Here is a 243793-nt window from a genome sequence, read left to right on the forward strand (position 1 = left end):
GGAGAAATATCAATCACCTCAGGTATGCAGATGACACCACCCTTATGGCAGAAGGGGAAGAATTAAAGAGCCTCTTGATGAAAGTGAAAGAGGAGAGTGAAAAGTTGGCTTAAAACTCAACATTCAGAAAACAAAGATCATGGCTTCTGGTCCCATCATTTTATGGCAAATAGATGGGGAAACAGTGGAAACAGTGACAGACTTTCTTTTCTTGGGCTCCAAAATCAGTGCAGATGGTGACTGCAGCCATGAAATCAAAAGATGCTTGCCCCTTAGAAGAAAAGCTGTGACCAACTTAGACAGCATGTTAAAAAGCAGAGACATTACTTTGCCAACAAAGGTCCATCTAGTCAAGGCTATGGTTTTTCCAGTAGTCATGTATGGATGTGAGAGTTGGACTATAAAGAAAGCTGAGTGCCGAAGAATTGATGCTTTGAAACGTGGTGTTGGAGAAGACTCTTGAGAGTCCCTTGGTCTTCAAAGAGATCCAACCAGTCCATCCTAAAGGAAATCAATCCTGAGTGTTCATTGGAAGGACTGATGCTGAAGCTGAAACTCCAATACTTTGGTTACCTGATGTGAAGAATGGACTCATTGCAAACTCTTTCCCACTGACACTGGGAAAGATTGAAGGCAGGAGAAGGGGATGATAGAGGATGAGATGGTTGGATGACATCACCAACACAATGGACATGAGTCTGAGCAAGCTCCAGGAGCTGATGATGGACGGGAGGCCTGGCGTGCTGCAGTCCGTGGGGTTGCAAACAGTCAGACACGCCTGAGTGACTGAACTGAACTGACTAAATGTCCACCCAGCAGGCTGTCCAGGGACTCCCCGTGTGGTCCACCCATCTATTCCTTTCTCCCTTCTGCCAGCGGCCTCCAGTTTCCGAGGAGCTCCTGTCCTTTGGCCCCACCTCTTTTGGGGCACTCTTGCCATTTGGCTTTTGATTTCTGGGCATCTCTGTGCCTTTTGTTTTATTTGGAGTATGACTCCTGGATGGCAAGGTTCTGGTCTGGTTTGGTTTGGTTTGGTTGGCTTGAGTGTGCAGATATCTGGTTCAAGCTGCTCGAGCTAATATGGGAAGCGCTTCCTGTAAGTCTCCACACCCCACCTGGAAACTCCTCAGAAAACATTTTAAATGACTGGTCAACCTATAAGTATGATCCAAGGATCAGAAAAACTGGCCTAAAAATATTAGATCTTTATTGACATAGGATAGGAAAATGGACTAACGTCCCTTTAGGCCCAGGACTTTCTCCTGTAATCAGCAGCCTGGGGCTGACCAAGACCCCCCACTTACCCAGACGGACAATGCCCGCTGGCACCAATCTGCACTTGGTTATCAGGGCCAATCTGAGCACTATCTGGTCTAAATTTTGGCTATAAAACTACGACCACGGAAAAACATGATTTTTGACAATGTGGTCACAGTATTCTTTAGACTCCAGAGAAAGCTTGAAGAAAATTCTCCTTTAGAATTCTTGCCCTAAAGGGAATAACTCCTCCTATGCCTTAAGACGGGCTTCCGTGGAGGCTATGATAGCAAAGAATCTGCCTGCAAGGCGGGAGACATGGGTTCAATCCCTGGGTTGGGAAGATCCTCTGGAGAAGGGAATGACAACCCTCTCCAGTATTCTTGCCTGGAGAATCCATGGACAGAGGAGCCTGGTGGGCTACAGTCCACGGGGTCGCAAAGAGTCAGACACGGCTGAGCGGCTAAGCAGGGTACAGCACCCCCTTCACCGTTTTGACTCACCTTCCCACCTCCCCAGGTTCTAGCCAAGGAGATAGAAAACGGTCAAGGTTGAGCAGCCTCAGCCTGCCGGGAGGAGACAAGTCGCCCAGAAAACCTGCCCGATCCCCCATCCGCACACGGGGTTGGGAGAGCTGTGCCCACACCCGCTTGAGAGCACGCATGCCGGCACACGGGCACACACAGGGCGCTCACCTACATACATGCAGGCACCTACCCGTGCACACACACACTCACCAAAGCTCCATGTCACGGTCTCGTGGAACCTGGCAGGAGTCAGTCTCAGGGCCTGCATCTCCACAGTTGCCATGGCAACCTCCCCGTGCTCCCTGGGTTTGGTCCTGGGTTTGGTCCTGGCAAGCACAGCTCTCCCCGCCTTCCACTGCCTCTCAGAGAAGACCTGTCAAGGCCGGACTGCTCAGCACTCAGTCATCGGCTCCTGCCCTCGCAGCCGGAGGCGGCGGCAAAGCGCCAGAATGGCCCCTACCCTGTCCTTAAGGTGATGCTGGACCTTCTGGAAGCCATGGCCTTGCCGAACCTCAGCTTCTCGGGGCCAGTGGAGCAGAGGCTGCGGTCTGTGGGCTGAGGGTGCTGACCCCCTAGTTAGGGGCTGTCACTTGACTGGGTCTGGGTGTCCCAGGTGGGGGCCCTGGAGGAGGGGCTGTTCTGTACGTCCGCCCGGCAGGGGCACCACGGTGGGCTGCTGGAGGGCATGGCAGCCCCACAGCCCCCTCGGAAAGGGCACAGAAGTCCCGCCTGGCACTTCCCCCTGACCCCACAGGGCAGTGTCCCTTCCTGCAGGGCCCACGTGCCATACGCCCACCCTGGCCAATCCAGGGACTGCACGGCCCCCCTTCTCTGTCTCAATGCCTCTCAGCAAGCTCCCCACGGGCTGGTCCCGACTTCTGGCCTCCGTGCTGTCCCCACGAGCAGCCGCTCAAGGACAGATAAAGGGTCAGCCGCTCAGTCGTGTCTGACCCTTTGCGACCCCATGGACAGTAGCCCACCAGGCTTCTCTGTCCATGGGATTCTCCAGGCAAGAATACTGGAGTGGGTTGCCGTTTCCTTCTCCAGGGGATCTTCCCGACCCAGAGATCGAACCTGGGTCTCCTGTATTATAGAGAGACTCTTTACCCTCTGAGCCACCAGGGACAGATAGAGACCCAGGTCAAATCCTGTCCCAGTGGCTACCTTCTCAGACCCTCAAAACCATGCGGATAAATGGGCTGAGAGGATGAGCCCACAGGGCAAGCCGGGACGCAGGCCCAGGATCCGGGCGGGCCACCCCTCTGCCCTGGGGGACACACCTTGAGGATGCGGCCAGGCCCGGACCCTCCCTGCCCAGGGCCTCCTCCTGGGAGTCACAGCAGCCCTGCCCGGGGGCGACCCAGCACCCTCACTCCGTGACAGTCACCTGAGAGCTCAAGGGAAAAGGCCAAGTGCCAGGGGTGCACACGGATGTGAGACGCCCCTCTCGGCACCGGCAGCGGGCGCCCAGCCCCGGCTCCCAGCCGCGCACGCAAATGAGAAGCGAGGAAGCCGCTCCCCCCGCGGGGGTCCTGGGCGCTGGCTCGGCCGCCCCAGGGAGCCTGTGAAGGAGGCATTGGTGGGGTGGGGGTGAGACACAGCAGCCCGGGGTTCCCATCCCCCCATGTATGAGCTGGACGGCCTGGGCGCAGACCCCTCTGACCTTCTGTCTCCTCCTCTGTAAAACAGGACAGTTTCACATTGCCTGGGCCTTCCCTGGTGGCTCAGACGGTAAAGAATCTGCCTGGAGTGCTGAAGACCTGGGTTCAATCCCTGGGTCAGGAAGATCCCCTGGAGAAGGAAATGGCAACCCACTCCAGTGTTCTTGCCTGGAGAACCTCGTGGGGTCGCAAAGAGTCGGACACAACTGAATGACTTTCACTCACTCACTCGCCCATTGCCTGGGGCTGAGGGAACAGAGGATACAGTGTGTGTGAGGCCCGAGGACAGGGCTGGAAGCTTGGTCAGTTCCCAGGAAGGCCTCTCCAGCAGCGTCCACCCCCTGCCTACAGAAGGCTCTGCTTTGGGGCTGCCTTGGGGCAGTCCCAGCTGGACCACGCACCCTGACCCCCTTCCAGCCAAGTCTGGCCGTGCGGCTGAGCTCTGCGAGAGGGGCTTAGAAGGAGCGGGTGTGTGGTCACGGGCTGAGTCACTCTAGAGAGGGAGGTCCTAACCCGCAGGCCCTCAGAATGTGACCTGCCGGGCAGAGTCACGGCCGCGTCACCAGTTAGGATAGGCTCACTGGAGTGGGCTCTCACCCCTCACGGCTTTTAGAAAAGGGGACGTTTGGACACAGATGTGCACACAGCAGGGAGGCTGTGAGAAGCCAGAGGGATGGCGAGGCGTGCAGAGCCAAGGAGCAGCCTGCTTGGCCAGCGGGCCCCCAGGGCTGGGAGAGGGGCCCCGGACCCCCTGAGCTGGGAGAGGGGCCCCCGGGGCTGGGAGAGGGGTCCCCGGACCTCTTAAGCTGGGAGAGGGGCCCCTGGAGCTGGGAGAGGGGCCCTGGACCCCCGGGGCTGGGAGAGGGGCCCCTGGAGCTGGGAGAGGGGCCCTGGACCCCCGGAGCTGGGAGAGGGGCCCCTGGAGCTGGGAGAGGAGCCCTGGACCCCCGGAGCTGGGAGAGGGGCCCCCGGACCCCTGGAGCTGGGAGAGGGGCCTGGAGCAGAGTGTCCCCCACTGCCGGGCTCAGACAGAGCTGGCCTGCTCCCCTCGATCTCGGACTCGAGGCTCCAGAGCAGAGAGGCTGTCAGTGTTAAGTGTCCTCAGGGCCGCCTGAGCCTGCGTGGCCACCTCGGCTCCATGTTCAGGGGACAGTCAGGCCACCCTCAGACTGGCCCTTGAGCCCTCGGCCACCTCCCTCAGGCTGGCGATGGACCACCACGCGGGTGTCCCTCGCAGCGCCGCTCCCTCCTGCTGAAGGGCCCTGGAGAGACCCGGCCTCCGTGAGACCCAGGGGTCTCTGAGACGGGGTGTGGAGCCAAGCAGAGACCCCCACCCAGAAAGCGAGGCGGTCTGGTGGGAGCTGGCTGGGCCGGGGTCGGCCTCATCACTCAGCAGAGACCCAGAGGTGGGCAGATGACTGGGTGAGCTTCCCAGCGGAGAAACAGGGGGGCTCAGGGAGCCTGGTGGAGCCGGGAGGCTGGGGATGCTCTAGAGGGGGGCGTCCCAGGTGACGGCTCAGGGCCAGGTAGGTTGGTGCTGAGTCAGAAGCAGGACAGTTAAGGAGGCCGGCCGTCATTGATCAGGTCCTGGCTGACTGTCACTGGGGTCGTTGTCCGGCTTCTGGGTTGTCGCTGGAGACTGTCCTGCAGCTCAGGCTCACAGCAGGCTGGCTCCCTGGGTAGGCGGCTGCAGACCGGGGGTCAGAGCGCTGCCTTCACACACGTTCAGGCCATGTTATTTGTATATTCAGCCTCTCACTTAGGTGGGTAAGGTTTTAAACCACCTGCTGGCCGGTGTGCACCCGCCCCTGACTGGGGGCTAGAAAGACCAGGTGAGTTGGGCCTGGACCACGTTTCATGGGGAAAAAAACCACGCTCCCCTGCAGCTGACCCACCAGTCAAATAACTGCCACCTGGGGCACAATTCAACAGTCCAGACCCAACCGCGTGGATCATCTAAAAAGGTTTATTGTCAACCTCAGGAAAATGGCTAAAACATTTTTTAAAGAGGCCTAGATAAGTCAAAAAGGAAATGATTGGAACTTTTAAATGTTCTATCAAAACAGAGACGGCAGGAAAAGAGACTAAAAGCAAAGACAGTCAACGTCCTCCCATCTCTGCGTCTGGAGAACAGCAGCAGAAGAACACGGCCCACGGGGGGAAATGAAAGGGAGACTCCGCTTACCAAGGACTCGCGCCTGACTGCCCACTCAGGGAGAAAACCGAGACACGGGGACGCGTGACCGTGCCGGGGTGGGGGCGCCGTCCACGCCTGACCAGCCGGTCGGGATGAACGTCACCAGAAAACGTGTGGAGAGTCTCCGGTTCTAACCCCAAACTTCGAATCTAGAAAGACTCTTGCAGATGAAAAGATGCCAAAGAGGCAAGCCAGCGAGGCCGTGCAGGAAACCCGGCTGGGTCTTGTTCACACTAACAGCTACGAAACGGACTGGGGGGCGCACTTTCTATCTGCACAGGATATTAGGTGATATTTAAGAACTGATGGTTAGTTTCCTTAGGCGTGACGGTGGCATGATGGCTCTGTATTTAGGATTAAGTATCCCTGTGTCTGTAATTTACTTGAAATGTTCAGCAAAATATTGAAAGAGTCACAGAGAGAAAGAACATATATGTCAAGATGCTGGTAACCGTTGGACCAGGTGGGGGATACAGATGTTCATAGTGTTCCTCTTCCATATTGCCCTTCCATTGTGAAAATATTTGTAAGAAGAAATCTCATAGTTACACACAGTTCAGACTTCCAGGAGGCTCAACCATCTGGCACATGGGCACACACCCAAGCGTGAGCAAGAAGGGCTGCTCAGTGGCCGCCGCAGCCAGCACCAGGCACGCCAGGCCACATCTGCCATGTGGGAGTTGACTGGTCGAGCCCCAGCATCTACCCCACCCTGCCCATCTGCCCTGATTTCCATCTGGGGACCCGCGTGGTTTGCAGGAAGCTGCCTCTACCCTAATCTGAACGTCCCAGCCTCCAAACACAGAGACTGGTTCCAGGATGCTCAGGTGATCTAAATCAGCCCAGCCAGTTCGGGGTGGGTGTGGACGAAGAGCCATCGCCTCAGGAGTTGCTGGCAGACAGCTCAAGAACAGAAATAGGAGGCAGCCCTGGGGCAAGCCAACCCTGCAGAAGCTGCCTGCGGAGGCTAAGGACTGGGTCCCGGGTGACTGTCGAGCTGCTGGAGCACGCCTCACCTGAAGCTGCCAGTCCCACTGGGTTGGTCTGCTGTAGGAGCTGATGGGTTCACTTAGGTAGCATTTCTGTTGCTTGCAAACTAAAGCATCTTTTAATGCTATACCGCTTTATAGGGGAGTCTTTCAGGCCCTCGATTACAGCCTTAAACCACCAAAAGATCCAGTATCTTATTTCCCAGAATTCAGGAGTGTAATTGTAGCCACGCGTTCCGGGAAACAAACTCCCTCAGAAGGACAATGTAGACAGTGGCGTGCAGTTCACTACACCGGCGGGCCCAGGGCAGAGTCTCCTCTTAGCCAAGGACCCCGACCAGTTTTTGTGAAAACCTTATATACCATAAGTGTATGTGCCCAAAGCCACCTCCCCAAATTCCCTGAAACTAGTCTGAACAAAGGAAAAAAAGATACAATCAAAGTTAACCCGTGATTCATGTGCCTTAAACCCATGATTCGTATGCCTTAAGCCCAGGTAGTTAACAGCGGACAATTATCAATAGGCCTGTGGTCATACCCCAATAAGCATAATAGAATGTATGGTCCTATTTGGTTACACAGATAATTAGGGTATTTTTTTAGGTGACGGAGAGTCTAGGTACAAGCCCTGGGGCTCTTCCATCTGGGGGATCTGGCTTTCCAGCTGGTATGTCGTTTCCATAGATACAGGGCATAGAGCTCAAAGTCCACAGTCTGTCCCACGATGGAGTCCTGCTTTCAAGACTGAGCCTCTTCTGTCTGTTTCCTCCTTCACAGACCCTAAAAATTAGGAGAGAGAGGGGCAGCTGCAGGCAGGCACACCAGCAGCGCACAAACACATGGGCTCTTCACCAAAGAGGAAACGAGAGGCTCACCCTTGTGCATGACCTGAGAAATGCGTAGTAAAGCCACAGTGAAGGGCTTCCCTGGGGGTCCCGTGGCTAAGACTTCGAGCTCCCGATGCGGGGGGCCCGGGTTCGATCCCTGGTCAGGGGACTAGATCCCACGTGCCTCAACTAAGAGTTCACGTGCTGCAACTAAGGCCCGGTGCAGACAAATACATTTTTTTTTAACCCACAATAAGAGAGGGCTTCACACCCACCAGGCTGGCAAAACCAGCAAAACCAGGGTAATATCAAATGCTGGCAGGGATGTGTAATGACCTGACTGTTCACACACCACTGGTGATGAAAGGGTGGCTGGTAGGAAGGCTAGAGGTCCCCAAGCAGCAGGAGGAAATTAACTGCAGGTGGCAGACGCTTTTTGGTAGCTCAGCCGGTAAAGAGTCTGCCTTCAATGCGGGAGACGTGGGTTCCATCCCTGGCTTGGGAAGATCCCCTGGAGGAGGGCATGGCAACTCACTCCAGTGTTCTTGCCTGGAGAATCCCCATGGACAGAGGAGCCTGGCGGGCTACAGTCCATGGGGGTCTCAGAGTCACACACGACTGAGTGACTAAGAACACGCACACAAAGTTAAAACAGGCTTGTTTTAATTCTGTGTTGAAGACACCTGCTTCTGCCTTGAGCTAACAATGCGTTTTTCTTATGGAAATGTTTTTCTCAAACTATGCTAATGAAACTATGTATTTGCTTTGGAATCTGCCTTTCTTCAAAATGATTCCACCTAAGACTAACTTTTTTCCTTTTCTCAAACCTTGGGCTGATAATAGCTCAACAAACCAGTATTCGTATCAATTGTTTTATGGCTGGGGGATGACACACCTCATTCCATCCTGTCTCAAAAATGCATGTTGTGGGAGAGGGGCCTGGTGAGGCTGCCTCAGCCTTGAGGTGTCTCTCTTATCTGATTAATAGCTTTCTAACAGACATGAATCCCAAAGAAAGGCAATGCAAAAGAATGTTCAAACTACCACACAATTACACTCATCTCACATGCTAGTAAAATCATGCTCGAAATTCTCCAAGCCAGGCTTCAGCAATATGTGAACCATGAAATTCCTGATGTTCAAGCTGGTTTGAGAAAAGGCAGAGGAACCAGAGATCAAATTGCCAACATCCGCTGGATCATCGAAAAAGCAAGAGAGTTCCAGTAAAACATCTATTTCTGCTTTAGAGACTTTGCCAAAGCCTTTGACTGTGTGGATCACAAGAAACTGTGGAAAATTCTGAAAGAGATGGGAATACCAGACCACCTAACCTGCCTCTTGAGAAATCTGTATGCAGATCAGGAAGCAACAGTTAGAACTGGACATGGAAAAACAGACTGGTTCCAAATAGGAAAAGGAGTACATCAAGGCTGTATATTGTCACCCTGCTTATTTAACTTCTATGCAGAGTCCATCATGAGAAAGGCTGGGCTGGAAGAAGCACAAGCTGGAATCAAGATTGCAGGGAGAAATATCAATCACCTCAGATATGCAGATGACACCACCCTTATGGCAGAAAGTAAGAGGAACTAAAAGGCCTCTTGATGAAAGTGAAAGAGGAGAGTGAAAAAGTTGGCTTAAAGCTCAATATTCAGAAAACGAAGATCATGGCATCTGGTCCCATCACCATAGATGGGTAAACAGTGGAAACAGTGTCAGACTTTATTTTGGGGGGCTCCAAAATCACTGCAGGTGGTGACTGCAGCCATAAAATTAAAAGACACTTACTCCTTGGAAGGAAAGTTATGACCAACCTAGATAGCATGTTGAAAAGCAGAGACATTATTTTGCCAACAAAGGTCCGTCTAGTCAAGGTTATGGTTTTTCCAGTGGTCATGTATGGATGTGAAAGTTGGACTGTGAGAAAGCTGAGCACTGAAGAATTGATGCTTTTGAACTGTGGTGTTGGAGAAGACTCTTGAGAGTCCCTTGGACTGCACGGAGATCCAACCAGTCCATCCTAAAGGAGATCAGCCTTGGGATTTCTTTGGAAGGAATGATGTTAAAGCTGAAACTCCAGTACTTTGGCCACCTCATGCGAAGAGTTGACTCATTGGAAAAGACTCTGATGCTGGGAGGGATTGAGGGCAGGAGGAGAAGGGGACAACAGAGGATGAGATGGCTGGATGGTATCACAGACTCGATGGACGTGAGTTTGGGTGAACTCCGGGAGTTGGTGATGGACAGGGAGGCCTGGCATCCTGGGATTCATGGGGTCGCAAAGAGTCGGACACGACTGAGCGACTGAACTGAACTAAAACACCTTGGGACAAGCTAGCAGGGGGCACTCTTTCCGTCCCTTCTGATGTCTGTGTCAAAAGCTTTCCCTGTCTCTATTATACTTGAATAAAACTCCGCTACACAAAATGTTCCAGGTAGTCAAGCCTCATCTCTGGCCCCAGATCAAAACCCTCTCCTCTGGAGGTCACGAATCCCAGCATGACGCACAGCTCACAGCAGCAGCCTTTCCGTGGGAGCGTCGATTCGCGCAGCATTCTTCAGAAAGCAATTAGCACACCCAAGACCAACGCAACAGTGAAAGCAACTGTACTTCAATTTAAATAAAAGATTTTTCAAATAAAAATTTTTTTAATTTTAAATTTCTAAAAGAAAGCAACTTAGCACACATATGCATGTAACATGCAACACACATATACTTGTGTCTGCAATTTGCCTTATATGTGTGCCTATGTGTGCAGGTCTACATGTATATAAATGTTTATACTTACATGGCAAAATAGTAACAACTAGCAAATCTAATTGGAGGGCATCCAGGTGGTCACTGGCTCGTTCTTCCGACTTTCCTGTTTGCTTGAAAACTCTCTACAAGAAGCTCAGGAGAACTGAAGTAAAAGAAGGCCAGAAAGGGAAGAAAATATACACAGAATCAGCGGACAAATAAGAAGCACGAAATAGAAATTGTGGACTTCGGGGTATCAGAAGTGCATCAAATATAAATGGACCAAGAGCTCTAGGGGAAATCCAGCCCTGTATTCCACGGAACACTGAGTGTTCAGTGAATTCCATGAGACGGCCAACACTTCCTTATGAAACAGGATCCGGGGACTTCGAGCGGTGAAGAAGGCGGCTGGAGGCGTCAGAAAGGGGTGAGCCGACATGCAGAGGCCTGGCATGCTGCCGTCTGTGGGGTCACAGAGAGTCGGACCCGACTGCGCCCCTGAACCGAACTGAATACCCAGAAGACTGTGTGCGGTGTATCTCAGGAGAGTTTTCTCCAAAACGGCTGAAACAACAAAGCCGGAGCCCTCCCTCGTGGGAGGCGTTCACAGAAGACACCCCACGGCACAGAGCAGCCAAGGCCTGGCCCGACGGGGCCCCCGGGTGGCGCTGCCGGCCCCCTCACCCCAGGTACCACCACCCTGATGCACCCAGACCCACACGAGCGCCCTGGTCTGCTTCAAGGAGAGGGAGCCCCCGCCCCTCCCGACACCCAGGGATGCAGAGCCTGGTCAGATGCCCTGCACTGGCTAAGCAAAGGGCCGTCCAGCTGGCCTGACCCACCCGTCCCCTGGCTGGCCCAGGGACCCCCCTCACCTCCCGCTGTGGACAAGCCGCATGGGCGGCAAAGGGTCAGGAGACATCCCGGGAGCTGGAGCCAGGCCGGAAGCTGCCCCCTGGGAAAGGCAGGCGGCGGCCAGGGGCCACCTCCAAACCCCACCCCCTGGGGGCAACAGGAACCTTCCCCTTGTCCTGGCTCCGGCCATCCTGAGCCTGGGCAGGCCTTCCGGAAGGAGACTCGGCTCCTCTTCAAGGTCAAGGTCACGCGGTCCCTCCTCCCCTCCTCCCCTGCAGAGCATCCTCGCTTCATCTCGTCTTCCTAAACGTGCTCAGGAGCTGACATGACCCTACAGTTGTACAAATCCCCCCCCCAAAGTCTTTCTTTCTTTCTTTTTTTGTCTCTCTTTTGGCCGCGCCGCTCAGCCTGCAGGATCTTAGTTCCCTGGCCAGGGAGGGAGCGTGTGTCCCTACAGCGGACACACACGTCTGCACCCCTCGACGTCCCCGGGGCCTGTTTCATAAGGAAGTGTTGGCCATCTCGTGGAATTTACTGGATACTCGACCCAAAGTGAAAACCAGACCGGTCCTCTGGGCCCAGGGGGGTTGTGAGTGTGTCGGTTGTCAACCTTTTGATCTCAGGCTGACCAGGAGCTTTGGCCATGGCCCAGCCTCTGACAGAAGGTGCGACTGAAGGTAGAAAAGCTGTAAGTCACGCCATCATCAGTCAGGCACCACCTGCATTCACCGGGAGGGGTCTGTCTCAAGGAGTTGGCTCACACGGGGGTGGAGGTTTGTGGGTCCAGGATCGCAGGATGTGCAGCAGGCTGGAAACTTGGGGAAGGGTTGAGTTCAGGTCCAAAGGCAGGCTCAGAAGCCCTTCTTCCTGGGGGAGGGCACTCTTTGTTCTATCAAGTCCTAACAGACTGGAGGAGACCCCCCCAAACCCAGGAGTGTGGACACTAATGTCACCCCACAGATGCTCCAGCAGCAAAACGTCCTGACCACGGTATCTGGGTGCACGGCTCTGCCATGCTGGCACAGAAGATTATCCTTCATGGATACCATCTCTAGTATTACCGGTAACAGGAAATCCCGGGAATAACACAAAATATGTGCTAGTATAAACAGAAAAGAAACAGACAATTTTTTTTTGCATGTCCTTAAAGGAAATTAGCAAAGAAGGAAAAACAGATCTGTTTAAAAATCAAACATGTGGACTTGCTTGGCGGCCCAGGGGCTGAGAATCCACCTGCCAGGTCAGGGGACATGGGTTCACCCCTGGTCCGGGAGGGCTGCGTAAGCCACGGGGCAGCTAAGCCCGAGTGCCACAGCCAATAAGCCCGAGTGCGGCAGCTCCCGGAGTCCTCAGGCCCCAGAGCCCGCATCCACAACAGAGAGACCTGTGCGCCACGACAGAGTCGTCCCCAGTCGCTGTAAGTAGAGAAAGCCCATGCACAGCGACAAAGACCCGGCCCGGCCAAAATTAAACAGATAACAAATGTGAATAACAGGAAAAGTTAAGACGTCCTACTGCAAAAATTAAAAACTAAAAATGTATGTGAATTAGAAGTCCCCAAACAACTTGTAGGGTCCATTCAATGCCGATCACAATCTCCTCTGTGTGTGTGTGTAGCACTTGACAATCTGATTCACAAATTATCGAGATTAGCCAAGACACTCTTGAAGAATAACAAGGTAGGGGACATCCCTGGTGTTCCAACGGTTAGTACTCCATGCTTCCAATGCAGGGGGCAGAGGTTCAATCCCTGGGCAGGAACCTAAGAGCTGGCATGCTGCAGGAAACGGCAAAAAAAAAAAAAAAAAGAAAAACAAGGTAGGAGGGCCTGCCTGCCCACCCTGCCAGATACCAAGCTTTCCTTTAAAGCTACAATAAAGCCACCGCTGAGGAACCAGAGCGTGCGCACCGCCTACACTAGGAAAATACAACCTCCCCTGTTTGCTGGTCCCAGGGACCAGTGGACAAAGGGCAGGCCTTTCCTTACAGCCAGTTTATAGACCTGATTATCCAGAGAGGAAAAAGTATTCATGAGACTCCTGTTTCACACTGTCCACAAAAATTCAATGCCAGAGGGGGGAAGAAGGTACTAAATTGAAAGCAATACCAGGTGGATTAAAGACTGAACTGCGAATGACAATCCACAGGTCTTTCAGAAAGGCAGAGAGGGAAAATGCGATGATTTCAGGGTAGGGAGGGATTTCTTACGCAGAACACAAAGGGCACAAACTATAAAGAGAAGGAAGAATTAATTGGGCAACATTAAAATGTAGTCCCTTCAGGTCACCAGACACCACACAGAAAATGAAAAGATAAGCCACGCTGGGAGGACACATTTGCAGCACAGACAACCGGCAAAGATTCATTAGGAAAGATATGGAGAACTTGACTATTCCCTAAGGAAAAGTCCAAAAAATATTTTTAATGGAGTAAAGCCTTGAACAGGTGCTTCAGGAAAAAAAAAAAATTCAAATGGCAAATGAACACAAGCAAAGATGCTGCCCTCATGAATACTTGAAGGGAAAGTGAAAGTCAGTTCGTGTCTGACTCTTCGCGACCCCGTGGACTATAAGGTCCATGCCCTTCCCCAGGCCAGAATACTGGAGCAGGTTGCCATTTCCTTCTCCAGGGAATCTTCCCAGATCAGGGCTTGAACCCATGTCTCTTGCACTGGCAGGTGGATTCTTTACCATTGAGCCACCAGGGAAGTCCGTGGAAACGAAAGTGAGAGTCGCTCAGTCGTGTCCGACGCTTTGCGACCCCATTCCATGGAATTCTCCAGGCCAGAATACCGGAGTGGGTAACCTTTCCCTTCTTCAGGGGATCTTCCCAACTCAAGGATCGAACCCAAGTCTCCCGCATTGCGGGTGGATTCTTTACCAGCTGAGCCACAAGGGAAGCCCAAGAATACTGGAGTGGGTAGCCTATCCCTTCTCCAGGGGATCTTCTCGACCCAGGAGTCAAACCAGGGTCTCCTGCATTATAGGCAGACTCTTCACCAGCTGAGCTATCAGGGAAGCATCACAAATATTTAAGGAAATGCAAATGGACCACAGGCAGGCCTCTTGGACATTGTCAAAGTGTTGAAATTGGACAGACCCTAGGGTTGGCGGGACACGGAGCGTGTGTGGGTCAGGCTCAGAGGGCACCTGGGCCCCAGCCCCTCGGCCACCTGCCCGGGAGTCCAGGGAAGCTGAAGGGGTGAGGACTGTGGACACGGCAGGTCCTTTCTGGGCGTTTCAGTAAATGAGATTTCGTGACCCGGGCGCCAGAATGCGGTGCTTCCAGCGTGTGGCAGGGTGGCCTCTGTGATCACAGGGCGCACGCGGCGACGCCAGTGACCCTCAGCTGACGCCAGCCTCACTGCAGCGAGGCACCGAAGGGATCCGACAGCGTGGCCCCGTTTACGGCAAATTCAGACACAGACGAGCAAGCCACACGGGCCCAGGGACATCCCTGTGGTGGAGACACTGTCGCGGAAGCCAGAACTGACTGCCCCAGAAGTAGCCTCAGGGCTTCCAAAGAGTAAGGGGGCTCCGTCTGCCGTCTGCCCCCACCGGAGGAACTATAGCCAGACAGGGCCCACCCCCAGCCCCCTCCAAGCTGAGCTGACGTGACCCCTCCTCCTTTCCCCTGCCCCCGCCACCCCCCAGTTAACGTCCAGTCGCCTGCAGAAGGGCCTCCTCCTGGCCTGTCCCCCGAGGCCTGCGTGGTCGCAGCGCCAGGGACCGAGCCGCCTGGCCGGGAGGGGCCTGCCTGTGTGGGAGGGGGCTGTGGGTCCCGGGTCCAGCGCTGGGTGTGCACGCTTTGGTCGGGTGACCCAGGGCCACTTCCAGCCCCTCACGGCCTCAGTTTCCCCGGGAGGGGGCAGGAGGGCCTAGAAATGAGTGAAGGAGCCAGTGAGTGATTAGCCCCGCCCCTCCTCCCCCGCCCCTCCCTCCTCCTCTGCAGACCCCGCCCCCAACACCCTGCCCGCAGCACTCACTGGACACCTCCAGTCCCTCTTAAAGGGAGAAAGTCTCATCGAACCCTCCAGCTCTCACCTGCCTTGGCAGCCACGTGTCCAAGTCCAGGAATCCTGCTGCCTCTCCCGCCCCAGAAACCCCCTCCCCAGCCCACCAACTAACCCTGTCCTCCTCCAGTCCCCAGGCCTCCGGGCTGCACAACTCTCTGTCCTTCAATTCAGTCATTCAGGTGTGTCCGACTCTCTGCGACCCCACAGACTGCAGCACGCCAGGCCTCCCTGTCCATCACCAACTCCTGGACCTTGCTCAAACCCATGTCCACTGAGTCGGTGATGCCATCCAACCGTCTCATCCTGTCTTCCCCTTTTCCTCCTGCCTTCAATCTTTCCCAGCATCAGGGTCTTTTCCAGTGAGGCAGCTCTTCGCATCAGGTGGCCAAATTATTGGAGTTTCAGCTTCAGCATCAGTCCTTCCAGTGAACACCCAGGATTGGTCTCCTTTAGGATGGACTAGGTGGATCTCCTTGCTGTCCAAGGGACTCTCAAGGGTCTCCTCCAACAATACTGTCCTTACATCACTTTTCTTCCTTGCTTCACTCGGCCCCAGGGGGTTCTCCCTCCCTCTCTCCCAACTCCCCCCTTTTTCTGAAAGCCCACCTCCCCGGACCCTACCACCCACACAAGCTGGAGCCTGGCATACAGTAGGAGCTCAAGCAGTGTCTTCTCCCTGCAGCCAGTGCGTTTGCTCTGCACACACTCACATGCACCCAGCAAGTGTAGACTTTAAGGACCCAGGCAGAAGGGTGGGCGGTGGGGCCGGGTGGCCACGGGCAGGGGACCTTCTGTGGCCCTGGGGACGGCCGTGGACGGGGAACAGCTGGAGCCCTGAGGCCTCCGTGTCTGGTGGGATCTGCCGGGGGGCCAGGCTGAACAGAGGATTTCAGGTGTGGACTGGAAAGGAATTTCCAGACATGAGACCAAGTGAGAGGAGAACAAAGTTTATGAGAGCAGGAGACACTGTTAGAACAGCAGGCTGGCTCAGGGAGAGCCGAACACTTTCGCAGACTTGCAGCCAATCTTTATATCCTCAAGACAGAGAAAATTCCCACTGGAAGGGTGGTATTAGGTGACTGCTTATGATGCTCTGGGGTGGGTAATAGGGTAGGTGTTTTACCTAATTAATATGGGGTCAGGGAACTGGCTGGGTTAGGTCTGGAGGCTCATGGCAGTAGCTGGTATGGGGCTTGGCCCATTCTAGATTTTTGTTCTATGATCTGTTTTTTTTAACATTTCTCTGAGAGTATTTTATCAAGTGCAGAAAAAATAAGAATAGGAGTATCTTGAATGATATCATTAATAGTTTAAATATAATAGACCTCTATTTGTATTAATTTATATTAATCTTATGTCCTACACAAACATATTTAAAATTTTGATCTCATACATTGTTATTAGATGTCCACGGGACATTTAGAAAAATTTTGTCCTGTGATCTTGATAAAGGGCTCCACACCTGTGACCTTGTATGGGGCGTCACTGTAAACACGGAGGAGACAGCATTCCACGTGATGCCAAGGGTCACGGGGCCCTGGGGACTCAAGCAGCCAGGTCACACACGTCTGGGGAGATGCTGAACTCCTGGGACAGGGCAGAGACCTCACCGCATCACCAGACAGAGCAAGAGGACCGACATCCCAGACATGAGCGCCGGGCTGCTCCTTCCCTGCACGCCATGCTCCCAGGAGGCTACAGGGCCATCCTTCAGTCCAGGCCCGGCAGGGCGGTGCTGGGCAGGGGGCTGCCGGGCAGGGGCTGTGAGGAGGCTTGGTCAGCTTCCCCTAGATGCCGAAGACGCTGTCCCTCACGGAGAGCTGTCTCCTTTCCGTCCTTTTACAGACCAAGTTCACGGCCTCGTCGCTCCTATGAGGCTGCAGCTGTCCATTTGTCTGTGCCCATCACTGCCGTGAACCCAGCCCCTAAGCGCGTGTGCGTGCACACACACACACACACACACACACACTGGTCAGGGGGTGTCCAGCAGGGCTCCTAGCCACAGATCCAACAGGGGCAGCTCTGACCAAGGGCTGGCAGGAGCCCCGGACCCCTGGAGCCCTCACTATGAGCCTTAGGTGTCGAGGCTTCTTTCAGTGAGCTCCACTGCCAACATCACACAGAAGGAGGAACTGGGGGTTGAATCTGGGCCACACACACCTACGTCTGCACTGTGATCCCAGACGGTGGGGACAAGACAGGACGAGGAAGGGGAAAGGGCAGAAGGAGGCGGGGCAGGGCCTCCCAGGCATCAACAAGTCCTGTGGTCCAGAAGGGGCCTCGCTTTAGCTGTGGGTACTTTTTCCAACGTCTGCCACCTACTAGGTCCTTTAGGCAGCGTTTGTTGGCTGGCTGGATGAACGGGTAGATGAATGAACAGGTGGGTGGCTGGACGGGAGGGTGGGCTGATGGACAGATGGACGGGTGGGCACGCGAGTACGTGAATGAGCAGGTGGGAGGCTTGTAGGGCTGTTGGACAAGAGGCTAGGGTGAGTAGGATGGAGGGTGACGGGGTAGACGGCTGAAGAGGAGGAGGAGTGGGTGCTGGTGTTAACGTGACTTTGCTTCTAGGTCTGCGAGCTGGCTTTCTTTACTTAGGAAAACTATCCAGAAATCCATTTTCTTCATTAAATTTTCATTTATTAATGTTACAAAACCAGAAACCTAGATTTTTTCTTCCCTTAAACTCAACTGAATCTCATAATACTTTTAAGTCTAACAAATTTCAAAATGCTTTTTAAGGGTTCTTTGATTAACATTATGTCCCATGATCAAACTTACTTAGGAAAACATCTTCAGAAATATAATTACATTCATAAACATCATGTACTTTATTTTATCTGATGAATCTTCCCAATATGTTAGGTAACTCTTATAAATCTAAAAAGATAACTTCTTGGGACTTCCCTGGTAGTCTGGTGGCTAAGACTCTGTGCTCCCACTGCAGGGGAACCAGGTTCGATCCCCGGTCTGGAAACTAAACTCTACGTGCCACAGCAGAGTTCTGAGATCATAAGTTTAAGTTAAACAACTAAGCATACATTTTAAATCTGAGTTAAAAAGTTGACGTGTTCTCCTGATTGTTCAAATTCCCTCGAACATCACAAATGCTTATAATATCAGACACCTAGATTCCTTCCTACAAAAATATCAGTACTGTGGAGCGGATATCATTACACAATTCTGTACAGTGGAAGTGAGAAATAGATTTAAGGGACTAGATCTGATAGACAGAGTGCCTGATGAACTATGGTCAGACGGTCGTGTCACTGTACAGGAGACAGGGATCAAGACCATCCCCATGAAAAAGAAATGCAAAAAAGCAAAATGGCTGTCTGAGGAGGCCTTACAAATAGCTGTGAAAAGAGAAACCAAAAGCAATGGAGAAAAGGAAAAATACACCCAGTTGAATGCAGAGTTCCAAAGAATAGCAAGGAGAGATAAGAAAGCCTTCCTCGGTGATCAGTGCAAAGAAATAGAAGAAAACAATAGAATGGGAAAGACTAGAGATTTCCTCAAGAAAATTAGAGATACCAAGGGAACATTTCATACAAAGATGGGCTCAATACAGGACAGAAATGGTATGGACCTAACAGAAGGAGAAGATATTAAGAAGAGGTGGCAAGAATACACAGGAGAACTGTACAAAAAAGATCTTCATGACCCAGATAATCACGATGGTGTGATCACTCACCTACAGCCAGACATCCTGGAATGTGAAGTCAAGTGGGCCTCAGGAAGCATCACTACGAACAAAGCTAGTAGAGGTGATGGAATTCCAGTTGAGCTATTTCAGATCCTAAAAGATGATGCTGTGAAAGTGCTGCACTCAAGATGCCAGCAAATTTGGAAAACTCAGCAGCAGCCACAGGACTGGAAAAGGTCAGCTTTCATTCCAATCCCAAAGAAAGGCAATGCCAAAGAATGCTCAAACTACAACACAATTGCACTCATCTCACATGCTAGTAAAGTCATGCTCAAAATTCTCCAAGCCAGGCTTCAGCAATACGTGAACCGTGAACTTCCAGATGTTCAAGCTGGTTTTAGAAAAGGCAGAGGAACCAGAGATCAAATTGCCAACATCCACTGGATCATCGAAAAAGCAAGAGAGTTCCAGAAAAACATCTATTTCTGCTTTAGTGACTATGCCAAAGCCTTTGACTGTGTGGATCACAAGAAACTGTGGAAAATTCTGAAAGAGATGGGAATACCAGACCACCTGACCTGCCTCTTGAGAAATCTGTATGCAGGCCAGGAAGCAACAGTTAGAACTGGACATGGAACAACAGACTAGTTCCAAATAGGAAAAGGAGTACGTCAAGGCTGTATATTGTCACCCTGCTTATTTAACTTCTATGCAGAAGACATCATGAGAAACGCTGGACTGGAAGAAACACAAGCTGGAATCAAGAGTGCCCGGAGAAATATCAATCACCTCAGATATGCAGATGACACCACCCTTATGGCAGAAAGTGAAGAAGAACTAAAGAGCCTCCTGATGAAAGTGAAAGAGGAGAGTGAAAAAGTTGGCTTAAAGCTCAACATTCAGAAACAAAGATCATGGCATCCGGTCCCATCACTTCATGGCAAATAGAAGGAGAAACAATGGAAACAGTGACACACATTCTTTCCTTGGGCTCCAAACTCAGTGCAGATGGTGATTGCAGCCATGAAATAAAAAGACACTTACTCCTTGAAAGAAAAGTTATGACCAACCTGGGCAGCAGAGACATTACTTTGCCAACAAAGGTCCATCTAGTCAAGGCTATGGTTTTCCCAGTAGTCATGTATGGATGTGAGAGTTGGACCATAAAGAAAGCTGAGCGCTGAGAAATTGATGCTTTTGAACTGTGGTGTTGGAGAAGACTCTTGAGAGTCACTTGGACTGCAAGGAAATCCAACCAGTCCATCCGAAAGGAAATCAGTCCTGAATGTTCATTGGAAGGACTGATGTTGAAGCCGAAACTCCAATACTTTGGCCACCTGATGTGAAGAGCTGACTTGTTGGAAAAGACCCTGATTCTGGGAAAGATTGAGGCAGGAGAAGGGGACAACAGAGGATGAGATAGTTGGATGGCATCACCGACTTAATGGACATGAGTTTGAGTAAACTCCAGGAGTTGGTGATGAACAGGGAGGCCTGGCGTGCTGCAATCCATGGGGCTGCAGAGAGCTGGACACGACTGAGTGACTGAACTGAACTGATACTTAATTCTTAATACACTTTTGAGTTTAAATTCCTTATTGACTAAGCAAACAACCAAGAGCTTTGGAGGCCATTATCCTGCTGATCTGAGGTTGCAAGATACTAGCCCCTCCATCTCTAGGTTGCTTTGGTGCTTTGATGATCCTTCCATCTGCACAGAGGGAACTTCCAGAGTTTATGCTTTATTATGTACAAGGACTTCAGAACTGAGTCCAGTCTTCAGCCCTTGACCCCATACATTCCCATCCCCATCCTCTGATGCACACCCACAAACTCCGGCCCAGAAGCTCTACTGGATTTTGCATTTATCAAACCCTCCACGAGGAGCATAGCCTTGCTGGTAAGACCACACATCCCAGGTACTCAGAAGATGCCAATCAGATGACAATAATCTCAAAACTGGATTGGAGTCTGCAGACAAGCCTTCTAAGATCCCACCACTGCTGTGTGATGTTCGGATAACTTGGTGGGTGAGGGACTGTGATGTGGTGGAGAAACGGCTTGGCGAGCAGATATCAGAGCAGGGGTGTATGTGGGTGGATACAAGTTTCACGAGTGTGGGGGTGAGTGGGCAGTAGGGCAGGTGGGTGGGGAGTGGGGGATCAGGTGTGTGTGTAGGAGGTGAGCGAGTGGGTGCATGACAGGGAGGGGGGCTGTGGATGGAGGAGGGGCAGCTGGGTGTGTGGCCCTGCAGGGAGCCAGTGGAGGAAGTGGGTTTGTGCCAGGTCAACGGTGGTGGGCAGATTGAGGGTCGCATGGCTGGATGAGGCCACCGGGAGGTGGATGGAGGGGCAGGTAGCTCAACTGGGGGAAATGTGGGGAAAAGCATGTTCAGCTGGTTTGTGGGGGGATGGATAAATGAGCAGGGCCTGAGTGGGTGGAAGGGCAGGGGGCTGGGTGAAGGGACAGAGGCGGGATGGGAGGCTGGTGGACGCAGTAAACACAGAAGCTTGGAGTTCAGATGACTTGTTGGAAGTCACCTTGCTTTCACTGCCAAGGGTCTGATCCCTGGTCGGGGAGCCAAGATCCCACAAAAATAGACAAATAAAGGGGACCAGCACCCCTCCCAGAACCCTCTCTGAGCGTCTGCCCCTCTGCCAGGCTGTTTCCCCATCTGCTCCGCGAGCGTCTTGGCACAGATGGAACCGATGGGCTGTGCTTGCCACAGCCATCCAGCCTCCCAAGCCAAGCCCGGGTGCCTAGGAGTGACACCCCAGGACACGGCACTTGCCCCTGGGGCCAGGGTCAGCAGCCACTGGCCAAGCTCGCCCCCTGGGGGCCAGCTGGACTGGGAGAAGTCACTCTGTCACCAGTGGTTGCTATTGGAAACCCCTCGCTGCTTGTTTTTCTCCTCGACTGATTAAGGAAAGAGACGCATAAAGTGACAGCGCCTCACAGGTCCTTGCCTCCGGCCAGCTCTGACCCGTCCTCTGACATTTCCCAAGAGCCAGCTGACCTTTTCTGCCACAAATAAGGCTAACAGAGCTCCCTGGAGGCGACTTGGCCTGGCAGGGTCCGGTCTCAGGGGAGTTGGGGACCCAGGGGCAGGAAAGGGATTCAGATGATGATAAAGACCAAGCAAGAGGGTGGGCAGCTCTGCGGGACCCGCGGGTGCAGAGGTGGGTGGTGGGCACAGTAGGGCTGTGGGGCTGCAGGAAGACAGACTCCCAGTGGGGCAGGTGGTCATGGGCACCCATGGCCCCAGAGATGGTGAGCCCCCCGTCCTTGGAAGTGTGCGAGTTGAAGCCACTCGACCACCTGGCAGGCAGGTTGAAGAGTCCAGGGGTCAGTGAGGTCTATGAATTCCCAGCCAGCCCTGCATTTCTGTGAGTCTGATGCTTTCACGGGATTCCAGGATTCTGGGTCTTTCTGCAAGGAATCAATTAGGCAGCCACTGTCTGGTCAAGGGATAAGGCCAGTTTGGCTGCAGTGGTCAGGGAGGGCAACCTGGAGGAGGTGCCAGCAAGCCAAGAGCTGGGGGAAGGGTGCTGCCATCGTAGGGAACAGCTTCCCAGGTGGCACTAGTGGTCAAGGCCCTGGAGGAGGAAAAGGCAACCCACTCTAGACTCTCATCTGGAGAATCCCATGGGCAGAGGAGCCTGGTGGGCTACAGTCGTGGGGTCACAAAGAGTCGGACATGACTGAGCAACTTAGCCCAGCACACAGCACCGGGCCTCAGGGTGGGTAAGTTTGGGGCCCAGATGGTAAAGGCACAAGGGGCCTGTGAGGGCCCGGCTCCAGCCTGGGCTCAGGGCCACGGTCTGAGCACGGGGGCCTGGGCAGCTGCAGGGGGTCAAGTGGGAGGTGCCGGGGGGAGCCCCTCTCCCGCCTCCTCTCCTCGCTGCCTCCCTGAGCCCCAGCGGCGGGGTGGGCGCCTCCTTCCCCAGGGCTCCTGGGCTTCCCTGGTGGCTCAGATGGGAAAACATCTGTCTGCAATGCAGAAGACCGGGGTTCGACCCCTGGGTTGGGAAGATCCCAAAGAGTCAGATACAACTGAGCGACTTCACTTCACTTTCCCCAGGGCTCTGCCTTTCTGACCATGAGTTTGGGTGGGGCTGAGCCGCTGGCAGCCCCTCTTTCAGATCTGAAGGCCCCAGGAGTGGGCTCTGGGCCCAGCATCCACGGAGCCCTCATGGCAGAATCTCCCCAACCAGTCTTCTGGGGGCCAGGTGCCCCTGTGGTAGGAGAGGCAGTGCCCCCTCCTGCACAGCCCAGTGGGGCTGTGGGACCCCCTCGCCCCGCAAGGAGCCAGTCAGGGGACTCACGGCCCAGGGCGACCCCTCGGTGGCCTCTGCTATGACTTGGGGGCCTCAGGAGCAGGGCTGGGGGGGTTCTCGGGTGCAGGGCCCACAAGCCTGCCTCTGGCAGAGCAAGGCTGGTGAGACAGGGTCCTGCACATCTGGGTCTGGGGGTGGCCGGCAGCTGTGGGGAGCTGGCTCTGCCTCCACACTGACCCTCGCTGACCTGCAGCCCAACCAGGGAGCTGTCCATGGGCGCTGGGCCCGGCCTGGCTGGAGAGACTCAGCAGGGGCCCAAGGCGGCTGTTAGACACTTCTGTGCTTCCGACTGTAAATCAAGCATTAGCCAGTGAGCTGCTCCCGAGACAGAGCAGCTTGCCCACAGGATCTGAGGCTGGTCTGAGCCCCAGCAGAAGGCCGCTTGCCCTGGAAGGCCTGGAGGGGGGTCGGCGAGCCGGCATCACGCCTCGTGGGTGGCTTGAAACCTCACCTGCAGACCAGGAAGCCAAGGGAGAGGCCTGTCTGGTCCCACAGCCAGGACAGGGTCGAGCTGAGACCACAGTCAGGCCCACCCGGGGCCCCACCCGGCCTGTGTCCTGTCCATGCTGCACCCCTGCCTGGGGTGGGGGCTGTGGTTTGAGGCTTATTCTCCCACCTTGGAGGCCAGGAGATGCCCCGCGAGGAGCTGGGACGGGGCTGGAGAGGTTGATGAGTGACCAGCTCGTGGACAGAGGGGCCCGGGCCAATGGGGCCCCCTCTGGGTTTGCTTCCTCCAGACACAAACACAGCTGAACGCACAGCCTCAACCTGGGAGGGGGGCTTCGGGCCACTGGGCCCAGTTCCCTGGCTTTATTGACGGGGAAGCTGAGACCCAGAGCCACACACATCTTGGGGTCTCAAGCAACCCCAGGTCCCCCCAGGGTCCCGCCCTCCAGAGACCCTCCCCAATCTGGGGCCCCAGCCACCTACGTGGGCAGTCAATCTGATCAACGCTGGCCTCCATGCCCACATAGGGCCGCTGGTCTTCAAGCGAGCATTCTGGAGCAGACGGCACCGGGCCAAGGGTGCGTCTAGAGACACTGGGCCAGCCTGGCCCCCAACGGTGCTTCGGAGCAAGTGTGATGGCCAGACCAGGCTGACCCGGCCACCCCCGTCCATGTCGCAGTGCCTGGAAGGAAGAAGGGGGCTATTTGTGCCAGGGCAGGAGGTGAGGAGGGGGGTTCCCACCTGAGATACCCCCAGGACTCACGCTTGACAACTATGACTCAGCAAGTGTCCCCTTCACAGTTGGGCTGTGTACGGCTGTGTCGACCTTTCCAACGCCCAGAGCATGGGCATGCTTGACCTTGGGAAGCCAGCTCTGTGGGGCAGTCCTTCCACAGTAACCACCCCAGGGCAGGCGCTGGGCTTCCCAACCCAGAGGGACAGTGGGGAACTTGGTGAGGGGAGGGGAAGGAAGGAGAGGGAGGGAGGGGGAGGGGGGCCAGGCAGCAGAGGGGCGGGGGAGGTTATTGTCCCTGCAGAGAGTGTGGTCTGGGAGGTGGCTCAGCACAAGGAAGTGTCTATGGCCGGAGTGACGTGGGCAGGGCCTGGTGAGGGCGGCCACTGAGTGGGCGGCTTCTCTGATCCCTGTTGGCTTGCTGGGCCACATGCCCCTTTCGGCAAAGGGGATCAGCACCTGTGATGCCAGAGGAGGCTTGGAAAGCTCCAGAGCCTGGGGTTTGTGCTCGCAGCCCAACTCCGGACACAGGACAGAGGCCATGTACCTGACCCAGATCCGCTGTGCCACCGGCTGAGGGCAGAGCCCAGCGCAGCCCTCTGGGAGCAGAGGAGCTGTGCACTTAGCCCAGGAGTCTTGAGCTGAATGAGGTCGCTGGTGCGTTTGACTGTGGTCTTGCTGGGTGGCGTGTGGCATCTTAGCTCCCCAAACAGGGGTCAGACCCATACCCCCTGCGTTGGAAGAGCGAAACCTTTCTTTTTTTTTTAATTTGCTTACTTCTGACAGCACTGGGTCTTCGTTGCTGTGCTTGGGCTATCTCTAGCAGCATGAGCAGGGGCTGCTCTCCGTCGCGGTGCTTCTCCTGTTGTGGAGCGTGGGCTCAGTAGGTGTGGTGCACGGGCTTAATCACTCCACTGGGTGTGGAAATCTTCCCAGGCCAGGGAGCGAACCCGTGTCCCCTGCATTGGCGGCCGGATTCTTTATTCACTGGACCACCAGGAAGTCCTCAGAATGGTGTCTTAACCACTGGACCATCAGGGATGTCGGGTTGCTGGTGTTTTAAGTCACTTAAGTTTTGAGGATTTTTAAGCAGCCAAGGCTCCCCTGGCGACAGCCTCCTCTTCCTCAGCGTCTGCCTGCACTGGAGGATGAGCTTGAACACAAGACCCTGGTCCATCAGGCGGTGTGGACACTGCCTCCTCCCCTCCCCAGCAGAGCGCTGGGCTTCAAGCTCCCTCCTTCATCAAGCTCCTAAGTTCACTGGGTCGAACTTGCTGGAATGAGGAATTCCACATTGTAACAACGTGCCATTTGTCACCGAGATTTCTAAACTAGAAAACAGTGCGGGCATGTTCAGGGCCCCAGTTCTCAGTGGCGGCGCTGAGGAGAAAGAACCCTGGCCGTGGAGTCAGCAGGTGGAGAGGCTCACGCCGCTCAGTCGAGCTGGTACTGCGGCTTCGGGAGGAGGAAGCGTGGGGGGAGGTAGAGGCGGATGGCCCCGCCCACCCAACACTAACAGCGTCCCTGGTCCTCAGCCGACGAGGAGGCGTGGCTTCCCCAATCCCCTCCCAGAGGAGGCATGGCTCCCCAATCCCTGCCCAGATGGGGCGTGGTTCCCCAATCCCCTCCCCGAGGAGGCGAGGCTCCCCATTCTCGCCCCGGAACACAGGGCCCGACTCTGACTGGTCTGTCTCGACCCTGATCCTCCTCGCTGTGTGTGTCCTGGCCCCCGGGGAACCCCCACGACAGCCATTGACCCTCCCAGGTCACAAAAGTAAACTGGAACCTAAAGGCCACAGGCCGGCGAGGATGGAAGAGGAACAGCAGGGTTCAGGGCACTGAGCTGTCCTGAGAACCAGGGAGGCTTCCCGGAAGAAAAGCTGATCCACAGGGACCAGGAATCCTGGAGCAGCATCCCCACCCCCGTCCCACTCCCCCCTCCCCCTTCCCACCACCATCCCCCACCTCCCTGTCGGCACCAGCCCCTGGGCCTAGAGCTGGGGGAGGGACTTCCTAAGGCTTTAACTAGGAGCATTAACCACCTAAAAAAGAGACGCAAGAATAGCGGTGATGCCGGTACACTCCCTCATCACAGGCACGCGCACACACACGTGCACCCGTGAGACCAGTTAGCACCGACACGAGAACCCCCTAATACACAGTCAGTACTCAAACTTCTCCCAGTGTCCTCTCCGGCCACATTTTTTGACCCAGCATCCAACAAGGAAGATCCGTGGAGTTTGGGTTCCTGTGTCTGCTTTTTCCTTTAATGACCTTGACAACCTTGAAAGAGTCAGGCTGGCTTCTGTAGCACACAGCACCATCTGGGCTGGCCACGGGCCAGTTCAGCTGGGGCGCCAACACTCTAAGGGATGCTGGGACACCCCACGGGGACACGTGGCGTCTGCCTGTCCTTTTGCAAGTGATGCTAAGTTGCATCACTTGGGTTCAGGCCCCCGACACCCCCACCCTATAGTTCCCCTTTTCCTTTGTCAGTGAGTCAGCATCAGGGTGTTCCTCTGAGTGTGAATTTCCTGTCCCCAACCGCCTTTAACTCGAAGGTCTCAGCAGCTGAGTCCATCTCCTCTTGCTGCTGAAACAAGCAACCACAAACTCAGTGCTCTAAACAACACGAAATTATTCTCTTATGGTCCATGGATCAGGAGTCCGAAGGGGTCTCACTGGGCTGAGGTCACCGTGTCCCAGGGTGGCTCCTTCCAGAGTTCAGGGGAGAAGCGCGTCCCCCCCAGCTTCCCGAGGCGCCTGCACTCCTTGGCTCCCACGTGACCCTCCTCCACCTCCAGCCTCTGCCTCCCTGGTCACACCACCTCTTCCTCTGACTGGTCTCTCTCGCTCTTCTAAGGATGCTTGTGATTGCATTTAGATGGAGGAGGAAATGGTACCCTACTCCAGTATTCTTGCCTGGAGAATCCCATGGGCAGAGGAGTCTGGCGGGCTACAGTCTGTGGGGTCACAGAGTCAAACATGACTTAGCAACTGAGCACACACACAACCCAGAATAATTCCCTGCCGTGCCCGGGGAGGCAGAGAAGGCAATGGCACCCCCCTCCAGTCCTCTTGCCTGGAAAATCCCATGTATGGAGGAGCCTGGAAGGCTGCAGCCCACGGAGTCGCTGAGGGTCAGACACGACTAAGCGACTTCCCTTTCACTTTTCACCTTCATGCATTGGAGAAGGAAATGGCAACCCACTCCAGTGTTCTTGCCTGGAGAATCCCAGGGACAGGGGAGCCTGGTGGGCTGCCGTCTGTGGGGTTGCACAGAGTCGGACACGACTGAGCGACTTAGCAGCAGCAGTGCCCGGGGAGGAGGCGGCCCTAGTAAAAGTGGCTCAGGTGCCCCGCTCCTGCCTCGTTTCTCATGGGCTCAGGACTCACAATGGAAGCGTGAGCGATCACTGGTCCCCTCGGATATCCCGGCGACTCTCTACCCCATGGCTCTGTTTTATTTCCTCGGTAGCACTTGGCGCCATCGAAACCTCTGAAGCATCTGCCTCCCCGCCAGGAAGCCCAGTGCACAGAGCAGGCCCATGGTTGACCCCCAGCACCTTGGCATCGCGGGTGGTCTGTCGACCTCTGCTGGATGGACGGATGGACGTTTGGTAATGGATGCAGGATGGGGAAAGGGTGGGAGGAAGAAAAGAAGGAGGGATGGAGGGCTAGGTGGGGGGTGGCACGTGAATGGGAGATGGATAGATGGGCAGATGGACGAACGGATGTGGTATGAGCAGATGGAAGAACGGAAGCAGAACGGAGGTGGATAAAAGAAGGAAGGAAGGTGGGAAGGGAGGGAGTGAGGGAGAAGCTGGGTGGTAGATGGATGGAAGACAGAGAGGTAGGTGGGTGGATACAAGGATGGATGGATCACAGAGCAGCTTCAGCACTGTGCTCTGTCTGTCCCTGCATCACCAGCCCTGGGCAGGGCACAGACAGAGGGGCTGAGTGGTATTCTAGAGCCAGTCAAGATATCGTCACAGGGACTGAGATGGGCCCCAGTCGTATCCCCCAGACCAAGACCCCCCACAAGCCTCCTGTCCCCACCTCCAGCCACTCTGGAGTCTACAACACAGCCCGGGCCTGGGCGCTGCCTCCAGGCTCCTCCTGGGAAAACTTCACAGCTTTTCTCTCCTATCGGCTCCTGTTTCTGGCCACGAGGACCAACACACAGTTCACGGTGGCATTGAACAGGCTCGATTCTGTGCGGCCATTTACAAAGCCAACTGGAATACAGCTGTTCCCCTGGGAAGCTGGAGGGGGTCTTGCACTGCACCCCTCCCCCAAGAGAACCCTCCTGCATCTGCTGTCCAACGCTTTGCGACCCCATGGACTGCAGCACCCAGGCTTCCTTGTCCATCACCAACTCCCAGAGTTTACTCAAACTCATGTCCATCGAGTCAGTGATGCCATCCAACCATCTCATCCTCTGTCTTCCCCTTCTCCTCCTGCCCTTCAATCTTTGTCAGCATCAGGGTCTTTTCTAATGAGTCAGCTCTTCGCATCAGGTGGCCAAAGTGTTGGAGCTTCAACTTCAGCATCAGTCCTTCCAGTGAATATGCAGGACTGATCTCCTTTAGGATGGACTGGTTGGATCTCCTTGAAGTTGTCCGCCCAGCCTCCTCCTGGCTCTAAGCAAGGGGCCTGGTACGAGGCGAGTGCTCAATGCCACTGAACGAATGAATGATGCAAGAATCCGAGGGCTTCGCACAGCGATAGCACCGCTCCTGGTGCAGGTTGCAGTCCAGGAGGACGTGGGAAGAAGCAGGTGCTCCAGGGCAGAACCGAGCCACACACAGGCATGCACGCGCACAGACACACGCGCGCACACCAGGTGTGCGAGGAAGCGCAGGCAGAGCACGTCCTTCCCTTCCGAGCAGCAGAGCAGGCGCCTCTAAACGCGCCCCTCCCCCCATCGAGGCTGGAAGGTGACTCCACAGTTACGGTTCTCTCTTCTCCAGGAACCCTCCCTCCGCGCCACATCCCGAGCTGCAGGAGCCCCCAGGGCGGGCCGCTGTGGCTCTGCTCCCATGCACGCCACCCATGGGGAAGCGTTGCCAGGAGGTTGTTGTTTGCACCCCAGGCTTCCGGGGTCAGAGTCATGTTGATGCCGGAATGCAGACATTGCCAGCCAGAAGGAGGGGCACGTTCAGAGTCTGCACCCACCTGTCTTCCATGAAGGTGTCCTTGGGTGATGCCCTCTCTCTACTCAAGGCTTACCTAGCACTTCCAGCTGTGTGACCCTGAGCAAGTGTCTTCACTTCTCTGAGCCTCCATTTGTCATTTGGTAGACAAGTGGGGTTATGACGAATACTGGCAATAATATATCCATCATGGTTTGGCTTGGCTGCACATAAGTAATCCGAACAAAAGAGGCATAAACAAGATAGAGGCTTCCTTCCTAGGTAAAAAAAGTCTCAGGTTGACAAGTCCAGGGGCGCATGGCGGCTCTGCGGTGTCCTCAGGGACCCAGACTCTCGCTGTCTGCTCTTCCCCATCCTCAGGGCATGGCCTCCATGCCCAACCCACTTCATAGTCCAACATGGCTGCTGGAGCTCCGGCCATCAAGACCACAGGACAGGAAGAAGAAAGCTGAGGAAGTACAGGGTAGGAAGGGCCCCTCCCAGGAGTCCCATTTGAGTCGGCTCATTTTCCAAGCAGCCATTCTGGAAGTCTCACAGAGAACTTCCTCTTTCGTTTCATTAGCCAGAATGCAGTTGCTTGGCCCCGTTTAGCTGCCAGGGAGGGAGGTTAGGAGTTGTACCTTTTACCCAAACCAACTACCCTGCCAGGTAAAACTTGGGGTCTGTCCCCACAGAGGACAGGGAGCAGGAATGTCCAGGAAGACATGGTCCCAGCACGAGGCTGACCCATAACGAACGGAGCCACTGCTCTTGCTGACGTTGCCAGCATCCCTGGGGACCGCCCACAACTCTGCCTTTCCTGAAGTCACACCCCCTTCACCAGTGTTCAGCCCAGGCAGTTCCTCCTGCAGCCGGGAGGGGACCAGGGTGCAAGGGGACAAAACCGCATCAGAGAGGGAGCTGAGGCAGAGGCCACCCAGGGGAGGGGAGTTCTGGGGCTGCCCGGGTCGGGGGGCCCTCTCCCTCTGCCCCTTTCCTGCCCCCTCCTCTCCCCTCACCCCCTTGCTGTGGACTTTTTATTGTATCCCCCCAAGTTCATGCGCTGGAACCCTAACCCCCGGTGTGATGGCTTGTGGAGTGACGGGGGTCAGATGAGGTCACAAGGATGGGGCCCTGTAAGGGATTAGCTTCCTCATCTGATTGGGATCACAGGGGAGATCTGTCAGCCCCGCTCACCGTGTGCACCCCCAGAAAGGCTGTGAGGACAAACCAGGCAGGGACCTCCCCAGAACCGAGCCTGACCCTGCAGTCCCTCTGGGAGACTGAGGGGTGAACGTTGTTTAAGGTCTGTCTGTGATGTTCTGTTTACGGCAGCCTCAACCTGCCCAGAGGGGACACGCACCCCGGCTCTCCGTGAGGTAGGAGACTGTGACAACCAGGGTGGGGCGGACCCCCGCTGAGGCTCTCGGACAGGCCTGAGCTAGGTGCCCCTCTCATGAACCCTTTGGGGCCCAAAGTGGGTGCTGGCTGGGAGGTGAGCTGCCAGGCTGGCAACCTCTGTCCCAGGGGCTCTGCAGGGGGATGCCGGGCCAGGGGCGGGCGCGTGCTCTCGTGGGACCTGGAGCTGAGCGCCGACTGAGAGCCCACGCTCTCCTGAAGGTTTCTTTACACTTGATTATTCAGACACCCGGAGTATCTAGTGAAACCTTTTTAATCAACATTTTATCACAAAAATCTTCCAACACACAAAGTCACTGCCTATTTGTTTTGTTCTGTTTCTAGTTTGCAGGATCTTAGCTCCCCAACCAGGATCAAACCCACGCCTCTGCTGTGGAAGCACGGAGTCTTAGCCGCTGGACATCCTTGTCACTGCTTTTTATTTTTTTGTAGATATGCTTTGGGTTTCTTAATTGTTTATTTTTGGCTGTGCTGGGTCTTCCCTGCTGAGCGGGCTCTTCTCCGGTTTCAGACAGTGAGCTTCTCGCGGCAGGGGCTTGCCTTGCTGTGGACCACGGGCGCTCGGCTCTCTGGGTTAGCCTAATCTGGGCTAGCTCAACTAACCTAGGGCTCTAGGCGCTCGGGCATCAGTGGTCGTGGCTCCCGGGCTTCATTCCTCTGCGGCGCGTGGAGTCTCCCCGAGGCAGGGCCGAATCCACGTCTCCTGCACAGGCCGGAGGATTGGACCACCTGGGAAGCCCCGTCATCACTGGTTAAACTCACTCTGCCCTGCTCCGGGCAGGCACCCGCCTCCCTCTGTCCCCTAGGTTTCCTGCCACATTGCCACTTTCCGGCCACAAACTCTCCTGGTTTCCCTGTCCACATTCCTGATGGAGACGTCAGGAAACGCCACATCTAGACAGCTCCACATCTGGACCGTGAGCTAGAATTCACACTTAAGAGTTCTAAGCAGGGTCTCCAGAGACGATGGCAGAGTCCCGGGGCTGCCATAAACAGTCCCGCGGGCTGGGCGACTGGAACCAGGAGGTTATCGTCTCAGTTCTGGAGACCAGACGTGCTCAGTCAGGGTGTCAGCAGGGCAGGTTCCTTCTGAGACGGTGAGGGGCCTCTGTACATGGCCTTCCCCCTGTAGTCGAGTCTACAGGAGGGTCCCCAGGTCCCCTCTGCATAAGGATGCCTGTCAGAAGTGGATTCGGGATGCACCCTGCTCCAGCATGACTTCTTCTTAACTAATTCCATCTGCAGGGACCTGTGTCCAGATAAGGTCGCATTCTGAGGAGCTGGGAGCTTCACGTATGAATCTGGGGGGACGGGGGGACATGACTCACCCCGTAGCAGTGAGATATGCAAACCTCCACTGGGTCACCCACAGAGCTCGGCAGATGCAAACCCCATCAAGCAACCAAGCGTGCCCGTCACCCGAAGCCCACCCACTGTCCGGTGCGGCCACCCCTGCAGAGGCAGCGCTGTCCCGCCTTCTCCCCACAGGCCGGGCGGGCTGCTTTCGAACTTCTACGGATGAAGTCGGGCTGAGCTGGCGGGCGCGGGTCAGTAGGGCCTTAGGGCCGCTGTCAGCACCACCACCACCCTCAGCAGGGCAGCAGGACCTTGAGGCAGAGCCCGTCCACATACCAGGCGGGAACGCACTGCGCTGAGGGCAGGAACCATCTGCACATACAGGGAAAAGCACGCCACGTGAAGGCGAGTGACAGGACCGCACTGCGGCCCCACAGGTGAAGTCTCAGCAGATGACTGCCGTCAGAACCAGCAACCCCGGCACCTGAATCTCCAACACGAACTTCAGCTCTGAAGGAAGACTGCGACCCAGGGCAGGTGGGCAAACAGCATGGAGTCTGACACGGGAACCGACGTAATTCAGGGAAGAAATGGAGGGAAAGGCAAAACCATTTCAGAAACAAAGCGATGACTTCACGAGGAGGTGAGACTGCTAAGTCACTTCAGTCGTGTCCAACTCTGTGCGACCCCATAGACGGCAGCCCACCAGGCTCTCCCGTCCCTGGGATTCTCCAGGCAAGAACACTGGGGTGGGTTGCCATTTCCTTCTCCAATGCATGAAAGTGAAAATTCAAAGTGAAGTCGCTCAGTCATTTCCGACTCTTCACGACCCCATGGTCTGCAGCCTACCAGACTCCTCTGTCCATGGGATTTTCTAGGCCAGAGCACTGCAGTGGGTGCCATCGCCTTCTCCAGAAGAGGAGAGAAGAGAGATGGAAATCACAGTAAGGAAACAGGTGAACAGATGAGAAGAAATAAGGAAGAGATTAGACAGGATTCAAGAGAAAATGGCAACCATAAAAGGCAGGGAAAGAGTTAAAACACGCTCATAATTGGAGTCCTGCAAGGTGACCACCAAAAAATAATCAGAGTATTAGAACAATTGCTCAAGAAGGCTTTCTTGAGATACCTTGGAACGCCTTCTTGAGGTTGCGCGTCTGTGTATCAAAGTACATGCTGTGTGCATGGGTGTACTGACCACGGAACGGTCAGCAGCGGGACGCAGTCTCGTAAATAACCTGGCTTGGAAAGTAGAGGAAACATCTTCTGGGCAACTGGACAGAAAGAACAAGCACCTTATCAGGGGAGGAGAACCAGGCCGGCAGTAGAGTCTCAACAGGACCATCAAATGTCAGAAGAGTCAGAACAGTGTCTAGGAGGCCATTACTGTCCAGTCACTCAGTCTCATCCGGCTCTTTGCGACCCCGTGGACCGCAGCACGTCAGGCCTCCCTGTCCTTCACCATCTCCCGGAGCTTGCTCGAATTCATGTCCCTTGAGTCGATGATGCCTTCCAACCATCTCATCCTCTGTCACCTCTAAAAGATACCTGTGGGTTGAAAGTGTCCCCCCTTCCAAAATCTAGGCTGAAGCCCTGAGCCCCGCACTTGTGAACGTGACCTGCTGTGGAAGTAGGGTCTCGGTAGGTGCGCTCACGTTACAATGAGACCGTACTCCATTCGGGTGGGCCCCGATCCAAGGTGACTGGTGTCCTTATAAGAAGGGAAAAAGAGACACAGGTACGGGGAGGAGGCCATGTGAAGGGGACGCAGAGATTGGCGTGTTTTGGCCACGAGCTCGGGCCTTCGAGGATCGCCAGCAACCCCAGACGCTGAGAGTACACAAAGCGGGGGGCACACGTGGTTTCCCGGCGGAACTGTGCTGGCTCCTCCCACAGAAAGAGAGGGGCGGAGAGCAGCCAGTGCAACGAACTGAAAACTTATCAAGGGCGGGAATGAGCCTGGCCCAACAGAAAAGGAGAGCAAATGTGTCGTCAGACAATGACACAGAGCGAATAAGCCCTCAAGCCGGGGAGACAGGCTGGCTCCCTGCTCGGCTTTGTAAGCGCTGGAGGGCGGGAAACGGCAAAGCTGGCGGCCGGGTGCATTCAGCAGCACAGAGCGAACACACAGAGAGCGTTACTGACCAGGTGGGGAGTGGAGGACGATGGAGACGGGCTGGGAGGCACAAGCCGGACACCCCCAACACAGGCACACGTCCAGAGGCGGCCCCAAGAGCAGACACACAGCAGGACCGGCCCAGCGGCGGGTGTCGATCCTGGAGCCACGAGTTCAGACCCTGTGTGAGCACCCCCTTTCCAGCCCAGTGATGTCTCCCCATTTTAATCCTGGGCTCTACCCCATTCCCTCCGCTGTGTGATGTCCCAGACGAAGGGCTTGCTGTGTCTCCCGTGCAGAACCCCAGACCCTCCCACACACCCAGGACCCCCACTGTGGAAGGGCCCCACCAGGCTCCAGACCCCCTGCCCCAGGCAGGTCAGGGCCAAGGGAGAGAGTGCCAGGGGTTAGTCTGGCTCTCATGGACCAGGTGGGTGGTAACCCCTGCAGACTCTGCTTCCTCCCAGGGGTCTGGCAGGGGCCTAGGGACTCAGGTGGCCGTGGGGGTTTCTGGCATGGGTGAGCGGTGGGGACCCCCTTCCCTCCCAAGGCAGAGGGGGCTGTGCACTTACCAGGCTGGTGAGGAGGAGGTGCCAGGCCAGGGATGGGGCAGGCCCAGCCTGAGGCTCCTCCAGGAACCAGGCTGGCTCCCAAGCGGGTTGCCATAGCTGCCGCTGGGGAGCCCTTGGCAACAGGGCTGCCTTGTCCTCCAGGACACCAGGAGGGGTTGTGAGCAGAGGCTGCGGGGGGAAAGTCTGGACGAGCTTCCTTTCCCACTCAACGGCCACCCAGACGCCTTCCTCCGCCGGCCTTTGTGGGCGTCCCCGTCGGGGAGGTGGCAGCTGGGGTACAGGTTCCCCCAGGACTCATCTTGTGTGACTGTTCACACCCGGCTCTCAGGAAAGCCTGCTGTGCAGTGTTTGCAGAGATGCCCTCTGCGGCTGATGTACAGCTATAAAGTGACACCACACCCCACCAGCTCTCACTGTAGAATCAGCCTGGAGTTTCAGTCTGAAACTTGCATGGGAAAAGTTGGGAGGAAAGACCCCTCTAACAGTTGTTGTTCACCCAGTCATGTTCGACTCTTTGCGACCCCGTGGACTCCAGCATGCCTAGCTTCCGGTCCTTCACTATCTCCTGCAGATTGCTCAGATTCATGAGTACATCATTAGAAACGCTGGACTGGAAGAAGCACAAGCTGGAATCAAGATTGCCGGGAGAAATATCAATCACCTCAGATATGCAGATGACACCACCCTTATGGCAGAAAGTGAAGAGGAGCTAAAAAGCCTCTTGATGAAAGTGAAAGAGGAGAGTGAAAAAGTTGGCTTAAAGATCAACATTCAGAAAACGAAGATCATGGCATCCAGTCCCATCACTTCATGGGCAATAGATGGGGAAACAGTGGAAACAGTGTCAGACTTTATTTTGGGGGGCTCCAAAATCACTGCAGATCAGCCATAAAATTAAAAGACGCTTACTCCTTGGAAGGAAAGTTATGACCAACCTAGATAGTATATTCAAAAGCAGAGACATTACTTTGCCAACTAAGGTCCATCTAGTCAAGGCTATGGTTTTTCCGGTGGTCATGTATGGATGTGAGAGTTGGACTGTGAAGAAGGCTGAATGCTGAAGAATTGATGCTTTTGAACTGTGGTGTTGGAGAAGACTCTTGAGAGTCCCTTGGACTGCAAGGAGATCCAACCAGTCCATTCTGAAGGAGATCAGCCCTGGGATTTCTGTGGAAGGAATGATGCTAAAGCTGAAGCTCCAGTACTTTGGCCACCTCATGCAAAGGGTTGACTCATTGGAAAAGACCCTGATGCTGGAAGGGATTGGGGGCAGGAGGAGAAAGGGACGACAGAGGATGAGATGGCTGGATGGCATCACCGACTCGATGGACGTGAGTCTGAGTGAACTCCGGGAGTTGGTGATGGACAGGGAGGCCTGGCGTGCTGCGATTCATGGGGTCGCAAAGAGTCGGACACGACTGAGCGACTGGACTGAACTGAGTTGATGACGCCATCCCACCACCTCACCCTCTGTCACCCCCTTCTTTCCCATGATCAGGGGCTTCTCCAGTGAGTTGGCTCTTCACATCAGGTGGCCAAAACATTGGAACTTCAGTCCTTTCAATGAACATTCAGGACTGCTTTCCTTTAGGATAGACAGGTTGGATCTCCTTGCTGTCCAAAGGACTCTCGAGAGCCTTCTCCAACACCACAGTTGGAAAGCATCGTTTCTTTGGTGCTCAGCTTTGTTTATGGCCCAACCCTCCATCGTGTCTGACTCTTTGCGACCTCATGGACTGTAGCCTACCAAGCTCCTCTGTCAATGGGGTTTTCCAGGCAAGAGTTCTGGAGTGGTTTGCCATTTCCCTCTCCAGGGGATCTTCCCGTCCCAGGGATCGAACCCAGGTCTCCTGCGTTGTAGGGAGATGCTTTACCGTCTAAGCCACCAGACGATCTTTCTCTTTACGGCCCAACCCTCAATCTGTACATGACTACTGGAACTATATGGTATTCGTCCCTATCTCAGGACCCATATTTGCCTACCTTGTCTGGCCCAGGCACCACATTCCAGAGCCAGTCGCCCACCCCCAACACCCCATCCTCCACTCAGAGGAGGCTGGAACACCCTCCTAGAGAGAGAACTCAGCCAGTAACCAAAGGACACTGCTGTCCCACTCCCAACCAGGCCAAGCCCCTCCCCTCTTCAAACCCCTCCCCTCTGGCCCTGGGCCTGACTCACAGGTCACTGAACAGCCTGAGGGAGTCGGGATCCCCACCCACCCCAGGGGGCTCCACACCGCCCCACCTGGGAGCTACACATTCCTGTCTCCAGGCCCTCCCTATCCCGGAGCAACTCTGGCTGGGCCCAGAGGCCAGCTCAGACCCCCCTCCACTCGGAACTCCACGCACCATTCTCACTGGAGCCCCCCCACTGTGGGAGAGGACCGGCCGGACGGGCACAGAGCCCAGCCCCTTACACAGCAAGCAAACGGTGGAGGCGCCAAGAGACCAGGTCAGAACTGCCACCGCACAGTCAGGAGGCAGACAGCAGCCACGAGTCCCCTGCTCACGAACGCCCAGCCCCCAGGGAGCATCCTGCCCCGCCGGACAGGCCGACATCCACCCCAGCAAACAGCCAGGCCAGGGGCCACTCAGCCCTGCCTCTGGCCAGCCAGGGAGCCAGGGGCTGGGGCTCCTTTCTGAGCCGTAGCTCTTTCATCCACACAAGGGGAGTGTGCAGAGCCTGGGCCTGCAGGTGCGCTGGGGGACCCATGCTGCACCCCACATTCCGCCCCTCCTCACACACACAGCAGCAGGCAGCTCAGAGCTCCTCGGGAGCCTGGCCCGTGACCACCCCTCAAAAATGCAGAGGTCCTTCAGGCCTCAGTAAGGTGATTATCTTCCCAAACAGGTAACCTTAGGGATCCCACTGTGGAATCTCGCCGGACAAGCTCAGAAGGCCTCCAGGACCTGCGGTTACAGATTCCGGACTCACTCGGGTGGGCCCGGGTCTGGAGATGCAGGTGGGGGGAGTCCTGTGGTGGGCGGCGGCAGGAGGTGGGGACAGTTCTGGGCTCTCTGCTCCTGGCCCAGCCTCACCAGCTGCATCTGCAAAATGGGGACAAAAGCCTTTCCTTCTAGATGCTTGGAAGCACGGGAGGACGAAATAAGGACGTGATCTGGAAGGCTGAATTTCTCTGCATACGAGGTGTTTTCTGATGCAGAGTAACGGGATGCAAACCCTGAGCTGTGGGACTGGCACGGAGGGGCACCCAGCCCTCCAGGACCCTGTCTTTCTGTGAAACGGGAATAGGAGTCCTTGCACCCACCCCAACTCCCAGCTGCTTCCCTGACCACCAGACGGCAGAAACCCATAGATCCCCGAGATCGCCCCAGCCCTGGGACAAGTCAGCACCTCTGCTCAATACCAGGCCCCCCTGCCACCCCCGGCTCTACAGGTGGGACTGGATAGTAGGGTGGGGCTCCCCCTAGCATCCCTGGCCTCCAGCCCTGAGAGGCTGGTTTCCCTCTTTCTACTGGCTGGTGACGACCGCCTTGCCGACTGTCCCCGGGGGGGATGCGGAAACTTTCCCCGGTCGAGAACTAACGATCTGGAGAGCATCCTTTTTACCATCTCTGACTCCTTCTCCAGACAGGGAGCCTGTCTGACTCCTTCTCCTCCTTCAGGCGCAGGCCTCATCCAGCTCAGGTTTTTATAAACCAAGCCCACACCCAGCACCAGGCCCCACCCTGGGGAAGGGAGGAAGGAAGCAAGGGCAGGGTGTGAGAGAGAGCGGCACATTATGGGGTGACCTCATGGGAGCTCTGGTTTGTCACGGCCCACGTGCGCCAGGTGCCACGTGGAGCGCTGCAAGCGGCCACCCTCAAGCAGGATTCTAGGAGGTTCTGTCTTGCCCCTGCAGTGCACAAGTCCCCGTCCAGCGACGACGCCAGGCCTCACGACCCCCACTCCCCCCAGCCTCTGCCGGGTCCTTCCTCCACCCCGGCCCAGCAGGCAGGAGGCAGGGGGCAAGTGGGATCCAGGGAGCTTCATGGGGCCTAAAGCTCACACGGCGTGGGGCTCTCTCTACAGAAGAGAATGCAAAGTTACAGAGACAAGATGAGGTGTGAAACGGACACTCATTTAGAGTGAGAAAAAATGAAGACAACTTAAAACTCCGACAAGCACACAAAAGCTGAAAAAACAAGATGTTTTTATTAACTAGCTGCCTGGTTCATCTCCATCGTACTCTTCCGGGTATGACCTGGTCACATCTTTGTCAGTTATCTCGGTATATGGCGATGTGATGTCATGTCTGAGAGAAGGAATAGAAATGCTGTTGCCGTTCTCCCAGCAGGGCTGCCTGAAGTGCATTTTCTCTTATTGAGATTTAGGACACATAGAACGTGGTCCCCTATCCCACGCAGTGCGTATAGATAGCTTCCCTGGTGGCTCAGACAGTAATGGATCTGCCTGCAATGCAGGAGACCCGGGTTCGATCCTTCGGTCGGGAAGATCCCTTGGAGGAGGGAATGGCAACCCACTCCAGTACTCTTGCCTGGAGAATCCCATGGACAGAGGAGCCTGGTGGGCTGCAGTGCACAGGGTCACAAAGAGCTGGACACGACTGAGTGACTAACACTTTCTTCTCTTCTCTATGTGCATACATTTTGTGCTTAGTTGCTCAGTCATGTTCGACTCTTTGCAACCTCGTGGACTGCCAGGCTCCTCTGTCCATGGGGTGCTTGATGACTTGAGAATTTAATCTCATCAAAGAACCATTTCAACATGGAGGAAAGGATGAATCTGGTTTAAAAAGAATTTTGGGGAGTCACTAGTTGGATGGTACCACCGATTCAATGGACATGAACTTGGGCAAACTCTGGGAGATGGTGAAGGACAAGGAAGCCTGGTGTGCAGCAGTCCATGGGGTCTCAAAGGGTCAGACATGACTTGGCAACTGAACAACAACAACAACTCTATCTATGTAGTTTGGATTACCGGATATTTGTATTTGGGGGCCCGTACCTTAGGGCACTGTCCTAGGGCACAGCTAGTTTCTTGTGCCCTAAACAGCAGTTCTGGCCAAGTCCGTTTCCTAAGATTCCCATTTCTGAAAAGGAAGCAACTCATGGTGCCCGCTTACCGTTGCAAACAACGTGGTCGACCCATTTCCGCTCTGAAAACTGCCCGCCCTGAGGCCCAGTGCTGTGTGCCGCGCTAAGTTGCTCAGGCGTGTCCGACTCTTTGCAACCCCTGGATTGTAGCCCACCAGGTTCCCCTGGCTATGGGATTTCCCAAGCAAGAATATTGGAGTGGGTTGCCGTTTCCCACTCTAGGGAACCTTCCCAACCCAGGAATGGCCCCCGCGTCTCTTATGTATCCTGCATTGGCAGGGAGGTTCTTGACCGTCTGAGCTACCAGGGAAGCCTCCTAAAGCCATCCTCAGGAATCAGTCCCAGGCGGAGCAGAGACTCCAACGTGAAAGGCAAAGCCACAGGGTCTTTAGAAGCTAATGTGGGATGTACTCATCTCCTTGACGCTGGAAAGGCTTTACACGAAAGCAGTAACAAGCAAAGGAAAATATTGATCGTTACAGGTATATTAAGCTGCCTGTACATCAAAAGAGGCCATCAAAAGAGTGAAAGCAAGCCCAAGGATGGGAGGAGATAGTCACAACACACAAAACTGATGCAGCATGAGTGTCTGGGTTACACAAAGAGCTTTGAGGACTTCACACAGAACACTGCAAGGGCTCATGCCAGAGCCCTGGTCAGCTCAGGGGGTGCGTGCGCTGGGCCCAGAGCCAATTTCCCTGCACCTCAGCAGGCATCATCGCGAAGTGGGAGTCACACGGAAAGTGCCTGCGTGCAGGTCTCCTTGGGGAAGGATGGAGGTGGGGGAGGATGAACTCTTACAAAAACGTCAACTTTTTAAAATGCGTTTTCAGTAATTGCTGTTCTGTGCCAAGCTCGGCCTGGTAGGAGTTCCGTGTTGGAGTCACTGAGTAGGAGGTGATAACAGACAGGTTAATCGTCCTCATGCAGCGATGTGGTGCTGAGCGATGATCCAGGGACCAGATGAGGTGCTTCCCCAGGGCTGCCAGGGCAGGAGGCCATGGGCAGAGCAAAGGGTACAGGAACAGGGGGGCAGGGGAAGCAGGGGAGGGGTCCCTGCGGCCCCATCGCAGGGCACATCTGGGCTGGAGAGGCTCCAGGCCAGCCCCCAAGCCCTAGACCAGGAAGCTGCAGCCTGAAGAAACGTCGCAGCAGCAGGCACCGCGGGGACGGAGCTGTCTGGAGCCTGGAAAAGGAGGGTAGAGCCGGTTCTCTACCCCACCCCCTCCCCAGCCCCCTTCAGCAGGCCCTGATGGCTGATGTCGCTCCCAGGCCCGCTGTGGACCTGAAGTCCATATGAGATGCCCACCATCTTTCCCTCTGCCCATCACCATCAACGGCTTTGTGGCATCTTGCGGCTGAAAAAAGACAGCATATTCTAGGACCAGGCTGGGGACAAAGGAAGAATTCATTACGCATCCCTCCATCCATCCATTCGTCCATCACCCAGCAAATCATAGCTTGATTCCAGGCACCTCAAGCCCTTTCTGGAACAGCTAAATGCCACGTGCTAGCCGCTCAGTCCTGTCCACAACCCCGTGGACTGTAGCCCACCAGGCTCCTCTATCCATGGGATGCTCCAGGGAAGAATACTGGAATGGGTTGCCATTCCCTTCTTCAGGAGATCTTCCCGACCCAGGGATGGAACCCTGGTCTCCCGCATTGCAGGCAGACGCTTTACCTGGAGCCACAGGAGGCACTGTTCAGTTCAGTTCAGTCGCTCAGTCGCGTCTAACTCTGTGACCCTGTGGACTGCAGCACGCCAGGCTTCCCTGTCTATCACCAATTCCCGGAGCTCACTCAAGCTCATATCCCTTGAGTTGGTGATGCCATCCAGCCACCTCATCCTCTGTCTCTGGAGGTGCTGTACTCAGCCATGAAAAAGAATGAAACAATGCCTCTTGCAGCGAGATGGATGGACCTAGAGATTATCGTGCTAAGTAAGTCAGGCAAACACAAATATCACACAATATCGCTTACATGTGAAATCTTAAAAAAAATGATACTAATAAACTTATTTACCAAACAGAAATAGACTTACAGACATGGAAAATGGAACTTATGGTTACCAAAGGGGAAAAGGCGGGGAGGGATAAACTGGAAGCTCAGGATTATTAGTTATACACAATAATACATAAATAGATAAGCAACAAAGACCTACTGTATAGCACGGGGAACCATATTCAATATCTTGTAGTAACCTATTATGGAAAAATTTGAAAAAGTGTATACACACACACACGCACACACACACACACACATATGTATATCTAACTAAAATACTTTGCTGTGGACCTGAAACTAACACAGCATTGTAAATCAACTGTGCCTCAATTCTTTTTTTTTTAAACAATCACATAAAGAAGCATTTATTTGAGCTTTAACATATAATCATACAAATAAAGTTTGTATAAACACAAATCCTCACTGAGTCGTTACACAGATAGCAAGAGACAAAGTCCAGCTCACTTTTCCTTTACTTGCTCCTCGTCTGTATATGTGATAAAGCAAAATCCTCTCATTTGTTTTTGTATCCACAGGACGTTCAATATTTTCAATCTCTCCAAAGTCTCTAAAATATTCTTTCGTTTGTTCCTCCGAAGTATCTGGGCTCAATCCACCCATGAAAACCTTTTTTTTGGACGGGGGTGGGGGTTCCTTCCCCTTTAAAGCTTTGGACCTTCTCAGTTCAGTTCAGTTCAGTTCACTCAGCTGTGTCTGACTCTTTGTGACCCCATGAATCGCAGCACGCCAGGCCTCCCTGTCCATCACCAACTCCCGGAGTTCACCCAGACTCACCTCCATCGAGTCGGTGATGCCATCCAGCCACCTCATCCTCTGTCGTCCCCTTCTCCTCCTGCCCCCAATCCCTCCCAGCATCAGGGTCTTTTCCAATGAGTCAACTCTTTGCATGAGGTGGCCAAAGTACTGGAGTTTCAGCTTTAGCATCAGTCCTTCCGATAAACACCTAGGACTGATCTTGTTTAGAATGGACTGGTTGGATCTCCTTGCAGTCCAAGGGACTCTCAAGAGTCTTCTCCAACACCATAGTTCAAAAGCATCAAGTCTTTGGCGCTCACCTCTCTTCACAGTCCAACTCTCACTTTCATACATGACCACCGGAAAAACCATAGCCTTGACTAGACGGACCTTTGTTGGCAAAGTAATGTCTCTGCTTTTGAATATGCTGTCCGGGTTGGTCATCTAGGGTCTATCAATTTGCCATCCAGTTTGTGTTACTTCAGTTTCCAAACCTTATCAACACTAGCAGCACCCTTGAAAAGAACAAATCCAAATCCTCGTGATCTTCTAGTAACAGGATCTGTTCTAACCGTGCAGTCCACCACGCCCCCAAATCGAGACAAATACTCAGTCAGATCTTTCCTGCTTGTATCCCAGCTCCAGCCTCCAGTAAACACCTTGCCGGCATCCTGCTGGTCCCTGCCCGAGCTGGCCTTGGAGCCCTCTGCGAATTCCTCTGTTGCTGCACTGTTCACGACTTCGGTAGCGGCGGAGTTGTCAGCAGAGGGTGCTGGCGCCCAGTCTGCGTCCAGCGGCAGCGGCGGCGGAGCATTGTATGGAGCTGGATTTAAAATGGCAGCGGAAGAGCCTCAATTCTTTTTAAGTAATTAAATTCCAGGTCCTCCCAAGATGCCCAGGTTTTCTCCGCTCCCTTCCTTTCATGGACCCTCCACTTGGAATGCCCTCCTGTTACCCCCAGAAACTGGGTTCACCTCTTAGTGGGTATCGAGCCAAACCAATCAGATCAAAAAGTGGGAGAATGATTTATTATCTGCCGCGAGTAAGGAGAACTTCGGGGGTACTTCCCAACGCAGTGTATCCCAGGACAGCAAAATGGGGGAAGTTTCAAGCTGCGGGAGCACACACGCTCGTGAAAGGGCTTGTGCAAAGAGGAATGGAGCATAGCACTGGGGCAGCGTCATCCCAGGCTGACAGAGGCCAGGGTCTTGGCTGACTGAAGCCAGCAAAGATCAACATCGTCAGTGGTCTGGCGGCCAGTTAGTCTGGGGGCCAGTTGTCCAAGGGGGTTTGGACCCTGTTCGACAGCTCAGAGAGTATGTGTCAGACTATTCTTTATCTCGGAAACAGAACTGGCAGTCTCTGTAACTGATGTGAGGCTTCCCTGGAGGCTCAGCAGTACAGAATCTGCCTGATATGTTGAAGACTGCCTGCTATGCAGGAGGTCAGGATTCATTCCCTAGGTTAGGAAGGTCCTCTGGAGAAGGAAGTGGCAACCCACTCCAGTATTTTTGCCTGGGGAATCCCATGAACAGAGGAGCCTCGCGCGCTACAGACCATGGGGTCGCAGAGTCAGACACGACGTACAGACTAAACTGCCAGGACTGACGCATTATCTCCGGTTAAATTGTTAAATTACTTCCCTGGCCTGGTAATAGCTGTTTGCTCTCACGTGCTTTTGTTTCCTTAAAGTCATTCACTCCCGAGGCCTGCTCTTCCTCACAGGCCAGCGCTGTGGCCAGGCTGAGATGGCAACATGGCCTAGGCCTACAGTGGCTTCTCTCATGTCAAGAAAGCTACGCTTGGCTCTCTTCCCTGGGGCACTGCCTCTCAGGCCCGGTCCACCATCCTCACCAGACGTGGCTTGCGCGGCTCTGCCTCGAAGCACCAAAGCACCCCCATGGGTGCCTCTACCTGACCCCAGAAGCTGCTCGAGGCCGCCGTCTGGTTCCCACTCTTTGCCTGCCCCCAGTCTCCCCGCTGGGAGAGCGGCCCTAGCACGTTGGCTGTATTCAGGTTTGTTTACTAGAATACGGCAGGTGGGGAGAGAGAACAGGTACACAGACATCTCTAATAGCAGAACCAGTGCGGGGGGGAGAAGGGGGTGCAATTTAAAGTTGGCGTTGAGGTGCAGGCACTCGCTAGAGGGCGGGGGGAAGCTTTGGGGAGGCGGGAACACCTGTGGCTCCCTGGGAAGGAGTGGGCTTGGGAGGGGGTATCTAGGCTTCCTGACAGAGACATGTACGGTGGCGTGCCAGCCAAGGCCAATTTCCAGAGTCCCTAACGACAGTGAAGGCTCGACACCGAGGCAGAGGACACAGAAACAAGCTAAGGTGTCAGCCAGACACAGTCTCCAGTTTTGAACTGTTTCCTCTTCCCGTGCAGCTGAGGGAAAAACGCCCTGGTGGGGGTCAATCCAGGATGGGAGATCAGGTCTCTGACCCACCTATAGCCCCCGGCAGTCTCCCGTCCCAGCTAGGGCCGCCCTAGCTGCACTGATGCTGAAGCTGAAACTTCAGTGCCTTGTCCACCTGATGTGAAGAACTGACTCATTTGAAAAGACCCTGATGTTGGGAAACAGTGGAAACAATGGAAACAGTGAGAGACTTTATTTTCTTCGGCTCCAAAATCACTGCAGATGGTCAATGCAGCCATGAAATTAAAAGATGCTTGCTCCTTGGAAGAAAAGCTATGACCAACCTAGACAGCATATTAAAAGCAGAGACATTACTTTGCCAACAAAGGTCCGTCTAGTCAAAGCTATGGCTTTTCCAGTGGTCATGTATGGATGAGACAGGTGGACTATGAAGAAGGCTGAGCGCTAAAGAACTGATGCTTTTGAACTGTGCTGTTGGAGAAGACTCTTGAGAGTCCCTTGGACTGCAAGGAGATCCAACCAGTACATCCTGAAGGAAATCAGTCCTGAATATTCACTGGAAGGGCTGATGCTGACGTTGAAGCTCCAATACTTTGGCCACCTGATGCAAAGAGCTGACTCACTGGAAAAGATCCTGATGCTGGGGAAGATTGAAGGCGGGAGGAGAAGGGGACAAAAGAGGATGAGTTGGTTGGATGGCATCACTGACTCAATGGACATGAGTTTTCGTAAGCTCCGGGAGTTGGTGATGGACAGGGAGGCCTGGCGTGCTGCAGTCCGTGGGTTGGCAAAGAGTCGGACAGGACTAAGCGACTGAACTGAGCCACACTCAGCCCCAGAGGCGCCCGGAGACTCCAGGCCGTGGTCGGGTTGCCTAGGAAACGCCCCCGCGCCGTGCCTCCGCAGGGCGCCCCGGGCCTTGTAGTCCGCTCGCTGCCTCCTTTTGGGCCGGCCGCCCGGGGAGGGACTACAACTCCCACGAGGCAGCGCGGCGGGGCCCGGTGGGCGGGGCGAGCCCGGTGGGCGGGGCGCGACCTTTTCCTTCCCGCAGCTCCCGGGGCTCCGAGTCTAGAGGCGGAAGATGGCGTCGCGGAGGGTCTTGTCTGGGCTGCGCGCGGTCCGGCAGCCGCCGCCGCCGCCGCCGCCGCTGCTGCTGCTGCTGCTGCTGCTCCTCGCGCCGTGGGCTGTTGCAGGCCATGCCGGGAAGTACTCGCGGGAGAAGAACGAGCCCGCGCCGCCCTCGAAGCGCGAGCCCGCGGCGGAGTTCCGCATGGAGAAGCTGAACCAGCTGTGGGAGAAGGCCCAGCGGGTAAGCGGCGGCCAGCTCCCTCCACCTCGGGGCTCCGCGGGCCGGGGCGTCCTCTGATCGTGGGGCCCGCGGAGCGCAGGCCCGGGTCTCCAGTCTCGAGGGTCCGCGGGGCGTCCTCTGATCCTGGGGTCCGGGGGGCGCAGGCCCGGGTCTCTTCTCTCTCGGGGGTCGGCAGGGCGTCCTCTGATCCTGGGGTCCGCAGAGCCCGGGCCGGGGTCTCTTCCGTCTCTGGGGTCTGCTGGCCGGGGCCTCGAGCCTTTGACAGCCTCAGACTCGCCCGCACCTACAGGTGAGAGTTCCTCTTACTACGTTGCCTGTACTCTTCATCAGGGAACAGGGACCCTGGCCTGGTGATAACAGGTGAAGACAGGAGGCCTTGGCCTGGGCAGAGGGGCTGCCCGGTCAGTTTGAGGCCGAGATTCCCTCCCAGCGGGCAGGCCCAGGTCTCCTGCCTTGCAGGTTTTTGCCTTTTCTACATTGTTTCCCTATATGGAGAAACAAGGAAACGGGTGATGCTGGTCATGAGGACAAGTCAGGGATACAGAAACCCTGGAAGCAGACAGGTTCTTGATAAATTGGGTGAGAGGATGTGGTGAGAAGGGAACGGCTACCCACTCCGGTATTCTGGCCTGGAGAATTTGCAAGGAGTGGGACACGACTGAGCGACTCACTTTCACATGTGGTGGGAGGATAACACCTGAAACTTAAGACTCAAGTGAACTGAACGCGACCTTCCTCGAAGCCCAGAGGGCAAAGGACGCCCCTAAGGTCACTCCGCCTGGAGGCAGCTTGCCAGCAGCTTCCTCGTTAACATAACAGTCCCTGCTGTTTCGGGCAGGGTGTTTCTAGAGAAATGGGTATTTACAAGTTCCCCAGCCTCTGGGCCTCCTGTCTTCATCTCTCAAATGGAGTCTCGTCAGCTCCAGTCTTCCAGTTTTAAGCATTCCTGAGTCCTTGAAAGAGAGCCAAGTGAGGACTAAGTTTTGGAAAAGAAAAGAAACTGAGGGGGAAGAAAGGTGGGGGAGGAATGGGACAGAGCGGCCTGCGGGGCGGTCAGGGCCCAGTAGATACCCCAGGCCCCTAGCTCCCAGGCCCCGCACTGCTCCTAGGCCTCTAGCTTCCAGGCCCCAAGCTCCCAGGCCCCTAGCTCCCAGGCCCCGCACTGCTCCTAGGCCAGTGCCCTTGAGGGTTCCGCTCGGGGTCCCTAGCTGTCAGGACCACTGTGTGCGCAGCCTGCCTGGTGAGAGAGCACTCTGGGTTGGAGAGGCCGGAGGGCTTCCTGGAAGAAGGGGCGCTTGGGCCCGCGAACCTGCCCGGAGCCCTCCTGCCCGCAGGGCGGTGCTGGTCAGCCCCGTCTTGTCTGTCCAGACGCCGCTTTGCATCTGCCAGCCTCCTCACGCCTCCTGGCCGTCGCCCGCCCTCCAGCTGCGCCTCAGTGACCCTCCCCGCCCCCGTGTGCAGTCCACTGCTGACCTGGTCCGTCTCAGGTCACAGCTGTCTGAGAGGGCCTCCTCTGTTCTCTGGAAACCCCAGCACTGCGGGCCGGCCTTGGCCTAGACGTCTTTCCTGGGCCTCTCGGCCCTGAAACTCTCGAACTGCATGTACGGGTGTTTTCTGCTGAACGAAGCACACAGGTCTTCAGGGTGGGGCTCATGCCCGGTGGCATCATGTTTTGGCTCCCTGAGCAGACCTGTGGAATACAAGCTGGCCTGTCCCAGCCTTCCTAGCCGGAGAAGCTTCCAGAAGCTCCTCGGGTGGTGGCAGGAGCCCGCAAGGGGGCCCGTGTCCCAGGGTCAGCACTCCCCGCCCAGAGCCGAGCCCAGACAGGAGGCAGGGCCAGCACGAGGCACTTTTGATTCTTAGCCTTTTGGTTTTGTTCTTGGGATAATTTGGTCTCTGAAAACATCAAGACTTTGGCCACCTGATGCGAAGGACTGACTCCTTAGAAAAGACCCTGATGCTGGGAAAGACTGAAGGCGGGAGAAGGGGACGATAGAGGATGAGACAGTTGGATGGCATCACCGACTCTATGGACATGAGTTTGAGTCAACTCCGGAAGTTGGTGATGGACAGGGAGGCCTGGCGTGCTGCAGTCCATGGGGTCGTAAAGAGTCGGACACGACTGAGCGACTGAACTGCCTGAAAACATCACGTTTCTTTTCTTCTAAACGTGAGGTGTGTCTTGCGTGGCGTGTGCTCAGGGTGGGAGAAGGCGTCCACTGTCGCCAGTCCTTCTGTGGGCCAGGGTGTGGCTCCTACCTCGGTCCAGGGTCGGCGTGCAGGGCTGTGGCTGGAGCTGACTGTGCGTGGACACTGGGTCCCAGGAGTTTTTTTTTTTTTTTGGTTGGTTGTTGGTTTTGGCTTTTTGTTGTTTTGTTTTACCATTTTTGAGGTATGATTGACCTCTGAAAAGTTCTGTGTCGTTAATTAGTTTGGAGATAAGTGTACAGGCCCACAAACACACCCACCACCTCCCAAATATTCTCCTGAGCTGTTTGTTTGTTATTATTTGCGGTAAGAACCTAAGATCGACACCCTCCCACCCACCCACCCCCCGCACCCCCACCCACCCCCCGCTTAGCAAATTTTTAAATGGAATTCCCAGGTGGCTCAGTGGTGAAGAGTCGCCTGCCTTGCAGGAGACCCAGGTTCAATCCCTGGGTTGGGAAGATCCCTGGAGAAGGGCATGGCAACCCAGTCCAGAATTCTTGCCCGGAGAATCCCATGGACAGAGGAGCCTGGAGGGCTGCAGTCCACGGGTCGCAAGGAGTCGCACACAACTGAGCGACTGAACAGCAGATGGGCACAGTCTGGTTGCCAGGGGCACGCTGAGCAGCGAGTCTCTGGGCTCGCTGGAGCCGCGCGGCTGACTCTGCGCCCTTTGACCAGCCCTTCACTCGCTCTCGTCTGCCTCTTGTCCACTCTCCGCCCCTCGTGTTAAGCACTGTTGTGGAGAAGTGTTTGCAGATACGTCTGGCTTATCTCCCCAGCGCCTGTGTCTTCACGGAGGGCCAGTTCCCCTTCTGTTTTGAGGCTCGTAGTCCGCTGTGGGTCTGTCCCGAATTTTCCTTACCTCGATGGACATCTTGGTTGAGTTGTTCCCGTGTCTTGGCATTGTGACTGGTGCTGCAAGAAGCTTGGGAGCACAGGTCTTTCTTGGAGATTCTGGCTTCAGGCCCTGGGTCAGTGCTCGGCGGGGGTTGCTGGGTCGTACAGCACCTCTGTCTCCGTTTCTGAGGCGCCTCCTCGCTGTTTGCCTCGGCAGCTGTGCCCGTTTGCATCCCACCAGTCCCCCTCGGGGCTCCCTTTGTTACCCCCCAGCAGGGGCTGCTTTCCATTCTCCAGAGTAACCGACCTGTAACCGCTGCGAGGCCGTCTCTCTCGTGGGGTTTCCATTCCTCCCGATGATCTGCGATCTGGAGGGTCTGTTCATGTCCCTCTTGGCCATTCATGTGTGGTGTTTGGAGAAATTTATATTCAAGTCCTTTGCCTGTTTAAGAATTAGGTTATTCAACAAGGAGTGGAAGCTCCAGGCAGAACAGCTGGGCAAGAAAAAGAAAAAAAAAAAAGAAAGCATCCAGATCAGAAAGGAAGAGGTGAAAGGCTCTGTTTGCAGATGATGTGATTTTCATTTGTAGAAAACCTGAGCGCTGCCCAGTCACTAGATCTGCTCAGCAGCCTCGCCACGGTTACAGGGCACAGAAGCGACACGCAGGCCTTGCTGGCGCTTCCGTCACCAGCATCCAACTCTCTGAGAAGGAAATTAAGTCCGCCCCCCTTCCAGTAGCAGCAGAAAGGGTCCAGTACCCAGGGACCTGCAGCCGTGTCCTCCAGGCAGGTTCTTGCTCTCCTGGGGCCTCTGACGGGAGCGGAGGCGAGGGCCCGACTGAGAGCACCTCCAGGGGGGCAGCCTGGGAAGTCAGGGCGAGTGGGGCCCCGGCACCTCTGCCGCAAGTCCTCACCCTGCCTGGCAGCTTCAGTTTCCTCTCCACACCGTCTTCCTGCTCCCACTGAAGGTTCTAGCCCCGAGAGGTTTCCCTCTGCCTTCCTGCTCCTGTGTATGCGCAGGCACGCATATATGTGTGCCTCCAAGCCCGACCTCGTGAGGGTCCCCTTCCTGCAGGACAGGCAGGCTGTATGGGGTCAGGTTCCAGCGCCCATGCCTACCTGGAGTAGTAGGGCCCCCCAGGAAGCCGACGGGGGGGGGCACAGAAGGGCTGCCTAGGGGGGCCTACACTGCAGCCCGCGGTCTTCACTGTGTCACCCCGCCCACCCTTCAAGGCTGCAGGTGTCTGCCAGGAGTGCTAATGCGTTGATTTTTAAAGTTGCACGTTTAACGGGCCTGACCACAGCCTTCACATGCTGGTTCTGGCTCAGAAGCGAGGAGGCGCCCTCGGCTGAGCCAGAGCTGCCTCTGCCAGGAGCCGGAGGGCCCTTCTTAGCCCTGCAGCTCGTATCCAGGGAGGCCCAGCGCCCCTCCGTCAGCCCCCAGCACGGGCAGCGACCCTGGGGAGCCGTAGCTGTGTCTTGTTTTCTAATCGGAAGTCTTCCGTAAATATGACCTGCTCTCCAGTCCTTGCGGTTTGCCTCTCATCCGAGTTGCACACGCAGGGAGAAGTTTCTCCAGCGAGCCCAGTGTCCGTGCGCCTGCGTCCCCGCGCCTAGGTGTGCACAGGCGCCCGGGATCCAGGCCGGAGGGCGAGCTGGCCTGTCTCCCCAGCGCCTGTGCGCAGGCCGCCACCGCCCCGGAGACTGCCACCGCCCCGGGGCTCCCTGGGGACCCGGTGTCTGCCAAGGCTGGAGAGCGAGCCGGCCTGTCTGCCCAGCACCTATGCTCTCAGGCCGCTGACGCCCCGGGGCCCCCTGAGGGCGCGGTGTCCCCGAGGCTGGAGGGTGGGTCTGGGGCCTAAGGGCCGGTGGGCTGCACGCTGCGCACAGAGGCCCCTTTGACAGTCTCGTGCGGGAGCGCAAGCGGGATCTTGAGCGCCCAGGATCCCAGCTCCTCCTCCTGGCATCTCCTCTCCGAGGTCAGTTTCTTCTGGGCTGTCGTTGGTCACAATGCAGCTGGGGGTCAGGCGTCCTCTCTTCTCCCGCAGCTCAGTCTTCCTCCTCTGAAGCTGTCCGACCTCCACACCGATCTGAAGATTCAAGAACGGGATGAATTCAAGTGGAAGAAGCTAAAGGCTGAGGGCCTGGATGAGGATGGGGAGGAAGAGGCGAAGCTGGTCCGCAGCCTCAGCGGTACCTCTCTTCTCGCTCCTCTCCCCTCTGGCCAAGGGCAGCAGTCTCCCCGGCTTAGGCTCCAGCTTGTTGCTCCGACTTGGTCTGCGGGCAGGACGAGAGTCAGGACCGCCCCCGTGACCCTGAGCCCTGCAGGGCGGCCCTCGGCTCCAGGCGGGTGCCGCTGTCAGGCTGCCCTCAATGGGCCTTGGCCGGCGGGAGGGGGTCCAGGGCGAGGGCGTCTGGCCAAGCGAGCTCCCAGCGGCCAAAGCCCCGGGTCTGTCTGGTCCGGGAAGACGACGGGGCGGCCTGGAGTCACCTGGACGAGGAGGGGTTTCCCGGGGTCTGTTCCCCCGGGAAGAGCAGAGCCCTCAGGGTGCACGGCTGTGCCCAGGCAGGCCGCCCTGTTTGTCTGGGTGACACTGGTCTCTGTGGGCGCCCAGGTGTCCTGGCAGGAGACCCAGCTGGCCTGGAGAGCCGGGGCCTGAGCTGGGCCTGCCGGTCTGGGGGTGGTGTTCCCCTGAGCGGCCGGCCATGTTCTGGGTGTGGCCCCAAAACCCCACATCCCACCCACCCCCCCAGCCGACCCAGCCCCTTTACAAGGCAGATGCCACACCTAGGTGTCCACGTAGTGTGGCATCCAGACCAGGACCCAGTGGTGGTGGCCAGGTCTGCCCTGCGCCCTGCAGACGGTGGTCACCCGTGCCTGGCGTCTTGGGGAGCTGGCGTGGAGGGCTGGCCTGGCGGCTGGGCTGACAGCAGACCCGCCCCCCGAACAGGCTGCACCTCCTGTGGGTCTGGCTCCCGTCACTGGGTGAAGGGCTTCGGTAGTTTAGGGAGAGGGTCACGCATGGGTTCTTAATGTTTCAAAAACCACAGGCTGGACACCAGGAGCATAGCCTCTCCACGGCTTACTCAAGGCCCCTGTGGGCTGAGCCCCCAGGCAGGGTAGACAGGGCAGTTTAGCCCCACGTGGTGACCTCAGGCTGCATGGGGCCCAAGGTGCCTCCAGCAGCAGGCGGGCGCCCAAGGCCAGGAGCTGGGTTCGGGGGCTGCACAGGGGGCTGCGGGCCCCTTGGGGACCATGAGTATCCAGTGCTCGTGGGGTCAGGCCCAGAGGAGGGGCTGGGGGTCAGAGGCCAGCTGGCCTCGGCTTCAATGAGGACGCCGGGAATGGAAGGCAGGGGAGAGGAAGCCCAGGCCCCTGGGAAGCCCTGGAGTGAAGCCTGGAGGGCGGGTCCTGTCTACAGCCTGGGCGCCCCATCCCTCTGAGCAGCGAGGCGGGGGCGGGGGGGGGGCCGATGGTTGATGGGAGTGGGCGGGGTGGTTGATGGGAGTGGGCGGAGACACCGGGAGGGGCGTCCGGGGGTCGAGGGCCGACCCAGCAGCCCAGTCCCGCTTTGGAGAGAGCTGCCGCCAGACCTCCCCAGGCACCCTCCTGCGCTGTGTGGAGACAGCGGCGCGGAGATGCAGGTCCCTGTGTGATGAGGAGGCCATTGGTGGGCGCTGCGTTCTGGGAGCTCTAGAGAAACGTCAGCCGGTCGCTGGCCTGCAGTGACCAGCCAGCAGTGGCTGAGCCAGTGTCCCCCGGCTCCACTGTCATTAGTAACTTTACTTTGGAAGCTGTTGACAGCAAGATCCCGCCTTTAGAAATCTCCAGATAAAGACATGGGTGGTGGGGGGTCTGCCCCTGCCCATGCGGCCTGTCCACGTCCACCCCAGCTGGAGCTTGCCCCTCGACAGGCGAACCTGTGCAGCTGGTCCCGAAGGCCTGTGCGCGGCTCTCCACCCAGAGCAGGGGGTGGAGGGTCGGCCGAAAGCCACGCGGGGGTTGCGGGGAGCCCCGGGTCCCCGCTCCTTCCCCAGGTCCTGGGCAGGTGGAGGAGGGTGTAGCCCCCAGACCACCACCCTGACCCCGCCCTGCTCCCTTCTAGTCATCCTGGCTAAGTACGGTCTGGACGGCAGGAAGGACTCGCGGGTCGTGAGCAGCAACTTCATCGACCACGGCCCCGACGACGAGAGCCTGGAGGATCCCCGGCTGGAGAAGCTGTGGCACAAGGTACCCTCTGCCTCGAGAGCCACCCTTGGCCCCGGCGTCCTGCCCGGGGCGGCCGGCCTCACCCCACAGGCGCTTCTCTCCAGCCCCGCGGGCCTGTAGTGTCGTGTCTGCCCCACCTGGAATGCTTGCTACTGTGAACAGGAGCTCGCAACGCGTGTTTGCACGGAGTGCCTTGTGGCATGTGCGGGCCTGAGCCGCGCGCGTTACCAAGCGTGCTCGTGAACCTGTGGTCGGAAACGCAGGCTCAGGGTGTCACGAGCGGCTCTTTTCCCTTGGTGCCTGGACTGTCGACCTGTGAACAAGGCGGGCGACGGGGCCACTGGCCGTTCCCTGCCCAGGGAGCATCCACGTGTAACTGGGAGTCAGCCCTCCGCGGAGTCAGCCAACTGCCGATCGCGTAGTGGTGCAGTGTTTTTTTTGAAAATAACCTGCACGTAAATGGGCCCCCGCGGGTCAGACCTGTGTTCGGGGTCATCTGTGTGTGATCTGCGGTTGGATTCTGTGGGTGGTTTCTGTGAGCTTGGCCGGGGTGGGGGGCCGTCGGGGGCTTCTCTCGCTTGCTGGCTCCTCTCTGGGACCCGCCATCCTTGGTCTTTAGGGGTGGGGGCGGGGAGGGGGGAGGCTTCCTCGGGGCTGAGCTCAGGACCCGTTCTTCCCTCGTTTGTCTGCATCCTGCACCCCCACCCCTGGGCAAGTGGGGCGATGCCCTGGGGAGTGGCCAGGACTGCCCTTGCCCCCACCCCAGCCCAGGGTCCTGCTGGGGTCCATCCTCATGCCCGGCTCACTGGGTGGTCTCCCCGCCATCCGCCCTGGAGGCGGTCAGGTCTGGGCTCCTGCTCTGCCCCGCAGTAACGTGGGTAAAGGCTGAACACCGGGCCTGCGCCCGGGTCCCGCTGGCTCGGGTGATCGCGCACCCCGGGGCGCTCACCGGAGGCACTGCCCTTCCAGGCGAAGACCTCCGGGAAGTTCTCCAGCGAAGAGCTGGACAAGCTGTGGCGGGAGCTGCAGCACCACAAGGAGAAGGTGCAGGAGTACCACGCGCTGCTGGAGACCCTGGGCGGGACCGGAGGTGCTCCCTGCAGCGGCCGGGCCCAGAATGTTCCAGAACAGGGGGCGGGGGGGACGCCACGCCCTCAGGGGTGGGACTGGAGGTGCTCCCTGCGGCGGCCCGGGCCCAGAATGTTCCAGAACGGGGGGGGGGGGGGATGCCACGCCCTCAGGGGTGGGAGTGGAGGTGCTCCCTGCGGCGGCCCGGGCCCAGAGCCTTCCAGAACAGGGCGAGGGGCTGGGGGGGTGGGTAGGCCACGCCCTCAGGGGTGGGACTGGAGGTGGTCCCTGTGGCGGTCCTGGGCCCAGAATGTTCCAGAACGGGGGGGTGGGGGTGGCGGGGAGGATTGGGCACCACGCCCTCAGGCCTCCTGGCCTCTGAGCAGGAACGTCAGCGTCTCAGGCCCCATCGGGTACTCAGACGGACCGGTGCTTTGATGCGGGCTGCCTCTCCTGTCGCCTCGGGGGTGGCCCCCAAGGGGTGGCGGTCTCGAGGCCCACCTTGGAGTCAGCAGGGAGGGGCGCAGAGTCCCAGGCCGGCCCCTCACAGGCCCCCGGCCTGGCTCCAGCAGAAAGCCACGAGAATGCCATCGGGCCGGTGGACCTGAGTGGCGTGCAGGCGGAGGCACTGGCGAGCAGGCACGCGGAGCTGAAGGACCGGCTGCGGAGCATCGGCCAGGGCTTCGACCGGCTGCGCAGGGTCAGCCACCAGGGCTACGGCGCCGAGACTGGTGAGCCGCCACCCAGCTGTGACGCCTGTCCTGGCTCCCCCACCCTCCGTTCCCCGAGCGGTGACCACGGGGCGGCCACTGCTGTTTGCCCAGGGGCATGTCGAGGCCGCGAGACGGGCTCCCTGCTCCTCAGCCCAGCCCGGGCGCCCTGGGCTCGCTCAGCCCGCTGTGGTGGGGCGCCTGGACCGCGACGCAGGCCCATTGTGCCGACCTGCTGAGTTTCCGGGGACCGGGGACCCCCGTGGGCCTGGCCGTGTGGAGGGGCGTGGCCGAGGCTGGCCTCAGTGCCCCGGTCCCTGCCCGCCAGGAGCCGCACACCTAGACCGAGGCTTCTCTGCTGCAGTTCTTCCTGCAGCCCCGGGCGGCAGGAGAGGTCTGCGGGGGGTGTGGGGGGTTGCCAGCCGCGTGGCCCATGTGCTCCCAGCCTTCACCAGGGCTGGAGGGAGGCGGCTGACGAGCGCTGGCTGAAAGGTCTCCTCTGTTTGGTTTCCATTGCTCCGGAGCTGTGAGGACAGGTAGCAGCCTGAGCCTCAGCCTAGAGCTGCGGGTGGAGGGACCCCGCAGAGTCGGAGGCATCCCCCAGCCTTGGAGTGCACCCTCTGCTCACTCGAGCAGTGGCTCCTGCGTTCTGGGCAATGGCGGCCTGACCTGGGAGCTGCCGGCTAAGCGGGGGAGCAAGGAATGCTTCTCAAGGAGGCTGGCACACGCCCTGTGCCCTGCACAGGTGGCATGTGGGCCCCCAGGCGTCCCAGGCAGGAGTCACAGCCCATCTTCACTCTCATGCAGAGTTCATGGAGCCCCGGGTGCTGGACCTCTGGGACATGGCTAAGTCAGCCAACTTCACCGAGAAAGAACTGGAGTCCTTCCGGGTAAGGGTGGCAGCGTCTCCTTGGTGGATGCGCTGAAGACGCGGAAAAGGCCCTTTTCTCCAACCAGAGCAGACCAGCCTGTGCACAGCACCGTCTCCAGTCGCCCCCTGCGGCCCCGAGTCCTGGTCGGTGGCCCGTGTGAGACAAAGCCGGCCTCCAGCGGTGATCACTGTTTCTAGGCTGTCTGCTGAGTCTGGGGCTCACCGGGTGTGAGAAGTGGGCTCTTAGGACAAGTGGATTGAGAAGGTTATGGAGGCACCCCGAGGCCCTGCAGGGCCCGTGCTGGGCCCAGAGGAAGGGAGGGTCTTTGGGTCACTCGCCTCCACGTGGTCCTGTCATGGCAGAGGCACCACGGGTCAGGGGTCAGGGAAGGGCACGGGCCCTGGGGCTGTGAGGCTGCTGTTTCCCTGGATGGGAGCGGGGCGGGGTGGGCACTGCACTCTGGGGGCCTGCAGAGCCGAAAGTGGTGGATGTGTGGGGGAGGCGTCTGTCGCGGGCCTGGAGGCGGTGGGGTGTGTCAGGGAGGTTCAGTTCTCTATTTCATCCCAGGAGGAGCTCAAGCACTTTGAAGTTAAAATTGAAAAGCACAACCATTACCAGAAGCAGCTAGAAATTTCTCACCAGAAGCTAAAGCATGTGGAGAGCTTTGGGGACCAGGAGCACGTCGCCCGCAACAAGGAGCGGTACGCCATGCTGGAAGAGAAGACCAAGGAGCTGGGCTACAAGGTGGGTGTGTGGCCGCCAGCCGGCCCCCCGGAGCTCATCCGTACCCACGGAGCTGGCGGGGGCTGCACAGCCCTGGGGTTTGGGGCTGGGCTGTGGGACAGGGGTCTCCCAGGCCTTCCCACCACCACCCCCGACCCCGCCTCCGGGCCCCCCACCAGGTGACCAGCAAGAGGTTTGGTGTAGCTACACCCACGGGGGCGGCAGGCAGGACAGAGCCGGGCTCTTCCAGCTGCACAGGTGGGACGTGTGCCCCGCCCCTGGTCCTGAGTGACCTTCACCCCCGAGAGCTGCCCGGTGGCCCTGGGGGCTCCTGAGTGGCCACAGGAGCTGGCGGAGGAGCTTCGGTCCTGGGACATGTGGGTTCCACACTCGGCGCCACGGGAAACGGACCACAGCAGGCGGCCTGCACAGGGTCACTCCCCGTGTGTGGCCCCGCGGGGCTCGCGGATGCCCTCAGTGGGGTGACCTGAGAATCCCAGAGGACGTACACGACGTAGAGACCGAAGTCCCCTCGCTGGGGCACCTGACCCGGCAGGGCCTCCCGCTGGTCATCGGTGGTGGTCCCGCAGTTCAGGGCACCTCCCAGGCACCAAGACGTGAAGGGCCCGTCTCCGGAGGGGGCTCGGGTTCAGGCTCAGTGAGGGAGCGAGGGGCAGGCGGCACAGGCGTGGGCGTCACTGTGGGTGCACCGGGGAGCCCAGGCCCGCAGCAGGATCTGCAGGGACTTCTCTGTGCCTCCTGTACAGGGTGCCCTCCCTGTTCAGGGTAAGTTGGAGGGGAAAGAAAGGAAAGTACCAGAATGGGGGGGACTACCAGAGAGAAGCCAGACCCCGCTGTGACGAGAGGAAGAAGAGGGAAGCTTCCGCAACGGTGCTCCATAGAAGCCCCAGCTGCTTCCCTGCTCCAGGGCCCCACCAGCCCAGGGGGCTCCTGCCCACGGGCTCTGTGTGCCCGGGGAGCAGGGCAGAGCCAGGCCCTGGGAGGCCGCTGAGGCCCCCGCCGCTGTGATGAGGACAGAGCCCGAGGAGCCAGGGTCGGGCTGGGTCTTCTTTCACTGCCTGTTGTCACCGTCATGGTTTTTTGCTGCACCCTGAGACCACAGAGCTTGAAACTCGGGTTAAACTACAGGGGGGAAAAATTGCAAAAGCCGTAACACACAGAGGCTACACAGGAGGCTCCTAAGCAATCGGTGGATCACTGAAGAAACGGAGGAAGAAATCAGAAGTGGCCTGGAGAAGACCTTCCCAAGGCCCAAACCTAGGGGACGCCCAGAAACAGCTCCAGGAGGGCAGTTTGCAGCCACAGAAGCCCACCTCGGGGGCGGAACAAGCAACCTGGCCTTACACTTGAACCAGAGAAAGAACAGACAAACCCAGAGTCAGCAGAGGGCTGGAGTGAAGGTCAGAGCAGAAACAGATGAAGGGGAGAAAGGCGACTAAAAAAATCATTAAGGGTCAATGAAACGAAGAGCTGGTTTTCCCGAAAAGATAGAGAATTCACTGAGGGCTCAGGCATGTGCCCGCAGTGCAGGAGACCCGGGTGCGATCCCTGGGTCAGGAAGATCCCCAGAGAAGGAAACGGCAAGCCACTCCAGTAGTCTTGCCTGAAGAATCCCTTGGACAGAGGAGCCTGATGGGCTACAGTCCATGGGGTCGCAAAGAGTCAGACACAACCGAGGGACCTTACTTTCAAACAGAATTGATAAACCTTTAGCCAAACTCATAAAAAAACAAGAAGTAAGGATTCTGGGGTGGAGAGAGAGGCCACTCATGGGGTTCCCCAGAGGCTGTTTCTGGTTAATGAGCTGCTCCTATAGTTTATCTGATGAGTTAAGGATGGGGGCTGGGGGAGGAGGCACTTGGAAAGCGAACCGCCGAGCTCCGACTCTGCAGCGGTAGGCTGAGTCGTGCGCAGCTCTCCCGTGTGACCGGCCTGCGCTGTTCCTGCAGGTGAAGAAGCACATGCAGGACCTGTCCAGCCGCATCTCCAGGGCCCGTCACAACGAGCTCTGAGGCCACGGCGAGCTCCGAGGCCCCGCAGCGCAGCCAGCCGCACAGAGTCGGCGGTGGCCTGGGCTTCCCGAAGAGGGGCCCGGGCCCTCAGGAGTCACTTGTCCGCCAGCAGAACCTCAGGGAAGGTGTGGAGGGGACTGGTCAGGAGGGGCCATAGCCGGAAGGGCGGACGAACTGCCGCGGGTGCCCCGGGGCCAGGAGGAGGAGCTCCACGAGCCCGCGCCCCCTGCCTGACAGCCAGCTGACCCCCGTGTCCAGAACGCAACTCCCAGCTGCCCGTGGAGTGGTGGCCACTGCTACAAAGCCACGGTTTGCACCGAAATCCTATGACTCTGCCACTGGGAATGCTGTGTACGGGAGTCCTTACAAACACGTGACAGTATTTAATTAAACCTCGAGGTCACAGCTGTCTTTAGCCCCGTCTCTCTCCATCTGCTGGGCCCGGGGACTCCAGGCCCCTCTCCTGCCCCCTCCCCAAGCCCCCAGTCTCTGTGGTGGGAGATACAGGAGGGCTGATGGGCTTGGCTGGGCCTCTCTGGCTTGGCGCTGAATTCCCAGGGTGACGGAGCAGCACTTTGGCCTCTGATGTGAGGCCCTGCCCCTGTGGGTCGGGATTGTGGGGGAGCCCAACAACCTACACGGCTCACCGAGTGCTCCGGACTGTTCCCTGGCCCCTCGGCCCAGGGCCCAGGGCCCCAGACGCTCTGCTTGCTCAGACGCTCTGACTCACTGGCACCCCAGGGGCAGATGCCCTGTTAGCTGGTCTTAGAAGGAAGGCCAAGGCAGCCATCCCGGACTGTCGAGGCGCCAGGAAGAGCAGGGAGGGGGCCCCGTGGCAGGAGGTCCCCCCACAGGTCGCTGGGCCTGGCACCTGTCCAGCCCCGGAGACCCACCCGAGCCCTCACATCGTGTCTGCCCCCGACCTTGCCCACTGCCGAGTCCCTCCCAGCCGTAGCCAGGCCGCGGGCAGGGCTGGGGCCACTGCATTGGGACAGCCAACTGAGGACAAAGGAGGACCTTTGCCTTCCAGGGTGGAGCCCAGGCATCCAGGGTGCTCGGGCTGAGGGGGGTCAGAGCCCCCAGCCACACACTCAGGGACTGAGACCCTCTCTGCAGGAACATCCTGGCCCTCGCAGGCTCGCAGTCGGGGATGGTGCAGGGTCCGCCCAGGACATGGGCGCTACAGGGACTCGGTGTACCGTCAGAGGAGCCGAGAGCCTGGAGGCTGCTCCTGGGTTCAGACGTGCCGGAGGAGCGCCAGGCCCTCTGCCGTCGCCCTGGAGGGCGTGGGTGAGGCGAAGGCCCTGGTCGGGCAGCGGCTGCTCTGTGCAACTGTGGCTTCTCGATGACCGTTTGGGGAGATGGTGTTCACACCGGGCAAAGAATGTGCCTGCGGCTCAGCGGGCTCCCCACGAGTGCTGGGGACCCGCGCCAGCTCACCAAGTGCAGGGCCCCAGGACCCCCCAGCACTCCTTTCCTAAAGCAAGCCACTTAGGGTGTCCCCAAAATCTCCATGTTGGAACCTAACCGCCAAGGTGATGGTACCCGGAGGCGGGGCCTTGGGGGGGTGATCAGGTCAGGAGGTGGGGTCCTTATGAAGGGCGTCAGTGCCTTTACAGGAGAGACCCCAGGGAGCACCCTGGTCTCCTCCAACGTGAGAACAGTGAGGAAGAGGAGGCTGGCCCCACCAGACCTCCCCCAGCTGACGCCTTCCAATCTCCAGAACCAGAAGTAAATGCTGTTTAAGCCCCGCCCCCGCCCCCCACGGGGTTTTTCTGTTCCAGTGGGCCTGCATCACGGTGACACTTCCCTCCTCCCGACACCCAGCTCTCGGACCCGGGCCCTGGGCAAGGGTGCTCGCGTGTGAGCCCACAGAAGGCTGCCAGGCCGGGCCCATCCCCATGCCCAGCTCCTTACTTGGCTCTCTCGGGCCTTTCTCTGGTGCCTTAAATAGCTTCCTGCCGATGGATACTTAGAACCAGATGTGGAACAACAGACTGGTTCCAAACTGGGAAAGGAGTATGACAAGACCCATTTATTAACTTACATGCCGAGTACATCATGCAAAATGCTGGGCTGGATGAAACACAAGCTGGAATCAAGATTGCCGGGAAAAATATCAATAACCTCAGATATGCAGATGGCACCACCCTTATGGCAGAAAGTGAAGAGGAGCTAAAGAGCCTCTTGATGAAAGTGAAAGAGGAGAGTGAAAAAGCTGGTTTAAAACTCAACATTCAAAAAACCAAGATCATGGCATCTGGTCCCATCATTTCATGGCAAATAGATGGGGAAACAGTGGCTGACTTTATTTTTCTGGGCTCCAAAAATCACTGGATGGTGATTGCAGCCATGAAGTTAAAAGACGCTTACTCCTTGAAAGGAAAGTTATGACCAACCTAGACAGCATATTGAAAAGCAGAGTTATCACTTTTCTGACAAAGGTCCATCTAGTCAAGGCTATGGTTTTTCCTCATGTGTGGATGTGAGAGTTGGACTGTGAAGAAAGCTGAGCGCTGAAGAATTGATGCTTTTGAACTGTGGTGTTGGAGAAGACTCTTGAGAGTCCCTTGGACTGCAAGGAGATCCAACCAGTCCATCCTAAAGGAAATCAGTCCTGAATATTCATTGGAAGGACTGATGCTGAACCTGAAACTCCAATACTTTGGCCACCTGATGCGAAGAGCTGACTCATTGGAAAAGACCCTGATGCTGGGTTAAGATTGAAGGTGGGAGGAGAAGGGGACAACAGAGGATGAGAGGGTTGAATGGCATCACCAACTTGGTGGACAAGAGTTTGAGGAAACTCAGGAGATAGTGAAGGACAGGGAAGCCTGGCGTGCTGAAGTCCATGGGGTCACAAAGAGCCAGACACAACTGAGCGACTGAACAGCAATAATGGTAGAAAGTGAAGTTGCTCAGTCGTGTCCGACTCTGCGACCCTGTGGGCTGTAGCCCACCAGGCTCCTCCGTCCATGGGATTCTCCAAACAAGAATACTGGAGTGGGTTGCCGTGCCCTTCTCCAGGGGATCTTCCTGACATTGGAGGCAGACGCTTTAACCTCTGAGCCACCAGGAAGCCTGGTGTAAAACAGACACACAGATCAGTGGAACAGAACAGAGGTCAGAAACAGACCCCACTTAGGTGGTCGGTCAATTTGTGACAAAGGAGCCAAGGATGCACAGTGGGGCAAGGATCACCCCTTCGACAAATGGCGCTGGGAAAGCTGGGCCACGATCCTACACCAGGGCCACAGGTGGTGAGAGACGTGGGTTTGATCCCTGAGTCGGGAAGATTCCCCGGGGGAGAGCATGGCAAGCCACTCCAGTGTTCTTGCCTGGAGACAAGAGGAGTCCGGTGGGCACAGGCCACGGGGTCACAGAGTTGGATGCAAATGAAGCGAGTCAGCACACGTCTTACAGCAGGTACAAAAATCAACTCAAAATGCATTAAAGAATGCCAGACTAGAAACCATAAAACTCCTAAAAGAAAACCCAGCCAGTAAGCTCCCTGACGTCGGTCTTGGTGATAATTTTTTGGACCTGACGCCAAAAGCAACAGTAAATAAGTGGGACTACACCAAACCAAAACGCTGCTGCACAGCAAGGGGGCCACTAACAGTGAAAAGACAGCCTGTGGATGGGAGGAGAGAGCGGCGAGCCACGCACCTGAGAAGGGGTTAATGTCCGAAATGTGTGAACTCGTATTACTCAGCAGTAAAACAAAGCAACAACAAGATGCTCAACATCACTAACCATTCAGTTCAGTTCAGTCGCTCAGTCGTGTCCGACTCTGCGACCCCATGGACTGCAGCACGCCAGGCCTCCCTGTCCATCACCAACTCCCGGAGTTCACCCAGACTCACCTCCATCGAGTCGGTGATGCCATCCAGCCATCTCATCCTCTGTCGTCCCCTTCTCCTCCTGCCCCCAATCCCTCCCAGCATCAGAGTCTTTTCCAATGAGTCAACTCTTCGCATCAGGTGGCCAAAGTATTGGAGCTTCAGCTTTAGCATCAGTCCTTCCAAAGAACACCCAGGACTGATCTCCTTTAGAATGGACTGATTGGATCTCCTTGCAGTCCAAGGGACTCTCAAGAGTCTCCTCCAACACCACAGTTCAAAAGCATCAGTTCTTCGGCGCTCAGCCTTCTTCACAGTCCAACTCTCACATCCATACATGACCACTGGAAAAACCATAACCTTGACTAGATGGACCTTTGTTGGCAAAGTAATGTCTCTGCTTTTCAACATGCTATCTAGGTTGGTCATAACTTTCCTTCCAAGGAGTAAGCGTCTTTTAATTTCATGGCTGCAATCACCATCCAGTGATTTTTGGAGCCCAGAAAAATTAAGTCAGCCACTGTTTCCCCATCTATTTCCCATGAAATGATGGGACCAGATGCCATGATCTTCGTTTTCTGAATGTTGAGTTTTAAGCCAACTTTTTCACTCTCTTACTCTTATAAAGAGGCTCTTTAGTTCCTTTTCACTTTCTGCCATAAGGTGGTGTCATCTGCATATCTGAGGTTATTGATTTTTTCTCCCAGCAATCTTGATTCCAGCTTGTGCTTCTTCCAGCCCAGCGTTTCTCATGATGTACTCTGCATATAAGTTAAATAAGCAGGGTGACAATATACAGCCTTGACATACTCCTTTTCCTGTTTGGAGCCAGCCTGTTGTCTCATGTCCAGTTCTAACTGTTGCTTCCTGACCTGCATACAGATTTCTCAAGAGGCAGGTCAGGTGGTCTGGTATTCCCATCTCTTTCAGAATTTTCCACAGTTTCTTGTGATCCACACAGTCAAAGGCTTTGGCATAGTCACTAAAGCAGAAATAGATGTTTTTCTGGAACTCTTGCTTTTTTGATGATCCAATGGATGTTGGCAATTTGATCTCTGGTTCCTCTGCCTTTTCTAAAACCAGCTTGAACATCTGGAAGTTCACGGTTCACATATTGCTGAAGCCTGGCTTGGAGAATTTTGAGCATTACTTTGCTAGTGTGTGAGATGAGTGCAATTGTGTGGTAGTTTGAGCATTCTTTGGGATTGGAATGAAAGCTGACCTTTTCTAGTCCTGTGGCCACTGCTGAGTTTTCCAAATTTGCTGGCATATTGAGTGCAGCACTCTCACAGCATCATCTTTCAAGATCTGAAATAGCTCCACTGGAATTCCATCACTGCCACTAGCTTTGTTCGTAGTGATGCTTTCTAAGGCCCACTTGACTTCACATTCCAGGATGTCTGGCTCTAGGTGAGTGGTCACACCATCGTGATTATCTTGGTCGTGAAGATCTTTTTTGTACAGTTCTGTGTATTCTTGCCACCTCTTCTTAATATCTTCTGCTTCTATTAGGTCCATAGCATTTCTGTCCTCTATCAAGCCCATCTTTGCATGAAACGTTCCCTTGGTATCTCTAATTTTCTTGAAGAGATCTCTAGTCTTTCTCATACTGTTGTTTTCCTCTATTTCTTTGCATTGATCGCTGAAGAAGGCTTTCTTCTCTCTTCTTGCTATTCTCTGGAACTCTGCATTCAGATGCTTATATCTTTCCTTTTCTCCTTTGCTTTTCGCCTCTCTTCTTTTCACAGCTATTTGCAAGGCCTCCCCAGACAGCCATTTTGCTTTTTTGCATTTCTTTTCCGTGGGGATGGTCTTGATTCCTGTCTCCTGTACAATGTCACGAACCTCCGTCCATAATTCATCAGGCACTCTGTCTATCAGATCTAGTTCCTTAAATCTATTTCTCACTTCCACTGTATAGTCATAAGGGATTTGATTTAGGTCATACCTGAATGGTCTAGTGGTTTTCCCTACTTTCTTCAATTTAAGGCTAACCATTGCTGCTGCTGCTAAGTCGCTTCAGTCGTGTCCGACTCTGTGCGACCCCAGAGATGGCAGCCCACCAGGCTCCCCCATCCCTGGGATTCTCCAAGCAAGAACACTGGAGTGGGTTGCCATTTCCCTCTCCAGTGCATGAAAGTGAAAAGTGAAAGTGAAGTCGCTCAGTCATGTCTGACTCCTAGCGACTCCATGGACTGCAGCCCACCAGGCTCCTCCATCCATGGGATTTGCCAGGCAAGAGTACTGGAGTGGGGTGCCATTGCCTTCTCTGAAGGCAATGAGACAAGACCATGAGACGTCACCTGGCGCATATCACAAGCACTATTACTAAAAAAACGACAGGGTTTCCCTGCCAGCTCAGGGGCAAAGAATCGGCCTGCCAGCACAGGAGACGGGTTCCATCCCTGGTCTGGGAAGATCCCATGTGCCACGCAGCAACTAAGCCCGGCAGCCACAACGCCTGAGCCCCGCAACTACAGAAACCTGCGCTCCCAGGAGACGAGCTAAGCAACAGGGAAGCCACTGCCATGAGAAGTCCAGGCACCAGAAGCAGAGGGCAGCCCCTCCAGGGAGAAGTCCCTGCAGCAGAGAAGACCCGCGCAGCCAAAAATTTAAAAATAAAATCGTATAAAAGACAACAGATACCAAAGGCCAGCAAGGGTGTGGAGAAAGACCACCCTTGTGCACTGCTGTAAATGGGTGCAGCCTCCTAAGTGAAAGTCGCTCAGTCATGTCCGACTCTTGCAACTATGCAGTCCAGGGGATTCTCCAGGCCAGAACACTGGAGCGGGTAGCCATTCCCTTCTGCAGGGGATCTGCCCAACCCAGGTCTCGTGCATTGCAGGCGGATTCTTCACCAGAGCCGCCAGGGAAGCTTAGTCCTAAGTGGAATATTACTCGGCCATTAAGAAATGAAACCCTGCCATCTGTGACAACTTGGACTACCTAAGAGGGCATTAGGACAGAGAGAAAGCCATATGGTCTCATATATATGTTCAATCTTAAAAAAAAAAAAATTGAACGTGTGGAACAGATGAACCTGGTTGCCAGAGGTGGAGGACGGGAAGTGGACGATGCCACAGAGGGAGTCAAGGACAGGCTCCCGGTTACAAACGAGGCCGCGGGGGCGATGCCCAGCACGGGGACTCTAGGCAGCGACGAGGCTGTGGGGGCAGCACCCAGCACGGGGGCAGCGACGAGGCTGTGGGGGCGGCACCCAGCACGGGGACTCTAGGCAGTGGCGCTGTGCTGTGTATGACAGCGGGTGGAGAGTCTGTCTTCAGAGTTCTCATCAAGAGAAAAAATAATCCTGCAACTCTGTAAGGTGACAGATGTTAACTAGACTTATTGTGGTGGTCACTTGACAATATATACAAATATAGAATCATAATGCTGTATACCTAAAACTAATATAATTTGTCAATTATACCTCAATAAAAAATAAATAAGCCTTCCGGTCTGACACTGATAATCCAGAATTAGTGTGCTAAACCCTACCCGGCACGGGAGGCCCCCAGACTGCAGGGCACCCTTCTGCCGGGTTCTGTGTCCAGCGCCCTGCAGGGTCTACCTGAGGGCCAGGGGCGCGAGAGGACAGGAGTGGGGCGGGCAGTAACGGGGGCGTCACCGGGGGCCCAAGCCCGTGCTCCTCTCTCAGCAAAGTCGAGGCGCCTTTCTCAGGCCTCATTCGGGTCCAGGGTTCCCGAGACCTTTCACAACCACACAGTGGCCCACGTGTCTCAACCCTGGTGGCTGCTACGGTTTTGCCAAGGGGACCCCAATGGACTTGGCCACCACCAGCCACCCTTCACGGCTCTGCAGGAAGCGCAGGCGTTTGTCCGGTCCCCTCTTGGTTCCGTGTGGCTTAGCCCCCACGTCCCAGAGCCTCGCTGGCCAGAGGGCAGCCGTCTCGTGTCAGCACAAACCCCTGCCCCTGGTATTCTGATTCCTGGCTCTTCAACTGCCCCTTCGAGGTGCCCTTGGCCAGGCCTGGAAGACCCCCACAGGGAACTGCTCAGCTTCCCTTGGCCACGTGCCTCCAGGCAGGCGCCGCCCAGGAGACCCCCGCCACCCACGGGCAGAGGGCCAAGGGGGTGCAGGAGCCCTTCCTGGGTGCCCCCACATCCTGGGTCAGCCTCACGAAGACACAGCGGGCTCCTCTTATGCCAACAACAGGAGAACCCAGACGCCAGCCACCCGAGGTCACGGGTAACACCTGGGACCCCGACCGCCTGTCCCCGCGCTGCAGCTTGCGGCCTGCCCAGACCCCAGACCCTCAGCTGAGGGACCCCAACTCAGCAGGAGCTCTGGACCGGGCTGCTCTGGCCACACTTTGCCCCCACATGCAAAGGCAGAAGCTGGCTTCCCTTGGCGTCCCGTCCATGGTCTGTGAGACTCTGGGCTGCGAGTGGAGCGGCCCTGGGGTCTTCGTCTGCTGGCTCAGGCTTGGTGGGGGAGGGGAGCTACATCAACCCTGGCCACATCAACCCGAGGGACCCTCCCCCAAGAGGCAGAGGACATGTGGGGTGTCCCACAGGCTTCCCACGGTCAGACTAACCGAGGCTTGCTGGGTCCTGGGTGGGTTCACAGCAGGAAGCAGTAGGCATGGGTCTGCGGGGGGCGGGGTGGAGCCCCCACCAGGCAAAAGAGCCCCATCACGTCTCTGAGACCAGGGTGGGCGGGTCCAGCCCAGCAAGGAGGACAAAAGGCCCACCACCAACTCCAGGAACTTTCCGGCACCCAGACCACCCCCACCGGCCAGGGGAGCCAGGACCACCCCTCCTGCCCACTGAGTCATGGACACGCCAGTCAACCCCCAAGGCCACCGGAAACCCCGCCCACCGGCCAGGGTTCCGTCCTGTGCCCCCAGAGGGACACAGCAGGAGCCCCAGCGCTCAGGGAATAACCTGCCGTGTTGACAAGGAAACATAAGTGATTTTAAAGATCTAAACCGTTTACAGGACTAACTCAGTAGGTCCCAGGAGGCCGACAGTCCGCTGCAGGGCCCAAGGGCCACGCCCTCTGGGTGCAAGGCAGTGCTGACAGGGACGGGACGGTGGCGCCCTGCAGATGGACGCCCCCCACCCCGTCGTGGTTGGAGACGAGGGTCCTCATCACTGGGCCGCCGCCTCCAGGGAAGGTGGCGGGCAGGTCACATCCCAGGGCCGGAAACTGCTGGCCAGACGCTGCCTCGGGTCCACCAGAGCCGCTGCGGACACCTGTCCAGGCGGCACCGCCCGCCGGCCTGGGGGCCAGAGCAGGCGTCAGAGGGGCAACCTGAGCCGTCCGTCCACCCGCCGCCCCCGCCCCGGGCCCGGGGAAACGCGCCCACCCTCGGTTCCGAGCCCGACCGCCGCGATGGCGCGGGGCCGCTCCCTCCGCCGTCCAGGCGCGTCGCTGTGGTCCGGCCGCCTCACCGCGGGGCCGCCTTTGGCCTCTGCTCGGGCGCGGGCAGCCGCTCCTCCCGGGCCTGCGCGTGCTGGGCCCCCGCCCTGTGCGCCGCCTCGGTGGCCGCGACGTCAATCAGCGCGTAGCGGGAGGCTCCGGCCCCTGTAAGTACGCGCGGTGAGCAGACCCCAGACCTCCTAGACCCCAGGTCCCAGACCCTGGACGCCTGGCCCCCCAGCCTCCAGAACCCCAGACCCTCAGAACCCCCGGACCCCCAGACCTCCGGTACCCCAGAACCTCCGGACCCCTGGACCCTCAGGCCTTCCGAACCCCGGACCCCCAGACCCCTGGACCCCCCAGAACCCCCGGACCCCCGGGCCTCCGGAACCCCGGACCCCCAGACCTCCGGTACCCCAGAACCTCCGGACCCCTGGACCCTCAGGCTTTCTGAACCCCAGACCCCCAGACCCCCGGTACCCCAGAACCTCCGGACTCCTGGACCCCTGGCCCCCCAGACCCCCAAAGCCCTGGATCACCGGCCCCCCAGAGCCCCTGGCCCCGCAGATCCCCTGCCCCCCAGACCCCCTGGATCCCCGGGCGTCAGCTCCTCGCCTGCACACCTACCTCGCACGCCCGCACCCGCCTCCGGCAGCTGCAGGCCCAGATAGTGCAGTTGCTTGGCAGGGCAGGGGCTGGTGGGCACGTTCACGTAGGTGGGCGCCTCCCCACGCTGCCTCCCAGGACCCGGCGCTCCTGCAGGGACAGCAGCCATCAGTCCTCAGGCGGTGACCCCCTAGACGGTCCAGAAAAGAGCTCCCCACCGCTGCCCACCCCTCTGGCGCCTCACCTCCGCCTCTCCAGGGCTTCTCCGACTCCCTGCATCTTCCCAACCACCTTTGCCCACCCCACCCAAGTGCCTACCTTCCCTGGCCACCCAACCGACCAGCGTCTCTCCCCGCCACTTCCTCCCCGGCTCCCCAGTGCCCAGTCCCCTCCCAGGCCGCCGCCTTGCCCTGCTGTCAACCCCCAGCCCTCCTCCTCTCAGCTGTCCTCCTGGGTCGCCCCACCTGTGTCAGGGACCCTCTCTGGGCCAGTGAGTCCTTCCCTGAGCACAGGCCCACCCACACTTTCAGTCACAGCGACACCTCCTCCAGGACGGCCCCCGGGCACTTCAAGTCCCTTCCCCCATCACAGAAACTGCTCCCAGCTGGCCCTCATTGGGGTTCGGGTCGTGGCTGTCTGCGGCGTCCACCAGGGACATGGCCAGGTCAAGGGGTGGCCCTGCTCTGCCCTGCTCTGCGGGGCAGCTGGCTGAGCGCCTTCGGCAGGCAGAGGATGGGAGTGAGTCCAAGCCCCAGACATCTCAGCTCTGAGGCAGGGCTCAGAGCTCAGGGCTCTGTAAATTCACTGTGTCTGTAGCACAGAGCCCATCACCCCATTACCCCTGAGAAGGAGACCTCCTCCCTGAGGCCCAGCGGGCAGAGGAAGAGCCTTGGTGGGTGGCACTGGGCAGGGCCCTCAGCAACACCCCGCCCAGGGTGGCAGGGAAGAGCCTGGCCTCACCAAGCTCACACTGGCTCCAAGCTCCCATCCAATACACCCAAACAGCAAGGCAGGACCCCACTCTGGCCACGCTTGTGTGGGCACTGACCCACAGAGGGGTAGGCGCAGACCCTCGCCCGTGTAACCCGAGATAACAAGCAGAGGCGCCTCGGGGAAGCTCTTAGACCAAGGAGCCCAGGGGAAATCTGGGCAGGCTGCCTGGAGAAGGGGGCATGTGCCAAGGGATGACGTTGCAGGGGGCGGTGGGGGCAAAGGCCTGGCTAGAGCGAGGAGAGCCCTTGGGGGCTGAGACGGGGGTCTCAGGGGAGTCTGGGAAGGAGGCCCAGCTCCTGAAAGCCGAGCGGAGGACTGGGGCTTGACCTGAGGCCTGGGGGATGCGCTCCCTGTGACTCAGCAGCTGGCCTTAGGGCTGGGTCCACAGTGGGAGCGGGAGTGGGAAGGGAGGCTGGGCTGCCTCTCCCCAGCCGCCTGCATGGGGTGGGGGTGCCCCCCGGAGGCCGCCCCCCGCCCTGGCTCTGCCAGACTGACCTTGGCCTCCTGTCTCCCTCCCTGAGCCTTCCCTCCGAGCGTCTCGCCAGCATCTCCGAGGCTGCTCCATGTCCTCTCTGGGCCAAGCAGAGATGGAGCGGGGCTTCCCTGGCCTCTCCCTGGGCGCGCGGCAGGCCCGGCCAGACCACCCTTGGCGTCTCCTCCCCGGCCTGGGTCCGATTCTCCTCTGCTGCCCCCCAGACCCAGAGCCCCGGCTCCCCCAGCCCCCTGCCCAGAGGAGAGCTTCCTTGTCCCCCAGCAGATCCTGATGCCGCTCCCGGGAGCACATGCTGTGCTGGGGGTAAGGGGCGGGGGGCGGCATGCAGAACCCTGCCCGTGTCACTGGAGGATGGTCCCGAGAGCCCCACCCGACCAGGGGACCCCCGCCCCGCCCCGCATGGGGCTCCCCCATGGCCGCTGTCTGACCCTGCATGTCCATGACCTTGACCCTCCCCTCCTGCCCCCTCCACTGCGGGCAGGCCTGCGCCCTGCTTGGCCCACCGGGGCCAACCCCAAATAGGGGGCACGCCCCCCTGAAGAGGAGAGGGAAAGACCTAAGCTTGTAAGGACCCCCAGACTGGAGGTGGCCTCTGTGCACCGAGAAGGCCAAGCGCAGAGTGGACCCCCCACTGCCATGCCAGGCCAACCGCCCCCACCCACACCCCTCCCACCTGCCCAGGCCTTCCCAGCCCAGAGCCAGCTCTGCCCAGCTCTCCCTATGTCCTGGGGCGTCCCCCTAACTCCCTGCCTGGGCCCCCTCCCACCATGCTCCCCTGGGCCATCATCACCTCCATTCTCTATCCCCCAGGGGACAGGCTCCCTCCTTAAGGTTGGGGCTCCAGGCCAGCCCTGGACCTGCCCACCTGCCCACACACCCTCCGTAGCAGGCTGGACACACTCGGCCACCTTGACCCCAACCGCTGCCTGGCGCCCCCCGACTCCAGCAGGGCCCAACCAGCCATGGGCTGCTGTCAGGCTGTCCACCGCCCACCTCCACTGTCCGCCGTCCCCTCTCCTGCCGTCCCCTCTCCCGCTGTCCCCTCTCCCGCCGTCCCCTCTCGCACCGTCCCCCTCACTGTCCGCCGTCCCCTCTCCTGCTGTCCCCTCTCCCGCTGTCCCCCTCACTGTCTGCCGTCCCCTCTCCCGCTGTCCCCTCTCCCGCCGTCCCCTCTCGCACTGTCCCCCTCACTGTCCGCCGTCCCCTCTCCTGCCGTCCCCTCTCCCACTGTCCCCCTCTCCCGCCGTCCCCCTCACTGTCCGCCATCCCCTCTCCAGCCGTCCCCTCTCCCACTGTCCCCCTCTCCTGCCATCCCCTCTCCCGCTGTCCCCCTCACTGTCTGCTGTCCCCTCTCCCGCCGTCCCCTCTCCCGCCGTCCCCTCTCCCGCTATCCCCCATTGTCCCATCTGGCAGACACTCTGGCTGGGCCATGACCACGGTCACTGACCACATGCCCCTTCCCCAGCCTGGTGGGCACCGGTGCCCAGGCTGACGCCTACCTGCGTGCATCACCAGGAGCCCCGGGGGCGCGGCAGCAGCTGCCTAGACCAAGGAGACACATGTCAGTGGTCCGCCCAGCCCCGCCCGGGCAGAGGCCGGGCTCCTTGGGTCTGCCCCCTCTCAGGGCCCCGCCCACGCGGACAGGCACACAGCCCACGTGGGGCGAGGCGGTGGCACCTCGGGGCCCAGACGTGCCACACGTTCCCAGCAGGTTTGCAGCCGGCTGAGGTGCTCAAGGGCACCCCAGCCACCCCTGGGCACTGCCCACCTGCTCTAAGCAGGGCACCCTGGGTGAGCCACTCCTGGGGGCCCCGTGAGATAAGTCAAGGCCCCCAGACTGCAGGGTAGCCCCTCTGGGGCATCTGATTGGAGGTGCAGATGGGCCTGGAGGAGGAAGGCGGTGTGGAGAGCTCAGAGCTGGGGGCTGAGCGGGCAGGGGGAGGGCGCCCCGCCATGGGCACGGTCAGCACTGCCCGGGGCTCCGCTTCGCACACCCAGGAGGAGACGGGCTCCAGCACGGCTGGACCCAGCACCCCGGCGCCGCTGAGGGTGCAGCCTAGCCGTGGGGCCTCCTGGGGGCGTGAGCCGGAACGGGTGCAGAAGCTGACCCGCTACTCAGGGGGGCACAGGTGCTGCCCACACTCAGGACACAGCACCCCAGCCCCGGCCTCAGGCCGGCTCCTGTTGGGAGCCCCGACCCGTCACCTGTGAAGAGGCCCCCAGGCAGGCTCCGGGACTCAAGTAGGGTGTGTGTGACCCCCGAGACCTGGGACGAGAGCTGGCTGCCCTCGGGGGCCCCCGTCACCGGGAGTCCCACCCACAGCAGTGCCCACTCCAGGGGCCTGTCCTGCAGGCATGGCCTGCAGCCCCAACGATGCAGCCAGGGGCTGGGGGGGAGCGGACGCAGCCCCTCCCATCCGTCCTCCCTGGGGGCCGGGAACAAGTGAGGGCAGGCGGGCACATGTGGCCCGTGGGGTGCGGAGGGCTCTCTGGTGGCCCCGGGGGCAGGGGTGGGGAGCACGAGGCCCAGGGACCCAGGCCCATCCTACGGCCTTACGCTAGACCCCCTCTGGGAAGGGGGGAGGCCTCGTGGTGGGGAGGCGCTGTCCTAGGGCCCACCCAGCCCCACCAGGTGAGACGCCCCCCGCCATCACCGGTCCCCTGGGCCACGCTGGGCTCAGGAGAGACTGAGATGCAGCCGCCATGGGGGCCGGGCCTCCTCCAGAGCCTCCCCAAAGGGCCTCTGCAGTCAGGGGCCACTGCCACAAAGGGCCCTGCCTCCCCCAGCCCAGGGCCCCCACTGGAAGGCCTGGGCCGCCCACTCCACCCCGGCCCGGGTCCCCCCGCCTAGCGCTGCCCACAGTCCACCCCTCCCGCCTCGCCCCCAGACAGCCCTTCCCCGAAGTTCCAGCCATCAGCCTCAGACGAGGAGCCCAGAGCTCACAGCCAGGACGCCCTCACTGGGTGGGGGTGAGGGGTGCCGGCAGAAGGGAGGCCCAGCTTCCAGCCCTCCCGGCTTCACCTGGGGGCAGTTCCCTGAGCCGCCAGGGCCGCCGCCAGGGCCTCCGCTGGCTCTGCTGTAGGGGCGGCCCCTCGGGACCGAGGCTGGAAACCCCCCGACCGCAGCTCTGGCCACTCCCAGCCCCTCGCTCTTTGGCAGCAAGGCCAGCAGGCCCTCTGGGGGGAAACGGCAGCAGCGTGCGTGGTGACGACTCCTGCGGAAAAGCTTCCACTAGACGCGTCGTCTCGCCAGTCCCTGGCCCCCCGGGCCGGCAGCACTGCTGTCCCATGTATGGGGCGGGGGGCTCCGATGGGAGAGATCCCCCCAGCCTGCCTTTCACACTGCAGCCCTGCAGGGGCCGGGTCAGAGGCTGCTCTCAGCGCCCCCAGGAAACCTGAGACCCGGGTCCCCACCAGGCAGTGAACAAAGGTGAGACGTGGCCCCCCAGGACATGCAGGGAGCCTGTGATGGGGGCATCCCGGCAGCTCTGCCGCCCACACAGGGGAGACTGGGGACGGGGGTGCTTCAGGCTCAGAGCCAGGACTCTCGCTGACCCAGAAGGTGGCGCGGGGTCCACCCACTCTGGACACAGGGAACCACCTGCCTGAGCCCAAGCGGACCACTGAGCACTGCGCTGTGGTCTCCAGTGAACGCGTGCAGACACGGGCACACACGCGCACACCTGGCACACGAGCATCACACACATCATACCGGACATGCAACACGTGTGCACAAGACACGCACGTGCCACATGCTAGTGCATGCACCTGTGTACACATGCGAGCACCACACGCGCGCACCACACGCGCACACGCCTCACACACAGCGCACACGCATGCACACGCCACACGTGGACGCACACCACACACGCATGCGTGGGCCCCGGGGGCTGTCCGAGGCCACTCTCCCGGCTCATGCTTCCGGCGTGTTCAGGCTTAAGGCCAACCAGACAGGCAGGGCCTTGTGCAGCTGTGACCCATGGGCCAAAGGAGGCCCCCGGATTTCAGAGACAGCGGGAGGCCCCAAGCGGCGGGGCCGGGGCAGGAGGCGGAGAGAGCCGGCCACACGGAAAAGGACAAGACGGTAAGAAAAAACAATTTTATTTCCAGTCTAAGAAGATCTTACAAACGGTGTCAGGTTTTAAAAATGTGGAAAGAGCAACAAAAGGCCTTCAGCCGACAGTGAAGGTACAAAGCGGAACATTTACAGGTGAGCTGAGCGCAGGACGCCCGCCGGCCGCAGCCCAGATGGGCGGCCACGGGCCTCGCCTTCCACGGGGGCGTCCGGAACCAACCGCGGTGCCAAGGGACACAGCAGGCCACGCAGCCAAAGTCCATGCAGGTGAGCAGGCCACCCCCGAGGGCGCACGCGGTGCCTGGGGCCCCAGAACAGGAATGGACGTCCCCACCCTGCACCTTGTGGTCCTGACCACCAACCTTTTCAGCTCGACCAGGATTGGGAGCCGGTCGGGGGGTGGTCCTGGGGCTCCTGACACGTAAGCCTGACCCTGCCCTGCTCCCCGCCCACAAGAGGCTGCTGTGAGTGAGCCACGGAAGTGCCAGGGTCCCGAGAGCAGACCCCCGCCAGCCAGCAGGCCCCCTGAGCCTCGGGGTCCTGTTCAAAGGATGGGCCACCTGTGGGCACAACTTCGGCAGGAGGCACAGGGGCCAGGCAGGTGGAGGCCCCTGGGACGCATGTAGAGGGGCCGCGGGGAGGTCCTCAGGTTCTGCCTCCCTGAACCTGCCCAGGACGCAGCCCTCCCTGCAGGCTGGGCCCCTACCCACACCCCGGGGCCCGGCCCACCAAGCTCAGCGCCCACCCCAGGCCACCGCCACCCTCAGGGAGGGGGCTTTACCTTTAGTCCTCCGCAGACAGGACACGCGGAAAAGAGCGCGGGAGGGGGCCCGGCATGGGGGGCACCCGCTTCCCAGGACTCGCCGGCCCCTGCCGCCGCCTCTGGCGCCGGTCCCCGCCGTCTCTCACCAGGCCAGCCAGGGGTACACCCCGAGTCCCGGGCGGTGGCCCCGTCCGGGCTGCCCGGCCTGACGGGGGGCTGGTCCCGGGGCGCCTGGCGCAGGCTGCGGGGCGTGTCGTAGTGCGGCCGCGGGGCGGTGGGCACCTGGTACTCCGCCGCCCCGGGCGGGCAGGCGCACAGGCTGGGCTCCGGGGCCCCGGCCGCCGGCAGGCTGAGCAGGGAGCCAAGCTCGTCGCCAGCCCGCCACACGTCCAGGCTGCTGCCTGCGCACGACGAGAAGCTGCCCGAGTAGGAGGAGTGGCTGCCTGTGGCGATGCCGCTGTCCGAGGAGCTCTGGCGGCCGACCTCCTGCAGCTGCCGTGGGCGCAGCGGCTTCGGGGTGGGCCTGGCGGCGCCCGGCGCGGCTTCCCCAGGGGCCTGGGCGGCAGCCAGCCCGGGGCCCTCCTGCGACGTGCTGGCCGAGGACGAGGACGGCTCTGGCCACGGCGTGAGCCGGCTGCTGGCGCTGACATCCGAGTGGCTGGCCTCTGACGACGAGCTGGATACGCTGCGGTCGTCTCCTGGGTGGGAGAGCCCGGGGCTGAGGCTGCAGAGGGGCTCGGCCACTCAGGTGGGCGGGGGGCGGGGGAACCTGGGTGGGGGGCTGACGCCTGGCCCCCGAGGCCCCCCGCCCTGCGCCTCACACAGCCCCTCCCCAGGCCCCGCCCCCAGGGTCCGCCCCCCAGGACGGCCCCCTCCCCACCACAACGCCCTCTGGACTGTCGCCCTGGGAACCAGACGTGAGCCCCTTCTCCAAGGAGATGGCAGCCCCGGACACACCTGAGACCCCCTGCTAAGGGGCCTGGACCGGCCGCCGTCCCCAGCGTACACCCGTAGGGCTGTCGACCACCCCAGAGGACGGAGGGCCTGCAGGGCTCCTCTGCTCTGGCGCAGGAGCCCCCAGTGCCGCCCCCGCAGCGAGCTGCAAGGACCCCCAAGGGCCCTCAGCCCCTTCTGTCCCTGTCCCCGTGAACCACAGCAGGGGGGCTGGCACCTCGGGCCCCTGCTCTGGGCAGATGGTGCAGCCACGCTCCACCCGGCCATCTCGCGGCAGGGTGGGGGCGGGAAAGAATTCAAGCCCAGCCCGCCAGCCGACTCCGCGGCAGCACCACGCCCTGGTCGGCATCCAGGCCGGAGCTGGGTGAGTGTGGCCCCTTGTGTGAGAGGAGCAGAGGAGTGGACAGGAGCTGGGGCGGGGCGGGGGCAGGGGGGGCGCGGGGGGGGCGGGGCGGGGGCGGGGCGGGGGCGGGGGGGGCGGGGCGCGGGGGGCGCGGGGGGCGCGGGGGCGCGGGGGCGCGGGGGGCGGGGCGGGGGCGGCGGCTTAAGGGAGCGGCCCCAGCCCCAGGGCCGCCGGACCTCCCCCGACCTCAGCCGGGTCCCAGCCCTACCTCCGCTGCCCGGGCGGCCGGAGTGCGAGAGAAGGCTGAGCCGCTTCTCCAGCTGCAGGGCTTCCAGGGCCTCCTGCGCCACCCTTTCCTCCAGGGCGGCGCCCCCGGGGCTCGGGTCTGCAGCAGAGCGGGGTGTCAGTGAGGACGTGGCCCCAGGCCTGTACCGGCAGCGTCCTCCCCGTGACCCCAATGCTGTCGAAGCCCCGTGGACCCTGGTCCAGCCCCAACATTAGGACGGAGACCCTAGGGGAACCCCCACCGTGCCTGCACACCAGCCACTGGAGCCCGAGCTCAGGGAACCCCAAACATCCCCATGCAGGTCCCCCGGCCACCATCCCGTGTCCTGGGCCCAAAGAAAGGCCAGCTCCTCAACCACCAGCAGATGGCCCTGGCCCGAAGCAGATAGTCCCTGCAGGGGGTGGTCGGGACGCCAGGACACCCTCCTGCAGCTGGCAGGTCTGCAAGATGCTAGCGCTGGACAGCTCGCAGCCCCACCCCTCGCCCTCCCTGAGCCTGGCGTCCTCGTCTGCACCCCAGTCACAATGGGGCCCAGGTGGGAACGCACAGGACACATGCTCAGGGCAGGGGAAACCTCGGAACGCTAATTTATCCCTTCCTCCTCGTAACTCTGTCTGTCTGAGGCAGCCCCTGCCTCCAGGCCTTGGTGTCTGCGTGGGCCCCAGCCGAGCCGCGGTCAGCTGGAGGAGACAGTCCAAGACCCCCGAGGGTTAAGGCTGCACACCCAGTGAAGGCCACATCTCAAGAGTCGCTGACGATCACGGGCCTTGGTGGGACGCCAGCCAGGCTCCGAGGGCAGAGCCCCACCAGCTCCGTCCACACCCCACGTGTCCACCCCTGCCCTGCCCACACCCTCCCCACCCACGCCACCCACACCCACCTGTGGCTGCAATGCAGGAAGGTGCCAGCAGAGGGCACAGCCATGCCACCCAGCAGACCCTGGGCAGCAGGGCTCTGGTCCCAGGATCCCTGTCCTTGCAGCTCATCTCCCCACCTCCCCCCGGCTCACGGCTCTGGGATTGGGGGCCCAGGGGCCGAGGCAGGGAAAGGGGGTACCTAGCACAGCCCCAGCCTCCCTAGAAGGCCCACCTGACCCCCGTCCAGCTGCGGGGCTCAGGCAAGGAGGCCACAGCTGGGAGCTCAGTGACCAGCTGCTGCCTGGCACAGGCCTTGGTCTCCCACCTGGACCAGGGGGCGAGTGCCACCTCACGGGGGCCAGGGCAGCAGCAGCAGTCCCGGGTACCAGCGCCCAGAGGGCCTCGGTCCCGGGGAGCGGCGATGCCCAGGGCCCACCTTTGTCCCTCCCAGGGTGGCTGTCCCCAAGCAGGGGGGACAGAGCTCACCCAGTGCAAGGAAGTGCCCAGCCAGCATGCCCTCCAGGGGCCGGCAGCATTCCCAGCCCAGGACTCTTGAATAAGAGGGGCGCCCCGCCCACGCCAGGGAAGCGGGGAGAAGGCCAGGCCAGCTCAGTGCGGCGGCCCCCCGGCCCCACCACCACAACGTGTGGACACCAAGACCCCACCTCACAAGGCGGCCTCCAGCCCAAACACTGGCCCAATCGGGGCCAGAGACCTGACCCCAGCGACCTGGGGCAAGGCTCCCAGCCAGGTCTGGGAGGCAGGCCTCGCTCAGGTCTCAGAGGGGGCGGTCCCACTTGTGCTGGTCCCGGAAGCCTCAGCCTCTGAGCATCTTGTGAAGGAGGGGCTGTGCAGGTGTGAGCGCTCCCCACCCCGGGAGCCCAGCGGGGGTTCGCAGCAGCAGCCCCCCTAACCCTCTGGCTAGGCAAGGCGCCCCCTCTGCCCGCCACGCGCTCACCTGGGAGAACTGGCCGCAGCCCGAAGGGGCCCTTGGTGGGGGAGATGCCTCGGACGATGCAGTCGAACAGGAAGCTGATCTGGTCTCCCTCGGCAGAAGACAGGAAGAAGACCCCAGCCCCTGCACAGGGAGGATGGACCCCGCTGTCAGCCTCGCCCAGGGCTTCGGTGGTGTGGGACCCGTGCGAGGTGGGCGCAGGTCGCCAGGTGGAGGCTGCCACAGAAGCAAGGAAACCCGCGAGGCCCCCCAGCCCCTGCACCAGGGCGACGCGAGCCTCTTCCCCGCCTGAGGAAAACGCACAACTCGCCCAGGAGGCTGCGGCACACAAGGCTCTCCCAGGCCTGCGGGCACCAGGCCGGGCTGAGCAGCCTGGGCCGGGTGGGGGAGGGAGTCCTGCCCGCTGGTCCCCGGCCGTCAGCCGTCTCCCAGGCCAGCATGAGGAGCCGGGTGACTTTTGAAGGACGAGGGCCACGGCGGAGGGTGGCCGGAGGCTGAGGGGCGTCCTGCCTGCACAGAGCGCCCAGCAGCCCCTCCCCACGGCCCGCGCTCCTCATCTGGGGAGGGGTTGGGGGGACGGGTGCACCCCCCAGGAGGCGGCTGTGGGGCCCGGCTTCCTCATCTGGGGCCATGCTGAGCGGCCTCTCCTCTTCCCGGGCGTGTTCTCAGGGTGGGGGGCCCTGGAGCAGCCCCACCCCGGCACTCCCACCCACAGAGGGTCCAGGGAACGCTCGCATCCTGAGACGCAGGAAGGTCACGGTGGCTCACACAGGAGTTGACTTGAATTTGACCCTAACTGAAGCCGCCCGTTTGCAGCCTGTCAAACAGACACTGTACATCTCTGCTTTGACCATAAAAAAGGGCACCCTGGCCAGGTGTAAAGAACGTCGGTGTCAAAGAGGACAGTGCTGGCCCTCCGTCCAGGGTGAGACCCCTCCCCAGGTGCCGAGGCCACGCTGACTCACGGGGCACGGGCTGGCCCATTCTTTTGTGGGGGGAGAGGAACCGTGAGAACATGTAACCCTGACTTCTTTGTTCTGATGAGATGAACTCTGATAAAGCCGCTGAAAACCCCTGCTTCTGCAGAGCCGTTTGGCCAGCAGGCTTACGGGTCAGTCCTCGGGTGGGGCTCAAACAAAAGTCTTTTTCCTGTGACTGAAGTTTTGTCGATCACTGTTGTTGACTGGAGGGGGAGGCCGGCTAGGGTCCTAGCCCCGGGGAGGGGGGCGAGGGAGGAGGACGGGGCGCCTGGGCCTGCAGGGAGCCTGGGTGGAGAGCGGCAGCTGGGGAGCCCGCCGGGGTGAATGGAGTCCCGCGGCCGCGTGAATGGGGACACCGGGTCCTGCGGCCGTGCGCCCAGCGTGGTGTCACCGCCCAAGAATCCCTCGTGCCTCTCTGCCGTCTGCCCAAAGAAAGGCCGGCCCCCGCGGAGGAGGAGGGCGCTCGGGGTGGGGCGGGCGGCCGGGGAAGTGGGGAAGCGGCACAGTCACGCTCGCCTGCCCTGAAGGACGGATTCCATGGCCCCGGGCCAGCCCCACACGTGGCGGCGCTGCTGTGCCACAGGGCGGCCCCCAGGGCCCTAGCTGGTGACATGCCCACCTGAGAGACAGGAAACAGAGACAGGGTGGGGGGGGCACGCCTGGGCACCAGGAACCCCGACCTTAAGCAGAGTGAGGACACCCCCTCCCGCCCGCCGGCCCCCTGTAGGGCCCCCTGAGGCTCGCTGCCCGCAGGGCTGGGCGGTGTCTGTCTCTCCTGGCCCGGGGGAAGGGGGGTGGTGCTGACCAAGAACTCAAGCTGGGACCTTGGCCGACAGCGGGTGGACAGGGAGGAGGCCCTGTCCCGGCCGCCCCGCTCAGCTGGGGCCAGGCCTCTAATCCCGAGCTTACGGTCAGCTGGCAGCGGCTGTGGCACAGCCAGTCCCCCGACTATAAAAAACTGCATTACAGGAGGGAGCGGAGCCGGCGGCATTCCGCGGGCGTCTGCAGGCTCCTGCTCCCGCACCAGCCGCCACCCCACCTCCTTGGCGGCCCCAGGGCCTCCCGCAGGGGACGTGAGTCTCTGAGGGCCCACCCAAGCCTCGCAACCAACAGACGAGGCCACCCAGACCCAGCACCGACCGCTCACTGACCCGGGTTCCCCTCTCCATCCCAGGCTTTGAGGAGCAAACACACCTGGCCTCCCTGGCACACCTCCCCAGGGGTGGCCACATCCGCGAGCCCCCTCCCTGCCCCCCCTGCCTAGGACACCCCTCAGCCACATGTAACCACCCTTCTCCTGTTGAGACTCTGCCCTTGTGACATGGCCTTTCCTGGCCCCGACCCCTGTGCTCCTGGCGACACTTTCATGGGACCTCTCCTCTGGGGCAGACCCGGGACCCTTTCCCTCCCTTGTGTGGATGCTGTCCAGGCCGCCAGGCCCAGCACCTCGAGGCAGGACCACTTCTGGGCCTTCTGTGGACTCCAGTATCTAACTCAGGGCCAAGCCCCAAGAGGGGCCCCCACTGAGTGTGGATGGAAAGAGGGGGGTGCAGAGGCAGCCAGGCCCCTGCCTTTAGACGCCCCTCCCCAAGAAAGGGTCTCCATGTTTCCTGTCTGCTTGCCTGTCCGCGAGGAGGGGCGCAAAGCTAGAGCCTGGCCCCGTCTTCCCTTGTTGTGCAGGTTGGGCTCCAAAGTCACTGCGGACGGCGACCACGGCCACGAGACCAAAAGACGCCTGCTCCTGGGAAGGAAGGTCATGACCAACCTGGACAGCACGTTAGAAAGCAGAGACCTGACTCTGCCAACTAAGGTCCATCTAGTCAAGGCTGTGTTTTTTCCAGTGGTCATGTATGGATGTGAGAATTGGACCATAAAGAAAGCTGAGTGCTGAAGAAGTGATGCTTTTGAACCGTGGTGTTGGAGAAGACTCTTGAGAATCCCTTGGACTGCAAGGAGATCCAACCAGTCCATCCTAAAGGAGATCAGTCCTGAACGTTCACTGGAAGGACTGATGTTGAAGCTGAAGCTCCAGTACTTTGGCCACCTGATGGGAAGAGCTGACTCATTGGAAAAGACCCTGATGCTGGGAAAGATTGAAGGCGGGAGGAGAAGGGACGACAGAGGATGAGATGGCTGGATGGCATCACTGACGGAATGGACATGAGTTTGGGTGGACTCCGGAAGTTGGTGATGCACAGGGAGGCCTGGTGTGCTGCGGGTCCATGAGGTTGCAAAGAGTCAGACACAGCTGAGCGGCTGAGCTGAACTGAACAGGTGTGGTCACTGACACCATGCCTCTCCCATCTGCCTCCTCTCGTTCATGTCCCTGAAGCCTCCACTCCACCCCGAAGAGGGTCCAGGCCCCTCTCCTGGGCTCTGGACCACAGGAAGTGGCCGAAGGGACACTCTACACTCTACAGGGCTTGGGGCCCAGCTCCCCGTCTTGGAACCAGCCACCCGGGTCGTCCTATTGGAAGGTAAGGCCCAGAGGAGAGCCGAGGTGTCCCAGCCAGTAGCCAGCATCAGAGCCCCAGGCCACGCCTAAGGCCACCCACCAAATGCCGCTGCCCAAGTGACTCTGGCCCACCGCGTGGAGCAGAGGGAGCCGTGCAGACGGCTGACCCACAGAGTCGCAGCCAGGAAACGTCGCTAAGGTTTGGGGGTATCTGTCTCGCAGCAATAAGTAACGTGGAAACTGAAGATCCGGAGGAGAGCGTCCTGCCAGCAGGAAGCAGCTACCTGCAGGTTCACGGCCGCCTTTCGCTCTGGAGACAGACGCTGTGGGTCCCAGGGGTGCAGCAAACCTCACTCCCGTCATAAATGCCATTGCTCCCGGGGAAGAATATCTCCAGGGGAGAAGCATCATGTTCAACCGGAAGATTCACTAGCCGTGAGAAAGAAAAGCCTTCCTTCAAACGTCTGATGAGCCCGGTTAGATCCAGGCTGATCCCTCTCTTTAATCTCCAGTGTCCAGACCTTTGTCCCTGGATCTCGGTACCCCCAGCTCCTCAGAGAATTCTACTCTCTGCTGGCAAAGACCACACAGCAAAGGCCAGTCAGGGACAGACACTCTGAAGGACTTTCCTGCTGAGAAGTTTCTAGAAAGCTCCGTCCACACAGCACTGGCTATCAATCAGAAAGCTGGCAGAGCTAACTGAGCCTTGGGATGTTATTTTGCAGTTTCCTAATAGAGTGAAGCGTCTACTGACTAAAGTTTCATCTGTCTCTGCCTCTATTTTGGGAAAAAGAAGCAAAGTGTGATGAAATAAGTTCATGTGAAATGAAGTTTAAATCTCACCTGATCATTTCATACCCACTGCTGCTGCTGCTGCTGCTGCTAAGTCGCTTCAGTCGTGTCCGACTCTGTGAGACCCCATAGACGGCAGCCTACGAGGCTCCCCTGTCCCTGGGATTCTCCAGGCAAGAACACTGGAGTGGGGTGCCATTTCTTTCTCCAATGCATGAAAGTGAAAACTGAAAGTGAAGTCGCTCAGTCGTGTCCGACCCTCAGCAACCCCATGGACTGCAGCCTCCGTCCATGGGATTTTCCAGGCAAGAGTACAGGAGTAGTGGGTATTTAAACGTATTTAAATAACAGGGGTGCTATTTAAACAACACGCAGAAACAAAACAGAAAGCAAGTGCTGGCGAGGGTCTGGAGAAACTGGGACCCTCGCACACTGTTGGTAGGAACGCAACATCGGACAGTCGTGTGGAAAGCAGCGTGGCAGTTCCGCAGATCATTCAACCGAGAACCACCATCTGACCCAGCAAGTGTATTTCTGGGCACGCACCCAAAAGAATTAAAAGTAAGGTCTCCAAGAGATATTTGCCTGTGACATCATTCACAATAGCTAAATGTGGACGCAGTCCAAGTGTCCATCGACAGATGGATGGATGAACACAACGTGGTCCATCCATACAGCGGAATCTGATTCAGCCTGAAAAGGGAAGGAAAGTCTAACACCTGCTGAACGTGGATGAGCCGTGAGGATGCTGAGCCAAGTGAGACAGGCCAGTCACAAAAGGACAGACCCTGAGTGATTCCACTCAGATGAGGTCCCCAGAGTTGTCAAAATCAGAGGCAGAAAGCAGAATGAGGGGTGGGGGCTGGGCAGGGAGGGGAGCACGGAGCTGGTGTTTGATGGGGAGAGTTCAGGACGATGAAGAGGTTCTGGGGACGGCGGTGGCGATGGGAGCACAACCATGTGAACAAACGTGCTCACTGCCGCTGAGCTACAAAAGTGGCTTAAACAGAGCAGTGAGCATCATGTGGGCTACAAAAGTGGCTTAAACAGAGCAGTGAGCATCATGTGGGCTACAAAAGTGGCTTAAACAGAGCAGTGAGCATCATGTGGGCTTGGCCACGGGGAACCAAAACCAAGGACAGGTACCAAACCAGCGCTCGGGAGAGTCGGCTCTGTCCCACCCTCCAGCGAGCCACCCGCCCACCCCCACCCTGCCACCACCCAGCAGGATGCAGCCACGAGGTCCAGGCCCCTCACGTCCTTGGAGCAGCTCCCGCTAAACGCCAGGAGCTCATCGTAATCACCCTGACAATGCCCCCTGCACATGGGAAGGGGGGCGCCCAACCCCACCCTGAGCAGACAGCAGGGGCGTCAGCCTTGACCCTGGACTCTGTCCCTGGCTGGATGCTGGCCTCCAGCTCCCAGTCACCCACTGACACCCTGCTCCAGCCAAGACCACTCGCTGGTGACCCACCTCCCTCCAGTGCCCCCCCCCACCGCCCCACAGGGATGCGCTGGACACCTGCCCAGGCGAGGGGCCCCTCAGGGCAAGCCTAGGGCCTAGCTTTCCTCTGCATCTCCCCAAGTGCTGGCTGAGGGTCCTGCTCTGAAACGGTGTCCTGAATGACTCAGCCACGGAGAAGGCCTGCCCCTCCCCACCTCCACCCTGCCCCCCAGCGGAGCAAGAGGGCAGCGGACTGGGTCAGCTGGTGTCCCTAGCCCTGCTTTGAGACAGGGAGCTGAGGTGCAGGCTGGGAAACAGCGGGTGGAGACCCAAACCCAGGCCCCACTCACCACACGGTGCCTGCCACCCCCTGGGGCCTGCCATGGTGAGACTCGGAGGCCTAGGTAGGAAGGACACTGCTCAGAGTGCCCACCACTGGGAGAATTCTGCCAAGCACTCCTGCCAGCCCGGAGCCATCACGGGAGTGGGGGCTGGTGCCACCCGCCCAGTCCCTGCAGGGCAGTCTGGCCAGCAGAAGAGTCTCTCCCTGGGAGAGTGAGACTTGGGGTCCCCTCTAGAGGATGCTGTCACCCACTGCCCAGGCGCCTGGCTGCACCAGCAGCAGACACTCCTTGGCCAGAGACCCGCTGGCGCGATCAGTTCCAACCCACAAGAGGCTGCGAAGCTGGGGTCCAGGTCACCACGTGGCACACGCCTCCCAGGCAGGGGCACAGGAAGCCGGGGTGGTGCAGATGAGGGCCTGAGGCTCGGAGAGGCTGAGATGAGTCAGGCTTGTCCCTGGGAGCCTCGGGCAAGCCGCACTTCCTGCCCACGCACCACCTTTCTCCCAAGTGAAGATCATGTCTAGATGGTCCCGCAAGGCCACCCTGCCCATCCCCGAGGACACAATGGGCCCGCTTTTTGGCCTGGGAGGAGACAGACTGAAGCCAAATGCCCCAAGAAGGAGTCCCGGAGGCCGCTGAGAGCCAGAAGGGGCCCCGCCCCACTCAGTCCTGGTGCCAAGAGGTGCTGGGCTGGGCACCGAGGGGGGCCACCTCGCTCAGACAGACAGACTAGGGCAAGTCTTGGGCAGCTCCGTGCCTCAGTGTCCCCATCTGTAAATGGGCGTGTGCACACACCGCTGAGGGTTGGTGTGTGGATCTGCCCCCCCCCCCCCGCCCACTAAGTAGGGTGTCCTGCAGGGGCCTCACAGGCTGACTACCACCCTTAGGCCCTCTCTCCCTGACCCAGAGTGACCTCGGCCTCCCTGGACACGCAGAGGCTCCAGAACCGTCCCCGCCTGCACATGCCATCGTGGGCTGCAGAAAGGTGACAGATCCCACCCCGCCTCTGGCCGGGAGAGCACAGACCTCTGGGCAGAGGGCTGAAATTGACCGCAAGTTTGTCCAAAGTGTGACAGGGGCTCTAGACCCAAGGAAGACTCCACCTCCAGGGGTAAACCTGATCTGGCTCTAGATGGGCTCTGAACCCTGCCTGGGGGCCTTCCCCACCAAGGGCCGAGCCCTGGAGCTCAGCCCACGCCGCCCTCCGCAGACCCTCTGCTCGGTGTCCTCGCCACCCACCCTAGCTGGCCCTCCTCCCATCCCCCTTCCTAACACTCCTGAACCTGCAGGCCCCGTCCCCAGCCTCCTCACGCCCCACCTCCATCCCCCCAACCCCCGCACTCTGGGGCCAAAGTCACCACCCTCGACAGGCCTGCTGGTGGCACCATCCCGCTCCAGCACCTTCCAGGGCTCCCTGCTACCCTGGGAACACAGCCCAGCTCTGGTCCAGCCTCCGGGGCCTCCCGGAACCGGGACACGGCTTCCGCCTTTGACCTCACCTCGGCCACTCTACCAGGTCCCCACACACACTGTTCCTGCCACCCGCCACGCTAATGTCTGTCTGGAACCCCTTTTCTCTTCCCTCCACTATACCCTACCTTCAGCAGCCAGGTACTGAATAGGAGTTGAACTCCTATTCAACCTGCAGAGGCCCCACTCAAGCTCAGCCTGCAAGGGCCTCCCCAGCCTCCCCAGCCTGTGGCCCTTCCAGGCTCCCCTGCACCCCTGAGGACTCTGAACATCCTTGTCTTCTCACATAGCCTGAGTCTTCCCGGCACAGCATGGGCTCTCCACTCCAACCCTGCATCCAGGGCGGCACACGGAGAATCCCCTGAATACATTCCCCCCTCCTCCAGACTCCCGGGCTGGAGACCACGGCTCCAGCAGCTCTAGCAGCTCCAGCAAGACCAGCATCTGGACCACAATGCCCACAAGAGGCGGGCGACGGCTTCTCAGTGCTGGACATGTGAGCACGGTGGTCTGTCCTGCTCCGGAGCATCACCCTTTGCTCAATTGTTTGTTCTTGTAGTTCAGTGGCTAAGTCACGCCCAGCTGTTTGTGACCCCATGAAACTGTCCTCCACTATCTCCCGGAGTTTGCTCAGACTCATGTCCATCGAGTCAGAGACGCCATCCAACCATCTCATCCTTACCCAAACTTATGTCCATTGAGTCAGTGATGCCATCCAACCATCTCATCCTCTGTCGTCCCCTTCTCCTCCTGCCTTCAATCTTTCCCAGCATCAGGGTCTTTTCCAATGAGCTGGCTCTTCACATCAGGTGGCCAAAGTATTGGAGCTTCACTATACTCAGTTACATATATATATTCACTATACTCACTTATATACCCACAAAGAATTGATGCTTTTGAGCTGTGGTTTTGGAGAAAACTCTTGAGAGTCCCTTGAACTGCAAGGAGATCCAACCAGTCCATCCTAAAGGAGATCAGTCCTGAATATTCACTGGAAGGACTGATGCTGAAGCTGAAACTCCAATACTTTGGCCACCTGATGCAGAGAACTGACTCATTAGAAAAGGCCCTGATGCTGGGAAGGATTGAGGGTGGGAGGAGAAGGGGATGATAGAGGATGAGATGGTTGGATGGCTTCACCACCTCAATGGACATGAGTTTGAGTAAGCTCCAGGGGTTGAAGATGGACAGGGAAGCCTGGCGTGCTGCGGTTCATGGGGTCGCAAAAAGTTGGACACGACTGAACGACTGAACTGAACTGAACTGAACACTCACTTTGTGAAAATGACTTACAATGCTCGCTGCTCCCCAAGGGGCTGATGAGATGGGCTGGACCCCAGGAGCTGGGGAGGAGGAGAGGCGGAGCCGCAGTGGGTACCAGCCTTGGACTCCGCCATCCACCACCCGTGGAGTCCCTCCACAGTCAAGGACCCTGACCCTTGGGGCCGCAGCCGGCTCATGGGGGAACACCTTAGAAGTGTCCTTGACAGGACCTGCCGACGTGAGAGATGGGGACTTCCCCTGGCCCCTGTCCTAGAAGCTTCCATTCCCCCTTAGGCCCTGTGCAAATGCCTCCCCAGACCTCCCCAAAGCCTTCCCGGCTGCGGCACGACACCCGCCCCCTGCCCCAGGTCCACCACTCTCCCTGCGGCTGAGCCTGTCCTGGGCGAAGGATGCCCCAAATCTCTGCGCCACCCCCAATTGCGTGCCGTGCCCCTGCCCGGGGGCCCTAAACACGCCGCTGCGACCACCCCAGAGACAGAGATCTTGGCCGTCCATGTGGAGGCCACAGAGAGCACATGTCCACCCATAGAGTGCCCAGAGCCACACGGAGCCCCCTCCCCTAGCCCCTCCCCGACACCCAGAGGGTGCTGACCCCGCCCCCACACTCCCCAGGGCCCTCTCTCGGCAGCCAGTCGCTGGTGTCTCAGTGTGGGTGAAGGGGCCAGTGTCCTGTTGCTGCTCTCCGGAGCGCTCTGGGGGTGTGGCTCTAGGGCCCAGGGGCCAGGCTGGGGCCTGCCCTGGGCAGGAGATGTTAATTCCTTCATCCAGAACCTTCCAGAGCCTTCTGGTGACTCTAACCCCCACTCCAACTCGGGGCCCACAGACTCCCTGAGATCTGAATTCTGACACCTTCAGAGTTGGGATGACCTTGTCATGGGCTGGATGGCAGCCCCAGAAGACAGGCTCACACCCTGGAGCCTGCGACTGGGCCCTTACCTGGAAAAGGCTCTCTGCAGGTGGGCCCAAGTGAAGGCTCTCAGACCCTCCTGAGTATCAAGGGGCCTTGACTCCACTGACCTGTGTCCCATGTGAAGTGGGACCTCGTGAAGCCAGAACAGACAGCAGGGGTGTGGCCACAAGCCTGGGAACACCTGGGACCCCTGGGGACTGGAAGAGGCGGGGAGGACCCGCCCAGCCCCGGCCCGACCTCGATTTGGGCAGGACGGTGAAGGGGCAGGCTGCCGTTCTCAGGCAGGGATGCGCTCATTCGCTGCGTGGCCTTGGGCTGAACCAGCCACCCTCCTCTTAGGAGGCCCGCGTCCTGAGTGGCCTGCTGGCTCTGACCACACACACAGGGCTGCATGGTCCCTGCTCACCCCGCCCTGCGTCACCCGAGCTGGTGACCGTCTACAAACCGGCAGAGCCGCGGCCCCTGCCAGGGCCTGGAGGAGAATGGCGCCCCGTGGGACCCGCCGGGTGGCAGGGTGTCGGGAAAGGCTGACCGGCCGGTGCTGGCCAGGGGCCTCCAGACAGTCTGCAGGGAAGAGGAGGACCCCCAAGAGGGACTTTCTGTGAGAGGGAGAACCCACCCTGGAGCCCTCAGGTCCAGGCAGACCCGCCAGGCCCACCCAGAGCCCAAGGCCCAAACTCGGGCCTTGCACAGAAGCCCCAGCACGGCCGGCCACAGTTCATGCTGTTGGCCTGCCTGCCCGGGACAGGACTCAGCAGCTTGAGTTGCAGCTTCCGCCCTCCCAGGAAGCCCTTCGACTTCTGATGCCTGGAATCATCGACGGTCAGAGAAGGAGCCCACCCACACCAAGAGCTGGAATTTTAAACTCTGAGGTCTCTGGGGTAAAACATCCAGCGGACTCTATTACATTACGTCCGGGCAAATAAAACAGTCTCCAAGGAACCGGTCCTCCCAGCCACCCCCGCTCTAGGGCACACACCAGCGCCAGCCGAGGCCTGCGTCCCAGTCCTCACGGCAGCCACAGGCCACCCTGCCTGAGTCTCAGCCCCAGGAGTCCCACCTGTCCATCCAGGATGCTGGTCTCTGTCCCGCCAGGGCCCCAGCAGCTCCAAGGCCCCTCTGCTCTCAGGAGGGAAGGGCGGCCACACATACCAAGCACGCTGCAGCCTGCTGCCCCGCACTGTCCATGCAAGGGAGGGGCCCCCCACCTGCCCACTGCTCACACCTCTAAGGTCCAGCGGAGAGGACTCTGGACAGCCTCCCGGGCAGGCCTTCCCGGCCAGCCCCAAGCGGACGGGCCAACACCTGCGCTCACCTCTCCTTCCTGCTCGAAACCCCCTGGGCAGGAAAACGCACGGGCCGAGCCTCGTGCAAACTCCGGCTGTGGCACCCCTGCCAGCCCCGGGGCCGAAGCACCCGCTCTCCCAGCCCGCCTGCACCTCCGCTACGTCACCCCTGCCCGCCCTTCTCTGCAGCATCTCAGAGCTTCTAACCTCCCTGGCGCCCAGGACGAGCCATCAGCACAAAATCCAGGGGCTGCAGTCGGCCTGCTGTCTCAGCTGCAGCCCCAACCTGCTTGTTCACCTGTCTGCCCAGCTCCTCAGCAGTTTGCGTCTCGTCCCGTCAAAGCCAGGGCCCGAGGACCTGTCCCGCCTCGCACCACCCCCGCCCCTTGCGGAATGAGGGCCTCAGACCCAGCCTCCCGTATGACCATGTCCTCAAGTGCGCTCCCTGTGCCCAGAGAAATCCAGGCGCGATCAAGCTCCGGAGCGCAGGGGGGCGGGATGCGCTGGGCCCTGTGGGCGCCCCTGGCTGCCTCTGTCCTCTCCAGGGGCTGTGGGTGGGGGAGCGATCTGTGTTCCTCTAAGAGGGTGGGGAGGTAGCCTCCAGCTCGGAGCCCCGATCACCCTTCACACGAGGGAGGGATCCATGACCCCCCACCTGCGTCTGGGGTCTCGGGCTGACCAGATTTGGGATGCACAGCCCCTGCCCAGGCCGCACCCTCCAGCCCAGCACCTTCGTCTCATCGAGTCGGTCCAGCAGCAGGCACTCGGCCGGAAAACAGCCTGGGGCTGCAGACAGGCTCGGGCCCTCCAGACAGAGGAAGGGAGGGACTGTCCCCGCCCCCAGCAGCAAGTGCAGGCCCACAGCGGCCCCCTTCACTGGGAGAACAGCGGGCTGGGGCACTGGAACATACCCCCCACCGCCCTGCACCCCGAACTCTCCACCCGAGGGCCTGTGCACTCCCCCCACCGAGCCTCTCCCAGCTGGAGGCTAGCTCCCTGCAGCGTTCACCTGGCCTCGGACACCACCTCAGCCCTGGGCACCACCCCGCTCACTGCTGGGCCCCCGCATTCAGCCCTCCTTGCTGACGTCGGCCTGGGTGGGGGGCTCAGGGCCCAGGGAGCCGAAGTGTCCACTAAGCATAGACTCAGTGGACATATCTGTTCCCTTTTTTCCCCAGCTGAGCAGCTCTGAAGCCCTGTGACTGAGCCCTGAACCGCCCCCCGGGTGGCTCTGCACTGACTTCGTGTGGGGAGGGTGCACACTCACAGCCCCAAGCCCCTGCCTCCGGCCGGGGCTGGGGGCTAAGCGCCGGCCTCTTTGAGACCGCAGGCAGCTGCGGGCCCAAGAGAGGCCAGGGCAAGCGGGATGCCCGGCTCTGGGGCCACGGCCCGGCCAGCAAGCCCGCGGCCCACGTACTTACAGAATCCACACCTGGTCCCGCCTTCAAAGATGAACCCGTTGGGCACGGCCCCATAGCGCCGGAGGTCCGACAGCTTCCACTGCCCCGCCACGGCTGGGGGGACGTCCCTGGCCACCACGAGGATGTCATTGCAGAGGTGCAGGGTGGCAGGGCCGCTCTCCAGCTTGGTGCCCGGAGCCACGATCACGGGGAACCTGTGCACTGGGGCAGGGCGGGGGCGACAGAGTGTTGCTGGGAGCAGACGGCAGCCAGGAAGCAGGAGCCCAGGTGTCAGCTCCCGAGGGCAGGGCCACCCGGCGCCAGAGCCCCGCCCTGTCCCGTCCCAAGGGGGCCCGCCCTGAGTGCCCCCACCTCCCACCCTAACAAGGCTGGCCCAACCCCAGTGAGCTCCGGGAGAAGCACACGGGCCCCGGCTGGCAAGTCCGAGGCCTTGGGTGCCTCCTCTGAGAAACCAGCTGCACCCAGTGCAGCTGCTGTGGCCCCATTCCAAAGATGGGAACATGGAGGCCTAGGAGGCCCAGCTTCCAGCCCCTTCTGGAGAGTCCCAGCCCGGCTGCAGGGACACGCAGGAAACCCCAGGCCCTCCCCGCTCCAGTGAGAGGGTCTCCCTGGCGCTGAGCATGACAGTTAGCTCCCCGAGACCTCCTCTCTGCCTCCGCTCAGCCCTTTGCCCCTGAAGCCCCTCAGGAGGGCGGTGGTGAGCTCTTCTCGCCTCACAAGCCCCGCCCCAGCCTCGGAAGGACCTTGGAAGAGGGGTGCATCCCAGAACATCCAGGCCTAGAAGCGGAGGGCGGCCTCCCGGCCTGTGCCCACCAGACTCGTGTCCACCCCGAAGCCGAGGGGCCAGCCCCAGCCCTGCCTCCTCCTCCCTCCCTGAGCCCACCCGAGCCCCCGTGGTGGGCAGCAGGCCCTGGGCGACCGACCCTCACAGCCTGGCCCCAGGGGGCCGGGGTCCACAACCCATCCCCGCGTCCTGGTGATTTCTATTTAAGGTGCCAGGACAGGGCAGCAGCTGCCTCTGCACCAGGCCCCTGCCCACTCCCCTACCCCCAACCCTCACAGAAGAGGAGTCACGCGCTGAGCCAGGCTGAACTGGCGGGAACCCCAACGGGAGAACTTTCTGGAAAAGGCTCTTCCCTCCTGCCCCTGCGCCCCCCTCACTGGGCCGTCCACACACATCCCCCACCCTAGATGCCTGGTCCAGGGGCTCCCGGAGGCGGGACAAGCCGCTGACCGCTAGCTGGGCTGGGCTGAGGTGAGCGAGGCCCCTTACTCAGGGTGCAAAACAGGGGCCAAGATCAGTGATATTTTAACGATGATTTAAACAACAAAAAAGTCAGTGCAGAAAGTCCATGGTGAGTGAAACAGCTTAAACAAAGCCCAGGCTGGCTGTGGCATTGGGGCAGATGTGGACGGGAAGGTTTAAAGACAGCTCACAGACCAGCTTCGCTTTAAGATTTTGACATTTCTGTTCATCATGGGCCTCGAGCTTTCATTTTTAACTGTTTAATAGTGTGTTAAAACATCGTGGCTTTTGAGATAATGCGGGGCTTTGGGATTAAACCGTACACACCGCTATGTGTACGTTAGGCAAGCAACATGGTCCTACTGGACGCGCACAGGGAGCTACGCTCGGGGTCTTGCAGTAGCCTGTGCTGCACGAGGACCTGAAAGCACACACACGTGCACACACGCACACGCGCACAGCCGAGCCACCCCGCCGCCTGCCCGGAGCAGACGCAGCCCTGCGAGCTAGCTGCACTTCGATAGAAGATGCCAGCCATGGGTTCTGATGACTCAGCTGGGGCCGGCCCGCCTCTGCTCGACCAGCCCGGTGGGCAGCTGGGGGGGGGGCTGGGTCTTGCCCTTCTCCCGAGAGCACCCCATGCTGCACCCTGCACCCCCCTTGTGGGGCTCAGGGGGGCTGGCTCCTCCTCCCCGGGGCTCTGGGGTCAGGCAGTCACCCGATAGGGCTAAAGGCCCCCAGGTCACACGGATGTGGCCAAGTTCGGGAGCTCAAGAGGCATCTCCCCCATGAACCTACCATTGTCCCAATCACGGCTGACCAGAGGGCACTCAGCAGGCACTGGGAGTTGTGACCTGGCCTCTGCAGCCCAGCAGTGAGACCCCCTGGGACCCCTGAGGGCAGGCAGAGGCCATCCCCGTGGGCCCCGGGCGCACTCACCCTCACCCAGCGCGTAGCGGATCCGGGCGTCCCAGGCGCACATGGCCTCGCGGCTGTCGAAGCCCAGCATGACGGCCTGCGACAGACAGACGATGGCCAGTGTGTGGGCCAGGCCCTCGTAGGGCAGGCCGGGCTCCAGCCCGCAGATGTCCTCCAGCGTCAGGCTGCTACGCTCCCGAAGCCCCTTGGCACGCTCCGACTTGTCCTTGTAGGCCAGCATCAGCAGGCAGTCTGCAGGGGGCGCAGGGGTGGGGGTCAGTGCGGCCACCACCCCAAGTGCCCGGCACCACCCCTGCCACACCCCAGAGACCCAGGCTCCAGGCACGGCCTGCCCCCAGCAAGCTCCGGGCACCCTGATCCTCCAGCCCCTCATGCGCAAAAGGTACCCCCACCCCACATGGCCACGGGCCACGCGGGCAGAAGTGGGCTCAGGACACTCCCTGGCGGGGACCCGCCCACCCGGCCCAGGGCCCCTGCATCCCTCCTGAGCACAGGCGCGCCCCACCCGGCCACAGTCTGGTTTCTGCTGAGGGTGAGGGTCCTGGACCTGATGTGAACACCTAGATGCTAGAGTGTGAGGTGGCCCCGAGCTCAGTGAACGAGCCCTCTCGTCAGGGCAGGAGAGGGCTGGGGGCAGGCACTGGAGGACCTCTCGGGTTGGAGCACTTCCCTGCCCTGCCCAACACTGGAAACGCCTCCCTGCAGACCCATGGGACACCCGGACCCCAGAGCCTGACTCCACACTCAGCTAGGCCAGCAGACGGAGAGCCTGCCGTCAACCCCTGCCCCATGAAGACAGAGGGCGGACGGCGTGTCCTGGACACACACTGCTGCGGTCAGGTGGGGGCGCAGCCACAGGCAGACTGGACACCAGCCTGCGGGACGGGCTGGCTCCAGCAAACTCCTGTTTACAAACCTCAAGGCCTGGGATGGGGGCTCCGCTTCCTATCTGTGACCCTGTCCCTAGCGTTTGAAATGCTTATGTGAGGGAAAAAAAAAAAAAAAACAAGGCTGTTTTCATTCTCAGGAGAATACACAGAACCCCAGAGCCCACGGAAACCCACCTGCCACCCGAGGGTTCGGGCATGTTCTCTCCAGAACACAGCTTCCTTGGAAACGCACGGCCCAGCCCAGAGATAAATTACTCGGGAGGCATAAAGGGCACATGTTGTTATGGAAATGCCCCCCAAGTGTCACCAGAGGCTCAAGAGGAGAAAGCTTGGGGAGGCCGTGAGCACAGAGAGACTCCCAGCAAAGAAGCGCGTGGACACCGGCGCAGCCGCGGACGGGAGCCCGGCGTGAGCACAGCCCTGCCACCCACACCAGGCTGCTCCCCAGACACGCCCAGCACCTCCTGCTGCTCCCCCCTGGCAAGGCCGGCCTCTCCCGCTGGTGTCGCCGCGCGGCTGGCTGTCCCGTCTCCCGTCACGCTCCCCACCCTGGAAGGCGAGCTCGCGAAGGCGGTCCTCTTCTGCTGCGACAGTCCAGCCACCCAGCACCGCTGAGGGTGAGGCCCTTCTATCCCAGGAAAGACTGTTTGCTTCGGTCGTGGCCTGACCAGCAAAGGCAGAGCAAGGCTGTCACCTCCTTTGTTTCAGGAGTTATGCTCCCTATGATGTAGCCAAGAGCAGGGTCCGTAAACCTTCCTGGGAGAGGTCAGACAGTAACCATATTCCGCTGTGTGGCCCACGCAGTCTCTGTCACAGTTTTTTCTGTTCGTTATTTATTTATTTGGCTGTGCCGGGTCTTAGCTGCAGCCCTGGGGTTTCTGATCTTCGCAGTGGCAGGCAGGATCTTCGGGATCTTTCACTGCGGCCTGTGGGAGCTAGCTCCCCCATCAGGGATCGAACCCGCCCCTCCTGCGCTGGGAGTGTGCAGTCTTCGCTGCTCGGCCCCCCGGGAGGTCCCTGTCACAGCTTCTTAACTGCAAAAGCAGCCGGAGACCACACGCACAGGTATGGCTGTGCTCCGACAACACTTCATCACAGAAGCAAGAGACGGGGCGGATTTGGCTCAGGCCCCGGATTTGCCGATTCTCGGTCTGGAGTCCGGCTGGCCACAAGGGCCCCTGGGTTGCCCCACGGCTCCCTGATGCCCCCTGCTGTCACGGGGGAGGTCGCCTGCCCTTGCAAGGCTGGTTTGGGGACCTGTGTGCCAGAGCCAACATGCGTCCCCGAGACCCTTTTCCCCCGGCCTATCCAGTCTCCCTGGATCCTGGCTCTGCCTAAAATCAGCTCACAGTCTGCTCCTTACAGAGATTTGAGAATAGACTTGTGCCCTCAGCTGTCTGCGGCGGGGTAAATGGGGATGCCCTCAAAAAAACGTGTCCACGTCCTGACTCCCAGAACCTGCAGACACGCCCTCGTTTGGAGAAAGGGTCTGTGCAGATGTAGTCAGGTTAAGGATCTTGATGGATTGTCCAAGGGGGCCCCAAATCTAAAGATGAGAGTCCTCGTAAGAGACGGGAGGGGAGACATCGACACACAGAGGAGAGGCCATGAGAAGACAAGTCACGGAGCGACGTGCCCATGAGCCCAGGAGCCCGAGCAGGCGGGAGAGCGCGCCCCGGCGCCTTCGCAGAAGCACGTGGCCCTGCCAACACCCTGAGTGTGGGTTTCCAGGCTCCAGGACAGGGAGAGAGCACATCTCTCTTGTCTCGAGCCCCTGGGTTTATGACACTTTGTTACCGCAGCCCCAGGAAGCTGAGACACCAGGCGGGTCACTCGTACCCTTTTTCAATATGAACGTAAACGGCGGGGGAGCGGACATGGCTGTGTGCCGAGCCCCACCTTCTCCCCAGTGGAAGCCGCCCGAAGCCACAGCCTGGTGACGGTGGTGGTGGAGGAGTCACCCCCGGACCCCGCCGCGGTCTCCCACGAGCTGGGGCAGGACGCGGCCCAGGGGAAGGGCAGCAAGCTTGGGGCTGGGAGGGACCCCGGCCCAGCAGCTGCCCCACCCCCTCCCCCCCATCACTCCAGCCATAAAGGGATCCTATCTTTAAAACCCATCCTATAGAGAGTGCTGCTTAGTGAGAAGCTGCTGAAGGAACAGGAGCCAGGGAAACGGCAATTCTCAGGTCTGGGACCTGAAACAAAGCGGGTCTCAGCTGCTCTGCACCCGGGCGAGAGCGCCCGAGCCTCCAGGGTGCAGCGGCCTGACGGCCCGGGACACACGCGTGGAGGATGCAGGGGCCCACACAGGCTGCCCAGTCCGGCCGGGGCCCCCCGCCACGAGCACCCAGTGCCGCACCCCTCACACCAGGCCAGCGAGCGAGGTCTCCCGGTCACCAGTGAGGGAGTGCCGCCAGCCTTCCCACCCTGCACCCGGGGTGCCCACTTCATCTCCATGCCAGGCCCCGTGGGCCCGAGGACCCCGCTCACAGCAGCCAGCCTCAGCCAGGCGGCCACCGGGCCTGGAGCCACCAGGCCTGGAGCCACCAGGACCCTGGGGGCGGGAGCTGAAGCTGCCCACAGGGCCTGGAGGGCGGCCTGGAAGGGGTGGCTCAGGCAGGGGTGGAGTGGGCCAGGGCGGCGGTGCTAAAGGGAGGCAGAGAGGGGCCGCCACCAGGGTGGGAAGACGAAACGAGGTGGTCCACACACAGACACACACACACTCGGTCTCGTGCGCCTGCGTGCTCCCACACGCACACCTGCTCGCTCGCATGCACACGTGCACACACACTCTGTGCGTGGGCACCGCGGTGGGGACCGCCCCTCGCCTGTAGCCAGAGATAACCCCCTCTCCCCAGCTCATGAGCCTCTACCTTCAAATGAGAGCTCCGCAGAGTCGAGGCACTAACACAGCCTCGGCTGGGCATGCAGAGGCCCTCAGCCACAGGCCAGCCAGCAGGGACCTCGGCCGGGAGCCAGGCACCGTCCCATCACCGCAAAACACTGGGGAGGGTCTGCCTGTGGACCATGAGCGCCCACCCTGGCCTCCTACACCCGCCTGCACTGAGCCCGGCCAGGGGCAGGGGGCAGGTTCCTGGTGCAGAAAAGGCAAAGGCCCAGCGGCCCTGCTCACCGAAAGGGCCGCTGAAAGATGCCCGCTGGGGCCCCTCGGAGCCCACCCCACCTCCTTTTCCGTCCCCCCCGACGGCCTCCCTCGCAGCGCTAAGTCCGGTTCACTCTGCTCATGAGTGGCCCAGGGACCTGGGGACACGGCCTGGCTTCTGTGCAGCCGAAACCCAAGAGGGGAGATGGGCAGAACGTGGAAAAGCTGGACAAAAAAGCAAACCCTGAGGACGTGCTCTTCAGGGGCCCGTAGCGGGCACCTGACGCCAGCAGCTGTTTCGGGGCCTCCCAGACGGGACACAGACTCCCGAGGGGCAGCACGCAGGGAACAGCATTGTGCCAGAGGGAACAGCTAATGCAGAAGCCTGGAGGCCAGCATGCAGGTGGGGAAGAGCCATCTGAGACGCAGGTGGGGTCCAGCCGGGTGGGCCTGCTGAGCCAGGCCGAGGCCTCATCCCAGCTCACGGGGGCCTGAGAGCTGTCACCAAACAGGCCCAGGCTGGCTGCGTGCAGAGAATGGGCACAGTGCAACAGGGGAGCTGCCGGCTAGGCTGGGCAGAGGAAAGGGGCCCAGGCTCTGCAGTAACCACGGTGACAGTGGGCAGGGCCTTCCCCCTGCCAGAGGCCGGCCAGCTCACGGGACCCCTTGTGGGCAGAGGCAGGGTTGAGGGAAAGGAAAGAAGAGGATGATTCTGGATGGGGGCAGGGGGGTACCTGGGCAGAAGAGGGGGCAGCAAGGTGGGTGGGGTTTCTGTTGCAGACACACGAGCTCAAGAGGCCCAAGGGACGCCAGGCGGCCTGCACGCAGGCAGCTGGACACAGGCGCCTGAAGATGTAAAAATAACCACGGGAGTCATGGGCCCCCGGAGGCGTTTACGGCCCGGGGCTGAGCGCCTGGGGGGGCAGCCGGGAAGCCGTGGGCCTCGTGGGGGCGGGGGGCTGGCAGGGAGGACGGAACCGGCAGGGGAGACAGGCAGGCGCCCACCCACGGGGACACGGCCGGAGCAGTGCTGTGGGGTTCAGTCCTCGCCGGTCATGGTGACCTTGGGCTGTGCCTTCCGCAGAGGCGCTGGGCAATGGACCCAGGGGCCGCCTGAGGGCTGGGGCTGGGGGCTGCTGACCAGGCCTGCCTGCCAGGGCCCCAGGCCGCCTGACCCACGGGCCTCCGGACACAGGCCCAGGCCTGCTGCTGATTCAATTCAGGGGGAGAGTGCGCCCACCGTGTGCGTGTGCAGGGTGCCACAGGGCTTCGCAGGGCTCCTGGGGGGGCTCCAGGGGGCTTCGTGGGGCATCAGAGGGCTTCGCGGGGCTCCAGGGGCTTTGTGGGGCTCCAGGGGGCTTTGCGGGGCTCCAGGGGACTTCGTGGGACTCCAGGGGGCTTCGTGGGGCTCCGGGGAGCTTTGCAGGGCTCCGGGGGGCTTCACGGGGCTCCAGGGGGCTTCACAGGGTGCAAAGGGGCTTCGTGGGCTCCAGAGGACTTCGTGGGCTCAGGGGGCTTTGCGGGCTCTGGGGGGCTTTGTGGACTCCGGGGGACTTCGTGGGCTCCAGGGGGCTTCACGGGACTCCAGGGGGCTTCGTGGGGTGCCAGGGGGCTTCGTGGGGTGCCAGGGGGCTTCGTGGGGTGCAAGGGGGCTTCATGGGCTCCAGGGGGCTTCGCGGGCTCAGCATAAGGGCAGCAGCAGGAGCGGTCAGGGCCCTGGGCCCCCTGCAAACCCGCTGCCCATCCACCCTCTGCAGGGATTACCTTGCAAGCCCTTGTGTCACTCTCGTCATGCAATTGGTCAGAGCAGAAGCCAGACCTGATCCAGGGTACTCCGACTCCTGGGTGGACCCAGGGGCTGCAGGAAGCCTGGTCCTCTGTGTCAAGGGTCCATGGGGACCAGAAGGCTGGTTTCTACTCTCAGCCCATGCTTGGGGGCTGACCCAACCCCAGGACTGAGATAGGACACCCATTCCCGGGGGACACGGCTGGTCCCAGGCCAGAAGGTGGGGCCAGAGCAGGACCCTCCTGGGCGTCACCACCTGGGAGCACCCTCTCCCTCCCTCCCCCGCCCCCCTCGCCCCCCGACCCCCCTCTTGAAATGTGCCCACCTCAGCGGGGCCGCCACTGCATGGGGTGGGGTGGAGGCTGGTGGGATGGAAGCTCAGTGGGCTTAGGGAGCACGTGCCCCAAGGACCCTGTTCCTGTGCTTGTCCGCAGGACCCAGGTGTTGCTGAGAGCAGCTGGGCTCCCAGTCTGTGTCCTCTGGCAGGCCCCAGCCCCAGCATCACCTGTGAGACTGAGTCAGGGCCCCTGCCCTCCAGGAACTCAGCACCAGGAGGGAGCGTAGATAGCGGCCCTCCCCAGGACAGGAGAGGGGCGTGGACACCCTGCTGGCCGAAGGGCGGAGCACACAGTGGGGGGCGGGGGAGGAGTCAGGAGACCACACCCACTCAGCTAGGGCCAGAGCCCTTGGGTCACCAGCTCTCAGCCCCGCTGTCTATAAGGCCCTGCCTACTCCAGGACTCAGGGTCCCTCCTGCCGGCTTTTCTGGGCAGAATAACGCGGGCCCGGCAGTGCACACGGGAGTCCCTGCAGCAGGGCCCTCGGAGCCAGTGCCTGGGGAGCTGCCTTGGCTGCTCGAAGCCCTTTGCACGCCTCGCCCATGGGTGGGCCACCCTCCAGAGCCCAATCACAGGAGAGCATCTCCCAGCATCCTGAGCCTCGATCCAGGGAGGTGCAGAGAGAGGCTGCCCAGGGCCAGCCGGGGTGGGCCACACCGCCCTCCTCTCACGGGGGCCTGGCCCGGGGAAAGGACCCAGACAGGAATCCTCGGGCCAGGACAGAGATGGGGACCCCTAGGGGCAGTTCTCACTGAAGCTTCAGTAAAGACCGTCCCCTCTGCCCATAGTAGTTCCCCTCCCTCTGATTACCTAAACTTTATTACGAGCATAAGTGGTCTTGATTAAAACAAAGCGCAAACAGCAGAGAAGGGACCAAGTGGAGAGGGGCACTCTGTGTCCCCCACCTGCCCAGAGTCTCCAACACCCTCTATTGCTTCCCTTGGGCCCACCTGGGAGGGAAATGATTTCTAAAAGCAAGAGCCCTGGGGTCTTCACGAACAGCAGGCAGGGCGGCCCCTCCTCTCGTTCCCAGACTCCCTTCTGCTGCAGCTGGGATCTAGGGAGTCTCCGCAGTGAGACCCCAACATGCACGGGCCTGCCCCCCACCCAGGTCCACCGAGGGAGCCGGTCTTCAGGATAAGGGGGACCAGGCAGCTGCACCCCTCACAGCCAGGCCCCCAGCGAGCCGGAGAGGGGCCGGCTCATCGGCTAAGGGCCGGGAGGAGAGACAGGAGAGTGGGGACAGATCCTTGGACCGGATGGGGGACCACAGTGGGGGTCCCGAGACTCTGGGGACCAGGACGTGGGGCGCAGGGCTCACGACGGACAGCAACCCAGAGGGGCACATGGACCCTCCTCCAGCCCAGTCCCCTCCCGCCCAGTCCCCAGGCCAGGTCCTGCCTGGAGCGCCTAACCCTCTTCTCTGGGCACATCCCCTCCAGCCCCGCCGCCCTGGCGCCCTGGAGAGGCGGCTCTTCCCTCCGCTTAGGCCCGTGGCAAGCTCCCCTCCCGCAGGGCTGCGTGTGGAAAGACCCAAGAAAGGCTCGACAGCCACAAGTCCACTTATAGACTCAAAATCTGTGGCGGTGAGGAGCCGGTGCCAGAGGGCCCCGGCGTACAGGTGTGTCTGCCGGGCCCGGCCAGGGCACAGACCTCACCGAGCTCTCTAGGATACAGACACGACACCCACCACCAGGGGCTGCACATCACCACCCGCCCCAGCAAGGGGGACGAGGCCCGCCTGGGGCTGCGCTCCGGTGGGTCACCTTCCCCAGAGGCCCGCACAGGCCCTAGCTCATCAGCCTCCCTGCAAGCAGCCCCCGCCCCGGGCCCCAGCCAGCCCCTGCCCGCTCCGTCAACACCGCCTGTGCCCACCTTGACCATCCACAGCCTGGCCAGTGCGGGGATCCCACTGCCTCCCAGTCCCTAGCCCCGCCAGGCCTCCCTGAGCTCCCTGGGACTAGGATCCCCCAGCACCAGGCACGGGGCTGGGCCTGCGAGACGGGTGAGCTCAGTGAAGCGGGTGCAGGGCTCAGGCCCCTTGGTGGGTACGCTGAGTTCCAGGTAGGAGGAGAGTGTGTCCAAGGCCAAACACAGGCCATTGCCCCGCAACCGCAACTGTGCTGCTCCCAGAGCCGGCTCGGCCAATGGATGAGGAGGGGAGCTCCTTGGGAACTGCCAGACACCCCCAGGCGTGCCGGAAGACCGACAGCCTCGCACGTGTGAGGCAGCGTGCACACACACCCCCAGCAGTGCACACAGACCCCTGGGGGGCCTGGGCCAGCTCCAGGGCACCTGTCTCCGGGAACAGCTGCAGCCAACCGGCCCAGAGCCTCCGGGTCGCCGCCGCTCACTGAGGACCGAGGCTGGAGATGCCCAGCTCCACGTGCCCGTCCAGCCTCCTCCCAGGGAGCTGGGACTGGGGGGGTTCCCAGGACACATCCCCAGAGGAGGTCTCTTTCCCCTCTCTCTGTTCCAGGGCGGTCAGGCCTCAGCTCCACCTGGGCAAGGGGAGGGGATGGCGCCTGGGGTCAATCCGGCCGGACACCCCATCTGGATTTGGGGTCAGTGACACAGCTCAGTCCCCACTGGGCGGGGACTTACTGGGATGCTCCCTGTCGCGATGGGGGAGGGGGCCAGAACAGGCTCAGGCCCTTTCAGCCCTCCGGTCTCCTAACCCCCTCAACCCCACCAGGTCCCTCTGAGGTCTGGTCAGCCCTCCTGCCAAGGCGGGGTCGGCCGAGGGATCTGGGGTCTGAGACGACGTAGGGGCTCCAGGCCGAGTCGGGGCGCCGGGAGGGTCCCCGCAGGCCGAGGCCGGGGCGCTCTCCGGTTACAGCCCTCGCCCCGGGGCGCCCGCCGCCGGCTATTTCGGGCGAGCTGGCCGGCGCTCCGGGCCTACCGGGCGCACGCAGGAGGCCGCCGGCGGCCGATCGCGCGCGAGCGCGGGCCCCCCCGACCCCGCGCCGGCGCCCCGCGCCCGCTCACCTGCCACCGGCGAAGGCTTGCGCAGCACCAGCCACCTAGTCTTCCACTGCGGGGACAGAGGGAGCGTGAGCCGCCGCCCGCGCGCGCCCCGCCCCGCGCCCGCCGCGGCCCCGACCTTCTTGCCGTCCCGCAGCTTGACCTGGCCCTCCACCAGCGCCGCCTCGGTCATCTTCTATCATGGTCCCCGCGCCCCGCCGCCCCGCCCGCCGCCCCGCGGGCCGCCCGGCCCAGGGTCACTTTCAAAATAGCTCCGCGAGCGCCGTGCGCCGGCCGGCGGGGCGGCGGGCGGGGCGGCGCACGCGGCGGGCGGGGCCGAGGTGCCAGCCCGCCGGTCCTGCCCCACCCGCGCCCGGCCTGGGCGATGCGCCCCCCGGGCACCTGGGGCCACCTGAGCGCCCTGCCCTCTGGGACTGCGCGCTGCCGAGGCTCGGATCCTGGGGCTCCGACGCTGCTCACCCCGGTGGGGTTGGCTGGGGAGGGGGTCCCCCCTTCCGAAAGCAAAGGAAACGACCCCCGGAAGAGGCATCCGCCCCGGGTGGGCCCCCGTTTGCCAGTGTGCCTTCCTCTAAGCTGGCTTCACCCTCGCGCACCTGTCCCTCCCACCACCACTGAGCTGTCACCGGACACCACGGACCACAGTCAGCTCTGGCCAGGACGTCGCCTCACTCTCCAACCCAGCTCTCCTGCCTGCTCCCTGCTCCCTTCCAACCCCTCAGACCACCCCTGCTCCGTAGGCAGGAGGATGGGGAGGTTCATTCCTGTCCCCTGGCAGCAAGGACCTTGGTGCAGACTGCTCCCGGCGGTTAGTGGGGCCACAGTGCCCCAGTCTTGAGTCTGGTCCCAGACCTACACGCCCCGCCACTGGCTGCTAGGGTTGGGGAGGTCCATCCCTCCAGGCTGCTCCGTAAAAGCCCGTGAGAGAGCCCCCACTGCAGCGGGGGAGCTCTGAGCCTCGGGTTTTCCGTCCTTCCGCCCACATCCCCTGGTCAGCTGCCCAGGTTCTTTGGGAACCCAGGTGGGTCCACTTCTCAGACTTCAGCCCCCGTTTCTGAGACGACCTCCAACACTCACGCCTTTAGGAGCATCGACGAGGCCCCGGGGCCAGTGGCAAAGACAGGCCGGCACTCTGAAAAGCAAAGAGAAGCAGTGTGCCCTAGCCGGGGTCCCACCCTGAGGCAGCTGAGGATCTGGTCGGGAGGAAGGGGGAAGGCTCTGTGGTGTCGTTACCCTGAAGTCCGCACAGGTAGGAACGCGGATGCGTGTCGTCATCCCGTCCAGGTCTTGCCTCTCACAGTGGAGGATCTAACACTCAGAACCGCAGGCACCTCCAGGACTGACCCCAGTTGGCTGAGCCCTGAGCAGAGCATGGGGGCCGCACGGGCGGGAAGACCGCTGGGCTGGGGTCCCAGCTCAGCCATCACCATGCTGCGCACAGAGAGGGCCAAGTCCGTCCTCTCTGTGCACCCCATCCCTGTTGTCCCTGGGAATATGAGAAGGCAGGGCCCTGGGTGGGGGCGATGAGCTCGGTTTGAATGTCCCGGGAATGCGTGCCCAGGGTGCGATGCGGAGCAGGGTCATCCCAGGCCCAGGAGGCACCTCACTCTCCCCTCCTCCAGGGGCACCGCCACTGCAGGGCAGCTGCCCGCTCATCTCAGGCCCCCCAGCCGCTGCCCCAGGACAGCCGGCAGCGAGCCGAGTGGCGCTGGGGGCCACCAGCACATCTGCCGCCCCAGGCGCCTGGCACGTGCTCATCTCCGCAGGGAGGGGCGATGCCCTGCCGCATTCCGCAGCACTGGCCCCGACCCAGGCTCCTACCACGCCCGGCAGCTGCACCTGCTCCCACACGGGCCCCAGAAAACGCGGGCTGCTGTGGGAACAGACACCGCCCACCGCCCGCTGCCCCCCACCCAACGCCAGCGACTGAGAGGCGGGACCGCCTCCCAGCCTGGCTCGCTCTGGACCTGGGGCGGGGGGACCCTGGCCTCTCGTTGCTAAGCTCCTGCTGTGAATCATGCTTGTGTCCTCAGCCCCCGAATTCTCGTTGAAGCCCAACCCCAAGGGGGTGGTACGAAGAAGCAGGGTCTTTGGGGGGTGATAAGGTCGTGAGGGAGGAGTCCCCAGGACAGGATTAGAGTCCTCGTGAGAAGACGTGATCTTTCTCCCCACCCACCCTGAGGACACAGCCAGAGGCAGCCATCTGCACGCCCGGAGGAGGGCCCCCACCCCAGACCCCAACCAGGCTGGCACCCTGATCTCTGACTTCCGGCCTCAGCAGCTGTTGAGAACCGCATCTGTTGTTTCTGTCATAGCTGCCTAAGCAGACTCAGACAGTTCCCTCAGCTGTGGCACCAGAGTCGCTGGTAGCAAGTGGCAGAAGCTGACTCTGGTCACTGAAGTGGGAAGGAATCTGTGGGAAGATCGTCAGGCCTCAGGTGGAACCCAGGGCAGGCAGGGATCAGCAGCAGGAGCTGCAGGAGGCGGGGGACACAGCCATGCTCCGGAGACCCGACGCCACCCCAGCTCTGCACCACTGCCCGGCCGGCCTCCACAGCCGTAGGCCACGGGCTTCCAAGAAGCCCACCACCACCATGGGGCAGAGCCGGCTGATCACACAGCCGCGGGCGCTGCTGCTGGACGTCACTGCCGAGGACACTGCCACCACGGCCAGACCCCGTGGCCACAGGGCACGGTCACCCCACCAGTGGCTCTGCAGCCGCGGGACCTGCCGCCCGACGTGGCACCTGACACTCGACAGCCAAGTGAACTTTAACTGTCGCACGACTTCTCTGGCCTGTTTCCTCTCCCGGCCCGACGTTGTGATGATGGGCTCCTGAAGGACCCCTGGTGGCTCAAGGATCTGCCTGCAGCGCAGGAGGCCCAGGGTCGATCCCTGGGTCGGGAAGATCCCCTGGAGATGGGAATGGCCGCTCACGCCAGTATTCTTGCCTGGAGAATCCCATGGACAGGGGAGCCTGGCGGGCTGCAGTTCACCGGCTGGCAGAGTCAGACACGACTGAGCAGCTAAGCACACGCCTGAATGAGGGGACGTGTGTGAGCGTCTTTCAGGGTGATCATGAGGTTTACAAACACGAGAGGACGTGGGGACTGGGGACGGGCTGCCTCGCCTCGTGTCTCCAGCTGCTCAGTGAGGCTGGAGAAGAACACGCAGCAGCTGATCGTGGCAAACACTCCCTGACTCCACCCTGGTGACTCCCTGCGTCGCCCCTGCAGGTCCCAGCTCCCCCCAGGTAGGCGGGGCCACATGAAGGAGCTGTGGCCAGCAGAGTGATGACCGCCACCTCCCAGCCCTGCAATCTCCTACACTCCTCATTCACCACGTGGTGAGACAGGGTGTTATGGACCCACCTATGTGCCCACTGATCCACCTGTTGAGGCCCTAGCCTCAAGGTGACTGTGTTTGGAGCTAGGATCTCTAAGGAGGCAACAAAGGTCAAATGAGGTCCTAAGGGTGGGGCCCTGATCCCATAGGACTGCGGCCTTTTAAGTAGAGGGAGAAGCTCTCTCTCTCTCTTTCTGTGTGTGTCTCAGCACGTGCACAGGGCAAGGCCACGTAAGGACAACAGCAGGAAGGCGTGGAGGGGAGTCTCCCCAGAAACCCACCTCACTGGGTCGTGAATTCACCCCCAGAACCACGAGAAAATGAATGTCTATCACATGAGCTCCCCCACCTGTGGCCTTCTGTCCCAGCAGTCCCAGCAGACGGGTACAGAGAGCATGGAAGATTGAAAACACTACAGCGTCTCTGGCCTGCACGCCCCTTGACATGTGACCTCCTTCCACTGAGAGCTGGGGTGCGTCTGTCTACCCCAGCTTTGACGAGTGAAATGCAACGGGGACACTCACATCCACTCTTTCTTTTGAGCCCGGCCTCCACCACGTGAATGGGCCCAAGGTAGCCTGCCAGATGACAGCAGATGTGTGTCCCAGTCACCCTGCCACCCCAGGCAAAAGCCAGTCAGCCCCCAAGGGCAGAACCACCTAAGACCCACCGATGACCCACATACAACCCGGGCCACGAGAACCACCCCGTGAGCAAAGCCAGGGACCGACAGGCCCAGCATCGCGAGCTGAGTACATGGCTGCCTATGCGTCACGAGTTTGGGTATCATTTGTGACACTCTCGAGAGCCACTTGGACTGCAAAGAGATCCAACCAGTCCATCCTAAAGGAGATCAGTCCTGGCTGTTCACTGGAAGGACTGATGCTGAAGCTGAAACTCCAGTACTTTGGCCACCTGATGTGAAGAGCTGAGTCATTTGAAAAGACCCTGATGCTGGGAAAGATTGAGGGCAGGAGGAGAAGGGGACGACAGAGGATGAGATGGTTGGATGGCGTCACTGACTCAATGGACATGAGTCTGAGCAAGCTCTGGGAGTTGGTGATGGACAGGGAGGCCTGGCGTGCTGCAGTCCATGGGGTCACAAAGAGTCGGACACGACTGAGCGACTGAAGTGAACTGAGCTGTGACACCAGAGCAGTCTGATACCGAGTGTCTGTGGCAGACTCCAAGCCTCGTGCGACACTGGAAGACTCTGCAGAGGAGGAGCCTGGACCCCGAGTTACCACGGCCAAGGGCACCAGCAAGCGTCCAAGCTGAGCAGGGGTCGGCACACAGCAGGCACAAGGAGACAGAGAGAGGCCCCCCCCCCCCCCCCCGCGCATCCTGAGTGAGAGCACAGCACGTCGGAGACGAACACTCACGCGCTGAGCATCACAGGGGAAAGTGATGTCAGAAGAAACAGAATCCACAATTCGATTTTTTCTTTTTTGGCCACATGGATTGTATGATCTTACTTTCACAACCAGGGAGGGAGCCTGTGCCCCCTGCATCGGAAACGCGGAGTCCTAACCACTGGACCGCCAGGGACGTCCCCACGATTCCATTTAAAGCAGATTTCCCAACAGTAGGAACAGAAGCCAGCGGAATACCTTCCAAGTGCTGACAGGAAATAGCCAACAATACGTGTGAGATGACACGCGGAGAGCACAGCATGAGCGATGCTGTGGCGATGAACGTGGACACGTGGACAGAAACTCACCAAAGTGCAGCCTCCTAGACTAGCTCAAGAAGAAACAGAATTCCCAGCAAGCCCCAAACTACGAAAAAAATGATTCAGTAGTTAAACATCATCCCGTAAATAAGACACCGGGGGGCTTCCCTGGCGGCCGAGTGGTAAAGGCTCCGCCTGCCAGCGCAGGAGACATGGGTCCCATCCCTGATCTGGGAAGATCCCACACGCCACAGAGCAGTGGAGCCCGGGAACCGCGACCACTAAGCCCGTGCTTTAGAGCCCGGGGACCACAGCCAGAGAAGAGCCCTTGAGGCAACAAAGACCCAGCAGAGCCCATAAAGAAAGAAGAAAGAGAGAACAGGGCCAGGGATCTCAGGAGATGCTACCAAACTCTGGGGGAACGGACGACTGGCTGTCTACAGCCCTCCGGTGGACCGGGAAAGAAGGGGCAGTCTCTTAAACTCACTCTGTGAGGTCTGAGGGAAGCCCTGCAGACAGTCATTCAAAGCGTAAGAAAGGAAAATTACAGGCCAATCTCACTCGAAAACATAAATGCAAAACGCTAAACACAATAAAAGCAAATTCTGAAGAAGCTGCTAAAAAGGTCGGTGTGTGTCAGCCAGGGTCCCAGCTGCTGACGTGTTAGGACAATTCAGAGAGGATCTGCTTACAAAGCTGTGGCCTTGGAGGGAACCACCAGAGGTGGTGACTGTATGTGTGTGTGTGTGAGTCGCTCGGTTGTGTCCGACTCTTTGCAATCCCATGGACTGTAGCCCGCCAGGCTCCTCTGTCCATGGGATTCTCCAGGCAGGAATACTGGAGTGGGTTGCCATTCCTTTCTCCAGGAGATTTTCCTGACACAGGGATTGAACCCACGTCTCTTGCATTGCAGGCAGATTCCTTACCGTATGAGCCACCAGGGAAGCCCGCTGTGATTGTGTAGCCCTGGGCTAGTTAGAGAGACGGGCAACTGCCTCAAGACCTGGGGGTGGGGTCCCTGAACCACGAAGGGGCATGATCGACACCTTGTGACCTTTGGGTAAGGGATCTGGGTGCACCCTTTGCTGGGATACAGAACAAAACACCACAGCTGCTGCTGCTGCTGCTAAGTCGCTTCAGTCGTGTTCGACTCTGTGCAGCTCCATAGACGGCAGCCCACCAGGCTCCTCTGTCCCTGGGATTCTTCAGGCAAGAACACCGGAGTGGGTTGCCATTTCCTACTCCAAAAAGCACCATAGACTGGGGCTTTAACCAACAGAAATTGTCTACTGTCCTGGAGGCCCGAAGTCCAAGATGAGGATGTTAGCAGGGCTGGGTCCTTCCTGCCATCGTGAGGACTTGCTCGGGCCTCCGGCCTCACCCGTGGATGGCCGTCTCCCCCTTGCTTCTCTTCACATCACCTTCCTCCCATGTGTGTCTCTGTGAGCATGACTTCCCTTCTTACGGGAACACAGTCATATTGGATCAGGGCCTACTGCGACGATCTCATCTTAATGTGACCCCCTCTCCGAAGACCCTCTTTCCAAATCAGGTCACATTCTGAGGTCCTGGGGGTTCGGACTCCAGTCTATGAACCTGGGGAGGACACAATCCAACCTGTAACCCTGAGGTCATCCCAGAAGAGGGAGCCAGGGAAACCAGCAGCCCAATCTCACGCTCCCCTCTCCCCTGATCTCCTGCTGGGCTCCCCCCACCCGAGGGCACAGGAGCCCACTGATGCAGCCCGTCGGGGTCAGCGGACGGGGCACAGCGCAACGTGGGGAGGAAGTCCGGAGCAGCCCACAGAAGGTAGCTGGCTCCCTCCCTGACTCAGCACAGCTCGCTCCAAGAATGCAAGTCCGATAGTCGTCGGACTATCTACAGACGCACATCACCTCTTTAACGGCTCCACACTCCACACCCGCAGGGAACAGGGTTGGGGAGAGCTCACACCAAGCAAAGGTCTGGGGGCACTGAAGCCACAGCATTCCTGGAGGCCGAGAACGGGCGGTCAGAGGCCCCAGGCCCACCAGTGGGAGCTGCTGTGCCTTCCGGGGGCCGGGGTGCCAGCACCGGCCTCTACCACCCCAGCTGTGGCCCACACGAGTTCCAGCCCACTGAAGGCTCTAAGCCCCACCCACACGCTGGGGCAGCAGCACCCACTGTGGTCACCTCTATTCCTCCGGCTTTGCCAGGGGGCCAGGCGCCATCCTGGTAATGTCTGATCTTGTCCCGACAACTCTGTTCCCTGCCCTCCCAGCCTCCCCAGCAGCTGGGTGTGGCCACGAGACCCTATTCGGGCAGACAGAGCGAAACACAAAATCTGCTGGAGGAGGGGTCCCTGCGGAAACCCGTCCTCTCCTGATAAAGGGGCTGTGGCTGACCCCTGGACTTCCCGCTATGGGAGCGAAGCAAAGGTCTCCAGCCCCATCAGTCAGGTCTGAACGCCGTCCTGACTGAGACGGGGCAGAGAGGGGAGGGGTCTGTGCCTACCTGTGTGTGTGACGACGGGGAGGAACTGGAAAGGACCTCCCCAGGCCTCCACCAGGCCTCCTAGTACGTCAAAAGGCTGAGTGGAGGGGGCGGGGCAGCACGGGACAGAATGTTCTAGGCAGTAGTAGGAGCAGGGCGAGCAAGGGGCCTGCTCAGTTTCATGAACACAGGGAGGCCGGGGTGGCCGGAGTTTGGGGGGCAGGGCAGGGCAGAGGAGGGTCTGAGAGCAGTCTGGCTGGGAAGAAGGTCCCAGCCGCATCTCTTGGCCTGAGTCTACAGGCCTTGGGGCCAGACCCCTCCCGGTGGGGTCGCAGGCTCCCTTCTCCACTGCGAAAGGGCAGCTGGGGGCTGGCTCGGGGGGACCCCAGCCCCGAGGGCCCGTCATCCACAAAGCTGGGTGGGGGGTCATGGCCTGGGAGGAAAGGCAGGGCTGGGGGGCTTGGGCAGAGGGGCCGGCAGTGTGTGTGTATGGGGGGTCTTGGAAACATCTTTATTGGCAGCAAGGAGGGAAGAGCAGGACACAAGGCCCCGGGGTAGAGGGGGGCTCAGGAGGGATTCGTGGGTCGCTTGTGGGGGCGAATCCGGTCGTTGATCCAGTCCACGTAGTTGGCCACGCGGGTGTAGACGCCAGGCTTGTTGAGCCTCCCACAACCGTCGCCCCAGCTGATGATGCCGTACAGGTAGGCCACGCCGTTCTTCTCGCAGGCCAGTGGCCCGCCTGAGTCCCCCTGTGCAGAGCGGCCCGTTAGGGCCTGAGACCCACCCAGAAACCGCCCACTCCCCCTCACCCCAGCCTCCCGCACCCCAACCCTCAAAGTGCCTCCGCAGGGGTCCAGAGCTGCCTTGGGATGCAGATTCTCAAGGTGGACCCCTTTCGGCTCCAAGCTCCGGGTCGGCGGGCTGTCCAGGCTAACCTGGCAGGCGTCCGACCTGCAGTCGAAGTAGCCGGCACACAGCATGTTGGGACTGATGTCGGCCCCATACACCTCAGGGCTGCTGCACTTATGGTCCGCGACCAAGGGGACCAGTGCCTCCCGAAGCGAAGGGGAGTAGCCGCTCACGTCTGCAGGCCGACACGGGGTGTGGGGGTGCTCAGGCTGGGTTGGGCCACCGCTCCTGGGGGCATGGCCCTGGCCCCCTGCCCGAACTCACTCTCATCCTGATGGCCCCAGCCCGCTATCTGGCACTTGTGTCCCGCGGGGAAGGGGCTGCTGGGCTCGGGCAGGCAGATGGGCTGGACGAACTGGGAGCGGACGGCGCAGCGCTCCCCTTTCTTCTCCAGCCGGATCAGGACTGGGTGGGAGAGAGGTCGGAGGTCAGCCTGCCGCGCGGGGGCCGTGACAGCCGAAGGTAGCCACGGAGTCACACGGGTACAGCCCGAGTCACACGGGTACAGCCCGCGGGCCGTGCGGCTGTGTCCTGGGAGGCCCCAGAGGGAACTGCAGACAACCTTCCCCCTCCTCCTCCCCTTCTCCCTCCCTCCGCCCTCCCCCAGCCCCCATCTCTCCCATCCCTCCTGGAAGAGTCTGAGGACTCCCCCAGGCCAGCCTGGTGCGGCTCCCCGCACACGCCCCGGGCGGAGCCTCACCGAGGTCGTGGTCACTGGGGTTGAACACCGAGTACAGCGGGTACGGGATGTACTTCTCGATGCCAAATGTCTGTGTCACGTCCGTGGTGCGGTTGAAGAAGTGCTGGCCCAAAACCACGGAGACGCTCTCCCTGGGGGGGCTGTGCAGCAGGGGGCTGGTGGCTTCACGACCCTCGACCCTGAGGCCGGCTCGCCCCTCCTCCGACACTGTGCAGGGCCCCCGCCCCCAAACCCTGGGGAGACCTGAGCAGGGGTGCAGCGGGCTGTAGTGTGGTGGGGCGTGGCGAGCTACGGCCACACCCACAGTCCTGGCAGCACCACCTCTAAGAAGGCCCGAGTGAGCCGGGGGCCTCTCATGTGTCCAGGTGGGCTTGGTGCTGAATGGGGCCCAAGTTGGTGCAGGTCCAGGCTGGGGCACGGTTCTGCCCGGGGCCCCTGGCCTGGAAGCAGTGCTTCCTATGAAGTCACCCAGGGGTCCAGGAGCCTGAGCACTCCTCTCACCCGCTGGCCCCCATCACACCTGCCCATGAACACCCTGCTGCAGCCACCTGCCTGGCCCAGGCCTGGGACCACTGCTCTGGGCCCCCACCCGCAGAGGGTGGGTACCTTCACCCGGCTGGGCCCCTCCCCTAATGTAAGGAGAGATGCTGGCTCCCGTCCTCCAGTGTGTTAACCACCCCCACCCCACTGCGTACAGGGGAGGCTCCAGGGGGCGTTCCACAGGTCCAGCGGGGAAGGGAGCAGCCCAGGCCACAAGCACTCAGCACAGGGCTGGTGCCAACTGCACACCCCCGCGGTGTAGTCCTTAGGGTGACTGGGGGGGGGGTGCTCATTTCGGACTCTCACGCAGCCAGACCCCAGCATGCCACAAGCCCCTGACCCCTGGGATGACACTGGACCCTTCCCCCCGCCCCGAGAGAGCCCCTTCCCCTCAAGGCAGAGAATTTAGGAGCAGTGGATGGGCAGGCTTCTCCCGGCTCTGAGCTCGCTGCTCTTACCCCTGGGTTGTGGTCGTGGGCCTCACACCCTTGACCCCGACCCCGGACGCCAGCCCAGCCATCCTCGCCGGGGCCCTACATGGGGCCACCTGCTCCTTCTGGGCAGAGGCGGGGCCGGAAGGGGCGGGGCCTCAGGGCCGACCACGCCCACCGCCCACCGCGCAGGCGCGCCACCCCGCCACGCCCCGTCCCGCCACGCCCACCGTCCTGCTGCGCAGGCGCGCCGCCCCGCCACGCCCCGCCACGCCCCGCCGCGCCCCAAGCTCCAGACCAGGGAGCTCCCGGGAGAGGACCGGCCACCGGGACAGACTGGGAACCGCGCCCCGGGGCAGGAGCGCGGCGGCTCCCGCAGTCTCCCGGCCCAGCACCGAGCTGAGCGCGGAGCCCCACCTGAGTCAGAGGGGCTACGGGGAGCGGAGGGACCGAAGGACGGGGCTTACACGGGTAAGGCGGGGACCCGCGGGTGATGCTTAGGAGCAGCGGGCGTGTGCGCGGATGGCTGGCGGTGGAGCCGGGACGCCGCGTGTAGGGCCGGGCGGGCGGGCGGGCGGAAAGGTGGATGGTTGGAGGCGGGACACCGGGATGGATCGTGGACACTGGGCCCCAGGGCCGCTCACCTGTTAGAGAAGCAGTGGGCGGCAGACACCACCCAGCAGGTGTGGACGAGGCTCCCCGCACAGAAGTTGTTCCCGATGTAGATGGCGGCCAGCCAGGGATGGGAGCCGGGCAGCGAGGAGGAGCCGCCGATAATGCGGGGCCGCAGGAAGGTCCTCTTCTTGTGCCTCTTGCCGCAGGTCTGGCGTCCAGCTGGTCCAGCGGCTTCGGGCCCAGACAGGGTCATCAGGGCCTCGGTGGGCGGGGGCTGAATCCTGGCAAGGGATTCTGTGGACACAGATCACTGGATCACGCCGCAGGTCCTGGCTGTGTCCAGGATTCTCTAGGCCTCCAGTGGTTCACCTGCCTCCAGCCCCAGCCTAGGCAGCTCCTCTGAAAGAAGAGCCGTGCTCAGGCCCAGCTCTGCCCTTGGAGGGGTGGGCACAGGACTTACTCTGAGCCTGTTTTTCTCATCTGCAGGATGAGAACTGTGCCTGATCACAGGCTTTGCAGAGCCAAGGTGGCCCAGCAGGCCTGGCAGGGGTTCCTGTCCCTTCCAGCAGCCTGGGACCCCAGAGCCAACCCTGGATGGGTCAGAGAGCCCTGGGGCAATGGGGCCAGAGGGCAGGCTGGCCTCTTGGAACCGCCTACCCTACAGGGGCTGACCTCAGGGACACCCAGCTATCCGTGTCCGTGGGGACCGTCCGGGCACAGTGCAGAATGCCTGGGCCCCCTGACCTCTGGTGCTGACCCACTGCGTGGCCTTGGTCCAGCCCTGCTGTGGTTAGCCTCAGTCTCCCCATCTCTCAGATGTGCCTGTGGTCCTCTGGGGAGAGGTGGCCGGGCATGGGGGTAGAGTGAGGAGGCCCCAGTGGGGGTGGGGCCAGCCCGGTGCCCACCCTGCTCCTCCCGAGACCACCTCCAGCTGCGCGCACCGCAGGCCGCCAGGCGGCAGTACTCCCAGGAGAGGGCGCTGTCCTTCACCACGTAGCACCAGGGCCTCTCGTCCTTGTCTGGGTTCCTGGTGGACAGGGACAAGTGGGTGGGCGGGGGTCAGAGCCCCTTAGAGGCAAGGGGGGAAGATGGGGATGCCTGCTGGGGGGGGGGGGTCCTGACTCCCCCCCACCCCCAGCAGCCTCTGCTCCTGCAGGCTCCGCTCCCTGGGCGGCCTCCGGAGCAGAGGGGTCAGGGCCATGGGGACAGTGCTGACCGGCAGTAGGCATGGGGGCCCAGGCCCAGGAGGGCTGCGGCACCCACGGAGTCCACGTGCAACTCCTGGTAGAGCAGGTCGGAGTTCCAGGGCAGGCATCCGAGGCCTGAGGCCGCCGTGCTGGCCACGCCTCGGTACTCGGTGCCGGTCCCCACGAAGCAGCGCTGGGCAGGCACTGTGGGCGGCGGGAGTGCTGTGAGCCTGGGCCGTGGCCGTGGGGCCCACACCGCTCCAGGCTGGGTGACTCACCAATGTTGCAGAGCCGCCCGGCGTAGCCTGGGGGGCAGGCGCAGACGGTGGTCCCGGTGGCCACGATCAGGTGGCAGGAACCGCCGTTCAGGCAGGGGCTGCTCAGACAAGCTGGGGGGAGCACTTGGGAGCTAGGCCTCGGCCCCGAGCCAGGGGCGGGGGTGGGGTGTCTAGGCCTGGTTCCCGCCCCAGTGCCCCTCTCTGGTGGCCCTTCCCAGAGCGCAGGCTCAGTGACGTGGCCCGCCCCGCCGGGCCGCACCCTTGAGTACCTGTGTGGCGGGTCCCCTCACAGTGGACCTGGCCCCCCGAGCACTCGCACTGTTCCACGCGGCCCTGGTGCACGTGGGCCCAACGATCGCCCGGCTCCAGGTACTCGTAGCGGCTCTCATCAAAGCACTTTGCTGGGGCGGGGGGTGGGAGGGGCGGGGGGGCCGGGAGGGGGCACAGTGAGCCGCTGCTCCCGCCTGTGGCCAGCGCCCTGCCGCCCCGCCACCCCACTCACCTGTGCCGCAGTCCTGGCCGGTGAAGGCCTCAGGGCAGGTGCAGTGGTGTGACTCGGGGTCCTGTGTGCTGGAGCATGAGCCTCCGTGGAGGCAGGGGCCAGAGGCACAGGGGTCCCGGGGGGCTGGGCACACACGCAAGGGAGGGGGCTGTCTCAGAGTCCCGCAGGCTTTGGGCCCCCACCCGCACCGTGATACTCCCTGCTTGCCAAGGGCCTGCCGCCTTCAAGATGCCCCTTCTAAGGCTCCTCGGGGCATGTGTGCCCTGCAGGCCTCTGCCCTCCCCACTCCACCCCTGCCCAGCTCTCAAAGCCTGGGCAGGCAGGCCTCTGGCTCCGCATCCAACACCCCAAGAGCCGGACCCCAACAAGCAGCACGCTGGCCCTGGAGCGCCCTGCACGGGGACCTGCGGGGCCCAGCCTGACCAGCAGGGGGCGGCGAGGCCCCAGCAATAGCCAGAGCAGCTCTGTGGCCCCCAGAGAGGGCGGGACCCTGCCTTGTGGGTGGGCGGGTGTTCCCCACTCCTGCAGGCCCCAGGCCTGCAGTAGGATGAGCCGCAGACAGGACAGGAGCCCCTACCCCAGCTCAGCTCCGACTCCCCACAGGAGATCACGCCCACCCCCGGCTTCAGACCCCAGGCACCCACCTGGGCCCCCCTGGGGAGCGGGGTCCTGCACACAGTAGCCCCAGGCCCTGTCCCGGTCGTAGTTGTGAGTCGTGGCACACCTGGGGGTGAGGCGGGTGCTGATGGGGGAGGGCACCCAGAGACCAGCTCGTCCCGACCCCGACTCAGGCTGGCTGGCTGGCCGCTCTGGAGCGCTCTCCCGCTCAGGCCCTCATTCGTTCACTCCACCTGCTGCGTGCTGGGCTCAGGCCGGAGTCGGGAGGGCAGAGGGCGGGAGGGCCTCCAGGGTGGACTCGGGGGCGCGGGGACCGGGACCCACCACTTCCTGTGGGCGCTTCCCTCTGCAGTGCAAGAGTGCAGCATGCGGCCGCCGTAGCGGAATGGGAACCTGCAGGGCTGCCCGGCCTCGGTGAGCACTGCTGGGGGGGGGAACATGGGGGTCAACAGCTCCTGCGCCGGACACCTCCCTACCCCCATCACCCACCCCACTCCACCCCCCGGGGCTGTGGTGGTCCCCCCAGACCCCCGTCTGGCGTCTGGGGGTCACCCGCCGCCTCCTCCAAGAAGCCCTCCTAACGCACCTGTGCCCCCAGGGCCGTTGGAGGGGGCTCCCCAGGGCAGGGGGGTGAGCCCTCCACCAGGGGGCCCCTCTGTCTGGGATGCTCCCACGGCTGCAGTGCTGGGGGTCACTGAGGTTACAGGGGTCACAGGAGTCACTGTGGCGTTGTGTCCTGGGGGCTCCCCTTGGCTCTGGGAAGGGCCGAGAGGGCTGTGATGGGGGGTGTGGGGCGGGCCCCTCACACGAGGACCTGCCTCAATTTGCATGTCAGCGTCCTCAGGCCTTGGAGTGGGGACCAGGGGACACCGGCCTCAGCTAAATACTGTCCCCTCCCCATCCGCCCAGTCCAAGGAGCCAGGACACCAGCATCACTGCCACCCAGGCTTGAATCCTGGGGTTGGGGTCAGACGAGAGCAGCTGTGTGGCTTTCAGAGCCCCCCATAACCTCAGACACGTGGACCCAACAGGCCCAGAGGGCAGGGACCAGCCCCTGAGCCCCCAGGCGGGGGACCAGCAAGTTGGAGCCCCCGGCCTCCTGTCCCCCAGGCCCACCCAACACGCCCACCTCGGCACCGAAGGTCCACTTTCCCCATGGTGGGCCCCTCACCCCGTCCACACCCAGCCTTGACCTCACCCTAGGACCCAGAGTGGGCCCGGGGGAGCCTGTGGTCACAGAGCTTTGGGGTCAGCGCTCACCCTGGCAGCCTGGGGCTGTGCCCCGTGAGGCAGCAGCAGCAGCAGCAGCAACAGCAGGGCTGGCCTGGGCGGGGGGCAGGGGCTGGCGACCCAGGCCCAGCACCCCATGGCTCCTCCTGGGCTGGCGTGAGGAGCAGCGGGACGCGGGAGCAGGGTGAGGGTCAAGGCCGCCGGCAAATGATTAACCCTGGCTGCCTCCCGTGCCAGGAGGCCCGCACGTCTGCCGTATCTGCCGCCCGGCTCACCCTGCCTGGGCCAGCAGTCCCCTCTTGCCTCCGCCATGCTCTTCCTGGACCTGACCGCGTCCTCCAGGCTCAGCATAGACGCCTCCTCCAGGAAGTCTTCCAGGATGACGTGGAAGGAAGAGGCCTGGACCCCCCAACCCCAGCTTCCGGTCCCCACCCAGCCAGAGGGCTGGCCACTGTGTACTTATGAGCTGTACCAGCCAGAGCAGCTGTATGTGCTGGGCCCTTTGGCACGGCCCCATGGCAGGCAGGAGGCCAGGCGCAGGGGAGCGTATGCGCACTGGGGTGGGAGTTAAGGACAAGGCCCCGGACAGGGACCTCCGCCGCCCTCCACAGTGTTTCCATCTGTCCCCTCCCAAGGTGAGCCTGGGATGGGGCCCCCGTGCAAAGGGAGCAGGGAGGAGGCCTCCCCCCAGCCCCCTGCCCCCCACAGCTCCTGGACCCACAGGGACGCCGCCTCAGGAAGCCCAGGACCAGGACCACCCGCGCCGTCCTGCCTCCCCCATCCCGAGCCCCTGGCCAGGCATCTGGGCCCACTGAGACCCAGCTTGGGGCCCTGCCCTGGTCTGGGGGCACTTCGCTCCCTGACCCATGAACGGGGATGGGGTGTTGCCCCCCAGACATGGAGTCGTTGCGCCAGGCGGCCTGTGGCTTGTGACTGCAGCCGTGAGCAGAGCTGCTCGGGGACCCTCTTCGTCAGTTTGAGAGGGTCACGGAGGCCAGGGGGCCCCGATCCCTGTGAGCCGGCTCAGCTGCCAACACGGGGTGGAGGGAAGGGCTGGCCCAGGGTGGGGTTGGCCTGGCGCTGCAGCCGCCTTGCTGGGCACCCCAGATCGCCCTCTCTGGGCCCTCATTTGCCCTCTGTGCAGACAGGAAGCGCAGAAACGGGGGGCACCCAGCTTGGATGTGGTAGGTGCTGGGCCCTCTTCATGTGGGTGCCCTTGGGCTCAGCTCAGGGCACAGCCCCGTGGCCCCGGGGGCACTGAGGCTTAGGGCCCTTCTGCAAGCCTGGAGGGCGTCTCTGTGGGCAGGGCTTCCCACACGGGCTCCGTCCACCTAGGACCTGGGCCCGTGTCACCATCTCTGCCTCCCTCCACCCCGTGCCCTGCCCCCGGGCCTGGCTGCCACTCCCACCCCTCCGGACCCCTGCCTCAGGGCCTTGGCACAGGCTGCCACCTTTTCCCAGGCTTTCTTGGGCAGGCAGGGCTCCCCCGACACAGTCACTGCACAGACTGGCCTTGCCAGACCACTTGTCTGAATGAGGCCAGGGTCAGGGTGGCCTGAGGGGTCCCCAGGCAGAGCGCCACCCCCATTGGTGGCCGCCCTGAGGGGACGACCCTGCGGGGCCCCTGGCAGGTGGTGTGAAGCAGACAAGACATGGCCTGGACGGGGCAGGACCTCAGCCAGCCGCCCACACGCTGGGCCCGCACCCCCTTCTGGTCAGCCTTGTCTCCCTGCCCGCCTCTGACCTCACCCCCTTGAGCTGGCCCCCCGTGACATACAGGGGCCACAGCTCCCTGGGGGAGGGCCTGTGCCCCAGGACCCAGCACGAGGCCGACAGTCGGGTCCGCTCTGACACTTTATTGTGGGAAGGCTGGGCGCCAAGCAGCAGGGGCAGGGCCACCAGCCCTCTGAGCCGGCCCTGGTGGGCATCTGAGGCCAGGCCGCCGGGGGGTGGCTGACCTGGCCTGTCCGAGGCCCCCGAGGGGCTCAGCTGCCCTCCCTCAAGACCACTGCTCTCCACGCGTGTGTGTCCCGGCCGGCAGCCCGGGTGCAGGGTCCGCAGAGTTGGCCGGCAGGGACGGGCCAGCGGGCGGCAGCCTCAGACAAAGGTGGCATGGTGCGGGCTGGCCTTGGGCTTGGCGGGCCCCCCGGGGACGGGGCTCGGGGCGGGGCGGGCCGACGTAGGGGCCCCGCTGGCCCGTGGCCTCCAGGGGGCTGTCCGCACCCCCGGGATGCTGCCGGCTGGCCCCAGTGGCTCGCCAGCGACTCGGTCCACGTCCACGACTGTGCTGACCGGGGGGCGTCGGCTGCCTCGGGCCCCACCTGCTGTCACGGGGAGAAGAGAGAGGCTATCACCCGCCTGTGCGCCCTGGCGGGAGACCCTGGCCACCCTCCTCGCTCAGACCCTGCCAAGGGGTTCCCGCACCACCACCCCCTCCACCCTGTGCGTCCTGGGGCCCCTTGGCCTGTGCTCCGGGGAGCACTCAGCAGGTACCCTGAGGAGGGTCCCAGGCCGAGGGGGACAGTGGGCTCCGGAGAGCGGGCAGGGTGAGGGCAGCTGTGGTCCTCAGTGCTGGGGGCGGGGTCTAGGGGTGCCCGGCCTGGGGGGCTCGGTGTGCTGGGACCAGCGGGGCCCCTCGTCTGGCAAGGGGACGCCCAGGGCTCCCTGCCTGGGTCCAGTGCAGCCAGGAGACTGGGAACGGCCCACCCAGCGGGGGCCCCTCCGGGAGGAGCTCAGAGGCAGGGCAGCTCCCCTGTGCCCCACCCTCGCCCCCTTGTTCTCCTTCCCTGGGGGGGCTGTCTGCAGCCAAGGGGCATTGGGCAGGCGGTCGTGACGGGGGCTCCCGGGAGCGCGGAGCACCGGGTGGGGCTGTTGCGATGGGCTGGACCCTGGGAGCAAGGCCCTCCGCAGGCACTCGGGGTCTGCACCCACGGGCAGCGCTGCTGGCTCCTCAGGGCCGTGGCCCCCTGGCCAGGGCAGGACAGGGGGCCCCCAGGGCCCTCCCGACCTGGCTCCGCTGTGGTCCACCTACCGGGGGCTGACTGGGGGCGTCTCAGCCTCCCAGACCCCGAGCCCCTTCGGGCCCACCTCCACGCTCTCCCGCTCCGCCAGCAAGACCGCAGGCCGAGCGCCCCTTCCTCCAGCCTGCCTGCTGCGCAGAGCAGCCAGGCCCTGACTCCAAGTACCCGCCTCACCCCCAGGAGCTCCAGGCTGCCTGGGACTGCCTTGGAAGCTTCCAGACGCTGCCGTGGGCAGCCACACCTCCCAGCCCACCACCCCTGGTGGTCATCACTGCCCTGTCCCCTTGGCTGGTCCCGGGTGGGGCCCTGGCAGGGCAGAGGTGTGGTCCCCGGAGTCAGGCGGGTGTGGGCAGGGCACAGGGCACTGGGTGGGCGCTTCAGCCTCAGTCCCGACACAGGGCTCCCCAGGTTCACCCCCAGGACGGGCGCCAGGCTCAGGGCGACAGGCGGGACTCCAGGCCCCGGTCGGGCCAGGTGTAGGCGGGGCACAGTGTGTCTGGGGTGGTCTCAGTGAGTCTGAGCCAAGGGCCCGCTGATGTCTGGGGTGTGGGGGAAGGTGCCCCGGCCCGGCCCCAAGTGGACAGGCTGGAGGAGGGGCCTCCAGCCCAGGAACACGGGGTCCGGCTCCCCTGACCGCCTCTCCCGGCCTGTGGGGAGGTGGCAGGAGGGGCCCCCATGGCGGGTCAGCCTCACACCTCCCAGGGGTGCTGCCCGGCCACAAGTGTCCCACTCGGGCAGTGTGACAAGGTAGGGGTGGAAAGCGGAGACGTTTGCGAGGAAAGCGGCCTGTCTAGGGCTCCCAGGGTCCACGCAGAGCAGCCGGGACTGGAAGCTCCTCCCAGACAATCAGTTCTTTGGTCATTCAACAAACATTCCGTTTGAGCCTGTCCCGTGCTTGCCAGTCGGCCCCCAGGGCCAGGAAGCCATGGGGTGGGGCTGGTCTGCCCCTGGATCTGGAGCAGTGGGGAGGGGCAGAGCTGCGCTCCTCAGTTGCTGGCCCCCATTTGGGGCACCTGTCTGGAGCGTTAAGAGGCCTGTGAGCCCACACACACCGTGGGGCACGGCCCGCTCCTGTCAAGCCCTACTCAGACCCTCCAGGAGGACAGAGGCTGGTGAGTGGGGTGGCCCCAGCTGCAGGCCCTCTGGCACCCAGGCAGCTCGCGAGCTTGGGACGGGCGCGTCTCAGGAGGGGGACTGCAGTCCAAGTTCCTCCTGCCACCCGGACTTGCTCCTCGGAGGCAGCGGCAGCCCCAGGCCTGTGACTCAGTGTCCGGGGCCCAGCCTGAGTGGTGGGCGGGCAGGTGTCACGGCCTCTGTGCCAGGGCCTGCCCGTGGCGACTGTTCTCCTGGCCTCCCCATGGCCCTCCTGGCCTCCCCATGACCCTCCTGGCCTCCCCATGACCCTCCTGGCAGGGGCGGAGCACAGAGGACCCCCCCACCCCCAGAGCTCGAGGGCCGCTGCTTCCAAGGGAGCCAGGCTGCCCTGTACACGACGCTCGCTCCTGGCACCAGCTGGCCCCAGTCGTCTGTCCCACGTCCTCCAGACCCTGCATGTGCGGCCGGAGCCGGAACCCCAGTGCCCACCCCTCAATGCCCTGGGGATCACAGGCCCAGCCCCCGGCCGACTGGATTCTGTGATTCTGACTGGCACAGCCAGCCCCTCCCTGGGGGCACCCTGCTGGAGCCCTCACGGCAGCTGGGACCCAAAAGCCCTTCCTAGGACCCTCCGGGCAGACCCCGGCCAGTGGCTGGTCTGCTCTGGGCCTCGAGGCTCCACATCAGCAGAAGGACCCTCCTTTGGTGGGCCAGCAGGGCTCCCGACGGCCCTGGTGCAGCCTGACCCCTCGGCCACCCCCAGGGTCACTGTCCGGCCTCAGCCTCTGGACCTGCTGGGCCCTCACAAGGCCACCAGCCCTGGGAATCCCATCCCACTCGGCGCCCTTCTGTGGAGGCTGCCTGGGCCCCCAAGGGCAAGTCAGGGGACAGCCCAACTGAAGCCTTGGTTCGCCCGCAGTCCCCCCGACCCCGGCCCCCGTGTGTGTCTGCGATGGGTGGGGGGGGGGGGGTGCCGGCTCAAAGCCCCTCTGCAGATCCACTGAGCACCTGCTGGGTTCCAGGACTCCAGCCCATGGCAGCACAGGCGGAGTTGGGGAGGGCCACGCGGAACCCAGGCAGGCAGACCTGCGGGCAGGGCTGCCCTGGCAGAGGTGGCAGGGGTCGTACTACCAGCCACCAGCGGCCCGTGGCTTCCACTGGGAGAAACCCAGAGGTCAGGTGGCATGGACCACCTGCGGGGCACTCGGGAGAGACACGGAGAAGGGGACGCAAGGGGGACGGACACACAGCAGAGACCCAGGGCCAGAGGCCAGGAGGCTGGAGTTGTCCTCACCCATGCCAGGGCCTGGGGACGGGTGTTGGGCCAGCTCAGTCAGCCCCGGGGAGGCCGGGGAGCTGGCCGGGTGGAGACGGGAGCCCGAGACATCTTGCAGGAGGTCCGCTCAGGTCCACCCTGCCCAGGGAAAGGCCAGGGTGCTGTGCTAGAAGGGGGGATCTGGAGAGAGCCCTGGCTGAGGGCTGCCCTCCCCGGACCCCCGAGCACCCACGTGTCCCTGAGAAAGTCCAGCAGCCGCCCTGTCTGCCCAGGAAGCTAGGTGCGCAGGGTGGGGTGCCCCTCTGCAGCCCGGACAGAAGGGCCAAGCTACTGCTGGAGAGGGGACAGCTGAATGGACAGAGTGCAAAGGAGGTGGCCGGGGCGGGGAGGCGCCTGCAGCAGGCACGCGGGGCTGGGGTCCAGGCTGGGGAGACCTGCACAGCCGTCCCAGGCAGCAGCCCGCTACGGAGCCAGGCGGGCTTCCCCGGGGGTCCCTGGCCCGAGGCTCCTGCCTCACCTGGGCTATAGCAGGTGAGACACGCCAAGGCTGTAGCTGCGGGGCGGACGGACAGGGGCAGAGGGGCTCCTGGGACTCGGGGCCACCCCGAGGGCTCGCGGCCACCCCGAGGGCTCGCGGCCACCCCGAGGGCTCGCGGCCTGGCCTCTGCACCGCCCAGCGGAGGGCGTGGCCCTGGTGTGGGCCTGTCAGCCTGGGTGACTCGCCTCTGGTTTCCATGGAAGCCGAGTTACTACGCCCGCCATAGGGACCCCTGGAGAAGTGACTGCAGGCCCCTCCCGCTCTGGGGACTGGATGTGCCTTGGGGGGCCCTGGACTCGGTGCAGGGCAGTACGAGTCCCCAGGGCGGGGGGCTTCCGTCCCGTCCAGTGCTCCTTGGGCTGAGCCCCCAGCGGGTACAGGATGGTGGCGAGGGCTCCTCGGGGAGGGTAAGAGAGAGGCTCAACCAGGACCGTGACCCAGGCCCCACCGCCCAGCGCGGCCAGGCAACAGGAGGGGGAAGCCTGCCCAGCGCCTAGCTGGGGGGTGGGGGCGGAGGGACACACTTCTCTCAGCCCAGCGCCCGGCTGCAGGTGCCCCAGGGTCAAGCCTGCACCCAGGTTATGGCACCCTGCTGAGCGCTCAGCTGGGCGCAAGGCCAGGACCCACCCTGCCCGACACCTGGGGGCGACGGGGTGCTGGGCCCGGCCCCACCACCACCACCAGTCGGCACTGCAACGGCTCCTCTGCCTGGCCTTGAACACCTTGCTCTCTCCCTGGGAACACAGGGCCCTTCCAGGTGACTCCCGCGCCCTTGCCACACCCACCCACGTGGACAGGGACATCTCAGCCCCCTGGCCGAGAGCCCTGAGCCCTCTGCAGGGCCCTGGACACTGTCCACTCGCTGTCAGGGCCAAGGACTCACACCCACACCCGCCAGTGCTCCCCGGGGCAGGACGTGCCCACCAACGCCCAGGGTTTTGCTGGATACCAAAGAGGTTAACAGGACCAAATCCACGGCAGGCCGTGCGGGAAGGCTGTGCCCTGCATGGGCACGCGTCTGCCCAAAGGCCTCCAGCCCTCAGGCCCTGACAGGCTTCTGAACGTGGGCGCTGGGGACCGAGGCCCACCACGATGGGACCCTCTCCTCGGGGTGGCGCAGAGCTGGCAGCCCTGGGCTTCCACATCTCACAACCTGGCGGCATGGGCATGCTGTCTCTCTCACCCTGGACAGAAGGGTCTCGGTGGCCACCCTCTAGGAAACAGCTCATAGCACCTAGAACTGGGAACGCACTGCAAACCTGCCGGCGGACCCCAAGAATAAGCACACTGGCCTAAGGGTGTCCGCAGTGCCCCACTGGCTGGGGAACCCCTGGTGCTGTTCTGAAGCACCAAGGTGAGTCCAAGGCTCATGGGAGAAGCACCGCCTAGGACACCCGAGGAGGCAAGCATCCAGGGCTCCCACCTCAGTGGGGATTGGGGGGCGGTGGGGGTGGCCGTGGTGGTCAGAAGCTACCGCCAGCACTGGCGTGACCCGGGTTCCTCCCCACCAGTGCACTGGGGTGGGTGGGGCGGATGGGGCTCAGATGGCCCTAGCGATGTGCTGGGAGACGCAGGGACCCACCGGTAACCCTGCGCAGGCTCTGGAGCGAGGAGCAGAAGACAGAGGTCGCACTGGGAAAACCGCGTGGGCTCGATGCCTGAGCGGAGTGTGGAGCCGGGGAGGACGTGGCTGGACCACAGGCAGCCAGCATGCCTGCGCTCCGGGTTCACAGGGGGCGAGGCGGAAGGATCCATCTGCCTCACGCAGCAGCGCCGGCACCCCCCCGCCCACCTTCAGCCATCCGACCCCTAACCCCCGGGCTCAAGGAGGGGAGAGCCATGCTCCCCGTGCGCTGTGTCTGCCCGTCCAGCACCGCCCCCCCAATCCCGCCCTTATGCAGCTCTGTCTGCAGACACACCCGAGGCGCCCAAGTGTATCTAGAGTGGTCTATTTTCAAAAGCCAGTATATTAAACAATGAATTACACGGAAATGTGCAGTGTTTGCCATGGATTAAAATACATCTATCGTTTTCTAAGGAGAAAATGGGTTTTCGAATGGAGGAGGAAAGAGTTTCCAAGCAGTCCGATGGTCAGACGTAGGGTTTATTTCTCCTGGAGGAGCACAGATGCGGCCGCACAGGTGTGCAGGGGAGACAGGGTCGCAGAGCAGGCCACATGCGAGGAGGAGCCCACCCACACAGCCGGTCCTCCAGAGCCACCCGGCGCACCGAGTCAGCCCACCGCGGCCCGGGGGCCCCAGAGATGTAGCTGCGGGTCCCGGAGGACCCGTCCCAGGCAGGACTCAGGCAAAGGGGGCCTTCCCGGAGCAGCCCACAGGGAAGGTCCGTGCACCCCAGGAGGCGAGGAGCCGCCCTGCGGGCGCGGCCCTCTGCAGGCGGAGCCGTGTGCCCCTGAGCCCCTTCTCCAGGAGGCCGGGGGCCTCGATTTCCCAGCTAACATTCATGCGTCCCGGGGCCGGCTCACGCAACACGTCCACGCTTCCGTCTGGCGGAACCGTGCTGACCTCCCGCGTGAGGGAACTCCAGGCCCGCGGGCCGCCACGTGCTCTGACCGATGTGCAGAGGGGGGGCAGTCCCCCGCGGCCGGACCTGGGGGTCACCGTGGGCCTCGGGCTCTAGGCCACACGGGGCTTGCTCAAGACACATTTTTTTTTCAGTCTTGAGATTAAAATACTGAAAGTGCTAGTGATCTAGATTGTAAAAATAACACACATTTTTCAGAAATCCCCAGGGCCTTGCTTGGTGGTGGCATTACCGCCCCGGACTGGGGAAAGGAGCAGGGGAGCGCCAGGGCCCGGTGGGGGCGCCACTCACGAGCGAGTGCCCGCTGCCCCCTCCCGCCGTCCTGGCCACTCTCCGACCTCAGCTGCGCTGGGTCCTCAGAGGGGGCGGGGCAGCCAGGACAAGCACGTCACCGAGGAGGAAGCACGCTGAACCCTCCCTCGAGAGACTCCGGGCGGGGGGGTTCACTTCCCACCGCCCTCTCGTTTTAATTGGAAACTGTGGACAACGCCAGCGCCAGGCAGACGGCGCGGGGCCAGCGGGAGGAGGGCAGTCAAAGGGGAGCAGGGGCGGCGCGCCCGGAAGTACCTGGTCTCGGAGGTGCGGCCGCGTCCCGCGGGGCGGGGGGCGGCGGCAGGAACGAGCTGTTGGGGCTGCTGATGTCCCCCTCCCCCGTGAGCGTCAGGTCGGCCACGTGCTCGCCCTCCTCGGTCTGGACGCTGCCGGCCTCCACTTCCTGTGCTGGCGGGCTGGGGGTCCCGGGGGCACCGAGGGGCAGGCTGTCGCCGGAGCCCGGGCTGCTGGCCGGGCTTTCTCGGGGCCGGGGTGCCCGCTCCTCCCCGTGACCCGTCACGGTTCTCGGGCCGAAGGCGTTGGCAGCGGCTGAAGGGGAGGGGGCGAGCCCTGGGGGGCTGGGGGGCAGACGCAGGAACTCGGGCAGCACGAGGTCCTCCTTCCTCAACAGCCCGCGCTGGTCGTCTGCTCTGCTGCTCTGAGCTTTGGAAATGAGCTCAAAAAACTCTGGCAAGAAATCCCACATTGACCAGGTTTTAGAGTGGGTCCCCTCTGGCCCAATGCAAGAGCGTGTCTAGAAAGTTCTGTCCCGCTGCCCCGGGGCCTCCCCACCCTCTAGCCTCCACCCAGAGCCCGGGAGGCTGCACGCCGCGGGCACGGTTCTGGCCCTCCCTGGACTGGCTCTGGGCGCCGGGGCAGCAGCCACCTGGTTCCCTTCTGAGCAGGGGGAAGCCGCTGACCATACACCACGGCCTGACAGAGCCAGGAGCCCAGGTGTCTGGCGCCGGTGAACTTGCGTGCGGGCGTCCTCGGGCACCACTTGGGCCTGTGAGCAATGCCTGGCCCTCGACCCCCTCCTGCAGTCCCGGCACCCCTGGCCAGGTACTGTACCTTCCTGGATGCCCCCACAACCTTTCCTGTTCTTGAAAGTGGAAGTGTTAGTCGCTCAGTCGTGTCCGACTCTTGGTGACCCCGTGGACTGTAGCCCCCCAGGCTCCTGGCCATGGGATTCTCCAGGGAAGAATACTGGAGTCGGGTGCCATGCGTTCCTCCAGACTGTCCCCACCCAGGGATCGCGCCGCGTCTCTTGTGTCTCCTGCACTGCCGGTGGGTTCTTTTTACGCCTAGCTCCACCTGGGAAGCCTGTTCTTACCGGGGTGGGTTCTCAGCTGTAACTCGAGTCCACCATCCCAGGTAGATGGTGTCTACACTGAGCCTTCTTGGGGTTCGCTTAGCTAACTAAGGTTACAGTCTTAGCTTCTGACCAACAAGGAGCCTGAAACCTCACACCTGAGGGCGCTCAGAAGGCGGGCGCTTCGGCGCAGGGGCGGCCGGGCAGCGCAGGAGCTGCGACGAGCCAGCCGAGCCAGCCGAGCGGAAGCGCTGCCGGGTTCAGCCGTTACAGGGCAGCTCAGAGCGGGGCTGCTCCTAGCGCTTCTCTGTGTTACAGGCTTCTGGAGAGAAAGCTTCCCGCCTCCCTGCCTCTCATGCGCTGCCCTCCTTCGTCCTGAGGTCCGGGGGCAGCGTGGGCGGCCAGCCCCACGGCCTGACACACAGCGTCTCCTCCTGACCTCTGAACAGGGCGGTCAGGCGCAGCCAGGGCTCCGCCTCCCCTGGGACCCGCCCCCGCGAGGGCCCGCCCCCTGGCAAAGGCCCGCCCCCTGGCAGGACCCGCCCCCTGACAGTATCCTCCCCTCGCGAGGGCCCGCCCCCTGACGAGGGCCCGCCCCAGGGACTCTGAGCCCTACCGCACTGTGAGGGGGACACAGAGATCACCACCTGTTGCAGCCCCCAGCGGGGGCTCCCTAACGCCCGAAGGGCCCGGCTCTCGGTCTGAAAACTGCGGCTTTAGTAAGGATACACCGACAGCTGCAGGCCCAGGCGGGTGACTTCTCAGTGTGAAGGGGGCACAGTCACCCCAGTGGCATAACCCAGAGAAGGTTCTAGGGATCCTACACATTCATGAAAAACGTGCAAGTTTTAAAAAGTACACGTACCCTCTGCTTCGTCCAAATTAATTTTCTGATATTTTTTTTTCCCAATCTTTGCAATAGATTCTTCTCTCTTTGAAAGCCGGGGCTCCCTAGCATTCTTCCCATTTTCTCCTTTAATTTTAATAGAATTAGACTTGCCTAGCGTCCTCTCCTCTCCCTGTGTCAGAAGGAAAGTCAAAGTTCCACTCACGTTGCAGACACGACAGCACGTTCATCAGTTACATAACAGGGGACTTGGAAACAGACTGCGCGGATTTGGACTTCACATGAGTGGCAGAAGTCAATTGCAATAAAGACTGCGTGTGAGGCACACACCCGCCCAGCAATCCCCAGGCCAGTGGGAGCGGGCAGCACAAAGGCGCCCTAGAAGAACCCCCCACCCTGGGGCGCAGGCCCGACCGGAGCAGAGAGCCGCGGGGGCCGCCACCCCGAGCACTGCAGGTGCAGGGCGAGGGGCAATTACCGTAGCCGAGTGATTCCTGGAGCTGGCATTTACAGCTGTGCTCTGTCTGACCGGCGCACTTCTCTGTTTATCTGTGGATGCCGAACACAGTTGAGATAGACTTTATACTGCAGTGAACTGCACACCCATCTCCAGATCAATACAATGATGTTTATACATCCTTGAGAGCAAAGCTGCACAGAAGCCAAAAAGGGCCTCTGAAAGGGCCTCCTGGGGACTGTTTGGCACGAGCACCTTTACAAAGCGGGAGGCTCTCACATTCATTACGTGTTTTCAACCAAGGCCACTGCCCCAAGTCAGGGCCACAGGCTGGCCCCCAGCCCTCCCGGTACACGGCCGCTGCTCTGGACCAGGACGGGCCGGCGCAGACCTGCCGTCCCATCTGCAGGCAGCATTCCGCACACACCTGCCTGCGGCTGCACCTTCTGACTTACCTGTGCACACACGCCAGGGGGTCTGACCACATCAGACCCTGGAGGGGGTGCTGAGCACCCGCACCCTGCTCAGGCCACTCGTCCCCAAGACCGGCCGCTGGGCAAAGGGAGAGCGCACTGCAATCTCAGAACCCAGATGGGCCCAGAGAGGGACGAGGGGCTGCGCTGGAGCCCCAAGGGCAGAGAGGCCAGCACAGCGCACGTCACCCAGGGAGTGACCAGCGCCCCACTTCAGAGCTGAGTCAGCCCGGGAAAAGGATGGGGCAGCTCCTGGCACGGCCCTCCGCTCGCCCTGTTCAGTGGACTCCAGGGGGTCCCTGCAGGAGACACGGCCCCGCTACCCTCCGCCTGGGAGGGGCTGAGTGGTCCGGGGAGTGCCGGTCCCTCCAGGTGACCTGACAGCGGGGATCACTCTCCCTGAGAAGCCGCACGGTCAAGGTCAAGGCCAAGGCCAAGGCAGCGAGCGTGGGGAGAGCTCCTCAAACCACTGCCGCCTGGTGCACAGGCCCTCGTCACCGCCCCACCAAGCCCCACCTCAGCCACCGCTGGGTCCGGAGCAGCAGCAACGCCCTGGGGTCCCGGGCCCTTGTGCAGAGGATGGGGGGCCCCAGGAGCAGAGCACGTTCCAGGGCGCATTGGGGTGCCCCGGGCAGTCCCGGGGTCTCGGCAGGTCTTGTTGCCCTTCTCCCAGCAGAGACTTGCTCAGCGAGGCCCCAGCGCTCCTGCCCACAGTCAGACGCCCGTCAGGCTTGAGCTCAGCCATGGCGGGGAGCTGCCAGGCCCCGGGAGACCCTAAAGCCATGAGCACCCCTCTGCGGAGGCACGCTGAGACCCGGACAGCAGAGCCCGGGACCCAGCATCTCTCCGCTCACCTTTCCCTCGGGAGGGGTCCTTCTCCTCCAAGATGACCCGCTGTCCATCCAGACTCGAGATGGGGGCCCCAAGGTCCAGGGGCTCCTTCTCTCCACTCTAGAGGCAGAGACGGTGTAATGAGCAGCCCACGCAGGCTGGAGCTCTCCCGAACAACCCCATGTGGTCCTTCTGCCAGCAAGACCACCCCAGGCTTGATGGAGTCACACAGGCCTGCTGACCCCAGGTCCTGCCACCTCGGCAGGGCTGCCCGCAGACTCCTGACGTGGAGTGACATGGATCCCAAGCGCTGGCAGGCCTGCCCAAGTGCAGGCACCCTGAGGAACCCACGTGAATGGAGCTACCACCCAGAGCCAGCTGCGGGCTACACCGAGTCGGGTTGAAGACTCAGGGGTGGGGGTCACGTGGTGGTACCACTAACAGCTGTGTCCCCAAGTCAAGCTGGCCGAAGCCTCAGGACCACTCTCAGCCTGGAGGGGGCGACCCCCAGCCCACCTCGCTGGTCCTCAGTGTGCCAGGAAGCGCGTGTGGGGCTTCTCGCCCCTCCCTGAGAGCAGGAAGCAGGCAGGTCTGAGGCCCAGGGTCCTGCCCTTCTCCCCTGGGAGACTGTTTTGTTGTTCGAGTCCCGCAGCTTCTGTCAAAAAACAATCTGAACATGCAGTCGTCCAGCCAAAGCTCCAGCCAAGTGGGAAGCAGACAAGCGGTCCACATGGCTCACAACCTCCTGGCCTCGGCGGCCCACAGCTCGCCCAGGAGGGTCCGAGAGAGGTTCCCAGGGCAGCCATAGCCTCGCATTCTGCCCTCCCCAGTTCCCCCGGCCCCTCCCCTGCAGCGGCTGGACCGCCCTTCTGGCTCAGGCCCCAGCAGGGAAGGAGCCCTGCTCGCCAGCCAGCCGCCCCCCCCGGGACAGAAGCCCCACAGCGACCCCATGAGCAAGCTGCCCTGACTCCCCCACTTTACAGACAGGGCTACAGGCACAAAGCGTTAGCTACGGCTTAGGGTCACAGACAAGGGAGGGCAGGGGGGCCACGTGGCACCCAGGCCGTGCCCTCTCCATCGAGCATATGCTAGAGTCTAGATTCTGCGGCAGCGCTCCCCCCATCCCCTCCCCCACTGTCCCAAGCTGGTGGGGGGAGCCCTGGGTTCCCCTCAGGACTGGTCCTCTGGCTCACTCCAAAATTTCTAAACAATTGTGGAGCTCATCTCAGAGAAAATAAAAATCCTAAAAATACTTGCAACTGTAGTTCTGATACAGGATATTTTGTAAAGAAAGGAGAACACAGGCCAATGGGCCACAGGTGCGTGCTCAGTCGCTTCAACGTGTCCGACTCTTCGTGACCCCATGGACTGTAGCCCACTGGGTTCCTCTATGCATGGGATTCTCCAGGCAAGAAGTGGTTTGCCATTCCTCCTGGAGTAGGTTGCCAATTCCTCCTCCAGGGGATCTTCCCTACCCAGGGACCTGTGTTTCCTGTGACTCCTACGTTGCAGGCGCATTCTTTACCGCTGAGTCATGGGAAAGCCCCCAGTGGGTCCCGAGTCACATCTCAAAGCAAACACATGGCGCGTGTGGGGACAGGTCCGAGGCTGCTGGCCCCAGTCTCCCCAGACACCCTCCGGCAACACGGTGGGGCTCTGCCCTGTCCCTCCTTAATCCGTTCACTAAGTAACCCGACGGCCGGCTGGGAAATGCCAGAGCGCCAGCAGGCCCTCGGCGTGTGGGCAGCCGGGCAGTTAGCGGGCACATGAGGGGCTGGTGTGGATGGATCGGGCAGCTCCCGCCCTTGAACTGAGGTCAGGTGTGCAAATGGCGGGAGGCTGCAGGATTTCCCTTTGTTTCTTTTCTTGGCCTCCTTGGGCCAAAACCCCCAAATCTCAACCCAAGCCCAGAGGGCACAACGGAGGTACAAACAGCAAGCGTTTCCACTGCAGGGTGAGAAGCAGGTGGGCGCGGGTGACGACCTCCCAGGGCTCCGGGCACTGCCAGCCATTCCTCGCCCCCCTTGCGATGCCGCAGCTCTGTGGACGACTGGGGGCAAACTGTGTCCCGGCAGGCAGGCGCTCGTGGGCAGCTTGGTACACAGAGGGCCCTGGGTCCCTGGTCAGCCTGGTCACTCACCAGCCGGGCCACCAGCTCATTCAGGCGCAGGCCGTACTTGGCCGCCACGGGACGCAGCACCTCCGTGACGGGCTTGCTGGGCTTCGCCTTGAGTCCCACCGATCGGTTAATCGGCACCAGATCCAGCCTGGGCAGACGGGGAGAAACAAGCACACCTCTGCCACGTGTGCGTGCAACCCTCACGCCGACGCTCTCCCTCGAGAGCACAGCAGCACCCACGGAGTTCCACAGGGAGAGCCTGCGGGGGGCTTCTCCAGGGCCTGGGGGCTGCCAGGGCGGTCACAGCCAGCAAGGAGCGGCCACCCCGCGGGACGGCCCTGTGCTGGTGCAGCCCGACGGGGGTCACCGGCAGGGAGCGTGACCCTCTGGCCCCGGGCGCTCCTGCCCCTTCCAAGCTCACAGTGGGGGTGTTGGCCCTCCAGTCCCAGCAGAGTGGAGGCCAGCAGAGCAAGTGGTCAGAAATGGCCCTGTGGCTCCGGAAACCTTATGGAACCAGCAGCTGCGCTTCTCTTACCGGAATAAAGTGCGTTTTTCTAGGCGCAGGTCCCGGGACTCCAAGATGCTGCTGTCCTGGTGCAGCACGAGAGGCTTCGCGCACACGGAAGGGACAGAGAGGGCCGTCAGCGGGGCCGGGCGCTCGGCCGCGGGGGCACGGCACCGCTGCTGAGCCCGGAGAGGGCTGCCTGCAGAGGCAGCTCACAGCCGGGCCGGGCTCCCGGCCGGGCCTCCGGCAGAGGCGAGTGGACAGACAGGGGTGGGCCGGCCCCCCACGGGACAGGCACCCCCCGGAGAAAGGCCCAAGGTCCCCGCAGCCGCACCTTGTCCCCGCCCGCCAGGAAGAGGTCCACGGCAGCCCCGTTGATGCCGTGCCGCTCGCAGAGCCCGGCCAGCACGTCCTTGATGGAGAGCCCGGCCCTGACCAGCACCACGCAGGCCGTCCCATCAGGCAGCTGGATGCTGCAGTGCTTGGCCGGCTTGTCCCGCTCGGGCGCGAGGGTCCTGCAGGCCTCTGGCTGGGGGCAGGGAGACACGGGGGTGGGCACAGGGCGGGGTGCTCGGGCAGGGCGGGCGCTGCTTGCGCATGCGGGCAGGGCAGCAGGGCGCCCCCCGTGCACACCCAGCTCCAGCACTCGAGCACACGACCCGTTCTGACAAATGCACGCTGCGTCGCAGGGCCTCCAGCCGACACGGGAGGGAGCCAGCGTCTCTCTCAGCGCCGGCCGGACAGGCCCACCCTCCAACCTCTGGGTCTAACTCTCACAAGGGTTAGGCTGACAGCTAACCACATGGCTTTCCTGCTCAGAACAGGACAGGTCTTTCCACTGTGGTTTTTTGGGGCCGGTGGTGGCCTCCCTGACCCACAAGCACATGGAGCCCCCTCTGGAGCCCCGGGGGGCCACTTGGGGACCACGAGCTGCACTGCCTGCCTGCCACTCAGTCTGGGGGCCGCGGACACGAGGTGGGCTGGACCAGTGCTGAGGGCCTGCGGCCCAACCCCTGCTGCTTCTGGTCCCTTTTCTGGCTCTTTCTGCCCAACCTCCCAGGACAGGAGGCCTTTCTGGGAGGGGCAGGCTGACAGACAGCAGGGCGAGGTGCGACGGCCTGGCTGAGGCTCAGGGGCAGCAGCACTCGTCCGAGGTCAGAGGAGCAGGTGGGGGTAGGCGGCGTCGGGTAACAAGGGCCCCAGGCCCTTCCTCCGGGTGGGAGGCTGGGGGCTGCAGCCTGCGGGGCCCACAGCCCGGGCCCCATGGTGGGGAGCCCTGTCTGCCAGTGGAAGGGGCCGGGACAGAGCAGGGCTGCGGTGTCTGCGTGGTGCGGGAAGAGGCGAGCCCGGGTGCACTCAGAGCCGGGTCGCAGGGCAGGGCAGGAGCCATCCAGCGGCCTAGCTCCCCGGGCAGACCCCAGGTCCCTCCGAGATGTTCCTCCAGGTCCCTGAGCCACAGGAGCCCCGCCTGCCGGAAGGGGCTCCCCACACACATCCTCCTAAGGTCTGACCTACCCTGCTCCTCAGGTTCGTAACATACTCTCCTCCTGGGGTCGGAAAATCCCTTTCACCCAAATGGAAAACTAGTCTGTAGGTGGCAGACGGATAGAAAACGGCCCCCAAGTGCCCTCCTCAGGCGCACGTGTGATACAGCGGCCCTTTGAAGCCGCTGCGCTGCGGGGGCAGGGTCTAGCTGACAGCTCTACCCGGTGCTGCCTCAGCTGGAGAAGGACGCATCCTGCGTTAACCGCTGCCTGACCATTTCAGGAGACTAGGCTCCTGACAACAGGGTTTTCCAAAGCTGGCGTTAGACAGCAGCTAAGAGGCCAGCCGGTCCGCCGACGCCTCCTCCACGTCACTGGAAGTGGGGGCCTGGCGGGCAGCTCAGCAGGGTGAGGGGCGTGGGGCTGGGCAGGTCGGGCACCACTCCCTGTGTATGGGCACGGCCGCGGGGCATCTGAGCTCACGGCCCTGCGGGCGTGCAGACGCCAAGACAAAGACGAGCACCTGCTGCTCCCGTGGGCGTCCAAAGACACGTGCCCGCGAGAACAAAGGCTGGGAAATAAAGCCCGAGATATTCTCGGTGCTCCAGGGCGCCCTCCCGCCCATCCCCGCTCCTCCCAGAAGCCCCATGGACAAGGGCGGCAGCCCTGCAGGCACTCACCAGGTCCAGGCTCCCGGCCGAGGACACAGAGCCCTGTGACTCCCGGCGGCCCAGGCCCCCATTGGCGTGCAGGGCGTCTGTGGGGACACGGGCACTCAGGACACGCGACTGCACCGGCCGCACACCTCCTCACTTCACGCAGCCACCCCCCGAGCATGGCCGGACCCCCACACCCCCAGTGGCTCAGGCTGGACAGACGTGCTCGGAGGACCGGAGCCTGGCACCTAGCAGAGCCGGGAGCCCGACCCAGGCCTCTGCTCTGTCTGCGGCCCTGCGCCCCCCACCCCCTACCCCTGCCCCTGCCTCACAGTCAACACACAAGCGAGTGCAGGGCCTTGCAGCCCCTCACTCATCCGCAACTGTTATCTCTGCACGCGGCTTAACATGCAGCGGGTCACTGCAGCTTCACTGTCAGCTCCCGGGAAGTCCTGAACCAGCGATGGTCACACTGTCTGACGTCACTAACGGAGCTAATTATGGTCTGAAAGTTGCGACTACTCTGCCACTGAAAGGCCCTTCCAGAGCACAGCGCCGACTCCCGGATCAGGCCTCTGTGCAGGGCCCTGGGGCTGAGCAGGGGCTCGACTACACAGAGGCCCCCAGGGTCCATCGACCACCTTCCTAAAGCAAACGGCCAGGCGACCGAGTCAGAACTCCTGGGGAGGGCCCTGGACTCAGGGTTTAGCGCCTTTCCAGGTGGCTCTCTGAATATCGGGGTGTGGGGGCCCTGGCCTCCTGGGGTCCTGCCTGGGGGCACAGCCCTAGAGAGGCAGGCACGCCCCCATCTCGGGTCCTCGGGGGTCCCTGACCCCACTGACCACGGCACCCCCATCCCCTAGTCGTCCGCCCTTCCTTATGGCAGGACTGCTGTCCCAGCGGCTCCAGCTGGCCTGGAGCCTGAGGGCCCCACCAGGCGCATAGCCTCCCCCAGCCCTCTGTAAAAGGGGCACAAGGCTTGATTCGCGGGCTGCTCCGAGGAGGAGACGAGCACACTCTACACACCGCCCAGCACAGCGTAGGCCCCTGGCCGCGGGGAGGCCACCTCCACCCCATCCTCAGCTGCTCCCTGTCTGAGCCCCCGATGGGCTCCAGGTCTAAGCACGGGGACCAGGCCTGAAGCCTCCAGGTTACTTGCTGCAAAATAACCCCGCTCACGGCAGTCTGTGGAAGCGGCCCCATCCTCTGCTGCCCTGCCACCTCCTCCCAGCAACACCCCCGCCCCCCTCACCCTCTCTTCTCAGCCACACGAGAAAGAAGCATGGGGGAAAAGCTCTAGAATGCTGACCTTTAAGAACTGCAATAATAAAATGACGATTTTGAAAATGCCTGATAACCGAGCTATGGTGTCACATTTTCTTTAAAAAATGACAAAGGCTCACGGACCCTGGCACACCGCAGGAAAGCAAGAGCTGTCTGGGTGGACGGAAGGCAGACACCTGTGTTCCCCTCTTTTCCCCTGGCTGTATCCTCCAAACTTTCTACAAAGAGCATCTATGACTGCCCGGGCAAGACGGGGACTGAGTGGCAGGCACGAGGCCCCCGCAGGGCACCCAGGCTGGGGGGCAGGGGCGGGACACACCCTGTGCCTCTCAGAGGATCTGGAGCCGCCCTACAGCCCCCGCTGGCCGCCCCTCGGGCCAGCTCACAGCACAGCCCGCGCTGGCTCCTCCGCGCCCCTGCCCCCCCGCACAGGACACACCACGAACCGTTCGGACGGTCGCCGTGGTCCTTCTTCTTCTGGGAGCGCCCAGTGCTCCTGGTCCGCGACCACGAGAAGAACGCGCCTTTCCGCTTCCTCTCGCTGTCCTCGTCCCCCAGCTCTTCGTTCAGGGACCGTCCTGATTTCGATTTTCCACTCAACTGCCGTCAAAGGGAAAGCGCTATTAAAACAGTGTGATGCTGCTGTGCTGTCTCAGGAGACACAGGGGAAGGGAAGCGGGGCGGAACGCCCAGGCGGGGCTGCCGAGGGAGGTGCAGCCCCGCCAGCCCCTCCAGACCGGCAGCTGGCGCCCGCCCGCCCCGCCCGGAGCGGCGGGAGCACAGCCAGAGCGCGCCTTTCAGGTTCTGCGAGTGAGAGAAGACGCCAACAGGGACGTCTGCTGTCTGCAGAGCGCCCTCCCAGGGAAGGCCGGCACGTGGGACGGGCACCTTCTTGGGCGTGGACGTGTTGGAGTGGTCTGAGCTGGCACTGTGCTTGGAGGCGGGGCTGCTGGGGACCTGCTGCGCGTCGGGCAACGGGCGGCCCTCCACCTCCGCCAGGATGCACTCTTGGTACAGCGGGGATTTCAGGAACCGTGTGTAGCTGTCGAACTTCATCAGGTTGAAGATCTGCTGGGAAGACGCGGCACCGTCCCGTCACACACAGAACTGGACCCTCAGGCCCAAGGGGCAGGCCTCTTCCCAGAGCCCCTCGTCTCCTCTGGAAGGGTCACCTAGGCTCCTCAACATGTGGTCACCCTTCTCATAACACACCAGCCCCTGGGGTCACGCTTACAACCAGCCCGTTCCAACACCTACATGAAGCCAGCACCTGAGGGGACTCAGGACAGCCAAGGACAGTCGTGAAGAACCTTGACTTTGTTAAATAAGAACGAAACCAAAGGCAACCGGAACGTAAAGAAAGTGAGACGTGCCGTGAAGATACTTTCCTCCGGGGCTTCCCTGGTGGCCCAGCGGCTAAGGCTCCAGGGTTCCAACACAGGAGGCTCGGGTTCAACCCCCAGTCAAGGAACTAGATCCCACACGCTGCAGCTAAGGCCCGGTGCAGCCAAATATATAAGTACATATGAAAAAAGAAAACACCTTTCTCCATTTGTTTCACCTTTGTGACTAGGCAACAGAAGGAACCTCTGCTGAGGCCAGTGGACAAGTTCTCTGACAGCGGGTCCGAGTGGATGTGGCCTCTGACAGCGGGTCCGCGTGGACGCGGCCTCTGACAGCGAGGTCCGCGTGGACGCGGCCTCTGACATCGGGTCCGCGTGGACGCGGGCTCTGACAGCGAGGTCCGCGTGGACGCGGCCTCTGACAGCGGGTCCGCGTGGACGCGGCCTCTGACAGCGGGGTCCGTGTGGACGTGGCCTCTGACAGCGGGTCCTGACAGCGGGTCCGCATGGACGCGGCCTCTGACAGCGGGGTCCGCGTGGACGCAGGCTCTAACACTACGTCCCCCACACACTTCTCATCATCGTGATGTCCTAAAGCTGAAAAGACCCAAACACCTAGGAGCTCTGTGTATGTCGATGCCCATGAACCTGTGATCGCGCGCAGATGCGTACAGAGAGGAGCCAACAGACAGGGACGCGGTGACGGGTCTTCCTGCTCCAGGCCCTGCTGCACCCTGGCCCTGCGATGGGAGCCCAGTGTGGGGAGGGCGCCACTCCACTTGCTGCAGGCGGCTGGCGCCTGCGGGGGCGACACTCCAGGGCCCCACTCCCCCGCCCCTGCCGGGGCCATCACCTGGAGCTGCTGCTCCTTGAACATGTCGGGGTGGGGGGCGCTGAGGATGTCGTCCGCCAGCTGGGCCTGACTGTCGATGTTGACCGGCGTGGTGGCCTTGCTGCTCAGGAACTTACCGAAGATCTCGCGGGCCCTGTAGGAGAGCTGACGGGGCAGCGTGTGAGCCGGACACACAGACCACACATGTCTTTCGGGCCTGCCCACTGCTGCAGCCCCAGCGGCTGAAATGGCTGCAGGCCCTGGAGACACATCTTGGGACCTGACGACCATCTCTTGGTTGGAATCTGACTGAAAGAGCCAGCTGGCACGAAACTTTCCAATAAATCGGCTCCTCTCCAAGTTCCGTCCAAGGGCAATCCGCATGCTCGGAAGACCTGAGCTGGGGCTCCTGACGCGTGGGCCCCGCGGCACCGAGCGTGGGGGGCAGGCCACCTCAAGGCAGGTCGCGCCGGGACCCCGCCCGCCCCATGCGGCCTGCACATGGCCGCCCAGACAGAAGCTCCTGGAAGGCGCCCCCACCCCCAGATTCTCTCCCCGCTCCCCCTCCACACTGGGCAGCAGGCAGCACATGTGCTGAGGAAGCGTCAGGGCTCCAAGCGTTTACGCAAAAGCTAAGTTTAGGCAAAATTAAATATCACATATATTAAGAAACACTCTGAAAGAGGCATTTTTTTAATGGTGTGAAAGTATTTGTGCGTGGACTTTTCAGACCACACTAGGTGTGAACCTCCGCTGAAAACACCCGCCCCCCAACCCCCCCACGTCCCCGCCTGAGGAACCTACCTCCTTTTTGTCGTGTGCGGGAACATGGTTAAAGTATTCGCAGGCCTGCCAGAACAAAATGTTTTCTTCACTGAACTCCTTCCTTAGAAAATCCTAAGGAAAACACCATTGATTAACCGTCACACGGTCGTCAGAAGAGGGCCAGTCAGTGGCGGGGGGACCTCCCCGTCCTGTGCTCTCTCTTCCCTACTTTACTCTGATTTTCCTCCTTTCACAGAAACCAGAGGTGCCAAGTGCCTCTCCAGAGTTTCCCTAAAGATAAACCCAAAGGCTGGGGACGCCCGAGGAGCTGAGCATCCCTCCCGAAGGCCAGCCCGGCTGGCAGGCAGCTGCTGAGGGTTCACGGAGGCCCTGACGCAGCAGAGAGAGGCTCCCTCTGACCCTGGAACTGAGTGTCTGGGGCTGAGGCAGGAGGAGGAGACGCCTGCCCTGCCTGCCCAGTCCTGCTGGAGGGGGTGCCTGCTGCCCGTCAGACTCACGGAGAAGTAGCGGACGCCGAGTGGGTCCTGCAGAAGGCGCTCGAAGGACACGGCCCAGCTGGCCACTCTCCGCTCGCGCAGACGCCGGCAGCTCTGCACGCTGGGCAGGCTGGCATTGCTGCTCAGGCTGTGGTTGCTCACGCAGTCCTTCAGGTCGGCGCCGGTCAGCTCTGCGGGCCACACACACCTCGCTCACTGCGGCCCCTGCCCTCCCGCCCGCCGCCTCCCCGAGCTGTGCCCTCTGGGCGGGGGGAGGCCCACGCTGCCGCTATGCTGTCCGGGCACCCGGGGACGAGACGGAACGCACCTCCTGCGGCAGAGGCGCACCCCGACAAGGGCACCCCTGGGTCACGGCCGACCTGGCTGCGGGCGCCACAGGGAGGGAGCACTGAGTCTGCCAGGGTCCCGAGGCACCCGGAGCCGGGGCCGGCTGATGGTGGGCAGAGCAGAGGGCAGGGGCACGGGCGGGTTCCCAGGACCCGGAGAGGCATGCACGTCACTCAGCACGCCACGGTGCCCAGCAGGGAGCAGGGCCCACACACATAACCGCCCGGACCTGCTCTGCTGGAGCCCGACACACAGAACCCCAAAAGGAGAGCTCTGCTTCTGTGTGCACTGACCAGAAACACTCTCACCACGCGCACTGGCACACTCACAGGCCGGCTCACGCACACACACTGACACACTCACAGGCCAGCTCACGCACACACGCTGACACACTCACAGGCCGGCTCACATACACACACAGACACACTCACAGGCCAGCTCACGCACACACACTGACACACAGGCCAGCTCACACACACACACTGACACACTCACACGCCGGCTCACACACACACTGACACACTCACAGGCCGGCTCACACGCACACACAGACACACTCACAGGCCGGCTCACGCACACACACTGACACACAGGCCAGCTCACACACACACACTGACAGGCCGGCTCACACACACACGCTGACACACTCACAGGCCGGCTCACACACTGGCACACTCACAGGCCGGCTCACATACACACACTAACACACTCACAGGCCGGCTCACGCACACACGCTGACACACTCACAGGCCGGCTCACACACACACTAACACACTCACAGGCCGGCTCACGCACACACACTGACGCACACATAGGCAGGCTCACACACACACACTCCCCTCCCTCCCTGAGTCTGGGGTCTTAGAAGACCCCATGGTTCCACGGTTGACTGAACCCCAGAGAAGCTCACCCCCCGAGCCAACCTCTGCTCCTGATACACTTCCCCACGTGTGCTTCATCAGATCTGGACAAAACCGAGTGTGGAGGTCCATGGGGACAACTACACAAGACAGAGGCAGCCCACCCCACCCGGCACCAGACCCGCTGCACACCGCGTCCCGAGCGGGCTGCAAGCAGCTGCTGCTGCAGGAGCGTCCACTCCACCCCGGTCACCAGGGGGCGCTGCAGGCCAGCGGTGGCACAGGACACACCCGTCACCAGGGGGCGCCGCGGGCCAGCGGTGGCACAGGACACACCCGTCACCAGGGGGCGCTGCAGGCCAGCGGTGGCACAGGACACCCCGGTCACCAGGGGGCGCCGCGGGCCAGGGGTGGCACAGGACACCCCGATCACCAGGGGGCGTGGCGGGCCAGCGGTGGCTGCCTGGACAGTAACGGGGCAGGGCTCTCCCAGCGCACTCCAGAACAAACCCCACGTGGCCCAAAGATTCAGGCATGAACGGTGAAGGCAGAGAAACACTGGCAGGGAGCACAGGAGAGCCCCCAAAATGCCGAGTGGGCACACCCGGAGCGGGGGAAAGACTCGGAGTCTCCGTGTGTGAGCACAGGCGGTGTGGTGCCAGGGCTGGCAGCGTGGGTGGGGGGCCCGAGGGCACGAGCGACAGTCCCAAGGTGAGCCGTCCCTGAGGCGGGACGCACAGAGAGTGCAGTCAACTCCGCGGCTGAGAGCGCGGCTGCGAGAGCAGACCGTGACAAGCTCTCCCTGCGCGGGCACTCAGTGTGTCCAAGCCTGCGGCCCCGCCGTCTGTAGCCCGCCAGGCTCTCCTGTCCGTGGGATTCTCCAGGCAGGGATACTGGAGGGGGTTGCCATGCCCTCCTCCGGGCATCTTCCTGGCCCAGGGATCGAACCTGTGTCTCTTACGTCTCCTGCAATGGCAAGCGGGTTCTTCACCACTAGCGCCCCCTGGGAAGCCCCACAACTTCTCATCTCGAAAGTTCCGCAACGTGTGTGGTGATTCTTTTACAATATATACACATTCTGAGCCATCGTTGTACACCTGAAACGAAGCTGTCTGTCAACTACACCTCACCAAAATAAAGTAAATCTCAGTATGTAAAAAACACTGCAAGCAAAGTCAAAAGACAAGCAAGAAGCTGGAAAATACATGCAACATGACACAGCTGCAGGACTAGTCTTCTGTATCTTTAAGAGCAACTAAACATCGTAAGAAAAAAGATCGGGAAGCCAAAGAAAAGCAGGAGAAGAGTGCGGTCAGTCACCAGGCAGGGGCTTGGGAGGACCCCACCCCGTGAGGCCACAGCGATGGGAACCGAGAGCCAGCGTCGGGGTGCGGGGGCTGAGCCGGGAGGCTCTCCTGCCACACTCCACACTGAGAAACGGCTGTCCTCACGAGACGAGCAGTCTTCCTGAAAACACCATGGACTGTGAGCACCGAGACGCTCTCCAGCTTTCCTTCCTTGAGGGCACGAGGCTGAACCGAGAGCTCAGGGGTGCACTTCAGAAGGTAACCGGCCCGAGAAAAGCCCTCCGTGAGGACGAGCACGTGAAGACACACGGCTCACAGCTGGGGTGGCTGGGCGCCCGAGGGGCAGGACAGCCCCCAAGGCAGGGCCAGCGGGGCCAGGTGGCGGACACCCGAGCTGTGTGGGCTTCACCCTGGGGGGCAACGATAAGCAAGGGAAGGGCAAGATGGGAGAAAATATTTCCAAACAAGGCAAACGACAAGGCTTAATCTCCAAAATAGAGAAGCACTTCATACAACTCAACAACAAACACCCCGACCGGAAAATGAACAGAGGCCTAAAGAGACATTTCCCCAAAGGTGATCTACAGATGGCCTACAGCACATAAAGAGATGCTCAGCCTCACCAACCACTAGGGAGCTGCAAACCAAACTTACAAGGAGGCATTACCACACACCAGACAGAATGCCACCATCAAAACGTCTACGAATGATGAACGCTGGGGAGGGTGTGCAGAGAGGGTGTGTTTGTTGGTGGGAATGTGAACTGGCGCTAATGGTATGGAGAACAGACTGAACTCTGATTGAAAAGGCAGGTGTGCCCCAATGCTCACAGCAGCCAAGACATGGAGGCTGCCCGGGCGTCCTCTGACAGGCGAGTGGGCAGAGAGGATGTGGCACACACACCCAGTGGAGTATTATTCGGCCGTGAAAACAGCAAAACAGTGTCATCTGCAGCAGCACGGACGGACCCAGAGATTGCCGCACTAAGAGAAGCAGACGGGACAAAGACAGACACCACGTGCACTCACCCGTGGAATCCAAAGTACGACGCAAACGGGCTTGCCCACGGAGCAGACGGACACACAGACACGGAGGACAGTCTTGTGGCTGCCAAGGGGGAGGCGCCAAGGGGGAGCAGACGCAGCTATTACGCACAGAGCACACAACAGCCATGACAAAGCGCTGCGCCCAACAGGCCAGCAAACCTGGAAACTCAGCCGTGGCCACAGGCCTGGAGAAGGCCAGCTTCCATTCCCAAGGCCAAAGAATGTCCAAGCTACCGCACACTTGCACTCGTCTCACACGCTAGCAAAGCAGTGCTCAAAATTCTCCAAGCGAGGCTTCAACAGTACGTGAACCAAGAACTTCCAGATGTTCAAGCTGGATTTAGAAAAGGCAAAGGAACCAGACTGCCAACACCAGTTGGATCATAGAAAAGGCAAGAAATTTTCAGAAAAACATCTACTTCTGCTTCACTGACTATGCTAAAGCTTTTGACTGTGTGGTTCACAACAAACTGGAAAATTCTTAAAGAGATGAGAATATCAGACCACCTGACCTGCCTCCTGAGAAATCTGTAAGAGGGACAAGAAGCAACAGATAGAACCAGACATGGAACAACAGACTGGTTCCAAATTAGGAAAGGAGTACATCAAGGCTCAAGGCTGTATATTGTTACTCTGCTTATTTAACTTATATGTGGAGTACATCACGTGAAATGCCAGGCTGGAAGAAGCACAAGCTGAAATCAAGATTGTTAGGAGAAGTATCAGTAATGTCAGATATGCAGATGACACCACCCTTATGGCAGAAAGCAAAGAGGAACTAACAAGCCTCTTAATGAAAGTGAAAGAAGAGAGTGAAAAAGCTGGCTTAAAACTCAACATTCAAAAAACGAAGATCATGGCATCTGGTTGCATCACTTCATGGCAAATAGATGGGGAAACAATGGAAACAGTGACAGATACTATTTTCTTGGGCTCCAAAATCCCTGCAGGTAGTGACTGCAGTCATGAAATTAAAAGACGCTTGCTCCTTGGAAGAAAAGCTTTGACAAACCTAGACAGCATATTAAAAAGCAGAGACATTTCTTTGCCAACAAAGGTCTGCAGGGTCAAAGCTATGGTTTTTCCAGTACTCATGTATGGACGTGAGGGGTGGACTATAAAGAAAGCCAAGCACCAAAGAATTGATGCTTTTGAACTGTGGTGTTGGAGGAGACTCTTGAGAGCCCCTTGGACTGCAAGGAGATCCAACCAGTCTATCCTAAAGGAGATCAGTCCTGCATATTCATCGGAAGGACTGATGCTGAAGCTGAAGCTCCAACACTTTGGCCACCTGATGCAAAAAGAGCCAGATGCTGGGGAAGATTGAGGGCAGGAGGAGAAGGGACGACAGAGGATGAGGTGGCTGGATGGCATCACCGACTCGATGGACGTGCGTTTGAGCCAGCTCCGGGAGACGGGATAGGACTGGGAGGCCTGCTGTGCTGCAGTCCATGGGGCCGCAAAGAGTCGGACACGCCTGAGTGACTGAGTAGCAGTCACTGAACAACTGAATAACGACAAATGTAGAGAATGGACCGACAGCGCGGCCCTACTGTCCCGCGCAGAGAGCTACGCTCCATGTCCTGCGACAAACCAGCGAACACGAATATTCTTTGAGAAGAATGGACCTGTGTGTGTGTGTGTGCACGTGTGTACGGGTTGGTGTGCAACTAAACTGCTTTGCTGTGCAGCAGAAATCAATGCAACACTGCAAATGAACTACACGTCAATAAAAATACTGGAAAAAAGCATCACATCTACGTTAAAAAAATAAGACAAGTAATAATAATAATGGTAACAGAAGGGACCTGGTCCTCCTGGCTGCCGTGGAGAGGCACCTTGAGCGCTGCCCTGGCAGAGGTGCAGCTGAGGGCATGGGCAGCCTGGAAGGTGGGGGGGAGGGGGCGCAGGCGGGGCTGAGAGGCCTGCAGGCTTGGACCATGGCGAGGGGGAAGAGCTGGGCAGCAAGCCGCAGACCAAGCAGCTGAACCTTTCGAGGGAGTGAGAGCTTCTGCTTGTCAAACGCGAGACATCTGGATTCCAACACGGAGCAGGCACGGAGCAGGCACACAGGGCGGGAGGGAGACGGGTGCGGGGCCCACACTGCAGGTTTGTGGAGGGACTGGGGGAAGGAGAGGGTGAACGCTGGATACACGTTTTAGGGAAACGTGACCCATACACTGACTCGTTTCTGTCAAGACTCGGCAAATACGAATCGCTTTTCAGGACTCACAGATCAACAGCTGTCACTTTAAAAGTCTCATCGAGGGCTTCCCTGGTCGCCTGGCGGTCAAGAATCCAGCTGCCAATGCAGGAGACACACGCTGCGTCCCAGACGGGAAGACCCACGTGCCTCAGAGCAGCCGCAGAGCCTGAGGTCCAGAGCCCAGGGCTGCAGTTACTGAGCACACGTGCGGCTCATCGCAACGAGAGAAAGGCCGGCAGCCACGAAGACGCAGCATGGCCAAAAATGGCTAAGATTCTTTTTAAACTTCTCATCGATAAAAACCTTTACAGTCAGAATAAAAGGAACCTCCTGGCTTCTTGGTGCGGGCTCTGTGGGTCTGCCTTGACGGACTCCTGGCAGGAGCGGGGCAGTCCCCGCATGAGTCTTAGGGGCACTGGCATTCCGCACAGGAAGATGGGGTAGGGGAGGGGTCGGGGAGGCTGGGGGACTCCGCCTGCAGACAGAGACCCCCCGGAAGTCGCTTCGGCTGAAAACTCCTGCTCGCCCGAGGGGTGTAGGGACCCACAAGGTCAGAAAGGGGCCCCATGCCCGCACCGCCCCCATGAGCCCTTTCTCTGTCTGCAGGAGACACCCCCGCGCTGCGGGTTCTGGGACCCGAATGCCTGCTCCCTGGGTCTCAACTCTGGCACCGGGGCTCGGAGGGTGGACGACAGAGACCCTGCAGAAGCACCCCGGGCCAGGGCACGCCGCCCCCATGTGCGGACCTCAGCCAGACCTCAGGGAGCCCGTACCCGCTTCAGAGGGGAGACTGAGAGACACCCGGGAGACACAGCATGTGGTACGGTTCTTGTCTCCATAAGACCTCCTGGTGAGCCTTCGCGTGGGACCTGCCGGGCGGGCGCAGAGCCCCTCGGGGACGACAAAACCCGAGCGCGTCCGTGTCCACAACACACACGGAAGACCCCCTGGCCTTTGACATCCATTGTAAAATTCTGAATTTCATAATTCACAGCACCTTTCAGCCCTCAACACACGGAAAATGACGCACATTTGTGGAAGGACTGCCCTTGAACACAAGTGAAATTCCTCCCAGGGCCAGCGTTCCCACCCCAACTCCAAGGCCAGTACAGTCTCCAGGGTGTCCGGTATTTGGAAAACCCACAGGCATCCCCCAACCTAAGAGGAAGACTCTGTGGAAGACCCCACCGCCCACCTCCCAGCTTCGCTTTAGAGACGCTTCCTGGCTTCGGTCGGCACTTTTTTTTCTCCCTTTCAATCAGTTTGAGTCAAAGAAACACTTTCCTGGTGAGGAAGTTTATGAGGTCTGTCAAATTTGCTGAGAATGGGAACGCCAAGACCCCTACATCGGCTGGTCGAACGTCCCGGTTACCCTCTGGCAAGTTCCTTGAGGCCTGCCCCTGTATGAAAGTTTCGTGGATAATTCTGTAACTCCAGGCCCTCTCCCATCATTATCTCGCCAGAACATCTCAGCCACCATAACCTCCAGCACTGTAAAGACTTAGGTCCCAATTCATGGCCACCTGCCTGGGAGCCGACCCCCACCCCACACACGTACCTGGGACCCGCGCGGTCGGCCTGCCCCCGCCAACCACGACGGGGCGCAGACCAGAGGGACTTTACCTGGGCAGAGCTGGTAAGAGCCACTGTGAGGCCACTTAACCAGATACTTCCAACCATTCACCGCAAACCACCCCTCTGAATCCATACCAGGCTCAGCCGGCACAGCCCCCGGGGCCCCAGGCAAAGGCTGAGGCCACACACGGAGACATTGCTCCTGAGCTCGGCTCCCCGAGGAGGCAAGTTACTGCACTTTCTCCAGAGATGCCCGGCCCCGGGCTGACAAGGGCGAGTCTCTCCCTTCAGCGTGGGGAGAAGAAGGCGCAGTGCACTTACCACAAAGCCTCACAAAGACACATCCATAATTCAGAGCAGACCTTTCGCCCGCGGCTGCGAGGAGCCTGAATTATTCAGCAGGCGGAGCAGCTCCAGGGCTGGAGCTGAAGCCCTGGGGCTTCGGGGAATCCTTTCCGTTAAACCAGCAGTGGTGAAGGGAAAACAGACGTTTCACGATAAAACTCTTATTTCCCTATTAACAAAATTTCAGTCCCATAAACACGAAACCTGTCTGTAATGAGGAGGTGACCACCCAAAGCTCACACTGTCCGGAATAAGCCTTCACTAGGTGATAAGCAGCCAGCCCAGACCAAACCACTTCTAAACCGTGAGGAGTACTGTGAGGTCAAAGCAAAGCACACACGTGACTGCAGAGAAGGCTCTGTTTACCAACACGGGGGCGGGGGTCTGCTCCGGACTCTCGGATGGACGCTGAGGCATAAACTGGCTAACAGCTCTGTTATCAAGATGTCAAATCAATCTCAGCGTCCTCCAAGGGACCGATTCGGGGAGAGGCTAGAAGGCCGCAGCCCAGCCCCCGGGGGGCCACCTTCCCAGCACAGCCTTTCTGATCTCACGTTTCCAAGGCACGGCCATGTGCCAGAGAGGAGGCGGCGGAGCTCAGGAGGGCAGGCGCAGAGTCGGGCCGTGCCCGCCACTTGCCCAGGGGCTCGGCCACGGGTACGGCTGGCACCCCCGGGGACAGGACGCTGACCAAAGCACAGAAACACCTCCCCTGGCACCCCTCCCTTAGGGCCACCGGTGCCACCCTGTGCGGGCAAAGTTTCCTTCTGGTATAAATTAAAACTTGCAGAGAGTTACAAAGACAGTGAAAGGGCCCTTCTTACACCCTTCACCCCGATTCAGCAGTGTCTAGTTCTTCCCTGGTGGCTGTGTGACCTCTCCGCGCTCCTGCTCATTCCCCTCCCCTTATCTGAACACAAACGCTGGTAGCTCTTCCCAAACCAGAGATTAAGCTGGAGACAGCGTACCTCTGGGCCCCTGAACACTTCAGTGTGAATTTCCAAAGAGCAGGACATTCCCTTTCATAGCCAGAGCACAGCCATCAAAACTGGGGAGAGCCACACAGCGTGAGTGCCTGTTTCACCAAGGCCCTTTCGGGCTACTTCCCGGTCCAGGGCCCAAGTCAGTATCGCTCAGGGCTCCTGCCTCTTTAAAAGCTGCCGGCCCCTCTGCTCCCGAGAAGCAGACGTGGGCCTGTTATGTGTGCACGCCCCTCAGTCTGGGCCGCCCGGTGTCCCCTGCTGACCTGGCCGGTGCCCCGCGTGGGTTCTCCTTGTGTGACTCTGCAGGAGAGTGGGGGTCAGCCCATCGCAGGTGGTGCTGCTGCTGCTGGTCAGGGAGCCAGGCTTCTCCACGGTGGAGGCTCTCACGTGGTGGACAGAGCCTGCTCCTGCATCTCAGCACCCAGGGGAGACTTCCTGAGGTAGCCGGTCCTCGTCCACTCAGCTCTGCGAGAGCGTCCCTTCTCCCCACTTGCTACAAGCTCGTTCATCTACAGAATGCACTCAGCGGGCCTGTTTCACCCAACGGCGAATAATCCACAAACACCGGACCTGTTTTTCTTTAATGCTCGGCCTTCCTTCGAACTGGTGCTTGGTCCTTCTGGTAAGTCCTCAGCATGCACTGAGCGCCTCCTTCTTTTCTGGTAGAAGACGCGTGTACAGGGCTCATTTTGTACTTTGCCTGCTCCAGCCCAGGAAATCAGTCTTTGCTCCAAGGAACCCAGTTCCTTTCACTGAGGAGTGGTGTTTAGACACCAAGATCTGGACACAAGGGCTCCTCATTGCTGCTGGGGAGTTTCATTGCTTCCTGGTCCTTCCAGCAGACAGAGCTAAGAAATACTAACACACATACCCACACGTGCCTATGATACACAGTTCAGTTCAGTTCAGGTCAGTCACTCAATCGTGTCCGACTCTTTGTGACCCCATGGACTGCAGCACACCAGGCTTCCCTGTCCATCACCAACTCCCAGAGTTTACTCAAGCTCATGCCCATCAAGTTTGGTGATGCCATCCAACCATCTCATCCTCTGTCACCTCCTTCTCCTCCCGCCTTCAGTCTTTCCCAGCCTCAGGGTCTTTTCCAATGAGTCAGGTCTTCCCATCAAGTGGCCAAAGTATTGGAGTTTCAGCTTCAGCATCAGTCCTTCCAATGAATATTCAGGACTGATTTCCTTTAGGATGGACTGGTTGGATCTCCTTGCAGTCCAAGGGTCTCTCAAGAGTCTTCTCCAGCACCCCAGTTCAAAATCATCAATTCTTCGGTGCTCAGCTTTCTTTACAGTCCAACTCTCACATCCATACATGACCACTGGAAAAACCATAGCCTTGACTAGACAGACCTTTGTTGGCAAAGTAACGTCTCTGTTTTTTAACATGCTGTCTGGGGTGGTCACAGCTTTCCTTCTGGGTGAGCACACAGGTGCACATCTATCTATTTGTCTCTACGTGCTCACACCCACTGAAGCCACGAGTTCACAGTGGCAGCTCAAGCTCCGACCCGACCCCAGGACATTCTCCTTCCCCAGCTCTGCAACTCTGTCCCAGCAGCGGAGAGCTGGGCTCCCGTGATTCTTGGTGTACGTACTCATTTGCTGGAGCACACAAAACGTACTTTAAGAACCGATAAACACACACTTGCCAAAAACAAAACCACTAATGAGAGCTGGGTCTTTCTTTACAGTGTTTGAGATAAGATCCACATACAGTGAAATGTACAATCTTGGGTGCAGGACTCTGAGAGTTTTAACGTCACATCATTTACTTTTTAAAGCCTGTGCTTGCCAGTGAACTGATCCACCCTCCACACCGACCAGACCTTGAGAATACCTGCCACACGGTCCCTGCAACGGTGCAACTTGGCTCTGGGGGAACCCAGGGGCAGACTCGTGCCCATGCTGGTCACTGTGGCTCCGGGCGGTATCGCGTGATACGCGGCATGGACTTGCGTATCGTGATGCCTTAGTTTCCCTTATTAGGGAAAAGTGAACAACTACAGGGCTTGGGCCAAGAGTGGATCTTTACACCGTGCATCCAAATATTGAGAATGTGTCAAAGAAGCTAACGCACTGTTATTAAGACTCTTCAGACGACCTGGAAGGCCAGCGTGGACTCAGAATTCTGGGCGGTGCCCGAGTCCCGCACCGAGAGGCGGAGGCCCGGGAGGGCTGCCGGCCCTCAGCCCAGCCCTCCCTCCCCCGGCCCATCCTCATCAGCCGTGTGCCCGCGTCTGCCCCATCCTGCCCAGGCCCTGCAGCAGTCACCCGGAGCGTGTTCGCTTCAGTCCCCAGCTGCAGCCCTGGTATGCTTTACAGATGTAAAGACACAGCCCTTCTTTCCTCGAAGAAACCGCACAGGCAACCTCCGTGAGTGGCCGGGTCACTGGGGAGAAGAGGACATGGGTAAGAACGGGCGGGACAGACCTCAGGTGGCGTCCTGCTTGACCTGATACAGCCTCGGCCAGGCGGCCCAGCTCCTCCCGGTGAAAGGCCTGCCCCTGCTCAGAGCCCTGCTGACGGTCAGAAGCCGTGCACCATCCTTGCGTGCAGCCCCGAGGGCCACCAGACACGTGCGCCCACACGGGAGAAGCCTACGTCTGAGTCCCTCCTGGGGTCAGCATCAGAAAAGTCGAGTTATAACTATTCTGGCAGAGCAAAGCCGCACAAACTCCCTGGGTCTGAAATGACACAAGTCCTTCTGGAGACTGAAATGCCAAGCAGATGGGGGTGAGACGCTGGGAGAGCTCGCGAGGCCGCGAGTGGGCAGAACGGCAACCAAAAAGGGGCAGTGTGGGAAGTGGGGCGACACGCGGAGGGGACGCTGTTGCTTGTCACGTTGAGGGCCCAGGACGCAAGGCGCGGAGATGGCAGCCGGGGCCGCACGTGGCTCCCCACTAATGGGCACCTGACCACAGACGGCCCCCGGGGCTCGCCAACAAGAGACAGGGGATGCTTTTCAAAGATGAGCCCTAAGCAACTTTGTTGATTTGAATGGAAAAACTTACATTATTCACTTATAAATTCTTTTGTGAAGTTAATGCATTTCATTTCAGTGATTAAAATCATACATTCCATGAAGACCTCCTTTCATTCGGGTGCCAAGGGCCACACGCTGTGGCCTGACCCTGTCTGCAGGCCACTGCTCAGTGCAGAAGCCCAGGGACCCCAAGTGGGGGCTCCACAAGGGAGACTCAAGCCGGGCGCTGACCCCGCGCTCAGCCAAGGCACAGAGGCCACAGCCACGCCTGGGCCTGGGTCTGCACAGAGACCACGTCGCCGGGCACCAGGTGCCCCCAGGACAGGGGCTGGAGGGCCGGCCAGCAGAGAGGGAAAAGGGTGCAGGCCGTGGGCTCACCCAGGTGCCCGGGGCAGGTGCCGCCCCCGGCCCCCGCAGGGAGGGCGCTGAGTGCAGAGGAGCCACGCTGAGGCAAGGAGAGGCCGGCTCCCATCTCAGGTGCAGCCTGTGACGCTGACCTGGGCTCTGGGACAGTTAGATTTCACAAAGCCTCAATGATGAAGGCAGTACGTCAGGTGCAAAACCAGACCACGCTCGCGGCTTTTATGTGATTTTCAGATAAAGCAATCAAAGTCAAAAAGTCATTTACCCAGGCTCACAAAATCTGGTCACCAGGCTGGCTCCTGTTCCATGGGGTCTTCAGGCCCCATGTCCCGCTCCCCCCACCCCCCACCCGGGGAGGCAGGCAGCTCTCCTGCTCCTCCTCCTGCGCGAGGTGGTGCTGAGACGTGTGAGCATCCCGAAGCCCCTGCCAGCCGCCTGGCTGTCTCCAGTGGGCGGAGCTAAGGCAGAGGTGACCCACACTGAGGTAGCACCTATGAAGGGAGCGGTCTGCAGTCTTCAAAAGCAGCAGGAGTGTGGAAAGCAAGGGCAGGAGGAGGAACTCTTCTCCTGGAGGAGACAGAATAGCCGTGGCAACTGAGAGCAAAGTGTGGTTCTGAACCGGATCCTTTCACTGAGAGTTGAAATTTACCACAAATTGGTGAAATGAACAGACTGTGAGGACAAGACCACAGTAATGTATTGGCATTAAGTTCACAATTTCGACAGTTGTATTTTGATTTTGCAAGAAAATGTATTCCTCTGGAAGAAACTGACTCTAAAGTATTGAAGATGATAAGCGTATCATGTCAGCAACTTACTTTCAAACGGTATAGGAGAAGTTCTTTGTGCTACAGCTGCAAATTTTGAGTCTAATATAGTTTCATACTAAAAAAAATTTACATGGTGCAAAAAAGTAAAGGCTAAAGTGCCCACCTGGCAGGCATGCCCTCTCTCCCCGCACCGGCCCTGGGAGTCACTCAAGCCTAACTCTTCCGTGGAATAAGTCAAAATCAGGGCTCTACTACACCAGGAACCAACCATTCTTCACACTGTTGTCCTAAAACTAGACGGGACACTAAGATGGACATTTCAACATATATTTGTTGAAAGTCTGCTTTGTGGCAAGCTACATCTGAGGAGCAGAAGCCTCCAGCCCAGCTCTGCCTGACACAGGTGAGCCCTGGACGAAGCACCCCCACTCCTCCTGACTGGGCAGGGCGCCCTCCCTTCTGTAACACTGCAGTCCTCAGCCGGCTCAGCCGCTCAGCCATGTCCGACTCTTTGTGACCCCATGGGCTACAGCACGCCAGGCCTCCCTGTCCACCACTGACTCCTGGAGTTCACTCAAACTCATGTCCATCGAGTCAGTGACGCCATCCAACCATCTTATCCTCTGTCATCCCCCTCTCCTCCTGCCTTTAATCTTTCCCAGAGTCAGAGTCTTCTCTAATGAGTTGGCTCTTTGCATCAGGTGGCCAAAGTATTAGAGCTTCAGCATCAATCCTTCCGTGAATATTCAGGACTGATTTCCTTTAGGATTAACTGGTTTGATCTCCTTGCTGTCCAAGGGACTCTCAAGGATCTTCTCCAACATAATTCGAAAGCATCAATTCTTCGGCACTCAGCTTTCTTTATAGTCCAATTCTCACATTCACACATGACTACTGGAAAAACCATAGCTTTGACTCTACAGACCTTTGTTGGCAAAGAAATATCTCTGCTTTTTATTATGCTGTCTAGGTTTGTCATAGCTTTTCTTCCAAGGAGCAAGCGTCTTTTGATTTCATGGCTGCAGTCACCACCTGCAGTGATTTTGGAGCCCAAGAAAATAAAATCTGTCACTGTTTCCATTGTTTCCCCATCTATTTGCCATGAAGTGATGCAACCAGATGCCATGGTCTTAGTTTTCTGAATGCTGAGTTTTAAGGCACTTTTTTCACTTTCCTCTTTCACCTTCATCAAGAGGCTCTTCAGTTCTTCGCTTTCTGCCATAAGGGCGGTGTCATCTGCGTGTCTGAGGTTACTGGTGTTGCTCCCGGCAATCTTGCTTCCAGCCTGTGCTTCCTCCAGCCCGGCATTTTGCATGACTTCCCTGGTGGCTCAGGCGGTAAAGCGTCTGTCTACGATGTGGGAGACCCGGGTTTGATTCCTGGGTTGGGAAGATCCCTTGGAGAAGGAAATGGCAATCCACTCCAGTACTCTTGCCTGGAAAACCCCATGGACAGAGGAGCCTGGTAGGCTACAGTCCATGGGGTCACAAAGAGTTGGACATGACTGAGCGACTTCACGTTCACGTTCACTCTGCATAGAAGCACGGTGACAATATACAGCCTTGACGGACTCCTTTCTCAATTTGGAACCAGTCTGCTGTTCCATGTCTGCTTCTAACTGTTGATTCTTGACCTGCATACAGGTTTCTCAGGAGGCAGGTAAGATGGTCTTTTATTCCCATCTCTTGAAGAATCTTCCACAGTTTGTTGTGATCTGCACAGTCAAAAGCTTTGGCATAGTCAATGAAGAAATAAATGTTTTTCTGGAACTCTCTTGCTTTTTCGATGATCCAGCAGATGTTGGCAATTTGATCTCTGTTTCCTCTGCCTTTTCTAAATCCAACTTGAACTTCTGGAAGTTCACGGTTCACATATTGCTGAAGCCTAATTTGGAGAATTTTGAGCATTACTTTGCTAGCATGCGAGATGAGTGCAATTGTGCAGTAGTTTGAGCATTCTTTGGCATTGCCTTTCTAGGGATTGGAATGAAAACTGACTGTTTCTAGTCCTGCGGCCACTGCTGGGTTTTCCAATTTGCTGGCATATTGAGTGCAGCACTGTCACAGCACCATCTTTCAGGATCTGAAATAGCTCAACTGGAATGCCATCACCTCCTCTAGCTTTGTTCATAGTGATGCTTTCTAAGGCCCACTTGACTTCACATTCCAGGATGTCTGCCTCTAGGTGAGTGATCACACCATCGTGATTATCCGGGTCGTGAAGATCTTTTTGTACAGTTCTTCTCTGTATTCTTGACACTTCTTCTTAATATCTTCTGCTTCTGTTAGGTCCGTACCATTTCTGTCTTTTATTGTGCCCATCTTTGCATGAAACGTTCCCTTGGTATCTCTGATTTCCTTGAAGAGATCTCTAGTCTTTCCCATTCTATTGTTTTCCTCTATTTCTTTGCACTGATCTCTTAGGAAGGCTTTCTTATCTCTCCTTGCTATTCTCTGGAACTCTGCATTCAGATGGATATCTTTCATTTTCTCCTTTGCCTTTTGCCTCTCTTTTTTTCTCAGCTATTTGTAAGGCCTCCTCAGACAACCATTCTGCCTTTTTGCATTTCATTTTCTTGGGGATGGTTTCGATCACAGCCTCCTCTGCGTTACGAACCTCCATCCATAACCAGGTACTAATGGCATAGGATGCTGCCAAGACTCCTCACCCAAGTCACTTGACCATTCTGTAGACCCACGGCAGTCGCTGTATACAGCATCATAAGAATACTGCGACAAGGGTCTTCCCTGGTGGTCCACTGGTTAAGACTGTGCCTTGTGGAAAACAAGGGAATTCCAGAAAAACATCTGCTTCTACTTCACTGACTCCACTAAAGCCTTTGATCGTGTGGATCACAATAAACTGTGGAAAATTCTTAGAGACAGGAATGCCAGACCAGCGTACCTGCCTCCTGAGAAAACTGCACAGAAGCAACCGAAGTGTACATGGAACAACAGACTTGCTGAAAACTGGGAAAGGAGCACCAGGCTGTACACCGTCACGCTGCTCATTCAACTCACACGCAGAGCGAATCATGCGAAACATCAGCTGGATAAAGCAGGAGCCGCAGCCCAGACGTGAGAAATATCAACAGCCTCAGGTACGCAGATGACACCACTCTAACGCAGCAAGCACAGACGGGCTAAAGAGCCTCTTGATGAGGGTGAAAGGAGAGAGTGAAAAAGCTGGTTTAAACTCAACATTCAAAAAAAACACAAAACAAAACACTAAGATCACGGCATCCAGTCCCATCACTTCATGGCAAATAAATGGGAAAAAAGTGGAAACAGTGACAGATTTTCTCGGGCTCCAAAATCACTGCAGATGGTGACTGCAGTCATGAAATTAAAAGACACACACTCCAAGAAGGAAAGCTATGAGAAATCTAGACAGCGTATTGAAAAGCAGAGACATCACTTTGCCAACCAAGGTCTGTAGAGTCAAAGCTGTGTTCTTTTCAGTGGTCATGTACGGATGTGAGGGCTGGACCATAGAGAAGGCTGAGCACCAAAGAATTGATGCTTTTGAACTGTGGTTGCAGAAGACTCTTGAGAGTCCCTTGGACTGCAAGGAGATCCAACCAGTCCATCCAAAAGGAAATCAGTCCTGAATATTCACTAGAAGGACTGATGCTGAAGCTGAAGCTCCAATAGTTTGGCCACCTGACAGGAAGAGCTGACTCACTGGAAAAGACCCTGATGCTGGGCAAGATTAAAGGCAGGAGAAGAAGGGGACGACAGAGGATGAGATGGTTGGATGGCATCACAGACTCAATGGACATGAGTTTGAGCAAAGTCCAGGAGATGGTACAGGACAGGGAAGCCTGGTGTGCTGCCGTCCATGGGGTCCCAAAGAGTCAGACACGACTGAGTAACTGACAGGATACCACGTACAACACAGGGGATACAACCAATGCTTTGTGACAACTATACACGGTGTATATCCTTTAAAAATTATGAATGGGTGTATTGTACACCTGCAATATATACTGTAAATGAACTATGTTTCAATTTATAAAGCAGAACGGGGGCTTAGTTTTATCAGATACTCCCTTTAGTCTCTATTGTGATAGTCATACAGTCTTACCCCTTTAACCTATTCATTCAACACAATCTGCCTATGTGACTGTGATACCACCTTGAAAGTTTAAAGTTGAGTTGAAGGTTTGGTCGCTCAGTCGTGTCCGACTCTTTGCGACCCCGTGGACTGTAGCCCACCAGGGTACAGTGTCCATGGGATTCTCCAGGCAAGAGTACTGGAGTGGGGTGCCATTTCCTTCTCCAGGGGATCTTCCCGACCCAGGGATCGCACCCGGGTCTCCCGCACTGCAGGCGGACGCTTTACCCTCTGGGCCACCAGGGAAGCCCGTGTGGTATTACCTTACTGAAACGTAAATCCCATGAAGGCAGGGCCTTTGTTTTGGTCACCAATATATCCCCAGTGCACAAAACAGTTTTTAGAAGAAAGTAGGAGCTCTAAAAATAACTTTGAATGGATGAATCCGATGCATTCATAATCAGGTGCATTAGTATGAAGTTATTCATAGAATTTTCTTGTAACTTTACTTCTCTGTTGTATTTGATGTTATTTTTGTCTTCTTTCTTCTTCATTCTTGACATATTCTCCCTCTTTCGCTTGGTCATACTTACTGAAGACTTCTTTTTTTGTCTAATCAGTTACATACTGTTTGTTTTGTTTGCCATTTTGTTAATTTCTAACTTATCCTTATTATTTCCTTAATCTTAATTTGAGTTTGTTATGCTTTCCCCACCTTATGTTTTTATGTTGAAAGCTTATTTCCTATATCTTCCAACTTTTCTTCTTTATAATATATATATTTAATACTATAAAATTTTCTCTGAAAACCACTTTGACTATATTCAATGGTGTTAATGTATAGAACTATAATTATGAAGTAGTTCTAAACTGTATTATAATTTCCATTTTAATTTTCTCCTTGACCCATGGATTATTTGGAAATATAGTTTTAAACTTTAAAACATACAGATTATTTTATATTGTCTTTTTTTTCAACTGGCTTCTGTTTAATTACTGGAGAAGGCAATGGCACCCCACTCCAGTGCTCTTGCCTGGAAAATCCCATGGATGGAGGAGCCTGGCAGGCTGCAGTCGATGGGGTTGCTAAGAGTCGGACATGACTGAGCGATTTCACTTTCCCTTTTCACTTTCACGCATTGAAGGAAATGGCAACCCACTCCAGTGTTCTTGCCTTGAGAATCCCAGGGATGGGGGAGCCTGGTGGGCTGCCGTCTATGGGGTCGCCCAGAGTCGGACACGACTGACGCGACTGAGCAGCAGCAGCAGCAGCTGTTTAATTACCCTGCTGATAGTGGATGTGACGTGTATGCTATGAACATGTTTTTAATTTGTAGGAACTGCAGTTCTGGAGTAGAGTGTCGTCAGCTTTGGTAGATGCTCCATGCACCTTTGGAGGAAAAAGTGTATTCTCTACTGGGTGTAATATGTGTGTGTGTGTGTGTGTGTGTGTGTGTGTAATGTAATATATGCATATGCATATACACATAAAATATAAGTTGTCCAAAACACTCTGCGGTCTAATTCTATTTCTTAGTTTCTGGAAAAGGTATAGTATAGCCTTCCCCTAAGAATACTTGTCCATGCATATTGCAGTCCACCTAACTCTGTTGATAAATAAGAGACTCTTATTTTTGGTGCATATTGCCTGCCTTTTTCTTTTCATAGGTTTTTAACTTGAATTATTTTGTGTGATGTTATTATCGCCATTCCAATATTCTCTTTTCTTAGAATCTACCCAGGAAAAAGATTAATTTCATTTAATTTTTTCAATCTTCCTGTGTGTTTTAATTTTGAATTTTAAACAATCTAAACAGAGAGCTTTTCTCCTCTGATGCCGTCTCCTCCTTCCATTTGCTCTGTGTCCCGTCCTGGGTTCTTCGCTCTGCCTGGTCCTTCTAGGAAGCTTTGTCCCCTCCTACAGCCACTTCTCCCGGAGAGGCAGTGGAAACAGCAGCAGGGACGCAAGCACGCACCCAGCAGCTCTTAATCACGTGCGAGCCGCGTGCTGCTCCGAGGGCGTCACAGCGCTCACAGTGACTCTGCACCGCGGGTCCCCGCGCCCACATCACGGAGGCCTGAGCCGCCCGCACTTGAGCCCCGCCGCGTGGCCCAGCGCCTCTCACGACACCATCCCCAGCTGTGCTCCGCTGCCCACTGATCGCGCAGGTTTGGGCCTCGTCTTTTCTCATGACCTCCCACCACTCAAGCCTCCCACAGCACTAAACCCGCCCGCCGACTGAAGACCCCCAGCTCACACGTCCAGGCCTGACCGCTCCCAGCATCTGCACTCACTCACCCCGCTCTCGACACCACTCCCATCTGGAGCCTGAGAAGCACCTCGAGAGTCACAGGTCCAGAGCAGAGCGTGTCTTCCTGCCCTGTTGCCCGTTTCTCCCGGCCCTGCCCCTCTCGCCCCGCCGACGCAGTGACCGTCGCCCGTGGCGCTCTCTTCGCGGGCACAGCACCATCCTCTCCAGGGCTCCACGGCCCCAGCGGCTCCTTCTCGGCGTCTTCCTGGCTCCTCCCGCCCCCCAGACTCACACGAGGGTCCCCTCAGTCCACCAGCCGGGGCTCGGCTCCGCTCCCACACTCAGGCCTCTGGTCCGACCAGGCCCTGCCGCCCGGCTCGGCGAGTCCCCAGAGCCTGTGGGCAGCACAGCCTGCTCCGACCAGCCCAGCCGTCAGCAGAGGCAGACACGGCCTGTCCACTGGCCTCTGTCGGATAACCGGTCACCTTATGCAAAGTCCCCACAAAGCCTTATACGCTACAAGACCCTCCCTCCCTCCTCTGAACAACCGCGTGTCTGAGGGCGACACACGGGCCTGAAGTCAGCTCACTTCATGCCGGTTTTAGATCCTGATAGAGGCTACCTCATCTAAAAGGGACGGCTTTTTAAAGGCAAACAAACCCAGCCAGATTCGGTATCTACTCCTGGGGGAATGACCCGAAGATCTTTGCAAAACAAGACATAATAGAGATCACAAAGGTACAGTCACAAAACATAAACCCTGGCTGTCCCAACATCAGCGTGGCTTGTGCCGCCATTTCCAGCGAAAGCATCACACACAAATCCCAAAAGTCCTGTGTCTCCACCAGCTCACACAGAAGAAAGGTGACTCTGGAAAACCGCCAGCAACCCACTAATGGCTCCAAAACGTGCAAATAAATGCCAAGCCATCTCAAGACTACACAAGCAGACCGCCAAGTGCAGACAGAACGGCAGCAACCACGGCAGAAGGCGCTGATCCAACGACAAAGCAGCCAGCGGGGCAGGATAGAGGCCAGAAGCAGGCCCGCACACACGTGACTGCCTGAGACAGGCGCCGCGCCTGCCCAGCGGGGAAGCACCGCCTTTCCAACAGACGGAGCTGGCCACCAGGCTTCACAGCCACCATCAGCCCTTCCAGTGAAGAGTCAGCGCTGATCTCCTTCAGGATGGACTGGTGGGAGCTCCTTGCAGTCCAAGGGACTCTCAAGAGTCTTCTCCAGCACCACAGTTCAGAAGCATCACTTCTTCAGCGCTCAGCTTTCTTTATGGTCCAACTCTCACATCCACCCATGACCACTGGAAAAACCATAGCTTTGACTATGCAGACTTTGTTGGCAAAGTGATGTCTCTGCTTTTTAATACATTGTCTAGGCTTGTCACAGCTGTTCTTCCAAGCAGCCAGCGTCTTTTAATTTCACGGCTGCGGTCACCGTCTGCAGTGACGTTGGAGCCCAAGAAAATAAGGCCTGTTGCTGCTTGCACCTTTTCTCCTCTCTGCCATGAAGTGACGAGTGTAAACGGTAACTGTGTAATATTTAATCACCCTGCTGTCAGATACATTCCTTTCTAGATGTGTTACCGACATTTGATAAATCCAAACCGGCCAGGCTGGCGTCTCAGGTCATGAGTGAGGGCGCCCTGCGTGTGTGCCCCAAGCTGCTGAGGTCGATGGGGGTTGCTACGCAGACCCTGACCTGTCCAGGAGGGGCTGGCGCTGCCCCGAGGAGGGGGACGGAGCCTGGAGCAGGCAGGGGCGCTGGCCACGTGCCCCGCAGCCTCCTGCCAGCAGCAGGGCACACGCCGGGAGCCTGGCCAGGCTTGTCCGCCCCACGTTCAGCCACATCTCACGGTCGGCTCCTGATGGGAACTCGTTGCTGGTGTCGGCAGATTGGAAGACACAGGAAACCACGTCAGGGTTGTCAGGCTTTGCTGCTCTGAAACCTTCAAATGGAAGCTCTGAGCGGCTCACACGGGGATGGGAAAGAGGACCAGCTCTCTCCTGGGCCAGCAGGAGCCACACGCAAGCAGGGTTCCAGGCCGCAGTGAGGAGGCAGGATGATGGGGTGTGAGGTGTCCTGGGAGCTCGTGACCACAGCCTGGGATCGCTGGAGTCCTCACACCTCAGCATCACCACCCACAGACCAGCCCAGCACCTAACTACGCCTCTGCTCTCTCCACATGGTGCTGGACAAGCCAGAACCCCCCCGAGGGGGCGGGCCCCCAGTTCCCTCCCGTCAGAGGAAGGGCACTTCCTGGGCCCCCTGGGGTCTCTGGAGAGACCACGCCTCGGTATTCTGGGAGACTTCAGCGCTCACTGTGAAAGTCACAGCAACAGCACGAACGAGCCGGCTGCAGGCCGGGCAGCTGCCCTGACTACCAGGAGCTGAAGGCCTGCAGTCGTCCTGGGCTGCGCCCGAGCTCTGCCTCCGGGAGGGTGACACTGCGGCTCGCCGGCGGCGGTCCGCAGAAGCTCAGAGCGCGCGGGGCTCCGGGGCTGGGCGTGTGCTCATCGCGGGCTGCTCCGTGCCACGCTGGGCGGTGGACACGCCAAGGACGGGCTGTGGGTACGAGCCTGGGCTCTCTGGGTGGCGAGGCTCGCTCTGACACTACAGGTAACGGGAAGTCACTGACGCTCTTTGTGCAAGGAAGCATCATGACCTGAGGTTTGCTCTGAATTTTACAGGCTGTCATGAGAACTCTGTATCTGGCTAAGACAGAGTAACTGAGACAGGACTTCCCCTCCTGCTGGTGACACGTCACTACAAAACGAGGCAAGACACGCGCAGCAATGGCTTTCCAAGTCTGGACTCTGGTTTCTGGTGGAAATCAACATGGCAAGCCCTGAGCTGCCCAGCTGTGTGCCAGGAGGCGCTTTCCACACGTCTGCACAGGGAAGGGGAACTCACGGAGATCACAGCTCTTCACTCAGCAGAAGAGACCAGACAGTAGGGTTAGGCCAGGCTGGATTGCTGGATTGCTGGATTCGCAGGTGCCAGTAGGAAACAGGCAGTGGAGAAAGCAATCTGGGAGACGCGAGTCTGTTGCTGAATTCTAAGGCGTGCACACACAGGGTGCAACCCTGGGAGGCTGAGAACAGCCAAGCTGGGAGCTGCAGGCTTTGTGCTCCCAGAACTCGCCCAGGGTTGTGAGATTTCTGAGTCCCCAGTAGCTCTGGCTAAATACCTGGCCTTCGAAGGAGACTCCACGTGTGTCAGCCGTAAGTAGTGGGGCTAAGCTTAGAGTGAAAGCTACTTTAGAGCTGTCCTTTTAAAAAGCCTAAAAGCAGTCCTCAAAGGGATAAAGCCAATCCCCAAGTAGCCTGACAGCCAGCTAAATCAAACCCCCACACTCTTCAAAGGAGGATAACAAAATCGAACACCCACTGGAAAATCACTAGCCAAGGAAAGATGCAGAAATGAGAGCCACGCCCAGGGGAGAAATCAGTCAGCAGAACAGACCCACGAAGGACAGCAAGGATGAGTCAGCAGATACAGACCTGAAGACACGCCGAGATGCTGTAAACGTGCTCAGGAGTTTAAAGGAGAGCATGAGCGTATGCGGAGAGAAGTGAAGGGTCACGCAAGGTCAGAGAGGGGCTGCTGGAGACAGAAAGCAAACCTCTGAGGTGAGAGTCCACAGGATGGGACCAACGGCATATTAAACACCGCAGAAGAAGAGATCGGTGAACCACACGGCATATGAAACACCACAGAAGAAGAGATCGGTGAACCACACGGCATATGAAACACCGCAGAAGAAGAGATCGGTGAACCACACGGCATATTAAACACCGCAGAAGAGATCGGTGAACCACACGGCATATTAAACACGGCAGAAGAGATCGGTGAACCAACAGCAAAAGAAACTGTGAGACTCGAAGCATACGGAGAAGCAAAAAGGCTGAAAACGAGCAAGCCCCAGTGGCCTGCAGGAAAAGCCCAAGCCCCAAAGCGGGACAGGAATGAACCGTCTCTGACTCTCCATGCCCCCCAAGTGCACACAGGACCCACCCAAGGCTTCATAGTCAAGCTGCTGAAGGTCAGCTCGAGAGAAAGCCTTACACATAGAGAAGGCAGAGCCGGAGGCACCCGCCTCTCTCCTCGCAACCACGGAAGCGCCGACAGAGAGCCCGGGGACGAGCCGCCGGGCCCTCCCCAACCTCAGGGCCAGCTGTTAGATCTCTCCCCCTCGATGGCTTGGGCAAATCAGATTTCCCGCCCAGTCCGTGCGATACTTCCTCTCAGCAACACCATACACATTCTCCTGAGAGTGAGTCTAATAAAAACGTCAGACCGTGTTGAAGGTTCTTGGGTAGAAACCTTCAAGCATTTAAACCAATATTAATTATTTTAGTAAACTCTTCACTGAAGTGGAACATGTACCCCGAAAGGACACAAACCCTGAGCGAACGCTCGTGTAAGGGGGGAACTCGGGCTGCGCGCGGTGGGAGGGCTGCAGGGTGACCGCTCCTGACGGGACACGTGGCCACTAAGCCGTCGTCACACTCTCCAAGCCATGGCTCCCTAGGAGACGCCGCCCCTCGGGAATCAAACAGACCATCCCCTGGAGCAGAAAGACACACACCTGTGTCCAGGTAGGGCCTCCAAGGAAAGACGGGGAGTGGACAGGAGGGACACAGAGGGGACCACCTCCACGGCGACTGCAGTGCTGCGCAAGGAAGGCCTCAGGCAAACACACCCAAGTGTCAGCCAGCGTGGTTTCGGGGGCAAAGTATGAGGTCACTGGTTTATGACTTCTGAACTTCGGTTTGCTGGGAACAGTATAAATAATTACTAATAAAAACTCTCTAGCAGAACTGGAAAGAAATAAGCACATTGCAAAGAATCTTGGCAGAAATCAAGACTCCATGTTTCTAAAAACGAAAATCTAAGTCTGACTCGTGTTTACAAAATGCTTAGTACTTCAAACCCTATAAATACACTATGTTACTCTGGGTATAATTTTTAGGTTCAAAGCAAACCATAAGGAATGTGACATATTAAACCAAAATAAAGACGTCTGCTTTAAACAACCCCTCTCACACAGCAAATTACAAATTACCATTCCATCTCTACTATTTAGCAAACATTTTTGAAAATGAGCAATTAGGCTGCACTGTTTTTCTGACGAGGAAAATATGAGCTCCCCAGGATTCTACACAAATCCTACCACGGCACTACCCTGAAATCTCACATTAGTCTTCCTCTTTTGCAGCGTTAGAGAACGCAAATTCACTTGCAAAAACAAGAGAGGCTGCAGTACCTGACGTTCTGAAGAAGGGGGCAGTTTAGCTCCCTCAGTTATTAACAGGCATGCGGGCCTAGCTGCCAGGCCCGCCACAAGAGGCCAGGAAGCCAGGAAGCAGCCTGGCCAAAGGGCTCGCTGCTACCTGCCACCCACCCGGCAGGGCAGGAGACACCAAGACACCGACAGAGGCTCCAGCCTGTGAGCTTCCCTCAGGTGCGGGAACGCTGCACGCTGTGTCACCGGGCTGGGGCACAGGCAGCCCACCAAGGAGCTGCGGGGGTGTCGGCCCTTTCCAGCAAATGACCAAAGGCACCAGGAGCTCCTCTGTGCGCTGACCTGGTGTCTCACACGGGACAGTGCTAAAGGAAGGACCCTCTAGCCCAGCACCCGAAATAATGAGCCCCTTCTGGAAATCAGAGTTTGCTGTGAATTTAAGGCACGGGGGAGCAGGGGGAGGGCTGGGGCTGGACTTGGGCAGGTGGCGGGAAGCACCCCCAGCCTGGAGGTGGGGAACGGGGACCCTCAGTCGGATCTGACCCAGATTCTGCTCAGCTCAGTTCCCTGGGTGTCCAGCAGGTCAGGGAGAGGGCAGAACCCTGGCAGACGGGGCCCAGCAGCCAGGCCCCTGAGCTGGGTGCAGTCCCGGCCAGGCGCATACAAGCTCTTTGGGGAGGACCTACGCCCTGCAAGCGCTCAACCCGGACACTCACCGCGTGGCTTCTAGAGGAGCAGGAGGACAGGAGGACCGGGAGCACCGCCCGTGACCACCCACTGTCCTCTTCTGCTTCCTACTGAACGTCCTTTCAAGACAAGACCAAACAAACCAGCAGCCAGCAGCCCCCCAGGTGAGTGTGGGCACCTGAAGAAGAGCCAGACTGCTTCCCGGCGGCCAGCACCAGTGGGCCGGAGTGCAGGGACTACAGATCAGCCACCAATCTAGCAAAACAGCCAAAACAGAGGGCACGGTCTGAGGCCATTAGCTTCAAACAGTGAAAAGAGAAAAGGGGAAAATGCCAAGAAAAGGAAAAACATAAGAAGGTGCTGACAGGCTCTGCGTCTGACCCTCTCCCGAGCCCCTGGCAGGCGTCCTGGGGAGCAGATATACCAACAAAACCCTAAGCATTCCAATCACGGTGAGAGGACAGGAATGATGGGGAAAGTCAAGGACACACCTTTGTGCGCAGAGCCCCGCTGTGCTGAGGGGCTGGCAGAGGCAGGAAAGACAGCAGCTCAGCGCTGTGGTCTCTCTGGGCTCAAGAATGTCTGTGCCAGAAAGCACAGAGACAGGGGCTGTGGGGCCTGCTCACACCCACGGACGGGAGGATGGGCTGACAGACGGGTGACAGGGGGGTGGACAGGTGGATGGATGGATGGATGGATGGGAGAATGGATGGATGGATAAGTGGATGGATGATGGATGGGTAAGTGGACAGATTGATGGATGAGTAAGTGGATGGATGGATGGGTAAGTGGATGGATGGGTAAGTGGATGGATGGGTGGATGGGTAAGTGGATGGATGGATGGATGAGTAAGTGGATGGATAGGTGGATGGATGGATAAGTAGATGGATGGATGGATGGATGGATGGGTAAGTGGATGGATGGGTGGATGGATGGATGGGTAAGTGGATGGAGGGATGGATGGGTAAGTGGATGGATGGGTGGATGGATGGATCGATAAGTAGATGGATGGGTGGATGGATGGATGGATGGATGGATGGATGGATGGATGGATGGGTAACTGCATGGAGGGATGGATGAGTAAGTAGATGGATGGGTGGGTGGATGGATGGATGGGTAAGTGGATGGATGGGTGGATGGATGGATGGGTGGATGGATGGATGGATGGGTAAGTGGATGGATGGGTGGATGGATGGATGGATAAGTAGATGGATGGATGGATAAGTAGATGGATGGATGGATGGATGGGTAAGTGGATGGATGGGTTAAGTGGATGGATGGGTGGATGGATGGATGGATGGGTGGATGGATGGATGGATGGATGGATGGGTGGATGAGTAAGTGGATGGATAGGTGGATGGATCGATAAGTAGATGGATGGATGGATAGATGGATGGATGGATGGGTAAGTGGATGGATGGATGGATGGATGGGTGGATGGATGGATGGATGGATGGATGGACGGGTGGATGGGTGGATGGATGGATGGATGGATGGGTGAGCCGACAGATAAAAGAAGGTACATAATATGCAAAAAGCAAACACGAAGTCTGGTCTGGAAGAAAACATAGCCTAAAGAACTTTAGAAATTTTAAAAGAGACAAGGAATACCAGACCACCTTACCTGTCTCCTGAGAAACCTATATATGGGTCAAGAAGCAACAGTTAGAACTGAACATGGATCAATGGACTGGCTCAAAATTGGGAAGAGTATGACAAGGCTGTATATTGTCACCCTGTTTATTTAACTTCTATGCCAAGTTCATCATGCAAAATGCCGGGCTCGATGAATCACAAGCTGGAATCCAGATTTCTGGGAGAAACGTCAATAATCTCAGATATGTAGATGATATCACTTTAGTGGCAGAAAGAGGAACTAAAGAGCCTCTTGAAGAGGGTGAAAGAGGAAAGTGAAAAACCAGCTTAAAGCATAGCATTTAAAAAGCTAAGATCATGGCGTCCAGTCCCAGCACTTCCTGTAGAAGGGAAAGAGTACTGGAAAGACAGCATATTGAAGAGCAGAGACAGCATTTTCTGTCAACAAAGTTCCGTCTAGTCAAAGCGATAGTCCTCCAGTGGTCACGCATGGATGTGAGGGGTGGGCCATGACGAAGGCTGAGCACCAACAAATCGATGCTTTTGAACTGTGGTGCTGGAGAAGATTCTAGAGAGTCCCTTGGACTGCAAGGAGATCCAACAAGCCAATCCTAAAGGAAATCAGCCCTGAGTGTTCACTGGAAGGACTGATGCTGAAGGTGAAGCTCCAATACTTTGGCCACCTGATGCGAAGAGCCAACTCAGGAGAAAGACCCTGAGCTGGGAAAGACTGAAGGCGGGAGGAGAAAGGGGCAACAGAGGATGAGATGGCTGGGTGGCATCACCCACTCGACGGACATGAATTTGAGCAGGCTCTGGGAGACAGTGAAGGACAGGGGAGCCTGGTGAGCTGCAGTCCAGGGGTTACAAAGAGTCAAGACATGACTGAGCGAGTGAGCGACAGCGAAAGCAAAGGGAAAACGCGCTCCATGAGGGAAAGGGGGAAACCGGAGACGATGGGACGAAGCGGGGGCGAATCAGTGCTGCTGCAAAACAACTGAAAAGCTAAATAAAGGGGGTGCAAGGTGCGCCTGAAAAATCAGACTAATGACACGGAAACCACGTCTACAGCAGAACTGCCTTTCAGTTCATGTTTGGGAACGCATGTAAGAATTAAAGATTTTTTTAAAAAAAATAGAAAAAGAAAAAAAAGATTAAAAAAAAAAAGAACTGCCTTTCAGTGCAGCTGACGCACCTTCCCAAAGAAGAAGGAGCACAGCACTCTCGGCTCCTAGGAGCCGGCCCCGGGGGGGGACACAACAAAGCAGCTGAGTGTCTGAACTGCTTCACGGTGGCAGCGCGGCCAGGATTTGGCTGACGTACCTTCCCAAAGAAGAAGCACCATACTCTCGGGCTCCCAGGAGCTGGCCCCAGGGGGACGCAGCAGAGCAGCTGAGCGTCTGAACTGCTTCACGGTGGCAGCGCGGCCAGGATTTGTCGGAGTCCAGCTCCCGCAGCCAGGGATTCAGCCTGAAGGGGTGAGCGGTGTCGGCCAGAAACTGCGGCAGCCTCTCAGTGCTTCTGGACTGCCTGTTCATTTCAAGCCTATGATTCTCTTTTATACTTTTACAAAAGCATTAGGTCAGAGGTTTGATGTTTTCAGTTCCCACTGACTCAGATTTGTTGTGTCCATAAATCACTGTTGCCCCTCAAAAGGAGTTTCTGCCTCAGCGATTTTCTTATCTACTTTTTTTTATGTGTCTTTGTGAATACACTGTAACTCATGCTAATGTCCGGGCTGTATACCACATTCCTCAGTTTATTTCTTATCTTTCTAAGTCCTGTTTGCCCCTAGTATCCTAAGCTATTTTTTAGAAAGGGCTTCTAGCTAATAATATCTCGAAAGTCCCTAATTTCTATAAGCTATAGTAGAATATATTAACATTACAACATTCTTTAAATCTTTAGCTTCTGCTCGGACGGTAAAAGCGTCTGCCTATGATGCGGGAGACCTGGGTGCGATCTCTGGGCAGGGCAGATCCTCTGGAGAAGGAAATGGCACCCCACTCCAGTACTCTTGCCTGGAGAATCCCATGGAAGGAGGAGCCTGATAGGCTACAGTCCATGGGGTCGTGAAGAGTCGGGCACGACTGAGCGACTTCACTAAGCCCTAAATTCAGCAAACTCCTTTGCCGTAAACACTTCCCTCACAAATAGGCGTCAGGTAGCAATCCCTCCCACGGCCTCAGGCTGTGGCCTGCGTGCTCACCCTGGAACACTCTTTTGTAAAAAGAGTGCTGAACAAATATCAGTGATCAATTTTATGAATTATTCTCTGAGCACAGCTGCAGAAGGCTTTGTACTTTCTCATGCTCCTCTCAAGAACAATAAGCATCTTAATATTTTTTTCAGTCAACTCAGTCGAGGAAAGGAAAAAACAAGTCAGAATCACAAAGCTTAACTCCTTCATCCCGGGTCCGTGCCAGCGGAACAAAGAGAGGGGGTTAGGGCCGTGCCTCCGTTTTGTCAGTAATGCCTAACGCGGCTCCCGACAAGGATTCCTTCTGGAGGCTTGCAAACCTATCTGAAAAAAGATTAGTATCCAAAATATACAAGGAACTCACACAACTCAGTAACAAAAACCCAAATAAACAGGTTAACAATGAGCAGAAAACCTGAGTTGAACATATACTTTGACAAACAAGACGTGCAGATGGGCAACACGTGCAGGCAGAGACACGCGACGCCAGCAGTCTCGAGGAGACGCAAAGCGGAACCACCACGAGGCGCCACTCACAGCCATTAGTGGGCAGCCATGTCTGTTATCAAGCAGACCAGAGATAGATGCTGAAGAGGGTGTGGAGGAAAGGGGACCCCCAACACTGCTGGGGGGAATGGGCGCGGGTGCAGCCGCGGGGAAACAGTAGCGAAGTTCCTCAAAACACTTAGAACGACTATGTGATCCAGAAATTCCATTCCTGGGCATCCACTCAAATGAAACAGACTCTCAAAAGCTATCTATATCACCACGCTCACTGCAGCATTACTCACAACAGTCAAGATACGGAAACAACTTCAGTGTCCACGCGTGAATGGGTGAGGAGATGACGGCATTATAACACTCCTTCCCAATATTCCATGAAAGGAATATTATTCAGTCTTTAAAAAGAAGGGAATCCTGCCTGTGCAACAGCATAGATAATTCTGGAGGACATGCTACGATACAGCCCCAACACAGGAGGACGCATGCCGCACGCTCTCCTGTCTGCGTGGGAACTACACCACTCAAGTTCACGGAAGCAGCAGGCAGGACGGCGGCTGCCAGGGGCTGGGGCGGGGGACGGGGAGATGCGGGCCGAGGGATCAGAGTTTCCGCTGTGAGAGGAGGACCTGCGGTGCGGTGGCTACAAATAACCACGGTGCTTTGTACACTTGTCTGCAAGGACGGCCGGCCTCCGTGGGCCCGCGTCACACACAGCAGGTACCGCGTGCGGCAGCAAGGGTGTTAATCAGCTTCATCGCAGTCATTCTGCCGCCACGTGTATGTGTATCAACATATAACATCATACACCTAAACACACCATCTTTTATCAATTATACCCCTGTAAAGCTGGAAAAAAGCAAAATAAAACAATCTTTAAAAGGGAAAAAGAAAGCCTTGTGCAGGAAGAGGCTGCTGGTATCAAAGGTGAGTCAAGATGACATGCATGGGCGGGCAGCGAGCAGGATGCAGGGCGCTGAGATCACCCCAACCTGCTTGTCTCCAAAGGCATCTCACAGCCCAGGTTTACGACAGGGTCCTGGTTACCGAAAGCATCGTCGGCTTAACCCGATACACCCAGCCGCACTCCACATGGACCACGACCACCAACGGTCCTAACCAGCTAGCACAGTGCTCAGCCGCCAGGTATGAAGGAACGGTCAGCACGCGGTGCCCCCAGACCTCGGCCCCTCCCCGCGTCCTGGGCCCCTGGACCACGCCGGCTCAGGCCAGGCCCAGCTCACGGGGCCAACGCCGGCGCCCCTCGCTGGGCGACACCCCGGGCTGGGCGGCCAGGCTCCTCAGCTGCCGGGGGCCACGGAGCCCCGCGGGGCGGCCTTCTCGGCCTCTTCTAACCTGCCAGCCTCTTCCTCACTCCCTACCACTTGACCAAAGCTGCGCTTCGTTGGAAAGAGGCAGACGGAGAGGGCAGGGCAGGGGGTACACACAAACTCAGAGAATGTCTGCGTTCAGAAAACAAACCAGAGCGGGAGGACGCACGTCTCTGCTCTCGGGTATTCCTCCTGATTTCTGAAGGCCCAGTTTCTGTTAGAACAATAATCAGAAATGTTACAAAGTACTGCTGATTCGTTTATGGCACGGAGCTCACAATCTACCCCGAAACTATCTGTCTGTTAATCAGAGGTGGTAAACTGCGGCTTCTGGAGAAAGCCAAAGGACACTGCAGGCGTCCCCGCGGAAGCCGGCTGCCTCGGGTCCCCGGGCCTTGGGAGCCGGAGCGTCACCGGAGGGTGGGCCACACCCTGCGAGTCCAGAGGACCCGTCCGCTGGTGCGTCTACAGAACAGATTCTACCGAGCTTGCCCGGTTTTATAGGAGGATACTACTAGAAGGCCACCATCCTAACAGCCTAGTGGCTGCGGCAGCCACACAGCAAACACCGTAACTGCAGGCCCACTCGACAGACACGGCCTGTGTGACGGCTGTGCTGGGGGCCGAGGACAGCCCTGAAGCCACCGCACAGAGGTCTCCGTCTCCGGGTGGAGGGAGCAAACAGCGACACAGACGAGCCACTAGACGACAGGACCTTGTCAGCAGTGTCGCAAAGGGCGGCAGCCTGGGCTGACCCTCAAGCGAGGGCTGGGTGGCCAGCACAGCGCGCGGGGGGGCTCCCCCGGCTGGGGAGACACTGGCAGCAGACGGCGCTGTGCGAGGCCCCCGAGGCCCCCGTGTGTCTGAGCACCAGGGGAGTCCTGGGGAGGAGGCCTGCCCACCAGGTGGGCAGCGCCCAGGTCAGCCGTGAGGTGGGCTGAACCGGGGAAGGAAGTGGGAGGCGCCAGGCTGCAAGAGGCAGAGACAGAGAAAGGTGGGGAGACCCTGGGGCCGGTGTACTTGGAGGCCAGAAAGGTCAGGCCAGCATGTCTGCGGCAGCTGGAGAGGACACGCTGTGTGGACGTGCCCCCAGGTGCCAGAGCCACGTCCCCAGGGTCACAGCCAGACCCGTGCCTGCAGATGGGCACATCCACACGAAAGCTCCCGAAAGCCCCCAACTGCCCAGCCTCAAGGGGCAGGTCCTGGGACGGCAGGCACAGTCAGCCCTTCCAGGACGTGGGAGCGGGGTGGGGGGGCATCCCGGCAAAGCCGCTCAGTCCAAAGTAGGAAAAGAAAGAAAGAAAACAGGAGAATGAACTTCTGCTGCAACAAGGTCGCCCTGCAGCAAAGCCCAGGCCCAGGGGCTACAAGGCTCCTTCCCCCACGGGGGAAGGCTTCTCCCCTCTGCCCAAGCTTCTGCCTGCCCCGGCGCGGGGGGGCCCCATCGCCGCCTGCCCCGGCGCGGGGGGCCCCATCGCCGCCTGCCCCGGCGCTGGGGGCGGCAGTGTGGATACACGTTTGGATGATTTGCACACAAGGCAGATCTTTGCATTTTTAAACCTCGCTCAAGGGCTAGAATGTTCTTCCTGATCTTGAGGCAGAATCGGCCTCCTTGACTCAGCCCAGGTCCTGGTTTGCCCTCCACAAAGACTGACCTCTAACCCTCCATACAGGGTGGTCTCGGGCTTTGGGCCCCTCTCCTCCAGAGAAAGTGAAGACACAATTCAGGTTGACAAAGACTGCAAACACCGCATTGTCTAACCTCCTTAAAATAAAGCCACGAAACGAACTATACGGCAACAACAGACACAGTAAAAATATAACGTGTGAAATGAGCCCAACAGGTAAGCAAGCCCAGTGATCTCACCGACAAGGTTAGCTGAACACAAAACATTAAGTGTTGACTTATTAGTCACTCACACTAGACAGGATGACTAGGTGGGGGCCGTCCCAGCCTGTGAAAAGGCCGCTCCCCAAAGCCGGCTCCTGAGTCAGGGCAGGACACATTTCCCACGGTAACCATGTGCTCCTGGAGCGCCAGGCCCCAGAGCCGGAATCTCCTGCTCGGCATGAACGTGAGACGTCTCTGCGTGGAGACACGTCCGAAGCTGCAGCCTGGATCCTCTCTCTAGCCGCCAACCACACAGGGGAAGACGACCCCAGGAAGCAGGTGTCGGGAAGTGAAGGGTCCCGGGTGGGGCTGGGACGTTCGGATGGGAGGGGAGACCCCAGACCCTGACCCCCGCCTCTTAACTCGGTGTCTGTGGGACCCTCTTTCTGCCCAGCTGCTTTTACTTGTAAAGATGGCAGAACGTACTTAGTAATACATACTTCCTAGGATGGACATGTAAAATAAATGAGATCACTTTTTCTCCTTATTTATGATCAGAAAAGAAACTAAAGGTGGGAAATAATAAAAGTGGGGAAAAACTCATCAGAACACATATACTCGACTGTCACCTGCAGCCCCTGAACCTGAAGGCGTGCTCATGAAACAGCGGCCTTGCCCGGCCCTGCCCTCCACAGAGGGGCTCACGGAGCGGGGGCCGTCCCGAGCAGCACCGGGCCTGAGTTACGGGGAGAATGACGGCGGGGAGGGGAGGCCCCAGGGCGGGGGCCACTGCCACCAGCCGGGACCCCACTTCCTTACAGAGGACATGGGGCGGTGAGTCTGGGGCTCCCACACTGAGCAAGTTTAGACTCCCAAAGACTGTAAAAGGCAGTAAATAATAAAACGCTACAGGGTTCCTGTGTCTAATGCTGACAGGAGAAATTTCAACAGATGAATAACGCTTAACATGTATGGTTAAGCTGAACATACTAAATAAACTTCTCAAACGAATACGTTTTCTGCAGAAATGAATGCCTTCTTCCGGAAAAGCTGATGAGCACACAGGAGGAAGGCTAGCGTGAACAGAGCACTGCAGGAGCCACTCGCTGCTACCCTGGGTCTGGTGACACCCTATTTCCTTTCATTAAGGACGGTTTCCCACTCCTAGCTTAAGGCGATTAAATGACAAGATTATCAGCATGCATAAGGCAGGTTAACATAATTCCTTTTGCTGGAAAAATAAACCTACAACCTTTAGGACCCATCTGGTCTCGGCGTCAGGTGTCAGCGCGCTTCTCGTACTTCCCACGGCTGGACGGACCCTGACAGGCAGCGCGAGGCCGGTGGCACTTCCTGGTGGCCCTGCGCCCACCCGCCTTCCACCCACCAGCCACCCTTTCTAAGGCCCGGGACTGAAGTCAGCAGTTGTTGGACAACAGAAACCCAGAAAACTTGGTTTCTCTTCAGCTCACAACAAAGAGAGTAAACCTGACCCCAGGACTCCCCAGCTCCGGCACTTCTTGGCCCCCAAAGTTAGCATATAAATGAAAATAATATGCTGATACATTTTACCTTTTAACAAACTGTAAGATTCCACTCTCAACAGACAGAATAAAGTCGTTAAAAACACGTAAAAAGAAACAAACCTGTGAGCATGGGGGCTTTTACAAGCGTTGTGAGTAACAAGGGACTTTCGGGAGAAAGCCTCCAAGTCCGTCTGGAGAGTTCTTTAAAACTCACTGAGCCGAAGGGATGCGGGTTACATCAGAGGAGTGACTCGAGTGAGACAGGAAGTCCTGGCCGCCTCCTTTCAGGCCAGTCCTAGCAGGAGAATCCCCTGAACGGAATCACTTAGAGGCGGAAAGAAAGCTCTTTCCTCTTTGTCCCACAGGTTCCAGTCACCTACTGAACTTTTCCTAAGAAACGGGAATTCAGCCACAGCGCGTCTCGCAGAGCTTCCAGAGCCGCCCCAGGCGGGCGAGCGCTCTGAAGCCCGGCCCGCTGGTCCACAGGCGGCTCCGCCACGCGGGCGGCAGGTCTCTTCTTGCCCCCACGGGATGCGTGGGGACGAGCCCTGACGCTGTCAGGACAGCGCGTCCCCAACAGACGGCTTCCCAACCACGGTCGCGGGCCCGGGGGTGACGGCCCCCCAGCGGGCCCCGGTGAACCAGCCCCCATCCCCCAGAGGTGGAGACGCCGAGAAGACGACGTTAGAGTGGGTCAACAGCAAATACACTCCACATTTGAAACTTCGTTAAAAATAATAAAAAGTAGACATTAGAAATTGTGACTTACCACCATCGGACACAGTTGCAGACTGAAAGAAAAGAGAGAGAGACATGAGTTAATTGGGCCTCATGACCGGTCAGAAGACAGCACGTCCACGTGAGGAGCGAAGCCAGCCTCTGGCCGAGCCCGTTCTGGGAGCAGGTGCCTGGGCACGGCCGCCTCCCGGGGCGTGGCCCTCTGCTTCCTGGGTGAGCCCCGCCCCACCCCTGGGCCAGGACGGGGGCCGGGCGACCGTCCCCTTCCTCCCTGGAGAACAGATCCTGGCACGCCTGACACCGCAGGCTTCGTAACCACCTCCGAGCAGCCTTAGAGGTCGGGCTCACCAGCCCGGGCTTGAGTCTGCCAGGCACACCCAGGCCCAGGAGGCAGGCCTGACCTCTGTCCATCCAGGGCGAGGCGCGGCCCAGGGCACCCGGCGGTCCTGCTCCACGCTCGCACCCCAGGCCCACCCAGGGGCAGATCCGCCCTAGTGGTGCTGGCAGAGGGGTGTTGGCCTGCAGCCAGCCTGGACCTCTGACCCAGCCACCCTGGGCAGGCAGGTGGGGACAAGCCAGGCCTGGAGGGAGGAGGTGGCGGAGAGAGGTCCTGGGACAACACGCAGGGTCCCGAGAGCTCCAAGCAATTGAGCAATTCTCTGATGGGGACGGCTGAGCAAGTCCTCCTGAGAACGCAGTTCTGAGGCTGCGACCTAGGGAGGGTGCCTGGGATCGTGGAAGGAGGGCCTCCAGAGAAGTCAGGAGAGGGGAAGGGGCCTGGGGAGGCAGCACAGACACCAGGGAGCCTCCCCGCGGGAAGACAGTGGGTGAGCACCTCTGTGACGAGTCCTGGTCACAGCCCAGGCACAGCCTGGCAGGCCAGAGGCAGGCAGGGCCCCACGGCAGCCACGCAGGGCCTGCAGGCCTTGGGGCAACCAGCACCCCAGGCATCTCGGCCCTGCAGTCGTGCCCTGAGAAGAAGCCTGCTGCAGAAGCCCCAGGCCTCGCACGCCTTCCTCTCTACAGAGCAAGGGGAGACCAGAGAGGAGGGCGTGGAGACGGGGGGACCCTTCCCAGGTCCGGGGCCTCCCTAGTCAGCGAGGGTCACGTCTCAAGACCTCCAAGGCCAAGAGCAAACAGGCGGGGAGGAGGTGCCAGACCACTGCTTCCAGGGACAGCCCCAACCTGGGGCTGAAAGCAGGTGTTCATGGCCGAACTGTGCAAAGAGTGTCAACTGCACACCCTACACGCTGTTTGGCCTCCCTGTCCCCGGTGCCAGCACCCCCCACCTGGAGGACGGGGGCCCTCACCTCCAGGGGCTCACCCCTGCCCAGCCCGGTGAGCCGCCCTCCTCCACCTGGGGGCTGTCCTCCAGGACCCTGCCCTAAGATCGGGTTCATCATGGCTTCACACCATCTTGAGTCCTGGGTCACAAACACTCTGCACAGGCTATGGTGGATCCAGCTTTTAAACCTTCACCTTGTCAGGCAGGTAGCACAGAGCAGACCCCAGGGAGCCAGCAGCCCCTGCCCAGCAGGGTCTGTTCTCACTGGAAAAGTGGGGGCCCCTCCCCAGGGTGGATGAGGGCTCACGGACGCTGTCCTCCTGCCCGTGCTCACCGCAGTCACCTACAATCCTGGGAAAATTCAATAATATCAAAGGCAACTCACTCCCTGAGACTGCGAGAGGAAACTGCAAGGCCACACACAAAAGCAGAAACACCATCAACAATAACTTCTGAAAAGCAAGTCAGAAAATGTAAAATCCACCAACGTGAAGGACGTGGTTCACTCCATGTATAAAGTGAAAGTGAAGTCGCTCAGTCATGTCTAACTCTTTGCAACCCCATGGACTGTAGCCCACCAGGCTCCTCCCTCCATGGGGTTCTCCAGGCAAGAGTACTGGAGTGGGGTGCCATTTCCTTCTCCAGGGGATCTTCCTGACCCAAGGATTGAACCCAGGTCTCCCACATTCCAGGCAGACGCTTTAACCTCTGAGCGCTAAAGCTGAAGTCTCAGGCTTTAGCAGACTGGACAAAATGCAGTAAAAAAAATCTCTACACACATTCCCCAAATGCACAAAGATCCCGGAGAGAAGAGTATCCCTGAAGCTGAGAAGGTGGCCGGGGAGCACAGGCTGTCCATGGGGAGGCTGGGCCGGCTGGGCAGCGGGGACAGGGCCAGCAGGACAGGCCCATGGCTGCAGAGGCTCCGGAGGGGGGCCCTCTGGTACAGGGTGAGCAGATCCAGGTAAAGGTCCCCAAACGTGCTTTAGAGCAGCTTTCGATTTACAGAAACATTGTGAAGCGAGCATAGAAACACATCTGCTTTCTAACACAACACTGCTCCAAAGGAAGCAAGGGCCCCCTGCAGGAGGAGCGGGAAGGAAACGGAGGCCCGCAGGGCTGAGGGGCACATGTCCCCTTCACTTGGACGCTCCCGGGGTGAAAAGCCACAAACACAAACGATCTGGGAAGAAGCGGCCCAGCAAGGCCCACAGGAGCTCCAAGAGCATGAGCCCACCTGGAAATGAGCTCAAAACGCCCCCAAGCCCAAGGGAAAACCCCCTGAGAAAGAGCCAGCAGAAACAGCAATGAACAGAATCTCAGATACTGCAAAGGGCAATGCAGATGTCAAATGACTATGAAACTGTGAAGACACAAAGGTTTCAATAAAAAAGGGAGAAGCAGGGTGGTAGATTTAAGAATAATCCTACAGGATGATTGACAATGAAATCTACAATTGTTGAAATTGCAGAGAGGTGCTCCGCAGAAGGGTTGCCAGAGATCGGAGACTAGAGAGAAAACCTGGGAACTCAAAGACGACCGGACAGAAGTGCCCTGACAGCAGCGCAGAGGCGGCCGAGAGGGGGCCCGCCGGGGCGAAGCTCTGCTGCGGACGTGCGCCCAGCGCCGCGGGCCAGCCCCACCCCGGCCCAGGGCTCCCCCAGGACGCCCACCGGGAACAGGCTTCCTGGTCCAAGTCTCAGTTGCTCAGCATTTTCCAGGAGGGGCTCAGAGTCTGTAAGCCACAGCCTCAGATTACGTACTTCCTTCCCTTTCTGAACTTTGGGCAACTGTGCCGAGAGGACTTCCCAAGCACTTGGCACATGAGGAGTCACAGCTGGTGGCCCGTGTGTGTGTGTGGTAGGTGTGTGTGTGGTGGGTGTGTGTCTGTGTGTGGAGTGTGGTGTGTGTGTGCTGTGTGTGTGGTGTGCGCTATGTATGTGATGTGCGTGTGTGTGGTATGGTGTGTGTGTGGTCTGTGTGTGGTATGGTGTCTGTGTGGTTGTGTGGTGTGTGTGTGTGGTCTGTGTATGTGTGGTCTGTGTGGTGTGTGGTGTGTGTGTGTGGTATGGTGTGTGTGTGTGGTATGTATGTGTGGTGTGTGTATAGTGTGTGTATGTGTGTATGCTCTGTGTGTGGTGTATTTGTGTGTGGTGTGTGTGTGTGATGTGTGTGGTGTGGGGGGGTGTGTTTGTGTGGTCTGTGTAGTGTGTGTGGAATGTGTATGGTGTGTGTGTGTGTGGTGTGTGTGTGTGTGGTGTGTATGTAGTGTGTGTGGTGTGTGTGGGGGTGAAGGTGTGTGTGGCGTGTGTGTGTGGTGTGTATGGTCTGTGTGTGCAGTGTGTGTATGGTGTGTGTGTGTTTGGTGTGTATGTAGTGTGTGTGGTGTGTGTGGGGGGGTGAAGGTGTGTGTGGTGTATGTGTGGTGTGTAGTGTGTGTGTGTGGTGTGTATATGGTATGTGTAGTGTGTGTGGTGTATGGTGTGGTGTGTGTGTGGGGTGTGTGGGCTGTGTGTGGTGTGGTCTGTGTGGTGTGTGTGTGGTGTGGTGTGGTGTGTGTGGTGTGTGGTGTGTGTGGTGTGTGTAGTGTATGGTGTGGTGTGTGTGTGTGTGGTGTGTGTGTGGGGTATGTGTGGGGTGTGTGTGGTGTCTGTGGTGTGGTGTGTGTGTGTGGTGTGTGTTGTGATGTGTGTGTGTGGTGTGTGTTGTGTGTGCAGTGTGTGTGGTGTATGGTGTGGTGTATGTGTGTGTGGGATGTGTGGGGTGTGGGGTGTGTGTGGAGTGTGTGGTGTGTGTGTGGTGTGGCGTGTGTGGTGTGTGTGTTGTGATGTGTGTGGTGTGTGTGGTGTATGGTGTGGTGTGTGTGTGTGGTGTGTGTGTGTGGTGTCTGTGGTGTGGTGTGTGGGGGTGTGTGTGTGGTGTCTGTGGTGTGTGTGTTGTGATGTGTGTGGTGTGTGTGGTGTGTGTGGTGTATGGTGTGGGTGTGTATGGTGTGTGTGTGGGGTGTGTGTGGGGTGTGTGGTATCTGTGGTGTGGTGTGTGTGTGGTGTCTGTGTATATGTGTGTGTGTGTGTGGTGTGTGTTGTGTGTGTGTGGGGTGTGGGGGTTGTGTATGGGGTGTGGGGTGTGTGTGTGGTGTGGCGTGTGTGTGGTGTGTGTGGGGGGTGTGTGGTGTGTGTGGTGTATGGTGTGGTGTGTGTGTGTGGTGTCTGTGGTGTGTGTGGTGTGTATGGTGTGTATGGTGTGTGTTGTGATGTGTGGGGTGTGTTGTGTGTGTGATGTGTGTATGGTGTGTGTAGTGTGTGTGGTGTATGGTGTGGCATGTGTGTGTGGGGTGTGGGTGGGGGGTGTATGTAGGGTGTGTGTGGTGTGGTGTGTGTGTTGTGATGTGTGGGGTGTGTGTAGTGTGTGTGTGTGGTCTGTATGGTGTGTGTGTGTGGTGTGTGTGGTCTCTGTGTGTGGTGTGTGTGCAGTGTTTGCATGGTCTGTGTGTGTGTGGTCTGTGTGTGGTGAGTGTGGTCTCTGTGTGTGTGCAGTGTGTGTGTGTTCTGTGTGTGGTCTGTATGTGCGGCGTATGTGTGGTGTGTGTGTGGTCTGCGTGTGATGTGTGTGGTCTGTGTGTGGTGTGGGTGTGGTGTGGGTGTGTGTGGTCTGTATGGTGTGTGTGTGGTGTGTGTGTATGTGGTGAGTGTGGTGTGTGTGGTTGTGTGTGTGTGGTCTATATGGTGTGTGTGGTGTGTGTGGTGAGTGTGGTGTGTGTGGTGTGTGCGGTGTGTGTGGTCTGCATGTGGTGTGTGTGTGGTCTGCGTGTGATGTGTGTGGTCTGTGTGTGGTGTGTGTGTGTGTGGTCTGTATGGTGTGTGTGTGGTGTGTGGTGTGTGTGTGTGTGTGTGGTGAGTGTGGTGTGTGTGGTGTGTGTGTGTGTGTGTGTGTGGTGAGTGTGGTGTGTGTGGTGCGTGCAATGTGTGTGCGGTCTGCATATGGTGTGTGTGTGGTCTGCGTGTGATGTGTGTGGTCTGTGTGTGGTGTGGGTATGTGTGGTTTGTATGGTGTGTGTGTGTGGTGTGTGTGTATGTGTATGTGTGTGGTGTGTGTGGTGTGTGTGGTGAGTGTGGTGTGTGTGGTGTGTGCGGTGTGTGTGCGGTCTGTGTATGGTGTGCATGTGTGTGTGTGTGGTCTGTGTGTGGTGTGTGTGTGTTAGCGGTGTGTGTGTGGTCTGCGTGTGATGTGTGTGGTCTGTGTGTGGTGTGGGTGTGTGTGGTCTGTATGGTGTGTGTGTGTGGTGTGTGTGTATGTGTATGTGTGTGGTGAGTGTGGTGTGTGTGTTGTGATGTGTGTGGTATGTGTGGTGTGTGTGGTGTGTGCGGTGTGTGTGCGGTCTGTGTATGGTGTGCGTGTGTGTGTGTGGTCTGTGTGTGTGTGCGGTGTGTGTGCGGTCTGCGTGTGATGTGTATGGTCTGTGTGTGGTGTGTGTGTGTGGTCTGTATGGTGTGTGTGGTATGTGTGGTGAGTGTGGTGCGTGTGATGTGTGCGGTGTGTGTGCGGTCTGTGTATGGTGTGTGTGTGTGTGTGTGGTCTGTGTGTGGTCTGTGTGTGGTGTGTGTGTGTGTGTGGTTTGTATGGTGTGTGTGTGTGGTATGTGTGTATGTGTGTGTGGTGTGTGTGGTATGCGTGTATGTGTGTGTGTGGTGAGTGTGGTGAGTGTGGTGTGTGTGTGTGCGGTCTGTGTATGGTGTGTGTGTGTGTGTGTGTGTGTGGTCTGTGTGTGGTCTGTGTGTGGTGTGTGTGTGTGTGTGGTGTGTGTGGTGTGTGTGTGGTGTGTGTGGTGTGTGTGTATGTGTGTGTGTGGTGAGTGTGGTGTGTGTGGTGTGTGTGTGTGTGGTCTGTGTGTGGTGTGTGTGTCTGTACCCTCAGGGTCCCCCGGCAGGGGCTGGCATCCCCGCCCATGCTGGCCTCTGCCCCGGGCCCCTGAGAGGCAGGCTCCCCGGGGTGGCCCCTGACAGCACGCACTGGAAGGCTGGCCGGGAAGCAGCCGCACAGCCCCCTCCTCATCGCCTCCCGCCGTCTGCTCACGACTTGTTAACCTGGTGACTGTTTCCGCCCCCCTGGACGGAAAGCCTCGGCCTCCTGCAGGTTTCACACTCCTGGAGAAGCAGGTGACGACGCCCTCCAGACCACCTGCCGTCTGGCATCTGCTCTGTCCACCAGCACACACCTGGGAGGCGCGGCCGGGACACCTCTGAACTGACATCTGACGCCCGGAAGGGGCCTCTGGGTGCCTTGTCAGCGCCTGAGCCCCTGGCTCTCTTGAGAAGGACGCAGAAGCAGGCTACGGAGCGTGCACGGGGCTTCATTATAACCGGAGACGAGGCTGGAAGGGATGATACAGGCCCGCACCGGCGACAGGCGCCGTCGCGGGGGGCAGGTGGCCAGCACCCCACGTAGGAACAGACGAGGAGGTGCAGGCCCGCATCTTGCCGCAACAGCTGGGGGAATGCAGCGAACCCCCAAGTCGTTTCTATTGGCCTTGGGACTGACATGCCCAATTCTGACCAAATCACCCTTTTCAAGCCTCGCTTGCAACACTTCAGCACTTCTGAAGTGAGGCACCCCCAAGTTTCCTGGCATTCTTAAACACGTCCACAAATCAAAGCTCCACACTGTGAAGCTGGAGTCGAAGCTGGCTAACTGTTCTGATTGGCAGCATCGTCTGTATTAATGACGTGTTCTCATTAGCCTGTCCTTGCGCTCTTCCCACATTCCCATGTCGGCACGCTATTCTTATAACAAGGGCAGCCGCAAACAACAAGAAAAAGCCGCTAGCTAAAAGGTTTGAGAAAGTGAGCATTTTTCTGTGCTTAAGATTTAAACACAAACCATAACTAAACAGCTCTGAAAAGGTCTGTGGCTCCCCAAGCCTGGAGTTTACACTAATGTAAATACATTTGTTTTTAAAAACTTTAAAGTATTTTAGATAAGTAATTTAAGTTCAAACAATTTCTATTTCTCAGGTCAGCCTGACAGTTCAGTGCTAACTGATTGGGATTTATTCCCAGCAGGAAATTCATCTGGACCACACACACACGTGGATATTTTTTTCTGAATTAACGTTTTGAAAGTTCTAAATTATTTCCATGAAGAATGCTGATTTATCAAGGCTGATTCTGTCAGTAACATTCGGACAATAGCAGTTATTAAAATATATCATTTCATAACTACTTAGTATATAGGAATACAAAGTTGTATACATTTTCAATTGTGAGCCAATGAAAAAATTTCCTACCTTGGGCGTAAGAAATATTAAACACCCATCTCTGACTCTTAAATAAGAGACAAAGGCCTGCAACTTGCCCAACAATACCAAACATTTTGAGAAAAAGAAAAGAAATTCAAATAATCCCAATGAAAAAAAACCTTAAGAATTCAACAATCCAATCTGCATCTAATTTATATTCATTTTGCCTTTGAAAGGCTTGCTCATCTAAGCTTTAAGACAACTCCCTGCTGGACAGAGCACAGAAGAGAGCAGGGCATGGGCTGGGGGACAGGGAAGACCCCCAGGGGTGGGACAGAGGGGCACTGAACCAGGGGGGCCCCTCTGCTGTCCCCCCAGGCGCCCGCCTGCCCTCTGCGCCTCGAGCGCAGGGGTCTCCACACTCGGCCACAACACTCAAAGGAGCCGTGAAGTCAGTTCAGTGGGTTGTAAGCAGCATTTGCGGGAAAAATGGGGTAAGATGGACTAGACCAACATGAAAGGCTCACATGCAGGCCAAGAAGAGGCACTTAGTTCAAACCCCGACTCTACCACAGGGGTGCCCGTGAGCCAGAGGCCAGGGCGACAACAGCCACGGCGCCACGGGTGCGTTCAGCGCTGCCCGGCGACCAGGCGGAGCGGCCGGGCACAGGGCGGCGCGGGGACAGGCAAGGAGGCCTGCGGTCAGAAGAGGCAGCGCCCAGCTCAGAACGGGCTCTGAGCCTCCCCTCTGTGTGCGCGTGTGTGTCCCAAAGAGCTCTTCAAGCCCCAATAAAATCAAGAGAAACTGAAAACCCACAATCCCAGCATTTTCCTAAGAATTTAACAGCTAGTATTTCTGCCCTGCCCTTGGAAAAGCCCCAGATCACTCATTACAAAACCTTTAAAAGTCCAGAGTCACACGGACGAAGCGGCCCGCGGGTGCCACGTGAATGCTGCGGGCTGGGGGCAGCATCCGACTTTACACGAGGACCCTCTGGCCTTCCTGCCACATGAGGACAGAGACCTTCCTCACCAGCTGGCCCGGCTGCAGGAAGACCCGCGCCCCACTGCGTGGCCAGGGCGGGCATCACAGAGGGCGCGTCCCTACAGACAGCAGGACACCCACAGCTCGGGTCAGCATACACACAGGCCCGGCGGGTGAGCTGGCACCGCACAGCCTGGGGCAGAGCTGCTCGTCAGAAGCACCTTTGGCATCAGCAGCCACTGACTGCGGCTAGAGACCAGGGCCCCTGGCAGCTGAACTCGAAGCCCAGCTTCATGACATGCTCTCATGAAGGCGAGACCCAGTCATGGGGCAGGGCTGGGGGTTGGGTGGGGGCGCTGGCCCTGGGTCAGGGGCACAGGAAGTGGGAGGATTGCTGGGACACCTTTCACTGCTCAGCCAAGCCCAGGCTCCTACAGACACGGGGCGCCCACCGCTGCAAACCTTCCACTCGGGCACTTGAGCCCGGGCTGGAAACCAACCCAGCAAGTTAAGGCCCCGCCATCCAGGGCGGGGCAGGGGGGCCGGGGTGCCCCAAAGCGCATGGCATGGAATTAGGGGCCCCAGAGCCCCAGGCAGGTGAGCAGCGTGAGGTCAGATGGACTCAGAGGGTTTCGGAGGGTCGAGCCCAGGGGCCCGCTGACCTCCGGGGTCAGGCCTGAGGCAGGAGCAGGCTCATCCTGCAGGGGGCACATCCTCGTCTTGGGGTCTGCAGAGGCAGTTGGGAAGGGCGGCCCCTGGGTGGCAGTTGGGACACAACTGCCAGAGGAGGTGAGCCCGGCCTCCACGTCTGCCCGACAACAACTGCTGTGGGCAGGAGGGGAGAAAGGAGCCGCCTGTGGGCACGCAAGCAGACCAGAGGCACGACAGCGCAGTCTCCACGGGAGTGGCGCAGGGAGAGCCCAGCTCAGGGTGACCGCCTCTGAGACAGAAAGGGGAAGACGTGGAGAAAGGGGAAGACAGCAGCTCCCCTCAGCCTTCCTCTCACGGGGACCAGAGCCTTAAAAGGTAAGAAAGGCGTCTGTGCAGCCCACAGACCAAGGGGCAAAGCAGCCGGTCCAGACGGACGGACATCTCCCCACCCCGGGCAGCTCTGGGGTGGAGAGGCCTGGGGTGGGTGGGCCCGAGCCGCTGGGGAGCCCTGCTCGAGGGGCTGCCTGCTGGAGCAGCCCCCTAACCCACAGCCCCCTGACCCACAGCGCTCTCTGCCCAGCGCTGCCCGGAAAGGCCCCGGGCCACCTGGAAGAGACGCCAGTCCTGTTCCTCACCATGCAGCCTTCTCAGTCCACGTGCCACCCAGAGCCCAGCGCACAGAAGCACAGCTGGCCGGGGAGAGGGCCACACATGCTTGTCACGTCCAACCCTTGCACAGGCCGCCTGAGTGACAAGCCCGCCGCCGCACGACGTGGCCCAACTGTCTTCATGCCCAGGATCCACAGGACTGACTGACCTTCCGGCCCAGCCCGGCCACCCGAATGGGCACCCCAGGGGCTTGGACGTCTCTGCCCGGCGGGCACGGAGGACGCTGACTGCGGGTCTGGCCGAGTGAGAGCAGAGTAGGGTCAGGTCAAAGAGGGCAGTGCCCAGGCGGTGCCCTGGGGCCCAGACCTTGAGAGGGGGGCCTGCCCCTGTACCCCAGTGGACAGTGAGAAACCCACCAGCGGCGGCAGTGCCCGGGTCCTAGAACTCGACAGCCCTGCATGGCGTGGGCTCGGGGCCCCAGACCACTTGGGCCGGGCGAGTTCTGTCCCCGCCTCCTGGACAGCAGCCTGGCCACAGTGCGGACGGCCACGGCCCCGCCCCAGCAAGCTGGTCAGACACGGCAGGGGGCTCCAAGGTGTCCATGGAGAAAGCCCACCTAAGCTCTCTTTCTTCCTGCAGCAAATCCTCCTGACCCAAGGCTCAACCGGCACGTCCCCCTGTGCAGTGGTTGAAATACGGTGGATTGCCTGGGACTGGCAAATGGGCAGGTCCTAGAGTCCAAAGTCGGCTCCACTGCACCTCGTGCCTACAAGACGGGGACACCGACGGGCTGATGGCAGTGAGAGCCTCGGGTCACACCCAGCCTCCTTCCGGGTCACACCCCGAGCGCATTTCAAGTGGTCCTGGGAGACGCCTCCTCTCAAGGCCCACGGGTCCTCCTCTCCAAGGTGAAAGACGCCTCCAAGTCACAGTCCTTCACAGTCACGGCTTTCCTTGGGCAGGACAGGGCACCCCCGCTGTGACGACGGACAATCTGAGGCTCAGAGCCGCCGAGGGCAGGGGCCCCTCCCACACGGCCACCCCAGACCACTGCCCTTCACCTTGAGACTTCTCTCTCGAGGACTGAGCTGGAGGCCACAGCACTTTCTGCCCCCTGCCCCCTGCCCCTGGCCCACAGGCAGAGCCAGCCAGCCCCTCAGGACTGCCCGCCACCCCACCACCTTCCTGAAATTTTCTGTTGCTTAAAACAGGACCACACCAACCAGACTCGTTCACACCCTCTGCAAACAACTTATTCGCTGGGTTGAGCATTTGCAAAATTTCAAAATGAATCCAAATCATTTATGCAGGCAAATAAAAGGCAGATTTCTAGTAATTTTTCTTTCACTCAAAATAAAAAAACAACCTTTTCTAAAACTTGCCTCTATATACTACGGGAATGGAAAAGCAGCCTGCATGTAATACAAATTAGTAACTGGTTAACCAGTACGTGTGTATGGGACCCAGTATTTCTGAAGTTCACGTTCTAGGGAGACAGGAGTGGCACACAGGAGCCCAGTACTGCTCCTGCGGGGACGGCCAGAGGCAGCACGCAGCAGGCACGCCCGTAAGCATCAAAGCAGCTCCCCACCCTCTCGAGGGAGCCTTATTAGCACAGAGTTCTCAAAATATACATGAAAAGTATTTTTAAAATCCATTCACACCTGCCCTTCCTTCATAGGCACAACTCTGGACCTGTCCAGCAGACCTACTTTATTTCCTATCTGAAAAGCCGACGCAGTCATGTTCCTAAACCCAGCATCCCACCCAGGCACCTCTGAGAGAGCAGCTTCTCCTCTCCTCTCTACAGAAGGTTCTAATGAGATGTCCGGAGATCACGCTAAGATGAAACAGCTCTCAGCAAAGGATGAATTTAAACTGGTCCCCGGTAACTAGGGACAATCTCCCGTAAACAATCGGAACGTAGTTTCGCCTTTACATCAACACAACGCAGCCAGAGACGAAGATAAAGTGTATTCTTCCCACTCTCAAAGCTTTTAAAAACGTTTTACAGTAAGCTCACGTTTATAAGCTCGGATACTAATCAATCAGCAAATAGGCTTGCCAGGAGTTTCCTGTGCACACATGTGAAGCAGAACCAGCTCGTTCCATTTTAAAATACTACATACACCACCAAGTCACTGGGCTGTACACCTGAAACTAACCCATTGCAAATCAATTTTTTAGAAAAAGAAAACTATACTTCAACTCTTAAAAAAGAAAAAAAAATGTTATAAAACAGCAATTTAAGAAGTAAAGATGATTGTAATACAGCTATGTCGTCGAAATCTAAGTTCACTCATCTTCCAGATCTGTTCCGGTCACTATGGTGAGGACGACAGACTGCCGCTGCTTCACGTAAGGCTGGCTCGGGATGCGGGCAGTGTCTCCCGAGAGGTTGAGGGGACTCAGCGTGAGGGACTCCCAACCCAGCCTCACTCGGGGTGCGGGTCTGTGGCCCCAGGGCTGGGCTTTTATCACCTCCATGGGACACACTCCAAGCTCCGCGATGCAGACACGAGAAAACCTTTTTCAAAGTTTACACTTAAAAGCCACCATTCACTATCAGGCTGAAAATAAAGCTGTAACCAAGACGCCAGGCTACCTCAACAATTCTGTAAGCAACAGAAACATCTGGAGTGGCCTACCTGCTGGCTGTTTAAAACGTGGGTCTCCTCCAGCGACCCTTTCTCCGAATTCATCCTAAGACCGGAGGACTTCCTACCCACTCCAGGCACGCAGCTCTGAAACACAGCACTCAGCCTCGCCGCACGCCTGTGCACGTCAGAAAGTTTAAAGGCATTTCAGATGAAGTTCCATCCGCTCCCTCCGTCGCCCTGGCAACGGGACACTGCAGGAAGCCGCGGTCTGCCCGGGATTCAGGCTCTATCTCAATTGTCTCACACAAAGAAAAAAAAAAAGCCATTTACATAAATCATGCCGTGAGATCATTTTTAAAGTATTTCCTCTCCCAAATCAGAAGAATAAAACTTCAGCTGATAGGGGCAATTTCTCAGTCAGCACAGCAGCTGCAGAGAATTTGTTTTCTAGCCGCGTGGTGCAGGGTGCAGCCTTAATTACAGCCGCCGACGGGTCTATTATCAGCTCCACGTGCAGGCGAGCGTGGGCCCAGCCCTGAACTGCGGGCTCCTGAGACCTGGCCCCAGGCAGGCCCCGGCTCCATCTTCGGCTTGGTCTGCTCCCACCACCCCACACGGCCTCAAAGTGAGGGAGCCACGGCAGGTCCTGTTTTAACTTAAAAGGGAAGCAGGAAGAGAAAGAGCCCTGTGTCCAGAAGTGAGGGAGCCCTGCAGAGCACCTGCTCGTCTCTGGACGTGCGGGCGCCAGGGGCCTCATCCAAGGGGCTCTGGGGGCACCCTGCCCAGAGCTGCGGGCGGGCGGTGGGGGGACGGCCTGGGGCTCCACCGTGCTCGGCCTTGGGGGGAGAGCGGGAGTGTCCGGTGCACAGACTCCACGACGCCCGCCGTGTTTACTGCAGAAGCGCAGGGCGCGGCCCAGACAGCTCGCAGACACCAGGCAGCTCCGGCCTGGCCTCCTCGGACCGTTCTCACACGATAAACACATGGAAGCGGGAGTGGGGAGTGAGCTGAGGCCGCCACCGCCACCCGCTCCGCCTCAGGGAGCACGGGAGGGCGGCCCGTAGCAGGGAGGACACTAGGGGCCATGAGGGCCAGCGAGGAGGCGGAGGGAGCAGGGAGCTGGGGGGCAGGAAGGGCACGGCTGCCCCGCCCAGGAAGGGGGCCCCACGTGCCTGCCGGCCTGGAGGGGCCTCAGAGCCTTTCCTGGGCAGGGCCCCATCTCTAAGGAAAGGGGGTGCCCTCCAGCCCGCGGAGGTCCCCTTCACGCCCGTGGTGGCAGGGCTGAGACACAGAGTGGGACACGGTGATCTCCTTTGCACTCCCTGGCCTCCCCTTCCAGCACGCACACACACACCACACACATCCACAGGCACATGCGCAGAGGAAACCCACGGGAGGGTTCTGGGGGGTGACCCTGCGGTTTTCATGGGGATCAGCCGAGCCCCTGACTTGGTGACCCTAACTGTCCTCCTCGCTGACTTCCGAGGGCCATGCACTAATTCACAGGGTTTGGGGGGAGGCAGTGACCCCTCGCCAGAGCAGAGGACAGCAGTCTGCAAAAGCCCCCAGGCAGAGCCTAGCCAGACTAACAGGGACCAAGAAGGAAAAGAAACTATGGGACAGGCCCCGCCCACAGGCACAACCTCCTGGTACAGCGTCCGGAGCTCAGCCCTCAGGTCCCCACTTGGTCTGTATTTCCACCGTCTTGCACAGACGTCCCTGTGAGCCTGCACAAGCAGCAAGGTGTCACTTCACATGTCTTTTTATCACATTCAGCCCGAAAGGTGGCCCAGCCCTGCCAGGTCCACGTGGAGCTGTGCGCTCTGGGCTCCTCTGTGTCTCTGGGGCTCTTTCCGTCTCCCCTTTGGCTATCAGTCCGCCCCTCCTCTGCTGTCCACAGGGCAAAGAGAGGAAGAGAAGAGGTGAGAATCGGGCCACAATGCCCCTCTGCCAGGCGGCACCCTGGGTGGCAGAGCCTGGAGGGCCTCCTGGAGCTCCTGGAGCAAGGGACCAGACATTCTGGGCACCCACCACAGTCACCACCGCGTCCCGGTGGTGTCGACCCATCGCCAGATGGGGGTGGGCTCAGAGACAGGGTGAGAAGTCCAGCACAGCCCCTAAGAAGCCTGGCAAGTGCCAGTGGCATGGAGCTGTCCAGCTTGGTCAAGAGGACAAGGGTGGACAACCTCAGAGAGGCCCCTGGCTCCCACCCCTCCCAGAGGAGGCGGGCCCCTAACCTGAACCAGGAGAAGGAGGCCAGCGAAGGTCAGACCAGCCACTCTGGGGGATGCCCAAAACTTCCCAAGGAAGAGGAGGGCCGTCCGCAGTGACGATGGGGACCATCGGGGAGGTGCCCGGGAAACCAGCCTCGCCCGCCCCCAGCTCCTCCCCGCAGGCCTCCTGCAGCCGCCTGGGCTCAGCTGTGAGCCCCGGGCGAGATTCTCCAGTCTGAGTTGAGACACCTGACCATTCGCCGTCTACTGGTCCAAGCCCCCCGCTCCCCAAGCCCTCCCCTCACCCAGACCACCGTGTGGCCCCAAACGTAATCCTAAGGGCCCCTTCCTGCCCCAACGTCCCTCCTGTTTACTCTTGGCAAAGCAGCCGAGGGATCCTTTCTAAAGCCGACTGCCACCCCTCGCGTCCACCCATCCGGCCGGGAAGCCAGTCCTCCGCGGCAGGGTTGGCAGCAGTTTCGCGCAGGGCTGTCCACACCCAGTCGACGTTCCATAAACAGTCCCTGAAGGAGGAGACAAGGCCCTGGGAGGCCCTAGCGTGTGCCCCTAAGTCAAGAGGATCTCAGCGAGAGGAAAGATGGCTTCCTACGTAAAGAATTTAAAGAGTACGCTAGCACGGACAGACGAAAATATGCAAAATCCCAAGTTGAATTTTCCTGGAAAGAGCAAAGCAGCAAAAGTAAGAAATAGGTAAAAAGAGCTCGTTTCAAAATGTCTGGGGAGATTTCACCCCAGACCATGTGAACTCTGTAAATTGCCCAGAGTGCCCCAGAGGTGAGCCAGGGGCTGGAAGGTTGAACCTCTCCGTCAGTCTCAGATCTGAGGTCCAGCTTGGGGTCCCCTGCCTTTGTTTTGGGGGTCATCCCCACAGAGCTCACGTGAAGCAACTCACTCGACCTCAACACCGGCATCGGAGGGACCACGGAGAGCCACCCTCCTCCCAAAGTGCCCCTACCCGGCTCCTCAGCAGGGAGTCTGGACTCGCTCCCCCAGGGAGGGAAACGCATGGCCTCAGCGCCCCCTGCTGTCCAGACTGGGCACTGCCAGTCCTGTCACAGCTCCTGGATCCACTCACAGGCGGCCCTTGGCGGAGGGAGCAGGCGCAGAGACTCCTGCCCGCGGTCAGCAGAGGCCCACCCGGATCCACACACAGCACGGCTCTCAGTGGGGACGGGAGGGCGGGCTCCTGGGGGCTGGGCTCCAGAGCCGCTCCCCCAGGCCTGCACTGCTCAGCTCTGATCCCCACACCTGGCGCCCCCTTCAAGGCCCTGGGCACCTTGAAGATGTCACACAGAGGCGAGGACCTCCTTCCGAGGCCGGCTGTACACCTGCGGGCAGGGGCGGGCCTCTGCTGACCCAGTCCCCTGCCCCACCTCTCAGGGCCCCGCCTCTCGGTGACCGTCTGCTGTGGTCAGGACCACAACATACAGAAACTCACCTGTCGCTTCCACACCTCCTGTCTCAGGATCCCCCCGGGGGAACCCCCTATACCCCCACCTGCCAGCAGCACCTCTCCTCTCCCTGGCCCCCACCCTCCTGCACACCCCCCTGAGGCTCCCGGCCCCTCCTGCACATCCATCTGAGGCTCCCTCCTGGCCCCACCCTCCTACAAACCCTCCTGAGGCTCCCTCCCTGTCCCCCTCCTACACAGCCCTCTGAGGCTCACGGGCTGCCCTGCCCACTCAGCACTCACAGGCCCGGAGGACACACGATCGTGCATGTGGCACTCCCGGGAAGCTACCCGTTCAGAACAGAGAACAAGCAGAGCCAGCGTGAAGCCCACGCGGCCCCACAGGTCACAGGGAAAAGTGTCATCGGTGCCCACTTCTCTCTACGGTTCTGCACTGGACATGCCACCCCGGGCCACAGCTACACGGACGGAGCGTGCAGAGAGTTCTGCAGTGCCTGCCCGCCCCGCGGCACCTGCCTGTCCATCCCGAGGTGGCTGGGGCATCAGCCCAGTCGCGCTGCAGTGGAGAGGCGGCCTGTGGCGATGCTGCCTCGAGCTGCTGCCTGTCCCTTGGTCCACAGGCTGTCGTCTCAGAAGGGAGGGACTCTTGTACCTTCAATGTCGCTGCGAACAGCGGACACTCACGCCCACTAGGCAAGAGTCCGGCTGCTTCACATCCACACCAACATGTGCACGGGCCACTGGTCTTTCCATGTCGGACACTCTGCAGTGTGGACCTCACGGACTGCCGTTTGCTTCCCTGACAACTTCTGTGGTTGGATCCACCAGAGCTGGGCTTGCCACTGGGTGTCATCTCTCATCAAAGGCCGGTGTGCATCTCTTGCCGGCTTGGCTCTGCTTGCTGGGCGTCATGGGGACACAGGGCCTCTGAGGGTTGCCGCACTCATGCCCCCGTGCACCCTAGGGATGGGGTGCTGGGACGAAGGTAGGTTCTGAGCATTCCTGGGTCAGAGTCCATCTCAGCGTTTACAGTTTGTGTCCAGCTTAGAAAGTCTTTCCCTCCCCAGCACCACGAAGATGAGCGTCTACTTTATCCTCCACTGACTCTCGCTTTGCCCTTCCCAGGAAGATTTCCGACACAGCTGGATTAACTCTGTCTGCACAGCACGAGAGAGAATCCAGCTTCCCTTTCTTTCCCTCTTTTTCCACGTAGACCCGTCCTCACCGCAGCACCACTGAAAGACCACGCCGTCCCGGCTCTGCATACAGCCGGCGCATCCACAGGCGCGAGTCTGTCTCTTGCCCTCTCTGCTGCTCCGCCGTCTGTCTCTCTGTGTACTGACACTCACAGGGTCTTCCCCGGCTCTAAGTTCATAAGTTCTGGAGGCTGATAGAGGACGTCTTCCTAACATTCCTCTTCACGAATGTCTTGGCTACTACACTTGACCATCTGCATTTCAACAAATTTTTTAGAATTATCTTCTTAAGCTCAACAAAATCACCTGTTGGGATTCTGATTAAAATTACATCCAATCTATACATCATTTTCTAACTGTATCTACAACTGACTTTTTACATTTTTTTAACTGACTGAGGGCCTTCTTTGCTGCTCATGGGCTTGCTCCAGCTGCAGCGAGCAGGGGCCGCTCTCTCGTTGCGGGGCATGGGCTTCTCGTGCCGCAGGCTCCAGCGTGCACGGGGATTAGCTGTGGCGCACGGGCTTAGCTGCCCTGTGGCACGGTCCTTCCACACGTCACAAGGGATGGCACCCACGTCCCGTGCACTGGCAGATGGATTCTTACCCACTGGGCCACCACGCAAGTCCCACACAGCTGACTTTTGTATGTTGACCATTTATCCAGCAATCTTCCTAAATCACTCATCAATTTCAGAATGAACCCATAGATTGTTTCAGATTTTCCATGTCACAACCTCATCATGCGAGAATGACAACATCGTCATTTTCCTTTGCAAGGTTTTAAACTTCAGTTGTGCTACACGAACCAGGACTTGCAGAAAACATTTAAACTGAAATGGGAGTGACAGATATCCTTCCTCATTCCTGCTCCCAAAGGGAAAGCTCAAGTCTGAAGCATGCCATGGTTTTTTTAATACCCTTATCAAATTAAGGAAGTTCCCCTTAATCCCTATCTTGTTAAGGGTTTTTTTTCTTAACCATGAACAGATATTGAATTTTACCAAATGTCTTTCCTGCTTCTGTTAAGATGACACATGATTTTTCTCCTTTACTCTGTTAATGTGCTAAATTACATGACTGATTTGCAAATGTTAAAAACACCATGTCCTTAGAACAAGCATGAGGCTGGACCAGGTGACGTGCCGCTGAGGACCCTCCGCGCCTCTCACCGGTGAGCTGCGCCGTAGCTCTCCTTTCCTCTGTCAGGTCTGGGTTCACGGCTTTGGCGGCCTCGCACAGTGAGCTGGGAAGCGGCCCCTCTCGACCGATCCTCCTGTCGGTGTCTGCTAGCTTCCCGCTCCGTTCATTCTGCCTTGGCTTGCGTCGCTGTCCAGCTTCTGCCTTTGTGTCTGTGCTTCCCTAAGCTCCTGATGTAGTTCCCACTTTTCTTCATTTCTAACATATGCAACGAAAGCTACGAATGCTCCTCTAAGTACACTTTTAGCTACATCCCACAGGCTTAGCTGTATCTTCCTTATCACTCAACATATACTCTAATTTCCAAACTGGTTCTTTCCTAAACTCTGGACCTCGTGATGAGCACGAGGCACCTTCCCTTTGTTGCCAGTTTCCGCCACACCTATCTGTGGCCGAGCACAGGCTCCAAGTGAAGAGACGTCCGCACCTGCTGAGACTTGCTTTCCGGCCCAGCGCCCGGTCAGCTTCACGACACGTCCCCGGGGGGAGGACACCTTTGCTGGGTGCCTCACACACACAGGCACTGCAGACCATGCTGGTCAGGCCCTCTACTCACTGAGCAGGGAGGGCCAACGCCTGCTCTGGCACAGACCCGTCCGGTTCTGCTCCTACTTCTGTGGGTTTCTGCTGCAGAGGTGTGGAGACTGTGTAACAGAATGCACATGAAATTTACAAGGGCAGCTCCCTGCGCCCGCCGCAATGACGGCTCCCTGTCCGTCTAAGGGCAGCTTTGAGGTCACTACAGCTCCACTACCCTGCTTCTGTTCAGTACCATGGGCATCTCCTCTCCCGCCCTTTCCCTCACATTTCTCTCCTAAGTGTTAGGGCTGCCCCTCGGAAGCAGATGGCCAGATTTCTGACGCTGCCGCAGTCTCTCCTTTCTAGCTGAGCTGTGTGACCCGGCAGCAGCATGCCTGGACTGAGCCACCCGCCGAGGCTGCCTGTCTGCCCTTCCTGCTCTCTGCCCTTTGTCTCCCGTCTCCTCCTGGCTCACCTTCTTTCACATTCAGTATTTTCCATGATTCCATGCTTTCCTTCTGCTGATGTAAACTGCGTTCATCACCTTGCTGTCTCACATCGCCCTGGGGATCACGTGCATCCTCACCTTGTACAAATCAAATTCTGATCGCCCCCCATCCTCTTCCTAGAGGAGTGGGCACCCAGAAACACCTGACTTCCATTCACCTCCCAGCGCTCAGCCTGCTACGCTGTAATTTAATTTCACGTATTTTCAAACCAAACACAGCTATTCCTGCTTTGCACGGTCACTGCTCATCTGAACGGACCTAGGCTTTCACCGTTTCATCGCTCTGTCCTGGGCGATCCCTCCTGGGTCGTCCTCCTCAAGCCAGCGTTTAGACAGCCTTCTGTCAGCCTCTCCCAGCAGACCCAGCCCAAGACACTGGAGTCCTGAGGGCCCGGAAGTGGACCTGGACCTGGCCTTGTGCGGAGGAGCCGGGCCGGTGGCAGGCGTCACAGAGGCCCTGGTAGGGCTTCTAACGCGCCCAGGGTGCTTAGGACCCAGAGGCAAGAGGCGAAAGCCAGTGCCCCTGGGGAGGAGCCAAACAAGGCTGGGAGGCCGGAGCAGACGCAGAAGCAGACGGTCCCGAGGCTGCCCGGCTCACCCGCCGAGGGGTGTGGGGCAGAGGGGAGGATAGACAGACAGGATTCCTTTGAAACAGCCTGACCAACGTCATTCCTACACTTTGAAGTCTTCAGGCAGAAAGGTGCAAAGATTCAATCCTGTCTCTAACGCACCAATGGGACAAAAGTAAGAGGTTCAGAAGTGGGGGGAGACCGCAAGCTCCGCGCCCCGGGACCTAAACTTAGAACTCTCTCCCTGCACCTGGGCTCTCGTCTGTGAACCGGGACAATCAGAGGGCAAGGGCGGCCCTCGGTCAGCCACGCGGACACCGGCCGGCCCCTGGACGTTCATCGAGAAGAGTGAGCACTGACCACAGGGCCCACACTGCTTCCGCGTGTCCAGAAGCGGAACTTGCGCCACCCCAAGCCGCTCCGCTGGCTCCTGGCCCCGGGGGCTCAGGCCCCTGCAGAGACCGTTCTCCCAGGACGATGCAGAGATGACGCCTGGCCAAAACCCCCGAAGGGAGAATGCCGGCTCAGTGGGGGGGCCCCTTCTCAGGACCCCGGAGCCCCAAGGCCCTGCCCTGGGGCCTGTCCCAGCCTCGGGGCCTCACAGGGCCGCCCCACAGCTGCTCTGCTCCGACCGCCCAGTATCAAGTGCCGACCACCTTGCAGCCCCCCGCTGCCCCCAAAGACCTCCAGAATCAGTCCCTCTCTCATCTGGACAACGAGATGATGTCCAGGCCCTTTCCAGCTCTAACAGCCAAAGATTCCAGCTTCCGCATCAGAACACGAATTAACTTTCTGTTTTAAGCAAAAAGAAACCCCATAGACAATTTATTCCAGATAACTATTATTGAGTTTGTAAGAAATTATCTTGTGGTCTATTTTTAAAACATCACTGAGCTCAAATAGACAGCTGCATGCTCATATTCATAACATCACTGGCCGCATTAGTCAAAGATGGGAGCAACCCCAGGGGCCTTCGTCAGAAGGATGGATAAACACAAAGTGTCCGTCCACACAGTGGGACGTTATTCGACCTCAAAAAGGAAAAACATTCTGACGCCTGCTACATGGATGGGTGAACCGTGAAGATGCTAGGCTAAGTGAAATAAACCAGACACAAAAGTCAATTCCTGGAGGCAGAAAGCAGGCAGGAGTGGGTGCCAGGGGCTGGGAGGAAGGGGGGCTGAGTGAGTCATGGGCACGTTCAAAATGAAGTGAGTGCTTACTGCCTTGAGCTGCACACTTAAAATGGCAAATTCAATGTTCTTTTCTACCACAATTAAAATACACACATATACACACAGGTATACGCACGCTAAACAAAGGTAGGAAAGAGTCACAAAGATATTTTCAAAACATTTCTGACAAAGGATGTGTCCCCAAAATGTAAAGAACTACTACAAAATCTATTTTTAAAATAATTAAAGAAATAAAATAAAAATTTAAAAACTAGGAGGACATGAATAGGTTACTAACTGAAAACAGGGAAAACTCATATAGCCAAAGAGCCCATGATGGAATGCTCAGCCTCACTCACAGTCAGTGAAACGCCAATTAAAATGAGCTGGCATTTTATTGACACAGGAAGACTTCAGTTCGACAGTCCCAGGCGTCAGTGAGCAGAGGGGACACGTACCGCTGGTAAGCAGACCCTGGATGGGCTCTGATACCCGTCACAGCCACCTGATACCCGGAACGGGTGTGCACACGGACCCCTGCCGCCCACCGTCCACTGACGACCTGTTCAGAGAAGCCTGTCCCGACCTTGCGTGGAGGGCCAGGCAGCAGCAGAGTGGAATAAAAATCGCTCGTAACGGAATGTCCCATGACCGGTAAAATGAAATCAAAACCGCAAGGCAAAGCTTGGAAACATGATACAGTGCTTTAAAACCGGCAGAATAAGATACGCAGTGAATTACGTTTGTGAAAAATTTAAAAACACACAAAAAGAGCCAGTTAAAGGACCACGCTGCCAGGGCTGAGGGCAAGCAGGGAGGGGTGAGCAGGTGCAGCGCGTGGGGCTCAGGGCAGAGGGGCTGCTCCGTGTGGCACCGTGATGGTGACCGCGTGCCCTCTCCACCCGGCCAAACCTTCCAGATGACGGCACCAGGGGCGGGCTCCACGCAAGCCTGAACTGAAGCTAAAGGTCACAGACCCAGCACAGCACGCACGCGGAACTCTCAGTATTTCCTGCTAAACTTCTCGTAAACCGAGAACTGCTCAAGGAGCGAAGTCTCTCCTTTTTTCAGTGTCACAGGTCAGAGAGAAGAGCCACACAAGGGGACACCGTCAGGACCTGTGGTGCAGCGCCAAATCTTTAAAAGGGGGTACGAAAGGGAGCAGGGCCCCTAGAGGCCTTCCTGAGACACACCCTCGTGTGCCCCCACCTCCTGTTTGTAGAAAAGCTTTCTCCTCCTAGCTTTCCCCCAGTCCCAAAGAGCAGATTCAACCGGAGAAGTGAGAAAGCGCGAAAATGAAAGAGAGCCGTCAAGCAGAACAAAATAGCAACAGGTTAGCCATAAAGCGAAGTCAAGGGCCTTCAGCTTTTCCTCAGGGCTGCAGATAATATCCTGAGCCATGTCCTTGAGCTGTTTTGCAGATACTGAAACCCTCGCCAGGAGGAAGACGTGAACTGCATGCTGCCCCCCAGCACCTAGACCCCAGACCAGCTGGAAGCAGAAGGCAGATGGCTGAGATTCCCGTAACATCACCTTGTTACCTCACCACCAACCAACCAGAGAGCTGCCCGTGAACTGATCAAGTGCCCTGTGAGCCCCTCCCCTGAGCCCAGCAGGAGTCCGGGCCTTCTGAGCATGAGATGCCCACTCCCCTCGTCTGGGGCCACAGTAAAGGCTGTGCAGTCCTTCCCCACAACCCAAGTCAGTGGATGAGCTTTCCTGTGCATCATGCAAATGGACCCAAGTTTGGCTGAGCAACAGGTCACGACAGGGCCCAGAGGGCTCGTGTGTCTAGAACACCGTGCCCAGCACGCAGAGGGCACAGGCCTTATCATGACTCTGCTGAGGAGCAGAGGAGAGGCCGGGAAGGGCTGAGTGAGGAGGGCCGAGGCGGGGAGGGGCTGGGTGTGAACGAATGCTCGCCTTGAAGATCAAGGTTATGGGAGAGGGAGGGGGCAAGGGAAGGGTGGGAGTCAATGGAGATTCAGATGCATCATTTCTGAAAACCTGGAGAATAAAGAAAGAAACACTCAAGTCACGTTACCTCAAGATCATCGAGGGAGCGGGTGATGCTCAGCCTCCGGGACCTCCCGAAGGACCTCCGGCTGGAGGCGCGCGGAGCCGGGGGCACGAGTCCAATGCCCCGCCCGAACTTGGAGCCCTGGAACAAAGACAAAGACCCGTTACCTGCTTGGGAGAAGACCTTGGTTCCGCCCGACGCAGGGCGCCGCCTGGAGAGATGAGAGGAGGGGAGGCCTCCAGGTCAATCTCATCGTACCTGAGCCACCACAACCGGGAACACACAGTGGGAAAGGGCCACCCAGGGGCCCCGAGTGCTCACTCGGCCGCCTGCAGCTGTGCGTCCAGAGGAAGACCCCAGCCTCAGCCCCAGGCCCACGGGCAAGGGAAAAACACACCGCGCATGTCAGGGAAAGCTCGGGCGGGTGGAGGAAGTCGTTAGTGATATAGCCTGGTTTTCGGCAAGTTTGTGCTTTCACATAATTTTATAAGCGTTTTAGGAAATCAAAGAGTCTCAGGACGTTCAGCTGGTGTCTGAAGACCAAACCAGCCCCGTGGCATGAAACAACCAACCATTAACACATCTCATCCTTTCTCTGGGAAATGACCAGAATTAATTCACTGCCATTATGCCAGACATCTTCCCAAATGTGGCTCAGCAAATAAGCCGTCACGTTTTAAAAATAAAAAGCATCACAGCTGAAAACCTCCGATTTCCTGGGTGCGCGAAATCCTAAGTGACCAGCTTCAGGCACAGACGGAGCTGCAAGTTTCTAAACACGTCAAGACCTCGGGTGCTCCGCTCCGCACCTGCGCAGGGACCCCAGGCATCCTGAGCAGAGACAACACGCGAGACTTCCTTGAAGCCCTCTGCGCTGAGTTTCTGCACCGCCAACCTTGCAGACGCACCCTTGCCCTGCTGAACGCACCTCCGCCGGGGACAGAGGTCCAAGCAAGGCCGTGCTGCAGACACTGAGCAGTGAAGGCTCAGAAAAGCCACCCAGAGCGGAGCGTGTGAGCTGGAGCGAGAGGAAATCCTGAACTAAATGGAAAGAGAGAGGAAGGAGGGAGACAGGGAGGGAGACAGAGGCAGAGAGAGGACTGAGCTGACTCAGGGAGAGGAGATGCAGAGACAACTGGGACTCCTCGGACTCATCGTCACCAGCAGCAAAGGGGTCCCTGGGGCAGTAACGCGGCACCACGCGCTCCTCAGCCCCCGCGTCCCAGCAAGAGCCCGGGAGTGGACACGACCCCGCAAGCGTGTCCTCATCTCTATGCCTGCACTCCAGGCGGGGTTGTGCCGCCAGCCTGCCCGCTGAGGTCCCTGGGCGATATGATGCCCACGGGACTGCCGGGCACGGGCCTCAGGGCAGCGGGGGGCAGGGAAGCGGGCCGTGAGGGTGCCGGGCCAGAGCCAGACCCCCGAGGGCCCGGGACTGTCACCCTGAAAGGGAGCAGCTGCAGAGCCGTGAAGAAGTGAGGCTGCACGGGGCGGGGCTCGGCCTCTAAGGAGCCAAGTTGCCCAGAAGACCTCCTTGTGCCCAGACGGGCCTGGGACCCACCACGCTGCCTCCTGGAGGCCCGAGTGTGCTCGGGGGCCTGGTCTCCAAGACCCTCCGCCACCCACCAGCCAGGGTTGAGCCTGTGCTCCCACCCGTGCTTTGCTCCAGGGGACAGGCACTGGGCCGGCCCAGCGGGGCTCTGTGACGCTGACAGACCCTTTCGGGCTCTTCCCTTCGTCCCGAAGGCCCCTCCTCCCCCCCTACCTCCCTCTCCCACCCCAGCAGCACCCTGGTTCTCTGCTGGGCCTTGCCAGCAAGTTACTGACATACTCTTGAGCAATATTTGTCTAACCTTTTCAGAAAATAGGCCCTGAGCTGAGTCTGTGTGCGAGATGTATTGGAATCCAGCGACCCCTTTGCAGACCTATGCCCGCTCCCCGGCCCCGGCCCAACCCCCTGCCCGAGTACAGCGCACCCTTTCGAGAACCTCCTTCAGCCCTGTTTTCCATAAACAGGCCCCCCTGGGGGAGGCGGTCCTGAAACCACAGGCCCCCAGCGCGCCCACCTCCCCAGCAGGGGCTGCGGGGCCCCTGCTCTCCGTGCTCCCTTCAGGAACACCTGCGGGCCTGGGAGGGGAGGCACAGAGTGAAGCCGCCCACCCTGGCCAGACACCATCGTAACCATCTGCATGAGCTGTTTTATGACAGGACATCCTGATAAGGAAAACGGAACTAACAAGCCACCACCAACCGGAAGAGCTCGGGAAAGGCCTAAAGGAGACTCCGCATGTCCGTCCACTTCCCAGAATCCCTCTCGCTAGTATCCACCTTGGCTGAGCGATGCGTGCGCCACCAGGAAAGACTGAATTAGAATGATTGGCCAAAGACCACCCAGAAACTTATCCCATCACCACAGAACCCGAGACTGTGAGCCACGCGGCAGAGCAGTTCTCCTGGGTTCTCTTAACCCACTGCTCTCCACCTGGGTGCCCTTTCCCAATAAAATCTCTTGCTTTGTCAACACATGTGTCTCCTCAGACAATTCATTTCCGAGTGTTAGACAAGAGCCCAGTTTCAGGCTCTGGAAGGGGTCCCCCTTCCTGCAACAGGCCGAGGGCCGCCCCAGCCTCAGCTGAGGTTTGGTGACCTCAGCACAGTCCCCCAAGGGCTGCCTTCGCGTCCAGATGGGGTCCAGAGCAGATGGGGCCCAGAGCAGGGAGACAGCCGGCGGGGTGAGGGCAGAACCCGGCTGCCGCCCACCCGCCGCCCGCGGAGGGGCCTCTCGTAGCCCACGCAGTGAGCCGGCCCGTCCAGCCTCCTTGGCTTGCAGGTGAGAAGCCGCAGGCAGAGAAGGGCCCGCTCAGAACCGCGGGGGCCAAACCGGCTCTTGTCTCGACGGTCAGAGCCAGGAACGCCCGACAGAAGGGTGGAGACATGAGGCCAGCAGCCCCGGGGGGCAGGGCCGGGTCCCCACTCAACAGTGCTGGGCACGTGGCGGGCGCTCCGTCCGGGAGCACTTGGGGAACAAACCCCAGCACACGGGGCCATCTAGCTTCCAGCAGAGGCCAGGTCCGATGAAGGTTCCCCAGGAGACCCTGAGGAGTGAGGTTTCCAGCTGACGCACCTCTCTTGCTGAATCAGGCAGCGTCCAGTCAGAAAGCAAAGCCACCCCGACTGCCTCACAGAGCATCCCCGTAAAGAACCGCCAGGCAGGCAGCAGAGAACCAAGCGGGCAAAAGGGACCCACGGTGCCAGGAGGCCGGGGCAGCACGGGAAGAGGAGCTGTCAGAGCCTGTGGGCAGATGCGGGGCGGGTGCGGCAGGAGCCCGGCCTCGCACTCGGGCCCTCGGGGGCACGGGTGACGGCTGGTGTCGGGCAGAGAGGCCCGGGGAGGCGGGGAACCGCACGCTGGACACGGGCAGCGGAGAGCACTGCAGGCCCCCAGCTGCTGCAACCAGAGCCGGGCAGCGAGCCAGCTGACCCGGGGGGAGGGCGCAGAGCCCGTCCCCGAGCCCAGCACAGGAGGAGGCCCCGGGGCCGAGGGACGAGAGCCGAACGGGGCTCCTACAAACTCCACCGTCAGGAAGAAGTCTGAGCCCAATATCCAACCAACTTTAGAACCGACAGAACTGCACTTCCAACACGGCCCTGGGCAAACACGCAGAGGTGGAGTCGGGGGACGCGAGAGCTGAGGAAGGGCCCCTCTTCCCTGCAAAGCACCTTCTCAAGAAAGAAACAGACTGGGTCTCCTTCTCAAGAAAGAAAAGAGCAAATGTGCTTCTTCTTGCTCAGTCGCTCAGTCGTGTCTGACTCTGCGCGACCCCATGGACGGCAGCCCCCCAGGCTCCCCCATCCCTGGGATTCTCAAGGCAAGACGTGTCCTACTCTTTGCGACCCCATGGGTGGCAGCACACCAGGCTCCCCTGTCCTTCACTCTCTCGAGGACGTTGCTCTTACTCACGTTCATTGAGTTGGTGATGCCATCCAACCTCTCCACCTCATTCTCTCCTTTCGCCTTCAACCTCTCCCAGCACCAGGGTCCACCTGTAGACAATTCTTAGACGGGAATACCTGACCACCTTACCTGTCTCCCGAGAAGCCTGCTTGCGGGTCAAGAAGCAACAGTTTGAATGTGCACAAAAGGACAGTCAAATCCAGACAGAAAATTAAGGAATATGCTTTGTTTATTCAATGAGGTCTAAGAGGCAGTCATCAAGAGTGAAAGCAGACACTTGTTTAAAAGAGAAACACGGCGTGTGGCAGAACTTCCAAGCCAATGAAGGAGGTGATGAAGGGAGCAAGGAGGCCAACAACAGCCTTGAAAACAAGACACAAAGCAGGCAGGGAAGGAGAAGCCAAGACTCACAGACAGCACAGGGCGACGCCACGGAGCCAAGACCACACACGGCAGCGGTCTCACGCGCGCCAATCTTACTCCTGAGCCTCGGAACATCACACTGCATCAGGGTGAGCATCCAACCACCTGCCACTCACAGTAACAATCCCAACACATGAGAAAAAGGAAAAGTTTATTAAAGACAGAAAATGCTGACTCAGAGGAGGCTTGTGTAGCTATGTAAAACAGACAAAACAGGTTTCACCTCCAACAGAGGTTTTTAAATAGAAGAGTCAATACACCAAAAAGAAGGGAGAAAAATGCCACCATTGGTTTTATGACTTTGTGAGGTTTGAATAAACTTGACACCAAAACTAAACAAAGAGAGAAGGGAAAACTGCAAGACAGCCTCCGTGTAACGCGCCGGCGCGGAATCCCACAAGAGCTCCGGCATCCAGAGCCCGCAGTGGAGAGACGAGCCCAAGCGAGGCTCATCTCAGGGACGCACGCTGCGCTCAGCATGTAAGCTCTATCACTATGCTATAGCATATCAGCATTTCAAATGAGGAAGCCCATTTGACTGTCTCAATGAGTGCAAAAGAACCGAAAAAGAAAGACTAAAACTCAGCACCCATCCATGATGACAAGTATTAACAGGCAGGAACAGAAGTAGCCCCGGCAAGGCAGCCGCACATAGAAAGAAGCAAATCCACCGTGCTGTGAAATGTCGCAAACGATGACACGTACAACTTTTATGTGTGTACCGTTAATAACAGTAACAAAATATACAAGGTATCTAGAGATAAGTCTGGTCAAATACTGTAAGAATAATGTAGTCAACAATGTTTATGAAGGCAACTGTAAGATTTTACTGAAAGAAATAAAATCTAAATAAACGACGAGAGACACCACTTTCTTGGATAGGATAGGACACAGGATATTTCATCCTGGACATGCTGTCCCAATAAAACAATCAGTAGCAATTTTTTTTTGGAGAAGTTATTAGCTGATTATAAAATCTGCATAAAAGAGCAAGGCTCAAGCAATGCCAAGATCAGATAGGCACATCAGATACAAAGCTACGATTCTGAAAGTACAGTGCGGCTGAGGCACCGACAGCGGAGGTCAGAGAGCCGAGACCCACACGTATGTGGGCACGTGGCACACGGCACAGGGCGCCACTGGGCCTCCTGAGAGCATGAATTCAGTGCTCCAGCCAGGCGTCCACACAGAGGAAAAAATTAACTTGTCACCCACTTTCTGTGCTATGCACAAAAATGAACTCCATAAAATGTTAGGGGAAAAAAAGGAGAAAATCTTTCAGAGCTCAAGAAAGTAGTGAATGTGTTAAATCAAAAGTGCAAGAGAAAGGCTGACAAGCTGGAGAACAGCAAAGCCAAGAACTTCTGTTCATCAAGGCGACAGAGCGCATGGAACACTGAGAGAGCATTCAGGGACCGTGCGTAGCTGGCAGAGGTTAGCAGCCAGAACCTGTAACTCCTGCCAATCAGAGAAGATGACCCAGCAGCAAAATGGGCCACGTTTTCAGCAGGCCCCTCAGCAAAGAGGAAACCACACCTTTGTGATCGAGGGAATGCAAACTGAAGCCACAACAAGGTGCCACTTTACAACTAAGGTTGACAGAACGTGGAGAAGCCTCACAAAGGCAAGCTTCGGCAAGCACGCGGGCAACCTGAGCTCTTACAGGAGTGGGCGCAGGACTGTCGGGAAGACAGCGTGCTTCTGCGTGGTAAGGGCATTCCAGCCAACTCTACTGAGCTCCTGGACCGGTCTGGGGGCGTGCAGGACACCGGACACGGTTCTCACCGCTCCGGTCCGGAGCAAGGACTGGGCACAGGCAGCCACACCAGCAGCGCCAGCCGTCAGTAATTCCATCCGCGCCTGCCCCAGCGACCATCTACAGTCGACACGGAGGAGCAGAGACCAAGCTCACCACTCGGCCCTGCTACAAAGCTCCAAAGCCGCCCTTCCGTTCTCTGGACGACCCCGAGAAATGCCTTCATATGCACACCTGGAGACGTGTGCAAGGATGTTCACCAAAGCGCCGTCTGTCACTCTGTTAATGGCTGTGTATGTTTGAGTGTGTGTGAGTGACTGTGTGAGTGTGTGTATGTGAGAGTGTGTGCAGTGGTGGTGGAATACTCACACAATGGGTTATTTTATAGCTAACATGACGAACTGCAGGTGAAGATGCTATGAAGTGATATGCAGTATTAGAAAACAAGTTAGAGAGCACTGTGTCATAAAGCCACCTTAAGCTTCAGTCCAGTTCAGTCGCTCAGTCGTGTCCGACTCTTTGTGACCCCATGAATCACAGCACGCCAGGCCTCCCTGTCCATCACCAACTCCCAGAGTCCACCCAAACCCACGTGCATCAAGTCAGTGATGCCATCCAGCCATCTCATCCTCGGTTGTCCCCTTCTCCTCCTGCCCCCAATCCCTCCCAGCATCAGAGTCTTTTCCAATGAGTCAACTCTTTGCATGAGGTGGCCAAAGTATTGGAGTTTCAGGCTCAGCATCAGTCCTTCCAATGAACACACAGGACTGATCTCCTTTAGGATGGACTGGTTGGATCTCCTTGCAGTCCAGGGGACTCTCAAGAGTCTTCTCCAACACCACAGTTCAAAAGCATCAATTCTTCGGCGCTCAGCTCTCTTCACAGTCCAACTCTCACATCCATACATGACCACTGGAAAAACCATAGTCTTGACTAGACAGACCTTTTTTGGCAAAGTAATATCTCTGCTTTTTAATATGCTATCTAGGTTGGTCATAACTCTCCTTCCAAGGAGTAAGCGTTTTTTAATTTCCTGGCTGCAATCACCATCTGCAGTGATTTTGGAGCCCCCCAAAATAAAGTCGGACACTGTTTCCACCGTTTCTCCATCTACTTCCCATGAAGTGATGGGATCGGATGTCATGATCTTCGTTTTCTGAATGTTGAGCTTTAAGCCAACTTTTTCACTCTCTGCTTTCACTTTCAGCAAGAGGCTTTTTAAAGCTTAAGAAACAGCAAAACTAATCAATCTGGGATTCAAGCACTTCAAACCCTTCTGATTCTGGCAGGAACATGGTGGCCACCTAGCTGGGAACACTCTCCCTTCTGTCTAAAGCCGAAAAACAGGAGGCGGCAGCCCTGCTTTGTGCCAGCTCCCTTGATGCCCGTCCGCTCCACCTGGGTGTCCTCCCGTCTCTGCGCTCCACATGGCGTCCAGCTCCTCTGGAAGCCAGGTCCAGGAGGGGCCAAGCGCTTCTACCCCCAGCAGGGAGCACGGGCTGCATGAGGTCGGAAGGATCACCTCCAGCGGGACGAGCGAGCGCGGGAAGCCAAGGGGCCCAGCGTCCCATACCGGTGTGCTGTCCCGGCATCCCGCCCCCCCCCCCCCGTGTCCCTGCGTCCCAGCATGCCATCCCCAAGTGCCATCCCTGCATCCCGTCCCGGTGTCCCCACGTCCCCAAGTCCCATCGCCCTATCCCATCACCGCGTCCCCGCATCCCATCCCAGCATCCCGTCCCTGCGTCCCGTTGCCACATCTCATCCTGGCGTCCCCACGACCCCACGTCCTTCCCGAGGCAGGGCACGTCCACCAGTGGGCAGGCAGGGCGGGACAGGCCCTGTTATCTCCCAGACCAGCTGACTCTCCCCATCGTTGTCAGCTTCCTCCACCACTGACTCTCAGAGAGCCAGGCGACGCTGAGCAAGTGTGCTGTTTACAAGGCGGGGAGATCAAAGCTGCTCTTTTTAGAGGCAGTTAAATCACCGGGCCTTGCCCGGCCTTTTCAGTATTCTCTAGATTTTTTTTTTTTTTTTACAGTCTATTTTAAAACTTCCTCTCATTGTACTAGAAGAGAGGTCAGTCTGTTGAATCCCATACTGTCCTCCCGGGAGGACGGATGAGCCTGTCCTCAGCAAAGCCACAGGAGTACCGAGACTGCTTCCAGCACCAATCCTCACTTTGATCTTAATAAATAAAGAATTACTAAAATAATTTTAAGTTTTTTCTTCAAATGCATTCTTTTCAGTTAAGTAAAACATGTTCAGATTCCCATAATACAAAATCAAAACAACAAAAAAATAGAATTCAGTGTCCGGAACCCTTCCCAGTTTTCACCTGCTGCCCTGGGTAACCGGTACTAAGTGTCTCCTTTCAGTTTCTTCTATATGTTTACATATGAACATGTGTACGCTTTAATGCATAGATTTATTTGGGGGGTATTGAAATGCTTTACACAAAAGCAGGACCATGTTAAACGCGCGTGTGTGCCCGGCTTTCCTGTTCCCTGCACCGTGAGGGCTATCCCCAAGGTGGCGCTCCCCCCACCCACCCGGCTGCACACCCGCCTCCTGCCGGGAGCCAGTGTGAGGAATCCCGCCCGTGACAAGGTCATGAGGAAGGAAGCCGACATACGCAAGGCGTGCTCAGACTTCAGGGGCCCCTCTGGAAATTCCTAAGCATGTACCCCAACAAAAATCTGCCGGTTTTTGTGCTCTGCTTTTCTACTCTTCTGACATTTTCTGGAAAAAGTCAATTCAGGGCTTTAGTCTTTTGCATTTGAAAGAGTGTTTCAATCCAAATACCCCTCTGATGGCTTTCTAGCCTGCCTGCAGGACTCGTACAGCTGCGCCTGTGATTGTTTGAGGCCTCCTGACCGCAGGAGGCACAGGAAGCTTAAAACATCCTAGGAATGTAGGGGCTTCCGAGGAGTCAAAATCTTTAGAATAGGACTGACTAAAGGTTTCATTTGTTGAGTCAATGCTTGCTGCCAAATTTTCATATCCTTTATTTGTAGATATAGTTGGTATATAGAAAAACAAGTAGTAGACCTTGTATTAGCAACATTAGATCTTTGAGTTAAGTACCTTCTTTGTTATATCCCACTGCACCTTTGTTCTATAGAAATGTAACTTTAATGCTTTAAGGGGATGCAGATTAAAGAAAAACACTTCAGGGGAAACAAAATTAACATTCATTAAGGAAGAGAGCCAAAAAGTGTTAACAAGCCTCTTGGCCAGAAGATAATGTAAATCACCTGAGACCTTTTGTATACCAAATGATGTATAGAAAGAGCCTGAGCTGCGAACGCTACATAATTCTGTGTTACCCATTGATCTCCGTGTTTTATCAAAAGTATAAAAGGCCTTTTGAACAATAAAGGAGGGGGCCAGCTTCTGGGGCCAGCTTCTCGGACCAGTTTCTCGAACTAGTCTCTCGGCCTGGTTTCTTGGGGCTCTGGCTCCCCCCCGTGTCTTTCTCTCTCTCTTCTTCTCTCCCTTTCCCTCTCTCTGCTCTTTACTTTAATTTCAGGCTGAATCTCCACCTGGGGCGCGGAGGCTCGCCAGGTCTACTTACTTGCCCTGGCTGTTAAGACCCGCGCGAAAGGGAGCTTAAGGCGAGGCACCCTTAGATATTCAAGCGGGCGCCGGTGGCCCAACGTAGATGGTGCAAATTCCTTGTCTGGAATTTTACTGGTCTTCCGTGTAAACCAAGCTATTCAGCCCTCTTCCTCCACTTAATCTTCCTACTACGCTATAGTTTCTTAATCTAATCTTATATTAATAAATAAACAAGTCTTTCCACGCCAACGCCGTCCACCCTTCGAATTCCCTGGATCCACCGGGGCTGGACCCCGGCAGCCTCCCGTGCAGCAGGGGCAGCCACGTGATGAGGCCAGGCCCATGAGGAGCAGCAAGAGGGTCCCCAGCCTGGCCTCCCCGGCCCCGCCCCCCTCCCCCCTCCTCAGACCCCCCTCCCGCCCCCCACTCCTGCAGACCCCCTCGGCCCCCACTTCTGCAGACCCCCTCGCCCCCCACTCCTGCAGACCCCCCTCCCGCCCCCCACTCCGTCCCCCTGCAGGCTGGAATGTGGACAGACGCTGTCTCACCCCTGCGCAGCGGCTGCCTTCAACCTCAAGTTCAAGCACAGGCACACGGGGGAAGAAACTACACGCCTGGAGGAACACGGCTCCTACTGACGGGGGCACCTCCATGCCGGCCCTGGGCAGCCCTCCCAGGCCCAGCAACGGAGAGCACAGCTCCGCGGGCTCAGGCCACGTGAAGTCCTGTGTAACAGGCTGAGACCCGTCACTTGTACATGAGCGCATGACAGGGGAGCCTGGTGGGCTGCTGTCTCTGGGGTCGCAGAGTCGGACACAAGCCAAGTGACTTGGCAGTAGCAGCAGCAGCCTACCGCATGAAAACACATCCGTCCTCACTCCACTGCCAATAAGCACGTTTTATTCACTCATATTTCGGTGATGACCACTGCCGCCCGTTTGGAAATGACTCACCCTTGAAAGCCTCCCCTCCTGCATCGCCCGAGCCTCTCTGGGGCAGCTGACCTCAGACACTGGCCTCAGGACACCTGAGAGGTGTCTGCCTGCACAGGCAACAGTCAGAAATGCTTTCCCTCCAGGCTTCACAGCAGAAAGGGTCCCAGAAAGCCGAGGTCTGGACTGAGCCAGCGTACACAGGACAAGGAGACAGCGACAAAGCCCGGGTAAAGGCGCGTAGTGAAGGGAGGGCCGTCTGGGCCCAGAGGCGACAGGCCTTGGGGGCCAACTGGTGACCGAAGGCGGTGATGAGAGTCCTGCTAACAGCTGGCTTCCTTCGCGCACACAGAATAGAAAGGCTGTGTGCCAGGAGATCCAACGGGAACATTTAACACAGAGAGCTGTTGAGCATGCATGGAGGCAACCATGAGCACCCGAGGGTGGAGGGGAGAAAGAGACAGAGGGCGCGCCCCTCGGGGGCCCCTCCCAGCCTGGGGTCAGGCCTGCTTGCCCCCACTGGTCACAGGCTACCCACTCAGGGGCACAATCGGCCGAGGCGGCTGAAAAGAAGCTGGTGAGAAGTCCCCTGGGGCACGCAGAGCTCCTCGGGGCCCTGGAGGACCGTGCCCGCCTGGAGCTGTGCTGGCAGGGCAGAGCCCACCTGTCAGGAGCAAAGGCCCGGGCAGGTGGCAGGTGCCCGGCTGAGTGACGGAGGCTCCACGCGCCCTGGGCCCCTCTGCGAAGACCGAGACTGGCCAGCTCCAGGCACGCGGGAGAACCTCTGTGCGGTCAGCCGCTCACCTCTAAGTGAAACATGCCAAGGCCTCGAGGCCACATACAACAAAGAAGGCCCTGGACCAAATTCGCTCGGAAAAGCCACTTCACGAACATCAGCAAACACAAGGACTCTGCATGGGGACGGTGTTGAGGGGAGGGCAGCAGAGGGCCCAGGGGCGGATGGGGCCGGCGTCCCAGGCTCTCCCTCCCAGCACTGAGCACTCAGCGCCTTCGGGGGTGTCGGACGCCGGAGCTGGGCCGGACGGACAGCACTCTGCCTACAGGGCAGTGCTGGTTCCCGCGGTGCCAGGTGGCCACATTCTCCCAGGGCCCTCACCCAGGGGTAGCCTGCTCCCCAGCAGCCAGCGCCGCCCCCCAGCCCGCTGCCCCGAGGGCCTGCCCCTCGGGGTGCTGCGTCCCTGCCCTCGCCCCCTCCACTGCCGCCTCCGCAGGGTTCCATTCACACTCCCTTGGCAGTGAGCCAGCTCTCGTCTGGTTCTTCCTGGTAACTTCTTCCTGTCCAACCTGCAGGCGTGCTTGCTGTCTCCGGGCCAGACCCGGAGGACACAGCCTGATTCTGCACAGAGTAAGACACTGAAGCCACAGTCTCCACGGAGAGGAACTGACAGCAATTCCGGGCACCACCTACCCAACCTCCGCCATCTCTGGCATCTCTCCCTCCCACGCCTAATGCCTCTTCCTCTTGGCATTTCTGGCACTTCCGGCCTCCATCCCTTCCTGGCCTGTCCTCTGCTGATGCAGACATGCCTCACGCCAGCTCAGGCCAGGCCAGGAGGGACACCAGGAGCCCCAGCTTAGGACCCTGGAAGCTTCACTACATTTTTGTTCAAAGTGAAAGAACATTAAAAAGAAGTCCAAGACCCTCCTAAGTACAGACCACTGATCCCTGACAAAGGGTCAAAGACAATACGAGAGAATAATGATAGTCTTTTCTACAAAGGGTGCTGGAACAACACGCATCCACAGCCAAAAACTGAATCTAGACACAGACCTCACACCTTCAGAAAATTAACTCCAAGTGGATCACAGACGTCGGTGTAAAACAAAAAATCAAAAAACTCCTAGAAGATGGCACAGGAGAAAACCTAGATGACCGTGGGTTCAGTGATGTGTTTGGCACAGCACCAAAAACACGATCCATCAAAGAAAGAATTGATAAGCCGCTGGACTTCACCAAAATAAAGCACTTTTACTCTGTGAAACATGGTATCAAGAGAATGAAGACAACTCACAGAACGGGAAAAAATATTTGCAAAGGACACATATTATGAAGGACCATTATCCAAAACAAAGAAACAACTCTTAAAACTCTACGGTAAGAAAACAATCCACCCAGGACTCAGGGCTCCCCCGGCAGCCCAGTGGTTAAGACTGCACGCTTCCAGTGCAGAGGGCATGGGTCTGATCCCTGGTCGAGAGAGACTAAGACCCCACGTGCCACGCAGTGTGGCCAAACAATCTGATACAAAATGGGCCAAAGACCTTAACTGACACCTCATCAAAGATACCCGGACGACAAGTAAGCATAGGAAAAGACATTCCACATCACATGTATCACGGAGATGCAAGTTAAAACAACGAGATACCACTACACAAGTGTCAGAACAGCAAAAACGCTGAACACTGACATGCAATCGGGGCCAGAACACGAGGTGACAGAAACTTTCATCCTTGCTGGCAGAAACGCAAAGTGGTGCAGCCAGTTTGGAAGATACTTTCTTACGAAGCAGAACACACCCTGAGCCCACAATTCAGCAGTCTCACTGCCTTGGCGCTTACCCACAGGAGTTAAAAACTTACACCCACACAGAAGCCTGCACACAGGTGTTTAGATCAGCTTTATTCAGAGCTGCCAGAACCTGGAAGCAACCAGTGCCCTTCAGGAGGGCAACGGATAAATACGATGCCTCCAGACTACGGAGTATTGTTGGTGCTAAAGGAAAATGAGCTGGCGTGCCATGGAAAGACAAGGCTTTTACTTAAAGGCACGTCACTGAGTGAAAGAAGCACTCTGTAAAACCTACATGCCGTGTGCTGGGCTGGCATTCCCAGAGAGCGGGCAGTGCAGCCGGTACAAGCCTGCGCGATGGCCCGGGGCCAACAGGAGGGAGGGAGGGGCGGGCAGAGCACGAGGGGATGCAAGGCAGTGCAAACCACTCTGCATGACCCACAGTGGTGAAGACACGGCCTTATACATTTGCGCAAGCCCACAGAATACACACCACAGGAGGGACCCCAGGAGAAACTGTGGAGTCCGGGTCTGCTGATGATGACAAGGTCCCCCTGAGGAGAATGGGGATAGAGGAGAGGCTGTGTGCCTTTGAGGACAGAGGAAATGCCGCACCTTCCCCTCAACTTCATTATAAACCTAGATCAGCTCTAAAAGACAGTCTCTTGAAAAACAGAAAGAAGCCCAAGGTTTGAATCATGAACCTGCTTCATCCTGATGGCTGACCTCAGACAAGTCCTTAGCCCCTGCAGGACCAGTCACCTGCCTGGACAAGCACAGCACCACTGGCTCCAGGTCCCTGAGGTCAGACCCCGGTCCCAGAGGAGCTGAGACCGCATGGAGCAGGACGGGGCCGGCGGGCACTTCCCACCAAGTGGAGAAATATCAGTAACCTCAGATATGCAGATGACACCACCCTTATGGCAGAAAGTGAAGAGGAACTAAAAAGCCTCTTGAGGAAAGTAAAAGAGGAGAGTGAAAAAGTTGGCTTAAAGCTCAACGTTCAGAAAACGAAGATCATGGCATCCAGTCCCATCACTTCATGGGAAATAGATGGGGAAACAATAGAAAGAGTGTCAGACTTTATTTTTTTGGGCTCCAAAATCACTGCAGATGGTGACTGCAGCCATGAAATTAAAAGACGCTTACTCCTTGGAAGGAAAGTTATGACCATCCTAGATAGCATATTCAAAAGCAGAGACATTACTTTGCTGACTAAGGTCCATCTAGTCAAGGCTATGGTTTTTCCAGTGGTCATGTATGGATGTGAGAGCTGGACTGTGAAGAGGGCTGAGTGCCGAAGAATTGATGCTTTTGAACTGTGGTGTTGGAGAAGACTCTTGAGAGTCCCTTGGACTGCAAGGAGATCCAACCAGTCCATTCTGAAGGAGATCAGCCCTGGGATTTCTTTGGAAGGAATGATGCTAAAGCTGAAGCTCCAGTACTTTGGGCACCTCATGCGAAGAGTTGACTCATTGGAAAAGACTCTGATGCTGGGAGGCATTGGGGGCAGGAGGAGAAGGGGACGACAGAGGATGAGATGGCTGGATGGCATCACAGACTCGATGGACGTGAGTCTGAGCGAACTCCAGGAGATGGTGATGGACAGGGAGGCCTGGCGTGCTGCGATTCATGGGGTCGCAAAGAGTCGGACATGACTGAGCGACTGAACTGAACTGAACTGAAGGGACTCACACACACACACAGTCCAAGCCTGCCCTGAGCTGTCTGTGGCCCCCTTCAGCTGGCATTTTCTCGTAGCAGCACCTCCTGGGTGGAGGAAATGCTGCGGGGAAGCTCCCCATCCTGAAGGGAGCAGGCTGAGCGTCCAGAACCTGCCCCCGTGGCACCCGCCGCAGCAGGAAAGAGTGGGAAGCGGGGAGAAGGGCCTCACCCCGACCGGGCGCTCACCGCCCCTCCACCACCACCTGTCCCACCCGACAGCCGCCTGGGCCCCACCCAGAGCCTGGGTGAACCCAAGGGCGGTGCCATGAGGCTGCCAGAGGCCACCCGGGCTGGGCGGAAGTGGGCCGCACAGGTGCCGGCGTCCGTCAGTGACTGACCGAGCCGGGAGCCATGCTCGCCTCCCTGCCCCTCCCTCCAGGCTCACCTTCTTGTCCTCCTTGGTCTTCCTGGCACTTCGACGGGGGCCGAGGATGTTCTGCACGCCAAGCGCCTTCCTGGCCCAGTCCCTGTGCTGGGCGCTGGGCGGAGGCTGGGCTGGGCTGCCCTCCACGCGGTAGCGGTCGGCGGGAATCTTGCTCATGGGCGGGGGCAGCGTGCCGCAGTTGACGCTGGACCAGCCGTCCGTGGAGTCGGTGTAAGACTCCTGGTCGCTGACGTGCCCGCACTGCCACTGCCGCAGCGCGTGGCCCGGGAGCCACCGCTGGCCGGAGCCACTGCTAGGGCCCACAGCGCCCCTCCGGGAGGGCGGCACCGGGCACCTCAGGGGGGCAGGGGGGCCCTCCGCGAGCGGGGCGGGCCCCAGGTGCTTACTGAGGTCCCGGCACCTGTCAGCCTGCGGGGCGGCCTCGAACGGGGCCCCCTCGGGGTCAAGACAGAAGGCCCCGTTCCAGGGGGCGGCCCAGGGCTGGGGGCCCCTCCCGCCCGTGCCCTCCCAGGCGCCGCCGCCGGGGCCGTGCCTGCGGGAGGCGGCGCCCAGGTCCACCAGGAGCACGCGGCTGCTCCCGTCCTCGGGGCTGAGGTTCCCGACGCCGCTGTCGCTGTTGCTGCTGGTGCTGGTGTTCTGGTGGGCGTCGGCGTCCCCGTCGGCGAAGGCCCGGGCCCGCACGCCCTCGATCAGCTCGCCCATGTCCCGGTAGAGCACCGAGATGAACTGCAGCACGGGCAGCGAGGACGCGGGGAACTCCAGGCAGCCGTTGGTGTCGGGGTCGGCCGTGCACTCAAACCCGAAACGCCGGGCGATGCCCTGGTGGATCTTGTGGCTAAACAGGTCGGGGTCCACCATGAACACGTGGCAGGACGTCCGCAGGACGCCGTCCTCCTCCTGCGCCAGGCTCCCGTCGTCGCCCGCCTGAGTGGTCACCAGCCCGAAAAACCTCCTGTCGTCCGGGCATACGGCGCTGAAGGCCAGCCTCTCGGCCGGGTAGCGGGCCAGCACGGCCGCCTTGTCCGTGCACAGCTGCACGCAGTCATGCATGACCTGCATGGCCACCAGCGAGTGGATCTTCTGCTCGGCCCGCAGGCGCCGCAGGCAGCCCCGGATGGCCTGCACGCTGTCCGACTCCAGGCTGCAGCCGGCGGACGGCAGCTCGATGGAGCCCAGGTAGCCCACGACCATGGCCACGTTGAGAATGCTTGCCTCCAGCCCAAAGTCCTCAGGAGCCTCCAGCCCCGAGCCGAAAGCAGAGCCGTGGCTCCCCGCGTTGGACGTCTCCTCCTTAGAAGGCAGGCTGGGATGCAGATTACCTGCACGCTCGTGTGCAAGGTCACACCGGCCGCCGGCCGACTCTGAAAGCGACCTCTGCTTCAGCTTCAGGGGCTCCGAGCTGCTGCCTCGAAGGCCAGGGTTTTCAAAGATCATGTTGAAAATCCCTCCCGACTGCATCTCCTCAACAACCCTCTCTGCCCTGTTTATTCCTAAAGCCTTAGAGTCCAGCTTGGGCTTCAGCCAGCCTCTTCCTTCGTAAAAGCCGACCTCCTCGTCACTGGAGCAGGACTCCAGGTGGCCGCCGCCCTCCGCGATCGCCATGTGCAGGACCCCGGAGCATTTCCCGATTAGCTTCACCACGTCTTCGTGGGACGCTTTCTTCACGTTGATCTCGTTGACGGCCAGGATCTGGTCGCCGGCGCGGAGGCCCACCAGGTCGGCGGGGCTGCCCCTCAGGACGCAGCTGAGCACGCAGGGCGCCTGGCCCGAGAGCGTGAAGCCGTAGCCGGCGCGGCCCCGGGCCACCTCCACGCTGCGCAGGCGCGGGGGCGCTGGGTCCCCCGCTCGGAACATAGCCGCGCCCGGCGCATCGCTCACCCTGCCGGCCGGCCCATGGCGCGAGGCTGCCGCCAGCCAGCGCGGTCTCCTCGGAGGGGCGCCCTGCGGAGGAAGAAGAAGAGAGAGCTGGTTGTTGAAGACCGCACCCTGCTCGGCGTGCTCGCTTAATCACGAACGCACAGCTCCCAGCGCAGCCGCCGCGGGGCCAGGGCGCAGGAGGGGCACGGTCGCTGTGCAGCCCACGGGCCCCCCTTGAGGGGCAGGCCTGCTGTCCTTCCGACCCCCACCTCGGCCCACCCCACTCCCCGTGTGAGGAGCAGAGGGCTCCAGCAGAGGCTGCCCCCTCGGGTCTGGACGCAGAGAGGCGCGTCCTGGGACCCCCAGCGCTCCAGTGGGCCCCCACCCTGCCCTGGGGCGCGGTGCAGAGCCGGGGCAGAGCGGCCGCCCTTAGTCCAGCCTGGCCTCCGTCACCACTGCCGTCCACACCAAGTCCACCCCCAGGAAGGGCCGTCCGCTGGCTCTCTCGTGCGCAGCCCTCTCTCCAGTGATCGATTTGGAACAAGGCGTGGTGTGGAGACAACAGCGCAGTCTGAAACAAGTCCTGCAGGATGGAGGCCACTCCGCGGACAGACCGGGAGCACGGAGAGCACGGCCATCTGCACGCCACTGTCCCACGGGGACGACCGCACGGTGAAAAGGCTGGTTGTCACCAGAAACAAACCCGGGTCGGGGTCCCCAAGGCCACCCCGGGTTCCAGCAGGAGGACGCGTGGACTGGGCACGTTGGTCCTCTCGGCTCCGATCCATCACAGCAAGAAGCTGTGAAGCAGAACCAGAGAAGCGAGAAGGCCCAGTGGGGGACGGGGTGGGGTCCAGGGGAGACCAGCCCCAGCTTCCAGAACCCTGTCCCGAGGACACACACGGACCCACAGAGACACATGTCCCCAGGGAAGCTTGTCACAGACTCAGAGCCGGGGTTCTTAATGGGGGCCGGCCCGGCGGGCCCCTCTGCTGGGCAGACACTCAATCCAGCCCCAGGGGGGAGGGTGTGAGCACAGACAGAGCACGCAGGCACAGGGAGCCCCCATCTGTGGGGGTGCTGGGGGCCCTCCCGACACCCCAGCTCCTGGACGCCAGCCCACACGTGGGCCTCTCGGAGGACGGCAGTCAGGGCCACTGGGAGGACCCCTCTCCTCACAAAACCCTTTAAAGATCACTTCCAAAAGCAACACACTGAGTAAATTATACTGTGAAGATCCAAGATATAATAGAACATGTTTTTTTAAAGAGTGTATGTTTTTTAAACAATTGTTTTAACATTGTCAGAAGAAATTCTCAGGTCTCGGGAAAGTTTCCAGTAACAGAAGCCTAACGCAAAGTAATTGATGCATCCACACCAAACAAGTGAAAGAACTGGGCAGAATGGAAAGCATATTATCACAGGACTATAAGCGCAGCTTCAAGGATGACAGAACAATGGTCTGCAGGATGTATGTTTAATTATTTTATGATGAACAAAGAATAATTTATTTCTAAAGTGAAAGTCGCTCAGTTGTGTCTGACTCTTTGCGACCCCATGAATCGCAGCACACCAGGCCTCCCTGTCCATCACCAACTCCCGGAGTTCACTGAGACTCGCATCCATCGAGTCCGTGATGCCATCCAGCCATCTCATCCTGGGTTGTCCCCTTCTCCTCCTGCCCCTAATCCCTCCCAGCATCAAAGTATGAGTCAACTCTTCGCATCAGGTGGCCAAACTACTGGAGTTTCAGCTTTAGCGTCATTCCTTCCAAAGAGATCCCAGGGCTGATCTCCTTCAGAATGGACTGGTTGGATCTCCTTGCAGTCCAAGGGACTCTCAAGAGTCTTCTCCAACACCACAGTTCAAAAGCATCAATTCTTCGGCGCTCAGCCTTCTTCACAGTCCAGCTCTCACATCCATACATGACCACAGGAAAAACCACAGCCTTGACTAGATGGATCTTAGTCGGCAAAGTAATGTCTCTGCTTTTGAATATGCTGTCTAGGTTGCTCATAACTTTTCTTCCAAGGAGTAAGCGTCTTTTAATTTCATGGCTGCAGTCACCATCTGCAGTGACTTTGGAGCCCTAAAAAATAAAGTCTGACACTGTTTCCACTGTTTCCCCATCTATTTCCCATGAAGTGATGGGACTGGATGCCATGATCTTCGTTTTCTGAATGTTGAGCTTTAAGCCAACTTTTTCACTCTCCTCTTTTACTTTCCTCAAGAGGCTTTTTAGTTCTTCTTCACTTTCTGCCATAAGGGTGGTGTCATCTGCATATATGAGGTTGTTGATATTTCTCCTGGCAATCTTGATTCCAGCTTGTGTTTCTTCCACTCCAGCGTTTCTCATGATGTACTCTGCATAGAAGTTAAATAAGCAGGGTGACAATATACAGCTTTGACGCACTCCTTTTCCTATTTGGAACCAGTCTGTTGTTCCATGTCCAGTTCTAACTGCTGCTTCCTGACCTACATACAGATTTCTCAAGAGGCAGGTCAGGTGGTCTGCTATTCCCATCTCTTCCAAAATTCTCCACAGTTTATTGTGATCCACACAGTCAGAGGCTTTGGCATAGTCAACAAAGCAGAAATAGATGTTTTTCTGGAACTCTCTTGCTTTTTTCATGATCCAGCGGATGTTGGCAATTTGATCTCTGGTTTCTCTGCCTTTTCTAAAACCAGCTTGAACATCAGGAAGTTCACGGTTCATATATTGCTGAAGCCTGGCTTGGAGAATTTTGAGCATTACTTTACTAGCATGTGAGATGAGTGCAATTGTGCGGTAGTTTGAGCATTCTTTGGCATTGCCTTTCTTTGGAAGTGGAATGAAAACTGACCTTTGCCAGTCCTGGGGCCACTGCTGAGTTTTCCAAATTTGCTGGCATATTGAGTGCAGCACTTTCACAGCATCATCTTCAGGATTTGAAATCGCTCAACTGGAATTCCATCACCTCCACTAGCTTTGTTCATAGTGATGCTTTCTAAGGCCCACTTGATTTCACATTCATGTCTGACTCTAGCTGAGTGATCCCACCATCGTGATTATCCGGGTCGTGAAGATCTTTTTTATACAGGTCTTCTGTGTATTCTTACCACCTCTTGTCAATATCTTCTGCTTCTGTTAGGTCCATACCATTTCTGTCCTTTATCGAGCCCATCTTTGCATGAAATGTCCCTTGGTATCTCTAATTTTCTGAAGAGATCTCTAGTCTTTCTCATTCTGTTGTTTTCCTCTATTTCTTTGCATTGATCGCTGAAGAAGGCATTCTTATCTCCTCTTGCTATTCTCTGGAACTCTGCATTCAGATGCTTATATCTTTCCTTTTCTCCTTTGCTTTTCACCTCTCTTCTTTTCACAGCTATTTGTAAGGCCTCCCCAGACAGCCATTTTGCTTTTTTACATTTCTTTTCCACGGGGATGGTCTTGATCCCTGTCTCCTGTACAATGTCACGAACATGGCAAAGGTCATGAGGAAGGAGTCTTCAGCATATGCAAAGGCGGGATCGAGCCTCAGGAAACCCCCTGTTCCCGAGCATCTACCCCCAAAACCAGAGTCTGCCTACTTTACTGCTTCATGCTCTCACCTACACCTCTGACTTTATGGGGGGCTCTCCCCCATCACCTCTCTTGGAGAAGGAGTTAACCTACAGCTCCAGTTAATAAAAATTCCTGGGCGTGACAAGAGTGTTTCAACTTACGAACTCCTCTGAAGGTTACCTAGCCTGCCTGTACAGGTTCGTCCGGCCACATGTGATTCTTTACAGCCTCCCACCCTTGAGAGGCACGAGATGTTTTAGACTTACTAAAGGCAGATTCTTTTAGGAAGTTAGAAATTATTAGTATAGTGGGTTGATTAGGAATTATATTGGTGAAGGGTTTTTTCATTTATTGGGCCAATGTTTGCTGCTAAATCCCCTGCCCTTATACATGTTAATAAATATATAACTAGCATATAGGAGAAATAAATATTAACATTTAAATTAATCATGTTAACCTTAGGTAAGTAAATTCCTTTCTTAGTTGTAACCCACTACACCCTCACCCTATAGGAATGCAACTTATCTGGTACCTTCGGAGGGTGGTGCCTGGTTTAAGAAAAATCACTCCTGAAAAGTAAGTTTTTGGTTATCAGAAAGAAAGGATCATAAAATGTCAGCAGGCCTCATGGCCAGAAGATGATGTAAAACCCCTAAAGACCTTTATGTATACTTTTATATGAAGCACCTGATTTTGATAAAGGTAAGGACTGTTGACCCCCGCGTTGACTTAAAATTTCCATTTGTCTCTATGTGTAACAAAAGGTATACAAGCAAACCTAAAAATAAAGAAATCGGATCAGTTTCTGGAAAGACTGATTCCCCCGTGTCGTCGTTTCTTTCCCCTTCTGGCTGAATTCCCATCTGGAGCATGGATACTCGGCAAACTCCTTGTCTTGGAGTTTTATTGGTATTCCACGTAAACCAAGTTATTCAGCCTCTTTTCCTCCACTAATATTTTCTACTACACTGTCCTTTTCTAATCTCTCTTTATATCTGTAATTAAATAAGTTTTTTCCTAGGACGCCAATTCCATCTCCCCTTGGAATTACCCTGGATCCACCGGGGCTGGACCCCGGCAGGAATCGAAGCAGGGTCACCTGCATTGCAGGCGGATTCTTTACCGACTGAGCTATGAGGGAAGCCCCAAATCACCACATTATTTAATATCTAAGTGATGCCAAATTAATCATTCACATATGACTGGAATTAATACCCATCACTGAAGGGGTGTTTCTCAGTCTGCCGTGCACGGGGCTCCGCTCTCCCCACCCGGTCTCCTGAAGGGGTGTGGGCTGAAGCACGCCCCAGACCCCCCCACATCCAGATCCTGGAACCTGTCACCTCACGAGGCCAAGGGGACCCTGCAGATGTGAAGAGGGGAAGGGTCCCAGGAGGGAGGTGCCCCTGGATTCACGGGGTGGGGGAGGACGTGACCACAGGGTCGTCGTCAGAGGGAAGCAGGAGGTGGGAGCCAGAGAGAGGCCTTGATGAGGGCAGCAGAGAGCAGAGCGCTGGGCCTGGAAGGTGGGGGTGGGCCCCTGGGGGCCTCCAGGAGGGAGCAGCCCCTCCCCCACGCGGGCTTCCCCAGAGACACTGATTCTGGACTCCTGGCAGTGCTGTCCTGAGGACTTTATAGTTGGGAAGGCATGTGTGTAAGATGTCACTGTGATGTAGGTGTGACTGTTATTCCCATTTTGCAGACGAGGAAACAAAGGCACAAAGAAGTAACTTGTCTTCAGCTGCAGAACTACTCAGCGTCAGAGGTGGGCTTGAACCTGCTGCTCTGGGCTTCCCCGCTCCCCACACAAAGGGCTTCCTAGAGGAAGCGGAGCGGTGCTGGGAGGAGACCACCAGCAGACCCCTGCACTTCAAACTCACCCCCAACGCCACCGTTTCCCAGCAGGGACCTCCAGCCACCACCCTGGCTGCTGACGCCAACACCTGCCAGGCACCGCCTCCCCCAGACACCCCCCGGGGACACACACACACACACACACACACACAGCCCCGGAAACACACCAGATGCACGCTGACCGCCCTGTCCCCCAGCCGCTCGCCCCCCAGTCCATTCCAGCCCTGCTCCACGGCCACTCCCACGCACCTGCCTCCCCCAGCCGCAGGGCCCGAACCGCCCGGGAGGACCACAGGCAGCTGCGCTCATCGAGGCCACCACCCAGCAGCGCCCTCGCCCAGCTTTCACCCTGAAAGGGCCCCTTTCCATGCCCGCCAGTGTCAGTAAGGCCCGTCACCTGTTCATCGGTGTCACCAGCAGCCTGCCATGCACTGGACGGGGCCAGACACAGGGCTGTCAGGAGGGAAGGTCCCTTCCTGCGAAGAGCCCTGGTCAGGGGTCGAGGAACCAGAGGCCCCCATAGGAGCAGCTTCTGAGGGTGTCTGCAGCCCCACCGGCAGCTCCCGGGGGACCCGGGAGGCACCCCCAACCCGACACCACGCTCCCTGCAGATCGCTGCTGCCAGCTCCCCGTCCCTGTCCCCTCTCCCTGAGGACCCGCTTCCTCTCTGAACACAAAGCCCCCACGTGGGTGACCCCATGGCCTGACTGCCTGAACTCTCTCCTAAGCGCCAACCCCATTTCCTGAGCTCTCAGGCACCTGTCACCCAAACACGAACCTGCCCCTGCGCCCACCCAGCCACCCAGGCCGTCCCTTGTGCCCAGCCCTTTCATCCCCCTGATGCCCCACTCTGGGCCTTCTCCACGCCTCTGCTCGCGCCTGCAGCCCTGCTCAAGGTCACGCATGTCCACCCACTCCTCCTTGGCCTCACGCTGACCCTGCACCCCAGAGATCCCGCTACAGGGACCCCCCGGCCGCCCCGCCTCTCCTACCCACGGCCGCTCCCGCCGCCCCGCCTACTCCAGTCCACCGGGCGTGAGCCTAGGAACGCTCCTGCCCGCCATGCTCCTCTCCGAAGGCACACTCGCAGCCCTAGGGCCCTCAGCACCCCTGTCAACCCTGACACTCTCCCCCAGCCATTCACGACCACCCAAACCCACTCGGGGGCCCAGCTCTCCCCTCCCTGTGGCCTGTCTCTTCCTTTACGGAGAAGACAAACCCCACCAGCCCACCCCGCCCCGACCAGCCCTCCCTCGGCAGGGCGCACCCTCCCCTCTCCTTCAGGCCAGCATCTCCCCTGGACCCTCAACACCGTCCCCACCACCTCTGCGTGGGGGGACAGACACCACCTGCTGGGGTTTGAAAATACCCAAACCTCTCTGAACACGGAAGGAGTAAAGGCCTCCTTCCCCAGGGCCACGCTGCCACTCCCCTGGGCAGCTTCTTAAGGGCTCATCCGTACTGGGGGCCCAGCCCTTGGTGCCTCTGAACACCTCTCACACCAGCCACCGAGGACCACATGAGCCAGCCCGGCAGACATGCTGGGTCCTCTCCCTCAACCGCTCAGCAGATTCAGCGTGCACACGCCCCACCAGGCTCCTCCACGTGGCTTCTCTCCCCTCCCCCGGCAATCACGCCCACCCCAGGGAGGGTCTCCCACCTTCTGCTCTCCACCCGCAACTCTTGGGCAAGCTCAAGGGCACCACAAACTCACCAGTCAAAGCAAACCCCCTTCCCCAAACCCACCCCCACTCCGTGACTGGCCTGCCACCAGCTCAGTCGCATAGCAGGGGGGAAGCGGGGTGGCCAACACAAGTGGGGGCTCCAGAAAGACTCTCAAGATCCCGATCAGGACATGTGGAGATTCACACAGATGCATTTTCAACTGCAGAGGAAGGGACTCTTCTGAATGCATTCTATGAACCAGTACCACCCTGATACCAGAACCAGACAACTATATCACAAGAATAAAAAGGCCAATATCACTGATGAATATAAATGCAAAAACCCTCAACAAAATATTAGCAAACTGAATCCAACAACACATTAAAAGGGATCGTACACCATGATCGAGTGGGATTTACCCCAGGGATGCAAGGATTTTCCAGTGTCTGCAAGTCAATCGTTGTGATAGACCACATTTACAAATTGAAGGATAAAAACAATATGACCATTTCAATAGACACAGAAAAAGCTTCTGACAAAATTCAACATCCATTTATGATTTTAAAAAAACTCTCCAGAAAGTAGGCATAGAGAGAACCTACCTCGACATAATAAAGGTCATATGTGACAAACACAGCGAAGATTGTACTCAGTGGTGAAAAGCTGAAAGCATTCCCTCTAAGATCAGAAACAACGTAAGGATGCCCACTCTCACCCCTTTTATTCAATACTGTCTTGGAAGTCCCAGCCACAGCAATCAGAGAAGAAAAATAAATAAAAGGAATCCAAACGGGAAACGAAGAAGTAAAACTTTTATACTGAGAAAATTCTAAAGACACCACCAGAAAACTAGAGCGCATCAGTGAATCTGATAAAGCTGCAGCATACAGAATTAACAGACAGAGACCTGCTGCATTACTATTCCCTGACAACGAACTGTCAGAAAGAGAAACCAAGGAAACAATCTCATTTACCATCACATCAGAAGGAATAAATAGTAATCAACAAACCTACCTAAGGAGGTGAAAGACCTGTACTCAGAAAACTACAGACACCAATGGAAGAAAAGGAAGAGGCCACAGACAGATGGAAACATGTACCATGTTCACAGACTGGAGGCGCGAACACTGTGGACATCCCCACGCTACACAAAGCCACCTACAGCTTCAGTGCAACGCCTACTAAAAGGCCAAAGGCGTTTTCACAGGAGTAAAACAAGCTTAAATTTTCTATTGAAACAGACAAGCCCCTGGATACCCGAAACAATCTTGAGAAAGAACAACAGAGCTGGAGGAATCACACTCCCTGACTTCAGACTAGACCACAAAGCTCCAGGAGTAGAAACAGCACGGTCCTGGCACAGAAGCTCACACACAGATCAGCGGAGCAGAACAGCGAGCCCGAAATAGCCACACACACTCATGGCCACAGCAAAGGAGGGATGGACACACAGTGGAGAAGAGAATCCCTTCAGCAGGGCTGAAATAACTGGAGAGCTTCAGTGGGTGAAATTAGAACATTCTCTAACACCACACACAAAAATAAACTCCAAAAGGATTAAAACCCTAAGTGTAAGGCCAGAAACCAGGACGCTCCTACATGAAAACATGGGCAGAACACTCTTTGACATAAATCACAGCAATATTTTTAATCTGCTTCCTTAGCAGAGGAAACAAAAGCAAAAATAAATGGAGCCTAATTAAATCTAGAAGCTTTTGCACAGCAAAGGAAACTATCGACAAAATGAAAAGATAACCTACTGAATGGGAGAAAATATTCGCAAATGATATGGCCAGTAAGCGGTTAACACCCAAAATATACAAACAGCTACTACAACGTAACATCCAAAAAAAAAAAAATCTGATTAGAAAAGCAGGTGGAAAACCTGAACAGACATTTTTCCAAAGAAGAAGTGCAGACGGCCGACAGGCACATGAGAAGGTGCTCAGCGTCGCTAGCCGTTAGGGAAATGCAAGTCAAAGCCACAGTGAGGTGCCACCTCACACCTGTCAGAACGGCCATCATAGAAACAGGACACGAATAACAAATGTTGGCGAAGACGGGGCGGAAAGGGAGCCCCCTGCACTGTCGGTCACAGCGTGAATCGGTGCGGGCGCTGTGGGAAAGAGCATGGAGGCTGCTCAAGACACGAAACACTGAATTATCGTGTGACCCGGCCCCCCCCACCCCGGGCATGCAAAGGCAAAGGCGAAAGCGGCGCAGTCGTGTCCCACTCTGCGCCCCCATGGACTGCCCTTGGGGTTCTCCAGGCCAGAATCCTGGAGCGGGGAGCCTTTCCCTCCTCCAGGGGATCTCCCCGACCCAGGCATTGAACCCAGGTCTCCCGCGTTGCAGGCGGATTCTCTACCAACTGAGCTAGCAGGGAAGCCCTCCTGGGTATATAACCCCCCAAAAAAAGAAAACTCTAGCTCAAAAAGATACGTGCACCCCAATGTTCATAGCAGCACTGCTTACAAGAGCCGGAACACAGAAGCAAACCAAGTGTCCAACAACAGACAGACAGATAAGGAAGATGTGAGTGAGTGAAATCCCGCCATTTGCAACAACATGGGTGGCCTTGGAGAGTATTACGTGAGTGAGATAAGTTAGAGAGAGACAAGTACTTGTCACCTACATGTGGAATACATTTACATTATAATGTCACTATATGTGGAACCTAAAACCTGCAATAACCAGTGACTATAACGAAAAAGCAGCAGACACAGGGACTGAGACAGTGGTTCCTAGCGAGGAGAGGAATGGGGAGGGGCGACACAGAGGCGGAGGGCTGGGAGGCACAGACCGCTACGCACAGAATAAACCACAAAGACGCATCGAACAGCAATGAAATAAGCTACAAGGACGCATCGTACAGCACAGGAATACGCCCCGTATTTTACAAGAACTATGAGTGGAATACCACCTTTAAGATTGGGACTCACTGTACTGTGCACCTGTAACTTACATGACCTTGTACATCAACTATACTTTGACTAAATAAACAATTTGCCCCACAAAAAGCAAAACAAGAAATATGCACCCTCAAGCAAAGGTCGTCCCAGACAAGGAGCAACCGTGCAGAGTCCGCAAAAATCCACAAATAGCCCAGGGCGGGAGGACAGTCCAGGGCCGCGTCCACAGTGGAGCGGGGCACTGTGGGAAAGGGAGAGGCCGGGAGGACGGGCCCAGGGAAGCCGGGGATGGGCTCAGCAACAAGCCTTTCTGCTCGTCTGTCACTGTGCTGCCTGTAAGGCAGCCTGGAAGGGGTTCCCAAATGTGTAGTGTGTGTTTGGGGTTGGATGACTTAAATTGTAGATTATGTGGAAACACAAAATTATCCCTGGAGAACCTTAGAGGGAGCTGAAATCAAAGCCAGGCTTTAGCTTTTGGTGAGATGTTTGACTTCATCTGACTTTAAAAAAAAAAGAGTGGGAAAGGAAAGAAACTGGAATAGCAGAGGGATCCTCTAGGAGTTGCTCGGCGGCCCATCACTAGTGCCAAGCCACAGCCTGCGCCACATCTCCAGGGGCGCCTGCAACAGGCTGCTCCTGCACCAGCAGCTGGTTCCCACAGTGCCAGGGAACACTGCTCCAGTTACGGGTGGACGGGTGGAGGGCTGGAGGGAAGGACGGATGGGGAACGGGAGGTGGACGGGAGAATGCAGGGATGGCTGGGGAGGACGGGGGACGGGTGGGGCCACTGCTGGCAGAATGGAAGGATAAGTGGGCGTGTGACGGACGGAGGAACGGGCGGAGGAGGAGAGGATGGATGGGGAGACGGATGAATACGTGGATGTGTGGTGGCTGGGGGACAGAGGAGTGGATGGGGGAGGAGTGAATGGATGTGTGGATAGAGGGATGGATGGGGGACGGATGAGTAAACGGACGCACGATGGTAGGGGATGGAGGACGGATGGAGAATGAGAGGACGCATGGGGACACGGATGAGTGAATGGATGTGTGGACAGAGGGATGGACGGGGGACGGAGGAATGGATGCATAAGTGGGTGGACACAGGATCGGAGAACGGGTGAGCAGGGGGTGGAGAGTGGGTGGTGCAGGGACTGACTGAGTTCATTGGTGGTGACCACAGTTTGCCCAATAACACCTGCTTGCCTCGTTGGTCCAAAAATTAATGGACCTTTTCCCAGAGCTACAGACAGACAAGAACCTTCCCATTCAAAGGGCCCACGAAGCGCTCAGCAGGGTAAGTAAAAAAGTCCCCCCAAACCTTCAGAGAGAAAGGTCTTGCGCGAAGCATGAGACCCTGCCAGCAGGTGTCTGAGGACAGCAGAGCCCACCCTCCAGGTGCTGGGCCCCCGTACGCAGGCCAGCAGGCAAGTGAAGGCCGCGGCTGGGCGTTCAGCCCGGGGCACACCGTGGCTTCGTGACAGCTGTGCTATCACCGCCCTCCGCCAGGACTTCAACCTGTGGCAGCTGTGAAAGGTGAGACGGTCAGAAAAGGCGGATGCCCAGCACGGCCGCTTGAGTGTGACAGTCGAGCACGGGGAGGAATGTGAGTCTGCAGCCGCCTGCACCGGCCGTCAGGAGGGGCCCCGCCAGGAGCAGAGGCCGCTCTCAGCAGGGCTGGGCCCAGGCCCCACGCACACGCTGTCAGAGGCACAGACTGAATCCACCAGACAGACAGACAGGAGTGCTGCAGGCAGTGCCCCCAGACCCACCGTCCGCTCTCTGGCCGGCGGCCACAGCTGGGGCCTGCCGGGCTCCCCACCCCCACCCCGAAGGACGTCTCAGCCTCTGCAGCAAAGAAGGAAGGACTCTTTTTAAAAGGCCCTCTGGTCAGGCAGTATCTCCTGAGTGCAGAGTTTCACGCCTCCCCTGAAAGCCAGAGGTGCTAAAATAGCCCTACTGATGGGTGTCTGCCCACGTTCACCCCACGTCCACCGCACAAACTTGTAGGAGGCCTTTGCCAGGCAGATCTGTTCTAGGAAGTGGAAGAGAGACATGGGGCTCTGCCGCGGGCCAGCGTGAGGAGCTCCGCCCATGGCAAAGATCATGAGGAAGGGGGCTTGGCATACGCAAAGGCATGATCAAGCCTCAGGAAACCCCATTCCCAAGCATTTACCCCAAAACCAGAGTCTGTTTTATGCTCTCACCTACACCTCTGACTTTACGGGGGGCTCTCCCCCATCACCATTTCTCTCAGAGAAGAAGTTAACTTGCAGCTCCAAACCAATAAAAATTCCTGGGCGTGACAAGAGTGTTTCAGCTTACGGACTCCTCTGAAGGTTATCTAGCCCACCTGTACAGGTTCCTCCGGCCACATGTGATTGTTTACAGCCTCCCAACGTGAGAGGCACGAGATGGTTTAGACTTACTAAAGGCAAATTCTTTGGGGAAATTGTCAGTATAGTGGGTTGGTTAGGAATTATATTGGTGAAGGGTTTTTCATTTGTTGTGCCAATAATTGCTGCTAATTCCCTGCCCTGGGTATGACAAGGGTGTCTCAGGTCAAACCTCTCTGCTGACAGACTAGCTTGTGTGACAGGATTATCCCTACTCCTGCCTCATGACTGTTTACTACCTCTCAACCATAAACAGCACAGAGAGTTTGGAGTATTTTGAGAGTCTTAATCAGCATAGGGCTTTTCTCATTGTTGACTCAATGATTGCCGCCAGGCCCTCCATATCCTTAGGCACCTGGGAATATATTAATCAATGTATTTGGAATATAGGAAAGGAAATAGAGTAGTTTTTGATGTTAGCAATACTAGACTTTTTGAGTTAATGGATTTTCTCTTTTGTAATAGATCACTGTACTCTGTTATAAATCACTGTGTCCTTGCTATGTAAAAATGTAACTTTATCACTATCTTAAGACTAAATAGATCTTAAGGGGTACATTGGTGAAAGGATTTTCATTTGTTGGGTTGATGTTTGCTGCTAAATCTCCATATTCCCTGCCCTTATAATGAACATAACTAACATATAGGAGAAATAAGTATTAACCTTTAAGCATATAGGAGAAATAAGTATTAACCTTTAAGATTAATCATGTTAACCTTGGGTTAAATAAATTCCTTTCTTGATTGTAACTCACTACACCCTCACCCTATAGGAATGTAACTTTATTTGGAGGGTGGTGCCTGGTTTAAGAAAAAACACCCTTGGAAGAAATAAGTTTTTGGTTATCAGAAGTAAGGATCATAAAATGTCAGCAGGTCTCATGGCCAGAAGATGATGTAAAATCCCTAAGACCTTTTTATGTGAAGCACCTGATTTTGATAAAGGTCAGGACTGCTGACCCCCGCGTGACTCTGTATTCATCCCTATGTGTAACAAAAGGTATATAAGCAAACCCAAAAATAAAGAAATTGGATCAGTTTCCAGAAAGACTGATTCCCCCATGTCGTTCTTTCTTGCTCCCCATTTTTCTGGCTGAATTCCCACCTGGAGCGTGGATGCTATTCCACGTAGACCAAGTTATTCAGCCTCTTTTTCTCCACTAATTTTCCTACTACACTATCCGTTTCTAATCTCTCTTTATATCTGTGATTAAATATGTATTTTTCCAAGGACGCCGACTCCATCCCCACCTTCAAATCACCCTGGATCCACCGGGGCTGGACCCGAGCAGGGCTCAGCCAGGGGAAGCCCATCCTGGGGAACCCATTTTTTAGGGGGGAGCCTGTCCTGGGGGAGCCATCCTGGGGGTCCACCTTCTGGCTGTACCAAACAGCTGAGACAGCACAGCAGGCCGCTCCAGTCAGGGCCCTGGACTGTGGAGCTGGATGCTGGGGGCCCAGCCAGGCCATGTCCTGTACAATGGAGACCCCAGAGCACCTTTCCTGGGGGGCAAGTGAAGGCCAGGCTCACTCTAAGTCTTCCACCGTCTGAGGAGCCACAGAGCCTGGTGGATAACAGGGGACCCACACAGCTCCCCAAGGGCAACAACTGGCTTGGGCCCCTCACCCCTACACCAGCCTCGCCTGCACCCTCCACTCTGGAATGTCCCTCCCAGACCACCCGCCCTCCACAGGGCCCAGCACCAGCCCAGAAGGCAGGTGCTGTGCGGGTGTGGGGACCTGCGGCTGTGCAGATATGCAGGTGTGCGGGCGTGGGTGTACGGATGTGCAGGAGTGGGGACACGTGGGCGTGTGTACGTGCGGGTGTGTGGACGTGCGGGTGTGTGTATGTGCAGGTGTGCGGGAGTGGGGACGTGTGAATCTGGGGACATGTGGGTATGCGGATGTGCAGGAGTGTGGATGTGCAGGAGTGCAGATGTGCAGGTGTGGGGGCGTGCCGGTGTCCAGATGTGCAGGGGGGGGCGAGCGGGTGTGGGGGCGTGCAGGTGTGGGGGCGTGCGGGTGTGCAGATGTAGCAGGAGGGCTCTCCGTCCAGGTCCTGTGCCCCCTGGAGTGGGAGGAAGTGCTCGGCCAGCCCCTGCAGAGCCGGGAGCAGTCCAGGACTGGCAGCACTCAGTGTTAGGATTTAATGACTTCAGTCCACAAAGGCTAAGTTTTCTACAAAGAACAGATATGACCTTTGCCGTGAGGAAAACAGCTGACTGAAAAGGGCCCGGGTTTTGATGCGCAGGCCCCATCCTCAGCCACACCCAGCCCCCAGACGCACACAAAGGAAAGCGGCTTCTCTGCAGCCCCAGGTCGGTCCTGACCCACCGAGGCTCTGGGAACCCGCCCTGCTGTGGGGTCTCAGGAGACACTGTGTGAGCTGGGGGTCGCAGGAAAGCAGGTGCCAGGGCAGGGGGTGGGCTGCCCCCTCACGTCTGTCAACCGCAGGCTGGACCAGCACCAACTCAGAAAGGAGGGGGAGGCAGCGGCAGGCACCACGCAGGAGAAACCTGGAGGAAGCCCGCTCAGGCACGTTCCCAGGCCCCCGAGAGGGAAGTGGCAGCCCACCTCACTCCGTCCCCAGACCCCAGCACCTCATCACCCTGGCGCCCCAAGCCAGCCTGACACCCCCAACGGCTGCCAGCCCAGCCGCCCAGCCGCCCAGCCAGGTGGGCCTCATTGAGCCCCCCGCCCCAGGGTCCCTGCAATCATCCAAACCGAGAGCCACGGGGGCCATGCAGGGGGCCAGGGCCACGCGCCCCTCTCCACTCAGGTCACCTGCCTCTTCCGAGTCCTGACCTGGACCCTGAGGGGTGTCCTGAGGCTCAAGGGCCAGAGCAGGCTGACACGCCCCCCGCCTCTTCTGTGCACGACCCAGTCCTGGCACACGGGGTGTCCGCTCAAAGCCGCCGCGTGTGGGGACAGCTGTAAAAGATGGGCTGGCTGTCCCTCGCCGACAGGAAGCCCACGCAGAGGAGGGCTGGTCTCAGCGAGCTCTGCTGGAGAGAACACCACGGAGGTGTCATGGGAGATCCCCAAAGGTCTCAAGAAAGCACTGTCCGTGGAAACCCGGCAGTGAGAGCTGAGTCACAGGGAGGACAGGATGAAAGCAGGGTGCCAACCCCCCAAATCCTACCAGCGGGAGGCAGGCTGAGGAAGCAACTCAACCGCAAACGTGTGCGGTCCTCGTGAGGCAGGAAGGCGGAGCGCCAGTGTCCCCAGACCTTCGGATGGGGGAGCTTCCAGCACGTCGGGGCTGTGCCCCAGGACGCCTGCAAGTCGCTTTTGAGGAGCGTCTAGGAGCTCATCCCCTGTCTGTCCCAACACCACTTACTGCTGAGGGGCAGGGGCTGGGCGCTGATCTCTTCAGCACAGATCTAGGGAGGAGAGGAGGGGCGCCCCGAAACAGCATGCAAGGAGCCACCGCTGGAGAGCCTCCTACCTGAGTCTTGGGGGCGTGTCCTGCCTGTGGGAGGGATGAGTCACTGAGGCTGGACAGACAGGCGGCCTCCCAGGGGCCCCAGTGATCCTGCCTGCGGTCGCCCGCTCTTGGCAGGCCCCTTCCCCAAGGGCAGGCTCCACGAGGGCCCCCTTCAAACCAACTGAACATGCAGATGTGAGGCAAGGTCGCTTTCAAAGGCTCCCTTGCTCACCCCTCCCTCACTTGCTCCAAGGAAGGTCAGCTGCCAGGCGCTGAGCTGCCCTCAGAAGCCGCCCACGCAGCAAAGAAGGCCTCTCGTGCTAGCCAGCAAGGCCGTGAGGTCGGCCAGCAGTCACACGAGTGACTGGGGACACGGATGCTCCGAGGCCACCAAGCATCGTGACGGTGAGCTTGGTCCTCCGCCCCGCTCCCGGCCGTCACCCCGACGCCAACCTCGTGAGACCCGGCATGGAGCAGTCAGCTCAGTTGCAGCGGGCTCCTGACCAAAGGGACTGGGCGACATAAAACACTAGTCTGTTGGGGGTGGTCTGTCACAGGCAGCAATAACTGACGTGCTACCTAATCCAGTAACTGATGTGCTACCTAACTCCAAATCGGGAAAGGAATACGTCAAGGCTGTATATTGTAACCCTGCTTATTTAACTTCTATGCAGAGAAACACTGGACTGGATGAGACACAAGCTGGTATTAAGATGGCCAGGAGAAATGTCAATAACTTCAGATATGCAGATGACACCACCTTTATGGCAGAAAGTGAAGAACTAAAGAGCCTCTTGATGAAAGTGAAAGAGAGTGAAGAAGTTGGCTTAAAATTCAACATTCATAAAATTAAGATCATGGCATCCGGTCCCATCACTTCATGGTAAATAGGTGGGGAAACAATGGAAACAGTGTCAGACTATTTTTTTGGGCTCCAAAATCACTGCAGATGGTGACTGCTACCATGAAATTAAAAGACGCTTGCTCCTTGGAAGAAAAGTTATGTCCAACTTAGGCAGCATATTCAAAAGCAGAGACATTACTTTGCCGACTAAGGTCCATCTAGTCAAAGCTATGGTTTTTCCAGTAGTCATGTATGGATGTGAAAGTTGGACCATAAAGAAAGCTGAGCACCAAAGAATGATGCTTCTGAACTGTGGTGTTGGAGAAGACTCTTGAGAGTCCCTTGGACTGCAAGGAAATCAAACCAGTCCATCCTAAAGGAAATCAGTCCTGAATATTCATTGGAAGGACTGAAGCTGAAGTGGAAGCTCCCAATACTTCGGCCACCTGACGCAAAGAAAACTGACTCATTTGAAAAGACCCTGATGGGGGGAAAGACTGAAGGCGGGAGGAGAAGGGGCGACAGAGGATGAGCTGGCTGGATGGCATCACCGACTCGACAGACATGAGTCTGAGCAGGCTCCGGGAGTTGGTGATGGACAGGGAGGCCTGGCGTGCTGCAGTCCGTGGGTCGCAGAGAGTTGGACACGCCTGAGCGACTGACCTGAATCCGATGCATGGATGCTGTCGCTTGTTTTTCCCCATTCCTGTTGCAAACGCTGATCTCTAAGCAGCAACGCACTGATTGAGCATTCTTCCCTCAAGTCTAATCTGGGAGGAGCCGATTAAGGGAGTCATGCTGCATAAACCGAGATGAACTGACTGGAAATGGGAGGATCGGCTAATAAAAGCTGTTACTATCAGATGACCTGGCCAATCGGCGTCTCACAGTCCCAGCTCACCGAGGAAGAAACCAAGGCTCGGGCTCCTCGCCTACAACCATGACCAAAGACGAGAGTTAGGGTTCAGCTCGGGGGGACTGACTTCAGTTTGGGCTCTTGACCCTGGCTGCCCCCCTTTTTACATCAGCATGCGAGCAAATGCCAGTGTAGAAGCTGACCTCCCCTGAAGCATTCTTGCTAACAAAAATTATCCACCTGCTTCTCAAACGGCCTGTCTCGATTCCTAGGGAGCTTCATCTCCCACGTTGGAACATAAGTCCAGGAAGCAGGACAGCAGCTCCCCAGATGACTGGGATGCACGGCTGTTGAATAATTTACGACGGCGTGAACAGCACGCAACGTGTACAGCGCCCGGCTTTGCGTTTGGTTATCATGCAGGGCTTTTTTGTGAGGGTTCCTTTTAAAGGTCAGTTTTTAAGGTTTTAATACTTTAAGCCCAGAGATACCAAGAGGCCAGGCTGCAGAGATGCGGAGCAGATGCCCTGGGTCGGTCCTTGGGGGGCATGTCCATCTCAGCTCAGCAAGAGCCAGGTCACAGCAAGGCAGCCATGTGTCACAAGGGAAGGAGATGCACCTATGGCTGAGTGCTTGGCAGAAAACAACGAAATTCCGTAAAGCAGTTATCCCTCAAAAAAAACCAACCCATGAAACAGTGAAGTAGCTCTTGGAATCAGGAGATACAGCAGATATACACAATTAGGAAAGAGGAGAAAAAGAGAGAGGAAATGAAAGACTGCACACTTAAGAATACAAAACACCTCAGGAAAATGGGAGCACAGTTACTACTCTCGGTCGATACTGCTAAAAGGACGTGGAATTCCAGAAGTAACGTAAAGTTGAAGACGTGCAGCGATGCTGATGCCACACTTACCGCCTAAAGAGAGCCTAAGACACCAGCTTTAAACTCATCCAGCTCCACTTCCCTCCACGAGAAGACACCGCAGGGTCTCTGCCTCACACTGTGCTTCCTCCTCCCTCCGAGGGACGGGCGAGCGCGGCTCAGCTACAGAGGAGGGGGACCACCGAGCCTGCGCGCGCCCGCAGCACGCAGAGCAGAAGGGCCCTGGGAACCGGACACCTCCCGGGCGGCCTGAATATTTCATCGCCGTCCCCGGCGCCCCTGCTACGCCAGGCCTCACCCAAGCAGCCCCGCTCGCCAGCCCTCTGCCTTTTCTCCAAGCGGAGAAGAGAGTCTGGACTTAGCAGAAGAGACACTTCTAAATCACAAAGGTCCGTGTTACTCGCTCAGATGTATTAGTGTTACACCTTTCTGATTCTGATGCTATATAAAGTTTACATTGTGAAAAATCCACATGGTAACCAGTGAAGAGAAGCAAATGTTTGTGATCTCTCTCATCTAAAAGTAAAAAATAAAAGTGTAAAAGTGTAAAACACTGCAAATCAGCTATGCCTCAACAAAAAATTTAAGTTAAAAAACAATTACTTTTTAAACCTAAGACCTCCGACGAGCAGGTGCCCCTGGATGGGCTGGCACAGGCACTGAGAGGCCAGACTCCTGCAGCTCAGGGGACACGAAGATCCCATGCTGTGGCCAGGTATCCATGTCCATAGATACTGCTCCCGAAAACACGGGCGTCACTGGGGACCAGGGACTCTCTGCTAGCCCTGGGCATCGTGCTCCTGAGCACACGGGTGTCACTGTAGACCAGGGACCCTCTGCTAGCCTGGGCATCGCGCTCCCGAGCACACGGGCGTCACGGGACCAGGGACCCTCTGCTAGCCCTGGGCATCACGCTCCCGAGCACACGGGCATCTCTGGGGACCAGGGGCCCTCTGCTAGCCCCGGGCATCGCGCTCCCGAGCACACGGGCGTCACTGGGGACGCGGGGCCCTCTGCTAGCCCCGGGCACCACGCTCCCGAGCACACGGGTGTCACTGGGGACCAGGGGCCCTCTGCTAGCCCCGGGCACCGTGCCCCCGTGTGCCGGGCGTGATGGGGACACGGGGATGCGTGTGCTCTGGAGTAAGTCTTTGAGTCCTGTCACAACAAAAGCACTCTCTACACACGAAGGAATTTCATAAAGGTCTCAATTAAGGAAAGAAGCAGCTCTGCAGAAGGCAGGCAGCCAGGAAGCCAGACAGGTGGGAGCCGGCCGGGCTGATCGCGGCCGAGGCTGGGGGGGGAGGGCTGCTGGCACCTGCAGCAGCTCACACCTGCGGGCCCCACCCCAGATGCCCCCAGGGCCCCTCCCAGGCCTCAGTGCCACCCGAGCAGGCCTAGCGTCAGCACCCATGACCATCCTGCAGGCTCACTGGCTCGTCCACCCAGGAGCCGGCCAGGGGCCGCTGCGGCGGCAGTATGCACAGTCAAGTGACCAGTGAGGGCCTGTCCTCCAGGGCCGGCCACCCTGTGGGGCAACAGGCCAGTGCGACCGCACACGGATGCTGGGGGCACAGGAGGCCCCGTAGCCCTGACCCCATCTGCTTTAAAAGCTGCTCTTTCTGGAACCTGTCCCCCCACCTCCCTCCACCACTCCCTGGCTCAGTCTGCCCCGCTCCCCCCGACCGAGACCCCTCAAGCCTGCCCGCCCACCACGCGACAGTCGCAAGAAGCAGCAGAAACATCAAGCCACAAGGTCAGGACACGTGGAGGCCGTGAACCCAGAGGCCTTGACTGTCCAGAAGCACCACGCCAACCAGGAGGCCCCTCGCTCCCACCCAGCCCCCCACCCGGCCCCCCACGGCCAGGCCTGAGTGCCGAGCTCCTCCAGCCGTCGGAGGGCAGACCCCACCCGCCAGCTCCGGGCTGGCTCTGGGCACCAGCCTGGCCGAAACCGACTGGGGAAAGCAAGCAGGACAGGCAGAAGCCACAGCGTCTCAGGGTCCACAGCTGATGGGACCGCAGGGACATTTCTGACTCCAGAAATAAAATCTGCTTCAATAACCTTGAACTACTGGAGCTTACACCGTCTCAGTTTCCCCTTCCCATTATGCTTTGGCGTTCCCTTTTTATCTCTAGTAGTTTGCCGCTCAGTCGTGTCCGACTCTTTGCGACCCCATGGACTGTAGCCCACCAGGCTCCTCCCTCCATGGGATTCTCCAGGCAAGAGTACTGGAGTGGGTTGCCATTTCCTTCTCCAGGGATCTTCCCGACCCAGGGATAGAACCCAGGTCTCCCGCATTGCAAGCAGACGCTTTAACCTCTGAGCCACCAGGGAAGCCCGGTATTTATTTCAGTTTGTGGTTTTTAAACCTGGCAAGGAAGGATATAAATGAAGTTACTGGGTTTAGCAAATAAATATAAAGGACATTCAGTTAAATTTGAATTTCAGATAAAAAGACAAATAACTTTTTACTCAAAGTAGGCCCCAAATATTGCCTGGCAGGTTTTATCTGACAAATCTAAGTACGAAGAGGGTCCCGTTTCAGGCCTCCTACAGGACACTGCCCCCCGCCTGCTGCATGACGCAAGAGGGAAAAGCCACGGAGCGCCGCACCGTCCTGACTCCGTTTTCTTCAGAGGGGCGGACGGGGGGCTTCTGCGGCCTGTGTCTCTCTCTGGCGCTCTCAGGGAGACACAGGGTCCCCAGTGCCCACGGGAACCCACCCAGGAGGCACGGGCGCAGCAGGGCACGTGGCGGGAGGCACGTCTCCACCCTCCTCCGTCCCCACCCACCCCTGCCCGCAACCCCACAGGGCTCCTCACGTTCCAGGTCCAGGGTGTGCTGGGCTGACAGCAGCCCCAAAGTCGTGAGGTCTAATGCGCAGAGCCTGGAAGTGCCCCGGTGGGGAAAGGGTCCCGCAGACGGGCCTGCAGGCAGGTTCTGAGAGAAGGAGGCCGTGCTGGCTACCCACGGGCCTCCGTGCATCACACACGTCCTTGTAAGGGGGAGCAGAGGGAAAGGGGGCCCGGGGAGGCCATGTGAAGACGGAGGTGGGCCCTGGGGCCCCAGGAGCCTCCGGAGGGCGTGGGCGCGGGCGCGGGCGCGGGCGGGCCCTGCCCACACTTTGGGCAGGGATCTGCATCCAGAAGAGAGAAAAAACCTCCACCTCTGAGGCCCCCAGTTGGTGGTACTTTGTTACGACGGCCGCAGGGCTCAGGGGCCTCTCCAGCCCCCGCCGCTCAGCCCCATGATGTGGAGCAGCCTGTTGGTGGTACTTTGTTACGAAGGCCGCGGGGCTCAGGGGCCTCTCCAGCCTCCGCCGCTCAGCCCCATGGTGCAGAGCAGCCTGGCTCCTCAGGCCCATCCCTCTGGGCCAGACTCCAGGCCTCAGGGGCAGACGGCGGTCTGGGCACCTCATGCTGCCAAGTACCTCCAGGTAAAATGTGTCCCAGGCCGGGCTCTGTGGAGCCACAGGCTGGCACCAAGTACGGGCTGGACGCAGATGCGCCACGGGTGCCCACCCACTCAGAGCAGCCAGGCCAAGGGCACCAGCAACGTCCTGCAGGCCACATGGCCACCGGCATCTCACACTCGCTCTCCTCGCTCACCCACACGGCAGTCTCCGCACTAACCACGCTTCACAGACGGAAACTGGCACAGAAGGGCAGTGCCGAGGCCGGGCCGGACAGCAGGGCGGGTGAAGGGCGGGCACCCAGGGCAGCGATCTGGGCTGGGCCGCTCAGCCCACAGCAGCAGAACCGACCCGTCAGAGGTCAGCGGACAGACGCCCTCCTGACCCTCGGCGACCTCACTGGAGGGGGACAGTGAGCGGCGCACAGGGCTGCCGTGCTCACCGCGCCGCGCTCACTGTGCCGTCTGCACCCCAGGCAGGCGCGTGGGGAGCGCAGCCCTGGGCGTCCACTGGCCCTGGAGGGCTTTCTCCTGGGCTACAGTGGTCACTCCCTGGCTCCCCACTTCTCCAGACCAGCAACAGTTCAGCTCCGAGGGCAACGCCCAGACCCGCAGGTCCCCCAGTGAAGGGAGAGCCTCACACGGCCTCCTGGCCCGGCTGGGACATGCTACACAACCCAACCACCGCGGGGGCTGAGCACAAGGGGGCAGGTGGACACCAGGGGTGCTGTTCCCCGCAGGAAGAGGGCCGTGTGGGGTGCGGAAGGGCACTGGTGTCTGGGCACATCCGGGGCTCAGCCGGACGCTGCACTCCTCCAACTTCGGGCACAGCACTCCTCCAGCTTCGGGCACAGGACCGAGTTGGGCCTGGAGGCAGCTGCAAAGGGAGGGGCATCTCAGTATCTCAGATGGGAGGGAGCTGGGGAGAGAGGACGAACCGAAACCTGGGGGTAAACTCTTCCAGGCCCTGGGGAGCCCTGAGCCCCCTGGGCCGGGAGACTATGAGGAGCCAGCAGCTCCAGCATCCCAGAGACCACGGCGGAGCCGCCTGGGTCCTTAAAAGTCAACCCGCGGGACAGACCAACGCCTTCAGGACAGAGAGCCACTCCTGCAGATGCTGTGATGCCCAGCGCACAACCTCGTACTAGAGGCTCAAGGAAACAGGAAGGCATGACCCAGTCAAGAGACAAAGAGGCCAGGGGAGCTGACCCTGAGATAAGCCAAGAGCTGAAGTCACAGGTCAGGACTTTGAAGCAGCTAGGACAGTGTGTTCAAGGACACAGTGGGGGACACAACCACAGCAAACAGGTGGCCTATTTCAGTAGAGAAATGGGAGCTATTAAGAAAAAAGAGGCAAGTGGAAACTCTAGAAATTAACCCTACAGTAATTGACATTTTACAACTCATTGAAATGGACTTAATTTGGATTGCAGACGGAAGAAAAAAGAAAAAGAAACAAAAAATTTTAAAATTGGAACCAGGCCTGAGTGCCCTGGGAGGCAATAACAGACACGTAATACAAGCACCAGGAGGAGAGACGTGGGGCGGGGGAAGCATCCGCATACACCATGACCAAATCTTCCCCAAGTTTGGTAAAAAAAACCACAGACTTATTTATCTAAGCAGCTCAACAAACCCTGAACAGGATCAAGTCAGAGAAAACCTTCCCAAGGACATCACAGTCCAAGCGCTGGGGGTCAAAGACACAGACAAGAGCTGGCGACAGTGTCCCCACGTGACACACGGCGGTTACGACGGGCTTGACGCGACGGCTGACTCCACCACAAGCCAGAGCGGACCAGTCAGAGGGCCGGGAAGAGAACCCGGACTCCCAGCCAGCAAAAGGGTCCTTTAAAGTGGAACAGAAATGAGCACGCTTCAGATAAACCCAAACTGGGAGGATTTGTCACCAACAGGCAAGAAATGCTAAAGGAGTGTTCCAAGCCGAAGAAAAATGATACCAGATGGAAAGTCAAACCTATACGAAGGAAGGGAACACAACAGAAACGGCGAACACTGGGTAAACGTTTTAAAACTATGATTTTCCCTCTTTCAGTCTCTTTAAAATACACATGACTTTTTAAAGCAAAAACTGTAAGTGTCTCACGGCTTAGAGCACCTGCAGATGTAAGACGGACGAGGACAAGTTGCTCAAAGGCGGCACAAAGGGAGCGTGCGTTACTGCCGCAGCACAGGGCGCTTACGTTTCAGCTAACGTGTCGCAAAATTAACCCGAAACAGACGGCAAAAAGTTAGGATAGGCGTTTCAGACCACTAAAATGATGCCGAGACGCAGTACTAGAAAACACGTGTGTACTCATTATAGACACACACACACTTGGTACACGCACCCACAGATACAAACGTGCCTCCCTGTGTGAGCACACACAGACACACATGCACTCAACTGACCCAAAACAAGATGAGAAAGGGAAAGCAGCAACAACGAGAAAAACGTAGGGCAAACAGAAGCAAAGTGACCCGAGTCAGCCCTGTTAATATCCACGTGGAACAGAACGAAGGGAGAGTGAGGGGCAGGCGGAGTCAAGAGGAGGCCGGAAAGGCGGGCCAGACGCCACAGGCCCTTACGGGTGAGCGACAACCACCTGGGCGCGCGTCATTCTTCTCTTTACTCTGTCTGTAGCCGCATATCTTCCACAAGCAACACTTTTTGATTAGTGTTAAGAGTGTTCCGAATATTATCTATAATCAAGTGGGCCTTAGGAAGCATCACTACGAACAAAGCTAGTGGGGATCGTGGAATTCCAGCTGAGCTATTTGAAATCCTAAAAGATGGTGCCGTTAAAGTGCTGCACTCAGTACGTCAGCAGATTTGGAAAACTCAGCAGTGGCCACAGGACTGGAAAAGGTTACTTTTCACTGCAATCCCAAAGAAAGGCAACGCCAGAGAATGTTCACACTAGTATACAATTGTGTTCATTTCATATGCTAGCAAGGTAATGCTCAAAATCCTTCAGTCTAGGCTTCAACAATACACGAACTGAGAACTTTCACGTGTACAAGCTGGATTTTTAAAAGGCAGAAGAACCAGAGACTGGTTGTGTCCGACTCTGCAACCCCACGGACACTAGCCCGCCAGGCTCCTCTGTCCGTGGGATTGTTCAGGCAAGAACACTGGAGTGGCTGCCGTTTCCTCCCCCAGGGGATCTTCCTGACCCAGGGATGGAACCCGCATCCCCCACATCCCCTGCACTGGCAGGCAGGCTCTTCTCTGCTCGCGCCACGAGCGGGGCAGACATCAAGCAGGTCAACAAGAGGAGGAGGGGGACGAGGATTAGGCCAGCCCCGGAGTTCCAACCTCTGAATAAAGGGGGTTCTAGGGAGAGCCCGACACGGACACAAAGCAAAGCACAGGGAACAGTGCCAGCCTAGGCTGAGCAGGCTGCCTCGCCCACTCGTGATGGGGGCACGCCGTCGTGCTCTGACGGTCCAGAGCTCAGGGAGCGAGGGCTGCTCCTGGGGGCCTCCTGGAGCCAGATCACAGAGTCGCTAGGGCGTCTGCTTCCCGCCGGAGCTGGCAAAGCGCCACGCACCGCACAGCAGCGGCTTCGACATTCTAAGAAAACACGCCTCGGGGGAATTCTATACCCAGCTAAACTACAAGTTAGCTGAAACGCAATTTTCAAAATCAAGAGCAAAGGAAAACTCCAGATGAGGCTTCTTGGCTATCATGAACATGCACTTCCACAGAGCCAGGGTGAGCCCAGACTGGGAAGAGAGGTCCTGAGCGCAGACACCTGTGGGCACGCCGGGGCCAGGACAGAGCAGGGCAGGAAGCCGGACCCAGAGGCCAGGGGCCACCACAAGAGGGGAGCCACAGGCCTGCGCAGGAAAGGGCCTGTGCTCCGGCAGCTCGCTCCAGAACAGACGGGAGAGCAGCAGACGCTGGTGTAACCGGTGGTGCAGTGACTGAGCTGGGAAATGAGGGACGAGGGAGCGTCACCACCTCGGAGGGGAGAGCCCGGGTCCCGCACCTTCTAGAGAACTCAAACACACAGACCAAGACAGCAGCTTAGCTGGCAGGAAATGCCTGAGGAGACGGGAGCTGGGGTGCCTGCCCAGGAGATGCGGACAGCAAGACAGGAGAGCGCCTGGCGTCTTCATTCTTTAATCAGTAGGCTTAGCTCCTCATCTAAGTGTCCTAGAAGGGTGGCCAAGACCACAGCAAGGGACAAAAATAAGATGTAGAGAAAGATACATACATAGCAGCGTGTAAAAAAAACAAATTAGGTCAAGGAGGGACACACGTGGGGTATCACCTGATGCCAGGGCTGGGGATGGAGAGGAGGGAGGGAGGACACAGGAAGGACAAGCCGGGCATCTCCTTTGCCTCGAGTCCACGGTCTCGGGGTTGAATCTGCTGAACCCCCAGAAACCACAGGGAAGCTTGCTTGTTAAAATCGAACATGCCCGTGGTTTGAGTGTACTTCGGGAACTGACTACAGCTTTTCTTTTTCTTACATTATTTATTTGTTTATGTAGGCCGCACCAAGCAGCATGCAGGATCTTGGCTCCCCGATCAGCGATGGGACCCAGGCCTCCTGCAGTGGAAGAGCACAGTCCTAACCGCTGGACCACCACAGAAGTCCCTGGATGGCCAAAGCAGCAGGCAACCACCACCCCTAAAAGTAGACGTGAGCGATCCGCCAGCCGGGAGCCCCAAGCCAGGCTCATCTCCTCCCAGGGACTGCTGCGGCCTCTCCTCCAGCGCTGGGCAGGGACGCACGAGGCGGCAGCAGCAGCAGCGTCCCCTCGGGGGCGGGGGGCAGGGCGGGGTGCGAGACGGCTGCTCCCCAGCCCACGACAGGAGAGACCCCAGTTCTTGCAAGAGTGGCCAGGGCAGTCCACAAGGACACCAGGCCAGAGGCCCTGGAGCTGTGAACGCGCCCTCACAGGCAACAGGGCCTTGGCAGGCGTGATGCCGCTCGAGTGCCTGTGCAGGGAGAGGGCCCAGGTCCCACACGCAGGCGTGACCGTGCGTGTCCTCTCGGGAGGGACGCAGAGCGAGGAGCCAGGACAGAAAGAGGAAAGCAGGAGGCAGGGAAGGATGGCACCGGCTGGGTGTAAGGGTGTCCCCGCGAGCCGAGAGGACGGCCGTTTCTGCTTTTAAGCCACTAGGCTGTGGTCCTTTGTTGCAGCCGCCACGGGAAACTCATACAGGTGTTAACCAGAAAGTAAAATGTTTCTGTGAATTCCACCAAATTCAAAGGAAACGCAACACGCCATGGCTTCGCCGTGTTCGGGTACTCGCTGGACAGCCTGTGTCGAGTCTTAATGATAACACTGTTCCTCCTTCGTCCTGACTCTCGCTGGACCCACTTCAGACAAAGGCAAGCGTCTAAAGGCAGTGCAATCAGAAAGCGCCTGTGCCCTCCCTGCTGCCTGGACCTCCCCGCCTCCCCCGCCCAGCGCGCCCCTGCAGGCTGCAGGAGCCCTGGACCTCCCCACCTCCCCCGCCCAGCGCGTCCCTGCAGGCTAGCTGCCTCCTTGGACAAGGCCAGCCGGTCCCGGCCTCCCAGCCTGCAGCTGCTCTTCTGCCTGGTCGCTGGCCCTTTCCTGGACGCCCTCCTCCTAGAAGAGGGGGAAAGGAGCCTGCCCTGAAGCCTGGGGTGCCGGCCCACCCAGCAACCGCTGCTCACCTCCTGACCCTGCACAGGATGCCACCACCCACCCCGCCCCAGGTCTGCTCCACACGCCAGCCCAGGTCCCCCTCTCCCAGAGGCGGTCACCCAGCACCGGGGTGGGCACCTCAGCGATGGGCTTGTCCTCGTCTGAGGAGCATCCCTGAGGCCCAGGCTCCACGTCTCCAACCCACAGCCGGGACCTCTAGGCTCAAGAGCACCAGGTCGGAGGACATTCTGATGAAACGTCCCACTGCGACGATAAGTCCCTAAGGCAGGGTTTTAAACACCTTCTCTCTTCTTGCTCATTGCCCGCTGCCCAACGCCTATCCAGGCACTTGTCTCAGACCTGGGGTGGGGGTCTCCGGAGGAGCAGTTCCCTCTCTGCCAGCCTCACGATCCGTCTGCGGGTCCCACGGCCTCACAGGTGCCCTTTAACCACAGCACGTGACACTGATGGACACTGACCACTCAGATCCACTCACAACCCTGAGCAACCCCATGGTTACAGGCAGGTCCTGCTACAAACCCAGCCCTGCGACAGGGAAGCCGAGGCACAGAGCGTGGTCGCCTGCCCTAGGGTCTGTCTTCACCCACAACTCCAGGGCATTCTGTCTACGCCCACAGCTCTGGGCCACTCCATCTACGCCCGCAGCTCCGGGCCACTCCGTCTACACCCGCAGCTCCGGGCCACTCCGTCTACACTCTACGCCCGCAGCTCCGGGCCACTCCGTCTACACTCTACGCCCGCAGCTCCGGGCCACTCCGTCTACACCCGCAGCTCCGGGCCACTCCGTCTACACTCTACACCCGCAGCTCCGGGCCACTCCATCTACACCCACAGCTCCGGGCCACTCCGTCTACACCAGCAGCTCTGGGCCACTCCGTCTACACTCTACACCCGCAGCTCCGGGCCACTCCGTCTACGCCCGCAGCTCCGGGCCACTCCGTCTACACCCGCAGCTCCGGGCCACTCCGTCTACACTCTACACCCGCAGCTCCGGGCCACTCCGTCTACACCAGCAGCTCCGGGCCACTCCGTCTACACTCTACACCCGACTCCGTCTACGCCCGCAGCTCCGGGCCACTCCGTCTACACCCGCAGTTCCGGGCCACTCCGTCTACACCCGCAGCTCCGGGCCACTCCGTGTACACTCTACACCCGCAGCTCTGGGCCACTCCGTCTACACCAGCAGCTCCGGGCCACTCCGTCTACACCCGCAGCTCCGGGCCACTCCGTCTACACTCTACACCCGCAGCTACGGGCCACTCCGTCTACACCCGCAGCTCCGGGCCACTCCGTCTACACCAGCAGCTCCGGGCCACTCCGTCTACACCGGCAGCTCCGGGCCACTCCGTCTACACTCTACACCCGACTCCGTCTACGCCCGCAGCTCCGGGCCACTCCGTCTACACCCGCAGTTCCGGGCCACTCCGTCTACACCCGCAGCTCCAGGCCATTCTGTCTGCACCCACTTTGGGCCACTCCGTCTACGCTTACAACTCTGGACCAGTGTTTACATCCACAATTCTAAGGCCACTCCATCCACACCCCGAACTCCGGGCCACCCCGCCTGCGCCCGCAGCTCCGGGGCCTCGCAGCGTCCCCCAGCCCCTGCCCTGGGCCGCAGCTCGGAGCCCGCACCGGGAAGCCTGCACAAGGCTGCGTCGCGGCGCCGCATTCCCAGAGCTGGGGTCTCGGGAGGCGGCCTCTGGTCAGACAATGCGGCCGCCCGGGAGGTCGGACAGGAAACTCGGGAGCCCGTGAGGACTCGGCCCGGGGCGCCCGCCGTCGGTGGGCGTCGCAGGCCCCGCGCGCTCGGCCCTGCCTCGATCCCGAGCCCTCGGGTCCCGCGGCCGCCCCTCCGCCCGGCCGGAGTCGCGCTGGGGAACAAAAGGAGGGCGGCGGCGGCCGGGCGGCCCGGAGGAGTAGGACCCCGAGGCGCCGGCCGCCCCCGGCACTCTCCGCTCGGCCGGGCGGAGCGGGCCGCGGAGGCCGCGAGCGCGCGCCCTCAGAAGAAAGAAAGCGGAGGCGGGGCGCCGGCGCCCGGCCTGCAACCTACCGGCCGCTTGCTCTCCGGCCGCGATCCGCTCCGCCAGCGCGCGCAACGGTCACAGCCGCCGTAGCCCGGGGCCGGGAGGGGGCGGGGCCGACGAGAGGGGCGGGGCCGACGAGAGGGGCGGCGCCGACAAGAGGGGCGGGAACCTGCGTGGGCGTGGTCGAAGTGGGGCGGGCTTGTGGGCGGGGCCTTTGAAGAGGTGGTCCATCCTTGGTGGGCGGGGCTGTCCGTGTCTGGACCAATGAAGGGAGGGGTCGAGGAGGGCGTCGCGGTGGGCGGGGCCTTGGGCATGGCAGTGAAGGAGTTGGACCTCCAGGAAGGGAGTGGGGCGGGCTTGGCCTCCAAGGCTGTGG

The 243793-nt window shown here is 58.8% G+C and overlaps 4 protein-coding genes and 1 pseudogene across 17 annotated transcripts; 1 reads left to right on the forward strand and 4 right to left on the reverse strand.

The window, feature by feature from the left end:
* Positions 1 to 42292: 42292 nt before the first annotated feature.
* Positions 42293 to 44489, reverse strand: LOC138443007 (heterogeneous nuclear ribonucleoprotein D-like pseudogene; annotated as a pseudogene).
* A 1468-nt stretch (positions 44490 to 45957) lies between these two features.
* Positions 45958 to 59342, forward strand: LRPAP1 (LDL receptor related protein associated protein 1). Of its 4 annotated transcripts, none has more exons than XM_069593283.1 (8): positions 45958 to 46273; positions 51370 to 51514; positions 53428 to 53552; positions 54501 to 54621; positions 55172 to 55330; positions 56117 to 56199; positions 56749 to 56925; positions 58875 to 59342. In XM_069593283.1, exons 1-8 carry the CDS (start codon positions 46046 to 46048, stop codon positions 58935 to 58937), a joined length of 1101 nt encoding a protein of 366 aa, XP_069449384.1. In that variant the 5' UTR covers positions 45958 to 46045; the 3' UTR covers positions 58938 to 59342. The 4 variants fall into 4 exon arrangements, 2 of the variants coding, with proteins under 2 accessions (XP_069449384.1, XP_069449383.1); XR_011257573.1 differs by having other exon boundaries at positions 45968 to 46273; positions 56749 to 58325; XM_069593282.1 differs by having other exon boundaries at positions 45968 to 46273; positions 55169 to 55330.
* An 8334-nt stretch (positions 59343 to 67676) lies between these two features.
* Positions 67677 to 102746, reverse strand: DOK7 (docking protein 7). Of its 4 annotated transcripts, none has more exons than XM_069593278.1 (11): positions 102280 to 102570; positions 102165 to 102210; positions 93061 to 93291; positions 90876 to 91076; positions 78493 to 78612; positions 76660 to 76776; positions 75113 to 75792; positions 71756 to 71798; positions 68792 to 68920; positions 68112 to 68329; positions 67677 to 68024 (listed from the first exon to the last, which is right to left on the reverse strand). In XM_069593278.1, exons 1-10 carry the CDS (start codon positions 102331 to 102333, stop codon positions 68193 to 68195), a joined length of 1758 nt encoding a protein of 585 aa, XP_069449379.1. In that variant the 5' UTR covers positions 102334 to 102570; the 3' UTR covers positions 67677 to 68024; positions 68112 to 68192. The 4 variants fall into 4 exon arrangements, with proteins under 4 accessions (XP_069449379.1, XP_069449381.1, XP_069449380.1 ...); XM_069593280.1 differs by lacking the exon at positions 102280 to 102570 and adding an exon at positions 102621 to 102730 and having other exon boundaries at positions 67695 to 68024; XM_069593279.1 differs by lacking the exons at positions 102165 to 102210; positions 102280 to 102570 and adding an exon at positions 102621 to 102746 and having other exon boundaries at positions 67695 to 68024.
* A 7392-nt stretch (positions 102747 to 110138) lies between these two features.
* On the reverse strand, positions 110139 to 117158 carry HGFAC (HGF activator). Of its 4 annotated transcripts, none has more exons than XM_069593289.1 (14): positions 116689 to 117158; positions 116015 to 116183; positions 115753 to 115852; positions 115455 to 115534; positions 114811 to 114933; positions 114578 to 114709; positions 114309 to 114419; positions 114060 to 114234; positions 113785 to 113870; positions 112873 to 113137; positions 111258 to 111397; positions 110822 to 110962; positions 110584 to 110732; positions 110139 to 110397 (listed from the first exon to the last, which is right to left on the reverse strand). In XM_069593289.1, exons 1-14 carry the CDS (start codon positions 117007 to 117009, stop codon positions 110215 to 110217), a joined length of 2175 nt encoding a protein of 724 aa, XP_069449390.1. In that variant the 5' UTR covers positions 117010 to 117158; the 3' UTR covers positions 110139 to 110214. The 4 variants fall into 4 exon arrangements, with proteins under 4 accessions (XP_069449390.1, XP_069449391.1, XP_069449388.1 ...); XM_069593290.1 differs by having other exon boundaries at positions 115753 to 115849; positions 116689 to 117140; XM_069593287.1 differs by having other exon boundaries at positions 113749 to 113870; positions 115753 to 115849; positions 116689 to 117084.
* A 1336-nt stretch (positions 117159 to 118494) lies between these two features.
* On the reverse strand, positions 118495 to 243515 carry RGS12 (regulator of G protein signaling 12). Of its 5 annotated transcripts, none has more exons than XM_069593285.1 (18): positions 243444 to 243515; positions 212086 to 214026; positions 196846 to 196962; positions 173657 to 173678; positions 138870 to 139039; positions 138391 to 138483; positions 137608 to 137751; positions 136300 to 136479; positions 135858 to 136011; positions 134152 to 134228; positions 132322 to 132516; positions 132018 to 132091; positions 131504 to 131630; positions 129387 to 129483; positions 128081 to 128151; positions 127621 to 127774; positions 125699 to 126130; positions 118495 to 118979 (listed from the first exon to the last, which is right to left on the reverse strand). In XM_069593285.1, the coding sequence occupies exons 2-18, from the start codon at positions 213937 to 213939 to the stop codon at positions 118756 to 118758; spliced, it is 4185 nt and encodes a 1394-aa protein (XP_069449386.1). In that variant the 5' UTR covers positions 213940 to 214026; positions 243444 to 243515; the 3' UTR covers positions 118495 to 118755. The 5 variants fall into 5 exon arrangements, 3 of the variants coding, with proteins under 3 accessions (XP_069449386.1, XP_069449385.1, XP_069449387.1); XM_069593284.1 differs by having other exon boundaries at positions 118495 to 118982; XR_011257575.1 differs by lacking the exon at positions 127621 to 127774.
* Between the last annotated feature and the right edge of the window lie 278 nt (positions 243516 to 243793).

Source organism: Ovis canadensis, chromosome 6, assembly GCF_042477335.2.
Source record: "Ovis canadensis isolate MfBH-ARS-UI-01 breed Bighorn chromosome 6, ARS-UI_OviCan_v2, whole genome shotgun sequence".
NCBI classification, from domain to species: domain Eukaryota; kingdom Metazoa; phylum Chordata; class Mammalia; order Artiodactyla; family Bovidae; genus Ovis; species Ovis canadensis.

Excerpts from the sequence above, each read along its gene's own strand:
- LRPAP1 (XM_069593282.1), top strand. The coding sequence starts at position 46,046 with ATGGCGTCGCGGAGGGTCTTGTCTGGGCTGCGCGCGGTCCGGCAGCCG. Across the intron at positions 46,274-51,369 it reads TGTGGGAGAAGGCCCAGCGG|CTCAGTCTTCCTCCTCTGAA; the intron begins GTAAGCGGCGGC and ends CTTCTCCCGCAG. Across the intron at positions 56,200-56,748 it reads AAGAACTGGAGTCCTTCCGG|GAGGAGCTCAAGCACTTTGA; the intron begins GTAAGGGTGGCA and ends ATTTCATCCCAG.
- DOK7 (XM_069593278.1), bottom strand. The coding sequence starts at position 102,333 with ATGACCGAGGCGGCGCTGGTGGAGGGCCAGGTCAAGCTGCGGGACGGC. Across the intron at positions 71,799-75,112 it reads CTGTCTGCGGAGGACTAAAG|GCAGCTGCTGCCGCGCCCCC; the intron begins GTAAAGCCCCCT and ends TCCTTGGTCTAG. Across the intron at positions 68,921-71,755 it reads GCTCCTGGTGATGCACGCAG|GAGCGCCGGGTCCTGGGAGG; the intron begins GTAGGCGTCAGC and ends CTGTCCCTGCAG.
- HGFAC (XM_069593288.1), bottom strand. The coding sequence starts at position 117,009 with ATGCTGAGCCTGGAGGACGCGGTCAGGTCCAGGAAGAGCATGGCGGAG. Across the intron at positions 114,710-114,810 it reads CGGCCAGGACTGCGGCACAG|CAAAGTGCTTTGATGAGAGC; the intron begins GTGAGTGGGGTG and ends CCCCCGCCCCAG. Across the intron at positions 113,138-113,748 it reads GTGGTCTCGGGAGGAGCAGG|AATCCCTTGCCAGGATTCAG; the intron begins GTGGGCACCGGG and ends CTGTGTCCACAG.
- RGS12 (XM_069593284.1), bottom strand. The coding sequence starts at position 213,939 with ATGTTCCGAGCGGGGGACCCAGCGCCCCCGCGCCTGCGCAGCGTGGAG. Across the intron at positions 138,484-138,869 it reads TCGGCGTCCGCTACTTCTCC|GATTTTCTAAGGAAGGAGTT; the intron begins GTGAGTCTGACG and ends TGTTTTCCTTAG. Across the intron at positions 137,752-138,390 it reads CCGCACACGACAAAAAGGAG|CTCTCCTACAGGGCCCGCGA; the intron begins GTAGGTTCCTCA and ends CTGCCCCGTCAG.